This window comes from Mytilus edulis, chromosome 3, assembly GCF_963676685.1.
Source record: "Mytilus edulis chromosome 3, xbMytEdul2.2, whole genome shotgun sequence".
Lineage (NCBI taxonomy): Eukaryota > Metazoa > Mollusca > Bivalvia > Mytilida > Mytilidae > Mytilus > Mytilus edulis.
In genome coordinates, this window is record NC_092346.1 from 73,977,799 (window position 1) to 74,188,271 (window position 210,473).

The following is a 210,473-nucleotide window of genomic DNA, read 5'->3' on the forward strand; positions in this document are numbered from 1 at the left end:
CAATTCAGATCTCCAGATTGATCTTTTACTACTTATCATACAGAAATGCAACTAAATGTAGTCCTCTTCTGATTTTGAGTGTTTGTTGCTATCTTAATTAAAATTATTGAACAAAGTTTCACAGAATCATTTGATAATCCTTGCAATCTTCTGCTTCTTTACGTAAATCTCTCCAGCATTATAGCACACTCAGCTAGCTGTGTTTCCTTCTTCTTCTTCTATCGCATAGATATCCTTCCAGCTGTCGAACACCGTGTACAGTTGTGTATATGTATAGAGATGCGTCACACAATTTTAAAACTTATTTAAAGTTATGAATTTAAAATCGAAGTGGACACTTTAATTTTAAACAGTATCAATATAATATGGGGAATACAATTTTGAAATTTACATATTCATATAAATTTAAAATCTAGGAGGAAACGTTATACAGTAAAAGTTAGGGACCCTTAACGGGTCATTTTTAAAAGTGTTAATGTATTCACAAAGAAGTTATCTCAAAGTTTAAAATGTTGAAAGGAAATTCTCCATAATGTTGCACATGCACAACATTTATTCACAGGAATGTACATATTATATACACGAAGCACTGATAGTATGTTGGTCAATATGTAGATTTGATATATGAACGGTCGGCACTTACCGGTATTTAAATCAGTGTCTCCTCCATGACAGTCTTGAACATTAAAACTAAAAAAAAAAAAACTAAAAAAAAAAAAAAAATGCTATTTTCATTGTTTGTTAAGCTGGGGTCACACATTCACGATTTTTACTGCCGTCTTTGACAGGACCATTCCCGATTAAAATTTATTAAAAGTCTGATCAAGATCCTATGAATCGTGGATGGAAATTCAAACTTAAAATAAAATTTGTAAAAAAATTAATTAAATCACGACAACAAACAGATATTGTTCAGGAAGCGTCGATATTCAACCGTTTCCAAGCGAATTTATCCCGATAATCCCGTTCTAAATCCACTTCTAATCCGATTTGTATCTTTCGCCAGGTAAAATTCGACCGAGTCTGTCACGACTGCGTTCCGATTCTACCGACTGTAATCCGACAGAGATCAGATAGTGACAAGACAGTGAACCGACGCTGACGGAAGTTATCCGTTCGAAAACTGTCGGCATACTCGGGATGATCAGGTACTGTCGGAACGTAATCCTATCACGGTCCGCTCTATCGCATTGCAAATGGCTTTGTCTGGTCTCAGTCGTATTGTATTCTGTAATTGTCGGGACTATGACGTGGGTATCATTGACGAATTAAGAATTAATAACGGGACTGTTTCGGAACGGTTTCGACAAAAACGGTTCGCAATCGACAAGATCTGGATGCAATCTGGACTCAATAGGCAGAAAAACAGCAATGACAAATTTCTCCAGATCATTCCCGTTCCACAGAACACCTTCCCGAATACACAGAACATTGTTAGGAATTCGATCCGATACAGCAGAATCTGTCACGACATAGGCACGATTGTAATCCGACTAGACAAAATCGGCTGAGTTTCCCCGAATGTTACGGGACACACCTAACTGTCGGGGTGCTTTGCCGAATTATTCGGACCCTTCCCGACCAGTAGGAATATGTTACGAACTAAAACGACTGCGTTCAGACAATAATAGGACATTCCAGATAATTGAGGACACTAATCCGACTTTTTCACTTTTCGTGTCGTATCGCTGTCTAATCTCAAACGGGAGCAATAATCGGCAATGTGTGAACCCCGCATTACAGGTTGGCTGTCACTATGCACCTCAGTTCAATATAGAACCCTATGGTGAAAACCAAGAGAACACTTCTTGTCAGAAAACACTGTCAAACATCCAAACATACTTTCCACACCGATCTGTGTCCACACTTGTTTAATATGAATAAATTAATTTGAATTAATTATGTGATATATTCTGAATTGATAATCTATTTTATTTATACATTCATGATCAAATTAGTATGGCGTTCATTATCACTGAACTAGTATATATTTGTTTAGGGGCCAGCTGAAGGACGCCTCCGGGTGCGGGAATTTCTCGCTACATTGAAGACCTGTTGGTGACCTTCTGCTGTTGTTTTTTTCTATGGTCGGGTTGTTGTCTCTTTGGCACATTCCCCATTTCCATTCTCAATTTTATGATCAATATGTCTAACACTAAGTTATGCTACAGATTTATTAGTTCCGTTTTTTAAATTCTTAACGAGATGGAAATGGGTATACTTTTGATACTGCAAACCATCAATTCAAAAAAACAATTAAAAGTCATAAAGAGGTCGTCTCGACATATACCGTCTCAAGTAATAGCTACATGTTTTTACAATACGTCAAGCTCCGAAGTTACCTTTTTCCTTTCTCTTTATTTGTAAGAGATAATGAATGCTAGCAAAGCACCAATTCTTCTATTACCACTAGTTTCGAACTTGTCCAATACATGTCTCGGTCAATATCTCTACCCTTGTGGATTTGCAATCCGTTCGATCTATGATCGGTCGTTGTTGTTATATTCCATAGTTTAAGTCTTCTCAGTGCAGAAAAGAATCGTTCACACGGATCGCAACCTACTGGCATAGTAAGTAATAGATGAAATATTGTTTTATAGTATGGTAGTAGTCTGGATCAGCTAGAATGAACGATTCAGAAAGCGATGGTTCTTGAAGGTGATTATAGAAAGCCAGCCATCGCTTAATTACTTTCCATGTAAGACGTATCCCCCATCTGGTAAATCTGGATGGTGCCATTCATATATCTTTGCTGTTTCAATTTAAGACAACGTATGGACCTTGAAAGACATGAGTTTAGATGCAAGAAACATGGCATAATTGTCCTCTGGATATCTCTCTTCCAGTTGAGCAACGCTATGACAAATGAAAAGGGGAAAATACATTTATTTTGAAGTACTTACTGGACGTGTCGGAAGCGTCCCCTGCAGTTAAGCGCTGTATCATTCTCTTAGCTGTTCTTTTATTTTTCTAATTCACGGATATCAACACATGTGGCCAAAACGTTCATCTTTTCTCAAATACTGTCGAATACGGTATCGTTCCTCTGTTCATTAATCACGGGTTTGCATATGTTTGCATCTTGGTATGCTTTAATGATATCACAGTCAGTTGTCAGTAGAATCTGAGTTAAAGGTAAAGCTCATTTTGTTTTGCGTAACAACAAGAGCAACAATGAACTGGCTACTTTTCAGAATTATCAAATGGACACTTGTCTTAATTCTCGCATCGGAAGCACTGTTTTCACTGATCTAGGATATCCTGAAGTGACTGTGCAATAGAATTGTATTTAGCTATTAAAGAATACAACGTGTCTACTCTTGCTGTCCAACGTGTTTCACATAGCTTTGACTGAATTGAATGCCGTTTACCATTTTTTTCAATTAATGTTTTAGTGACCTAATCTAGTTGAAGTTCTTATAAAAGGATATGAAGGCTTAACAAATTTACAGTAGAAAAGCATACTGTGACAGAAGAAAATTATTACTGGTTTTAACTTTGTAATAGCTGTATAACATTGTATAACAAAAGATAATATAAAAGAACAACTGCCTCGGTTGTCCCCAACGTAAGCTACGCCAATGGGAGCTAATACAAAGTGTGACTATAATTAAACTATGAGGAAGTTTAAAAGTCCCAGACAAAAAAGATTTTATTTAAACGAGAAACACAACGGGTGCCACAAGTGGAGCAGAATCTGCTTTCCTTCCAGAGCACCGAATATCACCCGGTCCCAGTTTCGGTGGGGTTTGTGTTGCTCATTCTTTAGTTTTATATGTTGTGTTTCGAGTTTTTTTTTTAAGCCAAAGCGTTGTCAGTTTATTTCCTACTCATGAGTTTAAATCGGTCCCGTTTGCAATTTTTGCCATTCTTTTCAGTATTAAAACTGTCCGCGATACGGTAACTTCTTTCATCATGAATACTGTATAAGTGGCAATATTTTATTACTTTTTAGTTTATACATCATAATTATCAGTTGTCATCGTGTGTGAAAATTTAACTCCAGATAGAAATATCCCTGGTTGTTTGAGTCTATAAAAGAATAACTATAGTGGTGCTCCTGCTAAAAGGAGGCCTATACGTACATAGTCGAACATACATAGTCGAACGCGTTTCTGTTCCCTTTCTTGACATTCCCCGTATACTCATTGACTTTGGATCTTTGGATGGCAAAGTGATTGAATCTTGATGAATTAAAAATGCTACATAATGTTTTAAAGCTTGGATTACTTAAAAGATGTAATCAGTGTCTCTCGTAAGTTGTGATTTATAGCCATGTCTCTCTATTTGTCACCGGTCAACTGCTCACATAAAAGGTATCCGCTCCTAGTTCAAATAATTATGACGTCTTGGAAGGCTATTTTAAATTTTTGCTTTGACGCCTTCCTGTGTCGATGTAAGGTGTCATAGAAAAAAATATAATACCCTTTCAAGATGTCATAATTATTTGGACTAGGTCAGCTACAAAAAAAGGTATCGGGTACGCTCCCAAAAACATAATGTTAGTTCGTGGTCTAACAGGACAGGAATAACCACCAATGAATTGGTGGATTATACCTCAATTTACGTATAATTTACCAATTTACATATAATGGTATTTTTATTTTAATTTGAAAAAGTGGATCATTCTCTATCAAAGATCTTGATGATCGCTTTCTTCATGTTCTTAAGTTTTTCTACCTCAGCTCAATACTGATGACCTCTATTTTTGGCCGCCTGATCCAAACAGGAAGTTGTATAAAAGACTGTTTTTCCCGAATTTGACTAAATAGTGATAAGGTGTATGGTTAACACAGATGAATACTGTGTTGAAGGTCCTGCGTTCGATCCTCACTTGGGGTGCTAAAAATATCAGTACACCAGAAGGGTTATTTTTACCCTTTCACACGCAGAGTGTACACGGATTCCACTATACCCTTGCAGTTCTCAAGGAATGTGCTGAAAATAGAGGGATCTACATACATGCATGGTCCATCTACAATGTAGGTCATTACAAGATTAGCTATAATTAAAAAAAGTTTGCAATAGTGCCAACATTAGTAAATTAACTTCAAAATTAGCCGGGGGGTTTGTCCCTGTAGCTTGTTGTCTAAGTAGTGGAATATACTGTTGTCTGCTCAATGGTCGGGTTGTTGTTGCTTTGACACATTCCCCATTTCCTTTCTCAATTTTATGGTTCACTTGCCTGTCATCATTGAGGTTTTTTAAAACTTTCTTATTGTAAGATTCCTATAGTTGACTAGGACTGTCAGTTCTCTCCTTAAGCAATTACTGTGGATTTTTTTTTATTCGTGGTTCACTTGTAACAACATTTATGTAATCCAGAACCACAAATTTATATGTTCAACTAATATCAAATTTTCTATAGTCTTATATGCAGACTTTGGCAAAACCATGAAATCAAATATCCACAAAATATATATTTAGGTTGTTTGTTAGTTAAATGTTACCTACATTCTGACATCAGACTCGTACTTCAAGTTTTTACTGTGTGTTTGTTTTCTTTACAATGGCTAGAGGAATAGGGGAGGATTGCGCCTGTCCCAAGTCAGGAGCCTGTGGCCTTTGTTAGTCTTGTATGATTTCCAATTTTAGTTCATTTATATTTTTCCGAGTTACTTATAACGTTCATTATTACTGAACTAGTACACATTTTATGTTTAGGGCCAGTCTGAAGCACGTCCCTTGGTATGAGATTTTCTTGCTGTGTTGAAGACAATTGATGGCAATTGGATTTTTTCTGCTCTTTGTTCAGGTTGTTGTCTTTTTGACACATTCTACATATCCATTCTCAATTTTCAATTGACAAAAAATGGTATCCATGGAATTATTGAATCCACAGAATAGGTCACTGTATGGCCTTCAAAAAGGAGAAAAATCCATACATTATAGGACTATAAGACATGAAAACTAATGGCCTAATTTATAACAATACTTGAACATTAAAATAATACTTCTTTTGCATAATTTGACAACCCTACATATCAAGGTATCCACTTCGGGGACTCTATCGAAATGATTCACACAGGGGTTGATTCACCAAACGGAGTTTAATTTAATACTTGAACATATTTAGTAATCAAAGAGCATGATTGCTCTGAGGGATACGATTGCTATTGTTTGCATTGATACATGTATTAGTATTATTTTCAAAAATAATTCAACTGCACAAAGTCATGTAAAATGTAATTTACGTAAGGTAAGTAGTTACTCAACTTTAAAAATAGCTAGTCCTCAATACAAGTGTATGAACAATGTAATTATTGTGTTTTATCAGCTCACCTGGCCCGAAGGGCCAAGTGAGCTTTTCTCATCACTTGGCGTCCGGCGTCGTCCGGCGTCCGTCGTCCGTCGTCCGTCGTCGTTAACTTTTACAAAAATCTTCTCCTCTGAAACTACTGGGCCAAATTTAACCAAACTTGGCCACAATCATCATTGCGGTATCTAGTTTAAAAAATGTGTTTGGTTACCCGGCCAACCAACCAAGATTGCCGCCATGGCTAAAAATAGAACATAGGGGTCAAATGCAGTTTTTGGCTTATAACTCTGAAACCGAAGCATTTAGAGCAATCTGACATGGGGTTAAATTGTTTATTAAGTCAAGATCTATCTGCCCTAAAATTTTCAGACGAATCGGACAACCAGTTGTTGGGTTGCTGCCCCTGAATTGGCAATTTTAAGGAAATTTTGCCGTTATATGGTTATTATCTTGAATATTATTATAGATAGAGATAAACTGTAAACAGCAATAATGTTCAGCAAAGTAAGATCTACAAATAAGTCAACATGACCGAAATGGTCAGTTGACCCATATAGGAGTTATTGCCCTTTATAGTCAATTTTTAACCATTTTTCGTAAATATTAGTAATCTTTTACAAAAATTTTCTCCTCTGAAACCACTGGGCCAAATTTATCCAAACTTGGCCACAATTATCTTTGGGGTATCTAGTTTAAAAAATGTGTCCAGGGACCCGGCCAACCAACCAAGATGGCCGCCATGGCTAAAAATAGAACATAGGGGTAAAATGCAGTTTTTGGCTTATAACTTAAAAACCAAAGCATTAAGAGCAAATCTGACTATTAGAAAATTGTTTATCAGGTCAAGATCTATCTACCCTGAAATTTTCAGATGAATCTGACAACCTGTTGTTGGGTTGCTGCCCCTGAATTGGTAATTTTAAGGAAATTTTACTGTTTTTGGTTATTATCTTGAAAATTATTAAAGATAGAAATAAACTGTAAACAGCAATAATGTTCAGCAAAGTAAGATTTACAAATAAGTCAACATGACCGAAATGGTCAGTTGACCCATATAGGAGTTATTGCCCTTTATAGTCAATTTTAACCATTTTTCGTAAATCTTAGTAATCTTTTACAAAAATCTTCTCCTCTGAAACTACTGGGCCAAATTAATCCAAACTTATCTACAATCATCTTTTGGGTATCTAGTTTAAAAAATGTGTCCGATGACCCGGCCATCCAACCAAGATGGCCGCCATGGCTAAAAATAGAAGATAGGGGTAAAATGCAGTTTTTGGCTTATAACTCAAAAACCAAAGCCTTTAGAGCAAATCTGACAGGGGGATAAATTGTTTATCAGGTCAAGATCTATCTGCCCTGAAATTTTCAGATAAATCGGACAACCCGTTGTTGGGTTCCTGCCCCTGAATTGGTAATTTTAAGGAAATTTTACTGTTTTTGGTTATTATCTTGAAAATTATTATAGATAGAAATAAACTGTAAACAGCAATAATGTTCAGCAAAGTAAGATTTACAAATAAGTCAACATGACCGAAATGGTCAATTGACCCCCTAAGGAGTTATTGTCCTTTATAGTCAATTTTCAACAATTTTTATAAAATTTGTAAATTTTTACTAACATTTTCCACTGAAACTACTGGGCCAACTTCATTATAGATAGAGATAATTGTAAGCTGCAAGGATGTTCAGTAAAGTAAGATGTACAAACACATCACCATCACCAAAATACAATTTTGTCATGAATCCATCTGCTTCCTTTGTTTAATAGTCACATAGACCAAGGTGAGCGACACAGGCTCTTTAGAGCCTCTAGTTTTTGTACTACCAATTCAAAGCTTATTTTCCACAGCAGTCACTAAAGTGGGAGAAGGTATTTTACTTCGTATCTCATCACCTATTTTCCTACGTGAATTCTATGAGGAACCCCATTTCTAATTCTTTAAATATTTAATTTACTTTGGGTCAGTGGGCATGACTCCTTTCGGTACACATTCCTCTGTTTAAATTGCAATTGCTTTTAATATAATAAGACCTCTATCGACGCAATCAGTTAATTTTTCTCGACGTATCGTCGTATTTTGATTCGGAATTGACGGAAGTTACTTACAGAAGGGAGACAACTCAAAGCAATAATATGGAAGACTTCATTTCGGGAAGGGGTGTTCTAGCTACACTTTACGTCGTGGACTACATTTATTTTAATTCAAATGATGCATATGATTTAAAATTATGCAACAACAATAACCCTCAATAGCAGACAGACATAGAAAGGATCTCATGAGTTTCAAATTAATAATGGAGTGGGGAATCCAGAGCAACCTTTCAACCTGATACCCCTTGAAGTCAAGAAAACTATATGCATGCCCATAATTACCTAAACAAACCCTAAACTTGTGATTTGTGGCAAGGACGTATATTAAATGTTAATAAAACGACCTAGATGGTTCTCTATTTCTTTATGGAAGTACAATATCAAATATCAGTTTTATATCGGTGACATATAAGAAAAACTCCACTTCAGTTCCTATATGACAAAAATAGATTTATCGGAATTCAGAGAACTCTCACATTTTATCAAAACTGGGGAATTCCCTCTGATGTGTTTCTAAATTTATAAAATCACTAAACATGCTAAATATAAATACTGTTTAATTCTGATTTTTCGTGTTGTTAAAAACATGCATATAAGTCCAGGGAAATATCAAAAAATGAAGATTATGAGAAGAACATTAAAGAAAAGTTGTTTAGATTCAATCCTTTTGTATATTTTTACCTTTTAAAGCAAGACAATCTTAAGTATCTGAGATGTTCCATAATGTTTAGAATAAAATGGTTGACGTGAGGGCATGGAGTCAATGGTAAAAGTCTACAGATTGCTTGAAAGCAAGAGTATCCCAAAAACAAATATGAGACATGAACTAATGTACCACAAGCTCATTGACACAGGCACATAAAGAGTATACCTGGCAGGTGTGTAATAGTGGATACTTAAGGCCTCTGGTTAAGTTCTACAAGCTCATTGACTTGGGACAGACACATAAAGAGTATACCTGACAGGTGTGTAATAGTGGATACTTAGGGCCTCTGGTTAAGTTCTACATATATCTTGCCATTCTTATGTACTAAATTTTGTATTTTCAGGAACGCAGTAAGAAATCTGAATACTGAGGGACATTTTATGAAAACAGAGTTGCAATTTTTAACCCATGAAGATGAGTCAAACTACTTATATGTCCATGCTTTTAGTCAAATGGGATTTTTATTGAGCAGTGAAACCAGAGTATTGGGTCCAATTGCACTTTTTCCAAAGACTGTTTTACATTGGAATGTAAGTATATTTCTATTAATAGGCTCATCACACGTATCACAGCTAAAGAGGTACAAACCTTGTTGTAGTAATTATATGTTTAAAGATCAATGTCAATATCAAAAAGAAAATGTGGTATTATTGCCAATGAGACAACTCTCCACAAGAGACCAAATGACACAGAAATTAACCAACTATAGGTCACCGTACAGCCTTCAACAATGAGCAAAGCCCATACCGCATAGTCCGCTATAAAAGGCACTGAAATAAAATGCACACATTCAATTTTGTGTAAGGTTCTCTTAAGATTTGCTTGAGACCAAAATTTGTGACTCTCAATCAATAAACATATAACTTTGAAGAGTATAAAAATTCAGAAGAAAAGCAATATATGATCTTAATCATCATAAAGACGATGTGGTATGATTGCCAATGAGACAACTCTTCACACTCACAAACTTAAAAGTTACAATCAGAATGCATAATTTAAATGATATAGAAGATTCCAATGTTACTACTAAGGGCAACAATACTTACATGTAATATTCTATTAAACTTGATGAATATAAATGATGTCTTTGAAATATATATATTTTTTAGGTCAGAAGTCATGAACATATTAATGAAGAATCTCTAGCATTGTTTCCATTGCTTGTTCCCAAGTTAGGTTAGTTTAACTACAAAGAATGAACGCTTCCTGTATAAATACTATGCTAGAAAATAGCAGCTGGAATGTATTTTAAGATACAGCCACCATGCCAGGTCCTCAAATGCTTAACCTAAAGTCCAAAATGTATGCATTTGTTTCAGCTTCTGGTGCAAGTATTTAGTAAAAGCAATTTTATGTACAAAACCAACTATATATGCCATAAGCTCTATAATAATACTTTTATGTTTCAATATACTTATGTTTCGTAAGGACAAATATATGTATTAAAACACTGTAAAATTAAAATAATGTAGTGTAATTCATATATATAGTTTCAGTGGATCTAAGTGCCCCCCCCCCCCCCCCCCCCCCAACAAAAAAAAACTAAATTAAACAAACAAACAAAATCAAACATACAAATAAAGCTAAATTGTATTTAATTCTGATAAATATTTTTGTATGATCTTACTTAAAATGATACCATTATCTTCACAGATGATCAAATGTTTTTTTGTTTTTCAGACTTAGTGATAATAGGCTATGGTGACAGAGATAACAAAGTCAGTAACAGTGTCTTTACTTTCCTTAAATCAAAGAAGATCAATGTAGAAATATTACCTACGGTAAGTACACATTTTGGTGGTATGGTTCTTTGTTGAGCAATGATGTCACATATTTTATCAGCTATGAAAGTTACTTGACTATAACTTTTATAATGTATACAGTACCCTTCAAAAATATCGATTCGATTTCGTTTTTTTCCGATTTCCGTGTTTCTCGGAATCACACCGAGTACCGCGGATTTCACTCCTAAAATCCTCCAAAGATTCTCTCCCAACACCGCGTGGCTGTTAATGGGTTTATTGGCCATCGGAATTACTAAAAATTAACGACGCGTGACAACATAATCGGATTACCCAGATAATTTATCTATGAACATTAAACGATCTTGGTTGCACAGGTGTGCTTTAAAATCACGGTATTAAAAATTGAAAATGTTTTCCTTTCTTTGACAGATAAAGATGTGACAATATCATTTAGAATAAGATTATTATTATCTTATATGTTTTTGTCCTTTGACATTATCTTTGAAATAAAACGTACATACGAAAAAGTATGAAGAAAATACTTGTTATTTTGTGTTTCTATTACAATCCCGTCAGGTCATACATTGCGTTCTTTCAACAAGGACGATTTTGCCACAATTGGCATCTTTTATAACTTATTCAATAAGCAATATCGGCGCATTAATTGTTCATTATTTAAAAAATCAACTGGCTAATAAAATCATGTTGTTTTTTCGGTAACACGATTCATCGGATCATCAAGTAAACTTAATTAAATGCGCCATGTGAAATATTATGTTTCACAACCTCGGTACATTTATACAGACTAGAATAATTTAAATTACTAACAAAAACTGTAAAATGACAAGTCTGTTGAACAAAGGAAATAACTTCAAGTTATATTGATAGCGCTCGTCATTTTCGCATTTTACAGAACGCGTTTCAAATTGACGAAAGTATTTATATCAATTTCGTCATTTAAATTTGGAAAGTGTAAAAATATTTTCACTTTAAAGTATTATAATTCTACCGGTCTTCATGCGTTTGACAAGTTTATGACGCTCAATCAGTAAACGTTTACAAAAGATGTTAAAAGTTGTGATGATAAGTAATCCGCTTATCGCTATCCGATAGGTCACTAATCCTTTAATTAATATCAAACCTCAAAATTGCCCATCATAATATTCTATTCCAGTTAAATCAGTCATCATTCTATTTTCAAAATTTCCCAAACGCCTACAATTGGCAGTTCTTTATCGTATTATTGTCATTTGAATACAATTATTCACCCGGACAATTTCCATCATAATTTCAATATTTCATCAACCGTAATTTATATTATTGACCATGGACATATAACTAATGTCCAGGCTACTTCCCTTTTTGAAAGATAAAACATTAACATTCAAATAGTTAAAGATGTGTTCTCGTTTATTCGGATAAGAATTATATTTTTCCGATTAATCAATTGTAAAAGGACCTTCTGGAGCCTCAATACGATTGCACAAAAATGTCGTTCTGCAACTTTAGAAACCTTGAATGGACTTTCCCACGGTCGTCTAGAAAGGTCACCTGAGTTTACTAGTACGCGATATTTTTTCCCGCCCTTTAAAAATCTCGTGCTTGGATAAAATTGATGTTAACTATTTTTAGCATTTAACATTGTTAAGTAAGTCAAGTTCAAGTTCAACCCAAACTGTTGATAACTGAGATGTGTATCGTGGAATTGTCTTCTCACGGCAAATAATTGTTTTTAAAATCTTTTGTTTAAAATACACAAATTTACATTCATTGTGCGAAAATAAATATTATACAAAGATACAAAACTTTCAGACACGTAATTTTATAATTTTCTTTCAACTGCTCAGATTAATTTAGCGAAAGTTTCCGGTTATTTTTACACAAGTATGTTCATTTCGTAAATAAACTATTGATTTACTGGTGAAGACATCGAGGTCAAAATTAAGTAGTTTTTATTTTTCTATTAAACTTAAATACAATTGAAAGAATTAACAACAACATTTTGCTTTTAAATCTTTTATTCATTCCAGCAATTAGATAATCGTAAAAAAAAACGGCCGTAGATTTACACAATTATTACGGGGCTATTATTATGCCTAATGAATGGTGAATAAATTTTCCTTTTTACTTGCATATGCAAAACTTTTAGACATATAATTTTTAAATAAAGACTAACTTTGAAGTAGAATATTTGGTTTTTCACATATTCCACTATATTTTATAATCGTTTTTTTTTTAAAAAGCAAGTACATTAAGGTTAAGATATTTTAGATGGGCTAACAAAAAATACGAAAATAATTTGACTTTAGTTTTTATTACCACAAATTAAATTTAATAAGAATAGAAGACATTTAAAATTATACACCTGTTTGACACTTAAACTGATACAGTAGACTGGAAATATAATTCTTTATTACTTCAACCTTTACCTGTCAGGTAATCCAATTACCCTATCAGTCGTGTGCCGGTAGAGATCAAAGTAGAATAAGGGCAATTAATTCCTCGGTGTAGAGAGTGAGCTCGTTATCACAATAAACATTTACCTGATTTTGGGAGGAATATCGGAGTTTTTCGGAGTGGCTCCGACATTTTCCTCGGTGTAGGGTGTGGGAGAGTTGGTCCTCTTGAAGGGTACTGTAAGTAATTTCATAAATAGATTTGATGACTTATGAGATTTTTGCCCTTTCATATTTTGAAAAATCTGCATACATAATTCCAACTTATCTTAGTGTTTGCTTCATTTAGACTTATTTAGATTTTCAAAATTATTACTGTTTTATTTGAAGTTTTATTTAGGTGTTTTATTCTTTGACATTGCTAAAGATAGTTCTTATCTGCATTGTAAGCCCACCTGGCCAAAAGAGGGGTCAGTATGAGCTTTTCTTTTCGTTTTTTTACCATTGTTTGTAATGCAGCATTGTAATTAAGAAAAAATTATTCTGGACCAGTTAGAAATAAATTTGTCAATAAGCATATTAAGTAAAGTATGTAGATTAAATAATGATGATATTGTAAACTTTAAATAGATTATAAATTTCCTGTTAAAGAGGATATTTGTCTTTTCTTGGAAACTATCATAGTATTGAATATCTTTTGTAGAAGTAATGACTGAAAGCTTAAAAGGTCTTTTTTTATCATTAAGTAACCTTGTAGTTGAAATTGGAAAAAAAGCTATTGGTTCATTTTAAATGTTGAATTCTCTGATTTTGAATGACTAAATCTATTAGAACTGACTTTAAATAGAAGATGATGAGGAAACACTCTACAAAAATTGATTATTAGTGCTGATAAGGTTGGTAACAGCAAGCACCAGCTCCTGAATAAGTACTTTCATGAGATACCAAAGAACAAAAAATTGTTAAAAGGACTTGTTCTTAATTTTTTGTTTTGCTTTTAGGTCAGATTAGGCTTTCAATGTGAGCAAACAATAGAAGTGCACACCTTATAGAAAAAATGGATTCTTGATGCACATTCTCTAAAGCATTTGGATTCTGTCATGAAGAGCAGACATCTGTATCTCATGGAATTTCATTGTGAAGCAATTTTGATATGTGTAAGTTTAGATTTTAAAAAAAACTGTAACAATTTATTACTCAGTCATCTTTTTTTATTCTATAAAAATCTATTGCAGGACATTGCTTGTTCTACATTCAATTTCCTGAATTTAGAAAGGCGGTATGTGGCTGCAGCTCTGATTCCACCAAGAAAAGATATGGATATAAAAGTTAGAGAAGATGATCATGAGGATACATTTCTAATAAATTCTACGATGCCAAGAAATGTAGTGTCGACTCATAGTGATTCAGATATAGTAATAGAAAAGGGTAAACAACTAGGGGGAACGACTCATAGTGATTCAGATATAGTAATAGATAAGAGTAAACAGCTAGGGGGAACCAACAAAATTCCTAGCTTGCAACAAAGATTTAGAAAATATGTCCAAGAAGATGACGAGACAAAAGATAAAGAAACAAAAGACAAAAACAAAACAGATAATGAAAATGATAAGAAATCTTGATAAAAAGTTTAATTTGTTAAATAAATATTGATATTATGTGACAATAGTGTACTTAAAATTATATATGTATTTCACATGATTCAACATTTATAAAAACAGTACTAAAAAAATCATGTACTGTTTAACTCTCCACAAATAATCAAAACAAATGTAATAACTGACACCCCGGTAGTCATCATTCACATGTATTACCTATTTTCCCCCGGTAGTCATCATTCACATGTATTACCTATTTTCCCCCGGTAGTCATCATTCACATGTAATAACTCACACCCCGGTAGTCATCATTCACATGTATTACCTATTTTCCCCCGGTAGTCATCATTCACATGTATTACCTATTTTCCCCCGGTAGTCATCATTCACATGTAATAACTCACACCCTGGTAGTCATCATTCACATGTATTACCTATTTTCCCCCGGTAGTCATCATTCACATGTAATAACTCACACCCCGGTAGTCATCATTCACATGTAATAACTCACACCCTGGTAGTCATCATTCACATGTATTACCTATTTTCCCCCGGTAGTCATCATTCACATGTAATAACTCACACCCCGGTAGTCATCATTCACATGTAATAACTCACACCCTGGTAGTCATCATTCACATGTAATAACTCACACCCCGGTAGTCATCATTCACATGTAATAACTCACACCCCGGTAGTCATCATTCACATGTAATAACTCACACCCCGGTAGTCATCATTCACATGTAATAACTCACACCCCGGTAGTCATCATTCACATGTATTACCTATTTTCCCCCGGTAGTCATCATTCACATGTAATAACTCACACCCCGGTAGTCATCATTCACATGTATTACCTATTTTCCCCCGGTAGTCATCATTCACATGTAATAACTCACACCCCGGTAGTCATCATTCACATGTAATAACTCACACCCTGGTAGTCATCATTCACATGTAATAACTCACACCCCGGTAGTGTATTACCTATTTTCCCCCGGTAGTCATCATTCACATGTATTACCTATTTTCCCCCGGTAGTCATCATTCACATGTAATAACTCACACCCTGGTAGTCATCATTCACATGTATTACCTATTTTCCCCCGGTAGTCATCATTCACATGTAATAACTCACACCCTGGTAGTCATCATTCACATGTATTACCTATTTTCCCCCGGTAGTCATCATTCACATGTAATAACTCACACCCCGGTAGTCATCATTCACATGTATTACCTATTTTCCCCCGGTAGTCATCATTCACATGTAATAACTCACACCCTGGTAGTCATCATTCACATGTAATAACTCACACCCCGGTAGTCATCATTCACATGTATTACCTATTTTCCCCCGGTAGTCATCATTCACATGTATTACCTATTTTCCCCCGGTAGTCATCATTCACATGTAATAACTCACACCCTGGTAGTCATCATTCACATGTATTACCTATTTTCCCCCGGTAGTCATCATTCACATGTAATAACTCACACCCTGGTAGTCATCATTCACATGTATTACCTATTTTCCCCCGGTAGTCATCATTCACATGTAATAACTCACACCCTGGTAGTCATCATTCACATGTATTACCTATTTTCCCCCGGTAGTCATCATTCACATGTAATAACTCACACCCCGGTAGTCATCATTCACATGTATTACCTATTTTCCCCCGGTAGTCATCATTCACATGTAATAACTCACACCCTGGTAGTCATCATTCACATGTATTACCTATTTTCCCCCATTTATTAGTTCAATTACATTTTTCTAGCCAAATTTTGTTTATAACTTTCCTGTGGATACAAAAACTACTGTGCATTCAACACCTGGACAATCTATACTACTTTGAGAATTAATTTTGTTTATTACTTTTCAACGTATGATATTTTTCAATTTCAGATATTTAATTAGATCATAATTGTTGAACTTTTGAAATGTACATATTTTAATGTTTATTGTTTTTTACATAAATTGGGTTGGTCAATTTCTTGATTGAATTATTTTATACTTGTTATGCCTTTCATATCTTGCTATGTGCTATGTTTTTTGCTTACTTTTTTATTTTTTGTGTTGACCTACAGTTGTTAGCTTCTATGTCATTTGATCTGTGGTGGAGAGTTGTCTAATTGACAATCATATCACATCTTCTTATTGTTATATTTGGTGCTTCATATTACTGTCTTTAGTTTGTTTTTGCGAGATTAAGCTTTATTAATTATTTCTAAAGATCATTACTGAATACAAAATGTCTTTCCATGATATAGTGACATGCACAATAAAAAAAGAATCAGAACTATCATCATGCAAAGTTGAAGTAAAATAATTTGTGTATTCTTTTTGGTCAATTCTGGTCCTATTGCTATACTCACATATACAAAATGAACTTCAGACAGGCCTAAACTCTAATATTTTTATTTTTTTGTTCGTTCATTGCACTGGTTGATTATCAGGAAAAAGTTCAGGCACCTGTAGTTAATTGTCCATTTGGAATTTATCTACTCTGTGTTTTATTATTGGAAAGGGCTGAGCAAATTCTGGGTATAAGCCTACATGACATAGCTATTTAAGTACAAAAGCTGTAGTTGCATTTTAACATATTTCAAATCTTTGATCTTACTTTCTAAACTAGTTAAAATACACCAAATCAAATAAATTAAGATTATTCAAAGTTTATGTTCCAACCAATGGACTTTGTCACAGATTTTGGTTAAATTTTGCATACAACTTTGGCTCTTTCAACTATATTAATTGAAAATTAAAAAAGATTAATGCATATCTTTTTATTTGTTTGAAGTATAACTGACTAAATTCTTTTGAAATAGGCAAATATTTGTATAGAAAGCACATATATTCGACAAAAAATGATGATGTAGAAATAAATGGTAAGTAATGGATTGTTTAATACACAAAAAATAAAGTCAGTGACCTTATGGTTATTTTATATCATTACTAGAAATAATGATGTTATGTTTCAACTACATATATTTTTTTTTTTTAAATCTATGGACTCAAAATTGGAGATTTGATGATTTGAAGACAAATTTTAAGAACGTTTTTTCACTTATTTCATGTGCTTTTTATACAAATATTCACCTATTTTGAAAGAATTCAGTCAGTTTTATTACATAGAATAAAAGTTATAAATGCATTATTTTTTTCGATTTTCAGTTAGCGTTCACAGGCGCGGATCCAGATAAATGCATTTGAATGGGAGCATATAGCTGGAACCCCCCTTTACTCTGGGTTGGGAACCCCCCTTTTTTAAAATGGCTGGATCCGCCCCTGGTTCATGAAGCCAAAGTTAGTTGTATGCAAAATTTACCAAAACCTGTGACAAAGCCCATTTACTGATTCTCAACTGAAGTCCAAGCTTAATAAAACAATATAAGCTCTGAATGAGTTTTTGAACAAACACAAGGATAACAAGAAGCATGTTCAACATGAAAACAAACTCCAGGCATTACATATATGTCAGTCATATTTTTCGATTCTCCTTCTATTCATATCTATGAATCAGTGGCAACTGAGGAATCAACTATTTTACCTAGGAATTAATTATACAATTGAAAGTTCATTATCTCATAAAAAAACTATCTAGTTTTATTGTATACCATTACTTGGTTACTTGTTCATAGGGTAAGACTTTCGGTAGACTTATGTATGTCATTTATAACTATATTACATTTGACATCAAACTTTGTAAACAACCTCAGTTGTTCATGGTAGTGGGCTGCCAGGTCAAACTAAACCAAAGACTCAAAAATAAGTATTTGCTGGTTCTCTGAGCAAACACCATAATGGAGTAAAAGTAAAACTGGTCGGCTCAGAATCATGTGTGTAGGTAGGGTGACATGTCTTCCTGTATACTGCTTCTTTTGTCAACTTATACAAAATAAAATAGGGTAATTTTGTTGATTTAGTACAACACAGGTTTTATATTCATGTTGCATTTATCGTTATCATCCTAAATATGCATTTGTTTGCACCTGTCCCACGCCAGGAACCTGATGTTCAGTGATCATCGTTTGTTGGTTTGGTTCATTTCTGGTTTTTGTCTCGCTTGACAGAGACATAGGTATGCTGTTTCCAGCAACAAAGGCGGCGTCTACAATGTGTTAGTTTGTGATGAGGTCTAGATTGTGAGGAACCACAAGTGGTAGGTAAATCATATTTGGTATGTAGTTGCATTTATAGCATTGACACATCTCATTTCCATGAAGATTATTTGGCCCTGTCTCGTCAGTCATGGTCTACTGACTTTTGAAATGTTTGCTTATTTTACATGTATGTGTTTGTGACTAGGTCAGTTAATGGGGAACCACTAGTAGTAGGTCAATGATATTTGGTTTGCTGTTGTATAATCATTGGCATATCTCATTTCCATGGATAATGTTTGGCGCCACCCCCTTAGTCATGAGGTTGAAGTCTTTAAACTTTGCTCAGTGCTCGGAGCATACAAATCATGCTTGAAACATGAAATCAAACATTTCGATTGGTTGATTTTGGAGTACGAGTACAAAAAAATAACTTGAAAGTTTTATGACTTCAAGGCCAGGTGTATTGACTTTGAAAATTTTGCTTAGTTAACATGTATGAGTTTGTGATTAGTTCAGTTCAAGGGGAACCATTAGTGGTAGGCCAATGTTAATTGGTATTCAGTTTAAGATGAACTACTTATGTTAAGTCAATGATATTTGGTATGCAAAGGACAAGGTTCACTTATGGCACAAAATGGCCTAAAATATCAACTTCATCATAAAATACCAAAAAGATCTCAATTTGGTTCGTAAATGGCTCTTTTTCAAAAGTCTAATTGCTAAATATATCAGTTGTTTTCATAAGAGTACATAATAATCTCCAAAGTAAGCCTATTTTGGATATTTTGTCTAAATATGTCGATTTTGTGCATTTTTCAGACCTAAAAGCTTTAGAAACACCTTGCCCTTGGCCGCCACCTACGATTCAAAATGTGTTGTAACCAAAAGATTCCAATTTTGATATAGATTTCATCAATAAAAAAAAAAATGGATGGTAGATGGCGGCCAAGGTTGATTATGCCAAAAACAATGAAAACTATTGAAAAAAGAACCAAAATTGACCTTTTAATACAAATTATGTCTATTTAAGGGGTCATAGCTCCATAAAGTGCCAGAAAAAATATTTTTGTCTTAATAGTATTATTACAAGTATTTTTATGTGAAATTTGTAATTTTTTGGTACAATTTAAAAAATAAATAAAAAATTCAGGGTCAATTTAAACCCTTCGTGAACCTTCTCTTTTATTGACATTCATAAGTGTCGTTTCCATGGAGATTATATAGCTCAACCTTCATGGTTCATTGACTTTGAAACCATTTTCTACATTTGAAAATGCCTGTACCAAGTCAGGAACATGGCAGTTGTTGTCCATTCGTTCGATGTGTTTTGTCATTTGATTTTGCCATGTGATTAGGGACTTTCTGATTTAATTTTCCTCGGAGTTCAGTATTTTTGTCATTTTACTTTTACAGTGAGTTGACTATAGGTGTTACTGTAAAACTTTACCTATAGCTCAACCTGTTTTTAAAATTGACAACACAATAGGGACATTTAAATTGACCAGTTGGTATTGTTATATTTAAATCAACCTTGATGCTACCTGTAAAGATTTTTATTCACCTAAGTTTCAGCATGCTTTTTTCCTGAACTTTTTCTTACCTAGGATTATTCTATTAAAAAATTGATAGGGAAGAAAATAGTTTTGGTTTTCATTGTTTTAAATCCCTGATATATATAATTTATCTATTTTTTACCTAAAATTCTAAATCAGTAAAAGAATATGTATTACTATGTTTGAAAATTTAAACTGTTTTTACACACTAAATGCTTCTTTAAAATTCTAACCCTTATATATAGTATTGTCCATCTGCCAGTGAAACAAGCAATAGCTGTTCAGGTGTTTACAGTTTAAATTTTCAGATGGATATGTTGTTCATTTCTTTACATGTCCCTTCAAGATTCTCATTTTGGATTATTATTTGCAATGTTTGAAATCTTTTGGTGTCATTGTGCATACAATATTGGAGTTATTTTATTTGAATTCACTTCTTAGATTTTTTATAGCAATTTTGCTTCTTAAAATGTGATGTGTTTTTTTCAAGATTTTATTGTCATGAAGGACATCAAGGAAGAAATAATTCATTCAAACTGTTTTGTGGGACTTACATATGATGTTGTACATGTAAAATTCGAAAATAATTTTGGAGTAAACCTTGCTGTGTTTTTTCTTTGAAATCTATTATAATATTAGTGGGACTTTTGTGCATAAAATGCTGTGTTCACTCAAGGAAATTCAAATTTTCATACGATGGGATTTAGTTATGTTAAAGATCAAAAATTTTCAAAACTGGAATTCAAGTAGGAGATATAGTGTGAGTTCATCCAACATGTTTCTGTGGCTTTAATAGTCTAGTCAAAATAGATGAAAAATGTGGCCAACCTCAAAAAAATTGCAACAGAATTATTTTTGGTATTTTTCAAATCTAAAAGGCTTTCTTTGTAACATACTAAAAGTCTACCAAGATATCTGAGTGGGAAAATGGATTTTTTGGGTGAAAAATAGCAAAATTTGACAAAAATAGTGAAAAACTGGGAAAAGCTTGTTAAACATTCATTTTAGATGATAATAATTTCAAATCAAAAGTTCTACAACAGTTTATACAGTGTTTATGAAATATTATAATAAAAAAAATAGTTTTTGTTTTATAAACATGAAATTTTAGGTGAAAACATCCGATTTTTGTTGGAATTTGAGATCTTCAAAGCGTGAATTGATTACCAACAGGACTGGGAAAATATAAATATTGGTAATAGAGGTTCATTTGATAGTTCAAAAAAGACAAAAACCTTTATTCTAATCATTCCAAAACTTTACAGCAATTTTTAATATGGTAAATGGTGATTTTGGGTAAAATATAGCAAAATCATCAAAAAATCGTTAAAAACTGGAAAAACACTAATTTGGAATTTTAACTGTTTTTAAATCACTCCAAATATAAAAAAATGCAAATCTTAATAGAATAATAATCAGATCAAACAAAATTCATTGTAAAACAAATTTGTAAATAACTGATTTTGTGTAAAAAAAAAAAAAAAGAAGCAAAATTTGGCCCAAAATTGACAAAACTAGAAAAAAATGACAAAATTCATATTTTTTTTTTTCAGAAATCAATTAAGATCTCAGATAACATTAATTTATATTCTTTATATGAAAAAGTGCAATGCTTAGATTCATACTATTTTAACCAACAAGAGATGTTAAGCGAAAATCATAGATTTGTTGACCATGCATAATGAGGGGTAAAAAGTATCATTGACCAAAACGGATGATTTGAAAGTAAATGACAAGATACATGGAAACATTTTTTTTAAAGATTATTCCATAGTTTTCTGTATACAACAAATATCTTTTCATCAGTAAAGTCAGATTCAGCAATGGGAACAGTATTAGAAAAACTCAAACCACAACAGTCACCGCATCATACCGACCATTATGTGCAGACACATCCTTTGGTGTTGCAGTTTTGCTTACATTTGTATCTTACAATGTTAAAACTTTTATCAGTTGCAGGAGGAAGTTCAATCAAAATTGGACGCAGTTTTCCACGTGAAATTTACTAACCATTGTCTGCATGGTCTGTAGGATCTATGTCAACTTCTTCTTACATCCATTTTTGGCACCGATAATACATTCGCAGACTATGAAATTGCCCTGAATCAAATGCTTCTTCTCCTGCTTTGATGATATCTGCTTTATAAAGCATTATTCATTAAAACTTGACATGCGTTTTCAGATATCCTTGGTTAAGTGTTTTCAAAACATGTCTTTACTTACTTACTTAGTCCTTACTATGCCTTACGGCACATAGGGCAAGGACAAGTTTCCTCCACTTTTCTCAGTTGTTTGCTTTTCTTTCCACTGTGCCCCACGTTATTATCTTTCCTTTAGATCATTTTCTATGGTGCGTCTTTATGTTCTTTGAGGTCGGCCTCTTTTTCTTTTTTTCCTCTGGTGTCCATCTAAGGGCTACCATGGTCATGTCATCACATGTTTTGCGTATAACATGACCAAGCCACCTCAAGCTTTTTTATATCAGCAAAGTCTCCATGTCCTTGGTGCTGGTCATCTCATGTAGGTCTTTGTTGGAGATTTTGTTTGGCCAAAATATTTTCATTATCTTCCTCAGACATATGTTATAGTAGCTGGAGAGCCTGTTGATATCTTTCTCAGTCATTCTCCGGCACTCTGAGCCATATAGGAGTACAGAAAGTACACAGCTGTTATAGAGCCTGCGCTTGGTCTTATTTGAAAAGGCTGTTGTTTACCAGATGTTGCCTCGTCTAATGAATGCGGATCTAGCTTTCCCTATTCTGATCTTTATATCTCTTTCCGCACCACCTCCTGTTGTTATACAACTGCCTAGATAATTAAATGAATCTACTGTTTCCAGCTGTTTTCCTTCTATAAATATGATAGGATGTCTTTTTGTATTGAGGTACATTAGCTTTGTCTTTTTGGCATTGATCTTAAGTCCAATCATTTTAGCTGTTTCTTCTAGCTTTTCGGTCTTCTCCTTCATGTGGTCTTTGGTATGGGATAAAAGTTCTAAATCATCAGCATAGTCTGTGTCCTGTGTTACAAAGTGTCCATCTCAGTCCATTGTTTAATACTTTCTGCTGGGGTTGTTCTCATTACCCAATCAATAGCAATTATGAACAGCACAGATGACATAACACATCCTTGTCTTACTCCTAATTTTACAAGGAAACTAGTGTCAGCTTCAGAGTTGATGGTACTTGAGAAATTTGTATAGAACTGCTTGATGAGATGCACTATCTTACCTGGTATTCCATAGTTTCTCAGAACTACCCTAAAGATTTTCCCGGTGTAAGCTGTCAAACACTTTCTCGAAGTCCACAAAATTTACTAGTAGATTTCTCTGCCACTCATGACACTGTTCTCAGTTGTTACATAGGACCAATATGTGGTCTATGCAGCCTCTACCTTTTCTGAAACCAGCTTGTTCTTGTCGTAGTTTCTTATCAACAGCCTTTATAATTCTTGATATTAAAATTATGCAGGAGACCTTACTTGGAATGGATAGTAAGGTGATTCCTCTCCAAATATTGCAGTAAGTTAAGCCTCCTGATTTTGGTATTGTAATGCTGTTGACTTCAGACCAACTGTTAGGAATAACAGCTTGCACCCATATTTTCTGGAATACTGGGTGTACAGTATCCGCTGCTAGCACTGTATCTATCTTAAAAAGTTCTGCATTTAGTTGGTCTATGCCAGGTGACTTTTTGTTTTTCAAGCTTTTAATGGCTGCCTGTATTTCTTGTTTTGAAGGTGGATCTGTGTCTATTTCAAGGTCTAAGGGTGCCTCAGGAAATTTTTCTAGATTATCTGGTTCTTTTCTATTAAGATCCTCTTGAAAATGTTCCTTCCATCTCAAATATTGATCTCGTTCTGTTGTTAGCATATTGTTGTTTTTGTCTTTAATTGGCATATCAATTTTAGCTTTTTATCACTTAGTTGTTTAGTTACTGTGGATTCATTTATTTTCGAGGATTGCTGAAAACTTGCAATTTCGTGGATATTTGGTTTCATGGTTTTGCCAGTCTCTGCATACAAAGCCCATTGGTATTATGCTATTCGTTGAATATTTGAATTCGTGGTGCATATGTACCCACGAAACCCACGAAATTAGTTTCCAACGAATAATAATGAATTCACAGTACTTGATAAATCTGTCCCATTCTTCTGCCCCTGGTTAGACCTCCATAAGATTTGACACTTCTCATCAATATTTGTTCTATAGTCAAATCTGTAGAAAGACCACTCCAAAAATGGTCTGTTGTATGTAGTATTGATGAAGAAAAAAATCTATTATCCATTACTTAAAAGGAACTTTTCATGTCAAACAGTCAAAACAAACAAGCTCGTTGGTTTTCCCGTTTGAATAGTTTTACACTAGTAATTTTGGGGCCTTGTATAGCTTGTTGTTCGGTGTGAGCCATGGCTCCGTGTTGAAGGCCGTACATTAACCTATAATGGTTTACTTTTATAAATTATTATTTGGATGGAGAGTTGTCTCATTGGCACTCACACCATATCTTCCATATATATCTTATTAACGTGCTTTGTGACAAGCTAAAAGATAATAACATTAGATGTAAGAATGTGACTGGTGATGCAGATTGTGCAAACAGCTTTGGATTGTGCTTTGTCTTTAGTAGTCATAGTAAATGGTGAAGGTACGAATCTATTTGTGTTACTTATTCATCATGTTAATCAGCAGTGCAAACGGGTTATTTATAAATCTGAATAAATGACAATCAACCAAAAAAATGAAAATATGGAACATAAAACAGTCTAAAGGATTTCTTGGGGATGATGTTGCTCTTTTTGCATTCTATAACAGGTTGTGACTCATCGTCTAGGCTTTTTGGAATAAGCAAAGGACTTCCATTAAGATCAAGTTTTCATGAATAAGCCGGCTTCATTAAAGCAGATATTATCAAAGCAGGAGAAGAAGTGCTCACATGTTTATATGGAGGACTTCCTCTAGAAGGACTTTACATTCTTCTCTGGAGAAAATTCAAATCTATAGTAATTACTGGAAACACATTGGTTCAGGTGAAAAGTTTACCACCAACATCAGATTCAGGGCAATTTCATAGTCTTCGAGTGTATTATCAGAAGAAGTTGACATAGATCCTACAGACCATGCAGACTATGGTTGGGAAATCAAACATGGAAAACTTTGTCCAATTTAATGGAACTTCCACCTGCTCCTGATAAGCTTCTTAACATTTAAATATTAGATGCAATTGTAAACAAACTGTGACACCAAATGATGTGTCTGTTGAAAAAATGGTTTCTGAAAAATATAAATAGTATTTTTTTCCAGTTTTTGACGATTTTTTGACAAATTTAGCTTTTTTCACCTAAAATCAGTTATTTTAATATTGTTTTACAATGAATTTTGTTTGATCTGATTATAATTATATTAAGATTTCCGTTTTTCTATTTTGGAGTGATTCAAAAACAGTTAAAACTCCAAATTGATGTTTTTCCAGTTTTTAACGATTTTTGATTGATTTTACTATATTTTACCCAAAATCATCATTTACCCAATAAAGAATTGTTGTAAAGTTTATGAATGATTAAAATAAAGGTTTTTGTCTTTTTTAAAGAATAAAATGAACTTCTATTACCATTTTTTATATTTGCCTGTCTGTTTTGGTAATCAATTCACACTATGTGAATCTCAAATTCCAACAAAAATTGGATGTTTTCACCTAAAATTTCATGTTTATATAAAAAAAAAACTATTTTTATTAATATTTCATTTCATAAACACTGTATAAACTGTTGTAAAACTTTTGATTTGAAATAATTATCATCAAAAATGAATGTTTAACAAGCTTTTCCCAGTTTTTCGCTATTTTTGACAAATTTTGCTATTTTTCACCCAAAAAAAAGTCATGTTCCCACTCAGATATCTTGGTAAACTTTTGGTATGTTACAAAGAAAGCCATTTTGAATCGAAAAATACCAAAACAAATTCTGTTGCAATTTTTTTGAGGTCAAATGCTATTTTGACTAGACTATAAATGTGATTTTAAAAACATTCATTATTAATTTTGGGATCTATTACAAACTTAATATGATTTACTATTTAAATGGGATCTTGGAAATGAAATAAAATGTTGAATTAATGCAGTGGATATAGTCTAATCTAGTGATAAAGTGAAAAATGAAAGTAAAATATTCTAAAATATTCCTAACGCGAGGAAATGTTTTAAGTGAATGTGAAATTGGAAATAGTCATTATAAAATTCTGGATCAAATATTGTTTGATTTGGAAATTTATAATAGGAAATGAAATAAAATGTTTACTGTGGATATATAGAAAAATCAAGTGATATATAATAAAAATATAAATAAGATATTACAAAATATTTGTAAAGTGAGGATAACTATTTGGAATATAGTATAATGGAAATAATAAAAAAAATTTACAAGATTCTGAATTATGTATAGATTCTGCACCTGTTAAATTAGGATGTATATCATGGGAAGTTAATCAGAATTTATACTATGGATTTAGAAAAAAACTAGTGAAGTAGTGAAAAATGAATAAAATTGGGAATCATTTAAAAACTTTGGAACTCTGGATGAGATGTCAAATATTAGTGTAAAAAAATAAATATTCAAATATGATTTTGATGTTTCATAAAGTGAGTGAAATATTACGACTGGATTATTTAGGGTATTAAACACTGCTAGTAGTGGCTATGCAAACATTAAGATGAAATGTAGTGCATTTTAGGCCATGCAATTTTAAATAAACTGCAAGAAAATAACATATATGATATAGTCATTCTTGTTTGGCTTGATCACTCCTAATATTTTGAATGACAGTAAAATAAAAATCTCTCAATAGAATAATCCTAGGTAAGAAAAAGTTCAGGAAAAAAGCATGCTGAAACTTTGGGTTAGGTGAATAAATTTTTTACAGGTAGCATCAAGGTAGATTTAAATCTAACAATACCAACTGGTCAATTTAAATGTCCCTATTGTGTTGTCAATTTTAAAAACAGGTTGAGCTATAGTTAACGTTTTACAGAAACACCCATAGTCAACTCACTGTAACATAGTTTACAAGTTAATGTTTGTGTTTTAAAAGGTTTGTTTAAAAGGAAAAAATTATAATAAGTCAATGATATTTGGTATGCAGTTGTATTAGCATTGACACATCTCATTTACATGGAGATTGTTTAGCTATGTACCTCAGTCATGGTTCCTTGACTTTGAATAAGTAACATGTTAAAGTATTGCTATTTTAATTTCAACATTTGCATATTCAAAATTCCAAAAAAGCTGGACATATCTCTGTGATAACAGTTTATTTATATAGATTAGACAGTTGGTTTTCCTGTTTGAATGGTTTTACACTAGTCATTTTGAGGGCCCTTTATAGCTTGCTATTCAATGAGAGCCAAGGTTCTGTGTTGTAGGCTGTACTATAATTGTTTACTTTATAAATTGTGACTTGGACGAGAGAGTTGTCTCATTGACAATCATATCACATCTTTTATCTATTTATTAGCTGCTACAGAAACACCATAAGCATTTAAACTAATAGTCAGAGAGACTTCCATGGCTGAGTGGTCTTAGTAGTTCAACCACTTAGATCACTTATTTGTCAACAATTATTGTGTTTGACTTCATCTTGATTGACAAGAATTGCTTAACAAGACTTTAAACACCAATCGATCCGTATAATAGACCAAATGAACTAAACAATTTTATTTCAAAAGGGTTATGAAAAATTCAACCATAGGCCTGACCTGTAATTAGATAATTTACTCGAATAGGTATTTTTAAATGAAGTATATAACAAGAAAGTAAAATGTTACAGAAAGGACTGTACACAATACCCAATCAAAACAATAAGTTGCACAAAAAAAAGACATAGCCATGATCAGAGAAATTTACATTAGTCCATTAAGCACTAAAAATAAGCCTAAAATTGAGTAACAAGACATTTCTAAAACAATGGGATCAAATTAAGGATCTATTTGAGGTTCTTGCTCCACATGATCCACAGATAGTGCTGCTTATGACCAGTAAAAATCCAGCTATGTTACATTTAGTATGATAGTTGCCTTATACAAGCTAAGTAAGAAGGGCACAGTTGATTCCATTAGGAATGCCAACGGTCAGTTGAAAAACTTGTCTCCAAAACATATCTGATGATTTACAAATTAAGCATCTTGATTAAGTCACTGATCCACTGAAAAATCAAAGTTGTTTATTTTAAAATGTTAGATGAGTCCAATCATACAACAAAGTATTTGTATCTATATTGGTCTTTTTAATGAGACAACACTTCTTCAATGTATATCTGTTGTAAAGGAAGATGTGAGGTCTTATGTTTTTATATTGCTGCATGCGGTTAAAGATTTATGTAGGTAAGAGGAACTTTTAGTATCCACGCCTAAATCACAACATCCTGTATTAGGGAGTTTCACAATAAATCAGCTTATAGCTGATATAGATACATGTATAAGTAATTGGAGCCTCGTCAACACTGAGATTGTGAGTTTGAAACCCTGATCGAGCTGGTGCACTGGACTCCAATCTTAATTGATTAGGATTGTCAATTTTCCTATCGAAGGTCAGTGGTTTTCTCCGGACACTGACTTCCTGCACCAATAAAAACTGGCCACCACGAAATAGCCCAAAAGTTTCTTTAATCATTAAAATCCATATCAAATGTATTAGTTATTTGTCAACAGTTGGAAGACCTAGCCATTTATAAACTTTGTTTTTCAAGAAGCTTGCAGAGTTTTGGCCAATTGATAAATTGTTGGCTGCTTAACATTGGCAAATATATTTATTTTCAGGATTATAAGATTCAATGTATATATATTCACTGCTTTGTACTAAACTTTCATCATTTCTTTTACCAATTTTATGTACTGAAATCCAAACCCGTAATTGAATCAACAACTGATGAATCAATCTATGATTGCCACTTCCTCTTTAGTAAGTGTTGAAAAAATATATGATGGGTTACTAAAAGTTAAACAATATTGTGTGGAGCTTTGTTTGCAGGGACAACAACATAATTGTCATACAGGTAAGGCAAGTGTTTGTCAATATTTGAGTCTTTAAGGATAGATAAGTGTTTTTAAATGATCAGCAGTTTTTTCCCTAACTTGTACCAATGACTTCAAAAATTTTACCCATTTGAAAAGAGTAATGATGTCTTTTTTAACCTTTTGTCAACTGTCTGGCATAATCCTCTGAAGGATTAATTATTCAACATAATTTAGTTTTCATATTTTTTAATAGTTATAATTTCTTATGTGACTTAGACTGATGAGGGTTTGTAGGGAAAGAACTGATTCATGTCTATACACTAACAATACTGATTCTAATCTTACGGTTAATAATCCAAATTATCTCAAATAGAACTATGAATCAATCTTTTTCCTACAGACATATATTTTACAAAGCCATAGAAATAAGAATGACAAATTTGAAATATACTACAATGTCAATAATAAATCTAGCACTACTTACATATTACACAGTTTTAATACATATATACCAGAAATAAAGATACAAACATAATTTGGTATTTTGATTAAAAATATACAAGCACTCTCAGAACATAACATGGCATTACAATGACCAGGTTTAAGTGACGAAAGCATTTGATATTCAAAAGCCATGATTTTGTTCTGCTAACATTTAAGGTATAAAATACATAAACATAAATTTTCATAACATTTCGATGTATAACTCAATCTGAACTGGGATTATTTTCTTTAGAAAAATTCTGCAGACATGATTTTACTATGGGCAAATTTATCAAGCATTTCATTTTAAGTATTTGGAAAACAATCAATATGTAAACTACATTGCAAAAAGCTATCCTCTAAAATTAATTCTAAAGATAGACATTGACCTTCATAAAAACAAAATTCACAAACTAAATTATGCTACAGGTCATTCAGAAAATCTGGCATTCCATGACTGTAACAACTAGGTAACATATATACTGGCATAAAACAGGATTGAACACAAGTTCTCAACCTTAGAAATAATATATGAAGAAAAAGAATTATGCTGGAAAATATCAGACAATTACATCTTCGATTTTCAAATACAAAAATAATAAAAATGCAAAGGATATTTTCCAAGAGATATCTTAGGAATACTAGAAAATCTGTTCAAGCTTGACTAGTCTTTTCATTTCGAAACACAAATTTATTTGGCATAGACAATACATATAGAAGTAACTGTTTCAATATTGTCTTTCAAATTAGAACTTGCTTAATTCAATTTAAGTTGCCTGGTTGAATTTCAGCTTGACTTCTGCATAAATTGTTTTTTTTTCCCATAAATATATGGATAAATTTAATTCAAATCTGTATAAACTACTGGCAATCAATTAATTAAGTATTTAATAAATTCCGACAACCGTTTTGAAGAGAATATTCAACCTCTACACAAAACTTTACAACACTTGAATTTACATTATTGTAGTGGGTATAAAATATTAAATTTTAAAAATTGGTTATGCTTTAGCTACATTTTTGAGGTATACATTTTCAAAAAAAATGATAAAAAAAAAGGCTTACAACCCCTGATAAGTAAACATTAAATGGATATATTCTGCAACGAGAGTATTTACTTATGGATTTCTTCTTCGACACAACTTGTACATAGAAATATTTAACAACTCTTTCTTGTATATAACTATAAAACCAATATAGACAGGTAAAAATATTAAAGCTTTCTTAAACAAATAAAGTAATTATACAACTATTTTTTTTACAAAAAGAAAATATATGAGCATAGAGTACAATTTTATAAAATGTATGTTACAGCAAGGTGACATGGGAGGTAATCTATTGTATTTGATTGAGTTATGTCCCTTGCATTTAGTTATCTGTAGAATTGTTATGCATAAAGAAGAAAAAATACTTCCTTGCACTGTCCTATGTTTTAAGTTTCTAAATAAATCAAAAGATGATTGCCAACCAATGACAAAGTGTAGCATTATATTAGATTTTTTATAAGTTGTCTCAATGATTGCATCCTTTACAAAGTAGGAACCATTTTTTTCACAAATTTAATTTATTTTCATTATTTTTAATTCTGGTACCTAAAACATATGGAATGCAGTCTGTTGATATTGGGGTCAACAAACCATCAAGCCATTTTTGAGTGAGATTCCTTTATCAAAAGAAGAAAACTACCTGTGTTACTTAATTATATGCAATTAAGTTCAAAAATGTTAAAAAAAATTATCAATAGATTTTTTATTCTGATTTACATTGATTTAAAACACATCTTTTTTTTTATATAAAAATCTTTAAACTGGATATCAAATTCTTCAGATCCAAGAAATATGTAAGACTTCATTCATGCATAATAATTCTACAGTAAACTCTTTAACATTTAGCCCCTAAGTTTTGATTGGTCACAACTATAGCAACATTGCTTTGAATAATCTGTATATCCACAGAGCCCAGCTCGAACAATAAGACGACACATAGTCAGAGATGCTGAATCTTTGCATTCAGGAAGTTCCACATCTGAAAAATAAAAGCATTTTTTTTTAATTTATTGCCTTTTCCTATATAACAAATCCATATACATTTGAGTACAATTTAAAGTAGTAGACATTTCTTTTCCAATCTATTACAATTAAATTTTTCATATAAATTTTACAAAAAAAATATTAAGAGTAATCTAACTTAGAGCTGATCAATTGCAAATCTCTTAATTTTCTGTAAATTACACCTAAAAATAAATGCAAATTATATGCAAATCAAGCTGAATTTGCTGCCTATACCCATTAATAACTATAACTGACCTTTAGGAATAACTTGTATGGATTTAGAATCTTCAGATTTTTCTTCAGCATTATTGGCCACACAAGTATAACTTCCAGTATCGTCTAATGTTACACTGGTAATTCGTAGGTTAGCACCATTAACTGTCATCCTACCAGTTGTAACCAGCTCTACCCCCATCTTCTCCCATCTTACTGTAGGTGGGGGAAACCCTTGTCCATCACATGTCAAATAAAGAGTATCTCCTTCTCTTATTCTTCCTTCAACAGGTTTAATTCTGGCTGATACTGAATCTGTAATTGACAGACATTTGTTGTATAATATATATTTCATAAATGAAGTTTCTGAAAAAACTTTCAAAATGACAAATAAATGCATAAAACACAAACTAGTCAAACAAATATAGATAGCAATGTAATAAATAGATAAATTATTTTATAAACATTTCAATACTCGTGCCTGCATTTTGTGGTCATATAAAAAATGACTGCACATTAACATCTATTTCATATAATGTTGTATGTTACCTTGTAAAGATAATCTAACAAGTCTCTGTACTGGTGATGATTGACTATTTCTAGCTGTACATGTATAATCATCAATATCAGTCTGTTGAGTATCAGTTATGATTAGTGTACCATTAGGATATACATAATATCTGCCTGTGTTAGCAACACGTTGTCCTGACTTAGTCCATGTTATAGTGGGCTGAGGACTTCCATAGGCCTGGCAGTGAAGGAAGGCATTATCTCCTGGTCTCACAACAATAGTTCCTGGTGTTGGGAAGATTGTGATGGGAACTGTAACAAGACAATTTAATTAAATGTAATCACAGACTAATTTTGGCTCTTTTATTTACTTTAGTATGCATCAGCATAGTTATTTTTTGTATTTATCTTGTTTGACTACCTATAGTCTACTTGTGACTAATAAAAACAAATATTTAAAAGACCATGGAACCATTAACAATACTCAACTAATCGAGCCAGCATTGTTTGAAATAAACATATAAAATTTAATGAAAAGGTCAATAATCATGTGTTTTTTTACTTCTATTCATTATATTAAAAAGGAGCAAAGTCCATTCTAACTGCTAAAGGACAAGGTACAATAAGGCCTGTTTTTGGCCCCCCTATTTTCTCACTTTTCAAATCCTGTTTTGAAAGCTACTTATTGTGTTGAAATATTCCCTGACATTTGAAGTTTGCTTAGATGAACTTCAAAACCACTAATTGTAACAACTGGGTGTGGTAAGGGGGGTTAACTTTCTGTTATTATTCAAATATTGTAATTATTATTCACTTTACAGGTGTTCTGTACAACAAATTTTTAGTTTTTAAGTGCCTGCGCCTACTTGACCCAGAACTGCTTTTGCTGACTTAATCGCCATAATTTTCTCCCGGTCACTTAGGCACACACTGTTGAATTTAAAGAAGCAATGGCAAAAAATCATAGTTTTTCCTTCTTTTGGCGTTTTTGATGCCCTTTTAACCCCCTTATCTCACCATTTTCTAAAATTAATGGGTTTGAAGTTCATTTACACAAACTTCTTACCTAAGGGAATATTTTAACGTGATAAGTAGCTTTCCAAAACAAAATTTGAAAAATGGGGAAATAGGGGGCCAAAAACAGGCCTTATCATACCATGTCCTTAAAAACAATAATCATAAGACATTATTTCACTGGTTCAGAATTTTACCGAGTGTTTATAAACCTACATGTTATACATATATTTTAAATACCATTCAAAATGCTGATACAATTTATTTTTCTACTCGACAACATCATCACCTGCTTTGCAATCAGCAGAAAACAGAAATTTCTATGGGCACCATTTGTGCTACCTTAATCGCACATTTATTCCTATATTGTTATGAATCACAGTTTATTGCAAAATCCAGCCCAGATTGGAATTTCAAAAGGTTTGAAAACTAAAATTACTTTTATTAATTAAATGATTTCTACCTTCTATCTGGACTCTAAACCTTCTGACAATAGCCTTATGAATTCCATCATCAACTCTACAGGCATACACAGCTGAATCGTCTTTAGTCAGTGTTGTGATTAATATAGATCCATTCTCATATACTGTGTATCTACGATCTGATGTTATCAATATTCTATAAGAAAAGACAAAACAGACTGTTTTATTTAACTATACACATTTGAAATTTGAAACAAACATACACAAACTTGCCATCAGTCAAAAACATTAACATTTCAGTTTATCTTACTATAAATAGAAGTTGTCTGAATTTTTGGGGGAGTTTTTCCTTAAAATTAATAGCAATTATACAAGATAATTAGTTTAATTCTTTCAAACTGATTGGTTATGAAAATGCAGAGATTTAAAAAATGCAGAGATTTAAAAAAATAAATAAAAACCAAACAAAAAACTTAACTTTGCATTCTATTCAAATGAAGAAAAAAAAATGTTTTATGTCAGAGGCAGAAAAGTTACACAGACTTAGCAGTGATTCCAGTGCTTATCAAACTTATTGTGTTAAAGTCAAATGTATCCAATACTTACCCATTCTTGTACCAAGAAACAGTTCCCTGAGGACCTCCACATTCTATAAATAGATTCCTATCTGGTCGCTCCACAATAACTGTTGAGTTTCCATCCACTAAATTTCCTAATTCAGTTCCAGTATATACTAAAATAAGAAACATTTAATCAGCAAAGGACTTAGTTGTAACAAAAGGAACAAATTAATCTTAGGACTTTATTTTTCTTATTTGTCAATATATAAAAAAAATAACATTGGTATTCCTGTATTATATGTTTCAATTGAAACTCAACAATTATAATAATCAAAATAATATTTTATATTCAATTCTTTTATCTTTAATTGTATGTTCACATGATCACATGATAAACCCATTTAAACATGTCATTTACTAAACATTTACTAAACATGAACACTCCTCCTATATAAAATAAGATGCTTCAACAGAACAGGAAACTTAGAAAATAAGTAAAGATTATCGTTGTTATTTCAAACAAGGGCATATCATGAAGGGTGACTATGTTATATTCATACCATACTATTAAGATATGCTTAAGATAATATCTGGAAACTCCTGTTCAGATTCATATATAGAAAGACTAAATTATAGACAGACAGACACACAGACAGATGTATTTACAAAATGACAAACTATATGCCCAAGAATATTTTTGTCTACAAGCAAAAAAAAAGCACTGGTATGCGACTTCAAGAAAAATAAAGTTATATGCAAAAGATTACAAATAAATAAAAAAAACTTTCAGCAAATAAAAAGAAATATTTCTTTTATTTACATTCTTTGTAACAAAAAACATATAGATATGTCAGAATGACAAGAATGGCTCCAATTGCAAAAACATGCTGGTCGTTAAGCCATTTTTAGGAGTGGAAATTTTAAAAGTTCAAAATTAGTGGAATAGAACCAAATGTACACTCAATCTGTAGCTAATCATAGAAGACTCACATACTAAAAATTACCTGTGTTGTTTCCATAATATAAATCATACAAATTTATTTGTTTATGTATACAAAGTCCTACCAAAACATTTCATTTTGGCATTAAAATTGTATTATTTCACTAAAAATCTAGACCAATCAATTAAACTCATTTGCAATCCAAGATAGCTAAATACTCCCATTCCGATTCCATCCTTATTCATTATATAATTACACATAATATGAGTACTCAGGTAATTTATGTTACCTCTGCAGTTACTGAAGTAAAAGTCATGAGCTTCAGTGATCCCATCAGGACAACATCCCCATGGTGAGTTGTCACATGGCCTCTGGGGACGCGGTCTGGAAGTTGTACGAGGTCTCAAAGTAGGACGGGCTGTAGGATATATTCCTAACAACATGCAAAGGGTTAGAGTTTAATATCAGATGAGAAAGATGTTTGTGCTTTACTTTGAAAAGCTAGTGTATTAAAAAATGTTAACCAAATACTGTTTTATTGATTATGAATTCAGAAATGTTTGTGTTTAGTTTTTTAGTTGGACTAAAATGAAAATGGAGAGGTCCTAAATTGCAATAATTAAGCTCATATTTTTTACCATTTTTCAACAATTGCAATAATAAATAAACACAAAAATATCTGAGTTTACACTTATTCAGTAATTTACTCCAATGAAAAATTACATGATAATTGAAACATCATTGTAGAATGACATCTGCGATAACAAAAAAAATAAGCTAATTGTATGTTATTCCAAGCGATTTAAAAGATACAAAATTTTTTACTTTTCTCATCTGACATTGAAGAACAAGTCAATCATAAAACAGTTTAAAACAAATACAATCAAACATTGCTATTAATCATTACAGACCAAAGTTATGTTTCTGTCAAGAGCAGATCTGCTGTCAATTGTTTTAAACACTTTTTAGAAACAATGTTTGAATGTCAAGAAATAAAATCCAAGGTCAATACAAGATATAATTGTACCAAGAATTTAAAAGGCATTTTTTTCACCACTCAAAAAATAACCGGCTTACATTTAACGTGAAGACTGAACAGTATTGACGTCAATATATAATAAGAAGATGAGACAAAATCAATTCTATAAATGAGCTATCTAATAATCTTTTGATGATCATGTATCTCAGTCATGTATGTCCTTTTTACATTCATATATGACCTATCTATTAAAGTACCTTTTCCTTCTTGTTACAAATTTTTGTAATGACCACAAACAAGCTATAACTAAACATCAGAATAAAAAACTTGAAATACACACAAGGCTAAAGGTAGAAATTGAAAACAAGAAAGCTGTTCCAAAAAATCAATAAGTGACTGAAAAGTAATTTTCAAAATAATATTTATAAATGCACTGATAATAATTTCCTGCATATATGAAAACTTGTTAATGAAAAACTGCAAACACAGCAGAATAGAATTAGTCATATATTATTTCTTTTGAAACAGCTGACATGCAATGTAAATTTCGTTTTTTGTTGTTATTAGTACTTCTAACTTCAAAATGAAAACGGAGAAATGAAAATATTTGTTAAACATTCAAAGAAACTAAATATTCAGAATAACATATAAGATTGACAATTCATTCACATGCTTTCAAATAGTTTAAATTATTTAACATAGAAGTACATGCTTCAGTCAAAAATGATTTTTTCAGTTTGGATGTTCAACCCCTGCCAACTGCCCCCCCCCCCAAAGAATCCATTGATCCAAATGTTGATAAATTATAATATCTATACAAAATTTTCAAATAAGATTATTTCTCATGGCTGCTTGATATATGATGACACTTCCAAATGAACTTTACAGGGAATAAAATAAATTTTGATGTGAGGATGTGAAGATTCCATTCATCATACAGTTTAAAAAATTCCTAATTTTAATAAAAAAAAAAAATCATTTACTATCATAGAGCATGTTTGTTAATCAAAGTTCCATACCACCATACCACAATAGGAACTATAATAAGGATGTACAACCATGCCTGGTGTAATTACCTTTGTTGATACACCTTTTTTCACAATCTGCCTCAGTAACAAATCGGTTGCCATTTCCCCCACAGCCTCCATACCAGAATCGTGTACAACGCTTATCTCCCCTGTTGTAGTACCAGCGTACAGTATAGTTAGTACAAGTACCTCTCTCACTATCATCTTCACATTCATCACCTATAACATATCAATTTAACAATTATTATTTTTAATTGTTGCATTTTACTGATAAGGCTGTAACTAAAATTCATATTTGATCTTCAAAAGTTTAATAACAAGAACTTTAATAGGAAGTGAATTATAAATGTGAGTAAGGGAGTAGATTTTTTTTTCAGTGAACTTTAATTTCAACCCATTTTATGAAGCAAGAAAATGAAAGTGATGACCTATTTGTCTCCTTCATTACCTGAACTTTCCTAGTGTGTGTTATGTGAAACATGATCTAAACTACATTGTAAGAAAAGTATAAATAAATGTGTTTTAGTTTTATAATTTCTTACTACACTATTGTTTATAAACTTATATTACATGCACAAAGAGTATCTGCACCACTGTAAATTCGTATCTTATCGAAAAAAGCAAAAGTATTTATCTTCTACCATAATTACGGGTGGTTTCAGGTGCATACACCTTATAGCTATTTGTCAACCATTACTGGACATCACAAAGTAAATTTTTGATATCATAATTGAAAATATCTGATGACACAATGGAAAAGTAATTCTTGTATGACGTCAAAAGTTCAAGCGGGACAGATTCTCTGGTTGAGCGGCACAGTATTCCAAATAGTGATAAGGTGTATTGCCAACTTATTTACCTGTTATAACAACATTAGTATCTATGGTAGGTACAGGTGTGGTTGTTGTTGGTCTTGGCGCTGGTGTCACAGGAATTACTTCATTAGTATAGTCATCTCTACAAACTCTCCTACAACGTGTAGAATTCTGGAATCTATTCTCATTTCCTCCGCAGCCAGAATACCAGAAAGGACGACAATCGTTGATTGTATTGTCGAAATAGTACATGACTTCTTGTCCATTACAAGTTCCATAATCCTTTAGTTGTCTACACTGTTCCGTTACAACAGGTGGCTGGATTGTAACATCGGGAGTAGTTAAGGCTGTACAAAATAAACATTTACATAAATGAATAACATTAAATGTGTGTATCCATAAAATCACAATTTTAATCCTCTTTATGATCTGAAAACCTAAGTATTAATATTAATTTCAGAGCTTTAAATGTTAATTTTTCAGAAATAATTTTATGTATTTAAATTAGTATCATAATAAGAGTATATATATATATATATATAGATGATAATGAAGTTATATCATGATAAGAGAATGAAGTTATATCATGATAAGAGTATATATATAGAGATGATCATGAAGTTATATATCTATAGATCGAAAGAAAAGAGTAAATTCAATTTATGTTGATAATGACATTTTCTCAACCTAAACTACAATAAAGCATTGGAAAGGTGATGGTAAGGCATGTGTGTTAGTTGTCTGGATTTCACATCTGTTATTATGAAGAATAGAAAAATGAGAGAAAAATAAAATTGAAAGAGAAAGAAAAAGACAATGATAAAATAAACAGGTCTAAGTTGAATTTTAAATGTAATAACAGTGCCTGGTCAAGTTTTTGCTACAAGTATTGTTTTTCTACATATTTCATATAAAAGATTAAAATGAGGTTGTTTCTAGTTGGATTTAAAGGGACATTCGCTGTCAACACTCAAATTCTCATATTTGATTTATATACTATATATGTATTTTTAAAAATCATAAAAATTCCAAAAGAAACAATTTACAATGCATGGACTTGTTGTAATGGATCCGCATTTTGTGTGTACTTTAAACTAGACCCCATTTAATTAAATTATTTTGACGAAATTGAATCAAACCAACTGCTTATATTAAAAAATATTATTTTGAAAAATGTTATATCATATAAATATATAGCAAAATATGGAAGGTGACAAATACTTGTGGACATGCACTGCAATTGTTTTGGTCACAATAATATGAATATATTAATGAATTTCATTTTTTCTGAAAAGATGATGTGTTAAATTCAATAGATAGAAATATTTTTATCACATGTCAAAGGCATAAAATGACAAGCATTTACTTTGAAATAGTGATCTCTCAGACAGGACACTAAATGAAAATAAAAGATATTTTATTTTAGATATCTGAAGAAAACTCTGTTAAAGCAAGGAGAGGTGACATGACTTTTGTACTAATCTAATATAACTACCTAAATGCAAAACATGGAGATGGGTCATAAACTATCTAATAGGTGTACTATTATCAAATTTTTTGGTGTAGGGACAATGAAAAAACTAAATTTTGACCATACAAGTAGAACTGATGATCTAAAAATTTGCATAAAATATGTTATTAAGCTTTTCTATTTCAGGTGACTGTTCACTTCATGCAAACTGACCACTTTTTGTTGACACCACAACTTCATCACTTGGGTCACTATATATTTCTCCATCGACGGTAAAGACCCTTAATTCGTAGACAGTACTCGGAATAACATCCAGTGTAAAATAAGAAGTGGTGGGAGGGTATACACGTTCTTGGACTTCTTTCCAATCAGAGTTATGGGCCTTTATTTGTACAATATAATGGGTAAAGTGGTGGAAGACATCAAGAGGGGCCTTCCAGGTTATATTTATGCCACCATTGTAAAACACAGCTGTGACATTTCTAGGTGTAAACGGATTTACAAAAGCAGCAGGAATCAATACATCTAAATCTGAAAAGTCTGTAAAATGACATAGAACTTTTTAAATGTCTGCCATACTGTTAATACTTTTACTTCCAATAATGACAATAAGTCTTAACTAAATAATATGTCTATTTATGATTCTTAACTGATTTAAATGAAGAAAAAACCAATGAATTTTCATTTTTTTTCTAAAGGATTAAAGGTTTAAAAACATTAACAAAGGAAATGAAGGCAGAGATTGATTGGACAAAAGTTTATTATATTTGTGTATTTATCATTTCATGTAAAAATAACGTGAATCCACGGAGTGTCAAAATTTATCTAGTTACTGTAAACAAAATACGTACCATCTCCACATTTCCTTCCACATGACTCTCTGGTCTGGAAACTATTAGCATTCCCTTCACAACCACCGTAGGTAAACTGTGTGCACCGTCCAGTTCTTAGATCATAATAATACCGTGGGTAACTGGCCCTACATCTACCTGTTACTGGAGGTAGTCTACAAACAGCTACAAAGAGATCAATTAACATGATTGTTCAACTGATATACAAAATAATTACAAGTTAGATACCTATAAGAAAAGACCATGTTTTGAGATCTCAGCCTATTAATTTGTCTTTTATTGTTTGAGATAAAGTCTATTGCAGGCAAGTTTTACAGAGTGCTTTGCACTACCAAATTATGAAAATTTTAGATGTGATTTTTCCAGGGGGAATCTGATAAAGATATTCAGCTTGCTTTCATGCAAATTCCACTTTGTATTTTATTCACTGTCATAGTTCTGAACACTCTAACCAAATATCACAAATAAACTCTAAAACACACTCAAGTTATGGAATGGACAGATTTCAAAGAGAAGTATTCATTTCCTTGACTTGACCTTTTAATGATTTAAATCCAAATTTTTACTATTCCATAATTTAAGTTGTTCAAAAGTAGATTTACTTTTCTGTTAACCTCCCATCTATGTTTGTGAGGAGAAATCTAAACCACAACTATCCTAGCTCATGATAATATCATAAACCAACTTATACGCTATACCATCTCAGACATCAAGACAGGTTATTTGTATTAAAAGCCGCACTTTAACAAGAGCATAAATTAAGTTTAGCCGTACCCTCTCTGCTACAAGATGATTCACACACGTCTCTACTTGTAAAACGATTTTTGTTGCCACCACAACCTCCAAAAACAAATTCTTTACACACACCATCTAAATGATCATAATACCAGGCTGGGAAAGAATTCTCACAATCTCCACTCTCCTTGGGTAAATGACAATAGGCTGTAACATATATATATTGATAAATTGTTTATTTACAACAACGAAAAAATCTGATTATAATTTCATATTTCTTTTATCCGTCACTGGACTTATAAAGATGAAATTCAAATATGTAACACCAATAGGTTTTCATAATTTTGCTAGGATTCTCATTTTCTATCTTCAAAAAAAATTACACCTTCTGTTAACAATGAAAACTTTTCACTTTTTAAAAGATAGCCTACTGAATGTTCCAATTATTTGCAAACTTATAACAGATATAACATAACTAAAAAAAAATATTTCCATAAAAAAATTTATCACACACAATCAAAAACAACTTGATCTTTTTCATTCTTTCCAAAAAGTATTGAATATATCCAAACAAACTTACAACTATCAACAGTTACATCAGGATCTACAACAGTTACTTCCCCTGAACCTTCATTATTACAGAAACTATCACACTCGTCTTCAGAATCAAATCTGTTAGGGTTACCATCACAACCTCCGTAGTAAAACCTCTCACATCTTACTGTTGTACTGTTGTAAAACCATTTAATATCTTGTCCTGTACATCGGCCTGCCTCTGGTTTTAAGGCACATATATCTAAAGAATTGAGTAAAAACATTTTCCATGAAAAACTTTCATGAGATAAATATTATTTAAGTTTGATTTCCCCCATAAATTCAAATTTAATTTCTGTTTTTCTAGCTTTGAACCTATAGTCATACCCTTTTATTCAAATAGCTGAACATTCAAAAACACAAATAAATCTAAATTTAATATTTCAATCAAAAGCTTTTTTTTTTTATCTTACAGTATTTTACATTTGAAAGCAGAATTAAGAAATGATTTGTGAAAGCTATTTATAATAATATTCATTATGACCCAATAATTTGTTCTTGGATGCATTTACAGTACAATAAAATATCAAGACCAATAGACCACTTTCGAGTTCATCCGTCACCGGAAAAAAACTCATCAATTTGGCGCGCCTTTGTGATGTCATTTACCAGATAGAGGGGATCGCCTGTATCCCTGCACTATAAACATTCATCAAGCGTCTTAGTGATCGTAATTGTGCAGGATAAACTAGAAATAATGTTTGTTTTGTAAGTGCTTAATCACAATTCCCTAATGACAGCAGTGCTAATTGTCAATTATGAGAATTTAGTTTGCCGAATAAATCTTTATTCGTGTAATATAGTATTGTAGTTTTCCAACCACTTGCTCAACATTGGAAAGGAAGTGATGATGCCCCTAAACGCAATAATGATGTTCACTAAAACCAGAAATGCATTGAACTCGAAAGTTGTCTATTAATAAAGTTTTTTTTTTCAAGCATATACATTTTGAATTTTATAAATTTTACAAAACATTTTTTAAAATATTCCAAATAACTAACTGAATTCAATTACAAGTATGCACTAGATAAATTTAAATATCCATGCTAAAAAAACTATATGTCAAATAATCTTACTATCATAAGTTTTAGGATCTGTTACTCCAGGAGCACATTTTCCCCTGCAGGCTTCCTTTGTCTCAAAGTTGTTCGAGTTCCCGTTGCAACCCCCATAAATAAACTCCTCACAGTCTCCAGTCTGAGCAGAATATCTATATCTCTTGATGTAAGCTAGACACGATATCAAAGGTTCTTCATACGGCTGACATACTCCTGAAAGACAATTATAAGATGCACAATTGTATTATATGGTTCAGTTTCTGACAAAATTTCATTAAATTCTTATAAGGTGCCTAGGAGCAAATATAAATGTAAACTGTAGTGTATTGTAATGACTAATTACCCAAGTAAACCATGAGAACAATTGGATAAAGAAATGAAATAGAAAGTGTATAAGTACAACATGGAATTAAGATTCTGAGAACAAGCCTTTCAGGAGAAGTATATTTAAAATCGGGACAGAAAGATGAACAAACAAACAGAATCACTTCCTAGCATCGACATAAAAAAAACAGGGGGCATAATAAACATATGATTTAAAGCTTACCTAGCCGAACTACTAGTCAAAACTAAAATTAATTGACGGAATGCAAATTTTTACTTGAACATAAATCAGGTTTATCATTGCACTAAGGGAAATAGGTATAAATGAATACTTATTTAATGACTTACGCTGCCTGCTACACATGGATTCACATTCTTGTTGAGTTTCGTAATTATTTTGATTTCCTTCACATCCTCCATATGTAAACTGGCTACATTGACCAGCAGTATGATCATAAAACCAGCGAGGAATTGAGGCTCTGCAACGACCAGTTTCTCTTGGCAGTGTACAAACATCTGTGGCTAAAATCATTGATCAAGAATATAACAATGGATAGAATATAATAAGTGGAGACTAGGTATATAATTTTAATCAAAAGTGTTGATATTAGTACCTACATGTTTAACAAAGTGAAATTTGTCATCTATTGATATCAGTAAATACACACTAAATAAGTTTGAATAAATAATATAATGAGTTCCTTTTACAGTTCAAACTGCATATCACATCTTCAATGACATCTAGTTTAATTAATCAACTAAAACAGTTAGGGTTTTTTGCTTGTGAGAGTTCTGAAGGACCTATAGTTGTTAATTTCTGTGTCATTTTGGTCTCTTGTAGAGAGTTGTCTCATTGGCAATGATACCAAATCTTCTTTTTTATAACCAAAGTATTTCCACTATGTGAGGAAAGACCTTATTATTTTCTAATGTTTTTTTATTATCTTTTTTTTTTCTTCCATCATTTTTTTTACATGCCCTTCCCCTGTTTCTATTGAAGTTATTATTGTATACTGTTGTTTGTCCTTTGGTAATTTTGTCTATTTTTGCCATTGCATTGTCAGTTTGTTTTCAACTAATGATTTTTAGTACCTAGTTTGTACTTTTTGCCTCTCTCTTACATTTGTTTTAGAGTAATTTTCAATTTCAAGATCTACCAGATAAAGATGATAGGCTGATAATGAACCTGATTTGATCAATTATCAAAGGAAACAAATTTTAATTTCAAATTACATCCTAAGTACAAACACCTGTCAAATCTGAAGTATACTTATTCCGAATCATATCCCACTAATCTTTCTTGATCAAATATAATAAATATTTTTGAGTTCTTGTAATATCCTTTCATCAGGATTAAAGAATCTACAGTATTTTAACCAAAATATTATTAAGATTTATTTTTTCCGTACATATATATACAATGAACACTTCTTTTATAACAAATTTTTTTAAAGTGACATAAACTACAACATAAATATGAAACAGATCCAAATTTGACATTTCATCAACATGGGGGGAAAATCAGTATTGCCCTATTTATTTATTGAAAACATGTGATTGAAATTTCAACTTTATAATAGAAAATAGTATATTGTGCTGTTATAAATGCTGCTCCTAATGTCAGAACATAACCCTCTGGTGCATGACTTACTACTAGGGATAACAACGCTGAGGCAACCATCCACACATGCTTCTTTATCAATGAAGTTATTTAGATTTCCTTCACAGCCTCCCCATCCAAATTCTAAACATTCTCCTCGTCTAACATCATGATACCACCTTGGAATGTTACCCTTACATGGTCCTACATCATATGGTAGCTGACATTTGTCATCTGAAAATAAAGGAGAAAAGTACTGCTAAAAAATGTCTTTAAATCAATAAGTTACCATTTAAACCTAAGATCTCCCAAATCAATTTCTTCTTTTGCCCAGTAAATTCTCAGACTGTCTGGAATCTGTCTAGTAGTATTTATTACAGGGGATGCATTCATTTCAAAACCTTTTGGGCCTTGGTAGCCAAGCGTTCTAAGCAGTACATCTACAGCATTTACTAGCCTGTTAATTCTGGGGTCGTGAATTTCAAACCGGAAAAGTTTTTGGTGAATTTGACTCTCACCTTAATGGCTAGAATTTCATGACTGCCATGAGTTATGGAAGTGGTGTTAAAAACAATCAATCAATCAATCTATTCAAAGCCTTATCCATTGTATGTTAGTTTACATGATCATCCTCATTTAAACCAGTACATAACATATAGAGTGTTATACCATAATAATTTAATTTTGGATGTAACGCGTCTTCTGATTGGCTGACGTTATTTTGTTATAAGCCCATAGACATAATTTAGTCATGTGACCGTGACGTCATCAACGTTTTTGCATGGTTTTCTTCGGTTTAAAATGGAATTTAGAATTAAATGATAAGAAATGACTGTAATATTTTTTCTGTCTATTTGAAATAACATAAAAAAAGGTGGTGCACACTGTTAAATAACCCGCTATGCACGTTATTCAGTGTGCACCAAATTTTTTATGTTATTTCTTCATAGACAGAAAAAATATTACAGTCATTCCTTAAAGAAAACTTACTTGTTAATGTTCCACCTGTCCTGCATCGTCTTTCACATTCCGTTTGTGTCTCAAAGTTATTGTCGTTACCATCACAACCACCGTATACAAATTGTTCACATTGTCGGCTATCTTTGTTGTAGAAATATTTTTTGAAGTATCCACGACATCTGCCCGTCTGCTTTGGCTGCTGACATACTGGCAATGTCTCTACTACATCCTCTGTAAATTCATATTTCATAAATATATATGATCTTAAACTAATTTTCTTTTTTCAGCAAATGTGAAATCAGAAAGAAAAATAATCTGGTATATAATTCTAAAAGTTTACATCATAAAACACTCGTGTTTCAAGTTAAAAATTGATCTGACCACACTTTATGGTAAATTACTTGAACATAAAACATGAAATTGTACTGGTTTCCAAATTCATCATAAATAACCTTAAAAAAATATCAACCTCACATAGATGAATTATAGATGGACTAATGAATGGAAGTCAGGGCATTAGGAATTTGTGTCAGATGTTCCGACTCTTTGGTCTGTTTTCTTCGATACAAGATGACATATTTTGCCCCATAACAACCATTTTTCCTTTCACATAAGACTTTAATAGCTCATAAAAGGTCATTCACCAAAATTTAAGCAGATTTCTAGATTTCTTTTCTTTTGATTACAAACCAAAACAATACCAATGCAAATATAAAATAAGAGACTGAGTCAGCCTTTTCCCCATCATTTCTAAAGTGAACTCAAATATCTCGAAAAGGATCTCCATAACCTATCAATATTTTTAGCTTATTTTGTTCCTCAACTTATGTTCATTAAACTTATAATATCAATTTCACCTAAGTACATCCTTAAAAGGTACCATAATGATAACATACAAACTGTATGTAGTACTGCAAAATACTTGAAAAAGGATTCATAAACAAATGAATACCAATCGATTGATAAAGCCTAAAATTCAAAGCTGTAGTGAAAACCTCATGGAGTGAAATAAAACATATGTTTAAATCAAATTAATGCTGACATGTAATACTGTGGATTCATATCTTTTGTGGGAACCAATTTTCGTGGTTAAAGGAAACTTGTAAGTTTGTGGATATCTAATTTTGTGATTTTGCCGAGGTCTGCATATAAACTTATTTGTTGAACATTAAATTTCGTGGTTTACCTGTACCCATGAAACCCATGAAAATTGGTAACCAACGAATAATATTGAATCCACAGTAACAGATAAAGTACCATCCATACTACAAGACTTAACCACATACTTTTAACACATTCAGCTTGGCATTCTTCATCGCTGTCAAAATTATTTTGATTTCCTTTGCAACCTCCATACCAGAATCTCTCACATTTGCTTGAAGTTGTGTTGAAGAAATACTTCACAGTGTAATCAGAACAGGTTCCCCTCTTTTCAGGTTGTTGACAAACAGGGCCTTCGATGAAAATTTATTGAAATTACTTATGATATATTTTTTATGATGATTATAAGTATGAACCTTTTATTTTCACAAAATATCATAATTGCATGGATTAGTATTGGACATGTGCATTTACAAATATAAAAAAAAAACTCAGTAACATAGCACTAATAACTAAAACAACATATAACAATTATATACTCTGTGGAAAATATTGCTTTTCTGTTACAATGGAAGATTGTTTATAATGTTGAGATGGAGAGAATTTATATATACCAAAAACTGCTTCAAAGGTATTCATTCAAAAAATACACATTTACAAACAATTGATGAATGATAACCAGAAGTTTACATAATTAAGAGAATTGTTACAAATGTATATAATGTGAAGAAATATCAAAACAAAATAGATACTTTGTTCAACAAGTCATCCTACCAAACTAATGACCAGTGTAACCTTTTAAATCAATATTAAATGTTTCTTCAGGTATTGTTCTGTATGTTTTGATTGATCAAGATTTCACATGTAAAATTTTCGGACTTTATACAGTTTCTTTCAATATAGTTTTTTTTATTTCTTCCAGATGACGTAATTCAAATATGAATTAACGTGTTGAGTATATGTCAATAAAACAGCAAGCAACCCAACAAAACAAAATCATTTAGTTAAGTCTACCTACCGAGATCTGGTTTCTCTGTTACAATAACATACTCTTGACAGCCTTCCTTGTTAGGTCCTTGTGCTGGTGTAATACCATCAGCACAACATTGATAGACAGACTGTTCACAGAAGTTATCCTCATCACCTGACCCTTCTTCACAACCGTCCTTGTTTGGTCCTGTTTATAGAAAAATATGTACCAATGTCAACAGGGTTTCCCCTGGGTCAATTATTTTTTTCGCCACCTCTTTCGCCAAAACAATATATTTTTCGCCACTTTATTATTTTTTTCGCCAAGTAAGATAACTATCTTTTTCGTTTAAAATTTACCTTTTTTTTTACACCCCACCCCCTTTTTCCCTTAAATAAGGTGATTTTGCCCAATTGTGTCTATGATTATTCTGTCAAACTTATTTTAGAGTCTACATTTAATGAATAAACACTAAACATTTACTTCAAAACAACAGATTTTGTTTTTAACATAAAAGGGGAAAATATTCATTGTATTTTAAACAACTTTTCTAAATGAGGGGGCCACTATACTTTTAATAATAAAGAAGATATAAGTCCTGGAATACAACAAAATTAATGGACAGGTTTTGATTATATAATACCAGTATAGTTCATAGGGAAAGTTTCTTTAAAAGAAAAATATTGATGTGCCCTTTTGTACTAAGAAGTGGTTTTTACAACAAAACAAAAGCTTTTATCACATGATATTTTGATCCCTCATTTCATGTGTAGTCATAACATTGAAGGGCTACTCTCATTCAAGGGGTTGTTCCCAACCTTTTGGATAGATTTCTTCATAACGACAGGTTTCATTTCTTGACCATCGTAAATGAAAAAGTTGAGACGTAAAACTATGCTTGAAACACACGTGTCACTCAAACAACTTTAAAGTAGTCTCCCAAATCAAATACCTATATTAAAGTCAAAGGATAATTAAAGTTTTAAATCGAAGATTTTTCTTGTTTTTGAAAATTTTTCGTCACAACAACAGCTTTCTTTTCTAAACTATCTTTAAAAAGAGAGGAGACGTCAAAAGTTTGCTTCACACACGTGCGTCGCAAAGTGGTAAATAAATTCTGTATGTGACATTTAGCGGAAGCCATTTAACCATATCATTTTGTCAAACAATTCAATCAACACCTTTATTAATTAGTCCTTTGTTGTCGATAGCTATAAAATGCAATCAGCTGATTATTGATTTTCTGTCCAAATCTTAATGATGTCAAGGTGAATTCTGAGTATTGTCTGATAGGTAAAGTCCGAGAAACTCGAAAAAAGTAAATAAACAAGATGGAGGAAAATAAATCGTTCTATATATTTCTTTTGCCAAATTCTTTCGCAAATGACGAATTTTTATCGCTACAATTATTATTTTTTCGCAAATTGCAATGGCGACCACCAGCGGAAACCCTGAATGTCAAAGTGGATAATAGATAAGTAATCAATAAAATTAATATTTCAATATTTATCATGAATAAATTAAGTTAGTAATAAATGTATAAGACATTATCACAAATGTAGACGTAAACTTAAAGTACTGTAAACCAACTTAATTTTTGGCGCTTGGATCTTTCTTTCCCAAATTTGTGGAAAATCAATTTCATGATTTTCAAAATAACTTGATGTATTTAGATCCAAGTCTTAAATTTTTGCGATGATTCATGTTATTTTTCTACTCTTGAAAGTTGCAAAAATTAATATCTCGCAAAAAATTAGTTGTTTTATAGTATGCACATTAAACTGTTTTTTATCTGCTGTTAAACCGTACCAAGTATCAATTTCTTCCAAAGATGGGATTAAGATGAACGTTTAATTTATTTTTGACTAATTACAGGTGTTAATATATTTACCTGTAGCTTGAGTGAAACCATCATCACAACATCCATATTCTGTACCCTGTAATAGAGATCTTGCATTTTACTTTTCAAATTACACTTGCATGTAATTACTAGGATAAAGATAGCTAATTAAATATTAGTACATTTTTGTACTTATTTCAGGTAAAAATAAATTTTCTTTTAATTTCCTACAATTTTCTCTTTTACAATTAAGATGGGACATAACACTACAGGGAGATAACTCTGTAAAAATCAGCTAAACGTTTTAATTACGTTGTGTTGTTAAGGGAATATCAAGCTTCTCAATGATCAAAATAAGTGTTTGTCAAACTGCTATATAACCAGTGTAATTTTTCTGATAAAACGGTTGGTTCAAATTTTTTGAAATTTTTATATTTTTGTAAAAGGGTCAAAGTAAATACTTTGTCAAAATTTTAAGAAAATTAAACGAGCCAAATTAATTTTAGTTAAAGTATTGGGTACCACCTTAATGAAGACTTTTTTCATAACTTTTGAAGTCTACTCAAAAGTTGTCTAAAATTTATACCACATTATCATGAATTAATTCTGAATTTGGTCTATTATTATCACTCATATACATGTGCATTCATAATTCTTTTTGCTCTTTTTTATTTCAAAATTAGTTAATAAATATCTAACCAAACTAGCACTTTAAATATTTGACGTAAGTTATTATACCTGACAAGCATCAGGACATCCTTTATAGTTAGGTCCTTGTGCTATTGACACACCATCCAAACAACAACCCCACATTGACTCGAAACATAACCTCACAGTCTCTACAGCTGTAAACACAAATAAAATTTATTTAATTTAATTTCTTCTGTCATACAATATCACGAAATACCATAGAAAAGTAAATCAGTACTTTGGGAACAAAATAGTATTAACAGTAATTTGTATCTAAGGTAATATTCATAAAATTTAAGCCAAAGTAATTGCAAAAATACAAAAAAGTACTTAATATATATATACATGTAGTATAAAGTACATTATAATTTGCTTTGCAAGTGATATTTCTATCCTCTTGTTTCATTCATACCTATTCAATGATGTGATCTTGTAAGCATAAGGTTTTCTCTACTTCTAAGAATGACATCTTTGTAGCAGAATAAATTTGAACATCACGTTTCTTTAACATTTCTAATATTTTCCTGGTAGACATTTTATGACAAATTTACCTGGCATCAAAAAACAACTCAATGTACAGTATATGCTGGTTAAACTTTTAATATAACATCAAAACTTACGTCTAGGTGTCTGACAAGACATTCCGCAGACTTCGCGACAACACTTTAAATCTCCAGAACAATCATAATCTGCCTGACATAGCCTAGCACAATCTGGATTGATGTTAGATGTCAATTCTACACGAGGACATTCACCAGCCTTGTACTCAGGAGCTACAAGTATACAGATCTTAATAAGCACATCATAATTCATACTTCAATATTTCCTAAAGATGGAGCAATGTTCTATTTAGCATAGTATACATGTATTCAGTGATCAATTGATTACTCCATTCTTTTGAATTCATTTCCTAGCAATAAAGTTAATTGCCTTTAAAATATCAACTCTGTGATAAGTATTGAAGATGGACAATCAAGATGATAAATGAATAATACTAATGAAGCATTTCAGAGACAACATACAAGGGAAAAAGATCAACTTCTTGTCCAATCATGTACACATTTTGTATATGCTTACCCCAAACCAAGAGCCTGTTTTCTTCCAATTTGTGGCCCCCTACTGAAAATTTCTCGATTCGTCACTGGCTACCGTCTACCATAGTTGTTTTTATTTAATTTTATATAAGCTTTAATCAGGACATTATTTGATTCAAATTTATTATCCTTTTATAGCTAACTATATGTTTTTAGTTTTGCTCATTGTTTAAGGCTTAACAGTGAGCAGCATCTATTTAAAACTTTCTCCTTTTGGTCTTTTCAGAGGTTTATAGGTAGGTGTTATATACAATTTAGGGTCACACCTGCTTTATATATATTAAGGCAAGATGTACCAGTATATGCACAGAGCTGAGGTTAATAATAAATCTATTAAAAATTCATTTATGAAACACTTACCTAACATAGTATCAGCTACTACTTGTTCTGTTGGTCCCCTCCTACCATCTCCTAGAATAGCTGTCAAGTTAAATCTGTATTGTGTGGAAGGTTTTAATCCATTGATACTGTAGGAGGAGACACTGCCAGGAATATCTATAACACTCACACTGTCCCGCTGAACTTGGTCTCTATAGGAACGCTCTCCCATATAGGACAGCTACAAATTCAAACATTTGGAATCAAATTTTTGTAATGTATTTCGTATCAATATTTGTATTGCTGATATTATCATTTCAATATTTTTTTACAATTAATTTCATGACTTAAATACAATTAAGTGTTAAATACAAAAATATGTGACTTAAGAACATTTTCTCCCACTTTCACAATCACATTTTAATATTCAGTAAACTGCAAAATATCTATCCAACCCCAACTTGATATGTATTTAATAAAAATCATATCGATTGTCAAACTTCATAATGAACTTCCTTCAACTAAAACTTTTACCAAATACAGGGAAGAACAACCAACAAAGAGACAGACAAAATGACAAGAAATCATAATGCTTCATGATATTATAAAATGTCCCTTTCACAGATAACATTTGCCACATAACATATTAATGAACACATTGCATATTTTCAGTGATTAACATAGAAACAAGAGGCCCCAAAGAGTTTGCATGGTTCAGCAAACTATCATTTCATGCAAACCTCCAATGAAAAACAATACTATACAGATAAGTTTGACCTGAACTACTGCATAGATTTTGAAAAGAACTTTTTTTTTATATTAGTTTGCACATGATCTATACTATATATAAGTTTATAAACAAAAAATTAAAATTTCAAACAAATAAACTAGTGTTGGTTTCTTATTTTTAAAACCCTATCTTTCTAAAAGTTCCAGTGTTGAATGCAGAAGAAAAATGTGGTAAATAAAGCAAAACTTGTTCTCAAAGGGGAATAATTCAGTTTTTAACTGCATATTACATAACAAATTTCATACAGCAACGCATGCACAATCTAACAAATACTTTACCTAGTATTTTGTATTGAACATAAAACCCAACTTTTGTCATGTCTCAAAGTCTCCATGATTTTAGTTACCTTAGCACAACACTAGTAAGTTTGAGTTATCTCCCTCCCTTTTGTCTACTGTGAACAGGCAACGAAAAAATGTACATAATGTCCTAAAACTTTAGCCAAAAAGTACTGTAAACCTGATTTTCAAGTTACTTGAACTGGATTTTCCAATGCCCAGCCTTATACTGCTTATTTAGAGACCATTCATCTATCAGTACAGAAAAAAGGACATAAAACATCTAATTTGAAATAAAACTCAATTTCAGAAGAAATAATTGTACTAAAGATGTCATGTCACCTAGAAATTGACTCAATTATGATCAGAAACCTCTTTATATCATACAATTAAATTTCAAATATAAGCTCAATGTCTTAAAAGAGAGTTAAAGGCAACCAGAAAGAATTGGAGCATTTCTTTAATTTTACCCCAAATATAAACTCCATAACTAAAAAGTCATTTTTTCCCTTGAGTATATTGAGCCTATTTGGCGAAATGAGTTAAATAGAAATTTTTGATATTTATTCTTATTTTAAAGATAAATAAATGAGAAATTAGAAATTTTAAACCCTCGAGCTTTTAACAAATGGTAAAATTCCCATAATTTCTCGTGTTATCTTACTCTGTGTTGCATGCATACTCAAACTTACCCTATATTGTCTAATTATACTCAGTGTAAACTTACCCTATATTGTCTGATCACACTTTCAGTGTAAACTTACCCTTTTTTGTCTAATAATACTTGGTGTAAACTTACCCTATATTGTCTAATTATACTCAGTGTAAACTTACTCTATATTGTCTGATTATACTCAGTGTAAACTTACCCTATATTGTCTGATGATACTCATAGTGTAAACTTACCCTATATTGTCTGATATCATCTTTCATCATAGGAGGATCCCATTTTAAAGTTATTTTATTATAAGTTTTATCCATAGCATGAAGAGCGTGTACTTTCAGTTTTGTTTCTGAAATGAGATTTCTAAAATTTTTATACAAATGTAGACACAATAAAATAGCGATGAATCATTGTGGACATTCATAGATGTCTTCGAAAAGATTAACAAGATGAGTCAACCATCAATAGGTGAACAAAATATAAAAAGTCTACCATAACAGACAACATATTATGTGTACCAAAAATGCAGACAGTAAAATATTGTTATGTTATTATTTGGTTCATTTTTCTTATTTTAAGTTTTGGTTCACTTCTACATTTACTAGTACAAAAGCAGCATTGGTTAAATATATGTAGGAATAAAGGTATTTTATGTGTTAAATTGACAATTACTGGAAGGTTGGACAGCTCCCTCTAATAACGCAAAAAGAAAAAATCACATCCTTCTTTTTTATAACACTGCTGAATAGAAATTTTATTGGTAGGGGGAGAAGGCTAAGAAAATGGATGAAAATGAGCGAACAATCCATGATATTACGGGAAAGAACATAACTTTATAATGCATCATCTTATCAATAATGGACAAATTATGGAAGAAAAAACTAACCATCACTACCACATCTAATCAGACATTCTGCACGTGTCCTGAATCTGTTCTCATTACCACGACAACCACCATAAAGAAATTCTGTACAATCTTTTGTTGTCTGGTCGAAGTGCCATCTTCTATGTGCTGCTTTACATGGTCCATGAGCCTGAGGTAGCTGGCAAATATCTGCAATTTAAAAAAAGAAATAAATGTAAATGTGAGATACCATTATATTATTAACTTTTCCTTTTGCTCTCATCAAAACAAGTAAATAAATAGGCATAGTCCTAAGTCTGGAGTCTTTGTCAGTGGATGCCTTTAAAGTTTCTTAATGGTTTTTTTTATTTATCAGAGAATTGGCATAGTGTGTGTTTTATTTGTTCCCTTGTTTTCTAGACTCAAGGTGATTAAGAGGTCAACATATTGTGTAGGAAATTGTCTGTTGTTAATGACCTAGTGTTGACAACAAAAAAGTAATTTTACTTTTTAAATTCATTAGTTTGCTGTCTAATGGCTGTTGGGTAGTGTACCCATCATCTCATTTATTTAAAATCAAAATTCAATCAGAACCGAGAAGGAATATTTTCATCTGATTTAAATAAATTCTTTGAGTTTGGAATATTGTTATCCCTCTGCTTTTTTACAAAAAATATTGAACAAGATTAAATACTATGAATAAACTGGGATATTGGGTTTACATATCTGAGATGCCAAGGCAACCAAAACAAAAACAAAAGCCTATATTTTTATGATTTACCAATATATTTTTTTATACTTAGTGTTCTAATCAGTAACAATCTGAACCAAACATAGTTAAATGGTGTGTATTGTGTACTGCATTTTATCAATCATCCTAAAACAAACACAAACTACATACCTTGAACTGTAACACTCCTACGACATGCTGCATCACACTCCTCCTCAGTCTCAAAATTATTACGATTTCCGTCGCAACCACCATACCAAAATCTTTTACACTTTCCATCGTTTCCAGAATATGACCATTTTATTTTGTAGTCTGTACAGGAACCTCTTTCTGCATCCAAACTACAGAACTGAGCTGAAATTTATAAAAACAAATGTTATTACAGATGTATATCATTTGATATGTCGGTTAAAAGCTCATTAGAGATTATTTTATGTCCTTGTTTGTATACTAGGCTGACTCTAAATAAAGCTTATTTATTTATGAAGCTGTTTTGTCTTTAGTTGTCCATGTTGTGATTTGTGTACTATTATTTGTGTTTGTCTTTTTCTTTGTTAGGCCATGGCTTTGTCAGTTTATTTTTAATCTATGAGTTTGAATGTCCCTCTGGTATCTTTCATCCCTCTTTTAACAACCCTTAATTAATTTGCAGCAAAGCCCTGAATATTTGAAGTAAAGTCCCAAATAAGAAATAAATTGCTTGAACATGTTACAGTATTTCTGGAACTGAAATTGAGTGTGGCAGTGGTTTAAGCAATCATTATGATAGTAGTATTTCATCAGAATGCTTTAAATTGAAGTTGAACACAAGCATAAACTATTAAACATTTCAAATTAACAAAGATTTTTCACAAATGTGAATTTTGCAAGATTTTGATGTTTGGAAATTATTTTTGACTTATAAGATCTTATTTCAGCAAATGAGGCTTACATTTTCCATACCTTCAGTGTCTTTTTATTGGTTTTGTGTCATTTAATATTTGAATTGGTTCATATACGATGATGGAAGTTTTTAACGACCTTGACTGGGATTAATGTCAAGTCAGAAAATATTGTGAGGTTTTTCTTATTGCAAAAAATGCGACAGAGTTGTAAACGAAATAATTTAAACTCGCATTTTGAAATATTTTATATGAATTAAACAGGATTAATTTAAAATAGTAAAAATTAATATCAAATTTAAGTCTAAAATGACAAAATTGCTATAATAAATGAACGGAATAATTTCTAAATTTACAGTAACAATCCTTGCACGGTTTCATATATTGTCTTGTCAGTGCTTTTTATGGCTGACTATACGTGTATGTTTTGCTCATTGTTGAAGGCTGCAGTGTAACCTAAATTTACTTATATTTATGCCATTTTGACTCTAGTGGATAGCTGTCTCTTTGGCAATCATTACATGCTTCTCAATTTCTACTAGTAAGAAACTAAAAGTGATGATGACTTGGAAAATATTCAACCTCTAGATTCTTTATTAAATTTTTGTGTTATTTATTTGTCGTCTCATTTACATATATCTCACATCTTTTATCCATACTGATGTTACCAAACCCAAATGATAAACAAGAGAGGAATAATTCATGATAATACATACCTGATGTCTGTGGAGCATCAGTGGTTTCTGGAGGGGCTACTTCAACTGAAACCAAAAATACTATATTGTCAACTTTTTTTGTACTTAAAAGTAATGTATTGTTATTCCTTTGCTATTTGCCATCTATCAGCAGGCAAAAATTCATGAATATAACTTGTTAACAATTCAAATATCTGTACATTTGTCTTTGATGAATGTGAATTAGTCAAAACTCATTTTTCTGACATACTGTAGATTCATTTATTTTTGTAGGTACCAATTTTCATGGAGGAAAGAAAAGTTACATGTTTGTGGATAATCAATTAATTGTTTTTTCCGAATTCTGCATAAAGCCTTAAGAAAATTTGTCATTCGTTAAACATATAATTTCGTGGTTCAACTGTACCCCTGAAATCGGTGAAAAGAGGTATCCAACGAATAATAATGAATCCACAGTATTAATATTGGACAGACAGGCAACCTTTCTTAGTGCCATTATAACAGAATACGAATATTAAGGTGTTTTCATATTGCCCATCGTGAATCTTTTTTAATACTGACTCAATCTGAGCTCAGTCAATCTTTTATTTTTTTTTAGTCACCCTCAGGGACAGAATTAACTGACCTGATAAGAGAGGTGACCTTTGAATTGACTTCCAAAATGCATAGGTATAATTAGACCTGGACGACAAGAGGGTAATTTGAAAAAATAGATTTTTGCTTAGTAGAAGTAACCATTATATATATACATAAAAGTCTTCAGAATTTGCAACAATAATAATACAAGATAGCAATATATGAACAAGATGTCATGAAATCAGTTTTATAACATCTTGTTCATATATTGCTATCTTATATCAGTATCGTTGCACAAATCTTAATGACATTTATCCATTTTCTTATTTGCATGTGTAGCATAGTCAATCCTAGACGATTAGATTCTTATCAAATTTGCTGGTTGGTTTTCTTTATAGGCAAATAAAGTCATTGGTTTCTCTTTTAAATACTTCTACAATTTATCAGGAAATTGACCTTTGTTATCCACTTGTTTTATGTGTTAGAGCTTTTAATTTTGTCATTTGATTAGGCACTTTCCATTTTGAACCTTCCTTGGAGTTCAGTATTTTTGTGATTTTACTTTTTGTAGGCATTCTATATAGTGTGGATCATGTTCATTAAAGAACGCTGTACAAAACCCAATTGTTTATATCCTTGTACTTTGGTTGACTTGTGATGTGTTATAAAAACAGAATGGTGTTCCCACAGAATATTTAAAGCTGGTTTAGGTCATGCATGGGTACACAGTAGTACCTATATTAGGCTCCCGACAGGTATGACCACAACCGTTAGAACAACATTTCTGTGTCCCGGTACAATCATAATCTGATGCACATCCTTCAACACATATTCCTCCAGCTCCTGCAGTCAATGGTGGACATTCTCCAGCTTTATATCCTCCTAAAAAAACATTAGAGATAATGAACAAACTAGGAGCATGTAATGTGCATAGCTGACTGGCACTTGTTATTTCAAGTAGGAAGCATTAGCAATCTATGTTAAATCATTGCTGTCAGAGTGACCCTCTACTAGGTCTTATATGGTGAAGAACCCTTGTAAGGAGTCAATTCACCATTTTGTCACTTGATTTTCTTGTGGAATTTTTGTTGTTGATAGTTTTTGCAGTTTAGAGTTTAGAGTTTATAGTTTTAAGCTAAATAGAGAAAAAAAAAATTAATAATAATTTCAGAAACAAAAAACTTTGTTCATGACTTACTGAAGGTTTATATATACTTTCATCATTTTGTTATTGCATGATGAGAGACTGTCTTTTATTAATTTTGACTGCAAAGTTTCAAAATTCTTATTCTATTACCATGGTACTTACCCCTTACAGCTCTTGTAGTGTTGTAAGCTGACATACTCCACAAGCTGAACTTTGTACCCTGGATGACCTTGACACTAAATTCATATTGTTGACCTGACGATAACCCTGTGATATACACTTGTTGAGCTGTAGTATTGACAGTGATATATTGATTTTCTGTACCTGCCACAAGTTGCCTATATCTAACAGAATATAATCTACGCTCCGTGGCATCAGCGGCATCTACATCTCGCCATGTTACAAAAGCTGTATTATCTCTGACTATGTCAGCTCGGATGTTTACTGGAGGTGTCAATAAATAACTGTCTAAAATAAGAAATAATACATACTTTGAAATTTTAAGCTTTTACAAGAATGGGTGACTTCTTAAAAAAAAAATTAATTTAAAAAGATATGCTTTTCTAATATCACACAGAGAACATAAGATGTACTACCTGCCTTTACATAGATGTATAAGACACCTTGTAACAAAATATCTATTTTTCTAAATATAAAAAAACAATATTTTCAGAAGTCTATTTTGGGAATTTTTTTTGCAGATTTGCATTAATTGCATGATGTTTGAAACCCATAAGCAACTTCCTAAACCTTCTTAACAAAACAAGTGATATCTTAAGACATCTGAAGCATGTCACTTGAAAATTTTTAATTACTTTTTAATTTCTGTTTTGAAGTGGCAAAAAAGACGACCTTATCATACATATCTCTCCTTTGGGACAAGAGAGAATATTGTGAACAAAAAAAAAAGATATTCTAATTACCTTCAGGATCTTGGCAGGTTGTGCCACATCCGTTTGAACAACATTTTTGGTTGCCACCACAGTCTACATCTCTACGACAGGCCTGAACACATGATCCTATGTTACTTATAGAAAGTTTTGGACATTGTCCTGGTTTAGTTGTGGGCAGTGGTGCAATCGTGGTAACTGTAATTAAAAAAAAATATGATTACAATTGACCAATCTCAAATTGTTTTCACGAATGAGTTACACCAGTTAACCCAAGCTCAATCGTAAAAATTACCTCAATGAACAATTGATTCTTACTGTGATGTAATAACTTAAACATTCTGACATATGTAATGTCTGGGAAAATGCATGAATTTGAAAGATGTTTTAGGAGCTATTGATTACTAATTACACTTCCCCTCAAAGTTGTTGACTCAATGTGATGGAAGTATCTTAAATGAGCATTTTCTAAAGATATAAGTTTTTGTCAAACAGGAAGAATAACATTGAACAACTGAAAGTGTTTCATACTGTATGGCATAATTAGATAAATCTTGGTGACCTATATTAAGAATCCATGACTTAAAGTTGCTGAGAAAATTGTGACATGATTGTGTTGCAGACAGACGAAAAGAGGTTAATCAGTATATTCTATTCCTAAATTAGAGGCGGATGTATTATAATCAATCCAATCTATCTTTCTTTGATACGTCATTAATCAATCCAATCTATCTTTCTTTGATACATCATTTAAGTAACTAATATAAAATAGTAGGCAAGCCATAAATTCTTTGACAAAAATAAAAAAATTAGTAAAAATATCAGTTTTAAGTCAGCAATTTGATCGATAGTACTGTTAAGAAATAATTATGGGTAAAATATACAAAAAAATCTTGTTTCCTATTATTAATATTCCAATAATTTTATTAATACCTGTGATAGTACATCTGGCTTCACAATCCTCTTTGGTATCAAATCTATTAGCATTACCCCCACAACCTCCATACCAAAACCTTGTACATTGACCAGTTGTAGAATTGTGGTAAAATTTCACTACATATCCTCTACAATTTCCCAATTCACTATGTAAACGACAGATATCTGAAATTAAAGTAAAATTTGATTACACAATGTATTTTTTTCAAGAGGGCTATAAGATAAGAGCCCTAAAATAAATTTTAAAGCAGTTTCATTCTGATAATATTTTTTTTTAATATTTATAAATGAAATATATACATATAAAATATATGAGCACCAAATTAATCTGTGATGTAAATATTGGCTCCAAACAACAAGGGTACTGGAAACCAACATATGTATAACATTTTTGTTTAGGTGCTAGCTGAAGCACTCCTCCAGGTGAGGGATTTTCTTGTTGTGTTGAAGACCCATTGGTGGCATTTGGCTGTTTTCTGCTCTTTGGTCGGATTGTTGTCTCTTTGACACATTCCCCATTTCCATTCTCAATTTTTATTATTTTATAGCGTATACTTTGAGAATAGTGCTTCAATTTAATAAAATTTAAATGATTGATTGTTTCTGTAAGTCAGGTTGCAAATTTTGAAAGCAATTTGATGATGATCAGAAGTGGATTAAGGTTTGAAGGCCCTCTCAAATTATGGAGCCATGTATATAGTAAATGCATCGATTTTTTCAAGACCCACTCCTAATAATTTCTTGGTTCATCTCACCCTTTCAAAATCTTAGATCAGCATCCAAGGAGATCATACAAATGAGTTATGAATGTAGCCTTGTTTGCACTAGTAAGACACACAGATTTTTTTATGTGCTACCTAACATACAACATGACAGTCAGGAAAAACATATCACCCTACTCAGACACATTATTATGACCAAAATTTGGTCGAGAAGGTACATATACTTAATTTTGAAGATTTTAGTTTAAACACCTGGATATCTGCCCCTGTTGAACTGCACTGTTCAAGTAAAACTTTGAGGTGTTTAACAATAAATTAGTTCATGTTACATGAAACAAGCCAATTTCATTGTTTTTTTAGTAATTAATGACATTTCTTGATAATAATAAAATTTTTGTCCTCACATGTGGGGAACTTGAGAGACATAAACTTAATTAAATCACAGGTGCAATAACTTTATTATATTGTAATTGCATTTCCACAATGTGTTACATAATAGTCTTGACTTTTAAATATGAAATTCATATGAAAACCAAAGGTTCCTAGGAGAATGCATTGCTCATATGGCATCCATGTCTAAGAATGCCAATCATAACTGTTTGATATAGCATCTGTTTTATACATATTACTGTAAAGGAAGATCATTCGATTATCCGGGTGGGTAAGGACAAATGCACTGGAGACAGGTAGATTTTAGAAATAAATATATGTTCCGAGTTAGAACTGATAATAATTATTTTTGGCCAAGACAGAATGCAATAGAATTTTCTGTCCAAGTAGTAGCATTTGAATGTCAGATACAAGAAGGGCTTCAAATATCATTATAGATTTTTCTGTATCGTAGTTAAAATGTTAATTATGCAATTAAAGAACCTTAATGAGCCCACCACCACATTGTCACTGGACAAATAAAATAACTTATAGAAAAAAAAATTGAATTATAATTTCCTGTCGATATGCACATCTTCATAGTATGTCCTTATTATCTAAAAATGTTTCATGAAATTCTGTTTTGTGGTTTCAGAGGAGTTGCGATGACAAGAAAAGGACTGACCGACTGATGGACAGACAGATGGAGGGAGGGATAGACGGATGGACAGACAGATGGAGGGAGGGATAGACGGACGGACAGACTGATTGACTGGTCAAAAACATAATACCCTCTGCAACTCCATTGCGTGGGGAATAACATTAAGACTGGATGCAATCTTTAATGGCCATTGATTTGAAAAAATAATTTTGATAAATGCCTGCAAGACAACTGCCACATGGCTAGTAGAACGTTTTTAACTTGTTCATGTCTGTCACATTTTATTTTGTTTATTGTATTGATATAAGAAGTCCATATTTTTTCTTTACATTTTCCAAGTCACTGCCCAAATGGTCAACAATCCTATCTGTAACAATGTCTACTGTCTTCACCCTCTCTGTACAACCCTCAATACTCTAATCTGTATACTTGTCCAATCCCAGTCAGTACCACTGTCTAAACCACATCCCTTCTACTGTCTATACCCCTCTGTTCTGATATCTATACTTCCTCAAAATCCAATTTCTATACCCCCATCTGTATCACTGTCTACACCCTGTACTAGGATCATTAGATTAAGGTTTACCTGTATTCCCTGAGTTATCTATTCCACCATTAGTGCCACTGTTTGTACCACCATTTGTACCGTGATCTGTCCCATGATCTGTTCCATGATCTGTTCCATGATCAGTACCACCGTGTCCATTACCGTTTGTACCATGGTCAGTACCTGTATCTGTACCTGTGTCTAATTAAATCAAAAGAATACAGATGTATAAATATTTTAAGCAATAATTAGTTCACACTTGGTATTATTACTTATTCACAGTTTCTGGTTTGGTAGGAGTTGTGAGTGCAAGTGACAGTGCTTTATAAAATGAAAAAGGTTGGACTTAAAAAAAAATAATAGGAGGGAAAGGAATTGATATAAATAAAACCAAGTTTATGTTTCCAGTATCATATCTCTTTGAAGGAACATGCTCTAGGATCACTCAAACACTTTCATTCATGCATATAAGACAGAATCATAACCAATAACTTGAGGCATAGTTTCTTACTATTTTGATAAAGCCAATAGAGATAAATACAGAGTTTATGAATTTTCATACCTAAAATAGCTCTTAGTGATCATATATAAACTAAGAAAGATATGGAGCATTCATAAAGATATTGTGGCAAACAGTAATTGATCTGCAATACGTTCATCATGCTACTGTACTGTGATGTTGTATATTTTTCGATAGTATAAAAGACTGAAAGGAACTGTTTCTTCATGCCATGGTCACAGTATAACGTCATACTGGGTTTTCTCATTATACATGTAGTACAGCTAGGTTTTGCTTTATTTCTTTTGAAGACAAGGGCAAACATTTTTCATTTCATGGAGAGAATGAGAAAATTTAAAATTAAACACTCTATGCATTCAACATAAATGAATGAACAAAATGATATATAAATGATGATTGATAAATGGCATGAAATAACAGAATAACTGCATAAATATGTGATACCCTGACCAATATTATCTTGTTTTAAAAATAGACATAGGTTTGAACTCTCTTCTTTTCAACAGGAGCCTCCAGATATTTTTTTGTTGGGGGGAAACCTTTCACTCTGTGCTTATCACCCTCTAAGGAGTTCAGAATCTCAAATTATTCAAGTTGTGAATTTGGCATTTAGAATTTTGCAAAGTTAAAACACGTAATGTTCATTTTATTATAAAAACATTTTGAGATAAGTAACATTTTCAATAATTTTATTCTATTTTAAAAATGTTGTCAAGAAGTTTCCTTCCATGACAAGAGGGGACACAAAAAAATCAAAGAATATTCACAATTGTCAACTACTTTCTTGATCATAAGTCAAGTATTCTATCATTGACTACAAAGTAGAAACTTCACAAAAGGTTGAAATTGGCCATTCAATTTTAATGTATTTTCAACCAGGTCAAAATGATACCAATTTCACAAGAAGTAATTGTGATATTACAACTTATACAAAATAATTTCTTTTTGACACATAACATAATAAATGATGAAATAATGACCATTAATTATACATTATTTAGTAGTAAGGCTTTGGAAATAGATACATTTATTAACCTTAAGAATAAAATTATTTCTTTTGTATATTTCATGATGAAGTTAAAATTCAAGGCCATGTTTAGACTAACCTTAAGTGAACCATTTCCTTTAGCATGATACATATTTTAGTGATTTTTAGTCAGGGCTGCATAATTTGCAAGTTTTTTTTAATGACTAAATAGGGGACAGAATAAGTAGAAATATCCCATTGAATAGGGATGTAGTAAATTTTAAATAGAAACATTTTTATCCGAGGCAGAGCTCCCAAATTAAAATATATAAGGAATCTACAGTTAATTACCTCCTATAGAAACATTTTTATCTGAGGCAGAGCTCCCAATTTAAAGATTTGAAAAGTTGATACCTATGCACAGACCATCTTTTTCTTTGTCTATTCTTAATTTATTTTTCTCATAATTTTGTAATTGATGATTTTATGAACATGGTCAAATGGAGTTCATAATTTTTATGAACATGGTCAAACGGATTTCATCATTTTTATGAACATGGTCAAATGAAGTTCATCATTTTTATGAACATGGTCAAACGGAGTTCATCATTTTTATGAACATGGTCAAATGGAGTTCATCATATTTATGCACTGTTATCTAACACAACAATATCACTTATAGATACAAACCTATGACTTTAGAGGTACAAGCGGCCTTACATGCCTCTTCAGATTCAAAACGGTTGGTGTTGCCACGACAACCACCATACCAAAATCTCTGACATAGTTTGTCATTGTAATTATAGTACCACTGAACTTTATATTTGGTACATTGGCCCCTGTCTTGTTTTTGGCGACATCGAGCTAAATAAATTGAAGACAAAATATTGGATAACCACTCCCAGTGCATAGAAAACAAACACACAGTGTTAGCAACAGTGATATAACAACCATGTTTAAATTCTTTGTTACTAGATCTGTAATGCTGCTCAGTCTTTCATTTCTGATGTTAGTAGCTGCAGTAATAAACAACTCATAACATTCATTATTTTATTTTTGATTATTTTTGACTGGTTCTGACATCTTTAAATTTGGTTTTGTTGTTTTGGACTTTAATCTGATTAAGGTCCACAGCATTCTAATCCAAATATGTGAATAATAACAAAAGATTAAATAATTTATTCAGAATCTTTTTTTGGAGCAAGAGCCAGCAAAACAAAGATTACAACATGTTTGTTTAAACTAACAATACTTTACACAATTTTGCTTGTATGTTTATTTATGAGAACACAAATTGAAATAAAATGTTACCAAAGGTTATTTTAAAATAAAAAGGCAAAATATTTTTCTCGCTTTATTACTGATCAAAAGTTCTAGTAATCAACATTATATCTACATATAAACTGATAACTAATCACTTAACAAAATTAGGACCAAAACACCCTATACAAAAATTACATAAGTTGGATATAACATCTGAATTTAAGTTAATATCAAAACTTAGAACATAAACATCTTATCTTACGCAGTTGTATAACAGATTTAATAAGTTTTAAATAGTTCACAAGACTTTTGAACTTTGAAGGTGAATCATAAGTACTCTCTTTATAGTTATAAGTACCTCGAATCATTTTGGAACAGTCGTTACAAAATAAACCACTACTTAAAATTAACATTTAATCTGAGTATTCTAGATTCAAGAGGAACATTTGTAAAAGTAGAATTATAATAGCATGCAGAAATATAAATGTAAAGATATGCAACAGTATCTATTTTAAAGCAAAGATTTATCTGCATATAATGAAGGGATAACTACTATCTCTTTTAGTTTCTACTCCTTCAAGAATAGTATTAGCTTTAGAAAAAAATAAGACAAATTTTCTGCTTTAGTCAAATGAACTTACCTCTAAAAAATTTAGTATAAGTTTACCACAATTTATTTATTCACATGCAGATGTGGATTCGAGTTTTCCCTCACTAATGTATTATTACCCCCTAGATATATTTTACACCTAATCAGTTTTTTTAATTCTAATTTTGGCATCCATGAAAATTGTGCAACAGCATTTTCTATAGTTTAAAGGTGAAGGTTGGGTGAGGTGAAAGGTGCAAAGGAAAATTGGTGTGCAAATTGGTGCAGTGATTCTAATCTACTATCTGGTGGGTGTATTTTAATGTACAATTGTAAGATGATTTACTACTTGTAGTAGTACTTCACATTTTATAAAGTACATAGTAATAATTATTTGACCACAAAAATGATTGCTTGATTTGATGAGAAAACTTTCAGGTTTCTGAATTCACTTATACATGTAAATTTGTGTACTTCATTTGAAACTACCTTGAAAAGTATGCATTATCTTTATGGTCAAAAATTTTATTCTTTATTTTTGTGATTTTAAAAACTTTTCTCTTTGTTTTTTTTTTATCATAACAGAGAAATAATTTTTATAGTTACTAAATCCTTCTATTACTTACCTGTATCTATAACTACTGTATTAACTGGAAAGAAAGAAAAATAGTATATTAGCACCAAAATATAATAACAAAATGACAATGTTTTGTATGGTATCTTTCCATAACCATATGCAGTCTTGTTCACTTCACTAATTTCTACAGACTGATACAAAAGACAAACCCGACTGTAGCTATATATGCATAACAGGAATTCTATACATACAGAGAACATGACCTCACAACCCTAAATTTTATGTAGTTCATGTATCTTTTGTTTTTAATTACATTCAAATTATTCTCTATTTCTCTAATTTAAACTCTATTAAAATACATGGGACGATTTGCTCATGGAAATTAAAGAAAGAAAATTAATGTACCACAAGCATACTACATATCCTGTATAAAATGAAGAAATTGTAATAAATAAATGCTGACAATCGCAACATGGAACTGAAACTAGAATAGAATCATCCCAGAAATAAATAATACAGAAAATTAATTAATTTAAGCAGATAAGAGAACACTCATAATAAAAAAAACAAGACAAAAGCAATGAAAATTACATTAAACTTTGTGTTCAAAGTATTATCCTTTACCTGTTATTGTGTTACAACTTAATTTATTAATTTATATTCTGCACATTAATCATTATACTTTTAAGTTTGGTTCCGATGTCCACACGGTTTCAAAGGATATTAATTTTGAAATTTTAACACCACCAAGACGACATCAGAAGAAAACAATGATAAACAAATTGCATTTGCCCTTAAAAACCTGGTGAGCTAGTTGTGATCTGACTATATCTAAAATTGTTCATGTTTCAGTGCCAAATGGCATCCCCCTTTTTTTTGGACACACAGGGGGGTTACTATACATTCAAATATAAACAGTTCACTCTTTCCAATAGATGCAAAATGAAATTGCAGACAGTAAAAACTGTTCAAAGAGAGTAGAAACCATGATTTTTAAAGCATTAAAAAGAAACATTACCACATCAGAGAGATTTTAACAAACAGACTGTAGAAACTAATTTATTCCACAACAAGCAGTCTGAAACACTTGTAATTGTAGACTATACTAAGACATGGTTTCCTTTTCTATTCATAGATAAAAATATAAAAAAAGCTTATCAAAGTCAAGGTCAAGTAATACACTTCAGTGCTTCTAATTGCATGTTTATTGTGTTAATTCTTTCGAAAAAATTATAGACCTGAAAGTCTTAGATCTGATATTATGCAATACATGACATCAATTCAAGAACCATACGTTTGAAAATAAAGCTAATGTCATGGGGAGATGTGTTTATGTTGGATAGGTACAGAAACTTTGCTTTGTTACAGGCCACCTATACTGCCACTTCAGAGGGTAGCTGCAGAGGTTCCTTTATTATTCATATCCACTATAATTTAATTCTTATCTTTATGTATCTATCAGTGTAGACATGAAAAAAGTATTTCCTTAGTACATCAAATAATGATGTTTCTGTGATTGCGGTAGAAAGAAATGTACATACTATGATGTGAACAAGTAATCAGCCATGGGAACACTTTCTGATTGCACGGATTAATTAATGGCAAGAACTTATTGCTGTGATTGCATTTCTATAATGTATACACAAATATAACTAATGCCAAACTTATTGTTGTTTTGTCTGTCAATTTGTTAAACCTATATGTCTAGCTATAGGACAAATATTGTTGGTCAGCCATCAGTTTACAGCATTCCATAAAATGTCTTCATTTCCATTTATAAATCCTTTGACTTCAGTGGGCTCAGTGTCAATATAATGTGTCCCAGTAAAGTGACATGTTTACTTAGACTCTTACCTTGAGAGCCAGTACATTAGGAATATGACTTGTATGTCTTGTCTACTTCAAACAAATGGTATAGGTAGTAATATCAACATATTGACCAAGTTATTATATGTAATATTTGCCACTGGTCAATTGAATTTTATTCACCAGTTAAGCAACCTTACTAATAATGTAGGAGATCTCCCTCTGATGATGATTTTCAGAGGAAGATTTGAATCTGAACCTACTTCAAGTATTATCTACATGATTTATATCTCACTTTTTAATTCTCAATATAAAACAGTGTAATGAAAGCAAGATTTGCCAAGCATTGTAATTTCGAGTATTTATACATTTTAAAATTTCCATAAAAAGCGGGTCATGAACAAGAATATTTGAATTCATTCTGACTACTGTATCAAAGAACTGATTAAAAGCTGGATCTAACAAAAATTTCTGTTACTCGAGAACCAAAAAAAAGTGTTCTCCAACCTACAGACCTCTTTGTCTGTTAACAAAAACCTTGAACTGTGAAAAGGTTTTCTTTCATTTTCCTAATACAATTATATTTGTTATCATAATACTGATTCAAAGTTAATATGGACTGCTTTAAATCACAAATACTTATAACATTAATATTTAAATTAATGATTAGTACAACATGTGTGGTACTAGTTGTTGCTTGGCATGTTTGAACTTAGTAATCTAAGTCAATATTAAGTCAATATTTAGTCTTTTTCATCTTACAAAGTAATTTTGTGGTTGTGAAGTTTCAGTCCTGTAATCCTTCTGTATTTATGAAATATACCTATCATAAGCTACCAAGTTATTCTATACTATCATAACTGCCAGAGAATTAAAACAGGAATAATAGTGGGTTGGTTTGATTTCTAAAAACTAAAAAGCCACATGTTAAGGGGGCTCATGGGTCTAAATCAACTTTTTTATTTAATATAGGATTTCTCTATATTTTTCTATAAATGAACTTTATCTTATACTTAATAGAAAAATGATATAAAAAAAATGGGGTCACTGTTCATAAACGCTCACAGTCTGCCTTTGAAAGAAGCATACATTTTTTGGAGAAATAGCGGTAATATCGAAATAAAAAAAGAACTTAATTACAGAAATCGCTTAAATTTTACAATTATTTAGTTTATGTACAGCTTATTTGAAAACAAAAATAAAAAATATATGTCACCGATGAGTTAAAAAAGATATTTCAATTTTAATGCCAGACAAGAGGCTGTCACAACGACAGCAAACCCGATTTATTAACATTTATTTGTGTCCTGCCAATTTCACAAGAACCATAACTGATGAATGGTGAAAGTGAAAATCGTTAATATCAAATTTGACCTCCATTTTGTCATCAGTATCAACATATTGAAATTTGAAAAGCTTAGGTTGATTGGTTCATGAGTAAATGCAACAACATGAATGGAAACACAATTTTTTAATCTTTCAAGAACCATAACTCCTGAACGGTGAAAGTCAAAATCAACATTATTGAACTTGACCTCCATTTTGTCATCAGTAACAACATATTAAAATTTGAAAAGCTTTGGTTGAACAGTTCATGAGTAAATGCACGGACACGACTGGAAAAGCCATTTTTCACTCTTTCAAGAAACATAACTCCTGAACGGTAAAAGTCAAAATCGCCATTATTGAACTTGATCTTCATTTTGTTGTCTGTAACAACATATTAAAATTTGAAAAGCTTTGGTTGAACAGTTCATGAGTAAATGCACGGACAACATTTGGTTGCCGCCCGCCCGACCCGCCGTACATCCCCAAATCAATAACCGACATTTTTGTCACAAAAATCCGGTTAAAAATGGCATTTTTGCACCAAAGGCAGATAGTTTGGAGCTTTTTCATTGATATCTACATTTTAAAAGTCACCTGGGGCCAACACAAATTGATTTTTTGAAATGATTTTTGTACCATATGATAAAGTAACAACTACTACTAAAGGTAATAAATAAAATTTGTAATGAAAAATTAATGTTTAATTTTTTCTGAAAATCTTATACCCACGAGCCTCCTTAATACATTTATATGATTTTTAGCATAAAATTGTACAAAATATTGTCAAAATTGCTTTGCTCAGCAGTATATGTTTCCTTTTCTAGCATTACGCCCCCTTCCTATAAATTCTTTAAAATAGTTACAATTTGTCAACCATTAACAAACTGTTGACACTAACTACAGACTTTTGAACTTTCTAAAACATTCAATTACACATAAAAAGTCAACATTATCACAGGGGACTTAAATACTAGGCTGATACAATTATTTAGGGCCATAAACAAAACTTGACATTTATAAAAGTCACACTGTCCACAGACATTCCAACCCTATCATTTCACTGATAAATTGGTCCTTATAAAATACATGTATAACATATTAAATTCAGCTTAACATTACTATCTTTGGAGTGCTCTACGACAACATTGTATCTTATCTACTCTCTAGTATTGGTCAAACTTGACCATCAGTTTGTGATGGCTAATCCTTTTAAATCCTATCAAGTACTTATTTAGGTGTGGTTAAGTGCTGGTCAACAAAGCTACTTCACTTATAATTAATATTATGACTTCCGAAAATACTTTTGATTACTATAATACATTATTAAAATTCTGCAAACTGAGTTCAATAATGGACAAACATGGGACATAGGAACCAGTCCTTTAACTATTCCTGCTTTAACTCCTATTGTTTGGAAAAGCTTAAAGCTTAAAATAATCAAAATAAAATGTTGAATAGTCTATATAGAACCTAACAATGTGTAAAATTTAAAACTTTTTTTCACAGCATACTTGAGTTATTAAGAGACATGCTTGGACAGACAGATTGACAGTCAAAGGTATTTTTCAACTTGTATTTGAAAAAGAATCCATCAGTGGAGCAATAGACAAAACGACCATATAGCATTCATCAATATGCTCTTAGCTACATTCATTTCATATACATGTATCTCCCTTTATCAACATCAATAAGTCTTTATAAAAACTTTAAACAAAGAAGCAATGCATAAATAAAACTACACTCCTCATCTTTATATTATCAATAAAATAAAGCACATGTGTAGTGTTCAAATTCAAATATGAACTAAAATAAATGATCAAAGTACAGCCTATGATAGATAGCTTGTTCCCACTCGCCCAAACCAAATTAAAATAACATGCATGTAGTTCAAGATGGGGACATGGTTTACTACAATCAAGTATAGGATCAGAAAAAGTGGATCTAGAATGAATGGAATCTCTGTTGAAATTTTAATAATTTATCATAAAGGGTCTTTTCTAATAAATCAAATTATGATCTTTTGCTATTACAGAAGTCTGTTGCTTCCATTACTCATACATTACATTCTAGGTGAAGACTTGTACTTAACATTTCTTATGTCATACTTAAGTATAACTATCTTTTCTCTTTGATTCAAACTGATTTTTTTAGATAACAATATTCCATTATGACTTCAATTCATCCAGACTCTGAGTAAATCATGACCAAACTACAGTTAAATTTTCACTACAATTCATTCATTACTTGCTTCATTTAGCTTCAATAATCCTTGTACAACAACCCTATTATTATACACAGCAGAACATAATGGTAGTGTATCTATAAATCACTTAACCTCGTAATTTATGGTTTAAAAATATTTTTTAATAACTTATTTTTATCTTGGAATTTTTCATAATTTTTATAAAATCTGAATTCTTTAAGACAGCAATATGATAATATTATACTTGTATTTACTTAGCTGGACAATCTCAAGAGTGATGTTTATAAAATGTAAACCATAAACATAAGATACCAAATCAGGCTGGAAGAGTTAAACAACATTAATTTATCTTAGTTAATGATATGTATGTGAGGAAAAGATGTCTAATTCTCAGCTATTATTTAAAATTATTTTTAAAATAAAATTAGCTTTAATGAGCAAGCTTACATAACCAATGCTTCCAGGGGGAAAGCTTATAAGTAATCTGCTTGCATATGTTTTCTATGAAGGAAGTGCCATTTGAAATAAAGCCCTTATCCTGAATGAACTAAATTGGACTTTAATATAGACTTTAGGCCTATTTTCTGCTGAAAGGAATCTCTTTATCATTTAATTGTGAAGTATATTGGACAATCAATAAAACTGGTGAAAGTTATTTACTTAAAAGAATCACATACACCTTGTTCAAAAAGTCAAACAAAATGACACTTCAGACGTCAGTTAATATTTTTATCAATTGTCAATGTTTACTGTAGAAATAATGGACAAAAAGTTCAATATCCTCTTGTAATATTCAAATTTTAAGCAAAAATATATTTCTGTATAGAAGACCCACTGGTGGACTTCGGCAGTTATCTGCTCTTTGGTCCCGTTGTTGTCTCTTTGGCAAATTTTCCATTTCTATTCTCAACTTTTTTCCTGTCCTATGCATATAAGACATGTTACAATCTCTAACAGTTTATATTGAACTAGCAATGTATTGGTCCAGTCTTTACTGTTAGACTATGTTCATCATTGAATGATACACATTTACTGGTCAGTCAATGCATTTATTTTAATGTACACTCTTTTCTTCCATTATAATATAAAGTCTGTTAGGGTAAAAACTGGACAAAATATTATCAAAGGATATCATCTTATAAACTTATCATCAATGTCCATACCGTGCAGAGATCATACCAGACTAGTACGTGCAGAGATCGTACCAGACTAGTACCGCCTGTATTGGTCATAATGTAATTAAAATTCAGATGAATGAATACCTTAGACTAACACCACCATGAAATTTATATATGGTATAATAACATTAGGATAGTGCTATAGCCTTAAACCATACTGTCTGTTGGACACTAAGTGTTTTAATAATATAATAATTTTGTGGTTTTATACATCAGTAGACATGTGTACTATAAATTTTTAAAGAATTCAAATTCAAGTTAAATATTTCTATAAATCTGGGTCAAGTACAGAAAGTTGAGATAGAAGAAATCTTTTAATACTTGGTATATATATATAAATATCATCCTTATAGGTCATATAAATACCAAATTTAATATAAAATTGAATATCTAAAACCAGGAAGGTATTTGAAGCTTTCTGTTCCTAGAAGCTTTCTGTTCCTATAACATTTTGACTTTGACTGTTGTGAGGTGCTGAAGGATCTTTTTCTGGAACTCAGGATAAGGTCTTTTGCCACTTTTGCAGGAAATTGGGATTGGGTCTTTATTTTTCTAGGTAATTCTAGATTTCAGGACTCAGGAACTAATGATTATTTTTTTTAACCAATTCAAAGGAATGTTATACACAGTGAAGTCAGACATTTTTCATCTGTATTTTATTTATCATTGTAATTGTTGTACAGATGACATAATACAGAATTATTTATTGTGTTTTTAGGAATTCCTGCATACAAATATCGCTATCAAAATTTAAATTGAAGTTTTCATTTTTGTACATTCACCTATATCATCACAATTTTATCAAAAACTAAAGGCTCTAAAGAGCCTGTGGCGCTTACCTTGGTCTATGTGAATATTATACAAAGGAAGCAGATGGATTCATGACAAAATTATGTTTTTGTGATGGTGATGTGTTTGTAAATTTTACTTTACTAAACAGTCTTGCTGCTTACAATTATCTCTATCTATAATGAACTTGGCTCAGTAGTTTTAGTGGAAGAGCCAAAAACCTCATTTTACCCCTATGTTCTATTTTTAGCCGTGGCAGCCATCTTGATTTGATGGCCGGTTCACCGGACACATTTTTTAAACAAGATACCCCAAAGATGATTGTGGCCAAGTTTGGATTAATTTGGCCCAGTAGTTTCAGAGGAAAAGATTTTTGTAAAAGATAACTAAGATTTACGAAAAAAATGATTAAAAATTTACTATAAAGGACAATAACTCCTAAAGGGGTCAACTGACCATTTCGGTCATGTTGACTTATTTGTAAATCTTACTTTGCTAAACATTATTGCTGTTTACAGTTTATCTCTATCTATAATAATGTTCAAGATAATAACCAAAAACAGCAAAATTTCCTAAAAATTACCAATTTAGGGGCAGCAACCCAACAACGGGTTGTCCGATTCATCTGAAAATTTCAGGGCAGATAGATCTTGACCTGATAAACAATTTTAAAGACATGTCAGATTTGCTCTAAATGCTTTGGTTTTTGAGTTATAAGCCAAATACTGCATTTAACCCCTATGTTCTATTTTTAGCCATGGCGGCCATCTTGGTTGGTTTGCCGAGTCACCAGAAACATTTTTTAAACAAGATACCTTAATGATGATTGTGGCCGAGTTTGGTTTAATTTGGTCTAGTAGTTTTAGAGGAGAAGATTTTTGTAATAGTTAACGACGACGACGGACGCAAAGTGATGGGAAAAGCTCACTTGGCCCTTCGGGCCAGGTGAGCTAATAGAAACACAGCCAAAAGTTCCCTATTTTCAGTACTTAAGAAAACATATCACACTACATTTTAATATCCATGTCCATTCTATGATGTTTAATTTTTCTTAACATTTTTTACCTTTAGTATAACTTGATACTTTAATTGTGCATTTTAATTACATTTTTGTTAAATATAACTGGTACTTATACCCTAAATTGAAAAATTCAGCTACACATTTTCACACAGGAAGAATCATGTTAAACTATAATATTTCTGTCAGTTATTTGACAAATGTTCTCAACTATGAAATATATTTAACCTATTTATTTATGTAAATTAGTATTTTTACTATAACAGTGTGAAACAACATATAGCATATAAAAGTTTTCGCAAGTCAATTTTATTGGACTTCAGTATCTTATATTACAGTAATTGATAAAATTTTGAAGCACAATAATACAAAAGTGCATGGACACCATCCAAAAGAGTAGGATAATCTGTCAAAACGAAATATTATGTAATCTATACTAAATGTTTTACTTTTTTACTAGCTGCAAATTGTATTTATGCACGAAATGTTTATATATTTAAGCTATCTAAATTCAATATGCCAAATAATTTTGCTCAATGCATTCAGAATCTATCTAATTATTCATTAAAAACTGAACATACACACAAATCCAATTACATACTGTAGTCTCTGAATTATAGTCATTTTATTTCAATTAAATTTATATATAGCCCTAAAAATTATAAGAGATCAAAAATCACACAAATACTTTGTTTAGTTCATTCTACTGGTATCAATACTCTGGTTTTATTTTTTGGAACAGTTTTTATAAAGCAGCAAAAACTGTAAATTGGTATGTTTTTCACCAAGTTCGAATGTTCAAATTTTTATTGCTAAACCATTAGGATATGTATTCAGGATTTTTCTGTGGCTGTGTCTGCTCTTCCTTTAAGATCTTATGCTACTAGATATCTTCATGAAGCTAATAATAATCTTATGTGATATAAGCAAAAAAATAAAACCCTTGTGAAAATTTACTACTTCACAGTTTAATTATAAATACAATAGAGGTGAAGATACCAAAGATGTATTGAAACAAATTAGTCCAGGACAAACTGACAAGGCCATGGCAAACAATTAGTCCAGGACAAACTGACAAGGCCATGGCAAACAATTAGTCCAGGACAAACTGACAAGGCCATGGCAAACAATTAGTCCAGGACAAACTGACAAGGCCATGGCAAACAATTAGTCCAGGACAAACTGACAACGCCATGGCAAACAATTAGTCCAGGACAAACTTACAAGGCCATGGCAAACAATTAGTCCAGGACAAACTTGCAACGCCATGGCAAACAATTAGTCCAGAACAAACTGACAAGGCCATGGCAAACAATTAGTCCAGGACAAACTTACAAGGTCATGGCAAACAATTAGTCCAAGACAAACTGACAAGGCCATGGCAAACAATTAGTCCAGGACAAACTGACAAGGCCATGGCAAACAATTAGTCCAGGACAAACTGACAAGGCCATGGCAAAAAATGAAAAATGACCAAAAACAAACAATAGTCTACAAAACACAACATAAATAAGAATGTGTCCCTAGTACATGGATGCCCCATCTATCCTATCATTTTCTATGTTCAGAGGATCGTGAATATGGAGTAAAAACTCTAATTTGACATTAAAATTGAAAGATCATGTCATAGGGAACATGTGTACTAAGTTTTAAGTTGGTTGGACTTTAACTTCATCAAAAACTACTTTGACCAAAAACTGAAACCTGAAGTGGGACAGACGGATGAATGGACGGACGGACGAATGGACGGATGGACAAACAGACGGACGAACGGCTTGAAGCACAGACCAGAAAACATAATGCCCATAAATGGGGCATACAAACAAAATGCTGAAAAAACTGCATGTACTGGAAGTTAGTTTCGGAACTAATTGTTTGCCTTTGAATGTGAAATATTCTCACATGCAAGTAAATTTGTCAAACAACTATTTTACTCTGCATACAAAAAGATATATATAAGCATGTCAAAAATTTGGTTGTAACAGGATATAACATGACCATGAATACAAGAAAATTGGAGCTGTACTGAAAAGTTTAATGCTATATTTTACACATGATTTAACTTTATTATACAATATAACATATTTAAATTATGTAATGCTATACATTAAATTAAATTAGTTTGTAATCTTGTCTGCTGTGAAATAGCCATTTATCAATGAATTGATTCAAAATTCAGTTTTATAATACAAACTGAAAAATTACTGAAGTCTAAAGAATACATGTTCAATTATTCTACAAGGATGCCTTTCGCAATCCACTTATTAATATTTTTGTAATCCATGAATGTGAAGTTTAAGAAAGCATCTTCTTGTAACCACCTATATTGATTTACCGTAAGCATTCTAGCATTTACAAAGCAAAACATCTTATTCTGATTTGTAGGGTTTGTCTGTCAGCTGGTAAAATGAATCTCCTAAATAAATACTTTTGAAAATAGATAGTTATGTAATAATATAAGTTAACAGAAAATTACTGATTTATTTACCATTTCCAATGATGTTTTAGAGGTTTCATTATTTTAGGGGATGTTGTTTCATTAAAATGTATTTCAATTTCTGCTTATTCTTGTTTATCAACACATCTTGAAATTCCTGACTATCTTACAATAATTCTATTGAACAATATCTATTACTCAAAATAACTAACAATATACCAAAAGCAGGGAAATAAATTCATTGAAAAATAAAACAAGGTCAAGGTCAGATGACTCCTGTCAGATTGCCACATTCTTAAATAATTTTATCAACCAAATATAGTTTACCTATTATTCAAATCAAATTACAATCACTTTCAGCTGAAAGATATATTGACAACTAGCATAAAATGATAAAAAAATAATAATTAATAAATATTGAAAGCTCAAAGATGATATTGCTAAAAAAAAGTCATCCCCTACCTGGATATAAAGTGAATGTATAAAATACAACTTGGAAAGGTAAATGTAAAAAGTACAAACTAATATAAAGATATTTTTATAGAATATTAATCTAATACAATCTTGATTTTGAATCAACTAAAGCCACAACATCTTTATAATAACTTTCACAAATCTGTACGAGATTGGTAACACCCACTAGAAAGTGAGGAGAAAATCATTTCACAACTGTCTTGAGAATTATACCAGGAAGCATCCAAATACTTTACTCTTTTATTGAAGTACTTAAAGCAAAGATTTAGACAAATTCTACATTAAAAAACTGAGGGTTATCATCTATTTATTACAAAAATATCTGTGAAGACAATCTTCATGATCTATGATTAGAAATTCGGTCATATCAATTTTTGCAAATAAAATCATTTTGGAGGATCAAAGGCTTTGAGAGGGAACAGCAATTTTCTGAGTGAATTAATGTTGGTATAATTGTTGCTTTCAGATACAAATCATACTAAAGTGTATATAGCTGGTATAATTGTCAGTTTAGACGTTATCAGTGTAATTATTATGATCACTTTTTATGTTTTTAAACCCATTGATGATGTCATAGATGAATTTTAACAAGTTTTACTTCGCAGGAGGTTAAATATTATCTTGTTCTATAGTGGATAGTTGGTTCAGAATACTGATGATGGCATGATTTAAGTAGTGCAAAATAGTTATGAGGGCTAATTCTCGCACATACTGGGTCAATATTCGAAAGGTGTTTGAAACTAAAAGAAATTTTAGTACCGTTGTCTTCTTTGAATACAAACTCAAAATACTCCATATTTTTAATCATCATTTAATTGGAATCATATAAAGGATGTAATGTTGCCGCAACCTAAAGTTACACACAAGAAGCTGTTTTAACTTATCAAATTTAGTTTTATTGAAAGACTTTTGACCTTATAATAAAAAAAAAATTTAAAATTAAACTTTAAAACAGAAACATGTCACAAAACCCTTGTTACATAGATTGCTTTATAACTTCTTAGATCTCAAACCAAATTAGAAGCATTTTAAGCAGAGAGTTATCATACAAACTAGAACAAATTTCCCCTTTGCATTCCCAACCATCCTTAGTGTTATGCTGTAACACTAATACGACTGTACTTCAATGTGTACATGTACAACCTGTTGGGACTGCTTCACATAACTCTTAACAACATAGCTTCCAAGACCTTCATTCAACAGTAATACTACTTATCCCTTGCAACAAGGGCAGCCTTGAAGGAGAAACTACTGTTCGCAATAAGACAAAATCAAAATCCACAACAGTTAGCCACTAATTAAGAAAACATAAACACCATATATTTGTACTTTTTCCATTCTCACTGCTCACCTTTACTGATTCAGATAAAAGATCAATTATAATTGATGAACTTTTAATAACTCCCATTACCATATAAATACCATAATATCATATTCAAAGTTATTCAATTAAAAAACAATTTACCTAAAGCTTTTCAAAACATAAATTTTATATATTTTTTGTATCATAAATCTAAAGACTTTTTATTCATTCGAACTAACATTATAATAGCATTCACAGACTTTAACTTCGTAAAATTCTTACTCACAAAATCAACAATATGTATGAGAAATAAAGATTTCTACTTTGCTTCAAAGAGGTTATCATCCTATAAGAATACTAATGTACATTTTAACCTTAATAAAAACATTGAAAGTTTCAAACCATTATCATAAAGCTTTGTTGGTTGGGTAACTAATTACGCATAACCTCACACTAAAGGGTGGACAGTTTGTCAAGTTTACACAACTAAAGCTACAAGATGCCCCAAGCTATGAAAGATGGTCTTCAAACTATTAAAGCTTAATTTGTTCATATATTTTACAATGTGAAATGAAATTTTGATAAAGCAATACACAAATCTAGAATCTATTGTTTACAAAAAGCATTTTCGATAGTTAATCAAACAGAGGGCCAAAATGATGAGATGTGAATGTTTCTAGAGTGCAAAGATAAACTTTGTCTCACCTCAAATTGAAACATTCAGTAAATGGTATACATGTATATAGAGGATTCCCTTGGTCTGTGTCTACCAATATATCAGGTAAATAAGAAAAAAAAAATAAAAGAAGATGCTTGGTATGCATCAATGAGACAGCAACCACCTGACAAAAATAAGTAAAAAAACTGGGTGTCCATACAATTTATAAAGCTCTTAAACAATACTTAGTCTTTAAAAAAGTTAAGTACAAACAATTAAAGATCTGCTTTAAACACTCAATTATCGCTGCCATATAGCTTTTTGTGCTGATGTGGCTGTTAAAGCATTCACCAATAAACCAATCAACACTTAATTTGTCAAATAAGAAAACAAAATATAAAGTATGATGCATGAAAACTACAGGTGATGTCCAAGGACTTGAATATATAGCAGGGTTAAACTAGTCTTTAAATATCTACAGTCAAATTGTCTGAATTGACCCTTAAGTAAATTTTAGCAACATGCATTCAATTGAATAGCACACTTAATGTCTAGCTAAAGTAAATCAATTGAAGAGCTGGACAGATTGTTTAGACATCTGTCTATGGTTGAAGACTATATGCTGCCTTCTAAATGTCATTTCATTATTTTTGCTGTTGGATTGCTGTCATTTATACAGTTGCAACATCTCCTTGCATCAATATGTTAACCAATCCCATATTCAGTCAAAACCATAAAGGTATTCAACTTAAACTTCATTCATAAAATTTTTAAAAATTAAATACTGAAAATTATATAAGCATGGATAATTTTAAACGTTGTATGGGTAATAACTATGTTGGAAAAGAGAAAACGTAAATGTCAAATGAAATAAGGTAAAGGCTGACATTTAACAAGAATACATTAAACTGAATGTCACCACTAATTTGTACAAGTATGTAGATAGCTTATCTGTGATCAACAGATTTGGGTGTTCTTAAAAGATCGTAATCTCACTAATCAGTCAGCATAAATCAATACATGTACTGGTAGGGTTTAATTTTCAAATCAATTAGTACTAAAATCTTTTTATTATTTAAAACATATAAAATTTCAATTAATTTTTAAATAATTTCTCCATCAATCTGTTTTTGGGGTTTTGGTTAAATTGGTGTGTCTCTGTCATGCTCATGTAAGTAGTTATTCCTCTGGAATACTTTCATGTCTTGACCAAATTTGAAGTATTTGTACCAAAAGTTGGATTGCAAACAAAGATATTATATCAATAAATTTAACAAATGGAAAAGTAATAGCTGGATTGTACTAGCTTCATGCTGCTGAACTCAGTGCAAATTCTAAACTATACTTAAATCTCACAGAAATGTGTCACATTTCAACTTAAAATTCTAGAAAAAAAAGAAGGATTATAACGACAACAAAAACCAGCACAAGTTATTTATTTTATGAGATTTCATAGTTCTGTAACATTCATTTCAAAGTTGTGCAGCACCTGGTCTAGAACAAAACAATCCAATGTATGACTCAGTGTGTCAAATATTAGAGTTCCACTTTATAATGACGAAAAGGCATCCCAGTTATCCTTGTATCTTAATTTTGTTCTACTCCACCCCATCTGATAACATAGCTAATAGCACCTAAACATCACAAATAAACTTGAACCATTGTTTATGTCATATGAAGAAAACTATGGTTGAAATCTGTATATTATTACTTGTGACTGTATTAAAATTCTGGCCCCATACTTCTGATCTATGGTAAGCTTCTAATGTATACCAGATTTTGTACAAGGTTTCTGATTTGGAAGACATATTTTTTATATTATACTTCTGATTTGTACTAGGCTACTGAATTAGACCCACTTCTGACCAGCTGACTATTGACCCACTTATAATTTGTCCACATGTCTTATTTGTACCAGACTACTGATTTAGACTTCTGATTTGTACCAGACTACTGATTTAGACCCATTTCTAATTTGTACCAGACTACTGATTTAGACACCATTCTGATTTGACCCCATGTCTGGTTTATACTAGGCTACTGATTTCGACCATCTTCTAATTTGATCCCATTTTTCATTTGTATCAGGCTACTGATTTAGACCCATTTCAAATTTGACCCAACTTCTAATTTATACCAGGCTACTGATTTAGACCCACTTCTAATGTGGCCCCATAACTGGTTTGTACCAGGCTACTGATTTATAGACCCACTTCTAATGTGACCCTATTTCTGGTTTGTACCAGGCTACTGATTTATAGACCCACTTCTAATGTGACCCTATTTCTGGTTTGTACCAGGCTACTGATTTATAGACCCACTTCTAATTTGACCCATTTCTGGTTTGTACCAGGCTACTGATTTATAGACCCACTTCTAATTTGACCCATTTCTGGTTTGTACCAGGCTTCTGATTTAGACCCACTTCTAATTTGACCCCATTTATGATTTGTATCAGGCTACTAATTTAGACCCACTTCTAATTTGACCCCATTTATGATTTGTATCAGGCTACTGATTTAGACCCACTTCTAGTTTGACCCCATTTCTGATATGAACCAGGCTTCTTCTGCTGTTGTCTGCTCTTTGGTAGGGTTGTCATCCCTTTGACACATCCCCCATTTCCATTCTCAATTTATTCTAATTTGTACCACACTTCAGGTATCTTCTGTTTTTGTTTTATGTCTGGACTTTGACATGTAAACATCAGCATACCAAGTTTATATTTAGATAACATGAAGCAGGTTTCAGACAAATAAGAATTTTGTCACAAGTAGATATCATATATATATCATTTGGCAATCAAGTTAACTTAATGCATGTGAATAACAACTAAATTCATCTACAGGACACCAAAATAAACAGCTTCTACAAACAACAACAAATAAACAATCTTTTGTCTTGGCAAATAACTGCATACTTCTGATAGTCATCACTTATAGTATCCTATCATCAAATTAATACTAAATTCACACCACTCAGCAAATATATTGCAATTATCACTGTAAGCATTTCTATCGGAAAAAAAAATTTCATTTCCTATTTGCGGTTACTGCTAATACATGAATGAATATAACATGAATTGTGGTATAATGACATTATCAAACAACTATTGCTCAGGATTTTGATATTCAAAGATTTATTCTCATCAACTTTTTCTCCTGGTGAGGTGTGTGGATTTGAACAAATCTAGAATCATACAAGGACTAATAAAGAATGCATAGGGAATAAAAGTTACATGCCTGATCAATTGAGTATGCAAATTGTCCTTGGCAAGTTGCTGTTCCTAGCCTTGAATGAACAAAAACTTAACTTGTTACATAAGACCATACATAATAACTGAAATAGCATCTCCCTGTGATATTTGTATGAATGGTTTTATTTTTTGTTTAGTCTCATTACCTTATACATATCTTTTAAAATTTGGTGTGAAGTTTTATATATGTACATCTCATCAGTTTCACAAGTCAGAATCAATATCTGCTTCATGACAGACGTTGACAGAGCAGGTCAACATATCATGTAGTGATATACCCTGCCTTTAATATTATTTAAACTTTGTATAGAAGATATCAAGATACAGAAAAAAGATATGTAGGTACAGCTCAACATGACATTAAGGATAATTTAAAATACATTTTTGTGTTTGTTGTCATGCAGAAATTTTGTCAACTGCTGAAAATTTAAATGTTAGACATTAAATTGTAACATAAAAAAAGTTCATTTGCTGGGGTGTTGTTGGTTTTTTTTTCATTCATTCTTGATTTTATTTCTTAAACATTTAATTATTTGCCGTAATAGTATTTATTTTTAGTCTTTATTTTTGTAAGTACATGTTTTATTTTTTTTCTTTATTCTTTAGTACATGTTTTTATTTATGCCTTAATCTTTACGCTATATGTCTCCTTGGTTGAATACAACAGTAGTTAGCTCTTTTTTTTTCAAATATGGTCAAAACTAGACCTGTTTGTTACATGTCTAGCATCTGTAGACTGATAAGCTATTCATTTTAATGTCTTCTGTTTAAGATTGCTTCAAAAATCATAGAGGAGCACTTAAATGTTTTGCACAAGTGGAGAAGTTTAAGTCACTATTTGAAAAGCTTGATAGACATTTCAAATTAATTTCAATAATTCAAATGATTCAACTTACCTGTTTTTGTTTGACTGCAAGCATTTTTACAAACATCTTGTGTTAAAAAATTATTTTCCCCTGCATCACATCCACCAAACCAAAACATGCGACAGTCTCTCTCTGTTTGGTTGAAATACCATCGTACTGTATAGTTGCTACAAGATCCAACTTCAGGAAGTTTTAAGCAGTTCTCTGCAGTAGCTGTCAGAACAAAAACACAATTTAATAAAATCACTAAACAACAAAAACTTATCCGAAGAAATTTAAGTTTTTCCATGATGTTTAAATTAGTTCTGATATGTTTTTAACTTGCACTGAGACAAATGTTGAGTGGGTGAATTTTTTTCTTGAAGTTGATGATGGTATTGTAGGCTGTCCTTTCTAAACACTAGACACTATCCACTGACTCATTCAAAACTTATGAATAAATGAAATAGGAAATCTCCATTCAAGCCACTTATGCAACACAAATAATCATTAAAATTTTGAAATCCACTCTACCATAAAATCTGTGTTGCTCCTGTAAGTTATGAATGAAAAAAAAAAATATGTCTTTAGGTCTGGTGTATATTTTTTTTATATTAATATAAATTTCCACTTTTATAAATCTTGCAAAAATTCAATAAAGAAAAGCCATGGGAAATGAATTATCACTGTAGAATCCAATGATTTAAATATAATTCAGGTATTTCATCCACATTTACATTATGGTATCTTAATGGTACATGAGAATAAATGTGATCCTATGTACAAAGGTTGTGGCTATGCGTAAGTATTTAGATGAGACGTTATTGTTTATTCAAACTTAGTTTAGAGAGGGACTTGCTTAAGCCACACCTCTTTATATACTTTTATTGTCCACAATGAAATTAAGGTGAGGATACCCAGGGGATATTTGAAAATGATAAACATTTAAACTTTCTAAGTAAATTACTTTGAAAATGTTAACCTATTCAAAAAAAAAAGAGAGACATTTAAATATTTAGGTAGATAAAATATACTTCTATCCTCATAATAAGAGTTAGATCTGATGATGAACATATATCTAGTGGATTCTCTGGAAAATATTCAACAAATTATGAAAATATGATAAATGAAGGCGTGTAAAGGAATTTCTTAGTATCTACCTGTCAAACACAAAGAAAAGTGATAGTTTAGTGTTAACTTTCATTAAAATGGTGTTGTATTTTAATATAAATATGACATGAAAAATGGCTATTTATGTTTAAAAACAAAAATACAATAATTCCTGCTTGTTTTGAAATGATTAGAATTAAGCACTTAAGCATGAGATTTAGATTTAACTTGTGATTATAAGTTGATTAATTGGATTTTAATTCAATAAAAATGATGTAAGTGATTCCAGGTGTACTGGTCAAGATTAAAAGGTTTATTATTTTAAATATCAAAAATTAATGTATTTACAACTGTGAGTACTATAATATACACAGGACATATTAGAGAATTTAAACTATTTAAAGGTTTATGACCCTTATGTAGTCCATAATGTAGTACAAAATATTCATAGTGAATATCAAGCAGCAAAGATACTCAGTAAAAGAGACAATCAGAATACTTGCTAGTTTGTCCATGTTATACTACAGTTTATTGTTTACAACAAGACCTAATCAACCTTTACAATCCCCCAAAAAAGTGAGCTGAGTCAATTAAGTCAAACGCACCTTGGTGTACTGGAAAAGGTATATACTTGTAGTTTTTAACCTAACATCTTTATTTAAACTAAAAGAAGAATCTGTCTATGGGACACAGATGACCCCACTTTGAACCATGCAAGAGTCAATGTACAAATTTTAACATGATCTGTGGGTCACTTTTACCACTTTTTCTGGATATATTATTTTATTCAATGTCCCTTTTAAATGGATATATTATTTATTCATAACTTTTTTAACTATGCAATTTTAAAAGAGCCTAACACATTGAAGTGAAACTAACTGGTATATTATTTAAACTCAATAGTTGACCATAAAATGTATCCATTTTTTCATATGCCATCTATTCAAAACAGCAAACAGTATCACTGCAACAAATCAAAAATCTTTTTTTTTTTAAATTTATCCAAAAAAAATTGAATCTAATGATATATATTACTGAACAAAACTCCCCTCAATCCATTTCAACATTATTACAAAGAATGATTATACAACATTGTATAACTAATGAGAGGAGAAATTAAGTATCATCATTAAACAATAAACAAGAGAAATGCATGTTATTTACACGCCTTGTAATATATACGACATGTTTATCGACTATAGTTATTTCTTTTGATATTCATAATTACAAGCAACAACAAAAACACATAACTTTCTTTTTGTCTAGATCCCATTTGAAATTCTATACAGTTTCAACTCCCAATCTTAAAACTAGACACAATGTCTTCTAATCATTGCTAACCAGAAGGACCAAAGATTGGTTTATACATCTATGGTAGGACTAAACTTTTCTCCCCTTCATATACAGAAGTGGTTGAGGTAAAAAAAAAAAATACAAACCTCTAAGCAGACATGATTCTAATTAAAGTTATTCACAGCAGATAAATTAGTTTCAACCAGATGCTCCGCAGGGCGTAGCTTTATACGACCGCAGAGGTTGAACCCTGAACGGTTGGGGCAAGTATGGACACAACATTCAAGCTGGATTCAGCTCTAAATTTGGATTGTGATTAAATAGTTGACACAGCATAGGTTTCTGACACAGAATGAATGTGTTCTAATGAACTTAAAATTTTTGTTTTCTCTTAGAGCAATTCACTATGCTGTTGAATATTAATCCTCTCAAAAAAATGTTTGAAGAAATTTTCTTTTTTATTTATGAAATTTCAAATGAGAAAAATTGAACCCAATTTTTTTAATCACATCCCCCTTTCCCTTATTCCAAAACTAATCTCAATTAAAATTTCTAATGGAGTTTGCAACAATAACTACTCATTTAAATACATCATAAAATATTAAGATGTAAAAAAACTGCTTGTTATCACTGAATGGTAAAGATTATTTTAATTTATCAGTTGGTAGTAAAAAGTGAATATACATTGTATATTGTATATAACAAAGATTTAAGTTGATTCTGGACAAAGAAAGATAACTCCAATTAAAAAAAAATCTTGCTATTGCACAATATTTTGCAATTAGATATTTCTTGCTTACTATTCTGGACAAAGAAAGATAACTCTAATTAAAAAAAAATTTGCTATTTCACAATATTGTGCAATTAGATATTTCTTGCCATTGCGCAATACTGTGCAATTGAAAAGACTTGCTATTGCACAATACTTAATATAATAATTTTAGATCCTGATTTGGACCAACTTGAAAACTGGGCCCATAATAAAAAATCTAAGTACATTTTTGGATTCAGCATATCAAAGAACCCAAGATTTCAATTTTTGTTAAAATCAGACTAAGTTTAATTTTGGACCCTTTGGACTTTAGTGTAGACCAATTTGAAAACAGGACCAAAAATGAAGAATCTACATACACAGTTAGATTTGGTATATCAAAGAACCCCATTTATTCAATTTTTGATAACAAAGTTTAATTTTGGACCCCGATTTGGACCAACTTGAAAACTGGGCCAATAATCAAGAATCTAAGTACATTTTTAGATTCAGCATATCAAAGAACCTAACTGATTCATTTTTTGTCAAAATCAAACTAAGTTTAATTTTGGACCCTTTGGACCTTAATGTAGACCAATTTGAAAACGGGACCAAAAGTTAAGAATCTACATACACAGTCATGACAGTTAGATTCAGCATATCAAAGAACCCCAATTATTCAATTTTGATGAAATCAAACAAAGTTTAATTTTGGACCCTTTGGGCCCCTTATTCTGTTGGGACCAAAACTCCCAAAATCAATACCAACCTTCCTTTTATGGTCATAAACCTTGTGTTTAAATTTCATAGATTTCTATTTACTTATACTAACGTTATGGTGCGAAAACCAAGAAAAATGCTTATTTGGGTCCCTTTTTGGCCTCTAATTCCTAAACGGTTGGGACCTAAACTCCCAAAATCAATACCAACCTTCCTTTTGTAGTCATTAACATTGTGTTAAAATTTCATTGATTTCTATTTACTTAAACTAAAGTTATTGTGCGAAAACCAAGAATAATGCTTATTTGGGCCCTTTTTTGGCCCCTAATTCCTAAACTGTTGAAACCAAAACTCCCAAAATCAATCCCAACCGTTCTTTTGTGGTCATAAACCTTGTGTCAAAATTTCATAGATTTCTATTAACTTAAACTAAAGTTATAGTGCGAAAACCAAGAAAATGCTTATTTGGGCCCTTTTTGGCCCCTAATTCCTAAAATGTTGGGACCAAAACTCCCAAAATCAATACCAACCTTCCTTTTGTGGTCATAAACCTTGTGTTAAAATTTCATAGATTTCCATTCACTTTTACTAAAGTTAGAGTGCGAAAACTAAAAGTATTCGGACGACGACGACAACGTGATAGCAATATACGACGAAAAATTTTTCAAATTTTGCGGTCGTATAAAAAGGACCTTTAGGTTCCATTTAAAGTAATGATGAAAATGCTAGTTTTTGAAAACAAGACACCTAAGATCAGAATGGCTAAAATTTCTAAGTAGCTTTAGAATAGAAGGCTTCAGAGAGAAGGTGTTGATAAATCATTGCAACAATAATGTTTGAATCAAACCTTTAGGCCAAATAAGGTAAGAACTAAAAGAGGTCTAATTTGCTCTTTTAGTACAATGATTGAAATGTTACCTATTATTAATACTTGTAAGTGTATTCAATTAAAAGATCCCACAATGATGAGCATGCTGATATCCTTTAATTGGATTGTAACTACTTGAGAAGTAAATCTATCATCTTACATGATACTTGAAATTCTGGTTCGTGACATCGTTATAGCTTTAGATGAATCAAGAGTAGAAAAAGGTCAGGTTATAAATACCAAATTTAGGGTAATCCAAATTGATCTTCTGGTCTTTTTATTCAAATTGTAATGAAGCTTTTTGTTCAGCTTGTCTCATTGTTTTATGATTAAGTAATGCAAAAGTTCATGCATGCAGTTGAATCTCTCAATTCTAATATGAACTATGAATTGAAAACTATATATTTAATAGAAATTAGCTCAGTTTCCTAAGTGGGAATGAGAAGTTTATTGTTAAAAATTATACATTGTTTTGTTAAAGTTCAAACATAGTGTTCAAGCACTATCATGGATCAATTTTGAGATACAAATATTAGCAGATGTGGTATGAGGTATGAGTGCCAATGAGACAACCCTCCATCCAAGTCACAATTTGTAAATGTAAACTATTATAGGTCAAAGTAGACCTTGAACACGGAGCCTTTGCTCACACCAAACAGCAAGCTTTAAAGGGCCCCAAAAATGACTAGTGTAAAAACCATTCAAACAGGAAAACCAACAGCCTTATCTACACGAAAAACCAAGAGACAAGAACAAAAAACAACCACTGAACATCAGGTTCATTTTATCCTTTTATGTACATTTATTGGTTTATATAGATTTCTTTTCTTGCATTAACCATAGTTAAAAGAGTTGGAAAAACATTGAAAACAACCACAGCATTTTAGAATAGATATATCAAATGGATCACAGATTATTCAAGGTTAGATCATTAGCTTGAACTAGGGATAATCCAGCTGATTTTCAATTCTTTTTCTTTAAGCCAGTACCTTGATTGATATTGAGCTACTGATTCAAATACTAGTACATATATATTACCGCGTAAAGTTTTAGCTCATTCCTCTGTTTCCAAAATCATATACTACTGTACAGTAACTGTACAAACTACAGATTTGGCAGAAACTGAACACCACAGAAAAAAAACAGTTGTTTCGACTGAGTGCATGTACCTATTAAAGGGAAGAAAAATTATAGTCAATATTGCAATCAAAAGTCCTTAAACTATAAAAGAAAATTTGGTAACTAGACCAAACCTAAATTTCAATTGAGGAATTGACCAGTAAATAAAGGAAATGAAATTCATGTGACAGTTTTATGACCCCGTCCATATGATTAACTTTGATGTGACAGGGAGACCTGCAGTGAATAGCTAATAGGGTTATAATTACAATTGTGGGTCATAACCCGTTTTATCAATGGTTACCCCACATAAAATATCCATCAATACTTGAAATCTTACTGTTGGTTTTATAAGGTAGAATTAGCTGTGCCAGAAAAATTGACAATCTTCAATCATTGTTTAAAGACTATTAGACATTCAAGACACATGGTCTAGTTTACATTTCAAATATACCCGACTATAAATATTATATTGTAAGTACTACCAGGTCAATTTAACACTAATAGTGAAGCCCTATCTGAATGTTGTAGAGTTGTATAAGAGATAACAGTAATTTTAATCCTCTGGACAAATACCCTCTTCATAAGTGGATTTCTACTTTAACGTAATCCATTTTACAAACAGTCTCTTTGGATATTCAACTCTGCTATCACTGTAATATATTATGAAATACATAATTCACCATGGAGTCAAAATATCTTATATTCAATCAAAGGAGTTTTAGATTAAATGTAGCAAATCGTTTAAATCATTTGTTTGATGTTAAGCACCTTCAACACTCAAATCCTTTCAAATTTTAAATTCTGTTAAAAAGAAAATAAAAAAGTAAGAGATTAATCTTGAAAGGACAAATTGAAGAAAAACTAAAGCTATAATATTTTACTATGTCTTAATCTTTCTTTGATGATTCTATGTGTTGCCAAACTTAAAAATCTATTAATTCGAAGTTAACTTATATACCTCATCTTACGAAAAAACTACTTTCTAAAATTTAAGGATAAAGGTTAACTTTTAGTTTATGGAACTGTATCGGATTAACCCAGGGAAGAATGACTTTAAAGTACCTTGCACTAATCACCTGTTAATTAACTTGTAAAAGTGCATTTGTAATGAGAATAGACTGGTCATATAACTTTCATTGAAGTTTTAAACCTTCCACTAAAAATCAATTATGCAACAAGGGTAAACATTTCCTATGTGAAAGATCAACATTTCTTAGAGAGGTTATTGGGTAGAATTTGCAAGTATATTTCATTCAGTTTTTTACACATTTAAACTTTAAGCTCATTCATACTTTGAAGTAACTAAACCCACTTTTTTGTTTACCAAAAAAATGTCCATGCTTACGTAAAATGACAGTATATTAACTCTTGAATGTATGACATAACACAGGAGAAAAACTTGGTAAAAAGTAAACCACATTTAAGATATAAGAGATTTATTTGACCTTTTTAACTTATTTTATTTGAGCACCACTGATGAGTCCATTGTAGTTGAAAAGTGTATCTGGCTTCTCTAATTTTAACCCTGGTATCTAAGACTCGATCTAAGATGAGTTTATATGCATTCATTTCAACAATGAATCAAATAATTCAAAATAAAATCCAATAACCCTCTTTATGCAATTCCAGCTGAACACAACCAAGGACACCCATAGAACTACTAGCTTCTGGCTTAGGGCAGATACATAAAGAATGTGGTGTGTTCAAATGTGTTTCTGAGAGTTCAGATCTCCCATTAGCTTGGTACAATGGTGCAACAGTACAATATTAGAACAAACTGTTCAAGTTATTTGACTCAATAAATAAGTGATTTAAAAAGAAACTGTCTTATACATTATATGCAGTCTACAAAATAACAATAGCCATTACTTAGGTGCCATTATCAACAAGAGTGCACACACTGAAATGTCTCGCCTTCTTTACTAATCATTGATATTATGTTGATAGTCCTAAGTATAAAGCTTTATTACAACTGTCACATCAACTTAACATTAACCAAGATAGCTAAACAAAGACCAATGAACCATGAAAATGAGGTCAAGGTCAGATGAACCATGCCAGGCAGACATGTACAGCTAACAAAGCTTCCATACAACAAAAATAGTTGACCTACTACTTATAGTTTAAGAAAAATAGACCAAAACACAAAAACTTAACACTGAGCAATGAACCGTGCAATTGAGGTCATGGTCAATAAAACCTGCGGGACTGACATTTTGATCATAATATATTTCCATTCACCAAATATAGTTGACCTTTGGCATATAATATTAGATAAAAAGACTAAAACTTATAAACTTAACTTTGACCACTGAACCATGAAAATGAGGTCAAGGTCAGATGACATCTGCCCGCTAGACATGTACACCTTACAATCATTCCATACAACAAATATAGTAGACCTATTGCATAAAGTATGAGAAAAACAGAACAAAACACAAAAACTTAACTATAACCACTGAACCATGAAAATGAGGTCAAGGTCAGATGACACCTGCCAGTTGGACATGTACACCTTCCAGTCCTTCCATACACCAAATATACTAGCCCTATTGTTTATAGTATCTGAGATATGGACTTGACCACCAAAACTTAACCTTGTTCACTGATCCATGAAATGAGGTCGGGGTCAAGTGAAAACTGTCTGAAGGGCATGAGGACCTTGCAAGGTACGCACATACCAAATATAGTTATCCTATTACATGTACTTATAATAAGAGAGAATTTAACATTACAAAAATTCTAAACTTTTTTTTCAAGTGGTCACTGAACCATGAAAATGAGGTCAAGGACATTGGACATGTGACTGACAGAAACTTCGTAACATGAGGCATCTATATACAAAGTATGAAGCATCCAGGTCTTTCACCTTCTAAAATATAAACCTTTTAAGAAGTTAGCTTATGCCACTGCCGTAGCCGCTGCCGCCACCGGATCACTATCCCTATGTCGAGCTTTCTGCAACAAAAGTTGCAGGCTCGACAATAAAATTGAGAAAGGAAATGGAGAATGTGTCAAAGCGACAACAACCCGACCATAGAGCAGACAACAGCTGAAGGCCACCAATGGGTCTTCAATTTAGCTAGAAACTCCCCCACCCAGAGGCGTCTTTCAGCTGGCCCCTTAAAAAATATGTATACTAGTTCAGTGATAATGGATGTCATACTAAACTCCAAATTATACACAAGAAACTAAAATTAAAAATCATACAAAACAATTCTTAAAGAGGTCATTGGGTAGATATTGCGAGTATATTTCATTCAGTTATTTACACATTTACTTTAAAGTAACTAAACCAACTTTTTTGTTAGCAAAAAAATGTCAAAGAATATACTATGTTAACTCTTGAATGTATGACATACCACAGGAGAAAAACATGGTCAAAAGTAAAACACATTTAAGATATAAGAGATTTATTTAGCCATTTTAACTTATTTGATTTGAGAGCCACTGGTGAGGTTTTTTTTATGGAAAAATTCCTCTGGTATACCAATGAGACAACTATCAACCTAAGATCAGAGGGCTATGATGTTTAACAAATGCAGGGATTGTATGGCCTTCAACAATGAACAAACCTGATAATGCTATAAGCCATAAAAAGCCATAGAATAACAAATAGTGAAAAAAATTCAAATAAAATCCAATGACCCTTTTTATGTAATTCTGTCATTACAGCTGACAGTAAGCAAGGGCAACAACACAACTATGAGCTTCTGTCTTGGAAAAGAACATTAAGAAAGTGGTGGGTTTACATGTGTTTCTGGGAGTTCAAATCTTCCATTAACCTCGGACAGTGGTGCAACAGTACAATATTAAAACAAAAGTTATTTGACTCATTAGATATGCGATTTAAAAGGAGCTGTTTAATAAGTTATATGCTGTCTACAATGTAACAATAGCCATGACTTAGGTGCCATAAACCCACTCCATTTCAGTCTTTTTTCTTCACTTAGATTTGTGGAAAATATATAATTTATTCCTATTGTAGTGAAATTCTTTTAACTTTCAAATATATATAAATAAATTAATAAATCAAAGATTTATACTGCAAAATTGATAATCAGCTTATTATTGTGAAAGAAAGATCTAATTATAAGGTTCTATGCAACCACCACATAACCAAAACTTCCAATGTCTATATCATTACAAATCACTCGACCTAATTTCATATTTTCACAAGTTCACATCAGTACGCAAGTAACAAAACCACAAAGTTCCTGTAAAAACTCCTCCAATATACTTTTGTAAGCTGTTTTCTCACCTACATTACAGAGCTGAGTCACAATGAACGTTGACAAATCGTAGAATTATTGACTCTTAATTCAAAGTCGTCATGAGATTTCTCCACCTACACAAAGTGTATCATCAAATTAATTCAGTAATTTTCATTCACCCTGCGTCCTTTGCATTGTTTTTATTAATCTCAAAGAGGATCTTTTATTTATTTTTTCATTCGTATAGGTTTAAACAAAACACAAGTTATACTTCTTTTGAAGAGAGAATCCTTAGGTTTTTTTACTATAAACTTTCATCCTTTTTTGTGAGTTAACTGTAGTATGGGGGACAACTCCATTTTTTTTATTTAAACTGCAACTTGTTAACTATAATTTCGTCATTATAAATGATGTAAAGTAATAAATCAAAGTCAAACAAAACTAATTTCAACATTCAAAGGACTGGATGAAAAGTATAAATATGGTTATATTAAAAAAAACAGTCATTTTATAAATAGCTCAAAATTTGTATATAAAATCATGGGAACCAACAAATAATATTTTTCAAAAAACCCAGATGATAATTTATACAATTCTCTATAATCATTGAAAAGCAAGGCCTATACTCTAGGCCATGCACATATCTTTATATATATCAAGCCCCATGAATTTAAGGGTGATATAGATTTTGGTACTGGTAGATTGAATTTAAGTTGATATCAATTCTAACAAACATCAGTTTTGTAGTCTAACAAAAAAGTTTTGTGGGTACTTAATTAAATATATATGCTAAATCATATTGTGTATTATATTCCTATATTGTTCATGATGCTCCAGACAGAAATTTTCTTTGACACACAGCCACTGATATTAGAGTGTAGTACAGCAAGATTTCACATCAATATGCTAGTTCTTTGAGCTTTTTCAAAAATAAAATGTTCTTTCATGACAATAAAGAAAAACTTAGTTTCATAATTTATTATGGAGGTAGCCTAAACCGATGATGTATTTAATTCTTTAAATGACGTATTTTATACTGTATAAAATAAATATTCCTTTTCCAAGTCTCTTTAAATGTCCCTATGACATAAGTAACTAGCTAGATTACAAAGTGCTATATACATGTACAATGTAGGTAAATAATAGGGTTAGATATACCAGGTAACATATTTCATTAAATAAACATGAAAGTAAATTAACTTTTCAATTTCATAGTCAGAAGATAAGATATTTTATGGCATTTATAAAGAATGACCAGTGGACAGACAGGTACTGAATCAACAATAGGTAATGACCATATCAACCTGGGCACTGACCATTACCTGGACAAATAGATAAATAAGTGATGGACAGTTAAAAATGAGGTCCTAAATAAGGATATTCTTCTAAATCTCATTTTTATATCATGTTTATTTGTGAAGAGGGACATAACATAATATTATGAAAAGGGGTAAAGCTAATTTCCAGTCATCCATACTATGGTACATTTGTGTAGTGGGGAAGCCTATTTGACATATATAGGTCAATAAATCATCTTAAAAAATAGACAGGTGTCGACCAAGCTTTAAACCCCATAGTCTTAAATAATATCTGATGCCCTTGATATAAGATAGAGAGAAAAGTCGATAAAAAACAAGTGTTACCAATCAATCATTTATCTATTAAAATAAAGCAAACTTAAAATCTGACAAAAAAATTGAGATCATTGATACAGATTTCAAATTCAAATTCAAATTTGTAAACCAGATATATTTACTAAGTGAACTGCACAACGAATTTATGACACACACGATTTTTTTCTGTCAAGTTTTCTTTAAAAATTAACCGTCATAACTATATGAAATCTAGTGACCTCTTAGACATTATATATATTTAGCAGTCACTATGTTGTGGCGCTTAACCAATCACAACATTGCTAATTTGCCAGAGGTGCGATAAAACTTGGTATTATAAAATTGAGAATGGAAATGGGGAATGTGTCAAAGAGACAACAACCCGACCAAATAAAAATCAACAGCAGAGGGTCACCAACAGGTCTTCATTATGTATAGCATTGAAATGTGCAATTGAGAATTTAAATGTGATGGTTATGGCTGCCATTTTATTGCAGTAGTGTTTTTGCTGACATTGCACTTTGATTTTTATATAATTTTCTGCTGTCATGCAGTAATTTTAAAATTTGACATAATTTATAAAGATGGATTCCTAATAAATATCAGTATTTCATTATTTCAAAAGCTCTTCTGAATCAATAAAATTAAATTCAATAATAAAGATTACCAAAAGGATTGAAAATGATTTATTTTGAAATGTGTGGCTTGTCAATGGCAGTTGTTTCACTTAAACAAGATGAATGTTCTCTATGCAGCTTAAGACAGCATGTCAAGACATTCTAAATTATGTTATAAAATTAAACATTCCTCACAGTTCCAAACTAATGTACCAGTTTTATGAGTTTGGTGGTTTAAACAAGAATTTATTTTACAGTTTAAATGAATAACAAGTAATGAGAAGAGAACAAACATTGACCTTTATAGAGCCAGGTGAGCTGAAAATGACAATTGAAATATATATAAATGAGCAATGCTTAGGCAATGTCAGAATATAAATCAGAAATAACAAGGCCTATCTGACATAACAAGACCATGCTCTACAGCAGAAAGATAAGAATTGGTGTAAATAATTTGTTTATGATAGCATCTACAGACAAAAGAAAGGCGTAAATCTTACAGATAAAATCACAAATACATCAGTCTTAATTCTCACTTGGTCAGATATGGGCTTCGAGAATGCTTTCTATAATCATTGTGATATTTGTATAACAGTGTTTGACTTTACTATAGCCAATCTAGAGGCATACTGTAAAACATGGTATGGTACCATGGTATGGTATGTGGTATGGTATGGTGGTATGGTACGAATACCATCATACCATGGTATGCATGACTGGTACCATGGTATGGTATGATGGTATGGTACAAATTACTATACCATGGTACAAATTTTTATACCATGGTACAAATTTTTATACCATGGTATAAATTGATGGCATGGTTTTTCGCAGTAGGAAATTTAGAAAAGTCTATAAACCTATATTTATTAATAAACTGTTTTCTTATTTTTCTTTTTTGACCTATTCCAAAACAAACTTTTTTTCAATAAGAAACAGGAACAAGAGTATTTGTTGAAAAAACAATGTAAACAAATTATTCATTGGTTCAATTTTTTCAAGACATTTAGAATCAAAACAATTAATTTAGAAAAGAATTGCCCACACACATTCAAAAGCGGAGTCAGTTCTTTGTAATTAATTTTATCATTTTGGTTATCGTCTGTTAAAGTCATTAAGTCAAATGGCTATCCTGCTATAAGATTAACATAGCATGTTCTCTAGGTCACGTAGTAAATACTTTTATATGATTTATATGTTTTATTTTTGTAAACAAAGAGTTGGAGAATATTTGGAGATTATTTAGGTCAGTTGGGGAATATTTGGAGATAGAGGTATATAAGAGCCCTCTGTTAAAGTGTTAAGGAGAATTGAAGGCGAAAAAAGACCCATACAATATGAAACTTTAAAAAGGATTTTGTTATTCTGGACAGATTTTAGCATATCTTGGGAGAACTTGTAGATTCATAGAAGTTGTGTTACATTACTATTCAACTGTATTTAGTTTTGATATTTTTGTCCGCTCAGACTGTTGCGTGGTTTTGTCCACATAGTATTGGACACTATGCGTGTTTTTTGTGTGTGCACAGTATTGGACACTGTTGCTTATTTTGATGCGGAATGTAATGAAATCCATTTGTGATGTGTGAAAGTGATGTACCGATGAATCTTTGAATGTACATTTTGTAAACTGTATATTATGTAAATATTCCTGAAATGGAGATTTTAATAAATTATAGATTAGTCAATTTACTCGGATATTTTTTTGAACAACATGACTAGACAGCATTGGATTATTGGTCGTTAATTGTCCGTTATTTTAATGTACCAGGCCTGACCTGAAAGTTTTATGTTACTCGACCGCCATGGCATTGCCAGCAAATTGTGTCACTTCTGAAAATCTTAGTTCTTAGATGTTGATGTAATTAAAGGTCAAAGATTTACAATACATGCCATTAAAATTTATTGACCTTGAAATACATTTTAAAGCAACCTATTCTTATCTCTATCTGCACAGAAATAGCTGTCAGTCACAGCATGCATTTCGAGTACTATTAAAGGTGAAGACAGCAAATTAGAAACACAAGTGACCATAACAAATTAATAAAAATAATAACTAGAACTGTTGATGGAGAATTGAAATATCAATATATCAATGTACACATAAATCATTTTCATATTTGATTATATTAAAATAATGCATCTTAAAATGACCATCTCAAGCTTAATTGCCGCAACACTAAAATAATGTTGGATCTTATGGGATGCGTTGTTGCACTGGTGTTTTATAATAACATAATTTTCTTTGTTGCTGTTTATCCTGAATTTCAAGACATAACTGGATATGATTATATTATTATTATTATTACATATAGTATACAAAATATTCAAATTTTGCAATTAATTAAAAAAAAAATGAAATAAAGTTGTTTAATAAAATCTCACATAAAAAAACAAGACACATTCCTTGGTTGATATTGTGTATTCACTTCCTTAATGCTCATTGTTTTTATATATAAATGAAGAAAACAAAATACACTCTACAACATGTGCTTTCTATCCATATATCAACTAACATAGTATTATATTAGTGACAGTTTAATTTGAAAGTATGGTGTTTTCTAATCCACACAGGAGATGCATTCACCTTTTATTCACATTTTTAGTTGGATTTATTGGCCATAGATGTAGACAGAATATGCAACTGTTTGAAGAGTTAATTCAAAACAATACAAAAGTTGACCATTGACAGAAGATTATGCATTAAAACTTTAACTACATTATCTAGATTATAATCATAAGATATGCAGTACTTCCCAAAATTTCAAAGAATAATTGACAGCTATTTCATCCTGTCAGAACGGGATATTATATCTATCTATCTTATCTTAACTTAATAGTTATCAGATATGTTTAAATTGAGTTTTTTCTTGTTTTCTGTTCACAGCATTATGTAAGTGATAGTCTATCTGGTTTGTCTACATCTATTTATTTTGTGAAATTTCATTTTCCTAAATAAAACAGATATACATTATGTACATTTATGTACATAATGTCAACAAATAAAAAAAATCATATTTTAGATTTTTCAAAATTTCCTACCATGCTTCATACCATCAAGTTATACCATGGTATAATAATTTGTACCATGGTATAGTAATTCGTACCATGGTATAGTTATTTGTACCATACCATCATACCATACCATGGTACCAGTCATGCATACCATGGTATGATGATATTCGTACCATACCATCATACCATACCATCGTACCATACCATGTTTTACAGTATGCCCAATCTAGATATGTGAAAAAGCCCATACAACACATATAAAACAGCTTTTATGCTTTCATGGGAAATAATGTATTTCGACCAATAGATGAAACAAGTGACTCAAATTTATACAAATGTCTCATTTTTAGAAAGTTTAATTAAACTCTGCTAAACTTACATTTTTTAAAACGAACTAATTATTCATGAAATCAAATTGATAAGATTTTATAACAACATTGAATTTGAGGTTGAGGAACAAAATCAATTTAATTGAGTTTTTTACAAGTTTATTTGAATTGAGCTATTTAAAGGGAATTTAGGGATATTACTTTAAAACCATCAAGAATGTGTCCCATAGAACATGAATGCCCCATCCGCACTATCACTTTCTATGTTCAGTGGACCGTGAAAATGGGGTAAATCTCTAATTTGGCATTAAAATAAGAAAGATCATATAATAGGGAACATGTGTACTTCTGTCCCTCTCCAGGTTAAAGTTTTTGGTCAGGTAGTTTTTGATGAAATTAAAGTCCAGACGGAGAGACAAACAGATAAACGAACAAATGAACAGACGAACGAATGGACGGACAGATGCACAGACCAGAAAACATAATGCCCATAAATGGGGCATAAAAAGAATATTATTTCAATTATCCTCCTATTGAAAACTTAATAATAAATGCAGTTTGCTATTAAAATTCTCAAGATGTCTAGACTGATCATATATAACTATAGCAGTACAAGTTTCAGACCTCACAAAACTTAAGACATTACCAGTCATCCACAACAATTAATAGTTGAGAAGAGTATAATGAGTTAATAATTGCTACACAAAACAAAAGCAACAAAACAGGTACTAATTTCTAGAGAACCTGTAAAATTAATTAACAATCCCCACATCTATATTGATCTATATTGTTGTATAAAATTGTGATTATGTAATATGTGAGGAGATAATTAACTAAGGCAGTGATTCATTTTACATGGCAGTGCCACATGCATGTTCTTGCATGTATTATTAAAGCAGATTTCCAATTGTGTCTGAATTGATTAGCAGTGAAAAATGTCATAATTATCATATGCAAATTTAATTGCAATTTCTAATTCTGAATCTTCTGTCTCAATACCATACATTTACATATGATTTAAGTATCACTTTACTCAAGGTGTACAAGGAAAGGTTAATATGAAGCAAAAAGTCAGTCAGGTGAAAGAAAGAAAGAAAGAAAGAAAGAAAGAAAGAAAGAAAGAAAGAAAGAAAGAAAGAAAGAAAGAAAGAAAGACAGACAGACAGACAGACAGACAGACAGACAGACAGACAGACAGACAGACAGACAGACAGACAGATGAGGTATGATGCCAGCCATTATCTGAAGGGTAACCAAATTTGAAAAATAGTACAATTCTTCAAGTATTCCAACATTATGCAAATAAAAGATTATAGTGGTTTATAAAGTTAGATATGTCATTTGTGATGTCACTATGATATCTTAAACATGTCAAAACTGTCATTTTTTACCTTAAATAGCCGTTTTGCACCCAAAATTAGGCAAAATCAAATATCAGAACCAAAGACTTACCCAAACCTAGAAGGCATCTTGTGGTAAATGTTTTTTTCAGGGGAATGCCAAGGCTATAAGTTTATCTCAATATTAACGACAAGATCATAATGGGAAGCACCTTTTGCAGTTTTTGTATTGAATGCAGAAAAATTGCACCCTTAATGTAAATAAGTATGACAAAACTATAAAATTCATATCTTACAAAATAAGGTCCTACAAAAATGATGGACTTATGAACACACGCATAGTATTGAGACTGGAAAACATAATGCATCCTTCTATCGAAAGCAGGGCATATAAGTCAAAATACTTTTGGATTCAATGTATGGCTTATAAAATAATAATTGTGTTTATCTTGGACATATGAAAACATATTTCATCCTAAAATCAGATTAATATTAAAATGCTTACATCCTCCTGTGCTAGTTGTCACTCCTGTAATAGTTGTGCCCCCTGTGCTAGTCCTGCCTCCAGTGCTAGTCGCACCTCCAGTGCTAGTCCTGTCTCTGGTGCTAGAAGTGCCTCCTGTGACAGATGTGCCTCCTTTCTTAACTGTACTATTGGTTGTCACTACAAATGTCTGCGTCTTCTCTACAGTTTTAGGTTTTACTTGACGCTGAACACGGAAAATATCTGCTGAGCCCATCAGACAGGTCTTCTCGTGTGCCATTGGGAAGTTCAGGCAGCTCAACTCTGCTGGCCAAGGCATTCCTATTGTTTGCATTATTGTTGAACATTCTCTCTTCACATTCAAACAAATGGAACGACACGGTGGGACTGGTTCAGGAAATTGTTTATTGCAAGCTGGAGTGAACACTGAGCAAATTAAGAATGCAAGCTCACTTGAACAACCAGTTAATATAATGGAACTATAAGATGACTGATCTAGGGTAGCTTCATAGAGACTTGAATGTCCAGCAAAGTTAGGCATCTTGGTTTCTGTATATCCAAACTGCTTGCACATACCACTTCGTAAGGGTTCACAAGGTGATTCAGAATGTGGTCTAGCATGACCGACACCAACCTGTGCTGAGACTTCATATCCATTATGATGACCCACTGGTATTTCTTCTGGTACAACTGTGTCCACTACATTTTCTGGTGTCGGCTCAACTTCAAATGTTATTTCTTTATTGCCAGATGAGGAGTTAGTATGAATTTTCATATTGTCATCCTGAGATAGGCTTAATTCTGAACTATAGTTTGTATTTTCTGACAAGTTGGTAGTAATATTCAAATTAAAGTCTGAATCTGCATTTTTCCTTGTTTCAGAACCATTTATGGTGAACGAAATGTCTAAGGTTTCATTAAATTTAAACTGTGGTAATTCTGTCTCTGGTGCCTTAAGACATTGCTGGGTATTGTCTTTTTCTGATACAAGTTGGGAACAGTCTAAGTCCTCTGGCCATGAAACCCCTAACTTCTGGAAAGATTCTTCACAGCTACTGCGAACACTTGTACATACTTCCTGGCAAGGTCTTGTTATAGAATATAAACCATCCTCACACTTAGGCATGAAAAAGGAACACATAAAAAACCTGAACTTTTCTGAGCATCCAGTTTTTATCAATGGCATGACAAGTTTGAATTGGGCTTCGATGTGTTGTCTGGGATCAATCCCTTGGCCAATAGATGGGACAAATGTCTTGTCATATCCTATTCCAAAACACATATTAAAGTTAAAGGGCTCACACTGTCCAACTGGAGCCTGACAAAATACTGACTGTTCTTCAAATTTGGAAAGTAAAACCAATACAAAAATGTTCCAAAAGAAAGCCATATTTATGGATAATCCTAAATAAACTTTAAAAGTTAATTACTCAACCAATATTCATTTGAGCACTGTCCAAAAGTCCATAAAAAGTCATATAGATATACTTTCTAATATAAAGAGTTGTTCTGTCTGTCCTTGATGATAAAAGAAATCACAAATCCAATTAAAAGTCACACGCCATTGTAATGAATTAATAGAAGTATATTACTTCAGAAGTTTTCACACTTCTAATAATTTGTAATTCTTTGAAGTTTTAAGAGTTTGAAGATGTATATCCACATGAAAATTCCTGTTGAGTAACTGAGAGAAAATGATCAGATCTTCAAGTCAGTCAAACACTGGCAATTACATTACACAGTTCAAAGACTACCAACTACGGCTTATCAACACATTGGTTATGTAGCAGAAATGTTAGCAGAAATATTGTTTGTTGTCAAGAGGACAGTACCATCTAATTGCTCCATTAATATCCAATCAAAATTTCTTTAAAAATATATGTAAATCTTGCAGCCTTCAAATTGTAGAAATCAGCAGTTTTCACCTGACTTTATAAATTATTCATGTATTGGTCTGTTGTAACTGACCACCCACCCATAAATTTTACCACTTTAGGTCAATCAAATTTAAGGACAGGACAAAAGCTATCCATCATAAAAAATTCAATGATTGTCAATTCTGTTTAAATTTCTGTGAAATAAAGTCCTAAGGATATGGAAATAGAGTGTCTTGTTCAACTTAGTTACATATAGGGTAATGAACAGAAAATCGTACTATCCAATTCATTTTTATTTTATATAACCACTTGTTTGAGTTATTTAGTTAATTATGCATATTAAGAAATCTCTAAATTAGTAAATACATAACACCTTCAAAAAAAAAGGTATACAAGGTACAGAATCAAAATTTTGCCAAGAGTTGCCCGAAGTTATTTTCTTTTTTTTTTCTTTTCTTTATAGTGCATACTGCAACATCAATTTTATTCAGTCAAAGTTATCATATAAACAACTTAGAATTAGGGAAGATTAGTTATATAGCTAACTGTGTAACCCTCTTAAAATAAAGTATAGTTGTTGTTGTTGTTGAATTAATTTAAATTTTGGGTTAAAATTGTGAAATTTAAAACCATATTTAACTGCGTTACATCTGAAAGCTAAATGTCAAAAGGAATAAAGGAATACATATACTATTCTAATGAATGTGAATATTTCAATATTCCCTAACAGTAAAAAAAAAAAAATGAAAATATTTTTACTCATGAAGTTTTATAAAGTTTATTGATAAGGAGTACCAGAAAATTAAAGTTAGTATGGATTTCTTGGGACAAAAAAGTATAAGTCTTCAATAGGCTTGCATGAAGACTTTGGCAAAACCATGAAAGAAATATCCACAAAACAAATTACAACTGTCCTCAATCCACAAAAAATAGTACCATAAAAATATATAGCTAAAACATGAATGAACTTATGACTAAAACTTGAACAACCAAGTGACAAAAAACATGACATTAGAAATAGAATATCATATCTTATAGTATTTTGTGAGAATCATTGACAGCCCTTGTAATAATTCATAATTCACATATCACAAATACTAGTATGTAATAACAATTGTCTCTATTTACTTACACAAATAACATCAATTTGCAGTTTCTCTATCAAATATCATTGGTAGGGAACATTCTTGAATGGTCCCCTAGTGATTTATGTTCTGTTAAATTCATTTGGAAAATATCTAATCATGTAAATAAGTTAGGGTTGGTTATGCTATGTTGACCACACACCAAATGAAGGAAATCTGTGATTGCTCCAGTCAAAATATAAACAGTTTTTTCCCTCCCAGGAGAAAAAATGTTGATTACACAAATCATTAAAATATTACAAGTCATGTTAACATAATACCAGTTCAAAAATGTTTTTGTCATTATAAAACAACTTTATACACATAGTTACAGCATCATGTTTATTCAGCCAGAAATGTTTCCCAGACTTTGTTAGACTTGTAAATCTCTGTAGATGAGTGAACGGCATTCAGAAATTGCATAATTTGGTGTAATTAGAAAAATTTGTAAACAAGATGTCCGCTTGATGTCTATGTCTTCATTTATAGTATAATAACTTACATTGTCTTTAGGAGAATACAACTATTTACCTGCTGTTTTTCAAATAGCTTTTCAAAACTTAATATAGCCGCAAATTTTGCAGCAAACTTTTTATATCTGAAAGGGTAAGCCTACACAAACTGAACTAGAGTCAATATACTCCAATGTTAAAAGTTTTAATTTTATTATGTATCGTCCCCAACAAAAAAACATAAACTAAAACCAATATATTAGAAATAAACACATAGAGCACATCAATAGTTGGGAGGTTTGCCAAAAATGTCCCCTAAAAACTAAAAACTACAACTAAGATTGTAAAAGTGGAGATTCAGATTGAAGATCGACTAAACTCAGTGTCATGACCCCAAATAACCTGCCTCACAGACATCCTGGATATGGGCTTATAGGTGAAAGAAATTCTCCATCAAACAGCAACTAAGTAACTAACTTTCTAATGAAAAGAAATGCAGCCACCAAATCAGTGAAACAAGTCACATTGACCTTTTTCTTATGAAGCAAGTTTGGTCGAATTTGGGTAGAAAAATGATAGTACCATCTTCTGACCAGACCTTTAAACCTTTAAACAATCCCAAAGCAATGGCAATACATATAAAATGTTCTCAAACAAACAAAGGGGTTCTCTAGTTATCTCAATGTGGAAAATAGCTCCATATTTTTTTTATTTTTGACCTAAACATTAATAGGAAAGTTGGGTGTCAATATGATAGGTCCAAAAGGTTCATAGCCTTTATAAATAAATAATTACTACTCAGGGTTACTCAAGTATAAGAAGATCATAATATATTTGAATGTAAAATGGCTTTCCAAGTCAGTTAGATGACAAAATAAATTTCAAGAAAGCATTCCAGTAGCCAAAAAAAAACCAAAATACTATTCAAGTACATTTAAGTCATGATTCAGATTGAAGTCAGAGCATCTTGACTCCAAATAATCCCCCTCAGAGTCATCATATCTACTGGCCTGGAAAGTGATTACTAAAACATACTATAAGGAATGTCAATGGGAGATAAAGTTTGATTTTCACACAATACATTTGCCATTACCCCTGTCATCTGTCAAAGATATCAATGAAAGATGTAAATCTTGAAAATCGTTTTTTCTCAACCTGATCAATAAGAAGTGCCAGAACAGCAAAGCCTGGTATAAGTTCATGATGCCAACTTTTCATTGACAAACTTTTCTATTCAACAGGAAGACATTTTGTGATGTCATATAATTTCATTCATAATTTTCACTTCAAAATTCATATCTAGCTTACCTAATAGTTTACTATAAGGAAAGCCAACCTTGTCTTGGGCTTTCTTTTCTTTTTAATATCAGTTGTAAAAATACAAATATCAAAATAATTTATTTTTTTTTAAATCTACAATTCCCCATCATATACATATAATCTGTTCCCTGATCAATTTGGACTTTATCATATGACCTTTTTTACAACAAGGAGAAAATAAAGCCTGACCTTTAGATGACATTGCTGGGTGTCCCTTATCATTGGAATACATCCAGATTACATATGGAACAAAAGCATACTGTCTGCCATTTAACAGTTTTACAAGCTGACAAAATACCAACAACATTAAAAACATGGTCACTTTGCTATCAAATTTCCAACACCAAAAGTGGTTTTGTTTTCACAATCAAACTGCCTTATAAAAAGAAATACATATCCTCTAATGGAACATTAATAAAATGTATTACTAACATAGTTATACAAAATATTGTTCCTGTGCGTGGTTTCAATTTACAAAGTTATGATTTAAAATGTTGCAATTAAATTTTATAGATGCAATTTATAAGAGAGTAATTTGACAAATTTCCTATTGATTGTTAACCTTTTACAGGATGTGACACAATTTCATCTTATAACAAGTCTGAAAACTATCTGGAATCAATTCATTTTGTTTGTAAATGTCTTGTGGTAAATAGTTTGTGCATATTTAGATGATTAAGACAATACCATAATGAAACTGGAAACACTGTGATCAAGTTACTCCATTGTCAGGTCAAGAAATGGCAAGTCATTCAATTCTTAAGACGAGAATTATTTTCCTTCATATTTAACATCACTAATTATCTGTGATAACTTTTACAGAAGTCTGACTAAAGTAAAGAATTTATGTTTGATCTGTAGTTGTTAACCTCCTACATCATTTGGTCTAAAGACAAATAGTTGTCTTATTGGCAATCATACCACATTTTCTTACTTTCAAATTTAAATTATTAAAGTTAATTTCTCTGCTCATCAGTAAAAGTGTAGTTAATTCAAAACTATCGTTAATGATCTATAACATTCCTCAAACAAGATTCCACCTAAGCTCAAAGAAAAGAAAATATAAAGGAGAAATGGAGACAACATCTTTATATGTACCCTTTCATAGACTCTCACAGCTAAAATTATATCATGGATATTTCTTTACTTTTCCAGGAAATCATAATTTGATTCTTATGTAAATTTTAGTTAACATACCTGCCAACTTTTGAAAATGCCCATGGGGGTTTTAGCGCGCGACAACAATTTCAAAGGTTAAAATTCTTTGCGACGACTATTTTGCGCGAAAAAGTGTCATTTTTGCATGATTTGTAAGATGAGCTTACATCCCTTTTTTTAAGTTTATTTGCATGATTCTAGTTATTATATCAGCAGAAAATATGAACATGTAGCTGTAAGACCAGGAATTATTTTCATGTGTAAGGATACTAAATAGTTGTTGACTTTTCCAATTTAAAATTATACACAATGTTAGGACATTAAAAACCACTTTTTAAGTACAAATGAGCATTCATATTATTTGTAGAAACTTTTCCCAAAGAACTGTACAGCTTATGATCTATCATTGTCTATCTGGTATTATATGGTCAACACATGTCCAAGAATTTTGATATGTTCTTGGCCTTATATCTTCTTTATTATTCAAAATAATAGGACTCTTCATTTAGAAAAGCTGTTCCAAATATAATGTCAGAATTTCCCATTTTTAAGTTAACAAATCTACATTTTCCTATTTAATTTTTACAAGAGTGACCCCTTGACTAAGGGTTGTCCCTCATTTAAGGGATTCCTCATGTTGATGTGGGGGGGGGGGGGGGGGGGGGGGTTCCATGTGGAAAATAATGAAGAGTACATTATCCTTTAAATGATTGAATACATAAATAAAATTATGTTACAGTAAGTGTACATGTTATGTCAATAAATTAGTGAATAAACTACTATTTATTATATTCATGGTAGTACTGCATCATTGAAGTTTGTCAATCAAATCTCTATTTTTCTATTGTTCATTAAAGGAAATATAAATTGATTGTTTTTTGCTAAGAATTTTGAAAAGGGAGCTCAAGGGACAAAATTTGCAGTGGACCTAAAAAAGTCTTGATTGCATTTTAACCATTAAGAATGGCCTGTTCTAAAAATTTAAACATACAGCCCTACAAAATGTTATTCCAACAATTTTATAATAGCACCTGCACAACTTAAATATATATGGAATCAGTGTGTGTAGATTCAGGAGATCTAGGAGTGAAAACTGAAGGAGTTTGTACTGGTTTTTTTTTATAAATTTTATAAAAAATGACTACCTGTAAGTTTTTAATTTTGGAAAAAAGCAAAAAACTAAGTTTTCACACAAGAATAGCTACCAATTTCAATTACAAAATGTACTTATTTCTTTGTCTGATGCAATTTCAAGCTCAATGGTATATGGTCTGTTCAAAATGCAACTGCACAACATAAAATTGCTGTCTGTCAACTAGTTTCTTAGACCTTGATGCATAGATTCATTAAATGAAAGTATCCTTTCCTGAAAATGTGTCTAAAACCCAAAGAAATCCAATGAGTAATACTTTGTCAAACTTTCTCTTTAAAGGAGGAGTACACCTGCATATAATCTTTAATTACTTCTTCTCATGTTCTCAGGTAGTTTATTCCATTATAACATATGAATTTGCAGACTTTTCTCATTTATCAAGAAACCTTGAAATAGTTTTAACATTACTTACACATTCTTCAATGTCAATAGATGTATTTACACTTGTATGCAAATTTGTCCGCCATTACGTAAAATCACACAGGTTCCTGTAAATTTTGACATCATAATTTAAAATACTTGACGTCACAATTAAAAAGTGATTGTTGCTTGACGTCAAAATGTGATGCGGAGTCGATCTAAGGTCATTCGGAGGCAAGATACAGCTAAATATCAAAAGTGTAAATACGTTTATAGAACACCTACCTTCATGACATCCTCTATAATTATAACCTATAGCAGAAGTGTACCCATCACGGCAACAACCATACAAACTATTTCTACATCTAGGCTGTCCACGCTAAAATAATTATTTACCAATTACTGTATGTGTATAAATCAATGCAATGTTTTATTTCTTAATATGTAACTGGGTGTTTTATTCATGTATGGTCGTATGTGTTTTTGAAGTTAAGTTGTGAGAGTTATGTCCCTTTGTATAATGATGCATATTTGTTATGTGATGTAATCTATCTCTTCTGAGCCAAAGGGACATGGCAAAACATTGATGATGAATTATTCACTTGCAAGTGAATAATTTGACCTCATTGAATCCATATTCTGTAGGGGAGATAACTCACATTTTCAAAGCTTCTTATTTAAAATTTTAGAAAGAAATTTATCTAAGATGACAAGATAACACATGATTTGGTATAGAGTCTATTTGATCTTGTAATTTATGGAAAATAAAAATAAATTGCTATCATATATTGAATTATAATTTGAAAGCCATCAATATATACACTGTTTGAACTAGAGATCAATTAATGTGTGCCTTAGGTTTGTAATCTACTTGATGTGCTTGCATGGTAATTGGAAAATAATCCTTGGCTCATATTCTGCCATTTCCATCACAAGTGACACAAAAACAGTTGGGATTTTTTTTTTATTATACATACATCATGTGCATATGCAATCTATTTTGAAAAATGCACATAATATTTGTAAATTTCACTTAATGTGTCCAAAATGTGTAATGTTAAATTCTATTAGTAATGCATACATACTACAAGATTTGTAAAATCTAAGTTAAAATTTATTATAGATCTGAATGTTTTTGTTAAAATTGATGATGTGTCTGTATAACTATATGCATTAGCTTAACTCCTCCATTAAAAAATGAAATGTATAAAAAAAAACAAAAAAAAAAAAACAAGGGAGCTTATTTTAATAGACATAAACCATTCTCCAAAGTTTCATGAACACTGTTCAAAGAATTTTTGAGTTATTGTCCCCCCTTTTTCTCAGAATAAAATCTCACAACTCAAAAACATAAAATCTAAAATTTATAAAAACCTAAAAGGAGCTTACTGCAATAGATATAATCAATTAACCAAAGTTAAATTATGAAAGGTCCTAAAGATTAGCAGAAGGTAAACCCATTGAACTAACAGGCTTTTTATACTCTTCATTTGTGAAATGAAACGTAATTGTTGATGACATGTAAGCTGTGCATCACATTTTGCAAGGGTATTAAGATATATCAGGGTTTTATTCTTTTTTAAAGCTGTATATATAAAGCAGTGGATGGGTCAATATACATACACAACATGAAAAGCTTTTTTAATGAACTAATAATACCTATAATATGTAGAATAGTAATTTACATAGGTGAAAGTTACCTTAATTTTAATTCTAGCTATCTACAATTTCATCAAGCAAACAATTTGTTGATGGCCATGATTCTAAAAACAATTTAACTTAAAACATGTTGATAATATCTTCTTTGGTAAAGGGTTGACAAGTAAACTTACTTTGCATGTACATTTACATTATTAACTTGAATTTCTACTGACAGTCTTCTAAAAATAACTTCAAAATCATTAAATATCTGACACATTATAAGTGTTGAGATATATTGATCTGTAAATGGATTTTATATGATACATTCTCTTATGGTTGTGGTCTGTTATCTATGTCTTTCACAATGAGATATTTCTCGTATCTAATTGTGACTGCACTTTTCCCCTGAAAATCTTCCTTTTGTCAAACCTTTTTATATTCTGAAGCTTACAAATAGTTTTAACATGTCTGATGTTATAGGTTGACGTGGGCACGGAACAAGACATCATTCTGGTATGGGCAAAAGATTAGAACAAGGATTTGCTGAATTCTCTGTTTAACAGAATAAGAATGATTAAGAACTAAATAACTGAGTTTAACAATGTTTAATAAAGAAATTCTCACTTAGTACCAGTAGGTTAGATACTGATGCTAGCCCACTTAAGTCCTGATTCTATTTATAAAGGGGTTAGTGCACAACAATAATTTAAACCCGATGTAATGTGAACTACTGCTCACTGCTCACTAATGATACTCCTGCTATAAGTATTCAGTAAACAGGAGGTTGATGATTGATTAACGTGAAAACACATCACACAGTATAGCATGCTCACACAGAGATTGATACAAAATTTCAGGGAGCTCTGATGCTTAGTTTCTGAGTAAAATGTGATAGAAATTTTATACATGTCCAAAATATGAAAGAATATTCAAGTTTTCAGTAAATTGATGCATGATTGAAGATAAAACTCATCAGATGATATAGCATAACACATAAAGCTTACTAACAAGTTTCGATAAATGGTGGTATGTAGTTCCTTCAATACAGAGCACAAATTGTCATGCAACAGACTGATGGGGACAAATAAGTATATTCCAGTTCATTGGATCCAAGCTAGATATATTTTCTAAGGTATCAATAAACAACTTAGGAAACTGAATTGGCTTAGCCAGGGTCTGAGATTTAGATACATGGCTAGGAGATGTTTTGTTGAAGCCCCCATGTCTAATGAGGGTAATGGTATGTTAAACCCTATATATAATGATAAGGGATATTGGATTAAAATAAATGCAGTAAATAGAACTTCAGTTTTGAGGTTGTTTGATTTGTGATCCTATTGTCATACTTAATCAAATGTATTAATGTATTCATCTTCTTTTTTTTACCACAGAAATACTTCAATTTCTAACCTTTATAACTCTGTAGAAAGATGAATATTTGCACAAATAATAAATACCTCTAGTTCACCAACTTTGCCTTCTTCACATCTAATACTGTCAAAGCAACTTTTTCTTTCCAGCGGTCTATCTAACGGGGAACATGCTGATGATGACAGTATGTTTCTACCACCAGATGGGTCTGTGCCTCTACAGTACACTCTTCTTGTCTGTTCTCCAATTCCACATTTTTTACTACACTGGGAGAAAACATGATAATTCAAAGTGTATTTGATGATTGTTTTATGGCTGTTTTATATATCCAGCGACAAATATTACAAGGATGTCAAGGACTATAACATAATACTGTGGTAATAATATACTGATTTGTACTATAATATCCAGACTTTTACCATTCTATCTCACATGGTTAGTCTGCATGAATGCAATTCCCTGACACATTCTTTGCACTGTAAGCAGATGAGTCTTGGTACTATCTCTGAAATACTGTATCAATAGTGAAAAGGCAGCAAATACCAATTCTATAGTGTGTTAGGGTTAGGGTTAGATGTAACTAGGGTTAACTATGGTATCCAAGATTTGGAAACTTGCTTCCACAAGGCTACACCAAGCAAGTTTTAAAATTGAATAAAGGAATAAGTAAAATTAATCATTTGACAGTACAACTGTCAATTTGACATTACCTTAGACCAAGCTGTTGTTTGCCATTCTGGACATTTGACATGGTCATTACAGGATCTCATATAGACTGGTTTGATTGGATAAGCCTCCAGACACTTGGCCTCATTAGTAACAAAGTTAAACCCATCTGACCTTTGAGCTTTACAGAATACTGGCTTAGACTGCTCTCCTAGACCACATGATGATGAACAGGGTCCCCATTCACCACTCTCCCATTGTCTGTAATAAATAATTTAATATATCAAATTATTGTTTATCATTTAATAGATTTACAACAACTATTTATTTAAAGGGTAATTGAAGGGGCCAAAACAGCAAGGGATCAATGTAAGAAATCATCATTTTAGAGTTGAAATTTTATTTAAATTAATTAAAAGTTCACATCCATAAAAATATATATACAAAATGTGTTTTCTTTGAATAACGCTAATTTTGTTTCCATTGAAATAACTGATCCTGAAATACAAGAAATTTCTATCTCAAACACATATGAACTTTTTAGTTAAGACAAAATGACAACTTTTTTGAAAGAATACTGAAATCCATCTGTTTTGAAGAGATTTGTTAATGTTATTTCACAGGCCAAACATGTATAACATCATTGTTAAGTTGTAAAGAAATGTTCCTTTCCCCTTATAAACATAATGATGAACAACCTCTTTTAATAAACGTTTGCAAACATATCATTTGTCAGATCATGTGGTCTCTTGGGAGTTACTTACATGGGATCAATACGCTACAATAGTTCTAAAGTAGTCAAAGAAAGATAACTCTCAACAAAAATAGTTGAATTGTCAGGATAAAATAAAATTTCAAAGTTTATATTTATCAAATTTGGGACTTTTTACATTACTATTTTTTTTTTTCATATTAAAATAATCAATGTAATGTCTTTTTACTGTCAGACCTGAAAACACAATTATTTCGTAGCGCATTAATTTCTATTCGAAAATATATTTAAATTATCTTGGGACACAAATGCCAATTTTTTATCCCTATACTTTATATTAATGCATACCATATAAAGAAAGCTATTTGAAAAGAGAATGAACAAAATTTAAAGTTATTAACTGTCCACACTAGGTAATTTATTTTTAGACAACCAAAGTAAAAGTACCATAAATGTGATATCAATCTGTGCAGGTTGTCTGATATGTTCAACAGTATTACAGTAAATTGAATAACAGATAACAATTCTTACACTTGAATGGTAGCAGAATCATTACAAATTTTCCCCATACATTTCTGTTGACTTGGTGGAGGATTTATACCGTTACAGTAGACTTGTCTCACTACCTTGGGATTTTTAGTGTCCATACATGATACTGCTCTTCTCTGAACACCTGAAATATTAAAAATGTCAAAAAATAAAATAAAGATGCTGTTCTTCTTATTATATCTGATTAATCATTCATAATAATAAATTGTTGACACAAAGACATGTTTCACCTGTAAATAATTTTTATAGTAAAGGGCAAATGTTGAAAAAAACAAAGCAATCCTTTAACATGTCAATTATACAAAATACTCCAAGTCAATGAACCATGGCCTATGGCCAAATAACTTATCAAAATGGTTTCCCATAAAATGACCTAGTCACAAACTTTAACATGAAACTCTGCAAAAGTTTTGAAGAAAATAGACTATGACTGAGGGGACAGGACACATAATGTCCAATGGAATGAGATGTGCCAATGCTTTTACAACTGCATATCAAATAGCACTGAATCATCTTAAGTGGTTTCCCTAGAACTCACCTAATCACATACTTGATGATGTAAACTAAGGAAAAGGTTCTGAGGTCATGATCGAGGGTACAAGCCAAATAATCCCCATGGAAACAAGTTGTCCTAAGCTTGTAGAACTGCATACCAAATATCAGTGACTTATCATTAGTGGTTCCCTTAAACTGACCTTATCCAAAACTTCTACAAATTATTGATTTAGTTTTGATCTTAATAATTGTGATAATTTTTCATATCATGCTACTTGCTTGAGATAGAAAATTATCACTAGAAAGTGAGGGTGCACATGCCTTTGTCAATATTAAGATCAAAGACATCATAGGCAAAATAGCAATAAAGAGGTTAACAATAGTTTTTCAAATTGAGGATGTTTCACTGCTATATCTCATCTCAGGGCTGTCACCCTCAATGAGTTTTTAGCTAAGAAATAATCTCTCATAAGAAAACCCATAAATAATCTATAAATATTTGCAAATAATTCTTAGCTATACATGTGAGTAACAAAATAAATCCATACAAACCCTCTCCACAGTCTTTGTCACACACAGTCCAGTGTCCTGTTAACCATACATATCTACCAGTGTCATCTCTTTGTCCAGAAAAAGCTGATGTTCTAGATGTATCAGCCCTCCGAGATTTCACTTCATTGTTAGTTGCTATAGAATACTGATAATGGTATATTACATGCTCTCTCTTTGGCTTCATGACCTATAGTTATATAGGATACAGACATTCACATTTTAGATAATTATCAAATCCAGTAACCATGGTAGTCTCTTTACAACCACTATTTGTCTCTTAACTACTTTTCAAAAAGAACGATTTTATTTAAAGCAAGTTTGGATATTTTCAGATTTTTTTGGGAAAAAAGGATTGCTGCTTTTTATTGTTAATAAAATAATTGCATAGTCTTGAGGATATGGCATTAAATATAGCTTTTTATTTCCCTTTACCTGATACACTTACAAGACTATTTCTAAACAGAAATTCTTTTATACAATATTTTATAAAACAATGCACTTCTTACAGTTACGGGTACAATACCAGTAAAATCTCCTATAATGAGACTAGTAAATGGTGTTTATGTGACAAAACAATAAGTCTCTTAAAAGGTAAGAAACATTCTAAAGAAACTTACAGTGACAATAACTGTGTCATTAGTAGGTCCTGCAGCTGTAAGTTTCTGTGTACCTCTCCCCTCACTGGTCACATGATACTCCAATGTTAGACCTTGTAAAACCAGCATCACTTTACCATTCTGTCCTATGTTACCTACTAATGTTAGAGATTCTGTACCCTTCTGAATAGCTGAAGAAGAAAAAATAAAGAAATGGCTGAAAAACCAGAAGGTAACAGATAAATCATAAACCCAACTAAAGGTAAGTCAAAGGTGAATATATATATATAAAGAACTTGCTTTGGGAGAACACAAACTTTTCCAGTTTAAGGTACTGTGATTTAATTTTTATTCATGAATTTCTTAATTAAAGGTGAAAAAAAAAATCAATATTGAATACAATACAAATTTCCTTCCAGCGAGAAAGTACATTGCACAGTTTGCAGCACCAGAAGCAATATTTCAGCTGGCCTTAGTTAAGGGCACAATGTGTTAAAGCAATTGTGAATTGGTCTTGTTAGCATTTTTTTTAAATTTTATGTACATGTACCAGGGCAGTGCATAGTAATGACACAAGGTTAAATTGACTTATAGGTCACACAGGTCAAAATAGACAATATCTTACAAACAAACTTAATATAGAAAAGGAGATTGCCAGTTCCAAGAAAGAAATAACAAGAAAATACAGATCACTGAACAGCCTTCAACAATAAGCAAACCCTGAACTTTTTCTACAGTAAGAGAATATGGCCCCAAGATAACAAACACTTAACTTGAAAATAAAAACCACATAATTCATGTGAAGGGCGATAACTCTGACAGATTTAAATATACTCCAGGATATTATTCAGTATATATAATTGTATTCGTCTATTATTTTTTTTCTTTTAAAAAAACCAAAACCATAATATGATTAAGAATTATAAACAAGATGCACTGTCATTCAACATTTGTTCTTTGAAAATCAAAACAAGGTTATAGGTCCACAAAAAATATTAGCTTTATTAACTTTCTTTTAGTTTTACCTCAATTTTTTAAATTGAAATAGAAATAATAAAAAAAAATGTTTTAATTAACAGAAATGGATTCATTATGCATATACATACATTCTTTTCTGAAAAGAACATGCTTTTATTTACAAGATCATAACCAGTACAAAGGAACTTACCTAAATATGATTGTCCAGGTTTTTGTGAGGTAATTTTGATTGATCTTGCATTTGATGGAATTCTCAGAACTCTATTTTGACCTGAAAGTACAAAAGAAAAGCATTTGTTTTATAACTTCATATATCCCAACAAACTTATATTTCCACTGTTTAGAGCATAAGCATGGCATATATAAGATATAACCTTTAGTGTCATATCTAAAGTTTGTTTTGGGGCTCAAATTACGTCTTAAACCTTAGAAACATGACAATAAATACCATAAAGGTTGAGTGAACATGCATCAATTTTGAAATACATAATTATCATACAGTTGACCTCTTAAAGCATGAAAAGCAAAAAGAGCTTGAAAGCATGTATTTTAGGTAGAGGCTGTGATATTACAATCCAACGGTAAGGCTTAAGAACATTTTTGTAAACTAGCATAGTGTTGTCCAAAAATTTTTTTACCAGTGTAAAGACAACAAATAATAACAGTTCTTGTTTAAATATATTTTTTATATATATACATATTTGAAAGGCATAATTCCTTGAAAATAAATTGAAACATAATTTCCAGCAGATTTTTAAATCCACAAAGTATGTTCTTATAATCTACAAATTTTCATGAAATTCTGTTATGAGGTTTCAGATGAGTGTGATGATAAGAACAGATCTGATAGACTGACAGATGGAGCAGTCAAAAACATTTAAGCAAAACATTTGTTGCATAGGGTATAATGTGGTGTATAATAGCAGACAAACCTTTGTGTCCCAATGATCCTGTGACTGTTTTACAGTTATGGTTTCTGCCATCACATACACCACATTTATCTTCTTCTTTTGTAGAATCTAGTACCCTGTCACATCCAACACCCTGTAAAACATATTTGATTGAGAACTGCTGTCTCAAAATACGACATTAACACAGCAATAGGTTAATGTGCCTGTTGCAAATTAAAAATATAATTTATGAATATCTGTTATCATATCTTGATGCCTCTTTTTGTCTTGTAAGGTGATTTGGAGACGAGAGCATATCCTTTTGAAGTTTTTTTTAAGTTAATGCACTTTTTTCTACACTCAATCAAAAGCTATAAATGTTTATTTGATATTTGTCTCATTGGCTAACATACGACATCTCCTAATTTCTATGTCCATACTAACATACTGTAAACAACATTAGTGCTGCATACCCTACACTTCCCATTGACACACAAATTTCTTGACTCCTGAATGCAGATACTTATCCTACACTTCCCATTGACACACACATGTCTTGTCTCCTGATAATGGATGCTCAACCTACACTTCTCATTGACATACACATTTCTAGTCTCCTGACTATGGATGCTTACCTTACATTTCCAATTGACACACACACTTATGGTTTCCTTATTATGAATGCTTTCTTGACACTTCCCATTGACACACACACTTTTGGTTTCCTTATTATGAATGCTTACCCTACACTTCCCATTGCCACATAAAATTTATAGTCTCCTGATTATGGATGCTTACCCTACACCTCCAATTGACACACACACTTCTGGTTTCCTTATTATAAATGCTTACCCTACACTTCCCATTGACACACACCTTTCTCATCTCCTGATTATGGATGCTTACCCTACACCTCCAATTGACACACTCACTTCTGGTCTCCTGATTATGGATGCTTACCCTACACTTCCAATTGACACACTCACTTCTGGTCTCCTGATTATGGATGCTTACCCTACACTCCCCATTGACACACACATTTCTAGTCTCCTGATTATGAATGCTTACCCTACACCTCCAATTGACTCACTGACTTCTGGTCTCCTGATTATGGATGCTTACCCTACACTCCCCATTGACACACACATTTCTAGTCTCCTGACTATAGATGCTTACCCTACACTCTCCATTGACACACACATATCTCATCTCCTGATTATGGATGCTTACCCTATACTTCCCATTGACACACACATTTCTCATCTCCTGATTATGGATGCTTACCCTACAATTCCCATTGACATACATATTTCTGGTGTCCTGATAATTGATACTTACCCTACACTCTCCACTGACACACACATTTCTAGTCTCCTGACTTTAGATGCTTACCCTACACTTCCCATTGTCTGGTGTCCTGATAATTGATACTTACCCTACACTCTCCACTGACACACACATTTCTAGTCTCCTGACTTTAGATGCTTACCCTACACTTCCCAATGACATACACATTTCTGGTGTCCTGATAATTGATACTTACCCTACACTTCCCATTGACACACACATTTCTGGTCTCCTGATTACAAGGTGTTCCATCTATTACCTTGTCTGATAATTTGTGGAAGAAATATTCTTGTTCTGCTGTACAATACAACTGGCACTGAGTAGATTCATTCCCTACAACAGGTGTATTTTATCATGACAATGACCATATCAATAACAATAAACCATTGCTTACCTGACTAAACATTCAACATACTTAAAGAGAAAATAAACTGAAAACCCCATGGCTAAAAAATAAAAAGACAAACACATAAAACTAAAGACTGAGCAACAGGTGGGTACCCCATCACAAACTTGGGGTGATCTCAGGTGCTCTGGAAGTGTCTTACATGTCAAACGTAAATCAACAGCATTTTTTTCTAAATTGCTACATGCTAAGCAACAAAGAAGTATACATCAATATGTTTTTGTATGATGGAAAGCATGCTAACCATAAATAACACTTAAGTGAAATGCAATAGGGGCAATGTATGAAATTTTTAAATTGAATTCTTCATTTATCTTCATATTTAGTCACAAAATCTGTGTACTATTTTCTCCAGACAAACAATTTGTCACCTTGAATCTAATAAACTACAAGAAAAAAATCAAGTCATGTTTACCAACACCTTAGATTATTTGCAGAAAGTATTTGATATGTAATCATTTATCTAGGTAAACAAATATATTTATCTGCATATCCAATTATAAAAAATCACTTTGACCTGCATTTCAAGTTTTATTTACACTGAAATTAAATTTCACTTCCATGATATGGCTATGACTATGTTAGACTCAAACGTTTAAAAAGCAACTGTGAAAAAGAGACAAATTTTGTTTTCATTTATACCAGAACTTAAAATTATATGTAAAAATATATGTACCTCCAAAATATGGCAGCCATTTGTAAGACTTTCCATCTAAAGGTATGGAATTATACTCTGAGCACTGGGCTGCTCTGAAATCTCCTGACCCTTTTGGACAATCCTATAAGAAGAAAGATAACTCTATAAAAAACCAAACTATTACTTTTTTCCTTAAAATCATAAACAAGAACATGGGATCAGTATATAATCAAGTTTTATACTAAAACAAAACATATCATAATTCAGTCTATTATTACTTCAGAACAAAAAAAAATGCATGTGCCTCAAGGGTTAAATATTGTCTGAAAGAATAAAGTATAATGAAATCATATACATTTGGTGTTGAAGTAATACATAGTAACCTACAAAGTCTTTATCATTAATCTGTTATATATTATGAAAATTAACTGAGAAAAAGTTTTGACAAATTTCATTTTTTCTTCTTCATAAAATGACAAATGTGCTAAGAACTAAGAAGTTAATGCAACTGGGGAATTTTGAGTGTAGGCATCAAACAAGCTGGATTAATCCTGTTTGTCATTTTTGTGCCCCTAGTCAGAAACTTTCACAGGGGTGGCCTCTGGAAATTTCTCTGTTAAAAATTATTCACAACCTTTCTAGACTCAGAATTGCTATAGAACTTGAAAATATTGACCTGACACTTAAAGCTTGTCACTTTGTTGAAAGTAATCTAAGGTTCAGGTTGTTGTCTCTTTGACACATTCCCCATTTCCTTTCTCAAATTTATTCTAGATATCTTAAGGGTTTTTTTTTTATCCTAGGTTTGCTGCCTTAACAATGTTTTCTGCAATATCACATTTTATTCTTATTGAAAACAGATTCAAATGTGTATGGTTGGTTTTTCTGTTTATGGAGCCATTTAACTGGTTGATTGTATAAAGAGACACTAATTCTACCATGTCTACCACTTGGCTTTTCTAAAGTAGGCCAAGCATACTTTAATGAATATCATAAACTTTTTACAAATCTCATGTTTTTTTTGGGCTGGTTTTTCCTACAACTTCAACTCATGACTATTTATTATGTACATACTTAACAGGTACTGACTAAACACTATTATATCAATGTTTCTTTTGATGCACATGATATGTGATGTGTATTAATAAGCCTTTCAAGGTCAAATACTGATGTTTACACAGTATAACATTTGATATATTATATTTAACAGTATGAAGTACCATTGACATTACACCTAGAACAGTTTGACAAAGTAACATCAAATTATGTAATATTTACTCAGTAACTTTTTATTTAAAATGAATACCAACAAATAGGTATCATATACCTTTTCAATTACAAATTTAACAACTAACATTTATACATCAAGGTACATTAAATTTTATAAAGTTTATATAAGGCCATGCCAATAATTTTCCAGTTCTAATTTCAAAAGTGGTCACATATTATAATTTATTCCTGGTTTTAAGTATAAATTTTTCAATCATTTTGTTGTTTTCCAATTACTGATGTTTTTCAATTTTCTTTGCATTTTTTGCATATACTCCCAGCAACTTAATTCCAGTATATATCATTTCACACTTTAAAAGCTTTTAGTGTTCTGTGCATGGTTGTTTCTTGACTGTTGCCTTTTTTGTTTTCTTTCTATTGGCCCAGTTTTGTTTGTTCTTTCTGCACTCTTGGCAACCATGCTACAATGTGATTACTAAAACAGTTTCATCTTTGTGAAATAAAAGAAATGTTTTAATATCATTTGAAACCTTAGCTCTGCCTATATTTATTGTATAATTGTACACCTGTACAATTGTATATGACATGTGTTATATCTAATTTATTAAATGTTCACCTTTGTGTTACATGTCCTATATTCTGTTTTCTTCCCCTGACAAGATTCAATTCTTCTGTAATCAAAAAGAGCAAAATTATTATTTAAAATGACTCTAACAAACTTTCAGATCCAGAGAGAAAGAAAGAGACGAGAGAAATAGAGCTGAGCCTATTGACATGCTCTGCAGTCTGTAACTTGTTGCCTGTAACCACTAACCTGTAGCCCTTGACTTGGTACTGAGTTATAGTACAAAATTTAGTGCATCAAGGCATTTTCTTTAAAAAGATGCCCTAGATATTAATATGTATACCTAAAGTTGTGTTCAGGTGTAATTAAATAATTGGGTCAACTTAATTTTTTACATGCTTTCAAGTAAGAAGTATCAATTATTTATTTTTTTAAAAACTCTCATCTTGTATTGTTTAATGTGACAGTACAAATGTAGATTTTTTTTCATATCACTCAGTCAGAAATGTAATTTTACAGACATTACTGTCAAATACAATCTCTGGCTGATCCATGTCTTTTGTTGATAAATCGTTTCGGTTACAACTTCACTTCACTGAATGTTAAAATGTCAAATGCAAAAGATTGAAAAAATGATTCATGTATTTTGATGATTACATCCATGTTATATTATTTATACATGTCAGCTATAATTGTTAAATCTGGTTTAATTCAACAGGTTAGGAATGTATAAAAGTCATGGACTATTTTATCCCTATTTCAATTGTTATATTTACCTGGTACTAAAATAAGATAAATTCAAAGTAAGACTGTATGATGTCCGGATTACAAAATTTCAAATGACGATATTGTAGATTTTTTTTTATCTAAACAAGTTTTAGATAATTCAAAATATGTATAGGTCTATATACAGAGGTACATGTACTACATGTAGTATACATTGTATGTCTTCGACAAACCTTGTATCTATACAAGATCTATGTCTGGACTGTATTCCTCCTCCACAAGTTCGAGAGCATGCACCAAATCCACTCCACTCATTAAATCCACTAGACTGGCATAACACCTACAAAGAGAGAATTTAACACAAATATTTACATGATTATGATGATCAGTGCTCAATTTTTTATGTCTGAGATTTTACCAATTAACAGGACTAGCTAGACACTAGAGGGTGGAGGTGTCAACCCAGGATATAAAGGGGGTTCCAACTGTATGTCCCCATTCAAATGCATTGATCGTCCAAAAGCAAGGGGGTTCCAACCCCTGGAACACCCCCCCCCCCCTTTTTTCTCAATCCACCACTCGAAATTCTATCAATATGATAAATAATGGGCAGTGGAATAAAAAGTCTCAATGTGTATAAAAAAGAGAAGCTTTCCAATGCCAAATTCAGCAAAATGTAAACAAAGCGGTTCATTAGACTTGCTTCTTTTTCTTCCATATTCTTTCATTACTGATAGGTCTAGTGTCTGCAATACAGTTGTTATCTGAGAGAGAGCATCTACAAATGATTTAACCCAACTTAAGATTATTTTTACACATTCTGCATGAAACAGAAATTTAATACTACAACTTCACCATAAGGGCCTGCCTCTGATGACTCACCTGTCCTAAGACCTTTCTCTATGCTTTTAAAAACCAGACTTCACTTTACACTCTACCAGAGACATATATGGTTGCCATACTCAGTTCAATCATTTTTAAAACAACAATTTTGATATAAAAAGAGACCGAAGCAATTAAGGGCCAATGATTGCAGGGGAAAGGAGCGAAGATGTTGCTTTCGGTTCCAACATTTCACTTTTCCTGGTCACGGAAAAGTGATCAAAAGTGCGGAAATTATCCGAAAATGTAGCTGCCTCCCGATTGCAGACAATTGATAGACATTTCTAGTTTATATAAAGAACCTTTAAAATTTAATTGTTGCTTATAGTATAAAACCACTACTATAATTATCTAGTATAGACCTAGTGGGTCATAGTTTTTGTATTCAGCATATGTGGGAAGAGTATAATCTATGGGGTCATCTATAAATATATGTTCCTGTCCATATAAAATTGCGGTTTTTATCAAACGCAATCATAGGTTTGAACGTTGTTTTCAATTTAGACTTGTTTGTATGTTCCAGAGCTGTTACACTCTCAGGTTAGGGAATATTTAAAGGCTAAGTTAACAAACACCACCACAGTTCAAGAACTATGTGCCTGTCCCAAAGTGCGATGCTTGTAGTCAAGGATCTGTTTTATGAGCGTCTCACTATACACAATCATGCTTGTAGTTCAGTGGTTGTCGTTTGTTCTTTGTTCAACCTGTCACGTTTGTTTTTTTTTTGTTTTTTTTCCTTTCCTTTTTTTTTTTAACCGACCGTACACGGTATGGAGCTTTCTCATGACAAGTTGAAGGTCGTATGGTTGCCTCAGTATAACTGCTTACATCCACTTCATTTGAAATTTGCTGGATAAGTGTCTCATTGGCAATCATACTACATCTCCTTATCTATATATTTATATATATATTTAAACAAATCTGCAAGCACAAGCTTATATCAATTTTTATTTTACGAAATATTTTTGTAAATCAATTTTACCACAATTCTTCTTAATTTCAATATTTTTCATAAATTTCAACTTTCAAATTATTGGCAAGTCAAACTGCTATTAATTTAGGCCCATTTTGTCTGTCATTGCAAAACCAAATATTAGTTATCTTGTGACTGAATGTAATTTGTGGAAATGGCAGTGAAACGAAAATACCAGAAAATTTTCCAAATTAACACAGAAGTGCCTGCTTTAATGGTTAGGATTGATTTTTTTAGGAACTTCCTTTACTACAATATATTCACACAAACCTATAATATTAGTGAGGAACCATGAAAAGAATGTGAGAATAACGGCCATGTCAGACGACATATCCGATTTAAAATCATTACATACACCGAATGTATATTTTGGCATTTTATTTATAGTATCTGAAAAACTCGATTCACAAAAATCAAATGTAAACCAATAAATCATGAAATGAGACAAAGGTCAAAAGAAAGTTGACCACTGTACCATGAACTGTAGACAAGGTCATGAACAACCTTGTGTGTTCATACAAACATTTAGTCTTAGCAACTTTTGGTGATATATTTACCGTCAAATACAGTTTTACTTTTACTCGTGATAACTGTTTAAAAATCATGTTAACAAAATCTTAAGCCCGATTTTTAAGTGGACATGGAAACTTGAAATCGAGGTCCAGGATAACGGACACATGTCTATTGGAAACTTCGGCCCATGAAGCGTATATCAACTATGGATTATTCATCTGTTCTATCCTTTAAAATGTGAAGCTTTATACTAAAACCTATCACCGCTGCTTTATTAGTATTTTAACGTCTCGCTGTCGGCGACATTTATCACAGGCGAAACAAAAATACATATGAGACCAGATATGAAATAGTTTAATTTTTGGCAATAAGAAAAAACAAAAAAAATGTCTTTAGACCCGGTATTTTAATAGCACAAATAAAAGAACACACATTGAGGATCTAGGAATTGTTGTCTGTAATTCAAACAATTCTTAAATGTGGTAACAATGGCAATTTTAAAAATGGTACAAAAAAATCCAGTTCTTCTCTGTTACCAAAGTGAATCAACTTTAAAAAGTTTCTGATGGGAATAGTATATCCTGCAATAGTTTATCAAATGCCAATTATTGATTTTAACATTTGCAATACAAAAAGTTTAGAAATATACTAAAGTATAGTCAGATATGTCGGTAACATGAAAGAATCTTGAGTAACAGGACAACGGTATCAGGAAAGAGTTGGTAACAGAAAGGATTTTTTTCTGAATAAAAAATCCTTTATTTTATAGTTAAAGAAAAATACATCATTTCAGATTGGTCACAATTGGACGATAACAACACACAATGTCATTTATCCTTTGAAACTGTATTTGCAAGATGAAAATTCTGCCGAAGTAATGAAAAATTCTAAAATTAACTCCTTTCTGTTACTATCTACTATACTAGAATTGCACATTGTTCTGTGCTGTTATCAAAAGCAAAAAATTATTTTTTCATTCAATATGCTGTATATTATTTTAAATTCATTTAATATGGTGATGATAACTTATATTAAATGAAATTGTTGGCATATAGTAGATTAACTTTTTGATTCATCCATGAAATTGTCTTGAACATCCTTCCTATTACTGATTATGGTTATGCTGTTACTTTTTATCAGGTAACATGACAGAACGTAACAGAAATGAATTACGCAGTACTTTTTGTTCATTTACTCGAATTGTGTCCATCTTCATATCAATTTGATAAGATACTATAAAAACACATGTTTTGTTATAGTGCTGACAATGAAATATTCTCAGAAGGTAAACGAAAAGGCTCACGTAACAGGAGAGAACAACAAAATTATTTTCTCCAAATTCTGATCTTTGGGGAGTTTAGATTTTTCAAACTGGCTGCAATTCACCTAAACATATGGAGTCATACATTCAGGCAATGATGCTCTTCACGTTGTGTTACAAGAAATAAATTTTTGGTCTTTCAAACGTGTCCACAGGTGGAAAAAGAAACCCAGCGGTAACATGAGGGAAGTTACCGCTGGGGACAACATTTAAAAGACCTATAAAAATGCAAAATTTTCTTACATGCTTGGAGAAGTTTTATATATAATCTATCAGATTTCTGAAAATCGGAAGACTGTTTTGATATTTTTTGAATTATTTAATTTTCAGAAAAGAACAGGGGACAACATGCTTTTTTTGGGGGCGACCATTTAAATCATAATATTTTATTAGAAGAAATATTAAAAAGAATGTTTAATTAAGTAATTAAGTGCAGTTGGTGCATTATATACTCCGCTAGTTAATACTAAAACTTAAAATTTTCCAAAAAGATGTCTGAATAAAAAAATAATTGCTGGTGAAAGATGGGACATGGAAATTAGACTTTTTCAGATATTGTACATATGCAGTTTTTGTAATGTGATTTGCACAATTGAAAGTCGCATTCACTTGACACTGGTGTACTTTTAAGAACATCTTTTAAACTTGGTATAAAATAGGATATTATAACTGGCTCAGATTGTCGTCTGTATGCCAAAATACAACTCAATAAAAGTGCATGCTCTCTGTTTAAGGTCTTTGCGCCATATACGAGTTTTATTTCATGCAAAATGCAGTTAATATCACGATATTTCATACTTACAATAGAATATTGCTAAGCATGTTTTTTAAGATAAAGGTTAGAAAAAAATCCTTATTTTGAGATGATGTTATTTTCGAAAAAGAAGCGAACAGTACCATTCACTCGACAATTAGGCTCTCATTTTTAAAACCGCTTCTGTTTATAGTGAATATAATCCGCGTAGTTTTGTGAGAAATATAATTGGCAATACAACCAATTTTATCTTTTGTTTTATCTGCCGTCTTAACCCATATTTTTATGAATATGCATGCAGGCACACATGAAATAGTTGTATGTCCTTAATTTCGTAAAAAAAAAAATTAAAAAAAGCAAACAACATCAAAACAAAATAAAACAAAAAAGTAACAATTTGTAATCGCTAATAACAAACTGCAGTGATATATATATATGAGTTTCTTACCTTATATTCTGTTACAAAAACAATTATATAAACCAGAAGGTGGATTCTCATTTTATCACACAGGATAATTTTTCACCGGTCATTGATGCGACTTTTTGGTCTCCGAAATTAATGTTTCCTATAACCAGTCCTGCATTAAAGAAAAATGACAGTTTTATTTCATTACATCCAATTAAAGATTCATAGGCAGGTGTCCATTTTAAATGTGCGATTCTCTTCTTTTAAACAGGCGAAATATATCTTTTATATTTTATGTAACCACAAAATTAATTGAAAATCCAACAGCAGAACATTAACTTTCGTAATTTTAAAAGATTATCAATAAGATAACAATGTATTTATATACAATGACCAGGTGATGTCGGGAAGAACCCCAAAAACTATTGTTGAACCGGTCAAACTGTCTGCAGTAAAGACCAATATATCTTTTTTTTTGCGTCACATTGGGACGAGTCCAGAAATAATATTTATATCTATCAATAACATTAGTACCAGATAATAGCAATGGAAAATACACTTTAGTAAATACTAACAATACAGTCTAGTATAATGACATCCTTTTGGTCACAAGAATGGAACGTTTTTCCACTAATTCACACGATATTCGGATCAGAGCAGGTTTTTTTCATTTGCAAATTGCCATTGGACTGACAAGATTTGCATGTCTTCATGACAGGATGACAAAAGAAGTTTCGTAATTGTCGATTTTAATAGGATAAAAAAGAAATCTCTGGTGACAATTTTGAGATTAATTGGATTTTCAGTTCAATTCTTACAAAGGCACAAACATGCTTTAATGTTTTGATTATTGTATTGTCAGGTTGTAAAACGCCTTGAGGTGCGGCAGTTGAACATGTAAAACGATGTTCCTGTTGCTGAACTACAAATATCCATCTGTCGGTTTATTCAATAAAACAAAGAACCACGCTAGCACAAATTAACATAGCTATTTTGGTGTGAAACATTGCAATGAACACGTCGGTTAATTTGTTCTAAAAATATTGACTAAATAAAAAAATGATAGAAATCTTTAATTATTTAGTGTCCGTCAGTTCGGTGATATTTTAGTTTGAGGTTCACTACGAGTAATCGAAAGCCATGCAACCATGTATCACTTTTACATACATTGAGCACATGTCAAAGGATTGACACTTGATTATTGATGTCTTATTTGATAAAGTTGATCTCAACGAGTCGGTTTTATGCAAATGATGTCTGCCGTCTCTGTGACTCAAACGACGTTGGTGACGAGTACCATTATATTATGAATTGTGGATCTTTTAAGTTTGAAAGAAAGAAATTTTTACCTACATACTGTTGGTCAAACCCTAATATCTATAAATTTGATCAACTGTTTAATTCATGTAAATATTGTAATATTAGAAAAACTATGTAAATTTATCAAAGTTATAAATGTGAAAGTAAGTCCTCCAAGTTAATTTCATTGTTTTGTTCACACATGCTTGTAATAATTGTACCTTATAGTTACATTTATGTATGTTCTCTATAACTATATGTAATTGTAGTTTTATGAGAAATAAAGTATTCGTATTCGTATTCGCCAGGTATACTGCAAAGTTTGTCTTAATGAATGCTGTCGAACCCCGCCGAAGAACTGAATTTCAAATTAAAAGATGGTTCAGTTAATCAAATGATGTTGATATTAGAATTTAGTGTAAACCAAATATAACATGTTTTCCACATATGTATGCATTGATAAATATATATATAAATTAAGATAATTTACTATATGTAATAATGTTTTGAGAAAATTAAAATTAAAAGACCGCACAAATAGGATAAGCTTGTGATAACTGTCTTAATCCAACATATAACCTCTTCAGTGGTCACTTTATTATACTATAGATATTACAATACTATAATGGGGATAAGTACCATAATTCAGATTCAGACATCACACATAGAAATCGAGTGACATGTAAAAATGACAAATACATAGACTGTACATGCAGAGTAAGCAAATTAAATCACAGCAGTCTGTTGCTTAAATGTCCAGTCATATCATGAGATCCTCGATACAGCTCCCTTAGGCCAAGTTTACCATTTGAACGGTCAATTTGTAACGCTGTTGAGGCCCATTTAATGTTGATGCTCACTCTCGTTTGATGAATTTGTCTGTCCATGCTCCATATCTTAGGCGTTAGCCCTGTGTGAAGATAGACTTTGACAAATTTAGTTTTACACTACCCACATTGAGCACATAAAACAGATACACACGTTTTAAAACTGTAGCTTAATGTTAGTATTTGAATTTGGAACGTTGCTTATAAATTATTTTAAATTTTTTCTTCAAAGTATTCTAAATTGAAACTGAGTTCATTCGTTCACACCGGGACATATATATTGTTATATTTCACATAACTTTTACATAATGCAATTGCTTTCTATAATTACCATTCTTGTTAAAGTCCAAAAACTGATGTTAAGAAAGGAACTTAAAACAGATCTTAATCAGTTGGTATAACGGACACAGTAAAACCTCTTCTTCTTTACATTTTATGAGATACTATATACTAATAACAACTAGTCGTGAATCTGATAAAACATAACTTTTTATGTATATAAGCTTTAAGCCTTATCCAACTTGTTTGGGTAAAAAGTGAGAAGTAACACTAATATTCACTACTCACTTACATTTGCAGATTATTTCGGTTTATATAAAGAATTAGTAAAAACTGTGTCTTTATGGGAGGTCAGACCCAGCAAATGTTTGTCAGAATTATAATGAATTAGGCTGTGCAATACATATTAATTATTTTATGCTCTATTTTCTTTTTATTCATTCATTTTTACAGACCTATTTACTAACACAAAACATGACTAACAAATATATATCATATAATCCTGAAATATGCTTATAAGTGAAAAAATATACAAGGTCAACAAAAGTTATGTACTTTTGTCAAGTATTTGTGAAACAAATTACTCTTTCCATCAAAATGCAGACAGCCGTAACATCAAAGATGTATAGGGAGGTCTGTCATAGACAAAGAATACATTTGGCTAATGCCACTACCCAGCTTTATATAAGGATTGATATTTCCGATATATATAGTTATTTCATATCGGTTGTCAAGGCAAATAATTACAAGATCTTATAAGGTTTTTTTTTCAATTCTTAAATTTTTGGCAAACGATAAAGAGCACAGCAATAAGTCCTGGCATGTTCATAAAATGGCAGAATCAAAGGCTTTGGTAGCTTAGTCGCTCCTATTCAAGCTATCAAAAGCAGAAAGGACATTGATATAGACTATAGAATAGAATAATGTTGTATTGCTAACCACAGCGCCCAAAGCTGAGCTGAAGAATTACATTAAGTTTATATCTACAATGATAACAATGATTGTTTAAAACAATTGCAGATGAAAAATTACAAAAAAAGAATTAATAAGTTCATTAATTCTGGAGGTTTTTTTTATAGAAGTTTACACAAATATTCTAACTTTCCACCAGTGTGGTAGAACGACAAAAAGAGGGCAACATTATCAAAATAAAAAACAGCCTTGGTAAAGAAGTGAGTGGTTAAGATAAAAGCTATTATACGAAAAAGAAACCAAAAGAGTCTTCGAAGAACGACGTCTAGGAACTAGCAAAGTTTAAACTGAAAAAGATCATCAAGAAACAAAAACATGCATGCTGGCAGAGTTCTGTATTTACATAGGATTAAGGGAAATGTGATAATCAGGGCATAACGTTAGCCAAGATACCAAAGGTATATTAAACCTAAAGGAGACATCATCTATCTGTTGACATATTACTAAATAAGAAACTGATACCTAAATATGCATTGCAGGATTCCACCAGATTTTGGGCCCTATTACATCGATGAGGTGGAGAACAAATCAGGCAATTTCAAGAAAAGAAAATCAAACCATAAATAACAACAGAAAAAGATCAAAATATATTTCAGACTATCAAAGATTTTCACACTCGGAGACACAATGGAGTGTGGTACATATTAGGTATGATAGTATATAACGCGAAGCAAAGTAATATGAAAATAAATGAAAAATGAGATATGCACCGTCGAATGGAATACAAATGTTTTAATTAGAATATGTATTTATGCAGCTTGTATTGGAACTAATGTCGTTTAATTATGTCAAACCAGTCTTCGCACCAACTCGTCTATATGTACATCTATATTTTTTGGGGGGGCAGATTCTTTTTTTAATTCAAACATATGTGACAATAACACTTTTGTTATTTATTTGCAAAGTAATAAAATATGTAACCTGAAACATAGAAGATAATATAATACAAAACATTACATTACATTTGGATTATATAACTCTTGACAACATTGATAAATCACTGCTCTAGAATTAATACAGTAAAACGTTAAAAACCTTATAATTGAAAAGGGACACTTATTCAACGTTCTTGTGATTTATTCCTACTTCAGACACATAAATTACTGTTGTATATTGTATATTCAAGCTAAAATAAGTTTTTGTTTTAAATAAGCTTCATATCAAAATATTCTTTGTCAGGCGTCATCTTAAAATTCACAAATAGGGTTATTTGTAAAGCTGTAATCATTCCTTTGGAAAATTTCTTGACGATATCTTGATTTGCGTGAAAATTATGAAAACTGTGCCAAAGATGTCCATGGATAAATTTCCAAGTCGTATAGACACAATCTCGTCATGTTCACCCTATTATGCACCACCGAATGCGACTTATCGCAGAATTCCAACTAGCCATGATCAAAACAATAGCTATTTGTTAGCAGGATCTGTTTACCCTTCCGGGACACCAGAGACCACCAGATTTTATTTTGTAGAGATCGCGATGCTCATAAAGTCTTCAGTTGTCTGTGTATTCTTTTGAAAAATATCAATTTACTTTTTGTCGTGTTTCTGAATGCTTAAACTTTTTTTTTCTCGTTCACCTGCATGTACTTTACTCTTATATTCTATTCAGATCCCCAACTGGAAGGCCTCTGAAAAACTAAATGATCGTAAAATCACTGATATCGATAGCCGATGATAAACAAGTTAAAGGTACAGGATTCAGTAGTATTAACAACATATGTATTGCGGTTGTCCACGCTGTTATGAAAATGATTCTAAATGTTTGATTGCTGTTCTGTCCTTACACCCTTTGATAGGAATTTAGATCACCCGTTCTGCGGGCCGATCTGGTCATAATACGAATTCGCGCTCTAGTTAGATCTGCTGTATAGTTAATTTTGTGAAAAAGTTATCGAAACCTGATTGAACTCTACATACATATTTGAATATTTTCTTGCAAGGCATAACTACCGTGGGAATAAATTAAACTAATATTTGTAACCTTATAATGCACTCATTTACCATCTGTACATATAATTAGCAGTAAAATACCATATATATAGAAGTGAAATGTCATATGCAAATCAGTCGGAAACGAGCCGGTAATAATCTCTCTTAAGAGAACATCATATAGCAGTTAACACGGACTCCACTGTTACTAGTATCCAAATGAAAATTTTAAAATTAAGAAAACAAAGTCATATCATGTTAAAAAAGTCAGATGGCACCAAGTTGGCCATCATAATCATCCTATCACAAATCGAAGGACAGACACCTCTTTGACCAGAAGAAATTAAACGAAGAATCGAATGTAAACTTGTTCAACTGTCTTGTTTTTCAGTGCTATTTGTTGTTTTTGCGCATGCATCCACTTTACCTTATAAGAAGTGTTAATTCTATTATCGTCAGGTGACATTATGTTTTCTGTCTGTCCGTACGTACCGTCTAAGATAAACACTTCGCCAGAAATATACTCAAAATAATAGTGTTCACCCAGATTTTCTGGTTCACTTAACATTGAAATGTGATATTTCATACTCTTGTTTCTGTATTAAATGTGTTGTTTTTTCTGTGCTATTTGTTTTGTTTATGCATGTATCACTTTTAATCTGAGAGACGATATCAAAGTGCAATGGTCTATCTACCTATAAAACTGTAATACAAGATTTCAGTACCCTACGAGTATTTGTCAGAATTTCAATATTCAACTCCCCACTCTAAATAGAACTATGCTTGAATTGTTTGCATGGTTCGAACTCAATCACGGTATGAGCAATTCTTAGCGAATCCTGTATGTCCTGAAATATGGGGATTTTACACAGACAAAAATCCCTGAAAAACAAAATGTATTTAGTGAATTGTTCTATCTCCAGAAAAGGTGATACATTATTTATCTTATTTGATTGTCTATTAAAAAACAATCAAACAAAAAGTATAACTCTTCGTGTGTATAAATTCTATTCCTATAGTATGACTATGTCTCGGTCAAATATTTATGATATTGCGGTTTTAAACTTTAATTTAAAATATTATCACTATTACCAAATGGGAAATACATCATTATAGGATTCACACGACGAAATGTCTGCTATCGAGTTATTTATCAGAGAGTCCTGAAATTTAAAGAAGTATTCATTAGTTTCCAGGTGTAGACAGAAATATAATATTTATAATTTCAAATTATGGGTGAGAGTTTGGTATAAAGGTTACGTTTTGGTAATATTGGTCTTCCATAAACTATGCTGGCATCACATTGAAGCATCACCTTTTATAACCTTATAGTTTTGTAATTTACGTACAAAAAATTCCGACAAATTGTGATGTTCTTTCAAGTTTTTTGAATGACAAAACAAGCAAGCAATTGACAAGAACATGGTTAAGTTAATTCTGACGGTAAAAAGTGTGATTATTTATGTATAATGTTACAAATTTTTACACCTTTTTTAAGGATCAGGTACGTTAATAATTTACTTTAGGCCACTAAGGATAATTAATAGTGACAAATGGGACAGCTTTATTTTTAATGATACAAGACAGATAGGATAATTTCCCTATATTCTCCTGTATAAAAGCTTATAATAGTTCAAAAACATTCTAGCGATAACTTGTTTTGTGACTTCATGCCAAACACAGGTACTTATAAAAGATAAGAAGTTGTGATAGCCAATGAGACAACTCTCCACAAGAGACCATAATGACACACAAAAAACAACTTTAGGTCACTATATATAAACGGCCTTTAACACTGAGCAAAGCCCATACCGCATACTCAGCTATAAAGGCTCCTGAAAAAAAATGTATTTAACAATTCAAACAAGAAAACTAACAGCCTAGTGTATGTACACACTAATGAACGAAAAGCAAATAGATGTCTACGATATAAAGTAACAAACGTAAACCACTGAATTACAGGCTCCTGTCTTGAAAAGACACATGCAGAATGTGGCGGTGTTAAACTAGTTTGTTGGTGTCAAACCCTCCCTCTAACCTGGTACAGAGATGTAACAGTATAACATCAGAACAAACTATGAAAATCAGGTGAAGTAAGCTTAACTTATCAGATTGATACAAATAGAACAACATCTAACAAACGCACATACTGGACGTGACAGGGTACGACAAAAAGACAATTAGTATACAGATTTGAGGGTACTCGCAGTTACTGACAGCTAGTTCAAAGCCAATAACAATTAATAGAAATAAAACATGCTTCTAAGACTTATTAAATCAGTTCACAGTCAGCATCCAATAGATTCAGCGTGAAGATGTCATCATCAGTCAGAGAAGAACATGATCTTGTGCAAAGTAAGTTAGTAAACTCGTCAAGAAAATGATTTATTTCTACAGTTTCGAAAATTTCAGAATTGCTCTTTCATCAATACTTTGAATGTCTTGAAGTACCAAATTTATAGTCCATTGGAAAATTTAATTTAAAAAAAGCATGCAAGTCAGAGTTATTTTTTGCAATGTAACATCATCATGTCATTTTTTGTTGAGTTATTTTGTTGTTGTTGCATGATGAAAAAGATATATTTTTTACATGTAAATGTTAAACACTTATTAAAATATCACACATAAAAAGTGAAATCAAAATCTGATTCAGTGTGTTAGTCTAGTACAAAATAGGTCTCATCATATTGTGCACATTGACAAGTTATTTTCCTGAATATGCACGTAATATTTGTCGCTGGACAAAGAAAACAGTCATCAAACAATTAAATATGTACATACAATGAAGGACACACCAACATTGAGATGGATATGATACAAATGACAATTAAATTGATTATTATTATTAAATGGAGGGTACCATGATTATATATAAGCTGAAATTGAAGGACTGGCGAAAAATAGTGCAAGTTGGAACGGCTATCTTCTGTCAAAAGTTATTTCCATTCATTAACTGAATCAGCAGCTTTACTTTAGAGCAGATTAACTTAAAAGAGTAGAGACAAATTATCTGTCAAAGAACCAATTTATTCAAACAAAATTCAAGTTGGTATAATACATGTACATTTGTATCAGAGATACTGTCTAGTTGTCTAATTGATATAAAATAACACGTTTGTGATCTGATATAAATCAAATGCCTAATTTAGGTAATAACCTTTATGAAACTCGGTTATTATACGGTAACTAAAATGATTATACTTGAGTTCAACTGTATGCATACAATCATGAAATTACATAAACATTGATAATAAATTATAACTTCTACATTGAATACTATAGTAAAGCAATTATTCAAATTGAATGTTTAAGATAAATAGTTCATTTTTGACTTCATATAGTAAAGCAATTATACAAATTAAATGACTTTGTTTAAAATAAACAGTTCATTTTTGACTTCATAGTTTTAAGATGTTACCTTTCCTTTAAAGCTAGGTATCCTGTCCTGATTCTGTTTTATTTGATCAAAACTAATCCAGAGCAAACTTAAAATTTCAATGGAATTAGGTGAATGATAATTGCACACTTTCGGATAATTCCCTAAATTTGATAAGGTGCATAACCTTCAAGTTTAAAAACCTAATAAGCCAAAATAAAACTTGAACTGTTTAATATGGTCAATGATCTTTATCAAGAAATTCAAAAGGATGTTTAAATGGTACTTTTTACTACGGTTTTTATGTTTACCATCTCGGTGGTCTTGTTATAGCACTCTATAGTACGGGAATATAAGCATATATATAATACTGGAAGGTTGGTCGCCTCGGAGTAATTTGTCAAAGAAGAGTAATGTTTCTTGCTCCTGACTGTTAATTTGAGAGCTAACATGTTTAAATCTGACTCAGTGAGTTAGTCTAGTATAAAATAGGTATCTTTGTATTGCATTGACATGTTATCGTTCTGAATACAAATGTAATATTTGCCGCTGGACAAAGAACGTAGTCATCAAACAAAAAGATATGTCTCTTACAACTAAAATGTGATTGGATAACAAATCAAATTCATTTTCTGTGACTATATAGAATCAGAAATTTTACCAATTTTATACCTAAACAAATAACTTTAAAGTCGCTATCCGTATCGTTGTGGTTATGTATGTGTTCATACGACCAAACAAATGAGTGATTACCCTTTTCGGGTCTCATTGCAGAACGGGATAGGTTCAGGTAACCAAATTGTATACCCAGTCAACTTGTTGTACTAACGTAAGAATGCACATACGAAAAATATTGTATGTATTACGGTATCAATTATGCGTAATATATCAATTGATTTACAATAACATAATTACACTGAATGCAATCCTAAAACGGTTAATAAAATGCTTAGTCTAGATTTAATGCTATTGAGACTAAACCCAGATTAACTGACTATAAGTGTCTATAATCTCATTAATCTGCAACAGAATGTTATTCTGATCAAAAGTAACGTATTGAAAACAATGGGAATGTAGTACTAAACTATTTAATATTTTCAAAGTATTTTGTTTAATTAATTGCTTTAGTATTGCCGAGGTATCTCTCAAATATCGACCGCAAGGAAGGTCTGACTAAAATTCATAGTCACATTGCTTGTCGTTTATAAGTTTGTGAAATGGTTGTTCTGACTCCCCAACATACTGTTTACCAAATTTACACTGTAGAAGATGCGCAATACTTGCAGTATTACAAGTAGTATTGCAAAATATAGTACATGTGTTTTGTATCAGTGCATGGAGTGGCTGTTGAAAGTTTGGGTATGCAGTATTTGCTTCACACGTCAGACATCGTTTGTTCCAACAGCCCTTGCAAGAGTCCACACGATCTCAATCGAATGAATATAACCATCATTGACAACAACACTGTTTGGTATTAGGAAAAGAGAATTACTTTGGAAAGACTTTGAATCAGATGGCTTCAAATGAGATCCGCAATGAAAATGAGTTATTTATACCGTGTAGTGTTAACCGCTGCACCTGAGTGTGCGAGTTTGGGGCATGGGGTACATAAATTGGCAGTCTCTGTTGTAAATAACAAATGTGTGTTAACTGAGAACTGGGAACAGTATATATATATATGTTCCTGCTGAGAAATATCTTAACTTTCGAGATTGTTTCAGTATAATCAGAATTGATTAATTCGATTTATTTGCATAATACTGAAGATAGATATTAATATTTTATCCGAAATAGTTATTGATATGTATTTATTGTTTCCTTTTTTGATACTGGTGTTATTTTGTACGCCTTTTAGGTGTATATATAATTTATTTACTCAGTACAGTATTGTTTTACATAACGATAAAATGTCCTCGTAAGAAAGATACTTGACTATTATCTGGGTTTTTTACATATACATATATACATATCATATATAACTCATTAACGGACTTTACTTATGGACGTTTTTCAACTACACTTACTTAAAAACAAAATGAAATCCTAGATGTAAATGCCGTACATAAAAAATGAATAAAAAGGTCAAAAACCGAAAAAGTTAATAGATTTTCATATTTTACAAGTATAGCATAAAACTATGAAGTCTCAATTTAACCATAAATCCGACCTCTTCACTATCATAATTTAAGCTATATCACGATTTAGTCATATTAAATTAACATTGGATAAAGGCTTTATCATATTCTGAAATTAAATACCATCTTTGATATAATGTGTTACAGTATAAAACATAAATATACAAATATGATCCTTAAATTTAATAGGACAGTAAACTTTGTCAGTTATGCTAAATAATAATTATTGAAATTAACGCCCTAGTTGTATATATAAAGTATTATGTTGCAGTGATAGTACAGAACAGTAAATATCACAAAGTATGTTACTGAACTTAAGATTTCAAAGCAAATTGTACGTTTCTCATATCCAAATTAAATAAATAAATGAATAGTATATCAATGTCTTACTTATAAATTCATTTTAAAGTGACAGACACTATAAACACGAAATAAACCTTAAAATAAGCATCTCCGACTGTGTACATATAGACTCGTGCCATGCTATTGCACCGTATTAGAGATAGCGACATTTTACAGTATATATAGGATCATTATTTGATATTAAAGACTTGATGATATTATATTTAAAGTTTCCAAAGGTTGAAATATTGGTCTTCTAACCTGGCCATTAGTCAAAGTAATGTGTAGTTAAGTACAACAGACGAAATTTTTGTCATACATTGTTTTTTTGTTAATCGGTAACGAAATGTCTGCACAACTCAGACATCGATAGTGATGTATCCATCATTCTAAGCTATTTGTTTATTAGATCAATTTTTAAAAAAATCTCTCAACATGAAACATACATTACATACCTATGTAAATTTATATACTTGACAAATGTAATTTCAGCTATATCAAAATTAAATACAATATGAACTATAAAATTTTTTTTTGGGGATTTGTTAATGTATATTTCATATGGGTCAAAATAATAAAAATTGGCATCGGAATTCATTTCAAATTGCATGTCTTCTTCTTATGAGTACACATTTAACATTAGTACTGTATATCCCGAAGGTTGATGAGCAGATATGGTTAAAGCTATCAGTTATGTATAGTTTATCAGTTAAACAAGTCAATATGCTAAAGATATTGAAATTTTAGATTTGCGCCGTTGAACAAAAAAAAATTTAGTACACAAATGTTTAATCCAGAAATTTCGTCATCAAACCGTTTAATTTAACCAAAGTTTTATGTATATATAATTTCACTGTATTCTTCAGATAAGATATCATCTCCAAATAAAAAGGCTTTTAACCTCACCTACAATAGGTTGGATAACTAACACAGTTTGTTAACCCTCGAGAGATTCCTGATGAGAGATCATATATGTATACTGCTCAGTAAGGTTATATCGACAAAACTGCACGCAATGGTCGCCCTTAGTTATATGGATTGGTGTTGTTAGGTTGGTGGCAAAACAGGTTTTAATCGTATGTCTCTAAGCGATAACACCTACCATTGACCATTCTTTGGATTTAGTCAGTCGGTTATACGACTGATATCCTGGTAAAGTTGGAGAACGTTGACTTTAGAATTAATATTACTACGAGGTTTTTTAAAGAGTTCGCATTGTATTCACAACGCTTCAGTAATTTAGTGCGTCTTTCTCTCCTGGTTCGTAATTTCTTGAGTATGTTTCGCCTCCATCGTCCATTTGTCTTTTTCTGTTATGCTTATATTAAAATTGTGACAAAAAATGCAAGAAGAATGAGTTTCCTTCCGATAATGAAATGAACACCAATGCTTCTCAATCTTTTCTTTTCAATTGTTTGGTAAAATTATTTTGTGTATAAATTGAAATTTCTACAGACAAAGTCTGAACTCTTTAGTTTATCACTGAAAACATTCCAATAACTCTCAAGAAAATCTAATCGATCATTCCCTGCTTTTTCATGTACATCCAATCTACCTTTTCTTATTTACGAAACTGGTTGACAGTTGTCTATAATACTGTTGATTTAGTCAAACGTCTGTAGCTGTCAAACTAAATTTTAGACCCCCTTAACACAGAATTGTCAATATTTTGAGTTAGAGCTGGTAGACGTTCCTAGACTCTTAATTTTACTATCATTTACAGTTATCGAGTGCCTGTCTTGTCAATCGTTTTAATTTGTATGTCCTTTGTTGGGCAACGAATGACACAGTTTCTAGGAACAGTTCCCCTGTTTTGATATGAAACGGATAGGTAAGTCATAAATGATACTTACTCATATGTCAACACTGCTGCACAGCAAAATTGCATTAATTGTATTGCATATCAAGGTTATTCAAATATTATGAAAAGAAAAATGATATTAGATCCACAACAGAACTGTAATGACAACGTTGGGATAATTTTACATTTCATGCTCGACACCTTTAGAGTTAATTGATCAACTATCAACTATATCAAACATATCATCCTTCCTCAAAAGATCTTAGTATTAAAGGGACTTTTAAATATCATTAATCAATTATACTGACTATATTAAGGTGTCGGAACTTAAAATTCGGGTGAAATGGAGTATTTTTTTTCATAATCATATAAAAAATCTGTTTGAAGTTGGTCTAAATACAAAAAACATACAATGCCCTTTAGGACATCGATGATAACTATTTAGTGTCTCCCGTTATTTCGCACATTTACACATTTAAAACGACTATTACTGTCATAACAGTCAGGTATACTTAGAGTCGCGAATTACTGTTCTCGTATAATCATAGGTCACTTGAGCTTCAAACTTTACATGTACATCTTAAAAAATTCATTTCTACAAAAAAGATATATTTCGTTGTTTTTTGTATCATTCTATATTTTATCCAGTTTTATTTATTAAATCATATTTTAACTGAAATAATAAATGATAAAGAAATGCAAATTACTACCTTTTCACCTATGTATATCTATACATTTTTAAATCTCTGAGGATGACTGAAAGATGCATTTTCAATCGGTGGAAACACTGTTGTAGCTAGCAAAACATAAAACTCCACAGATGTAGAAAATGTTAAACCAGCAGAATGAGTCGAGGCCAAATTACGGAGATGGTCTCAAACAAAATCGACAGAACTATAATAGATTTTCACTGTCCTGATTAAGTGGCACGCAGCAATCAATATTTAAAAAAAAAACAATTTAATAAGCACCCTCATTGTGAATTGGATCCATGCAAAAAAAATGCCATCCTTTGATTCCAGCAGCAATTATATCGAAGTTTCTTAAAATGTATCTTACCTTTTGTGTGTCTTATAAAGTTTATGTTTGATTTCCCTTGTACAGATTGCGATACTTAATCCAGAGCAATGGCACTTTATTCCAAATAAAGAAAGAAATCTGAAATGTAAGCAGGTTGTTCGGCACTAAATTTATCAATGAAAATTGATTTCTAGTCCTAGTACGATTTAACAGAACAGGTGCTTGGTTTAAATGACCCAGACACCACTGTGCACTGTAAACATGTATATCATACGTTATAGGTAGTCGGTTGTCTTTACCTGTATCACCTAAAATAACGGGACAGCCTTTCATATCAAACAAATGTAAACATACTTTTTTTTATACAAATGCATGTATTACATTCATTGCTTACTAATGTCTGATTGAGTTTATTAAATAAATGTCAAAAACCTAACATCTTGGCTTTGAATACAAAGAGCCAAAGTTAAGAATTTGAAGAAAAAAATCTATTGCTTCTTTCCTTTTAGTTGTTGTAGTTTTTTGCTTTTTTTCAACAAATTTTAAATCAATTTTTTGCACACTACTCTATTCAATATCAAATGTTTAAGAGTGCTTAAAGTGCTTTGTATTTATCATCCATACATCAGGATAGGAAGACTTATATGGAAAATCAAAAGCTGTACCATAAAAGGCGGAACAGAGTGTGACATGGATATTTCAAAGATAATAGTTTAATCCTGCTAACAGAGAAAAGCATGAACTCGAACTGTCAAAGATTATGTTTTTCATCGAATAAGAAAAATATATACAAGAAAATAAAATTGATTGATAACAAATATTTTGTTATCTCTCTTAAAATTATTAAGGGCTCATTTTCGCTTCCAAAACGTGAGGCTAAAGACACCAAAGCGACATTTAAACTCATAAGTCGAAAATAAACTGTAAACACCATGGAAAACCAAAAAGAAAAACAATCATAACATAGAAAACTAAAGACTGAGCAACATGAACCCCATCGAAAACTGAGGTGATCTCAGGTGCTCCAAAAGTGTACGCAGATGCTCATCCACATGTGACACCCGTCGTGGTGCTGGTATAAGTATAAACCCGGTGATAAGTCTATGTCATTCAGCGATTGTTGATCGCAAGCTTATTAGTATAGTGTATATATTTAAAACCCGAATGAGAAAACTTGATGCATTTGTTATTGTGTGGGTTTAAGACATAATTTATGGTAACCTCATGGTCTCAATATTTTAAGATACTGTCTCATTGATAGCGTATTAAGTTATCCGTTCTATTTAGATGACATTTCAAGTTAAAAACAAACAAACAATATTAGATTAAAATGTCAATTTTCATAATCTCTGAAAAACGAATTTTCAATACAGAATACACCTAAACTTCTGCCTATATTTACATTACAACGTATGGAATTTCGATCGCCAATATGTGAGGAATTTATAATTTGATAAAGCAAATCTTTTTGCAAAGCCAACAAGTTCAATATCTAAGTAAACTTGAAATCGTTTTTAAAAATACACATAAGTTATAGATTCTATATGCAACCAAATACACCTTATATATAGTCTCTTCTCTTTAGAAAACACAACACAGACACTCAAGTTTCTATAGGCAACCAACTACACCTTATAGTCTCTATAGAAACCACAACACAGATATTCTAGTTTCTATAGGCGACCAACTACACCTTATAGTCTCTATTGAAAACACAACACATATATTCTAGTTTGTATAGGCAACAAACTACACCTCTATAGAAAACACAACACAGATATTCTAGTTTCTATAGGCGACCAACTACACCTTTTAGTCTCTATAGAAAAAAAAAACACAGACACTCAAGTTTCTATAGGCAACCAACTACACCTTATAGTCTCTATAGAAACCACAACACAGATATTCTAGTTTCTATAGGCGACCAACTACACCTTATAGTCTCTATTGAAAACACAACACATATATTCTAGTTTGTATAGGCAACAAACTACACCTCTATAGAAAACACAACACAGATATTCTAGTTTCTATAGGCGACCAACTACACCTTATAGTCTCTATTGAAAACACAACACAGACATTCTAGTTTCTATAGGCAACCAACTACACCTTATAGTCTCTATAGAAAACACAACACATATATTCTAGTTTCTATAGGCGACCAACTACACCTTATAGTCTCTATTGAAAACACAACACAGACATTCTAGTTTCTATAGGCAACCAACTACACCTTATAGTCTCTATAGAAAACACAACACATATATTCTAGTTTCTATAGGCGACCAACTACACCTTATAGTCTCTATAGAAAACACAACACATATATTCTAGTTTCTATAGGCAACCAACTACACCTTATAGTCTCTATAGAAAACACAACACAGACATTCTAGTTTGTATAGGCAACAAACTACACCTTATAGTCTCTATTGAAAACACAACACAGACATTCTAGTTTCTATAGGCGACCAACTACACCTTATAGTCTCTATTGAAAACACAACACAGACATTCTAGTTTCTATAGGCAACCAACTACACCTTATAGTCTCTATAGAAAACACAACACATATATTCTAGTTTCTATAGGCGACCAACTACACCTTATAGTCTCTATTGAAAACACAACACAGACATTCTAGTTTCTATAGGCAACCAACTACACCTTATAGTCTCTATAGAAAACACAACACATATATTCTAGTTTCTATAGGCGACCAACTACACCTTATAGTCTCTATAGAAAACACAACACATATATTCTAGTTTCTATAGGCAACCAACTACACCTTATAGTCTCTATAGAAAACACAACATAGACATTCTAGTTTCTATAGGCGACCAACTACACCTTATAGTCTCTATTGAAAACACAACACAGACATTCTAGTTTCTATAGGCAACCAACTACACCTTATAGTCTCTATAGAAAACACAACACAGACATTCTAGTTTCTATAGGCGACCAACTACACCTTATAGTCTCTATAGAAAACACAACACATATATTCTAGTTTCTATAGTCAACCAACTACACCTTATAGTCTCTATACGGAAAGCACAACACATACATTCTAGTTTCTATAGGCAACCAACTACACCTTATAGTCTCTATAGAAAACACAACACAGATATTCTAGTTTCTATAGGCGACCAACTACACCTTATAGTCTCTATTGAAAACACAACACATATATTCTAGTTTGTATAGGCAACAAACTACACCTCTATAGAAAACACAACACAGATATTCTAGTTTCTATAGGCGACCAACTACACCTTATAGTCTCTATTGAAAACACAACACAGACATTCTAGTTTCTATAGGCAACCAACTACACCTTATAGTCTCTATAGAAAACACAACACAGACATTCTAGTTTCTATAGGCGACCAACTACACCTTATAGTCTCTATAGAAAACACAACACATATATTCTAGTTTCTATAGTCAACCAACTACACCTTATAGTCTCTATACGGAAAGCACAACACATACATTCTAGTTTCTATAGGCAACCAACTACACCTTATAGTCTCTATAGAAAACACAACACAGACATTATAGTTTCTATAGGCAACCAACTACACCTTATAGTCTCTATAGAAAACACAACACATATATTCTAGTTTCTATAGGCGACCAACTACACCTTATAGTCTCTATAGAAAACACAACACATATATTCTAGTTTCTATAGGCAACCAACTACACCTTATAGTCTCTATAGAAAACACAACATAGACATTCTAGTTTCTATAGGCGACCAACTACACCTTATAGTCTCTATTGAAAACACAACACAGACATTCTAGTTTCTATAGGCGACCAACTACACCTTATAGTCTCTATTGAAAACACAACACAGACATTCTAGTTTCTATATGCAACCAGCTACACCTTATAGTCTCTATAGAAAACACAACACATATATTCTAGTTTCTATAGGCGACCAACTACACCTTATAGTCTCTATTGAAAACACAACACAGACATTCTAGTTTCTATAGGCAACCAACTACACCTTATAGTCTCTATAGAAAACACAACACATATATTCTAGTTTCTATAGGCGACCAACTACACCTTATAGTCTCTATAGAAAACACAACACATATATTCTAGTTTCTATAGGCAACCAACTACACCTTATAGTCTCTATAGAAAACACAACATAGACATTCTAGTTTCTATAGGCGACCAACTACACCTTATAGTCTCTATTGAAAACACAACACAGACATTCTAGTTTCTATAGGCAACCAACTACACCTTATAGTCTCTATAGAAAACACAACACAGACATTCTAGTTTCTATAGGCGACCAACTACACCTTATAGTCTCTATAGAAAACACAACACATATATTCTAGTTTCTATAGTCAACCAACTACACCTTATAGTCTCTATACGGAAAGCACAACACATACATTCTAGTTTCTATAGGCAACCAACTACACCTTATAGTCTCTATAGAAAACACAACACAGATATTCTAGTTTCTATAGGCGACCAACTACACCTTATAGTCTCTATTGAAAACACAACACATATATTCTAGTTTGTATAGGCAACAAACTACACCTCTATAGAAAACACAACACAGATATTCTAGTTTCTATAGGCGACCAACTACACCTTATAGTCTCTATTGAAAACACAACACAGACATTCTAGTTTCTATAGGCAACCAACTACACCTTATAGTCTCTATAGAAAACACAACACAGACATTCTAGTTTCTATAGGCGACCAACTACACCTTATAGTCTCTATAGAAAACACAACACATATATTCTAGTTTCTATAGTCAACCAACTACACCTTATAGTCTCTATACGGAAAGCACAACACATACATTCTAGTTTCTATAGGCAACCAACTACACCTTATAGTCTCTATAGAAAACACAACACAGACATTATAGTTTCTATAGGCAACCAACTACACCTTATAGTCTCTATAGAAAACACAATACAGGCATCCTGGTTTCTATAGGCAACCAATAACACCTTATAGTCTCTATAGAAAACACAACACAGACATTATAATTTCTTTATACAGTGTACAAGCAACCTAATACAGACCTTTAAGTTTATATCTTAAATCAACAAAATTGAAACTGTGCAAGTGGACAAGTGAATAAAACAGAAAACAGAGGACCATAACATATTACATCAAATTGAAGAAAAAAAATATTTTAGTTGTAAAGCAACCAAACAGTGATCAATTAGCGCGTATTGAAGAAAAATCAAATCATCAGTGGTGCGGGGAAACTATACTGATAGGGAATTCGAAAGTATCAATAGTAATAAAGCAGGATTTAAGATACCAGTAGTAGAAGATACCACAGACACATTTAAAACTCGTATAAAGTACATGCACAAAATCCACAAATTCCAACAGAAAATACTTTTGCATTTGGAGGATAACCTAAACATTTTACAAATTTTATTTTCACAAAATATAGATATTCTAGTTCATTCCTGGACTTGAATCTTTACCATTCCGGCAGTAAAGGCATCAGTTACAACTTTACACCTTTTGTACACTATGTTTATGTGTATACCCGAAGGACGGATAAGTTATCATATAATTTATCAGCTGTAAATGTTGATAATCATCGTGATGACATTAAGAATAATATGTCAGCGATAAAATCTTCACCAACTTTTGATTCTGTTGAACTATATATATGGGCATACCTGTGGGTTCTGTTGATTAGTCGTAATCAGCAAAACAAAGTCAGTAACATATGACGTTACTGGCAATGCAAACGCTTAGCTGACAAAAGGGACAGCGCAGTCTATTGTCATGCGTCTATCATATATCTCAAAACTTGAAAGGAGGGGGGGGGGGGGGGTCACAAAATAATACGTACCAACTTCCCCGAATTTCTTTCAGTACCAAAGACAAAATCTAAAAGGTTTTAAAACATATTTGCTTAAAAAATTGAAAGTCTGAATGTAACGCAATAGTTTTTTACAAAAACTTGACACATTTTGCTTTATTTGAAAATCTTGCATTGAAGGACATCGTTAGCCAACAACAATTGAAAGGTGTTTTGTCCTTTCTAAAACACAAAATAGAGCTCATTCTTTTTAATAACATTTGCTCTTGGTAAAGAATTATTTTCTATTCATTTTTGTGACAATTGCTCGAAATTTGTACCATCAATAAACTTTTTGTATCATATTTATTAAAACGCCATTCAACTATTAAAAACACACATGCAGCTTTTTAGTAACGCGGAACATTATTTACATCCCAGCTCCTTTGTTCTAACAGGGGTGATCTGAGCCGGATCACCCCAACCAGATCACCCCAGTTTAGGTTTCTTTGTTATGCATGCTTTCCTTTGTTCTGCAACATTTTGGCGGGAATGTCAAATCCAGTATAAAACTTATAATTAATTATACGGAGAAGACTATCTATTAAAATTCACGTAGAAAAAATCCAATGTATATGCTGAGATTCGAACTCAAGACCTTTAGCATATCAAGCCATGACACATACCACTTGACCAGGACGACTGGATTCGAACAATCAGAAATTTAACATACTTAAAGGAAGCAAGATATTTTTATAACTGGGTCGAGTTGGCAGACCTTTACTCAGTTAAATAAATGAGTTGTCCTTTTCGTTAAATAAATGAGTTGTCAGACTGATTGTTCATTTTGATTTTACACTTTTTTTAAGTTGGGCGAGTCGGTTACAAGAGTTGGGCGAGTCGGTTACAAGAGTTGGGCGATTTTTTCATAAAGTGGCGATATATTGTGGGCCAATTGGCCAGTGGGGCGAGTTGATATTGTTTAATATCTACTCATCGTGTTAGGGGGTCATAAAGGGTATACATCATATAGTAATATATAAAGTATATTATAATGGTTGTGTGGCGTTCTAAACTAGATTTTATGAATTGAAAATGTTTTTTCGTCTAATCTAAAACAGCTGGGATGTAAAATAGTTATCCCATTCGGACTTGGTGTGTCAGTGTAAGATCACCCTCTGGCCTCCGGCCATCGGGATGATCTTACACTGACACACCAAGTCCGAATGGGATAACTATTAATTGAAAATGACCAGTTTGCGTCAAATAAATCCGGGGGCAACTGACCATACCTTTTTGGTGTTATCTATTCACTAAACAACCAAAAACTACTTACGATGTCGTGATTGTTTTTTTTTTTTTTCTTATCATCGATTGACTTAAAACCATCCATATTGACCAAGTGATGAAACATAAGCAAGACAAATTAATCGCAATACGAGAAACTTTTATTTTCTTACATAAACACGTAAATAATATGTGGGCTTAATATGTTTATACTCAAAGTGACATATATGGTTTTTATAATATGATATAATTAGAAAATATAAATATGATAAATAAAATGTTTAATTTATTGCATAGACGATCTGTAGACCATAAAGATACTATCTAAAATTTCAAAAAGATATGAATACAAAAATACCTGGATGAAATATATTTATTTTGATTTCGTTATGCTAATCAAAATGCGTTATTTTTAACCACACGTCACAGTATAAAACTGTATATATATAGCTGTCAACATTTTACATTTGATTATCATATAGAGGTATAGGGGAGGGTTGGGATCTTAAAAACATGATTTTTTCTTATTTTATCATAACACGTTATTGTTTTTTCTTATTCTTGCCTTGTCTTACGTATGAAACTATTTACCTTGAGTATTAAGTAATGGAAATGATTTATTGGAATTCACACTTATCTCGTCAAATTAACCTTGGTATCAGGTATATCACACATTTAGTATATTTTAGAGACCTATATCCACAGGGTGGAGGATCCGATACCATCTAATTTATGGTGGATTTTCATCTTTATGCTCACAAGATAAATAGGTTACATAAAACCAAGGTATAATCGTTTTCACCTGCTTGAACGACTGCAGTGTTGTATTGTGAATTCTGTAATTTGTGCCGCTTGGCTATTTGGCTGTAATATTTTATAAAACTTTTTTTTTCGGGTTGGATATCATCTTCATATTAAGCTTGTTGACCATTTAGTTATATCCCTATATATTAAGTAGTCAATTATATATTTGAAACTTTCCAGGAATATAAGGTGTACCAGCAAATAAATTATAAATACAAAGACGACCATATGAAGGTTATCATAACTTATTAAAGTTCCCTATAAAAGAGGGGCGAAAGATACCAAACTCATAGATCGATATTATATACTGACAATGAATTATATTGCTGTGTATACCCCCTCAATGCACCAAGTCTCATTCTGAATTATATCCGCCCAAGTATATTTACCAATGTATCGACAGCAAGCAGCAACCAAACTGCCATATCAACTATAAATGTGCTGCAAATAGCTTCATATAAAGATCAAGAAATTGTCTCGCTGGCTTTTTTTCTATCAAATATCCAAGGCATTTATGTTAACGAGGTGTATAATGTCAATATTACTTCGTTATGTTAAGCACATAAAAAAACTGCAAAATATTTCACACATATCGTTTACAAAGCTATGAAATGTGAATCCCTCGTCTTTTTATAAAAAGATAGAAGTTTTATATAGTTTCATGTTTACTTATTCAACAATAACCTTTTGATTTCATCAAGTCTTTTCCCTTGATAACAAGAGTATATTATGTACGTCTCTTGTAATACTAGTGATATCAAACACATTACAATTACCTTGCAAGATGAATTCTCGAGGATGAATTAGTAGACGCCTGTTGCATTTGCAGTAATGTCTAGTAGTTCATCTAAACACCAAAGAATACCGGCGACTTGTAAATGGTGGAACCTTTTTTTTCTAAAATAATTTAAGTAATTACCACGTTGTAACATTATCGTTTTTATTCACAGTCACCTATGCTATTTATAGTATATAATATCAGTCACGAATAGTTCTCGATGCATTTGTGTATGTTCTATGAAGAGTGTTCTATGCGTAATTCTGAAACAACAGGAAATGATATGACATCTGCATTCAAAAGATCTTTAAAGGGGAGAAATTGTTGCTGTTCTTGTAGTATCTTTAGTTTCAAGTCTACATGGCTGTTTATATATATCAATCGCAATTATTTACCCATATTAAAATTACTGAACGAAAGGACATCGATATATCTAACCCCAAAGGTTAACTAGGTTATGTAAATGAGGTTATCACTGGTAAATCATTGCTTAAGATTACAGGATAAATATATGAATATATACTAAATAAACGAACTTATTAATAAGTGTTTTCAGTATACTAGTATATAAACAAATTAAAAAAAAAAATCTCGTCTGGTACTTATGCTTAAGACGGGCGACCGTATTTCTGTGCAAGATGTCAAAGTGCAAGGCCATTCGATGCATCGTGCAGGGTGAACATCACGCTGAGTCTCTTGGCTTGTATAAAAAAAACTATTGGGATAATTCGGGACTTCATAATGTGTCTTGTTGCAAGACAAAATATCCAACATTCTCCTTTCAAGTGGAATTTCCAATTCCAGCATCTCATACAGACATACATATTTTATCAATTGTTTATAATGCATAAAGTGGCCAGAATTTCAAGCATCTTTTTCAAAGGAATAATTGAATTGTAATATACACAAAAGGGATATAAAACAGGAATCGCCGTAAATATTGCACAGTCCAACCACCAAAATAGACTATATAGCTATCTTCATGAATCTATCATCATCATCTGAGATCATCATCAGGAATCATCATACATACTTTTTTTTAAATCAAATATCTGAAAGCTTTGACGATAAAGATCGAGCGCAGCTTGTATTTCTCAAAATATTTTGTGAAAATCTTTTTTCATCTCTTTCATTCGGAAGTTATGAAATTTAAATATTTTCATTTTTTTTTTATCTTTTTTTTTTTGAATTTCATTGTCCATGAATGATAATAAAAAAATCTAAATCAGAACATTTATTTTTAGTTTTTTAGTATTTAAAGATTTCCATTGTCTTTTATATCTATAAAAAATTCAACCAGCACTTTGACCTATTTATAATGGTTTACTATTACAAATTGTGACTTGGATGGAGAGTTGTCTCATTGGCACTCATACCACATCTTCGTATATCTATGTATGGTAGATAGATTGTCTACATTAATCAAAGGCAAACCAGAACAGTCAATTTGACAAAAAAAAATCCTTTCACTTACTTTTAAAATAGGATTGTAAACAAAATGATATAACCATATAATTGTAAGAAAATAAAAATTATAAGGTTGAGTGTAAAAAATTTAACACCCATTTGATTCGTTAACAGACTGATAATAAAAAAAGATCATTTAGAATGCAGTGGACCTTGATAATATGTTTTATGGAGCGATTTGAGGCGAAAAATATCTACTTTTCTAACCGCAGATTTAGGCTGCTATCTTTTTTTTTTAATTTTGGAATCAACAGTTATCATAGATTGATTGATTGATTGATTGGTGTTTAAATTGATTGATTCTTGCTTAACGTCCAGTGGTTGAATATTTGAAAGTCGCTCTGAATGATAGAAGAGATTTCAGAATTGAAGACAACTAGAATGTCAATAAACGTTTATCTCCTTTTTCAACAGGTTTCAAAATACCAATTTTCTAGCCTGAGAAATATACTGAAAGCCAATTGAAACGCAACACCGACAGGTATTTTACTTGTAAGAAATCCACATCGACTGATCTTCTTTGGAAATGAACCAATCGTTATAAGACTTGAAAGACTTCTTAGGGTATTTTTTATAACGACTTTTCCAGCAAATTACAATTTTCAGATTTGACCGTTTACACTCTCATTTTTGTTTACAAATAAATTGAAATTTAGACTCTTGGTAGCAAAATTCAACTACATATCAATGTGATCACAAATCTGAGATTTACACTTTTCCTTTGCACATGGTCTAGTGTGAAAAAGTTTGACAGATCATTTTGTATTTATATTTATCCCTTTGGTACTAAAAGGAAAGTTTCTGAGCTGAAAAGGAAATGTGTCTGTGAGCTAAAAACTTTTCAAGAAACATTTAGTCAAAGGTTGAAAGAACATATTTGGTACTCAGTATGTGATATAAATTTTGTCAATGTTTGTTATAGGTATTGTATAGTTTATATTACCGTTCACATATGTTTAAATTTTAGTATTCACATTTCCATTATTGATTCTTTTTCTTGACTAAAAGCTTTCCAATTTTATTTACTCATTCACTCCGGTAATACTTTACTCGTTGGATTTTTTTCTGAATCAACTCGATAGATTCCATTAGTATAGCAGAAACTGCTTGCCCATCCGAGGCATCTGAGCTAAATTCCTATTCTTTATCGAGTATTCCTCAATCTGCAGATAATTTGGTTGTTAATTAATAGGATCTTTTGCTTTGGCTACAGTGACGTATGTTTTCTGTGGTTTTTTTTTATTACCTTCCGACTTCTTACTTGTTCAGGAATAACAGATAGATGATGGTGTCATCATAGTCATTAACAAGGCAACTAAACATGAAGTTAGTGCAAGATACATGAACCGCACAAATCAAAGCAGCTCTATACCGGTGAACTAACAAACAAGAATAACAACACTTTTACGGATAGCTGAAATTGATATTCCTTATCTCCGTTCGTTTTAGTTTATAAAGTATATTCGACTACAACCATCGTATTCCCCAGTGGTTAAATCGATAATTAGTCAAATATGTAAGGACTAAAACTAACTCTTGCGGACTCAAAGTCTTAAGAAGCGGAATAAGCATTGGTTTTTATAAACTAAGCATAACGATAAGATTATGCATTGTTCCAATTAATTGCCATTAAGGGGTAACATTACATCCACCTTAACACACAAATACATTGAGATATGAATGATGAAGGTAAATTGCTACTTATAATGGGAAAAATCACTATTTTAAAACTATTCAATCCCGTTCGTAATAAAGTTGTTTCACTGTTATCTTTCATTACTAGGTCATCGGGATAAACAAAAGTGTTGATTAACTTTATTGTAATTAAAGACTGTTGAGTTCTTATAAATGGTAAGTAATGGTATAGAGTATGTTTTAGAGAATGGTTGACATACGTTTGCAAGGAGCAGTGTACACTTCTTGGATGCAATATTTTGACAATTTTTGAAGATTTGTTGCATTCTGATTCTTTTTTTTTAAATATCTTGAATAACAAACGAAAAATAAGCACAAAACACCGAGTAGAACTTCCATAAAAAAAGATGACATAAACAGGAAAAAAATAATGACGTCTGTGCTCTTACAGATAAAATTTTATTTCAAATGTCAATATTTCGACAATCAACAGAAAAGATGAACTTTAATAATGACACTAATTTGAGTATATTTGACACAAACCAATTGTATGGCTTATGAATGAAAATTGCTGCACTTTATCAGAATGTCATACAGTTTTTGTCAATTACATCATAAATTCACAAATACAAATGTCAAAATGTAAAATGGACACACACTGATTAATTAATTAGAACTTATGTATTTTGTACTCTGCTACCATTCAAACAAATAAGCAATGTTTTTTTTTCTTGAAATGAACAATAACTGAAACCACAAAAGCTTCAGATAGAAAAAAGAACTCTGTCTGTATAAATAAATATACTTTTAAATATCAATAAAGCTAATATCGTCGGACGGTGACCTATAATTGCCTACATCTAAGCCATAATTTGTTCTGTTGAATAGTTGTCTAATTACCACATCTCCTTAGTATCTTATACTATAGTGTGAGTTAAAACATCACTAAAGATGTATAGTAGTCCAACAGTTTAACCAAAAACAGTACAGAAAGTGTATATAAAAAGATGTGGTATGATTGCCATACACACAGAAATAAACAACTATAGGTCACCGTACGGCCTTCGACAATGAGCAAAACCGATACCGCATAGTCAGCTATTCGTATGACTTGAATCGAGTACACGTTCACATGACATGTACAACTCTAAAATAGCTCTGTGTTTAGACAAGTTGTCAATAACTTAAAACATAAACTAATTTATACATACATTTATAATACGTTCTGTAATTGTATCTAATTTATTTCTTTGCTCTCACACATGCACAGACATTCAATTTGGAGACCAACAAGTTTATCGGGTATTTTACATGTTAGTAGATAAATCACGATTAATGTCGGCATGATATGAAGTTGTGTTTGAAACACTGCATTTAATTTAATTTTGATCAATTGCAAACAAATCCTTGTTGGCGGCAATTTCATTCATTTTACATTTAACTCTTAGCAACCTGTAAATGTCATGAGAATCAAACATGTTCCAATATATTTTCTGTCATAGTAAAAATCATTGCTTACAGTAGAACAAGTCGATTATACTTTCGCTACAGTATTGCTAATCCTTAACAACAGAGACTTTAAAGGTTGTTTAAATTTAAAAAAAAAAGAAGAAAAAAAGGAGGTCACAAGATGAATGCAAGCTTGCCAAAAAGGTGTTCTTTTACATCCTGTGTTATATTTGTATTGACCGTGAACCATATAAAAGAATAAAATTCTGTTTTTAATATGGATTGGCAGAATTCTATCTTTTTCTTATTATCAATTTGGATAGACACTGATGAGATGTTTCTTAATATGGACAATGGTGTCTAACCAGTTAGCAAGTATGGTAAAGATATTGTAAAAGTTGGCCTTAAATATATTCTCAACAGGTGCATACATGAGTAACAGTTCTATAGTAAGATGTTATGAAATTCAACGTGAAGTTTTCAAATCAAGATCCATAGCCATTGACATAAAATTGACTTTATCAAACTATTTTAGATAAAAAAAAACAATTCTATAGGAAAAAATAGATGAAAGTGAAAGGATATAATATAAATAGGTACATATAATCACATAAAATAAAACATAAATTAAACCAACTTTCCTACCTACCTTTTTGGTATGTCTTTACTTTGTCAGCATTAAAAGTACGTTTTGAAGAATGAGACTTGAGATTAATTTGAAAATTCCTAATGCCAACTAAAAAGCCATGAGACACAGAAATTATCAATGAATTTGGTAATGTCTATCCGGTTACACTTCTATTAACTATCATTCGTTTTAAAGCGACCTAATAATCAGTACGCGTTAGTATTTTATAAAACATCTAGTACTATTGGTATACAGGTAGTTGTACCTGTTACACTGAAATAACGTCATGCACGATGATATCATTAAATTTGAAAAGTTGAATTTTGAAATGTTTGTTTAAGATAACTTTATAAAGGCTAAACTTTTATCAACTATTATGATCTAGTTGTACAACTTTAAGTAGTAAGAGATGCACAACTGTATCTTGTGCAAAACTGTCGACTTTTTTTTGTCCAAATAGCAACATTAATTTTGATTATAGTAAACACACTACCTGTTTTTTTTTTTTTAAATAAAATTACTATTATTTCTAATGTACCTTCCATTTTTTACAACTCTGTACTCATGACACCCTTCGTTCAAAACATCACTTAAGTTTGTTGTGTCTACAGCGTTTCGTAGTCAATATATGAAGTATTTGGGACATCTTAAGTTTATCTTTAACATATGTTGTAATACGTGAAAAGGAAGATAGAATTTATCACAAATATTGGACACAGCATAACCACGACATAAAGCACTGCACCTTCTCCGTGGTGAATGACATATCATGGTTAATTAAATGTGTCATTGCTAAAACATATCATGGTATCTAATATGTGTTTTGTCTATGACATATCATGGTTAATATATTTTATGATTATGATATATCATAGAAAGTGGTATGTGTTATGGCTATGCCACATTTTGGTAAATGATATGTGTTATGACTATGGCCTTTCATGGCTACTTACATGTCTGATGACTATGGCATAACATAGTTGTTGATATGTGTTCTGTTTATGACATATTATGGTTAATAATATGTGTTATAACTATGAAATTTCGTGGTAAATGATATGTGTTATGTCTATGACATATTATGGTTAATACTTTTAAAATAGTATTACTTTTTTATGACTATGCCATATCATGTTTGATAGTACGTAGCATGACTATAACATATTATAGTAAATAATTTGTGTTATAACTACACCATTTCATAGGTAAAAATATGTGTTATGACAATGACATTTCATGGTTAATAATATGTGTTATGACAATGACATTTCATGGTTAATAATATGTGTTATGACAATGACATTTCATAGTTAATAATATGTGTTATGACAATGACATTTCATAGTTAATAATATGTGTTGTGTTATGACAATGACATTTCATAGTTAATACTATGTGTTATGACAATGACATTTCATAGTTAATAATATGTGTTATGACAATGATATTTGAATTCATGGTTAATAATATGTGTTATAACAATGACATTTCATGGTTAATAATATGAGTTATGACAATGACATTTCATAGTTAATAATATGTGTTATGACAATGACATTTCATGGTTAATAATATGTGTTATGACAATGACATTTCATACTTAAAAATATGTTTTATGACTGTGAAATATTATTGTTTATGACATACGTTATTAACACGACACGCCATGCTATGCGTTATGTTTATGACATATTATGGTTAATATTATGTGTTATGGCTATTCCATTTAATGATAAATAATATGTGTTATAACTTTATACAGAATGGCTAAGCTAAATATTTGTCATGTCTTTTATATTTAATGGTTCGGCTAATGCAAGGAATGTCTATGGCTTACCATGGTGCAAATTGTAGATGACATATCATTCTTCGGTTAAAATATGTTACGTCTATGTATCTCATGGTTAGGTTAGTATGTGTTTTGTATTTGACATCTATCAATAACATTGTGAAATGTTTATTTAATATACGGTTATAAGATTAAATAGTTATCGAATGTTTGTATTGTATAACTTGATGAAGTAAATAATTGTATTTCGTGCAAATCGATCGACACATTAAGAAATCATGTCTGAATAAGAAGAGTGGTTAAAATCATCATAAACACTTCACCTAATATTTTTCATTATTTTCGAAAACAAGAAAAATGGCAAAATTCTTGAATTCTACGTTCGGCTATATAAATGATATTATCTTTTAACTGAGCAAGAGTAAGGGGATGTTACCTGACATTGGTCTACTAAAGTAAAACTTTATAGTCCTTGCTTGTGGAAAAGGGGGAAAACTGTAAAGAGACGCATGTGGAAAAAAGTTAATTTTGTTGCCCCTTTAATAACAATTTCAATATGAAAAGAATTTACTCAAAATAACAATGCTGAATCACTTATTTCTAAAGATCACGACCCTTCTATTGTCTGTCATGTTACAGGGACAAATAATCTTATCATCAAAGACTTTAAACTTTGTCAAATGAAAGATAAACATTGTTTATATTTTATTGTTACATTACATTAATCACTTGGCATTGGTTCACATGACATGCTGTATTACAATGTATATATTCACATTCACAATAGTCTACTTAGAAAATCACACAAGTGTTTTATTTTTAGTTTTTATTCGTATAAATCACATAGCGTGGGACATCTTTCAGTCCCTTTGATTGTTCTACTTTGTGGCAGTATCATTATATGTCCTGACATTGAGATAATATCATTATAAACATGTTCCTACGTTGTGACAATATCATTATATGTTCTTACGTTGTGACAATATCATTACATTTTCTTACGTTGTGACACTATTATTACATTTGCTTACGTTGTGACAATATCACTACATGTTCTTAAGTTGTGACAATATCATTACATGTTCTTACGCTGTGACAATATCATTACATGTTCTTACGTTGTGGCAATATTATTACATGTGCTTACGTTGTGACAATATCACTACATGTTATGTTGTGACAATGTCATTACATGTTCTTACGTTGTGAAAATGTCATTACACGTGCTTACAATGTGACAATTTCATTACATTTTCTTATGTTGTGACAATGTCATGACACGTTCTTACGCTGTGACAATATCATTACATTTTCTTACGTTGCATCAATGTCATTACACGTTTTTACGTTGTGACAATATCATTACATTTTCTTACGTTGCGACAATGTCATTACATGTGCTTAAGTTGTGACAATGTCATTACACGTTCTTACGTTGTGACAATATCATTACATGTGCTTACGTTGTGACAGTATCATTTGTTAGATTGTGGCAGTATTATTATATGTCTTGACATTGAGATAATATCATTAAAAATATGTTCCTACGTTGTGACAATGTCTTTACACGTTCTTACGTTGTGACAATATCACTACATGTGCTAACATTGTGACAGTATCAAATTTTACATTGTGGTAGTATCATTATATGTCCTGACATTGAGGTAATATCATTAAAAATATGTTCCAAAGTTACGACAAAATCATTACATGTGCTTACGTTGTGACAATGTCATTACACGTTCTTACGTTGTGACAATGTCATAACATGTGCTTACGTTGTGACAATGTCATTGCACGTTCTTACGTTGTGACAATATCATTACATTTTCTTACGTTGCGACAATGTCATTACACGTTTTTACGTTGTGACAATATTATTACATTTTTTTACATTGTGACAATATGATTCTATGTTCTTATCTTGTGACAATATAATCGTATGTTCTCACGTTGTGATAATATCATTACATGTGCTTACGTTGTGACAATATCATTACATGTGCTTACGTTGTGACAATGTCATTACATGTTCTTACGTTGTGATAATATCATTACAAGTGCTTATGTTGTGACAATATCATTACATGTTCTTACGTTGTGACAATGTCATTACATGTTCTTACGTTGTGAGAATGATATTACATTTTCTTACGTTGCGACAATATTTTTACAATGTATATGTTATGATGGTGTGACAATATCATAACATTTTCTTACGTTGTGACAACATGTTTTTACATTGTGACGGTATCATTATATGTCCTGACATTGAGATAATATTATTATAAATATGTTCTTGCGTTATGACAATGTCGTTACGCGTTCTTACGTTGTGACAGTGTCATTACACGTGCTCACGTTGTGACAGTATTATTACAATGTATATGTTCTTATGTTCTTTCGGTTCAACCCGAGTCTTGGTTTATCAATTAGTCCGGGTCTTCCAGAAATAGTTTTCGATTTTTGAAGATGATCTTTTCAAATATATATGGTTGCAAGGCGTATTATAAACTTTTTTTTTTATTAAAGAACATAAATTTAAAAATGATCGTTTTACGAGTATGTACTTGATTCATTCTATGTATCTTAGTTTTGAAATTAAAATGGGAGCAAAGGTGTGCGCATCGGAATAATAACTTATCTTAGAGTATTTAAATATTTGTTGTGAACCACGCCAAATGAACTGTGTTCAAAAAATGATTATCAAGCAAATATACTATCAGTAAAAATTTTGACATAGTTATCTATTTTATACCTTTTTATACTAGACCTATTTCTCCTAAAATACTACATCAACCCACTTCATTTCGTTTGCATTACGATAAGCTATCAGTGTATAGGCTATCTGTCGGTTTGAAGGACTTAGTCATAGTTTTGAAGGAATAGTATTTGTGACGTTATGTTTACATATGTATTACGACTATCTAGTGATATTGTCTTTGAATTGAGATATAAAGGTTATCGATGTCATCCTCCCTTTAGTTTTAAATGGTTTGTGCAAGTTCAAAGAACTAGAATTACCCTTATATAGTATGTTATCAACTCATATCTTTTATAGAGCAATGGGTTTAACCAAATGTTAAGAGGGAAATATGATTGGATAAAGTCAGTTTTCACTTGAGGATATTAACTTATTATTGTCTGGTATATTTTTCGCCTCATATAAATACTGTTCCGTCAAATTTTCCTTTTACTTCTTTTTTTGATGTTGTTGCTGGTTGCTAACATGTTCCTTGCATACCGGGTTTAGGAATATACTTATTGTATAAATCAAATGATGATGAAGTTTAAAAAAAAAAAAAATGCCTAGAATGCATGATGAAATAAGGTCAGACACAGTCTCCTCGTTCATGAACTCGAACACTATTGAATCAGAGTAAAAGTCAATAGGTGGATTGCTAGCTTGCTGCCAATCAGTAGTTTTGGATGGAGAAAGCTCATCACATATTGATGTAGAATTTGGGTTACCCCAAGGCTCTGTCATTGGGCCTTCGTTATTCATGTTCTACACCAAGTTGCACGACATGCCTGATGCAATTAAATCCACTATCCGTCTATTTGCAAATGACAAAATATCATAATATCTTACAATATCAAATGACAAATATTTGAACGACCAACCCACACAAGTGCAATGTACTTACCATCAACTGGGAAAAACAACACCATTGCAACATCCTACAAACAACATGGTCACACTTTAGACAAGAGGGACGAAAGATACCAAAGGGACAGTCAAACTCATAAATCTAAAACAAACTGACAACGCCATGGCTAAAAATGAAAAAGACAAACAGAAAAACAATAGTACACATGACACAACATAGAAAACTAAAGAATAAACAACACGAACCCCACCAAAACTAGGGGTGATCTCAGGTGCTCCGGAAGGGTAAGCAGATCCTGCTCCACATGCGGCACCCGTCGTGTTGCTTATGTGATAACAAATCCGGTAAATAGTCTAATTCGGTAATTCACATTCAGGAAAGGGAAGGGGATTGTAGTTACGACGTAAGGAACATATCCGATATCATTTGTGATACGGTTATTCCATAACGGTCAACCAACTCGTGATGGCGTCCGTAAAATTTACAAAGGGATGATTTCAACTTCACCATTTGGAACTCTTGGTTTAATAGCTTCCTTGTGAGCAGCAACCCTCTATCAAGAAAATCATGATAGGAAATGCAAGCACGGGAATATCGTATCAATTGGGAGATATATACCCCGTATGAAGGTGCTGCTGGAATGTTGCTACTTAGAAATGGAAAGTTCACAATTGGAAAGCTGAAATCATCTCTTTTGTCGTAAAGTTTTGTTTTCAACCGACCCTCATTGTCAATTTCTAGATGTAAGTCAAGATATGAGAACCTGTCAAAAGCGCCAAACACCTAGGCTGCACATTCACGTCCGAACTGTAATGGAATGACCATATTAACAACGTCTGTAATAAAGCCAATAGAATAATCGGTTTCCTAAAACAAAACCTGAATATTGGATCTACTACTGTAAAGACAAATGCGTATAAAACACTTGTTAGACCCATAACAGAATACGCCATTCCGGGATCCATACAATAAAACAGACAGACTATAGATGGTCCAGAGACAAGCTGCATGATATGTGATGAACAAACACCATAATCACACGAGTATAAGCAAGATGCTAAATCACATAGAATGGAGATCTCTTGAACAAAGGCGAAAAGATGCTAGACTAACCATGCTTTTCAAAATTGTAAATGAAAAAGTTGCAGTGACAAAGAAAGGTCTTCTGATGCCACCTAAACGATTCTCAAGAATCATGCATGACATAAGCGTACATATTCCAGCAGCGGAAATATTCTTTCTTTCCATGAACCATCAAATATAGGAACACTCTTCCTCCTGGGGTTGTTTTAACAACGTCAGTCGACAAAGTTAAACTAAATTCAAACAATAAGGGGGAGTGGAAGTGTTTGTACACGCACCGAAGTAATGACAAAATATTCAGTTTGTTGATTGTGGTCACTATCCGGTAGAATTCATTGCTCTTTTTAGAATTCGAGAAAAGATAGATTCCTGTACCATCTTATGTAGTAATATAGTTTTCTTGACAAGTATAACCAAAAATAAAAACATTACCTAACTTGAATATCTAAATTTCATTTCAATTAATTGTTCGACATGTGGATGTGAAGAATTGTTTACCTTGATACACTTTGTTTTTGAGTTCTCAAAAAGTAGTGATGAGGTCTAGAATACTAGGAATGTGTCCCTTTAACAAATGGACAAAAATAGCAGTGTGTTCACCTAAAAATTAACTCCTAGTGCAGAAAACCTGTGCAATTGGAAACTTTTTAAGGTCTAACATCCACTAGATACATCAAAGTTAAATGCATTTTGTGTTTCAAAAAGATCATATTTTATTTTGAATGACATTTGTTTACAGTTCCTGCAATCAGGTGTAAAATATACTGATGTGGGTTACATCTTTGAGATGATCCCTCTCAGGTAACAACTGTTTTGTATTTTGTATCTTTCTGAAACACAAACATCACTTCAATCTTAAATGTCTTGTGGACGTCAGTCAGGTCTTAAAACTTTTAAATCTGCACAAGTAAGTCCGTAGTAGTGTAAACAGACATTTTTGTCCATTTGTTATGATGAATCTTAATGAAATCTTTATCAAAATAGCCTGTACTTTCAAGCAAGTGTAGACTTGTTTGAATTGAAATCTTTTAAATTCATATTTTCCAAATTAAAGCTTTATTCCGTTTCCAAACAATGGTTGTTAATAAGATAATTGATTGATTTTTGGATGTTGTTATAAGCACCTGTCACTTTACTTGCATCTTCTGTCAGTTAACTATAAGTTTACCTGTCTGTATGTGCCGTGTTTGTTAAAACTCACTTGACATGCAGCCCTTTTCAGTTGACTATAACTTATTTGGTCGGTGGGCCAGTGTTTGATATAACCATCACTTAACATGCAGCCTCTATCGGTTAACTGTTAGCCTATCTGGTTTGCAGAGCCAGAGTTAGTTATAACCATATCTTAACATGCAGCCTCTATCGGTTAACTGTTAGCCTACCTGGTTTGCAGGGCCAGTGTTAGTTATAACCATCACTTGACATGCAGCCTCTGTCGGTTAACTGTTAGCTTACCTGGTTTGTAGGACCAGTGTTTGTTATAACCAACACTTAACATGCAGCCTCTGTCGGTTAACTGTTAGCCTACCTGGTCTGTTGGGTCAGTGTTAGTTATAACCATCACTTGACATGCAGCCTCTGTGGGTTAACTGTTAGCCTAACTGGTTTGTAGGACCAGTGGTTGTTATAACCATCACTTGACATGCAGCCTCTGTCGGTTAACTGTTAGCCTACCTAGTCTGTGGGGCAAGTGGTTGTTATAAACTTCACTCGACAAGCAGCCTCTATCGGTTAACTGTTAATATAGCTGGTTTGTAGGACCAGTGTTAGTTATAACCATCACTTGACATGCAGCCTCTGTCGGTTAACTGTTAGCCTACCTGGTCTGTAGGGCCAGTGGTTGTTATAACCATCACTTAAGATGCAGCCTCTGTCAGCCTACCTGGTTTGTAGGACCAGTGTTTGTTATAACCAACACTTAACATGCAGCCTCTGTCGGTTAACTGTTAGCCTACCTGGTCTGTAGGGTCAGTGTTAGTTATAACCATCACTTGACATGCAGCCTCTGTGGGTTAACTGTTAGCCTAACTGGTTTGTAGGACCAGTGGTTGTTATAACCATCACTTGACATGCAGCCTCTGTCGGTTAACTGTTAGCCTACCTAGTCTGTGGGGCAAGTGATTGTTATAAACTTCACTCGACAAGCAGCCTCTATCGGTTAACTGTTATTATAGCTGGTTTGTAGGACCAGTGTTAGTTATAACCATCACTTGACATGCAGCCTCTGTCGGTTAACTGTTAGCCTACCTGGTCTGTAGGGCCAGTGGTTGTTATAACCATCACTTGAGATGCAGCCTCTGTCAGCCTACCTGGTTTGTAGGACCAGTGTTTGTTATAACCAACACTTAACATGCAGCCTCTGTCGGTTAACTGTTAGCCTACCTGGTCTGTGGGGCAAGTGGTTGCTATAACCTTCACTTGACATGCAGCCTCTATCTTTTAACTGTTAGCCTACTTGGTTTGTGGGGCCAGTGGTTGTTATAACCATCACTTGACATGCAGCCGTGTCAGTCAACTATAAGCTTATTTTGTCTGTAGGGACAGTGTGTGTTATAACCATGTAGTCTTTTTTAGTTAACTGTAAGCTCACCTGGTTTATTTGGCTGGTTTGTATGTCCTATGTGTGTTATAACCATTACTTGAAATGTGGCATCAGTCAGATAACTAAAAGCTTACTCTTTCTGTAGGGTCATTGTGTGTTATTACCATCATTTATCGTTGACATGCAGCCTCTGTCAGTCTACTGTAAGCTTACCTGGTCTGTACGGCGAGTGTTAGTTATAAACATCACTTAACATGCAGCCTCTTTCAGTTAACTGTAAGCTTACTTTTTCTGTAGGGCCAGTGTTAGTTATAAACATCACTTACCATGCAGCCTCTGTCAGTAAACTGTAAGCTTACCTTGTCTGTAGGACCAGTGTTAGTTTTAACCATTTAATACTTAACATGCAGCCTCTGTCAGTTGACTTTAAGATTACTTTTTCTGTAGGGCCAGTGTTAGTTATAATCATTACTTAACATGCAGCCTATCAGACAATAAAACCTTTTTTCACACTGAATATTAAAGCCAATCAATACCAAAGATAAGTTACTGATAAGAATGCATTTTTTTTTATTAGGATTTTTTTTTTTTAAACTAGATAATTGGTTGCCAGACAATTCATTATTCTGATCAGTCTATTTCCATATTTGGTATCCTTTTCATTACTGGATCATGAAATTAGCCTAATTAAAGTCAATAGAAAATAAACTGTTGACAGAGATATAAGTCTATCTTTTTTGTAATTTTAATAATATAATGCAAATGTTAAAATTAAGCTGGTACATGTAATATTCAAGAATGTATACTTTGCAAAACATTCAAAGTCAATGAAGGGGTGTGGTAAAAATATCCATTGAAAAGAAATGTGCACAAGTTAAAACAACGGATCACAAAATATCATTGACATACCACTAGTGATTCCCAATAAACAGACATAATCACAAACTAATACATTGTTGACAATGGTGCTGGAAACAGCATGCCATAGTACTGTTTTTCTTTTTTGGCAGGAACCAAAAACAGGAAAATAACAACCACATAAACTACAGTTTATGAGTCTTGCTTCAGGCAAGACACATAAGTAAACATGTAATGAGCAATGAATTCTCTTAGAATAAGATATTTGTTTTGTAACCAGACCATAATGTAATCAATAGTAAAAAGTGACTTAAAGACCTTTTAAATTGAATTCATATTTTTTTATTGCATTTAATGTACATTATAACGAAAGACATTTTCCAATCTCTCAAGGACCAATCTTTGCCATGTCATACTGTGAATTTCAAAAGCTACATGTTGTAATGTAAATATAAACAGTTGCATCAATTTTGTAAAAAAAAAATTTATGCATCTTTAAAAGTAATATAAACAACTAATAAACTCATAATGGTGGTTAACAATTATTCACAGGTCACCTTGAATAACATACATATACTAAAGCAACGGCAAGCCTTGTGATAAAAAAGTTGAAATTACTTTTAGAAAAAACAACATAAATTATAATTCATAAATAATTTATTACATTATGACTTCATAAATACTATAATCTCAATCTGCAGCCATTTTTTTGGCTCCAAGTTTTAATCCACCGCGAGCCTTTCGGGCCTCTCTTTTTTGTTGAAGTTCTTTTTGTCGTTGCAACCTTTTTTCTTCCCTATTTCCTACATCACTTTTTGTTGAATCTGAAAGAATTTATAATTTATTAATACATGTATCTATGCATTACCTTGAATTTACATGAACTAAAATATATCTTCCTGTAGGAAAACTGTTTATTTCAATTTATCATATGTTTAGTAATAAATACAGTAGTTTTGCATATTTGATAAATAGCCTGCTGTTTAATCAATATCTTGCAACTTTATTGCGCACCTTTTGTTGCATACCCTTTATCACACCCCTACAGTTCATATAATATAATACTCTTCTGTTGAAATATATGATAAAGCGTATAATACATGGCAAAATCCGTATCACATGCAGTATCACCCTCGACCAATATCATCCCTCCGGCCTTAAGGCCCTTGGGCTGATATTGATGTCTCGGGATGATACGGCATATGATACGGATTTTGCCGTGTATTATTCTCTATATAACAGTACCCAGTACATGCTCTAAATGTTAAGCTTTGTTTTCAGCAATATGATGGTGGTATAGTTTTGTATTTTTCCTAATATGCTGAAACTATTGTGCTGATCTGACTTTAGATTGAAATAAACCATCCTTACTACTTTTGAAAAGTGTTCGGATAGTAGTCCACTAAAACATATTGAATCAACATGCTTTCATGTCAATCAAATTATGCCTGTATATTTGCTTGTACATTTGTTCTTCCAAAGCAACATGAGGTAATTTACTGTCCTCCTAGCTTCTACCTGAATCTTCCCATGATGCAAAATTTATATCTTACCATTGAATGAACCCCATCCACTGTCCTCCCAGCCTCCACCTGAATCTTCCCATGATGCACTATTATATCTTACCATTAAATGAACCCCATCCACTGTCCTCCCAGCCTCCACCTGAATCTTCCCATGATGCACTATCACTGTTTGCTTTAACACTAGATTGTTTACTATTAGAATTGACTGATGTCACAGATTTGTTTGTTACTTTAGAATCACTCCATGAATCATCTTCCCACCCTGTGTCTTCTACATCCCAACCTTCAGATTTATCTTGACTAGAGTTTATATTGCTGGTTACCCTTGCTGGACTTGACCGAGAACTACCACCACCTGGAGCTGGACTCAATCTAGAATGGCCACTGGAAGCACTGACTGTTGTCTTTGAAAGATTGGTTGGCTTTTTCTTAAAAAAGTAAAACATTTTAGTAAATTTACACTGCAACTTATTATATAAGTTATTATGCATGACACGGGTTATGTTCTTCTCATATATGTTATGATGGTATGATACTAAACCCCTCACGGGGAGAAGTGTGCCTGATATTCATATGAAGAAGACATCATTTTTCAATCAGTTTAATTGAGGTCCGGGGGTGGCATGTCAGTTAACTGCTAGTAGTCTGATGTTATTTATGTATTATTGTCATTTTGTTTATTTTCTTTGGTTACATCTTCTGACATCAGACTCAGACTTCTCTTGAACTGAATTTTAATGTGCGTATTGTTATGCGTTTACTTTTCTGCATTGGCTAGAGGTATAGGGGAGGGTTGAGATCTCACAAACATGTTTAACCCCGCCGCATTTTTGCACCTGTCCAAAGTCAGGAGCCTCTGGCCTTTGTTAGTCTTGTATTATTTTAACTTTTAGTTTCTTGTGTACAATTTGGTGTTTAGTATGGTGTTCATTATCACTGAACCAGTATATATTTGTTTAGGGGCCAGTTGAAGGACGCCTCCGGGTGCGAGAATTTCTCGTTGCATTGAAGACCTGTTGGTGACCTTCTGCTGTTGGCTGCTCTATGGTTGGGTTGTTGTCTCTTTGGCACATTCCCCATTTCCATTCTCAATTTTATACTATTATCCATAGAAATTTAAACAAAGTGAAATTTTATGTTATTCCGCTCATTATATTATTCAACTACATCAGAGCTGACTAAACCGTTTGCTTATAAGAATCCCTGAAATTTTCAGGGATTATGTAGAATCACTGGCTAGTTTAGGTATTATATATTTGTTCGTTCATTCGGTTGTTCGTTTGTTCGGTTGTTCATTTGTTCAGTTGTGGTTGTTTTTGTTGTTGTTTTTTGGTTTTTTTTATTGAATATTACACAATATACTTTTCTACATCCAAATAGTTGTTGTGTACATTATGTTTTTCACTGAAAAGTACCATTGATGTGTATGTCCCAGAATTTGCTGAGTATCACCAGAATGCCATGCGATAACGTTACAGGAAGGCATGTGATAATTTTGAAGCATTTGATAAATATTTCATATCAGCTCGATAAGCACCAATTAGAAAAATATGGAATTTACGTTAGCTTTATGCTATTATCACAAAGTAAAAATCATATGTTATTTAGTCTAAGTATATGATAATATTTTATATCAGCACGCTAAGCACCATTTCAGAAAAATAAGGAATTCCCATTAAATAATGCTATCATCATACAGTAAAAATCCTATGTTATTTAGCCTAAGTATATGATAATATTAATTTTGAAATCTCCAATTTTTTTTTTAAACCCTGTGTTGGTTATATCTTTAAGATCATCCTCTGTATTTAAAAGCAAAATTATTTCATCTGGCAAGGAATATGAAAGAAAACATGATAATTTGTCTTTATTTAATTTTTTTATCTAACAAAGGATCCTTAAATTATTGGTAATCCCTAAAATCTTAGTAAGTAATTTGTAGAATAATTATTAAAATGTCCAGTGATTATGTAAAATCACTGGTCATTTTCAGGGATTATATATAATTACTAATGATTTTAGTGATTCTGCATATTCCCTGAAAAATCAGGGATTCTACATAATCCCTGATTATGCAAATTCACTGTAACATATCTACTGTAGGTAAACCATTGCTGATTCAAAGAAATCATCTTGTTCAGGTTCTCCCTAGGTTAAGGAGCTGGCTTGAGGTCAATAATTGATATAAGTTAACCCATTGCTGAGATTTTCCCCAGATATTAGAGCTGACTTGAAGGAAATAAAAACTTTACGTCAAACCCATTGTTGAACCAAATTAATCATCGTGCTGAGGTCCTCGGCTGATTTAGGTTCTGGCTTGAGTTATATACTTACTTTTGGTAAACCCATTGCTGAGGCAAAGAAATCATCTTGCTGAGGTGCTCCCCAGGTATAGGAGCTGGCTTGAGGTAAACCACTATCTTCAGTTGACAGAAATTCATCTTCACTATTCCTGTCAGAATTCTGTGGTTTATGGTCCAGTTTTAATGCATGAGATCTACTGGGAGCTGGCTTCTGCCAAAAGATATATTGACATTAAATTTGTAATTCATCCATTTTATCTTGCTCTCTAAATATTATTATTACAATTTAAATAAAATGATTTGCTGAGAGCAGCCTGATACGACCGCAGAGGTTGTACCTTGAACAAATGGGGCAAATTTGCCCACAATATTCAAGCTTTGTGATTGTGATCAAATTTTGACATAAAATAGATTTCTGACACAAAATGAATGTGGTCAAATTTCTTACAAATCTAGTGCCCAATATTGTACATTTGAAGATTTCTTCTTGAAACATTTTTTGAAAAAAAAAATTGAATCCTTAAAAACAAATGTAAACAAAAAATCCCCCTCCCCCAACTTATTGAACCCCCCCCATTGGAGCAATAACCCCAACACTCAATCCCAGACTTTCCTTTGTAGTATGGAACCTTGTAGTATAATTTCAGAGAGATCCATACACTAAAACACAAGTTATAGTCTGGAAACTAGAAAAATGTTTCTTTTTGGCCTTTTTTTGGCTCTCAATTTCTACATGTTTGGGGCAATTAACCCTAAACTCAATCCCAGCCTACTCTTTGTTATGTGGAATCCTATGGTACAATGTCAGAGAGATCCATACACTAACAAATAAGTTATTGTTCAGAAACTAGAAAAATGCTTGTTTTTGGACCCTTTTTGGTCCTTAATTCCTTAACTGTTTGGCCCAGAATAAATCCCAATCTTCTACTTGTGGTATTATACATTGTGGTACAATTTCAGACCAATTGAAATAATTATACTCAAGTTATTGTCCTGAACCTTGATAAATGCTTGTTTTGGGCCCTAATTCCTAAACGGTTGTGATCATCATCCCCAGAATCAATCCCAACCTTCCTTTTGTGGTATTGAACCTTCTTAAAAAATTTAATTTGCGGTCGTATAAAAACTACAACTCTTCATATTTCTATAAAAAGCAAAATGTAATCAGTAATATAATTGTTATTAAAGGCATTTTGATAAAAAGAAAAGAGCAAATTATACATGTTTTTATTGAATTTGACAGTAAAATGTTTGTTTATTTTCTTTTGTTTCATTGGACTCTCTTAAACTGAGTTTTACTGTGCGTATTGTTGTGCGTTTGTTTTTCTAAATTGGCTAGAGGTATAGGAGGAGGGTTGAGATCTAAAAAAAAAAGTTTAACCCTGCCGCAATTTTGTGCGTGTCCCAAGTTAGGAGCCTCTGGCCTTTGTTAGTCTGGTATGATTTTTAATTTTAGTTTCTTGTGTATAATTCGGAGTTTAGTATGACGCCCATTATCATTGAACTAGTATGCATATTTGTTTAGGGGCCAGCTGAAGGACACCTCCAGATGTTGGAGTTTCTCGTTACATTTCGATTCTCAATTTTGTTCTTTTCAGAATGAATTAATTTGTATTTGAGAGATAATAAATAGCTTTACATTCAAAATTATTTGGTTTTGGTAAATCCTTCCTATTTGTCTTTTTCTTAGATACTCAAACATTTGCTAAAATTACAGTTCTAGGCTATTGTCATGCTTTTGTTGTAACCTCAAGAACACAGACTGAGCTGAGATACTCCTAACTTACATAAAGATTGACAGACTTTTAAAAGAATGGCCCTGTTGTGAAACAAATTCAGGGGAAATTGGCCCTTCTTCTGTAATAATAAAATGTGGAAGATAGAAAGCAAGAAAAGAGAGAAATATATTTATACAAAATGTTGAAGCTGTAGCTGCATTTGAGACCATTTTTGTTTAGATGGGATATTTTTATAGAAAGCATCCTGTAACATACAATTATCAATTATCTTTTTTTGTTGTTAAATATTGCATTCATGTGATCTATATCCAATGTGTTTAGACCTGGGGTGACAACCATATCTTGACCTCTAAATTCTAGGGTTGTTGTCTCTTTAATGTTTAACTTAAAACCCCCAAAATTCTTTAATTCAGATTCTAACAGCAACATTCAGAGTTTTTATGCCCTACATATGTAATCAAAATTCTTATACAAGTGCAAAGCGTATCCATTTCAAAACTTTCACCTTTTTGTTGTTTACTGAAACCTTCTTTAAGTTCCAAAAATTCCAGAAAACCAACATATGCAATATGATAGCAATTTAAGTTCTTGAAGATATTTGTTAGGTTTAATATTGAAATTACATATTGCATTTGAGATGGTGTCTCCTCCAGACTTCCCCAGTTGTCATCATCATCATCACCATTGTCCCATCCAGAGTTATCACCACTGACACCAGCAGTGGCTGTAGTAGATGTCACTATTGGACTGGAAACAGGACTTGCCTAAAAATAAAAAATACAATTAACTCTATTCAATGTTGACATGATACCATATTGAAATTTTATTATGAAATGGTTTTCCCAAAATAATTTAAAGAAGTTTTATTTCCTTACCATTAATTCATTTTTTGTAATTAATACAGGAGTTTTCTAATGGTAAATTAGATAAGACCTTTTTTCTAATTGAGATACAACTGTCTTTCACTGTACACAACACTTTTTAGCATGAAATTTCATGCAAACCATTGAAAAATAACAGGTGAAAGGTTATCTCCCTTTCATCTTACAAAAATTTGTTGAACTGATTTCTATACAAAAAAGTGTGAAAAAGATAACTGATAATAATAAAAAATGAAAGAAAACTAACCAATTAATTTATCAATTTATTTTGAAATTACAATTAAGTGATCATCTTACTTCTAAATCAATCCAAAACAAAGTAGTGGTATGGAAAATGGGAGATAACTCTGTTGCCGTTTTATGTAATGAAACATTGAAATTAAAATGTGCTATATAATTACATCAATATCCCCCCAATCTTCATCATCCCATCCTCCCCCTTGGTCTGGTTCCTCTGGCTCTGTAAGATTAGTTTCGACTGGTTCTGGTTCTGATTTAGGTTGAACTGTTGGTTTTGTTGATTCCACGGTAGAACTTTGTGCTCCTCCTGATAATGAAGGATTTTCACCTGCTAAAAGATTTATTTGCTATCTTATAAATATTTTTTTCTAGGAATATGACAAGTATCATTTATTCTTTTAATACTCAATCGGATTCATCTGAATTAATTTGTGTGGGAAATATAAGAAATCTACACATCTTCAGCAGTTCAATAGTCTCTTAAAGGATTACACTTTTCCTTCTTTCTCCTGCTCTTAATATAACAACAATTCATTACCTTCACCTTGTTATGTGATTTAGACCACCTTAGTTATTTAATTAGTCTCCAAGAAACAGGAATAGCTTTGTACCAGATCAACACTGTCAAGTCAATGTTTTTAAGTGCAGGAACTAGTAAATTTCAAGTCTTAATTTTAACCCAAAAGGAGCTAAAACACAGAACCTCATGCACTCTAGGTGAGCACATAACCAAGAAACCACTGAGGTGGATACAGGTAATGGAGGATTGATCCTAAAGATATATTTTCATTATATGACAGCTCTAAATATCAAGACGTACAACAAAATATAACTATAATTTTCGTACCAGTTATAGAATATTTAAATCACCTAGGACAGGTGAACTGTTGAAGACAAATTTCATGAACTTCTAAACAAACAGAGGTCAAAGATACCAAAGGGACAATCAAACTCATCAAGTATAAACAAACTGACGATTCTGTGGCAAAAATATGACAAATTATATAAAAACCCAAAACAAAGGTACACAAAATACTGCAAAGAAAACCTAAGACAAAAAAAATGTAGAAAATACAGTAAACTATAGCATTCTTAACCACTACTGGATGTATACATGATTCTCTTTTCTTTTTTACCTTGTGGATTTTTAGCTTTAGCTTTGCTGTATATTTTAGAAGTTAATGAAGAAACACCAGTAACAGCCCAACCAGCCCATCCTGCTGCGACACTAGATGGTGAACCACCAGTCATTACATCCTTTTCTGCAAAAATAATATACAAGTTATATAGTATCATTCAATCATGAAGACTTATGTCAGAATTGATAGCTACAAAATTGATATGTATGATCAATTCAGTCAGACATATTACATTATTAATATAAAAAAGTATACTTTTGGATAATAGCTATTTCGATTGATTTGATTTGTAGCATAGTCTAATGTTTAATGTTTAATGTCATCATGTTAGGTTTTTAAACTATGTGTTATCCATCTGTTTTTTTTCTGCTGCTATCTCAATAAACGTGAAGGTTTGAGTGTAAAAATTCTTTGATTCTGCAATATCTTTTCAAAAAAAAGTCAGTAAAAAATCACAATGACTGTCTACGTGCAATACTTTTTTTTAATTTAATTTTATTTTGGTGTTCTGATAAAGAGTAAATCACATTAATATGTGTAAATTATATGCAAAGTGTTGTTGTTTATTCTTTTGTAATGAAATTATATGATAATTTATCTCTTGATCACAGCAAAGAGTAATGACAGAATTGTTAACCTAATAAAATGTCATATACATTTTAACATAATGTACAATCAAATATTTCTGTACATGTATAATAGAAAAACAAATGATATAGGGCATCCATCCATGACACACAATTAGTTCATTGATTCACAGCGAAAAACATATAAAAAGCAAAGTAACAATAATATTTTTTAGTTTTCTATGGAACTTTTCTATAATCAACAAAAGTTCTAAGAAAAATTTTAGGTAAAATATTTTTGGAAGTGTTTTGAATAAGTTAACTCTTAGGTAATAATTACCCATATCTTCCAGTAAGTCAGGATTTTCTGATACCTTTTCCAACTTTGATATAAAACCTTTGATAGCTTTGAAGGCCTGCAATAAATAATACAGGTCCAATTACTTCATGGGAACCTTGACTTATCTGACTAAACAGCTAGTATATTTAGCTATATCCTTATCCTAACATATTCTCCAACTTACTTTACCCTTACCTTAAGATAAAACCTACCCTAACCTTCTTTAAATACAATAATCTGAATCCTAGACAAAAAGTGCTTGATGTTTAAATAAAGAATGTCTTTAAAAAAAATATTATCCACCAATACATCCATGGCAATGGCAAATTTTGTTATAGGAATATTACAGTCATAATTTAATAACAAATAAGGTGGTTCAATTTTGCAATGTGACTATTTTCAAACATTTATTAGAATGATACTAATACTTCCATAATCTTGAAAGGTATCACCCAAAAATCAACACAATTGTCATCATGGTTTAATAGCTAACAAAAATATCTTTATAAACTCAGAGAGCTTAACCAAATTAATGTTAACCCTTCACATGTTACAAAAATATTTCCAAACAGTTTCTGTCAAACAATATTCAAGAAATACAGAAATAGAAACAAGGCATGTGTATTCAACAAATTGAATAGGGATAGTCATCACTTGTACTGTTATATGATTATGAAATCTGATACTGGAGGATGGCTGTTAAGCAATCAGGGGTATATTAAATGCATATTAACAACAAGAACATGATACTGTGATATGAATTTAAACCATGCTTTGTGCTAGAACAACACACTCATCATGATTTTAACAGGCTAGTTCACAGCAGGAAAACACATGATCCTAACCCAGACACATAATTCTGGCAGCAAACACCAATTTTCAAGTCTTTGGGTTTACCAAGCCAGGGTTGAAACCCACAATCTACAGCACTGAAGGCACTTTACCACAGCACTGAAGGCACTTTACCACAAGGCCACAGAGGGGGTTTAAATCTGATGTTGAATAACAGGGATAATTTTAACCTTGTTAAACGTTTGATAATCAAGCTTCAAAAATATACTCATACTGTTTTTGACAATTAAATGTATTTTAATCATCTACACTGTATAACTCTTAAAACACTTAAATTTTAAACATTTTTTTAAATAAACAAACTTACTTGATCACGGACACTTTTTTCAGGATCCATTGTTGCATTACATAAAGCTGGCAGTAACCTCATTGAGACTTCTTTCAGATGAAAATAATTCTGTGTTGCCGCCATACCTAAGATACCTGCCTGTCTGACTGCAGGGAAGGGATCTCGTAAAGCTCGTAAGAAGGCAGAGGTGATTATCTTCTGTCTAATCTGAAATACAAATGAATAACCCATATTATACACACAAAAACATCAAAATTCTGCATTGAAAAAAAAAGCATATTAAGAATTGTGATTTGAGTATTAAAGATATTTTTTCTTCCTTGTTTGTATTCTAATGCTGTACTTAAAAACAATCAGTAGAAAAAACATGTATTTATCAGGCAGTCAAATTCGTGAATTTGATTATAATTCATAAAAAAACATAGGTAAAGTTACAGTAAAAATCATTACAAAATGTGTATTTCCATTTAAAAAAAACCTAATTTTTAAATATTAAAACACAAAAATTGATATGGCGTACTTACATTGGGACTAAGGTACCCTGCTATTTTCCCCAGACATACTGTTGTGTTTGTTCTAATACCTCCCTGTAATGTGAAGAAAAATTACTACATACATAATACATGGCAATGGTCTGAAATACAGAATGCATTGAAGGAAAATGTCAAATCTTATAAATGGAAAAAGCTGTTTTCACTTTAAGGAACTACACAAACATCAAGATAGTCCCTAGATTTAACTAAATGCCCAAAGGCGTGAGTGTCTACAACAATTATCAGAAAAAATCTCTGTCTTAATATTAGCAGAAAGCTTGGATATTCAAAATTTTATTACATGATGATATAAACAGGTTGAAAGAATTACAAAATTTAGAATATTTCTTCAGGTGCATGTGTTTTAAGTTACTTAATTACTGCCCTTGTACACCGATAAGTTTGTAGTATAAAAGAGATATAACGCACTCAGTTATAGCATAAAGCAATTTAATATGCCAAAAAATAAACAAAATATCTTTTTCAATACAACATGAATATTTACCTGATCATCTTTGGCCTGTAATCTTGCAAAGTGTTTCATCAATTCTTCATTTAAGTTTTTATAGTTCAACTTTGCAGCTAACTGTAACATTGCCTGAAAACATGGAAAAGTTGTCATTAAACTGATTGATTTTTGGTGTTTTTACATCACTTTTAAGCACCAAAGTTAGGCTATTTAGTTGTGGCCAGTTTTCATATGTGGAGGAAGCCAGAGTGCCCGGAGAAAACCACCAACCTTTGATAGGAAAACTGACAATTCAAGTCAATTAAGTTAGAGTTGAGTGGGGTTGGAACTCTCAACCTCAGTTTTGACTGGCCAGTGATTACAGTAGTAACTACTTAGACCACTCGGCTGCTGAGGACAGGGGCTGCTCTGGCTTCCAAAAAGTTGGAGCCAGAAAAATCGTCAGCTTCTATATTTTGTCACCAGTTTTGAAAACTTGGAGCAAACTTTAGAACTAGCTAGAGTCTTTATTTCTTCTACAAAAATTTAAACTATGTTTAATTTAAATTTCTTATAAATCAGCCCGCACTTTTCATCTTTTAACATGTAATACTAAGTAAGTTATTGCATAGGGTTTATATACATACAACAAAACAACATGTGTACTTTCTTTTCTTTTGTCAGTATTTCATATGTTAAAGAATATAAATTAGCTTATGGTCTGTATATGCTACAGAATAGAGAAAATGTCTTTGAATTAAAAAATATCGCCAGCAGCCACATTTGTTGTGGTATGGTATACAGTAACAAACGAACTATTATACAATACTTATTGTACAATACTAATACAGGCTATATTCATCATGTGCTGCTTTTTTCAGTTATTTTTATATCAACATCTTTACATTTTTATATATTTTAAGCATGCATAATTTTTTTTTAGAATGTCATGACATATATGTTAAAAAATACAGAGTAAAATGATTTAAAGAAACAATAATCTTGTTTGTTGCTGGCCTTTTCTGAATTTTTACCTTTTAAATTCATGCAATTCATCATTTCTATTTTGACTTTTTGACTTAATAAAAAGTCAATTTAGAAATTTCTAAGTGCATTTATGATCTAAATTGTTGAACAATGGACACAAATGTGAGATCGATTATAACACTTTTAGAAAATGCTGCCTACAAATAATGCCAGCCACATAAATTTCTAACTTTACAGTATAGATAATACATAATTATATGTTTCTTACCTTTACAGTACTTTCTCTGACTACTGGATTTGTATCTGAGAAACCATGACTGATCTGAGGGAATATCTGGTTATTAACTGTATCTGGTTGTAAGAACTCACCAAACGAATCAATCTGTCAACAAAATGTTAACGCTATTTTAAAAAGTACAATACAGTGATTTACTAAAGAATTTACATTTCAGGAAAATAAACTAAAATGGTGCCTTTGTAAAAGTAATATGAAGATTTATTATTGGAATTTTTAATAATGAGAAGCAAAATTTTTGAGATAGATAAGAAGATACAAAGACAAAAGGGACTTCAAAAAGCACTGGCCAATGAATGTTAGTGTCTATGTATATTACAAAGAATACAAAGGAATGACAAAGTAATAGATATCTTGGATGACAAGCTTAATCTATACACAAAAAGTCAACTGTCTCCCATGTATTATTATATTTGAACATCAATAGACAAGATAATTTAAATGTTTTTATACTGTATAGTCTTGATAAATATCAAATATTTAAGATATAAAGATTAATTTTTTTGATTGATTTCTTTGCTTCAAGGATTGATTTCTTTGATTCAAGGATTGGTTTCTTTGATTCAGGGATTGATTTCTTTGATTCAAGGACACAGGCAAAAGAAACAGAGAGCACATGAAAGATCCATACACATATTTATATAAAGATTCTACAACTGATTCCTATGATTTAGACAAATGTCTAAATATAAACCTATAAGGAATGAAGATTTTACTTCTACAACAAAATCATGTTTCAAAATAACATAATGTATGCATTGAATCATATCAGTCTGACCCTAATCAACACACTACAAAATGATCTTACCTGTTGTAATAATTTGACCCTAGTAGCTCTGTCTGTTGAAGAGAATAATTTAACCACACATGGAACTATCTTTTTCTGATACTCATCCATATCTAACAGTTTACCTATCTAAAATGAGAAGAAATGCTTACAGCAAAGGATTTAATAACATCAGTAAATAGATTTGTATACTAAACACTGTTGTATGAATAAACCTGTCTAAAACTTTAAGGTATCTGACCTATAAGTATGATTGTATAACACCCCTTAAATTGTGTTGAAGGCTGTACTTTGACCTATTATGGTTTACTTTTACAAATTGTGACTTAGATGGAGAGTTGTCTCATTGGCACTCATACCACATCTTCTTATTTCTATTTTAGTTTTATTATGGTAAATATTAGAAAAGTTATTTATAATGAAATAGATCACAATACAAAACTGATAACAAGTAATAATTCTATTTAACTATTGAACCTTGCGTGCAGTATATTAATAGTGTCTACATTAATAAATTTTTATTTGTATTCTCTAATAATCTTTCACAGGGTTTGTTATTTTATGATATCTTACCTTAAACAATGGAGCTAATACCGATGAACCAGCATCACCATACTCAAAGGCATTTAACAATTGTGGAAGGATTTTATTCTTACAGAATGATGGAGGGAATGAATCTAACGACGGAGTTAATTTACTAAAAAAGTTTGTTTTCTCTGTCTTTTCTTTAATCTGCAAGAAAAAACAAACAGTATTTATCATATCACCAAACATGTTTATGAGCTTTAGAAATAAAACCCAGACATTTTTTTTGTTTCATAACAATGAATTTATTATCACTATTAAAATCAAATAACGAGAGATGTGCAATACTTATTTTTCTTATGGTAAAGTGATCTCTGTGTAACAAAGAAAACTCTGTAAAACATTATTTGTGTCTTTAGAACTTAGCCAACTACACAGTTTGTAATCATCAGTTCCTTCCAGCATCAAACAATAACATTTTCAAGCCTATTGTACACATCTGAATAAAATCAAAATTGAAGAAAAAAATATTTCCGGTGAAGTGTTTTGTATATTACATGTATTGAAGAATCACAAATCTCTGTTGCCAAGGGGGAACAGCAGTTTGTTGTGACCTTTGAAAGTTATTATTGACCTTATGAATCGAAAATTGAAATGTCATAGTAAAATAGCATATTGATTAATAGATAGATTTGTATCACTTATCTATATCACTCTTCGTTCCATGTGATAGGAGAAATAGACAAAAGGCCACAACATCACCATAAGAGAATATGCATTAACACAAAAGACAATGTTTTTTATTTGTAAATTAAATTATAATTTATTTTGAAACAGTTTATATCAACAATCTGGTTGACATCATGTTTTTAATCAGATCAGAATAAACAAAGGACCATTTGTAGAAGAACTTCAATGTATAATGGATGCAAATTTATAATAAGAAAAGAGATTTCAGAGAAGAAAATGAAAATGTAAAATGTTTAAGGAAGATAGACAGAAAGTGATGAGAGCCAGGTGAGCTAAAAGGACAATACAAACATACCTGGATTTCTTCTAAAAATAACATGGTATCAACAAATGAATTATGCATCACACCTTTGGCACTTCTACACACTTGTATTAGCTTGGCTGGGTTTGGTCTTGTGTTAGGATTAGCACTTACCAGTTCACAATAGTTGGGAACTAGAGATTTTGGAATCTGAAACATAATAGTTCATTTTTTAAACAAACAAAAAAGATATGGAGAATAATGTTGAATTTGAAAATAATCTTGGTTTCCACTTTAAAAGTCATGTCTTGTTTGAAATGTGTAAATTTTCCAAGTCTGTTTACTAAAAACCCAACCCTTCCTGAAATGGCAATTGTCTAGATGAAAATCTTAATGTAGTGTTATGTCTGGAATAAATAAGAAGACTACTTCAATGGGGGAGACATTTGGCACCCAAGACTTGAACTGGGCCACGATAAATAAATGCACTCCATATGAATGACGGCAATAAAGGCAGAAACTGACTTCTAACAATATATCATAATGATACAATGGAGTGCCTTGAGAGAAATAGTTACCAACTTACTTTGCCAAATGCTTTTAATGATGAAGTTTGTGGTAAAGGACCATTGAATACTTCCCATATCAAACAACCTACTCCCCACATGTCTGATGACCTACAATATAAACATATTATAAGTTGAATTTATTTACCTTTCATGGACAAATAGTGTTTTATAGTCTGTCATGTGTATAATACCCTTGACTCAACTTCGAAGCTACAGTAGAATGAATAAGAATCAGCATGTTTTTGAATGACATTCATAATGACTTCCTTATCAAATAATTCTAAAAAAAAACTTCATCCAATTTTCCCCTAATTTTTTGACATATCTATCATTAGATAATGCAAATTCAGAAATTATTGTGAAAAATTTGACAGGGTTAAATCACAATAATTAAACTCACATTTTATATTTTTTATATGAATTAAACAGGATGTTTCTCAATTTGGCAAAAATTAATATCACATTTTTAGAATAAATGACAAAATCGCAATAATGAATGCACGGAATAATTTCTGAATTTACAGTACATTGTAACAATCAATAGTCTTTAAATAGGAACATACCATTTTTTAGCCATCATTCCTTTCCTTAAATCTACTTTTTCAGGAGGATCATATTTTTCTAGCATAGGTAAGATCTTGACCGGTGGTGTACTGTCCTGACCAGATGCTGGATACATATAATCCACACCACCCAGCTTCCACTCACCAGCTGAATCCACAAATATGGAGGATATACATACATTGTTGTGAATTAAATTACAATCATTGATAAGAAATGACAATCCTTTCTGAAAAATAAATTATGACTAGGTTAATATTTTTCAAAACTCTTGTTTCTTTATCTGGGTTTGAGTATATTTCTCTTATACAATTCCTTTCCATTGTTTTATCACTTCAAAGTTTTTCTTAAGTTTAAATTGCTTATGTTTTACGTTTCTCTTCTTCCTGGACTAATTTTGCTTACCAAGTGAAGACTGTGCTGCCTATTGTTTCAAAAATCTTTAAAGCTATGGTTAATTTATCAAATAATAACTGATTTGTTTAACATTCTGTCAAGAAAATTATCTCCTTTTAAGATTGGGATTTTCATCAGCGAACTATTTTGATTTCTCAGAAAGACAGAAAAAGGAAATACTATATAAGGCCACTCAATATGTGTATGACTTAACAGATTTGATGCCAAAGTCTGAAAAAAACCCATCTAATGGTAAATTGTAAAATAAAAAAAAAACACTTATAAAATGAATAAAATTTACTTAAAATGTCATGGTATCGATAGAATTTACTTAGAATGTTAAGGTATCGATAGAATTTACTTAGAATGTTATGGTATCGATAGAATTTACTTAGAATGTTATGGTATCGATAGAATTTACATAAAATGTCATGGTATCGATAGAATTTATTTATGACTTGTTGTTACATGCATCTATATTTTATTTATATGTTGTTTTAATATTATTATTGTCTGTATTTGGATAATGCCTCTATTGTGCTCTTTCTAATAAAATATTGAATTGATTTGAATAAAATAATGTTTCAAGTCAATAACGAACATATAATTGCAAAAAGTACCTACCACAACCTGGTGTAAACCCCAAGAAATAGCCAATTCATTTGTTGATCCTTCACTTGAACATTCTCTGATATAGGTTTCTAATGGTGTCACAGGTTCTGTGGCAAAGTAAATCACTTTGTCTGTCTGTAAAAAAGATAAATAAATAAGTTAAAGATAAATGAATGTTAATTTTCTGTCTCAATTTATTACACATAATAACATTATAAATATGGAACATACAAAGAAATGTACTTGAAAAAAGAATTAGGTTCAGATTATAAATATATAAAAAGAAAAAAAATGTCTGATGTTGCATACATTGTAGATTGTGTTAACAAGCAAAATTATTTTTCAATGAAGAAAACAATGTTTCCAATTATACAAATACAGTATATTTCAATCATAAAATATTTTGTTACATGTACCTTTACTTTCATATGCTGTATAAAATAATAAAAATTTCTCAATTACAAAATAAAAGAATTTTCTACTGATTTTGAAATCTGAACTGTGTTACTGGACATGTATTTTTTGTGTCTGGTACATGTACAATGTATAGTGTCAAATGAAAGATTTGTTGTATGTATGTGTACTGAGTCTGGTATTATAATTTAAATTCTCTTTATCAAATCACAGACTATCAACATTTTAAATACCTCAATTCCATCCAGAAATGTTAATATGTTTGGATGTCTCAGTGTCTTTATTCTTTTCAAGGAAGCTTTAGCAATTTGAACCTGAAAAATAAAATAAAAAATATTTTTTATAATTTATACATTCACTTCATCATGTTAGAGGCTTCATACTTGTACTTGGTTTATGCATCTCACTAACTAATCCTATTTAAACAGTAAACCCTAACATTAATCCTAAATGTGGCCTAAACCCTAACCCTAGTCTAGGATGCAAGATTACCATTGGGCACAGCGTATGGCATTATATTTCTATTTGAACATTAACCCTAGCTTATAATGCTAGTTAACCATTGGACACATCATATGACCTTATACTTATATTTGACACAGCAGTAAATCCCTTATTACATTACCGTGGTGCCAGAGAACCATAGATGCAAAAGTGGCACAGTACAAGGTATTATATTGTTCTTTGCCAAATCCTAGCAATGGTGACAGATTGATCATAAACCAGTGACAGTGTGTTGAATGTTTTTGTAGATAGATGTTTTTGTGTTCTGTTAAATTGTTCCTTTTAAAATTGTTACACGATGATGACTGCTGTACCCATATTTTGACTATTTTATTTATCATGTCTGTTTAGTTCACGTATCATTGTAAATATAACAGAATTTGATGAGACTGTCACCAAAGTGAGTGGTTTAGCGCTATAAAACCAGGTTTAATCCACCATTTTCTAAATTTGAAAATTCCTGTACCAAATCAGGAATATGACAGTTCTTGTCCATTTGTTTTTGATGTGTTTTGTCATTTGATTTTGCCATGTGATTATGGACTTTCCAATTAGATTTTACTCTGAGTTCAGTATTTTTGTGATTTTTCTTTTTGATGTGTTGATATGACACTGTTGTCAAAGTGACAATGTGTGGATGTGTCTATGTGTCCATGGTTCAGATTAGCCATTAAATGTAATGCCTTTTCACTCATTGATGATCTGCTGATGAGAACTATTTCTTCTTTATTCTCCAGCTAATCTGTTCATTGGCTATCATATAAATCATGTAAATCTTAATCACATCACTGTTTGTTTATAAACTGTTACTTAATCTCTGTTGTTCCTGTGGCATAGTCTCCTGAACATTGGCATACAGGAAATGTAAATTCAGAAATTATTGCGTGCATTTATTATTGTGATTTTAATTTTTACGATTTTGAGAAAAATCCTGTTTAATTCATATAAAATATTTCAAAATGTGAGTTAAATTATTGCGTTTCTAACTCTGTCGCATTTTTCGCAATAATAACTAGAGGCTCTAAAGAGCCTGTGTCGCTCACCTTGGTCTATGTGCATATTAAACAAAGGACACAAATGGATTCATGACAAAATTGTATTTTGGTGATGGTGATGTGTTTGAAGTTCTTACTTTACTGAACGATTTTGCTTCTTACAATTATATCTATCATGAACTTTGCCCATTAGTAACAGAGAACTATATTTGGTAAAAATTTACATAAATTTACCAAATTAATGAAAATTGTTAAAAATTGACTATAAAGGGCAATAACTCCTTAAGGGGTCAATTGACCATTTAGGTCATGTTGACTTATTTGTAGATCTTACTTTGCTGAACATTATTGCTGTTTACAGTTTATCGCTATCTATAATAGTATTCAAGATAACCAAAAACGGCAAAATTTCTTTAAAAATTACCAATTGGAGGGCAGCAACCCAACAACCAGTTGTCCAATTCATCTGAAAAATTCAGGGCAGATAGATATTGACTTGATTAACAATTTAACTTCTTGTCAGATTTGCTCTAGATGCTTTGGTTTCATAGTTATAAGCAAAAAACTGCATTTTACCCCTATGTTCTATTTTTAGCCGTGGCGGCCATCTTGGTTGAATGGCCAGGTCATCGGACACATTTTTCAAACTAGATACCCCAAAGATGATTGTGGCCTAGTAGTTTCAGTGGAGATTTTGTAAAAGATTACTTAGATTTATGAAAAATGGTTAAAGATTGACTATAAAGGGCAATAACTCCTAAAGGGGTCAACTGACCATTTTGGTCATGTTGACTTATTTGTAGATCTTACTTTGCTGAACATTATTGCTGTTTACAATTTATCTCTATCTATAATAATATTCAAGATAATAACCAAAAACAGCAAAATTTCCTCAAAATTACCAATTCAGGGGCAGCAACCCAACAACCGATTGACCGATTCATCTGAAAATTTCAGAGCAGATAGTTCTTGACCTGATTAACATTTTTATCCCATGTCAGATTTCCTCAAAATGCTTTGGTTTTTGAGTTATAAGCCAAAAACTGCATTTTACCCCTATGTTCTATTTTTAGCGGTGGCGGCCATCTTGGTTGGTTGACCAGGTCACGCCACACATTTTTTAAACTAGATACCCCAAAGATGATTGTGGCCAAGTTTGGATTAATTTGGCCAAGTAGTTTCAGAGGAGAAGATTTTTGTAAAAGATTACTTTAATTAACGAAAAATGGTTAAAAATTGACTATAAAGGGCAATAACTCCTAAACGGGTCAACTGACCATTTTGGTCATGTTGACTTATTTGTAGATCTTACTTTGCTGAACATTATTGCTGTTTACAGTTTATCTCTATCTATAATAATATTCAAGATAATAACAAAAAACAGCAAAATTTCCTCAAAATTACCAATTCAGGGGCATCAACCCAACAACTGATTGACCGATTCATCTGAAATTTTAGGGCAGATAGATCTTGACCTGATAAACATTTTTATCCCATGTCAGATTTCCTCAAAATCCTTTGGTTTTTGAGTTATAAGCCAAAAACTGCATTTTACCCCTTTGTTCTATTTTTAGCCGTGGCGGCCATCTTGGTTGGTTGACCAGGTCACGCCACACATTTTTTAAACTAGATACCCCAAAGATGATTGTGGCCAAGTTTGGATTAATTTGGCCAATTAGTTTCAGAGGAGAAGATTTTTGTAAAAGATTACTTTAATTAACGAAAAATGGTTAAAAATTGACTATAAAGGGCAATAACTCCTAAACAGGTCAACTGACCATTTTGGTCATGTTGACTTATTTGTAGATCTTACTTTGCTGAACATTATTGCTGTTTACAGTTTATCTCTAACTATAATAATATTCAAGATAATAACCAAAAACAGCAAAATTTCTTCAAAATTACCAATTCAGGGGCAGCAACCCAACAACCGATTGACCGATTCATCTGAAAATTTCAGGGCAGATAGATCTTGACCTGATAAACATTTTTACCCCATGTCAGATTTGCTCTAAATGCTTTGGTTTTTGAGTTATAAGCCAAAAACTGCATTTTACCCCTATGTTCTATTTTTAGCCGTGGCGGCCATCTTGGTTGGTTGACCGGGTCCCGCCACACATTTTTTAAACTAGATACCCCAATGATGATTGTGGCCAAGTTTGGTTTGATTTGGCCCAGTAGTTTCAGAGGAGAAGATTTTTGTAAAAGTTAACGACGACGGACGACGACGACGACGATGGACGACGACGGACGACGGACGCCAAGTGATGAGAAAAGCTCACTTGGCCCTTCGGGCCAGGTGAGCTAAAAACCTCTCATTAATTTCTGAATTTACAGTAATCAGTTACATATACATTTTTTGTACTTACTTGAGATTCACTACTTCCTTTGACATCAAAAGCAAACACAGACACTGGATCCCCAGATCCCTAAAACAGGAAACAATATTTTCTTTACGGTCATGTTGCAGTACATGGGCTACATGTATATGTTAAAAATAGTTATAAAATTGCATACTATTATGCTTGTTGAACAAGGACTGAAACTCAAATAAATAATGCATTTATCCATTTTATTTTTTGAAATATTTCTGATTGATTTCTTTCCAGGGACAAAATGTAGGTGATCATTTTAATAGATACTATAGCACATAAAATCACTAAAAGGCATTCTTTATCCTGCTAACATGTACAACCCAGCCACATTCTTTATATGTATGTGCCTGTCCCAAGTCAGGAGCCTGTAATGCAGTGGTTGTTGTTTGTTGATGTGTTACATATTTGTTTTTCTTTCATTTTTTGAACATAAATAAGGCCATTAGATTTCTCGTTTAAATTATTTTACATTTGTCATTCAGAGCCTTTTATAGCTGACTATCAAGTATGGGCTTTGCTCATTATTGAAGGCTATAAGTTGACCTATAGTTGTTAATTATGTGTCATTTGGTCTCATTGTCGAGAGTAGTCTCATTGGCAATCATACATATCCAGGTCCGTTCGCTCTGGTACCTGTTCGCCCCAATTATTATTTTTTTATCTGGAATCTACTGGTTTTTACAGTTTATATAAGATAAGATAAGATAAGAAAACTTTATTTTGATTCGCCATAAGTACAAAATAAGCAACACTTTTGACCGAATATAAAAAGCCTTCTGTCATATTTGGCTGCAAAACAGTCAATTACTTTATCAATGGGCGTCTCTGTTTACACGTTAAGGATACATAACCCCAAAATAAGTCATTTAGTTGTCATCATAGAATGCAGTTATGTTTTAACCCGGCCCATGACACTGAAACTGCATGGATTCAGCGGTGGAATTGGTCACAGGCATTGTCAATTCTGCGTTGCATTGCAGAACACCCCGCGGACACAATATTCATCTACTAAAAAAAAAAGAAAAAAAAAGTGCTGCTGATGGAAACGAACGCATGGAGTCTGAGAAGTGATATTGACTCATTGGTTTAGGCCAACTAAAATTAATTAGTAGATTTTCATCCAAATTTTTGAAAAAAATGGGGCGGGTGGGGGGATTTTATTTTTAAAATTTTATTTCATATGAAACCCTCTTTTCACGATTTCTTCATACCGCGAGGTATAAACAAGTGTAAAATATATATTATAATATATTATGATAATAAGCTTACGTCATGTATATACATGTCGTATAAGGGACTATAAGGAATCATAAAATATAATTTTTCAAACTCTTAAATAAATATCTAATTCGCAACCACTGTTATACATGTACATGTAAATTTGCCCCTTTAGAAACCTATTTATAGTAAACATCAAAAACGAAGAGAAATACTCTCTTCACTATACCTATTTTTTTTTTTTATACACCAAATTTATTTTGCTTTCTAAGCAATTATTTGTAGTCCCCATAAATTAAGAAAATGTACATGTATTGGTACAATTGTATGCCACACAAGTATTATGAGTACAGAATAAAATGAAAACTCAGTGTTGAAAGTCATTATGATGTAAAACATGAACTTCACCAAAAACAAAGTTGTTGTTTAATGACTACATTGAGGGTATTGTCCCTGTTTGGATAGAGAGTGTTTGCTGGTTGTCAAAAAAAAACGACAGTCATGGGTAAAAAAATGGCTTGCTATACATGCTATAATAAAATGCGTTTGTTTGTCGACTTTTTTTGTTCATTATACGGCCATAAATCTAACAAGTTCGTGCTTGTGTCGATTTCTTTAATCCAGTCATGTTTTTTTGTACCAATTTGTTCCACGATTCTTGCGTTTTGGATATCATTCACAGTCAAAGTTTCCTGACACAGTCATAAATTAAAAAAAATACGTATAATCTACTGAATCATATTTGTGACAAACCGCAATTTGCGTTCTTGGACACAGCGTTTTACTCGTAACTCGAATATTTCATACATGCCATTCTCGTAATCCATCTTAATTCTCGGTAAATGATGTTGTCATCAGAGAGCAGCACAATATGTCAACTTGATCATTTTCGTTAGATTACTCGAAGAAATACAAAACCGAAATTTAAAAGAGGAAGTTTTGAATGAAACGAAATAATCGAATGTTCCCGTTAACGGACATGAACAAAATCCGAAAATCATATTTTTTTTATCAAATTAAAAAAATTGGGGCGGGACGATTTCAGAGGGGCGGGCGGGGATGAAAATCTATCAATTAATTTTAATTGGCCTTATACAACTTTTTTTATTCAACTGCTTAGAGCCCATTTATTTTCCCCTACACTATCTCTCTTTTATACCTCTAGCTTCATGTTTTATTTTTTTTTTTCTAATTGTGTTGTTTTTTTGGTTGACAAAACCATGTTGAAGTCTTGGCTTCCCAGCTTCTGCCTAGCTATTCCACTGCTATGGTAGCAATACACAGTTAGGAAAAAAACTTAAAATTGACACTCAAAATTTTTAAACACCCTCTTTCCCCTCCTGTCTAACAAAGAAGACTTTATATGTGTGTTATGCATGTATATACTTATAGAAAGAGAATCTTCCATAGATTTGATTTCTAATGGTCATAAGGGTGAAATATAATCCCTCTTGGGTGTAACCATGGCAACAATCTGCATTTCTTAGATACAAAATATAGCAAAAAAGGGGGGTGAACATGTCACAAAAGTCTCCAAAATTTGGTCTAAAGGAAAATTTCAATCAATTACAGTGATACCTTTCCTGAATCCATAGGTTTATATCTATCAAGTGGTCCCAAAAAAATCATATGCTTATCTGCTCGTTTTTCCATAAAATTGAATTGAAAAGATTGAGCGCAAAATCTTTGTTGATAAACACTACAATAATGTATGGACCTGTAAACGGTACGGATAGGAAAATACGGACTGTCAATCATATAAATGGCCTATAAAACATGTTAAAAACAATCTTAATGTTCATATAAACCCACTAAGAAGGCTATATTATTCTTCAATTATCTAAAAATCAATTTTATTGTACAAAAACTTTCATATTTAAAAAATTCACAGGGGCCATAATGCGAAACTAAACTTCTAACTGTGTATTGCTACCTATAGGCAAACAAACTCAGGGCGAACTGAAGAAGACATTTAATCAGGGCGAACAGACCCTTATACCCTGTCAAACCACATCTACTTTTTTATAATTGATATGGGCACGAAGTCCCCAATAACAGTAGAAAAATCAATAAAAAAAAACGGGAAAATTTTCCTGAATTTTTCATTGTACTTATGAACTCCAGCATCTGTGCAGAAATCTACAATGTACTTTCTTTTTCCGGTCTGGTTTGTATGAAACTTTGAGTCAAATATATATATTTATCAGTCTAGTATAAAATAGGAAGGAAGGCAATACAAATTTCATTTTTAATAATTCCTTGATATGAAAAAACGTTATCTGATGATCGCGTTTCTTTGTTTACATTGCATATGACGCCATAACTTAAATAACGTCACAAATAAAATCCCTAACAACAGAACCAAAATCGGAAACGTTACTGTATTTCTGTTTCTTTTTTTTTAACAAATATTTAAGTTACAAAAAATAATTCATACAGACTTCGTCCCCATTTACAGGTAATGCCTGCCTCATATTAGTAATAAAAACATGTAGAAACCATCTGTTGAAAACCGATAACATTCCCAAGCTCATCAGGAAGCATTTGCATAATATCAAAAAATAGTCAATAATGTAAATATACCCTCACCTTTTTCTTTCCTTTGTGAAGAGTCCAAATTGACTTGTCATCTAAACCAGGTACTTTTTCAGGACTTATTTCATAACTGAAGTCTTTTGTGGGATCTCTTGAAAAGAATGACCACATAATTCAATCTTCGATTATTGAAATAACATCAGAAAACAGAGACACCTGAAAAGAATTTACATTTCTTGCTTTCGACGTTTCGTGTTTTCGTTTTCGTGTGCGGAAGTTTCAAGTTTACGGTTGTCGTAAAATAGCATAAAGTCATCTTAAGTCAATTTCTGATCTTTCATAGTGCTACCTATGTTATAAAATTTAGATATTACGTGTTCTAGAAAGCAATAGGAAGTAAATTTTCCTAAATTGTCATTTGGGTATCAACTTTTATTTACGACTTTACTGTTTACATTGACCATCATGGCTGCCAAGGCTGCACTTCTTATGAGAGTTGTTTCTGCCTCAGTAGCAGTTTCAAACAGAGCTTGTCAAATCATTAGAGACGTGCTCAAGAAAGGAGAATTGGGGATTGTCGAAAAGGTCAGTATCTTTTTACCACTATAGAGTTATCTTGTCTAACGGGGGTATGGCAATTACATGCAGCTTGAAAAAATGTCTTTTTTTTAAATTTTATGTTCAGACTTGTTCAAACAAATAAAATTAAAAGTTGAAGAACTATTATTTTGTTCATTCAAAATGCATATTCTTATTTAAATGATAGTATCACACTGTCATGAATACATATATAAGGCAAAATATTGTCCTATGAAATATTGTCCCTGAAGTCAGTGTCAGTATAATTTTTCATGATTATGTAACAAATAACCATGCTATTTAGTCCCCAACTATGAAAAAAATGTCAAGAGAGGGACTAAATTTCATCTTGAATTTTGTCTTATTGCACAATATTGCATAGGAGGGTAGAAATGAAATGTTGTCTCATTAAAGGGAGGTAATCCAAAGTTACATTTTGTGTTTATTGAGACAATATTTCATGGTTGGAGCCATCAACCTGGATAGTTCATGTAGATATTTAAATCAGCCAGCTACACAGAATGCATTTTGTTAAGACCAATACAAGAATTTTAAATGTCAATCTATTTATATATAAATAAATTTACAAAAAATGTAGTTTTGAATTGAATTCCACTTATTTCATTCCACTTTTCGATTGATTAAACAACATTTTTCACTTTTTGACATACATCTTTAATTTTAAATAGTAAGAATAACAATATTGCAACAAAAAGTTGAATGGAGAACAAAAAAAACTTTTTAAAGTCTTTTAAGGTTATAAGGTGGAACTTGTGTCCACAATGTCATTAGGTGGAATTATCATGTACAATGTCATCAGATAAAGTTCTAGAATAAGATGACATGCACATATCAGCATAATGATTAAATGTATTTGCTATCTTACAATGTAAACAGACAAAAAAGATAAAATTGGAATGTTAAATAGAAAATCGTAGGTTATAAATTAAGGTAGAATTCTGAATACTTTAAATTTTAACCATCATTCATAACTACATGTATAAAATGTCCTAGAAATTAAACCTTTTCTTGTTATGAAGATGGCACACACATTTTTGGTAGAATTCTGATGACATATAAATATACATGTACATGTAACTGTAAATTGTACTGGAAATTCAACCTTTTCATTATTCATGTTATTTTTGAACGAAAAACCTTCCACATAATTTTCCAAATTTGACACATGTTTTATGTAATTCAGTGTTCCATCTTAAATCTTTTGGCAGAAGCTTAATAGTACCAGTTGTCTGGAAGTGCACTTTAGCAGAATAACACAGATTGATAAGGCAATGTTGGAAGTCTATAAATAACCTTGAATATTGCTGCATTGTAGGTTTAACTGGAGGACATTGGTTGTATTTCAAGCACATTTAGAAATTATTGTGTTCTTCATATTGGTTTCATTAACAAAAAAATCATTGAATTATTATATCATGATGCAAAGCATATCTGACATTTTGATTTTAATCTTAACAAACTTGTACATTTGATAATGAAAATATATGATACATATATAACAAGAAAATATTATTAAATAATTGTTTCAGGGTAAAAATGATTTTCAAACAGAAGCAGACAGAACTGCACAGAGATGTATCATAGCATCACTACACAAACAGTTTCCCAAAGTCTCTATATTTGGAGAAGAGGTATGTACAAAGCAATATTACATGTATCCACAAGACATGAAGTATGTCAGATAAGTAAAAGAACTTATCCACCGGACTTTCAAGAAATAGATAAAATTTGTATATCCTACTATTATCCTACATCTATTCTATGCATATAATAATAATGAAATCAAATATCCCCATATAAACCGGTATGTCATTATAATAGAAGTTTTCATATCTATGTCAAGCTTTTTTAAATTAAAATTAGAGTTCCTGATAAGTAGATGTTCCAATTTCATGAAAAACAAAAGTCAATTGATTTGATTTGATGAAAATTATAAATTTTATACACTTGCAATGAAGAATTAGAGCATAAATATTTCATCTGTTGAACATTCAGTATTTTGGAAGGACGAAGCCTTTTAAAATGCACGTGGTGAACTGCATTCATTTGCCTTTTTAGCTCACCTGGCCCGAAGGGCCAAGTGAGCTTTTCCCATCACTTTGCGTCCGGCGTCCGGCGGCGTCCGTCGTCTGTCGTCGTCGTCCGTCGTCGTTAACTTTTACAAAAATCTTCTCCTCTGAAACTACTGGGCCAAATTAAACCAAACTTGGTCACAATCATCATTGGGGTATCTAGTTTAAAAAATGTGTGGCGTGACCCGGCCAACCAACCAAGATGGCCACCATGGCTAAAAATAGAACATAGGGGTAAAATGCAGTTTTTGGCTTATAACTCAAAAATCAAAGCATTTAGAGCAAATCTGACATGGGGTAAAATTGTTTATCAGGTCAAGATCAATCTGCCCTGCAATTTTCAGATGAATCGGACAACCCGTTGTTGGGTTGCTGCCCCTGAATTGGTAATTTTAAGGAAATTTTGCTGTTTTTGGTTATTATCTTGAATATTATTATAGATAGAGATAAACTGTAAACAGCAATAATGTTCAGCAAAGTAAGATTTACAAATAAGTCAACATGACCGAAATTGTCAGTTGACCCCTTTAGGAGTTATTGCCCTTTATAGTCAATTTTTAACCATTTTTCGTAAATCTTAGTAATCTTTTACAAAAATCTTCTTCTCTGAAACTACTGGGCCAAATTAAACCAAACTTAGCCACAATCACAATTGGGGTATGTAGTTTACAAAATGTGTGGCAGGACCCGGCCAACCAACCAAGATGGCCGCCACAGCTAAAAATAGAACATAGGGGTAAAATTCAGTTTTTGGCTTATAACTCAAAAACCAAAGCATTTAGAGCAAATCTGACATGTAGTAAAATTGATTATCAGGTCAAGATCTATCTGCCCTGAAATTTACAGATGAATTGGACAACCTGTTGTTGGGTTGCTGCCCCTGAATTGGTAATTTTAAGGAAATTTTGCTGTTTTTGGTTATTTATCTTGAATATTATTATAGATAAAGATAAACTGTAAACAGCAATAGTGTTCAGCAAAGTAAGATTTACAAATAATCAACATGACTGAAATGGTCAGTTGACCCCTTTAGGAGTTATTGCCCTTTATAGTCAATTTTTAACCATTTTTCGTAAATCTTAGTAATCTATTACAAAAATCTTCTCCTCTGAAACCACTGGGCCAAATTAAACCAAACTTGGCCACAATCATCATTGGGGTATCTAGTTTAAAAAATGTGTGGCGTGACCTGGTCAACCAACCAAGATGGCCGCCACGGCTAAAAATAGAACATAGGGGTAAAATTCAGTTTTTGGCTTATAACTCAAAAACCAAAGCATTTAGAGCAAATCTAACGTAGTAAAATTGATTATCAGGTCAAGATCTATCTGCCCTGAAATTTTCAGATGAATCGGACGACCTTTGTTGAATTGCTTCCCCTGAATTGGTAGTTTTAAGGAAATTTTGCTGTTTTTGGTTATTATCTTGAATATTATTATAGATAGAGATAAACTGTAAACAGCAATAATGTTCAGCAAAGTAAGATTTACAAATAAGTCAACATGACTGAAATGGTCAGTTGATCCCTTTAGGAGTTATTGCCCTTTATAGTCAATTTTCAACCATTTTTCGTAAATCTTAGTTATCTTTTACAAAAATCTTCTCCTCTGAAACTACTGGGCCAAGTTCATTATAGATAGAGATAATTGTAAGCAGCAAGAATGTTCAGTAAAGTAAGATTTACAAACACATCACCATCACCAAAACACAATTTTGTCATGAATCCATCTGCTTCCTTTGTTTAATATTCACATAGACCAAGGTGAGCGACACAGGCTCTTTAGAGCCTCTAGTTATTAATCTGCATTAAATTTGAAGGTTGTCATACACTATTGTCCTTTCAAATGAACTTTAAAGTTGACAAACCTGAAGATCTTCATCTTTGTCTTTTGGAATAGGATGACTGTAACATGAACAATCTTGGTTTGACAAGTAGATTGTCTCCCTTTGGTCCATGTCCAAACAAACTACATACAGATTTATCTCCCATGGTATGTTAACTGCATTGCATGCTTTAATGTCCTTCCTGTTTACCTTATTTATGGCTAGGTTACATTTTTATTAATGAAGTGGGAAAATGTGTCCAATTGAAACAAGATATTATGTTGATAAGTTTATGACAGAAAAAAAATTGATTCATGTACAGCAACTCACATAGAGATAAATCTATGAGTAAGATTTTTCTCAGGTCACCAAATTTATTCATCATCATTTAGAACAAAAGGTTGACCAAACATAAGGGAAATTGACAAAATTGACAAACGACACCAAAGTTTAAATGATACAAGGGAATATATGATTTAGATAGACTTCACTGCAAAAAAGTCCAAAACTTTAATGGAATGTGACTGTCATTATCTTAGAAGGCAATGGCTCTCATTCAAACTAAATAAGGTTAAACAAAACTAATATGTCTAAACTTTGACTCAAACTGAGATTATAAATGTTTCAAGGACACCAACACTAAAGAAAATAAACTGTATCTTACTGTTCTTTTGTAATAAGGCTCATGAAATAGGTGATTTGTCTATTTTCTTGTTAAGGCCCATGGCCAGCTTAAACACAACCAAATGCATGAACTGTCAGTTCTAACAAATTATGTAACTGGACTGAACACGAAATATATACCAGTATGCTAACTACAAATACAACAAATACCCGATAGCCAAGGTCAAAGATACTTTGGATTCATTTATTTTTTGTTGAGCCTGCAACTTTTGTTGCAGAAAGCTCTACACAGGGATAGTGATCCTGTGACGGCGGCGGCGTTAGCTAACTTCTTAAAAGCTTTATATTTTAGAAGGTGGTAGATCTGGATGCTTCATACTTTGTATATGGATGCCTCATGTTAAAAAGTTTCCGTCAGTCAATTGTCCAATGTCCTTGACCTCATTTTCATGGTTCAGTGACTACTTGAAAAAAAGTTAAGAATTTTTGTAATGTTACATTCTCTCTTATTATAAGTAATAGGATAACTATATTTGGTATTTGTGTACCTTGCAAGGTCCTCATGCCCGTCAGACAGTTTTCACTTGACCTTGACCTCATTTCATGGATCAGTGAACAAGGTTTGGTGGTCAAGTCCATATCTCAGATACTATACGCAATAGGTCTAGTATATTCGGTGTATGGAAGCACTGCAAGGTGTACATGTCCAACTGGCAGGTGTCATCTGACCTTGACCTCATTTTCATGGTTCAGTGGTTATAGTTAAGTTTTTGTGTTTTGGTCTGTTTTTCTCATACTGTATGCAATAGATCTACTATAATTGGTGTATGGAATGATTGTAAGGTATACATGTCTAGCTGGCAGTTGTCATTTGACCTTGACCTCATTTTCATGGTTCAGTGGTCAAAGTTAAGATTTTGAGTTTTGGTCTTTTTTTTTAATACTATATGCAATAGGTCAACTATATTTGGTGTATGGAAATATTTTATAATCTATACATCAGTCTCGCAGGTTTTATTTGACCGTGACCTCATTTTCACAGTTCATTGCTCAGTGTTAAGTTTTTGTGTTTTGGTCTGTTTTCTTAAACTATAAGCAATAGATCAGCTGTATTTGTTGTAAGGAAGGATTATTAGGTGCACATGCCTGCCTGGCATGGCTCATCTAGCCTTGACCTATTTTTCATGGTTCATTGGTCAATGTTTAGTTTTCTTGGTTAATGTTAAGTTTATGTGACAGTTGTAATAAAGCTTTATATTTAGGACTATCAACATAATATCAATGATTAGTAAAGAAGGCGAGACCATTCAGTGTGAACACTCTTATTTGATATTGCAAAAGGCTAAATACAAGCCAATAGATAATTCTTTCTTTGTAATTTAAATTTGTGGTTCATCTACCACCACAAAATAAGATAAAAAAATAATAATGAATCCACAGTAGTCAGTACATGCATATGGATATTGATATTTTGTTTGTTTTATCTTTTTGTTTAGTTTTGATACAAAGACATTTTGATTTGTTTCTTCTGTTTGTTTATCTCATTTATATTTCATTTCATATTTTAAAACAACTACATATTTCATTAAAAATAAATATTCACTCATATGTGTATCTTAATAATTTTTTTTGCACATTTTACCTTAAAAAGCACAATTTTCTCCTTACCTCAGGTATTACCTCTGGGGTTGGTAACAATGGTTACATCATGTGCTCAGCAGTCTGAAGGGTTGAAATCATTTGTATTCATAGTATGATATCCCATCTTCCAAAATGTTTGAAATAATTTCTTATTGTTTTTTAGAAGTCATGACATTTACAACCGGTATTCATAAACCATTAATTTAATTTAAAATTTAAAGCAAAAGCAGCACATATTTAAAACATAGAACTGATAAGTAACGATTTTTCTGTATTTCATTTGAATAACTTTACATTTAAAAGTTACAACACGTTTCATATACAGGTTTGTTCTGATCTAGCAATTGTCTCATCATGACCTATAAACCATTACTTTAATATGAATTGATTTAATATTCCTTCCAGGCATTAGATCCATCAGAAAAAATTTCAGAAGACTTGTTTGAATTGGGATTTTCAGATGAAGTTCTTGCTCATGACTGTCCTGAATATCTTAAAGATATAAAAGATGAAGAAGTAAGTGAAAAATACATAGTTGTCTTATGCAGACTGTTTGTTCTTTCATCATCTTTCTTTTCGGCCATTATAATTTCCATTTTTCATTGACTTAAGATTTCTGTTTTCTTAAAAACACATATAATCTTACACATTTTGTTGATGCAAAGTTTTTTGTTTATCCTAATAATATTTCATCAATTTCTCTTTAAAGCACTACAGTTTGTTTAGTGGGTTATATAATGAAATTTAATTAATGGAAAAAATAATGATAAAGTATACCCTTGTTGTCACTATAGAAATATATGCAAATTTCAAGAGAGATGCATTTGACCTTTATGTTGCAAGTACACAACAACAAACGGTTTCATTGCTTTGAACAGTCATACATTTGGAAAATTATCCTAGAAATTAAAAAAAACCAACAACATTGGTTTCATTGCTTTGCACAGTCTCAAGTTCAGAAAATTATCCTAGATATCAGTGTGAGGTACAGTTCTTGTTTGCAACCAATAGGTTACAAAAATGATTTTTTTTTTGTGCATGGATCATTATAATAATTTTTATTTACAAAAACAACCTAAAGGCATATATGGGTAGGACTTCATTATTCATTATTGTATCAGCATCACAGAAATATTAAGTAAAATGACAGAAAACACCTAAAAAATCTTCTGCATCCTTGAACAAACGTCTGCTCTCAACAGAATCTAAAGCAGCAAATTTAATCTACATGATTACAGTTTTAGCTTCCTTACATACATGTATATTTTTTTTACTTTAGATAGTTATATGGGTAGATCCTGTTGATGGAACAGCAGAGTATACACAGGGTAAGCTATAACTTTACTTCCTTTCTATTATAATGATCTTCATGTCTGAAATCTAATTCAACAAAAGGTATCCATGCATAAATCATATTGCTACATAGCATAATAGTTAGACAATGGTGAATGTCCTTCAACTTTGATTCAGTTGGAGAGTAAGGAGGCTTAGAGTAAACAATAATTAACTCTTCTAACATAAACCTTATTAATTATTGCTGTACTAAATCTTGCATACAAATAAAAGAAAATTTAGAACAAGTAGGGCTTCGTATATGGGTCTGAGAGACATTATATTAAATAAATAGCCAATTCAATTTTAACAGATAAGTCTTTGCTCTTTAAGGGCATACAATAGTTAAGATTCTGTATAGGCTATTTTTATACGACCGCAAAATTTGAAAAATTTTTCGTCATATATTGCTATCACGTTGGCGTCGTCGTCGTCGTCGTCGTCTGAATACTTTTAGTTTCCGCACTCTAACTTTAGTAAAAGTGAATAGAAATCTATGAAATTTTAACACAAGGTTTATGACCACAAAAGGAAGGTTGGGATTGATTTTGGGAGTTTTGGTCCCAACATTTTAGGAATAAGGGGCCAAAAAGGGCCCAAATAAGCATTTTCTTGGTTTTCGCACTATAACTTTAGTTTAAGTTAATAGAAATCTATGAAATTTTGACACAAGGTTTATGACCACAAAAGAAAGGTTGGGATTGATTTTGGGAGTTTTGGTTCCAACAGTTTAGGAATTAGGGGCCAAAAAAGGGCCCAAATAAGCATTATTCTTGGTTTTCGCACAATAACTTTAGTTTAAGTAAATAGAAATCTATGAAATTTAAACACAAGGTTTATGACCATAAAAGGAAGGTTGGTATTGATTTTGGGAGTTTTGGTCCCAACAATTTAGGAATAAAGGGCCCAAAGGGTCCAAATTAAACTTTGTTTGATTTCATCAAAAATTGAATAATTGGGGTTCTTTGGTATGCCGAATCTAACTGTATATGCAGATTCTTAATTTTTGGTCCCGTTTTCAAATTGGTCTACATTAAGGTCCAAAGGGTCCAAAATTAAACTTAGTTTGATTTTAACAAAAACTGAATCCTGGGGGTTATTTGATATGCTTAATCTAAATATGTCCTTTGATTTTTGATTATGGGCCCAGTTTTCAAGTTTGTCCAAATCAGGATTCCATATCAAGTATTGTGCAATAGCAAGAAATTTTCAATTGCACAGTATTGCACAATAGCAAGAAATATCTAATTGCACAATATTGTGCAATAGCAATTAATTTTCAATTGGAGTTATCTTTCTTTGTATAGAATAGAAGTTGATAATATATGTTGGAAATTTGCCAGACATGACTATGATGTCATTTTCTATTTTTATTTGCCAATAACTTTATGTAAATAACTTCATTGGAAATTTGCCAATATAAAATGTTGCTGATGAAGCTTTTTTTCCTTATCTTATCTAAAATGTTTTTAGATAATGTATGTTGGACATTTGCCAGACATGACTATGATGTCATTTTCTATTTTTATTTGCCAATAACTTTATGTAAATAACTTCATTGGAAATTTGCCAATATAAAATGTTGCTGATGAAGTTTTTTTTATTGTTTTATACAATAAACAATGTATATTCACTTTTACTACCACCCAATCTTTACCATTCAGTGATAACAAGCACTTTATTTTACATTTTAATATTTTATGATGTATTTAAAAGAGAAGTTATTGTTGCAAACTCCATTAGAAATTTGAATTGATATCAGTTTTGCAAAAAGGGAAACGGGGATGTGAAAAAAAAGGGGGGGGTTTAAATTTTTCTCATTTCAGATTTCATAAATAAAAATAAAATTTCTTCAAACATTTTTTTGAGAGGATTAATATTCAACAGCATAGTGAATTGTTCAAAGGCAAAAAAAAATATTTTAAGTTCATTAGACCACATTCATTCTGTGTCAGAAACCTATGCTGTGTCAACTATTTAATTTTAGATTTAAAAAGTTTGAAGAAGAAATCTTTAATTGATTTGTAAAATCTTGACATTTGTTTTGTGTAAAAAAAAACATGTAATGTCAAAAATTTGATCACAATCCAAGTTCAGAGCTGTATGACGCTTGAATGTTTTGTCCATACTTGCCCCAACTGTTCAGGGTTCGACCTCTGCGGTCGTATAAAGCTGCGCCCTGCGGAGCACCTGGTTTTACATTGTACCTGATTAAATCAAATATGTAATAAAAATATATCATCATGTGCTCATTTTTTTTAGCAAAAATGAGGTATAAATTTTATATTTTTGCTCAAATTTCAGATTTGTGGACATATTTTTCCTTTCGCCAGAAATACATAACTTTTTAGTTTAAAAAAAAATAGACACAAGTTGTTTTTTGTTAACTTATTTGTAAATTCTCTTTTATATAAATGTGCTTTAAAGGAGTTGGTCCAGTAAGTGCCGATTTTTGCCTCAAATTTCAAATTCATCTAACGAAAGATTTTAGACACTTTTTAAACACTTAAGTGTCTATTTCAATTGATTCGATTAGTTTATGTGAAAGATTTTAAACGTTTTAGTCATTAAAAACGCTCCAATTCAAGCTTAAATATTAAAAATCTATCAAATATGCCAAAAAACTTCACTTTTCAGATGGTTTTTGTCATAAATGACATCCTCAACCTTTATATATATTATGTATCATCATCATATACAACTTTCATTTCAATGTTATAAATGAACACGAATACGGCCACTTTCATTTAAGACGGAAACCACCTAAAATTAAACTAAAATGCTAAAATTGTGAAGATTTCAGTAATTTAGCATGACTTAATGATGCTAGTACCAAATATATGTTCAATGTATTGTCAAAAACAGCCCATATTTATGTAGCAGAAGCATTCTACTTTCGAATAAATAGATTAAAGAGTACATTTTCACAATTTTGGAAAACTGCTATATTTTGGGGCCAAAAAGGGGTCTTACTGAACCTACTCCTTTGTGCAATTTGTTTTTCAAAAAACTCATATTAAATCAAATGTTCATGAATGTAGAAAAAAAACATCATTTTTTGCTGTATATATATCAAATTTAAAAAAAATTGCACTATTTACGTTTTCATGAAAATTGGCACACATAATCTTCATACGTAATCAAACCAAATGGCTCTTTAAAAAAAGTCATTACCTCCCCTGTAACTGTATCGTATGCCCTTAATAATCCTTTATTTATGTTCAGTATAGACAAAATCTATTGTTTTTTCAGGCTTATTAGATCATGTGACCTGTTTGATTGGTATATCAGCTAGAGGTCATTCAGTAGCAGGCATCATTAATCAGCCATTTTATAATTATAAAGCTGGGCCAGACGCAGAATTAGGCAGATGTATTTGGGGAATCATTGGTCTAGGTAAAATATGCAAACTTCTCCCTTTATCTGGAACTTGCCTAATAGCTATATGACATTCACAGAACTTATCAACACTTAATAGAGTGTCTTATTTCACTATTTCTAAAAGTTATGAGTCCCTGGACTCACCATGAAAAATTCCTATTGAGAATCCTGTGTAAAGGGGGAAAACTGTGTTTTTTCTTTATCAAATGTAGGATATTTTATTACTGACATCATAAAGATTAATGGGGGTAATGATATACATATATTTAAAAAAAAAAATAATGTTGTCATACTTTTGATTTCTTTGATCTTTAAAAAGTTTTGGTGAAATAATATGGAACATTTGTTCTTCAACATAACCAGACCAACAAATTTTCAGTTTTTCCTTTAGCTTTAATGTATTTGTAGGGTCATTTGGATTCACTAGAGATGTGTTACCGAAAGATGAATTCATTGTTACAACATCTAGATCTCATTCTGACCGACTTGTAACAGAAACTGTAGAGGCTTGTGAGCCTACAAGTGTGGTGAGGGTAGGAGGAGCTGGTCACAAAGTAAGTACAGTCATTCAATTATCTGTTGTTCACATGTTACTTTACCTACAAGTGTGGTGAGGGTAGGGGGAGCTGGTCACAAAGTAAGTACAGTCATTCAATTATCTGTTGTTCACATGTTACTTTACCTACAAGTGTGGTGAGGGTAGGGGGAGCTGGTCACAAAGTTAGTACAGTCATTCAATTATCTGTTGTTCACATGTTACTTTACCTACAAGTGTGGTGAGGGTAGGGGGAGCTGGTCACAAAGTAAGTACAGTCATTCAATTATCTGTTGTTCACATGTTACTTTACCTACAAGTGTGGTGAGGGTAGGAGGAGCTGGTCACAAAGTAAAATTGAGAATGGAAATGGGGAATGTGTCAAAGAGACAACAACCCGACCAAATAAAAAACAACAACAACAGAGGGTCACCAACAGGTAGTAAGTACAGTCATTTAATTATCTGTTGTTTACATGTTACTTTACCTACACGTGTGGTGAGGGTAGGGGGAGCTGGTCACAAAGTAAGAACAGTCATTTAATTATCTGTTGTTTACATGTTACTTTACCTACAAGTGTGGTGAGGGTAGGGGGAGCTGGTCACAAAGTAAGAACAGTCATTTAATTATCTGTTGTTCACATGTTACTTTACCTACAAGTGTAGTGAGGGTAGGGGGAGCTGGTCACAAAGTAAGTATAGTCATTCAATTAGCTGTTGTTCACATGTGCTTTTTCCTTTATATTGTCATGTTTTTAGGACACAACAGAAGAAAAAAAAACCTAAAATCACAATGGCCGACCATCACACTGGAAGCAACTCCTTTGAAGTATTACAAATCTCATAGAACCACAAAAGTTTGTAATTGAGTCAGAACATGAAAGTATTATATTGACAATATAATACTTCAATGGTCAGAACAAGTCGACAAAGTTTGTTTGTGAGTGACTTTGTGTAATGTTTCTAGGATCTCATGAATAAGATTAAGAAACCAATTCAATAGACAACTTTCAAGTTCGATGCATTTCCGTCAAAAACTCTGGTTTTAGTGAACGTCATTTGTGCGTTTAGGGGCTTCGTCACTTCCATTCTAATGTTGAGAGAGTGGTTGGAAAACTATAATTCTATATTGTACGAATTATTCGGCAAATTGAATTCTCAAAATCTGCTGTCATTTGGGAATTGTCATTAAGTACCTACAGAACAAACATTATTTTTAATTTATCCTGCACAACGACGATCACTAAGAAGCTTGAGGAACGTAAATAGTGCAGGGATACAGGCGAGCCCCTCTATTTGGTAAATGACGTCATAAAGGCGCACATAATTGACAAGTTTTTCCGGTGACGAATGAACTTGAAAGTGGTCTATTACATTGAAATGTCTTAGCCCTGAAATTCTTTATTTTCATCTATACAGAATTGATTGTTTTAAATATTGTTATGACATAGATGTTATGAAAATAATTATTAAATTTTAAAATTCCAATAAATGTATTTGCAGGTACTATTGCTGATAGAAGGGAAAGTCCATGCATATGTTTTTGCCAGTAAAGGATGCAAGAAATGGGACACTTGTGCCCCAGAGTCTGTTTTGGCAGCAGTTGGTGGACGTTTAACTGATATGCATGGTATAAAAATGTCATACGGTGCAGGAGTTCAACGCAAAAATACGGGAGGAATTCTTGCTACAGTTTCAGATCATGACTATATTGTCAACAAAGTTCCAGAACATGTGAAAGAAGTTTTTGATAAAAGCGTTGAGGCCCAAGATTGGCCTGAGTTCGAATTAGCCAGAATACAGCACATGAATAATAAAGATGTTGACCAAGGTGTCAAAAGAAAAAAAACAGATACACCAGATTCTGATTCTAGCAGATCTACAAAAAGTGACTTGTTAGCTGATGAAACTCTTGATACCAAGCTTTAGATAATTAAAATGTCTAGATATTTTTATAAATTTAGGGAAATATAATTCATTATGTAGGATAATTATATATATAGATTATAGTAAATGTACTAAACAGAGAATAGCTTTAGTGATGCAGTGCGTCATAATCATTGTTACAATAAAAGAAAATATATACTATTTTTACTTCCATTTTATTTTGCATATTCTAATTTTATTATTGTTGTATAAATATACTATGAATGTGTTGCCAAATTTTTGTTTCTTAGGTGTCTGTTGTTCTGTATAAATTTTGTTTATTTATTTGTATAAGAATTGTTAGTTTTCTAATTTTTTTTATTCAAATGAAGATAAAAGAAAGGTAGATATAGTTTCTCAAAGATGTAATATCATGAGTACTCTGCTGCTAACTGAATTAATGTCTAAGTCAGCTAGCTAATATATGAAAATTATATCTTAAACAAATATTTCATGAATAATGAGCATATGAGGAGATAAAATAAAAAAAAGAAAAGATACTTAAAATAAAAATATAGGTATTGTGAGTTTTTCAACATTAGTCATCTGTTCAAATAAACTAAGTTAGTTTTTGTTGTATAACACTTGTATGTATCCTCACAAGACTGAACTTCTTTTAAACATCATAATTTACTTATATTAATCTTTCAAATGAATTTTGATCCTACTTGGCAGTATTAGTTTATGCAAGGTTTCTGATTTGGTAAAGGAAGGAGTAAAATTTACCATAAAAATGGTGGAGGACCTTCTTCGAAAATTTGTATTTGTCAGTAAATATTTGGAAAATAAGTTGTTAAATCTGTTCTGAGACATTTTTGTAAATATTAACAAATCTGTGAGAAAAAAATCTGGATAAATTCAAACATTTCTACATATTTTGGTTTTGGAAAAACAAGCAGAGACAATTTATGAAAAGACAATCTGTTAACAATGAAGAAATCATCAGAGAAACCATTTTTCATTTATCTATGTTATTTGTAATAAAAATATCAGTGTGCCAAGAAAATCATGTCATAGTACTGCATTACATGGTTGACATTTATATATATGTATATCTTTTATCTATATGTTACATTTTGCATGGATAACATTTCAAAGTCACATTTTTTTCTTTCAATTTTCATTACATGGTTGACATTTATATATATGTATATCTTTTATCTATATGTTACATTTTGCATGGATAACATTTCAAAGTCACATTTTTTTCTTTCAATTTTCATTACATGGTTGACATTTATATATATGTATATCTTTTATCTATATGTTACATTTTGCATGGATAACATTTCAAAGTCACATTTTTTTCCTTCAATTTTCACTTAAATATCACATTATTGCATAAAATTTACAGCTTACAATGGTTTTTACATTTCAAAGTTTTCCACATGTTAGAATTTGTGCTGTGATTAATTTACTTTCGTAAGGTTTCAATTTACAAAGTACAATACCTGAGTTTGAGTGTTTTTGATTCGATAAGAAATTTAAAAAAGGACATACTAAAAAATTTTACTGAATTTTGTAGTTACTTGGAATAAATCCTTAAAAGTTTTATTTATTTAAGGAATAACTGATATATTTTTTCTGTCTATGAAGAAAAACATTAAAAATGTGGTGCACACTGAATAACCCGCGTAGGAGGGTTATTTTAAAGTGTGCACCACATAATTATGTTATTTTGAATAGACAGATAAAATATTACAGTTATTTCTTATAATTTAATTCTGAATTTCATTTTAAACCGCAGTAAACCATGAAAAAACGTTGATGACGTCACAGTGATATGACTTAATTATGTCTATGAGCTGATAAATGAAACAATGTTAGCCAATCAGAGGACTTGTTACATCCAAAATTAAATTATTATCCAATCAGATATAGTATTTAAGTTGTGACGGGGAAATTAACACTCACTTTCTGTTTGGGATTAATCTTATTTGCTGTTATGCAGCTATGATGTTAGAATGTATGTTTTTCTTTAGTATAGGGTTTCACTTATGATGTTTTATATAACCTATAAAATCATGTCAAACAAAGATATGATTCTATTAACTTATTCATGTTTATATGTATATAAGATGAATTAGAAATACAGAGACATAAGGGGCCAGTAAATATAATGGAAGGAAATTTATTATTTCTATAGGAAGATGCAGTTTAATATACCTAATATAAATTTTGGTCAGGAAAAAACACCATGCATCACATCCTCTTTTATTCATAAAGTGATTTCATCTTTTATTATGTGTGTCACTTCCATAATTGACTTTTCATTAACTCAAGAGCAAAGAGATATTCACAAGGAACTTAAATGTTTTTTGCTGTACAACATGTTTTGTAAGTTATCCCAAAACTGTTATGGTAATGTGATGATCTCTTTATAAGTAATCATTACTATTTGTATATTTTCTTTTAAAACATTTTATAGCATCCTTTATATAACTTATAATTTCTAAAACAAATATTTCATGAATAATGAGGAGATCAAATTTAAAACGAAAATAAACATTTTATAGCATTCTTTATGTAACTTTTTGTTAAGTTGAAGATGTCAATTGAGTTTATTATAGTAACAGTATTTTTTTTTTGTTAGTTTAGAATGTCTCGAATGTAGATAACATTCCATAGGTAGGTTGCCATATATGTTCATTTATCATTTTGCTATCATCTTTATAATCCAAGGATGTCAATTGATCTGAATATGTAGATCTATCTGTATACATTTAACCAAAAATGAGAAATAAATAACTACCATAAAATTGAATGCTTTGTTTTTCTACATGAAAAGTTTTATTTAACTATATTTGAAAATAAAAAGAAATGGGTTATGAATGCCAATGAGACAACTATCTTCAAAGTTCAAATGAAGTAGATGTTAACAATCATATTCAACCTAAGACCTTCAATTAATGAGAAAAACCCAAACTGTATAGTCAGCTAAAAAAGGGACCTGACATGAAAAATATCAATCAATTCAATAGACCACTTTCAAGTTTGTCCGTCACTGGAAAAAACATGCATGTCTTTATGACGTCATTTACCAGATAGAGCGGATCGCCTGTATCCCTGCACTATAAACATTCATCAAGCTTCTTAGTGATCATCATTGTGCAGGATAAACTAGAAATAATATTTGTTTGTAAGTACTTAATCACAATACCTAATGACAGCAGTGTTGAAAGACAATTATAAGAATTCAATTTGCCGAATATTTCTGGCAATATAGCTTTATAGTTTTCCAACCACTGGCTTAACATTGGAAGGGAAGTGACGAAGCCCCTAAACACACGAATGATGTTCACTAAAAAAAGTTTTTGACGGAAATGCAACGAACTTGAAAGTTGTCTATTGAGAAAACTAAAAGCTTAAACAAGCATGTCATTTTAGACTTAAATGCAATTTTAATTTTTACGATTATTAAAAAAATCCTATATAATTCATATGAAATATTTCAAAATGTGAGTTTAAATTATTGCGTTTATAACTCCGTCACATTTTTCGCAATAATTTCTGAATTTACAGTACCGTATAAAAATTAGTTGAAAAAGGCTGAACTCATCAAATCGATACAAAGTAGAAAAATACTATGCAAAAACACCGACCAGACATGGCAGGGTATTTATCTATCCAATAGTTAGTTTGGCCTATTAATCTGTTTATCAAGTGTTTTTGATGAGTCTTGTAGGCAAACTCTCATCTGCTGTCCCATAATATCTTTGATTGAGGTTATTTTTATACACATTTTAGCTTTAATGATAACTTCCGACTGCATATACCGGTAATCCTGTAAGAAATTTCAACATTTAGAATTGTATTTTAGATTTTAATGTTTTGAATACCAGTCATCCACATGTCAGCAACAAATGGTAAGACACTAAAAACATATTGCATTATAATAAAGTTTAGATGCATATTTACAACACAACTTGACAGTTCTTTTGACTAAGTATTCAAACTTTTCTTTCTATACCACTGTGACTGTCGGGGATCTAATCCACACTCCTTGACACTCCAGTAGAACAAGAGACCACAGAAGCAGTTTGACAAAACGCATAAAATGAAAAAAAAACATTCTACTTTTTCAGTAGAATAAACCATACCCTCTACCTTTAACTAATGTCCTTCAATAGAAAAAGATTCAAATATTCCATACAAGTTTCGTAATGTTAGATCAAAGCATTTTCTTTATATTTGTACGATATTGTCAGTAACTGCTTCATGTAGTAGTCCTTTGTTTTGTTACATTGTCATTTGGTTAGTTTCTTTAGTTACACATTCTGACATTGGCCTCACTTATTTTAAACTGAGAACTGTGCACATTGCTGTGTGTTTGTTTATTCTACATTGGCTAGTAGAATAGTGACAGGGTTGAGATCACACAAAAAATATTTAACCCCATCGCATTTTTGCACCTGTCCCAAGTCAGGAGCCTCTGGCCATTGTTAGTCTTGTAAGACAATAACAATCAAAACCAAGGAGTAAACAAAGACTCAAAAAAACAAAGGACATTTACATCAACAGTTATAAATAATAAATAAGAAACAACACAAACTCCACTAAACACCGGGAGTGAAAACAGGTGCTCCGGAAGGGTAAGCATTTCCTGCCCCGTATACAGCACCCGTCGTGTTATTTCTTTGTTCAGTTCGGAAATGATGGAAGGTTATTATGACTGAGGAAGAATATCAGATATGATTTCTAACACACTTTTATCATAATGACCAATCAGCTCATGATGCTACCGTAAAATTTCTTGAGTGATAACCTTAATTTGATTGATTCATAGCCCTGTCTTAGCAGAAAGCAGTATTCCTTGTTCAACAAAATCAACATACTTTGAGTTTGAGCTAGCTCTAGAGTAATGTATCAATTGAGACACATATACTCCATATGCTGGTGCCGCTGGGATGTTGCTAAACAGAAATGGAAAGTTGACTATAGGAAAATTAAAATCATCACGTTTGTCATAAATTTTGGTATTCAACCTACCATCAGTAGTCATTTCGAGAAAAAGGTCTAAATATGAAGCAGATTTATCTGTGTTGGTAGTATCTTTAATTTCAAGTTCACTTGGATATATTAAATTATCAGTGATCACTGCATCTATTTTTATTAAGAGACAGTATATCATCAATATACCAAAAGGTGAAATTAAAAGACTCGGCTTATTTCTTTTCTCCTTTCTGTACAAGCTCTTGGATAAATTCTGCTTCATAGGAATACAAAAACAAATCTGCAAGTAGAGGAGCGAAATTGGTACCCATTGGGATTCCAATAGTCTGTTGGAAGACCAAACCTCCAAATTCAACAAATATGTTGTCAATTAAAAAGTCCAACATGGCAGTGATATCCTCTTCGGTGTATTTTTTCCTTGACTCTGTAAGCTGAATTTCTGCCCAAAACTAGATATCTAAAATGTCTAGTGCCCTTTTTGTTAAAGAAACATAAGCTGACGAGTTCTTTCAGTTTAGCTTTAAGTTTAGTATGTAGAATAGTGGTATAAAGGGTTGAAAAATCAAAGGTTTTAATGCTGGTACAATGTTTTAACGATTGAGATGGTAAATTAACCAATAACTCTAAGTTTTTTTCTTTTTTAGTTCATTTATATATTTGGGAGTTAAGTGTGACATTCATTTTCATTTAACTAGTACACCTTTTTGTTTTAGAGGCCAGCTGAAGCCTGCCTCATGGTGCAGGATTTTCTAGCTGTGTTCAAGTTCCCATTTGTGGCCTTAGGCTTTTTTTCTGCTCTTTGGTTAGGTTGTTGTCTCTTTGACACATTCACCCTTTTATTGGAACATTCACAAGGACCTAACATCACATGTCCCAATGGTGACAGATGTATGATAAAGGTTAACAGGGATCATAAAAAATCTGTTAAAAAACTTAATGTACTTTTAAATATCCCTTCAATCTTAAAACAAAGAGTGAATATACTGATATATCTTTCCTTCGCAACTGATCACGATTAAATTTATGTTGAAAGTCTTTTGAGATAAAAGTTGTAACTAGATCTTTTACATAAATGTTACATGAATAATGCACTAGCTTAAAAATGAGGTCAGATCAGATGAATTTGTCCTTTAACTCATAGAATCTGAGAGAAAAAAAACAACCACAAAAACTTAACATAAAGGTCATAATAAACCTCAAATAAAAAAAAAAATGCATGTTTTTTATAACTCAATGGATAGTTTTCATTATAAAACTTATGCACATACTTTTTTCTGAAGAAAATTCTTTAATTTGTTCATATTTAGAAGAAGTTTACTTTATTCTAATTGCTTCCTTCCAGGAAGCAATTCCCCGACATATTTTCCTTAGGCAAAGTGACCTCAGTGTGACCCATCTCGTAAATATCTGGTGATCACAATACGCATCGATGTCCTTAAAATAAACTATTATCTGATTGTACATGTTAAAAAGGGATGCTCAATATCCATGCTTTTTTGTTGATTGTTGACAAACAGGTGACAATCGTTAAACTTCGGCTTCAAAACACGAACTTTGATTACCTACCATATTTTCACAACGACACTGACAGATTGAAAAAAAAATTTACGATTATACGAAATTTATGCGAAAAAAATGATAAAATCATGCACACAGACTAAGTTTATGATGTTTGTATGCATTGGTTCAAGAATTGTAATTACATTTTCACCAGTCACTCTTTTCATATGACTTTAACCAATGAATTGTGTAAAAAGGTAAAGATGAACCCCATCAGACAGATGTAAAACCTAACAACCATTCTTTGCACCAAGTATAATAGACTTTTTGCTCATATTTTTTTTGAAAATATACCCACAAATGCAAGGTTGACTAAAGATTTATTTAAATGAATTCAATGTCTAAGTATAGCATACTCACATGAATGTTCTAAACCAAATTTCAAAGTTATCTGATTTGTTGTATAGTCATTAGAAAGTAATGAAAATGAAGTTGATAAAAGAATGTGAAAACTCTTTTAAGGGTAGCATGATCACATGATTATGTAAACGT

The 210,473-nt window shown here is 31.7% G+C and overlaps 4 protein-coding genes across 18 annotated transcripts; 2 read left to right on the forward strand and 2 right to left on the reverse strand.

Moving 5' to 3' along the window:
* The first annotated feature begins 4,106 nt into the window (after positions 1-4,106).
* Positions 4,107-14,861, forward strand: LOC139517398 (uncharacterized). Its single transcript, XM_071308382.1, has 5 exons — positions 4,107-4,255; positions 9,404-9,590; positions 10,170-10,236; positions 10,741-10,841; positions 14,437-14,861. The coding sequence occupies exons 1-5, from the start codon at positions 4,200-4,202 to the stop codon at positions 14,821-14,823; spliced, it is 798 nt and encodes a 265-aa protein (XP_071164483.1). The 5' UTR covers positions 4,107-4,199; the 3' UTR covers positions 14,824-14,861.
* Positions 14,862-29,699: 14,838 nt separating this feature from the next.
* LOC139517421 (papilin-like) lies at positions 29,700-155,274 on the reverse strand. Of its 13 annotated transcripts, none has more exons than XM_071308413.1 (48): positions 155,053-155,274; positions 127,207-127,336; positions 122,549-122,655; positions 121,641-121,695; positions 119,834-119,936; positions 118,948-119,084; positions 117,447-117,558; positions 116,705-116,785; positions 115,558-115,727; positions 114,941-115,127; positions 113,876-114,017; positions 112,677-112,893; positions 112,053-112,232; positions 109,240-109,333; positions 84,086-84,268; positions 66,788-66,811; positions 65,000-65,173; positions 62,862-63,023; positions 60,521-60,688; positions 59,621-59,785; positions 58,860-59,165; positions 58,286-58,432; positions 56,996-57,040; positions 55,570-55,752; positions 54,711-54,878; positions 54,067-54,173; positions 52,135-52,333; positions 51,301-51,453; positions 50,729-50,835; positions 50,042-50,087; positions 48,199-48,357; positions 47,366-47,533; positions 46,110-46,310; positions 45,171-45,353; positions 43,868-44,041; positions 43,214-43,408; positions 42,124-42,339; positions 41,583-41,750; positions 40,809-40,973; positions 40,171-40,497; positions 38,531-38,833; positions 37,720-37,890; positions 35,954-36,097; positions 34,770-34,896; positions 34,205-34,359; positions 32,767-33,039; positions 32,260-32,532; positions 29,700-31,978 (listed from the first exon to the last, which is right to left on the reverse strand). In XM_071308413.1, exons 2-48 carry the CDS (start codon positions 127,255-127,257, stop codon positions 31,842-31,844), a joined length of 7,512 nt encoding a protein of 2,503 aa, XP_071164514.1. In that variant the 5' UTR covers positions 127,258-127,336; positions 155,053-155,274; the 3' UTR covers positions 29,700-31,841. The 13 variants fall into 13 exon arrangements, with proteins under 13 accessions (XP_071164514.1, XP_071164515.1, XP_071164517.1 ...); XM_071308414.1 differs by lacking the exon at positions 155,053-155,274 and adding an exon at positions 141,187-141,326; XM_071308416.1 differs by lacking the exon at positions 65,000-65,173.
* Positions 155,275-165,553: 10,279 nt separating this feature from the next.
* LOC139517399 (N-terminal kinase-like protein) lies at positions 165,554-189,832 on the reverse strand. 2 transcript variants are annotated; one of them, XM_071308384.1, is made up of 20 exons: positions 189,589-189,832; positions 185,776-185,835; positions 182,141-182,221; positions 181,506-181,628; positions 180,488-180,714; positions 179,942-180,032; positions 179,410-179,565; positions 178,413-178,571; positions 177,861-177,968; positions 177,026-177,139; positions 175,828-175,920; positions 175,314-175,376; positions 174,808-174,996; positions 173,649-173,724; positions 172,740-172,865; positions 171,765-171,931; positions 171,106-171,246; positions 168,775-168,954; positions 166,541-166,868; positions 165,554-165,738 (listed from the first exon to the last, which is right to left on the reverse strand). In XM_071308384.1, the coding sequence occupies exons 1-20, from the start codon at positions 189,703-189,705 to the stop codon at positions 165,605-165,607; spliced, it is 2,733 nt and encodes a 910-aa protein (XP_071164485.1). In that variant the 5' UTR covers positions 189,706-189,832; the 3' UTR covers positions 165,554-165,604. The 2 variants fall into 2 exon arrangements, with proteins under 2 accessions (XP_071164485.1, XP_071164484.1); XM_071308383.1 differs by having other exon boundaries at positions 171,765-171,934; positions 189,589-189,827.
* Positions 189,833-189,966: 134 nt separating this feature from the next.
* LOC139517401 (3'(2'),5'-bisphosphate nucleotidase 1-like) lies at positions 189,967-203,964 on the forward strand. Of its 2 annotated transcripts, XM_071308385.1 has the most exons (8): positions 189,967-190,119; positions 191,664-191,765; positions 194,105-194,197; positions 196,701-196,811; positions 197,575-197,623; positions 200,880-201,023; positions 201,417-201,562; positions 203,046-203,964. In XM_071308385.1, the coding sequence occupies exons 1-8, from the start codon at positions 190,000-190,002 to the stop codon at positions 203,469-203,471; spliced, it is 1,191 nt and encodes a 396-aa protein (XP_071164486.1). In that variant the 5' UTR covers positions 189,967-189,999; the 3' UTR covers positions 203,472-203,964. The 2 variants fall into 2 exon arrangements, with proteins under 2 accessions (XP_071164486.1, XP_071164487.1); XM_071308386.1 differs by lacking the exon at positions 194,105-194,197.
* Positions 203,965-210,473: the final 6,509 nt, after the last annotated feature.

What these genes read in the sequence shown, in the direction of transcription:
- LOC139517421 (XM_071308413.1), bottom strand. Translation starts at nt 127,257, where the DNA reads ATGAGAATCCACCTTCTGGTTTATATAATTGTTTTTGTAACAGAATAT. An exon ending in TGACAAAGACTGTGGAGAGG is followed by an intron (nt 114,018 to 114,940) that starts GTTTGTATGGAT and finishes TTAATATTTCAG; the next exon opens with GTGTTCAGAGAAGAGCAGTA. An exon ending in AACCTGCCAAGATCCTGAAG is followed by an intron (nt 59,166 to 59,620) that starts GTAATTAGAATA and finishes TTCTTATTTTAG; the next exon opens with ACAGTTATTTATTGACACCT.
- LOC139517398 (XM_071308382.1), top strand. Translation starts at nt 4,200, where the DNA reads ATGCTACATAATGTTTTAAAGCTTGGATTACTTAAAAGATGTAATCAG. An exon ending in ATTGCTTGTTCCCAAGTTAG is followed by an intron (nt 10,237 to 10,740) that starts GTTAGTTTAACT and finishes TTTGTTTTTCAG; the next exon opens with ACTTAGTGATAATAGGCTAT. An exon ending in ATGTAGAAATATTACCTACG is followed by an intron (nt 10,842 to 14,436) that starts GTAAGTACACAT and finishes AATCTATTGCAG; the next exon opens with GACATTGCTTGTTCTACATT.
- LOC139517401 (XM_071308385.1), top strand. Translation starts at nt 190,000, where the DNA reads ATGGCTGCCAAGGCTGCACTTCTTATGAGAGTTGTTTCTGCCTCAGTA. An exon ending in AATTGGGGATTGTCGAAAAG is followed by an intron (nt 190,120 to 191,663) that starts GTCAGTATCTTT and finishes TAATTGTTTCAG; the next exon opens with GGTAAAAATGATTTTCAAAC. An exon ending in AACAGCAGAGTATACACAGG is followed by an intron (nt 197,624 to 200,879) that starts GTAAGCTATAAC and finishes TTGTTTTTTCAG; the next exon opens with GCTTATTAGATCATGTGACC.
- LOC139517399 (XM_071308383.1), bottom strand. Translation starts at nt 189,705, where the DNA reads ATGTGGTCATTCTTTTCAAGAGATCCCACAAAAGACTTCAGTTATGAA. An exon ending in TATTAGCTCCATTGTTTAAG is followed by an intron (nt 177,969 to 178,412) that starts GTAAGATATCAT and finishes TTCTCATTTTAG; the next exon opens with ATAGGTAAACTGTTAGATAT. An exon ending in TGACTTACTGGAAGATATGG is followed by an intron (nt 172,866 to 173,648) that starts GTAATTATTACC and finishes TTATTTTTGCAG; the next exon opens with AAAAGGATGTAATGACTGGT.